Below are 288,358 nucleotides of genomic sequence, written 5' to 3'. Positions count from 1 at the left end.
TTCTAATGGATTCAAAGGCATTTAAATTTTTACACAAATGATTTTAATATTGTTTTCTTCCTGTGATAATTCAGAATATTGTTAGATGCTCTTAGTCATAAATAATACAAAACTCAAAATGATTAAACACTAAGAAGATCATTGGCTTATAGCTGAGAATATGAGAAGAAGGGAGCTTCAGAAGAAGTGTCACCAGCTCATCCTGGCCCTGTTCCTTCTCAGCTCTCTCCATTTCCAACCCTCAGAATGGAATAAGATGGCATCAAAAGATATCATTCCCACAGTCTCAAATGGTCTCATCCAGGAGAAAAGGTAGGTTTTAGGACTCTCTCAGAAAAGACTGCACACATTTACAAACCCACCTACACCCACCATCCAAATGCTTTTGTTAAAATGACGCTGCCGGAGCAATGTGTGCTTGAGGTAGTGGGATGCTGGAAGAAGAGACCTCCGAAGGTCAGTTTTTCTAAATCATTTTCAACAGGAAAATAGCTTAAGGAGAGAAATAAAATTGGGATTCCTTAAGAAAGAAAAAGTGGAAACTACTTCAGTCAAGCATCAATATCCTTTCTTTATTTCCATATATACAAAATCACTTTTAAGGTAAGATCCTGGAAAATCAAATGGGCCTTCGGCTAAGCCTTTGGGAGAAAAGTAAAATTGTTTTAAGTAGCAAATAAACTGGCTTGAGATATGAAATTCTGTACTAAAGGCAAGAGAGCAAATCACAGGACATGAATGAGATTAGAACTTCAACTGAATGGCTAGGTTAAATGCAAGTATAAGAACACATTCCTCTATGAGTATGTTCCTGAACATGTAATGGTGCATATTACAAGATGTAGAGCAGACTGTATCATACAAACTAGAACTGAAAATGAAAAATTTAGGTTGCTTATGATCAGCAGTTCTCAATGCCATAAGGCTTGCAGGAGTCTGCAACATTAAGGGTCACTTAAAATCAGAATCTAATATAATCCACTTAGAGTTTTCAGCCAGTGACCTACCCAGAACGTAAAGACAAACAGAACTTTCTTGAAAATGATATTTTACTTCCAAAAAGATTTCAGTTCTATTGTTAATGCTTACTGTATTTTTATAAATAGTGAAAAGGGTAAGATTTCAGAGCTCTAGTAAAGGGAAAAGAAACATGGGCTTTTTAGAAATATTAAGAATTCATAAAAATAATAAACTTTTTTTTTTTTAGGTTGTTCTGTTTTGCTTTGTTTTGATTCACTGTCCTTTTCTAAGAGTGCTTCCAATTATCTGGCCCAAAGAAGTATTTTCCTGAAACCAATTTAAGGTTGAAAATTGTTTAAGTGTTTATATTAATTTGTTATTTATTACTTACACAGCAGGTATTGTGGCTCAGAAAACACTATAATGACTGAACTTTTCATATGTTTCTAAGGCTATGTACAAAAAATAAGAAATAGTAAATAATAAAATCATTGAACAAACTACTGTTCTATGGATCACAACATATTAATATACAAAAGTCCAAATGAGGAAATTATGATTTGGTGGGAAATTACAGAATGCTGTATAGCATAGTAAGATGTATTAGACACTTACTTGTAATGGGTATTTTTTAACAGACCATTCAATATCATCATTACCTAAAATTCAAATAGTTTATAGACAAGGAATTACTCTATCTGGAGATTAACTTGCCCAACTCAGAAATGGAGTGAATTGTAAGTATAGGAATTGAGCACATGCAGTCAAATATTGGAGTTGCTCAGATATTAAGGTGTTTTGTCCTCACAGAGTAAGAAGTTATTGGATTGAAGGGTCCTCCTTAATCAGGGATGATGAAGATAGTCTTAGCAAGGAGATCCAATATGAGTAAAGGCACAGTGACCAATGTGCATAACACATTGTAACTCTTATGCCAACTGTTCAGACCTCGTCTCTGAGAGGACATATCCAGCAGGGAAAGACTGCAAAGGCTAGTAAACACATCGATGAGATCTATTTAAAAATACTTAATATAAAATAATCAACTCAAGCTCTCTGGTCACTTTCTCTTCCTTAGTACATTTTTGAACACAAAAGCACTTGGAATAAACCACCAAAGACCATCCAAAATCTTTCAGACATTTAGATTAAGCTAAAAAGTATATTAAGTGTTCTTAATAGCTGAAAGATTAATGTGTTTCAAATCGTGGGTCTGATTACCGCAGAAGAAAACTAAGAGACTTTCTGGAAACCCACAGACCCAAGGCCTTTCAAAGTTGCACCCCCATATTCCAGAGCTTTGTAGTCTGGCGTTACGAAGCCAGCTTGAAACATGGTACAGGCTCACATCCTATGAGAATCAAAGTCGCCCTCCCAAATTGAAATGAAAAGGGTATCAAAGATGAAGCAACTTGATAAACGAAATTATAAATATGTGGCAAATCTCTGTAAGAAAGCATGAAGTGGGGTCATTGTGGTCATCCCATGGAAGGTAGCTGGAAACCTGAAGAACCGAGGAAAATGAAAGAATGACGTTTACCCATCAATAATGTTTGAAAAGCTACATGTGTGTCATTGTGTATTCAATAATATCTATGGGAAGAAAATTATCTTCCCTTTGATATCTGTTATCATGTTATCTGAGCCTTGATATATATATATATATATATATATATATAATTTTTCCACATTTTACATCTATATATATATATAATTTTCCATATTTTACATATTGATCCCAGTTCCCTCTCCCTCCCTTCCATGCCAACAAACCCCCTTTCCATCCCATTACCCCCCAACTCCACAGGGAGGGTGATGCCTTCCAGGAGGGATCATCAAAATCTGTTAAGTCATTTGGAGGAGGGTCTAGGCCTTCTCTCCTGCCTCTAGGCTAAGAGACTATCCCTCCATGGGCAATGTGCTCCCAAAGTCCTTTCCTGCACCAGGGGTACATCCTGTTTCCACTATCAGAGTTCCCTTAGACTGCACAGGCCTTCTAACTGAGATCCATGTTCAGAGGGTCTGAGACAGTCCAATGCTGGTTTCCCAGCTATCAGTCTGGGGATCCATGAGCTCCCTCTTGTTCAGGTCACCTGTCTCTGTGGGTTTCTGAAGCCTGGTCTTGACCCCTTCTCTTATCACTCCTCCATCTCTGCAACTAGATTTTAGGAATTAGGCTCAGTGTTTAGCTGTAGGTGTCTGCTTCTGTTTCCATCTGCTACCAGCTGAGGGATCTATGATGGCATATAAGTTAGTTATCAATCTCATTATCAGGAAAGGGCATTTAAGGTAGCCTCTCCAGTGTTGCTCAGATTGTTAGTTGCGGTCATCCTTGTAGGTCTCTGGACATTTCTCTAGAGTCAGTTTTCTCTTCAAACCTATAATGGCTCTTTCTATTATGATATCCCTGTTTTTACTCTCATCTACTTGTCCCCCGATTCAATCTTCTTGGTCCCGCATGTTCTCTTCCCCTCTCCTCCTCTTTCTCCTAATTCCCTCTCTGCTCACTGCCCTCCCCCACTGTCAATAGGCTCAGGAGATCTTGTTCCTTTCCCCTTCTGTGAGGGATCTTGTATGAATCTCATAGAATCATCCCTGTATCCTATTTTTCTCTGGCAATGTGAATTATAGGCTGGTGATCCTTTGTTCTATGTCTAAAATCCATATGAGTGAGTACATACTATGTTCCTCTTTTTGTTACTGGGTTACCTCACTCAGGGTGGTTTTTACTAGTTCCATCCATTTGCTTGCAAATTTCAAGATTCCATATTTTTTTTCTTTCTGCTGAGTAGTACTCCATTGTGTAAATGTACCACATATTCTGTATCCATTCTTCAGTTGAGGGGCATTTAGGTTGCTTCCAGGTTCTTTCTATTACAAATAATGCTGCTATGAACATATTTGAACAGATGTCTTTATTGCATGACTGTGGATCATTTGGGTATATGCCTAAGATTGGAATTGCTGGGTCCTGTGGTAGACTGATTCCCATTTTCCTGAGGAACTGCCATACTGATCTCCAAAATGGCTGTACAAGTTTGCACTCCTACAAGCAATGAAGGAGTGTTCCCTTTTCTCCACATCCTCTCCAGCATAAGCTGTCATTGGTGTTTCTAATTTTAGACATTCTGACAGGAGTAAGATGGTATCTCAGAGTTGTTTTGATTTGCATTTCCCTGATGGCTAAGAATGTTGAGGACTTTCTTAAGTGTCTTTCAGCCATTTTAGATTCCTCTATTGAGAATTCTCTCTTTAGTTCTGTACCCCACATTTTAATAAGGTTATTTCGTGTTTTGGTGACTAGTTGAGTTCTATGTATATTTTGGAGATCAGCCCTTTGTCAGATGTGGGGTTGGTGGAGATCTTTTCTCAGTCTGTGGGCTGTCATTTGGCCCTGGGTCTTGTAATCTTTAAGGAAGATAGGTCTGGTTTCTGGTTTGTAATAACCCCATTTTTTTCTGGTTAAGTTTTCTCTGTTTTGTTAGACTACATAAAAATATTGGCACCCCAAACTGGATATAAGTATAGGCACTGTGATCCAGACAAAACTAGACTGCATCTCAGTTAACACAATGTTATGTATGCAGCTTCAAAGCTTAATTGGTCATTCAAGTAACTATAAATTCTTGTCGACTCATAGTGATTGTACCCCATATAGCCCAAGTTTATTATTTTCTTTTTAAAATGTATCTCTTTTTACTTTATATGCATTGGAGTTTTGCCTTCCTGCATGTCTGGGTGAGGATGTCAGATGTTTCAGACAGTTGTGAGCTGCCATGTGAGTACAGGGAATTGAACCAAGGTCTTCTGGAAGAGCAGTCAGCATTCTTAACCTTTGAGCCATTTCTCCAGCTTCCCAAGTTCATATTTTCTAACACTACTTCTATGGCTGATCATTTCAACTTTGTACTTATAGTAGTTAAATTTCATTGTTTATGGTAGCCCAGTATTTCACCTACAGAAGTTGTTACTTGGATTTGATTCTAGTTCTTTTTCTCCTGATCTCTGTTTAGATAAATTTGACATATAGTCTGTTAACTGGTCCTCCCAAGCCACTACTAAGAGACTAGCAAACAGTTAAAGCTTGTTCTTCTGTGCTACTTTGTGAATGGTTATTTGCTTGCCACTGATCAACCCAACTCTACTGTCAGTTTTCTTATGCTTACTTTGAGAATACTGTTTAAAAAAATAAAACTTGAAAAATAAATAAATAAAACTTGAATTTATTATCAAAACCCAAAGTAAAATAATAGGTACACGAGTAAGATTCACAAGATATGACTGACATTATATATATATATATATATATATATATATATCACTGTATATGCTTGCATATGCTCAGTAAATACACATTTACACAGATATATGCTTCACTTGAGAAAGTATACATAACTTTACCAGGGTTTTAGAAATTTTCTGGCAAAAAGATTAATAACCTTGAACTGTAAATTCTGCTGACCTATAATCTGTGAGGCATTTTATTCTGAAACGTCTTATGATTTTTGCTTACTTAGCACCTACTGAGTGCAAGATTGAAATCAATATTGGATACAGTTGCAATGATAAAGAACCTCACGATCAAAAATTTTAGACTACCCAATAAGCAGCATGATTATTGAGGTTATAAAGCAGAGATCAGTGAAGAGGAAAGTGTGGCTAGAAGTCAAAAGTAGCTTTTATCAGGTGTTGTGCAGTCCTCTGTAAGTGCACATGGAGATATGTGAAGGTACATTTTAGATGCCCAATGATTATAGAGGCCTGATAGTCTCATAAGGAATGGTGCTATTAGGAAGTGTGGCTTTGTTGCAGGAGGTGTGTCACTTTGGGATCAGGCTTTGAGGCCTTTTTTAAAAGCTTTGCTAAGTGTCACAATCAGACAACTTCCTGTTGCCTGGAAGATATAGACTCCCAGGTATTCCTTCAGCACAATGTCTGCCTGCAAGCTGCCATGCTCCCCGCCATGATGATAATGGATTGAACTCTGAAACGATCAGTGAGCCAGCCTCCTCAGGTAAATGTTTTCCTTATAAGAGTTGCTGTGGTCCTGGTTTCTTTTCACAACAATAGAAAACCCAACTGAACCTAAAGAAAGGTCTAGAGACCTACAAGACTGACGCCAACTAACAATTTGAGCAACCATGGAAAGGCTACCATAAATGCCCTTCTCGGATAGTGAGATCAACAACTAACTTATCCACCATAATGGAGCCCTCATCTAGTACCTGTTGGAAACAGAAGCAAACACCCATAACTAAACACTGAGTCAAACTAGAATCCAGATGCAGAGAGAGAGGATAAGACCAGGTTACAGAAACACATAGAGACAGCTGATCTGAACAAGGAGGAATTGGGGTGGGATGATGGGAGGGGATGGTGGTTAGGGTGCAAGTGAGGGGGGAGGGAGGGAGAGGGAACTGGGATCAACATGTAAAATTTAAAAAAATAAAAGAAAAGAAAAAGAAAACCCTTACAAAGACATTGATGCATTAGTAATAGAACATGAGATAGGGAAGTAAAGAATGAATCCAGGTGTGTGTGTGTGTGTGTGTGTGTGTGTGTGTGTGTGTGTGTGTGTGTGTGTGTGTGTGTACACATTATTGCATAGTAATCCTCATGGGTGACCCTGTCTCCATGTAAGTGTAAGGGTGCAGAAAGCCACCAACAAGCCCAGCTTCTCCTAACTCAGGCATTTATGCTTTATTGGCAGGGACTCTACCAACTGAGCCAACACTGCAGTCCACATCCAGATGTAAGATTTTGACCTGAACCATTGGAAACACAGAATTTCCATCCCTTGTGATGGAAAACTGGTAAAGAAAAGCTGTGTTCAGAGATGAAGAAATTAGGAGGAAAAGAGCGCACACAGCACCACTTAGATTGATGAACGGGCATAAAAGTATGAGGATGTGCATTGCATGTACATATAGTCCCTGAGATAGGGCAATGGCTTTTGACTGAGATAAATCAAGACCAAAGATGTTAACATGAACTATCTCGAGATTTTGAGGTTATTGGTTTTTATTTTCTCACATGTATGATAAACTAAATTACTTACTTTTATGAAATGTAAATATTTTTAACACATACTGAACAGCACAACTTTAGAAACTTCGTTTGGGACAGAGCTCAAATTTAATCTTGTCTGTCAGTCTTTTTACTCCTCGTACGCAAACTGCTTGTGCATCCGCCACCAGCTGAGCCCGCGGTTACACATTGCCATCTTCAGAAGTCCTAGATCTCAGTCTTACTCCAGTGTGCTTTTTATAACTACGTAATATATTTCCAGGACCCCCATCCCCACCGCTGTTTGTCATTCTAAGAAGAAATGCTGGATTGTTTGCAGCTGGATGCTATCTGAAAAAGCAAGGCACGTGCATTTATTAGAGCTTTGGGGAGGAGAGAAACAATTGTCACTCTGGTCCCTTTTCCTGGCAGCACCTCAAAGGTTGCCAAATGAGAACAGCAGCACCCAGCTGCCCTGAAGGGGGGGGGGAGAGGGAGGGAGGGAGGGAGAGAGAGAGGTTTAAACCTTGAATTGCCTCTCTCTCTCTCTCCTTGTTATGTATCATTTGTCAATCAGGGATAAAAGGTGTTTTTTTTTTTTTTTTTTTTTTGCCCTCCAGCTGCTAGCCCTGGGGTGCTAATATCACTGGATCTTGCCACATTATTATGGAACACTTCAAGAAAAATCAATGATTTCACCGTTCTTTGGAAGGTGGCCTTTCTCTACTCCCCCCTTCACTTTTATTTAATTTTCATGGCTGACCAAACAGTTCAAACAAAGCAAATTATTTGGGAAATAATTTTTAAATGTTTTGTTCCCTGATTCTCTGAGAATAACAGCTTAGATTTTGAACACATAGAGGGAATATTGTTCCTCTCCTTACGGAGACAAAATATCTGCAGTTTCTAGCATTACTGCAGCTTGTTGGGGCAGGGGATTCTATTCCTTTGTGCTGGGCCTTGAAAATGAGTAGGAAGATGGATGTCATCACTCAGTGTGAAATTCACTTTTAATAGCACATTTATTTGGATGCTCATTTTTCAAATTTATTTTATAACATCCAAACACATTTCTCCCATTTGTATGTTTAATTTTTTTGTGTTAAAAGAAGTGCTTTTAAAAAATTAGCACCATTTTTGGGCTTAAGAAACTTTTTTTAGAAGTATAAAAGGATGTGAAGACACGGAATTCAGACATGCTTTAAGTTCATATGCTGAATACTCACTGAGTCAAGTTGCAGATGACTCTCTAGCTAATGTTTGTAAACTATGTACTAACTAATACACCACACAAATTTTCCAAGTCTATTCACAGAGGAAGCCTGTTAGCATTGGTCTTTTCTACACAGTTTATATCTTTTATTTTGATAGAAGAGAAAAATTTCAGTGGAAGAAATGTTCAACTTTTCTTAAGATCTATTTGAGTAGAAAAGCACAGTAAAAGTATATACACAGTCATAGTATTTTATCTATTACAGTCTAAAGACCACTCAGAACAATAAGCTATAGTAAAAGTATGCACTTTGCAATGAACCAAGGTATCAGAATCTGCAAGAGAGAGAGAGAGAGAGAGAGAGAGAGAGAGAGAGAGAAAGAGAGAGAGAGAGAATTTATTTTTTTTTATCCATTTTGTCTTCTTTGTTTTATAATTCCATGCCCAGAATTTAATGTCATCAGGAAAACTTCAATAGCAGGAGGCTAGCAATTCCCTTACATACATAGAAACTTAGGGTTACTGCATCTGTTGTCAATTTGGGAAGCAGTAGGAATAAGTCAATAGCTTTGGCCTACCTATTTCTTTAAGCTCCTTATTTTTGTATAGATAGGTGGGGTACCCTACAATAAACTCACTATCAAATATAATAAACCTAGTGGGAGACAAGCTGGAAGGCACTGAGGTGCCTAGGTTTCTAGCTGAGGCTGTATACTGCTTCATCACTTTTCATATGGTTTCCATCTTAATCTCTGAAGGGCTGAGCATGTTTGCCTATACCCATAAATGCGTGTTTTCATGTCTTCACCTGAATTGGTTCCATAGAAGAGAATCTTGCTAAGTTGGGTAAAAGTTCAACATTCATGATCAGACATGAAAATTTAAAAATTTGTCCTGAGATTCCATTTCAAGCTAAGGACACATCTTACCAAAGGGCAAGCTTGTAACTACTTTGACCACAGGGCCCTAACATCGATCATGTCTAATGAACATTTTTTGAATGCCTGGAATTCATAAAAGGACTTGAACTTGGACTTAGAGGACACACAATGTGAAGTTTCACAAGGAAATCCATTAAATGGCCATAAAGAAGCTTCCAATAGATGAGGATTCTGTGGTCATCATTGGCAACAAGCATCTGTTAGTGGCTTTGATGCTTCCTCTTTTAGTTTTCCTTCCTCCACTCCCTCCTTAGCATCCCCTGACAATAGATAAATCCAACATAAATCAGGTTGGTTGGTTGCTCTCCCTTTGTTGCTTTGTCATTCTGTCCTCTGCCAAGATAGCTTTCTCCTTCTGCTGTATTCTTCCATCCAAAATATGAGCCAGTTTTATAGCATCTTTATGAGTAGGACCTTCCTGTCAAATGATTTCTCTTATATGTGAGTTTCTAGAATCATATGCTGTATTCTACTCATCATAATATGTTTTTCAGTTGCTTTTCTCTCTTTTGACAAAATAATTGACAAGAAACAACTCAAGGAAGAAAGGTATTTTTATTTTAGATTAGAGATCAAGGGGTAGAATTCATCATGGCTAGTGGGGACATGATGGCAGGAGCAGAAGCCATCTGGTCATATTGCATCCACAGTTAGGAAACAGAGAGTGAACAGTCAGGCTGGCTGTAAAACCACAAGGCCTGCCCTCATGACACATTTCCTTTAGTGAGTTTCTACTTCCAAAAGATTCCATGACCTTATTAAACAGTTCCATCAGATAAGGACCAAGTGTTAAAACACATGAGACTAATGAGGGAGTTCATATTTAAGTCACAATAGTGCATATATGTACATTGTCTTTTTTACTAGATCATTCTATGCTTAAGGACAGAAATAACACTTCCTTTGTCACTCTGTTGTTTGAAAGTGATACACCCACTGAACTGGTATTTGTTGAAGAAAACAAAACATATTAATGCTGTGTAACAATCCTCCTGTACAGTATGCAAATGTGTTGCTTTTGTTGTTAAGTAAAAGCTGTTATGAGTAGTTGATAGGTAGGTTGGAATTAGGAGGAAGAGAAGAGAGGAATCTCAGGACTCATGAGGACGTTCAGAGAGAAGCAAGTAGGACATGCCATACTAAAAGAAGGTACAGCGATGTTATAGAGCATAGATAAGAAATATGGGTTAACTTAAAATGTAAGAGTTAGGTGGTAAGAAGTCTGAGCTCTCAGTCGAGCATTTATAATTAATAATAAGTCCCTGGATGGTTATTTGGGAACTGGTGGGTGGTACAAAAATGTCCACCTACATATTAGGGGATATTCATTATATTGTGACATTAAGTGACAGAAGGACTTAAGCACAGCCTGTGTGTCTCACAGAAGAGGACAGCAGAAAAAGAGGAAATATTTGAGAAGCCTACATTGTTCCTTCTTAGTATCTAATTAATGCTAGAATTGCTATCCCCAGAAGAGCAAGTGTTTCATTCGGCCATTCCATAGCACAGGAACCAGCAACGGGTAACAATGTTTGCTGAACACACAAATTTCAAAAGCTATTTCTACAAACCATTGAGACTTAAAGGAAAATGGTTATGCTCTCAGAAGGGGAAGATAGGACATATAAGGAAGGCCAGACTCTAAGCATTTCAAAGTAAACCACTCTGAAGCATTTTTTCAGTTACTCCCTCTCCTTGCCTTAGCCTCTGAGATTCCAGCTGTCCTTTTAAATATCAAGCCACCGAGGCAGCCACAAGAAATAATCTATGTAAACTCATACAGTCTCTCATTAGCTCTGAGGAGATTGTGAAACTGATATTGGCTCATGAGAGTTCTTCTCTGGAGCATGCTCTCATTTCCAAAGTAGTTCACAACCTTGATAGGATCCAAATATTTAGAGAGGAAGTCAACATCAGACACAAAGTTGAATTGTAATCACATTAAAACAAGATAACAAGCAACGTGAGAGAAAACTTATCCCCACTTCTAAGCTGTGTTTACTTGTGCAATTTGACCCATGGGGATTCTTTAAACTAGTTATCTGCTCCTCTTCATTCCTTGGGCTTTATTATCTTGACATCTGAATGTCTTTTATTTATGATAATTCAAATGGTTGTTGATGAAGAGACCTAAAAGGTTTATTATTATTTCCTGTTTTCCTTTAGGCATAAAAGAAGTAATTCAACAACACTCCAAAAGGGATCATGTTAGTGTCACATTTCCAATTAGAATTTAAGGTTTATAACATTAAGTACTCAAAACTGACGACAAAATTAATTTAGCTCTGAACTCACAGCCTAATGTTCACCAGATGAAATATACAGAAAATTGCACAATGACCTGCCATTCAAAAGGGATGGAGAAAGACTGGTGTGCATTTTAATTAACTTAATAAAACAAGTAATGTCTTGTTTAAAACTTCTCACATTTCCAGACAGCTCTTATGACTTTTATGACATCATATCTTATTTTAAAATACACAGAAACTTCACTTATAAAAGCATCTATTCATACCAATTCATACAAAGAATTTTAAATGTAGGATTTATTAATGTGATTTCATTAGAAGAGAAATACAAAGTTTATCTTCAACTAAGATACTTATTTAGCTGTTTAGTGAATATTAAGACAAAATTATAGAGAAAGAAATGTAAACAATTTTTATATTTCAAGTGCCTTTAATATTTTAATGAGCATTATTCATATACTGACTACATGGCCAAGAAATATTTCTCAATCAGTCAAATGAAATTAGGTGAACCCAGCCATAATATCTTATGTTGGTTATATTCAAATTGCTATTATTAAATTAATGGTGATTTTTATTGACCTCATATAGAAAGCATTTGTTTTTTTTTTTTTTTTGAAATTCAAATGTAATTATATCATTTCCCCATGTCCTTTGCCCCTTTAGAAACCCTCCCATGTATATTCGTATATTCACTTCTTCTCTCTTAAATTCATGGCCTCTTTTGCTGTAATTATTATAGTTTCCCTCCCTCATTTTTTCCTTCCTTCCTTCCTTCCTTCCTTCCTTCCTTCCTTCCTTCCTTCCTTTCTTTGTTATAGGGGCCAAGTGAAAATCCCTTCCTCTTACATGTTAGCATGTCTATTGGTATGACACTTATTCAGGTCTTGTTTAGAGAATCATACTGTTGAGGTATCATGATTGAAGATTACTAGGAAGACAATTGCACAGTTGATTTCCCAGCCTTCTGACGTATGTGCAGGCTTTATTCTTCCTTTCCATGAAGTTCCATGAGCCGTAGGTGTAGGGGTTGTAATAGATGGACTAGCTAAGCTGCACAATCAGTTGTTCTCTGCATTGTGACCAAGTGTGGTTTTCTGTAATTGCCTCTCTCTGTTGCAAAGAGAAGTTTCTGTGATGAGACATGAGAACCACTCGTGTGAGTACGCGAAAACGTAATGAGGAATTATGATGGTTTAGTAAAATGACAGTAGCACGTTTTCCTCTAAGATCCATGGCTTCACTAGCCCTGGGTAGTGGGCTACATTTAAAGTTCATGATTTCTCTCCTGTTGAGAGGCCTTAAACCAAACTAGAAAATTGTTGGTTACTATCAAGATATGAGTGCTGCTAATACACCCTTAGAAATATCTTGCCTTGCTGGTCATAGCTGTGTTCATAAACATCACTGCTTGGTAAGATTCGTGTTTGTTTCCCTCCCTTGGAAGCTTGCATAGTAACTGGTTTTCAATGAGGAGGCTAAAGAAAGCATTTCTAAAATACCTCTTTGTTTATCTAACTTGTTGCAGTTAACAATAGAAATTATGATAGCAGCCAGTTTTCTATAAATTGTTTAACAGTATAATAATATCGCATTTTCCTTATATGCCAGTATTATAACATCAAAGACCAAGTGATCAGGCTGCTTATTTTACTGAAAAAATGTTAGGTAATATATTATTTTATCTGTGATGTGAATTTTGGCAAATGACTTGTGGTGAAATTTTTTATTGTTTAAAACTATCTTTATTTTACATAACAATCCCAGTCTCCTCTCACTCCCCTCCTCCACATACTTCCACCTTTTCCCCAACCCCATCGCCCACCCACTCCTCAGAGTGGGTGAGGTCTTCCATGGGGAGTCAACAAAGTCTCACATTTGTAATGAATTTTAATCTTCAAATACAAGCTAAAAATGAGAGGCATAGATGCATTTTTGAGTTAGACTAAAACAGTAAAACCAGTTCAGACTTGGGTGGGGGAGGAGCGTGCTCTGCTTCCAGTTCCAAATTTTTTCACTTGAACATTAAAACATTAAAATAGGAAAGTTATCCTGATTCTACACACCAAAAAAAGCGTCAAAGAAAGAAAATTATAGATCAACCTCCTCTCTGATGAACACAGATGGAACTCTTCTAAATAGGATACTTGCAAATTGAATTCAAGAATATATCAGAAGATAATTCACCATAATGCAGTTGGCTTCATTGCAGACATCTAATGATTTACATACACAAATCAATAGATACAATTCCTGATATAAATGGCTTCAAGGGCAGAAATCACATATCCATCTCAGGAGTTACAGAAAAGGCCTCTGACAATGTCCAATATTCCTCAAGATAAAATCCCTGGAAAGACTAGGGATAAAATGAACATATTTTAACTTAATGAAGGCTGTATGTGTCAAACTTAGAACCAACATAATGATAAATAGAGAAAAGCTCAAAATATTACCATTAAGAAGGGAAACATGCCTTCCCCACCCAGTGGCCCATCAACACTTGAGGCAGATGGGAGAGCTGGTCCTGTGATCATAAGAATGGGAAAGCTGTCACTGAACCCCACCAGCTACAACTCTCAAGACAACAAGCCATGCACCTTACCTGGGTAAACACAATGGAGCCAACCCTGCTGGGGCAGGTTTGGGTGAGCCAGGTCTGAAGCTGTGAGCATGGAAGACCTGTCTCCATTAATCATTTGTCCTGTGGCAGCATGGGAGGGTGAGGGATGCCCTCTCACCCCTTACTGCCTGCAACAGGATGAGAGAGCTGACCCTTACCAGATGCAGCACTCAGGAAACAGGCCCTGTCCATCACCTAGGCAGCATAGAAAAGCTGTCTGGTGGAAGGGTGGGTGACCCACACCTGACATATGAGCAAAGGAGAGCTGTCCCCATTGCTCATCAGACATGTCGTAGCAGGGGTGGAGTACAGGTGCTTTTGCCCCCCACCCGCACCTCCCACATATTAACACTTGACATAGGTAGAGAAGTTGGCTCTGGGGTCTTAAGATCAGGAGGGCTGTCCATACCACTTCCCAGCAGCAGCACTTGGGAGAGTGGCCCTTGTACCTGCCTCGGTAACAGGTAGAACTAACCCTGATGGTGTAGGTGTGGAAGAGCTGCCCCCCCCCCCCCCGAGAGTGTGAAAGCAGTAGAACTGGCCACACCCCTTGCTCATTGCTGCCAGAGGTGAATCAGCTGGGGCAGTGCTAGAGAGCTCATCCTGGTGGTGAGAATAGTGGAGAACTGGCTGGCAAACCTGCAACAGCCCAGGCCCAGAACCGGGGTTATTATTTGGCCCACCCCAACATCTACCCCATCTATGGTCTGCTGGAGAATGAGAAGGAACCTGACCCACAGGTCCAAGGCTGCAGGATCTCCACAACAGGATATCCAAGAAGAGTCCGAGTGAGAGCTGAGAATCTATTGATAGAGTAGAAACCAAAGGCCTGGAACCAGACCGATGACTCTGCAATGAACACTTACAATTGAAGATATATAGGCAGAGGGATTTATTGTGTGACTTACTGTGTCACACTGCAGCTTCCATGACAAAATTTTTAATTTTTTTCAATCCCCCCCCTTTTTCTCTTAAATTTTGTCTTATTTGGGGTGTGGGAATCAGGGCAGAGGGTGGATGCAAAGGGATGGGGAAATGAATGGGATCAAGATGCAGGATGTAAAAGATGCATGGAATAAATAAAAGGACAGTGAAATGGAGATAAGAAATAAAATGAGTGGAGTGAGTCCCAATTCCCATACAATATACTACTGGAAGCCCTAGCTAGAGCAATATAGAAATGATCACATTCACAATAGTCTCAAAATTGTGGTGGAATAGATTTAACCAAGGAAATAAAAGACCTCTACAACAAAACCTTGAAGGAAAAAAAAAAAGCCTCCTAATTTTATCAATTGATAAAACTAATTAAAAAAAATGCCATTCTCCAAAAATAAATCTCTAACTTCAATGCAATTCCAGTAAAAATGCCAAATCAATTCATCACAGTAATAGTAAAAGAAATCTTAAAAATCAAAGTGGGTACTGACTGGATGCTTCATCTTTGCTGGATAGTTTCCATGGTATTAGAATGTATTATTTATGGCATTAAAGAAGAGAAGAATCATAAATCCTCTGATGATGGGGACAATGGAAGTAACATGGTTGGGGTGGCTGGTTAGTAGGGAGGGTTTCTAGTGAAAGGAATGATTCTGCACCATCAAATGATGAAAGGGAATTGCAGATACAGGCAAAGAAGAGCATTCCAGGTAAAGACAGTTTCTTACCGGCTGTGTTCTTTTCTGGTTCTGCTTATATGAGGTGGTGGTAAATCCCAATTAATTGCCACAATAAAGACCTGAACTTGACCCTGAGGTAATAAAGAGCCACTGAAGGATCTTAGGCAGAGATAGACTTAGGTTTGCACTTTCGAAAGAGTTTTCTGTGGGCAGAAAAGAGCGGGTCAAAGAGGACTATAGAGAGTATGAAGACCATTACACACCCATGGTGAAAACTGGTGCCCTCTACTTGTGTGGTAAGAATGGCAAGGAAGATGAGTCAGAGACAAAACATATTTGATCATTGGCCTGGCTGGTAGTGGATCCTACATTATTAGCAGATGGCTAGAGGGACCAGGAGAGAGAGAGGAAGGGGGCAGGGAATCAAGCACAGGGAAGCTGACTTAAGAGACTAGATGTTGAGTTGTATTACAACCCCATATCTCCCACAATTTCTACACTATGATCAAGTTTGCTTATCTAAGGTTGTTTTTCCCAATCAATTTTATATCTGAATACTGTTGGAGCTATTGCTGTTTATGAAACTCCAGATGGAATCCCAAGCCTCATTCATGGTAAGCAAATGCTAACCACTGAGTTGTTCCCTTAGCCTGTATAGCTGAACTTTTCTCAAAGGAAAAGATAACAGTGTTCAGAAGCTTCAAAGACTAGGAAACGCTTAACACTTGAGAACACATGGGATGTCCTGTGTCTATTTTGCCATTCTCTGTACACTCATTCTACAACACTAGTAGGCACCACAGAAAGAACCCAGTGTTCTGCCAGATCAACCTCCCAGCCATATAGGCAAAGGGCCCACCCACCAGGCTTTTAATTGTCTGTATATCTAAGCTTCCAAGTCTCTTTGCTATCTTCTCTTATTATAAATGAAATGAGTCATCAGACCACCAAGGAAAGAGCCCCAGGTCAGTAATTCTGCAGCCAAGGAGAAGAGAAAAGGATGAAGAAGGACTCCTAGGTTCTCATATTTCAAATTTTTTTATTTATTCTTGCTAAACGAATAGCAACTTTTGAATGTTTTGGATTGAGATGTCACAAGGTTCACACACTTGAGATTCAATTAAGTATGAAAATAAAATTTTGTTTAAGAAAACAAGACAAGCAACATTCCATAGAAATCAATATTCCATTACATTACCATAAACCCTTCTCTATTAGTTGTAAGCCATGTGTCAACCAGAGGGTTGTTTATTTATTTATTTTTACAATGTGCCACATGACTCAACCGCATCATTTATAACAGTTTTCTGGAGTGAACAGGGCACTGAGAACCCTCTCTCAAACACAGATTTTGAGAAGAGGTCAAATGGCAGCTGCTGTGTTGCGATTTAAATGTCTCATTCCATGGGGAGCAAAGGGAGGTGACATAACCCAGAAGAGGCTGAGAAGTGAGAGTGTTTGTGGGGGGTGGCTGAACTGCGTGACCTGCCAGGGGCTGCCCTTCACGCAGAGGCCCTGGGGACAATGGTTGTGCTTCTGACACATCAGGGGCTCAGGACAAGCTTCTTGGGAGGTTTCTTTGAAATGAGAAAAAAAAATGTTCTGCAAGTAGGTGGGTATGATGAAAGGGTTTTCTTTTTATCATCTTTACCAGAAAAGTATTTTTGATAGTTAAATTGTGGCTAACCATTATGATTTCTCACAGGATAAAATAATGTATGTCTTTTATGAATGCCTGAGCAGCAGCAGCTATAGACAGGAATCAAGCTGACCCTAGTATTTGGCTTGAAATCAAGTTGTCTTAGTATACAGCTGGAAGTTAGCACTTTGTACTTCCTTGTCACTGTTGCTGAAAGAAGAATGGTGGGGAGAAAACAACAAAGAGTAGGAAGGGAAGAGACGTGGAGTTCATTATAAGAGTTCTAAAACACTACTTATGAAGAATAGGCTTTACTTTCATCCTAAAATGTCAACCATCAAATTTTACCTTGAGTCATTTTTTTAATACAGAGAATTCACATCAGAATGCCTACTATATTTCAGTTCTGTGTTGTTTTCATAATACTTTAAGAAGGAAAGTGTTGTATAAAATTCCCAACTTAACATTAGCTAAATATACAAGGTAGGGTTTTACTGTTTCTTATTAATATTCTTCAAGAAAACTTATATACATAATCATTTGTTTGGGCCAAGATTATTTTATAGATTTGCGCTTTAATAATTACATTGAACAGTAGTAAATAATTTGTAAATAATCTAGATAGTAAATGTTTTAATAAATAAGGTTAAGGTTGTTCTTAAAGCTATATTATGAAAGGATCATGACAGGATTAAGAAAGTATTTCCATTTTATCTCTATCAAAGCACTTAAGATCATTGGATATCAAGGCTTAAATATTATAATGTAAGGTCTTGTTCTATAGCTTAGACCTTAGTATAAACTCTGAATTTATGTTCCAAATGAAAAATATATTCAATTTCAACTCTAAAAGGAAATAGAACTCACTTGTTTTTATCTATTTGTTATATATTAGACCAATTTCTCATCCTCTGTGAGAACTGCCTTGAAGTTTAAAGAACCTGAGATTTCCCTGTGGGACATCTCCATATTTATGTGAATATTGTAATCCACTCAGGTCAAGACACTCTATTCACAGTCTGTATTATGCCACACAGCTTCTAGTGTCTTCAAACCACAGGTGGGCAATGGATGTAGAAGAGCTAGTCACTTTGCTAGTCCAACCCAAAATCCTGGAATCTGGTCATTGTCTAGTCTTGCCTACTTCGATTACTGCCTTCAAAACTTCTCCTAGAGCACAAGGTAGATGCTAAGAACATCCACTCTGGCTAAAAGGACAACCCAAAATCATGTTTTGAGCCTAAGTGTGAAACTCTACTCAGGTCTTCGTCTGGGTCTCATATCCTAACTAGTATTGAACTCAGAATTGGAACCCTTTCCTGGAGTTCTTTCTGATGGTCTCATGGTATGTCTTTCCATAAGAAAAGGGGCATTAACCAAAACCACTGCCTTAATAAATTTAATCTTGAAGAAATGGTGTGTATTAATAGCAGAGATGATTCAGCCATATCAACCTCTTTTTTGCCTTTTCTGGTTCCTTTTTGGCCTTTATTGTTGGGTCCTGGCTCCAGACATACATACATACATACATACATACATACATACATACATACATATATATATTCATTCTGTTATACCCACATATCAGTGTCACACTCGGCCTTCATGAGAAAAAGGCCCCCCTCCAGAATATGAAAGCTAATACAGCAACCCACAACTGGTTAATAAACTAAGATTGAAAGACCTTGGATCACTCAGTCCTAAATGGGTTTTCTTCATCAAACTCTTCCTCTCAGGGCTTGGGGAGATATACAGAAGATGAAGCAGAAAGATTATAAGAGCCAGAGGGGATAGAGAGAGACAGGAAAACTGTCTTCCAGACACAGTAGGAAAGATGAACATATGAACTCACAGAGACTGGCAACATGCACAGGACCTGTACAGATCCAAGGCAGATGGGTTCCAACACTTAGAGGGAATGTAGACATGAGCCCTCATCTCTAACTCAGAAGCTGTCTCCAAGTGTCAACAACTCACAAAAGAAAAACTAGTTTTCTCCAATGGAATCTCACTTGTACACAAATCACACTGAAGGCAGAGCCATGCCCAGCCGTAGATGTCCAACACAAAACAAAGTCAATAAACATGTTGGGCAATTTTTTTTGTCTTGCCATGCTTTGTTTGCCTGATTTTTTTTAAGCCTTTCTGGATTTTGTTTGTATATTATGATTTCTGATTTTGTGTTTTTATGTGCATGTATTGGTTCCTTGTGGCTTTTTCTTTGTTTACTTTTCTTTTGCTTTGGTTTGTGTTTTTCTTTTGCCCATTTGTTTCCAAACGAGAGAGGAAAAGTATGGAGTTGGAAATGCAGAAAAGTGGATAGGACAGGGTTAGATAGGGAGGGGGCAATGTGATCAGAATATATTTTATGAAAAGTTATTTTTTTCTATATAAAAATAAATATAGACTAAAATCTAAACAGTAAACTTCTTTTACATAAGGAAATCATTTGCGTAGGTTCTCTGCCCCAATGAGTTTATTCTGTTTATGGATAGAAACATTTTTCCAAAGAGGAAAGCAAAGAAAGGAGTGGTTTCAGAATTTAAAAACCTAACAAATGTTAGTACAACTCTGCTGGATGTGTAAACTCATAGAGTACCTACTATTTATATGATGTGACACAGCTGTGAGAACACTTCTATGGTCTTCCTCTTAAAACCCAAGCCCCTGTGGATACCCATGAAAACATAATAAACAAACTGTAATTGAGAATGCTACCAACTCTTCACACTGCTGAGATTATTAGAAGCAGAAAAATCCTAGAAACTGCAATAGTCAACAGGAAAGTAATGGCCCATTATGACTAGATGTGATGTGGTCTCAGATGAGATCCTGAGACAAAAAAAAAAAAAAAAAAAACATAAATGGACATTAGGAAAAACATAGGCTAATGTAAATAAAGCATATAGGTTACTTAAAAATAATGTATCAATAATGCTTCATTAATTGTAACTAATAAGTCATATTAATATATTAACCAGGAACAAAATGTATGGTATTCTATACAGTCAGGATTTTTCTATGAATGTGCTCTGTTATAAAATAAAATTTATTAGAATAAACCAAATATAAAGGAATGAATCATTTTTATATGCTGTAGGGCATCTAAAAATACATTGCTAATAATGTCTTTTAAGAAAGATGGGGTGGAAATAAAAAGTACATGCTACTCCTAGTTTGAGAACATATCAGCTCCTTCTGATACTTCAAGCTGCATTGAATGCTCTGGTTCAAAGCAATAGATAAAGCCTACCCTTGTCAATATTATAGCTATTAGTCATATGTGACTACTGAACTTTAATATCACTGAATTAAAGGTGTGCTGTAATAAAAAATATGAACTGAATTTGAAGACAAAAATACACATATTTCATTAATGCATTGCTCATATGTTGACATGTTTTGGATGTCATGTTTTAAACTTAATATACAAGTTTTTTCATTTAAGTTTCTTTTTTAATTTAGTGTGTGGCTAATGACAACCATGTACCAAGTAAATTACATATGCAGCTCTCATTACTTTATTTTTTTGTCTAGTCGGTGCTGAATTAAATGTATCTCAAGGGCTTGAAAGGGTTGATGGGTCTCCCAAACCATGCAGATTATTTTCCAGAAACTGTAGGCCTTATTACATGATGGTAGAGTTGTGTTTCATTAAGGTGATTTCTCTGAAATAACGTTTATCTAAGGAAAGTTTACTTGTATAGACAACAGACATTCTTGATTTTCCCCTTATTTCTTTACAAGTCACAACTAAAAAATTAATGTTGACAAGTTCCTTTTAAAGCATATGTGAGAAAGAAAATTAAAACACACAGTGCAATATGTGTCATCATTATAGAGCCCCTCAACCTGTGCATGTATGGTGGGGGAAATGCATTTTCCTTGAAGGTGTTTCTTCAAATTCCATCTAGATCCATTCTTCCCTCTCTTCCCTACCCTCCCCTTCTTCCCTTCCTCTCCTTCCTCCCTCTATACCTCCTCCCATTCTCCTCCTCATCTTTTTCTCCTTTCTAATTAAAGTATCTCTATACATCTCCAACTGCATTGGAACTTGATATTCAGACAAGATTGTCTTCAAACTTTTGACTATAATCCTGCCTCTGTCACTCATATTCTATTACCATGTATATACCATGTGTATACTATACCAATGTATATGGCTATGGAACCATACTTTTTAGAATGAAAATAAAGAAAATTAGTATTCATATTACAACAGAGCAACTGGTAGGAAAAACTGAACCATTAATGGATTAGATGTTTGAACTGCAAAGGTTTTCATCAGATAGTACACAAGAACACTGGATAACATGATCAGTAAACTTCTTGTTGGAAAAGGAGCACAGAGGAGTGGGTTCCAGGTGGTTGCTGAGGAAAATGGGAGGGCACTTTTGTTTTCAAAAAAGATTTGTTTTTTAAGCTGTGCTTACTTAGGAAGGAAAAGAGGAAAGCATGTAGTACACTTTAGGTTTACATAGCAACATACATTGACCTAAATCCTTATGTTTAAAAGCTTATCAGGAGGAACAAAACCCATCAATTGCCATCACTTTTTGTCAATAGCTACTCAAATGTCTTTCAGAAGAAACCATCCTGAGTGAGGTGACCCGGTCACAGAAAGACAAACACGGCATATACTCACTCATATATGGATATTAGACATAGAGCAAAGGATTACCAACCTACCAGCCTACAATCTACTCCTCCAGATAATCTAGGAAACAAGGAGGACCCTAAGAGAGACATACATGGTCCCCTGTAAAAGGGGAAAGAGACAATACTTCCTGAACAAATTTGGAGTATAAGGGGAGGGAGGGAAGAGAAAGAGTAGGGGATAAGGGTGGTGAAGCAGAACACGAGGGACCAGGAAGATTGAGTAGGGGGATAAATAGAAGATAACAAGAAAATAGATACCTTAATAGAGGGAGCCATTATAGATTTAAAAAGAAATCTCACACTAGGGAAATGTCCAGAGATCCACAAGGATGACCCCCAACTAAGAATCAAAGCAGTAGTGGATAGGCTACCTTAAATGCCCCTAAAATGAGAATGATGACTATCTTAAATGCATCCTAGAGCCTTCATCCAGTAGCTGATGGAAGCAGAAACGGAGATCCACAGCTGGGTCAAACTGGAAACCAGTTGTAGAGAGAGAGGAGTGCTGAGCAAAGGGGTCAAGACCATGCTGGAGAAACAGCTGACCTGAGCAATTGGGAGCTCATAGACCCCAGTCTGACAGCTGGGAAACCAGCATAGGACCAGGCACCCTGTACATGGGTGTCAGCTAGGAGGCCTGGGTAGTCTATAGGGCCTCTGGTAATGTATCAGTATTTACCTTTAGTATATGAATGGACTTGGGGAGCACATTCCCTATGGAGGGTTACTCTCTTAGCCTCTCTCTTAGATACAAGGGGGAGGGCCTAGGCCCTGCTCCAAATAACTTAACAGGCTTTGATGATCCCTCATGGAAGGCCTCACCCTCCCTGGGGAGTGAGTGGGGGATGGGATGGGGGTGGTCAGTGGGAGAGATGGGAGGATGGAAGGGAGAGGGAACTGGGATTGATACATAAAAAAAGATTATCTCTAATTTAAATAAAATTTACGTATAAAAAGAAATCCATGAAAACAGAAACAGACATCTAGAAGAAATCAATATATCCCTTTTTAAAGGAGAAATCTCTAAAACAGAAGTAAGTCCCATTTTGTTCAGTATGGAGCTGATTCTCTCTAATGAGTAGACTTGGGAGTGGAATGTGTAAGCATGAGGCTGCATAAATCTATTTGATTATGATTTATATGTTGATTATATGTACAATGATGAAATTGCAGAAGGGTCATTTTAAAATGAATCCAGGGTCAGCAGTCTATTGGAGACCATAAGAGAAATAGAAAGCCCACGTTGCCTGTAGCTGCATAGTCAGTCACTCAGAGGAGAGCATTGATATTTTAGACCTTTTCTGTGAGCCTTCTCTGTCTCTCTGAAATGCTGTTCTTAGCAGACACACCCACCAAGTGTACAGTACTGAATAGACATAGAACATCTAATGCCAGGTTGGAGAATCACAGAAGGAAGACCACTGATTGTTTCTCTTAGCAGAAAGCCTCTGTCCTTTTACTGTACAGTCTTCCACTGAGCCCATCCATTACTGCTCGACCTTCCTTATGGAGGCTCTGCTATGGCTCTGACTGAATGGTGCTACTTTTCCTAGAAGGCTCTATTTGATTAGGTCATTCACCTGAGCAAAAACTCTGAAGCTTCAGAAGATGCCACGTTAGGCTTAAAATGAGGATCTCTACATATGTCTTCATGCACACAAACAGCAAGAAAAATACCAAGTACATTTCAGCATCGCCAAAAGTCAATTCACTTTGTCCCCTTTGTTATAACTCTGACATTCAAGTTCAGTGTTAAGGACTAGAAAGGCTGTTGCTGTGTTAGGCCAACCCTGTCTAGCACAGCTGAAGAAACACATCAGAAATAATTAATTTAGCATTCAACAGCTGCAGGAGAGGTTCCTGCCAAATGCTACTGTTGGATTCTCTGCCTCTAACAGGCAATAGCCCATCAATTCATTCCCTGGGCACCCAGCCACATCACAGAGAAGACAGGACTGGAGATGGCTGGGACAACACAGACACACAACTCTTTTTAGCAAGATACTACTAGGACCTATTCTGCACCATTAATATTGTTTGAGAACTGAGCCACTGGCATCCAAGAGAACACAGGGAATGGTTCCTTTAAATAATTGTACAGCTGCTGGTGGGAGATTTAAAATGAATATATCATGATAAGTAGAATAGGACTGAGAAGACTTGCTTCTAGGTTAGCTTCTAAGTGAAACTCAATTTTCAGTATATAGTTTCTAGAATCCAATGTATTTTCTAATAAAATATAAATAAACAACTCTGGTTAAGGTTGTCCAAAAAACACTCCAAAACATTACAGGCTCCTTCTCTTGCCTTTGATGATACCCCCACATGGAAGGCAATTCCCTATTGCTAATAACAACATGTACTTCATGTACAGGGCCAGAAGCCCCTGACACAGGACTACCCCAACAATTAGTTTTCATGGCACCAGAAAATACCATGCAAGCTTTGAAATGAAGGAAGCCTCCAACAGTCCTACCCAGCTATGATGTCTATGAACCACAACAATGCATGACAATCCTAAGGATGCAGCAATGGCATATATATCTTGGGGGTAACCAATAGTTTTCTAATTGAGCTTATGACATGCTCAACAACTGGAATGCTATCTAACTACACAGGGTTAATGACATCATGGACCTCGGAGAAGAACCTACAAATACCACTTTACTAAACCAGTAATTCCTAACTACATACTAAATATTAGTCATTATTCTCACAGGTAAGTGTAGCCCCCACCCTCTCTTCAAAGAAAATTCTCTTTGCAGCAGATAGAGACCATTATAGAAAACTCAAACCAATCAAACGGCAGAGTTGTGGAGTTCACTACTAATCGGTGCATCACAAAACAAAAACAAACAACCTCATTCACTTAAGACTCAGGGATCATTTTGGGAAAGGGAGAGGAAATATTGGATGAGTCAGAGGAATGGGATCTTTGATTTCAGACTGTATCTTTTAGTAATGCCAACATCTTCACTTATAAAGCCTCATCAACATGAACTGAACAAAAAAAAAAAAAACAAAAAAAAAAACAAAAACAGACATGCTAAAGTGGACAAAGGCAAGCTCATGAGGCTTCGGCCCTACTCCAAAAACTATAAACAACTAAGGAATGCTGAGGGTAGGAGAAATAGTTATTCTTAGAGAAAAACACACCAATTGGTTATCTGGTACCAAATGGTCAGCTCTGAAAACATACCTACAAATAACATTATTTAGACTGAGCAGGTTATACTTATGTATTTAGGAATATATACAGCTATATATGTATATAGTATGTAAGAACAATTAAAAATAGAATTTGAAAGGGAGAAAGAGAGACATATAGGAGGACTTGGAGGGAAGAAAAATGTGAAATTATAATATAAAAAATACAAGAAATAAAAAATAAATAAAAAAGCAAGCACCACTTCCTGTGAGATTTTGGAGTGGTCCCCTGGAGCCAAAAGAACATGGTGATTCGCACACAGAGGAAGCATCAGCTGTTTAAAATGGGTAGATTTATGATATGGCTGCCACACCATTACGGAAAGCAATAAGGTTGCCCTGTTCCATGTGCATCAAGATCTAATGTCACTAGTTATGTTATCATTGTTGTACTTTGCTTTCTATTGGAAATGGGTAGCAGTTCCTTTTCCAACAGCCTTCTTGGCTTCTATTCATGGAAATCTGAGTTTGTGTGTATTGTCAGCCTAAGGGGTTAAAATCCATCTTAAATAACAGCATGATGGGTTCAGTCCTTCCTTTTACAGCCTCAGGAATAAGTAAGACAATTTGCAGTTTAAGTCACAAAATCTATTTTGGTTTAAGAGCAAATTTTCTCATAATTAGATCCTTTTTTAAGACAGGAAAGTCTTAAAAATGTGTGTTTACTTGTAGGCATATTGAATAAAAATGTTTTAGAAATTACTTAGAGGGGGTAATGGAGTGGCTTTGAGCAAAACACATTATAATCATGTATAAAATATTCAACACAAGAAAAATATTTAGATGCTTAAGAAATCCATGTTCATATTGTTTAAAGTAAAATATAAAATCATTCTGTAGTCTTATTGTCTTAGAAGTCCTAAGGAATGCATTAGCCTGTGAGCAAGACCACAACACCTTGAAAGTCTTCACAGTCTGTATCAATGGGGACCAATATTATTCACATTTTAAGAATAATTCCTTTGTCCATTATGTAAAAGTGGTTGCTAGCAGACTTCAATATATCCCCATAGAATTATTTATTCTTTGGAAGCCACACTAATTCAAACAAGGCAATGTGTTCTTTTCTCTATTGTTTTGGAAACAATTTAAAGGATTTTGTTGAGTAAGTGCAATTTTCTTCTCTTCCCACCTATTCTTCAAAAGATTTTCTTTCTCTCCAGTTACAAAACATGCTCATTATGGGCCTATCAGATGCAAAAAGAAGGAAGGATAGTCCTTCTATTTCTGCATGTACAGAACCTGATTGTGGTCTTAATCTCTGCAGAGTTCTACTCAATAAAACCTAATACTTCTGTTATCAGTCATTAGGGTGAAGCAAGACTGGGAAAAGACAAGCCTTGACATCTTTTGGCATCAAATGTAATTATACTATTAATTCTTTGCAAATATTTATAGTTTCCCTTCTATTATTTCTTATCCCCACCCCAGAATGTTTCCAAAGGAACATTATCTGGGAGGGGCATTTAAGGTAGCCTCTCCACTATTACTTAGATTATTAATTGGGGTCATTCTTGTAGATTTCTGGACATTTCCCTAGTGCCAGATTTCTCTCAAAACCAATAATGACTCCGTCTATTATGGTATCACTTTTCTTGCTCTCCTCTATTCTTTCCTTAACTTAATCTTCCTGCTTCTTCATGCCAACCTCTCCCCTCATCTTCCTTCTACCTCCCTCTCCCCTCCCCCACGCTCCCAATTTGCTTGGGAGATCATGTCCCTTTTCCCTTCTCTAGAGGACCATGTATTTCTCTCTTAGGGTTCTCCTTGTTTCCTAGCTTTTCTGGCAGTGTGGATTGTAGGCTGGTAATCCTTTGCTGTATGTCTAAAAACCATATATGAGTGAGTAATACTGTGTCTTTTTGTGAATGGATTACCTCACTCAGGGTGGTTTCTTTTAATTCCATCCATTTGCCTGTGAATTTCAAGCTTCTATTTATTTTGTTTGTTTGTTTTCTGCTGAGTAGTACTCCATTGTGTAAATGTACCACATTTTCCCCATCCAAACTTCAGTTGAGGGGCATTTAGGTTACTTCCAGGATCTGCCTATTGCAAATAATGCTGCTATGAACATAGTTGAACAGATGTCCTTATTGTATGAATGTGCATCTTTTGGGTATGTGCTTAAGAGTGGAATTACTGGATCTTGAGGTAGACTGATCCCCATTTCCTGAGGAACATCCATACTGATTTACAAAATGGCTATACAAGTTTCCACTCCCACCAGCAGTGGAGGAGTGCAGCCATTTCTCCACATGCTCTCCAGCATAAGTTGTCATTGGTGTCTCTAATTTTAGCCACTCTGGCAGGAGTAACATGGTATCTCAGAGTTTTTTTTGATTGCATTTCCCTGATGGCTAAGGATGTTGAGCACTTTCTTAAGTGTCTTTCAAGCTGACACCCACAGCTAAACACTGAGCCAAACTCCTGGAATCCAGTTGCAGAGAGGGAGGAGTCAAGGGGTCAAGACCAGGCTGGAGAAACCCACAGAAACTGCTGACCTGAACAAGGGAGAGCTTATGGACTCCAGTCTGATAGCTGGGAAACCAGTATAGGACCTAACCCAGATTCCCTAAATGTGGGTATTAGTTGGGAGGACTGGGCAGTCTATGGAGCTTCTGGTAGTGGATCAGTATTTATCCCTATTATAAGGATGGACTCTGGGAGCCCATTCCACATAGAGGGATACTCCCTCAGCCTAGACACATGGGAGAGGATCTGCACCATGCTCCAAATGATATGACACTTTGTAGACTCCCCATGGAAGATCTCACCCTTCTTGAGGAGCAGAAAGGGGATAGGATGAGGATGGAAGGGTTTGAGAACTGGGATTGATATGTAAAACAAGCTTGTTTCAAATTTAATTGTTTTAAAAGATTATCAAAAAGAAAGAAAATAACACAATTTTAAAAAGAAAACGAAAAAGCACTCTTTCTGAAGCTAAGAGGACCAGCACTAGGCAATTAGCACAAGAAAGTGCCCTGATGCCATTCTCTATATCCCTGAAACATTAATCCACTTTAGTAATGTTATTTCTCTCTCAAGTAAACTGAAGTATATTTCTTTGCCAAAGTCCACTACCCCCCCACACACAAATAATAAATAAAAACAGTCCTCAAAATAACCAGTGTTGTGGCCTCAAGGTGATGGATTTCAGTGACTCTCCAACAAAGCCACTTAGTTCTTCAGAATTCACTGTCAGATTGTGGAATAGGCTGTCCTTCTGCTACTCACTGATGACCAATTCTCATGATGTAATGACTAGAAAACTGGAATCATATATTAGGGATTTTGAATCAGAAGAAAACCCCCAAATCCACATATTGTCTGAAGGTGTTTTGTTGGAGCTTTTGGCCTGTGAATGTATGCCTGTGTAATCACTTAGCTACATTGTCTGTCTAGGAAGAATATTATGTTCTATAGGATACTATAAGATATTTATGAATCAAGAAAATGTAAAGATCTTAACTGAGTATAGTATACTTCTTTGTAATTTTTTGTTTGCTTGCTTGTTTTTTCAAGACAGGGTTTCTCAGTAGCTATGGGGCCAGGCCTGTAACTCACTTTTAGACCACACTGGCATTGAACTCACAGAGAATTGCCTGCCTCTGCCTCCTGAGTCCTGGGATTAATAGATTGGTTCATCATTGCCTAGCTATTTGTATCTTTTTTTGTTTGTTTGTTGGTTTGTTTGTTTTTTGTTTATTTGACACATGGTTTCTCTGTATTGCTTTGGGGTCTGTCCTGGAATTAGCTCTCTAGACCAGGTTGACCTCTAATTTACAGAGATCTGCCTGCCTCTGCCTCCCATGTACTGGGATTAAAGGTATGTGCCACCAACACCCCGCTTTGTTAAGTATTTTTTAAAATAATGATATGTAATTTATTATCATGCAACAATGTGTTCACTTTTTTCTAAGGGAGCAGGCTAATCTGCCAGTTGATGCTTTTTGTATACAGTAGTGTGTGACAATTTCCATAGTTAGTTAGTTCAGTACATTTAATGAATAGAATTAGAAACTTGCTAACACAGCAGAATTTTGTCTAATTTGGTGCAAGAATAAAGTGAAAATCTTTATTGTTGCTTTCCATTATTATCTTGCCGTTAATTGGAGATAAAAGTTGCATAAAATTCTGTGTTCTAGAAGTACAAGTAGCATTTCCAGTCAACAACATTTCAAATATCAAAGTATACAGTAATCATACAAATAAGACAACACACATCCTATGTATATTTTATTATTTGAAATCATTTAATTGGCTCCATAAAGTACCCCTAGCCAGTGAATCAAGACATACCTGTATGTGACTTACCAACACTCTTCCCAGAACAACCTAATGGTAACATACCAATCAATTAAATAATTTGATCCAAAAAATACCTCTGAAAAACTTTGTTCTTTATAAATCAACATTAATTCTTAATAAATTTCTCTTGTACATGTAAAATATATCAAAGGACATTTATCGCTTTTCAGGCTCCTTCTGATACATCATTAAGGTATGCAGGATAATAATTTCTAATGTTCATGGACTGAAGTTGGAAATGTGTATTTCGTTTGTCATGAGCTGGCAATTTGGAAAGCCTGGGGTGGCATATGCACCATATGGAAAACAATGTTCATGATCCAAATTGTACCTTTCAAATGTCTCACACATCTCAAACTGTTTTTGTTTTCCTAACACAAATAGGTCAGATTACTGGTGTTTGTGGGCTTTTGCTTCAGTTTGACATCCTGCTGGTTTTGTTTTCTTCCATGCTTTTCCCTAAATTAGCTTATTCCTGTCTCCACCACCTCCCAACCCAGTGTTCTTTGTACACATTTTCTGCTCAGCACTCCCAAACAAAAATGAGAAAATGGAAGCCTGCCCTGTTTTGTGGGAAATATAAACTATCCTGGAAATTATGAGGAAAACGACATTCTACTTCTTTTGAAAATAATTACATGTAGCTGCAAGGTGAGCATCCCTATTCCAAAAGTCTGTAATTGGAAATATTTCAGAATTTTGGTATTTCCATTTGGGGATAGTTGCATACACATACTTTTTTAATGTAGAGACTTGAATAGAACATGTAAAGCTTTGACTTTACTGTCCAGGTATTTTGTTCCCATCCTGGAACTAGTATTTACTACTCCCGTGCTTAGCTGTGAATTTATGATGATGTTATCTACTTCACAAATTATTGTTATATTTTAATAGCAACATAAACAAAAAAATGTTTGCAACACTGTGGTGGGGTGTGAATGTAATTATCCCCATAAGATCATAGGAAGTGGCACTATTAGGAGATGAGGCTTTGTTGGAGTGGGCATGGCCTTTGTGGAGGAAATGTGTCACTGTGGTGGTGGGCTATAAGGTCTTATACATACTCCAGCCACATTCAGTGTTCAGACCACTTCCTATAGTCTTTCGGTCAAGAAGCAGGACTCTCAGCTCCTCTACAACACAATGTATGCCTGCACACCACCTGAGGCTAAAATGAAGAGTTTTGGACTAATTCCATTGGCAGAGGAAATCTCAAAACAGGCTAGAATAGACTCTGTCATATGGTTATTAGTGTTAACTCTAATAAAGATCTGTAGTGAGAAGGGGAAAGATGAGAAAGGGAAAATAGAAAATATACAATTTGAGGAGAAAGGAGCATCAGGAATTGGAATGTAGCTAAATTCCATATTTAAGGAGATAAAGAGATTAAGAGCTAGAACAAAGGGAGTGGTAACTTCAGGGTAAGATGTTACCTTGCTAAATTTCCAATTTGTGAAAGGGAATTAAAGAAAATCTTAGAGCATGGTGTGTTGGTGCATATCTTTAATCCCAGCACTGGGAAGGCAGAGGCTAGCAGATCTCTGAGTTTGAAGCCAGCCTGATTGACAGAGGAAGTTTCTGGATAGCCAAGCTTACCCAAGTGAAGGAAACTTTTGAAAACAGAAAGCAGGGGAAGCTGTAGTTGAAGTTGGGTGCCATGTTTCAGCCCCAATAAGCAACAGAACTATGCAACTTTGGCCATATGGTACTGATTTTAGAGTCAAGGATAGAAGAAAGGCATTATGGAAATTTTCTGCAAGATTAGTAACAGCCACTGATGCCAAGAAGGTGTCTCAGGTGTCTCTGAATGGAGGCCTAGAAAGGCCATTGTATAAAGCTATGGAGAAGGTTGCATTGCCTTGGAGACCCCAAAATGTTGGAGAGGATGCCAGAACCATGAGATGCTTGCCAAGGAAAGCTGATAACAGGGAGTAGAATCAGCTCAAGAGAGAGTTGGGCTGCTGTCAGTTGGTCTACAGTTGTGTTGTAGTCAACAAAGCTGAAAGGAGTTGGAGATCTGAACAGCATTTTGACATCAGACATGAAGATGCAGTTGGGGTTTTCCCAGGTGTTTTTTGGTCTTGCTTTAGGTCCAGGATTTCCTTCTCTGTGTTTTAGTACATCCTTCTTTGTATTTTGGAGTGACAATATATATTCTGTGCCATTAATAGTCAGAAGTATGTGATCTGTTTTTGTTTGTTTGTTTGCTTGTTTGTTTTATTTTGATTTTATAGGGGATTAAATTTAAGAGAGACTGTAATAGACTATGGGGACTTTTTCAATTGGACTAACTGCATTTTCCATCATGATATTGTTAAATGTAATTGTCCCCATAAGTTCATTGGGAGTGGCATTATTAGGAGGTGTGGCTTTGTTGGAGTAGGTATGGCCTTGTTGGAGGAAGTGTGTCACAGTGGAGATGAGGTCTCATATGTACTTTAGCAATGCCTAGTGTTCAGACCACTTCCTGTTGCCTGTGGCTCAAGATGTAGGATTCTCAGTTCCTTCTCCATTATCATGTTTACCTGTATGCCACTTTCCATCACGATGATAATGGCTAAACTTCTGAAATATAAGCCACCCTAATTAAATGTTTTTCCTTTTTAAAAGTTGCCATAGTCATGGTGTCTCTTTATATCAATGAAAACCGTAACTAAGACAAAACCTGAGTATACCATAAATATCTAATTATTACTATATTATTGCTAAATGTACTATTGAATAAAAAAATCATAAAATTCCCCTCAAATGCTTTTTTTTGGGGGGGGTGTTTTGAAACAAGATTTCTTTGTGTAGCCCAGGATACCCTCTGAGTGCTAGGATTAAAGGCATGCACCACCACTGCCAGCTGATCTTTTCTTCTTAAGGTTTTTCTATATTATCAGTCCTTAAATTCTAGCCAGAATCATGATGGCATATCATTTCCAAAGTTTTGATTCAAAAGACTTAGCACTTGCAACATATTTCTAGGTTTTAATGATTCTATGAGTTGGGAATGACAATTTGAGCCCTAGTACTCTGATAGTAAATATTTCATACACAGCCACAGACAATATGTTGATGAATGAAAAAAACAAGTATGATTATATTCTCTTTGCCAGATTATTTATGCACACTCAAATTTCCTATTTTCAAGTAATGGCTTTTTTTTTTTTTTTTTTTTTTTTTTTTTGATGTTTTAAGCTTTTAAATATGTGAGAACTGTTCTTGACTCATAGGTCTACAGAAATAATTTCTGAGTTGTATTTGATGGACAGACTCTTCTGTTCTATGCACTTGTCCAGTTGGAGCCATGTACACCTGGCATTCCTCTTTGCCAAACCTGAAGCTGTATTTTGCTTACTGAGGACAGGTTACCTACCAGCAGGTTGGCTGAATCATTGCTGAGCCATCCTGATGAACATAGCTATGCCTAGAATGCACGTCTACGACTTTAGCCTCTTCTAGGATATCGGATTTGCTATTATAGTGCAATAATTTAACTAATTTTTAAAAAAGCATTGATGTGGACTTTATTCAGGCCAAAGTATGCTCGTATTACTCTGGTACCCTCAATTTATTGCATTGGTTTGTAGTAGCCTTGTGACTTGGCAAAGTCAGATAAGCCTGAGTACTAACAATTATTTTTACCAATCAAATAAAACAAAAATTAAGACCAGATGATTTTAGCACAGAATTCTACAAGACTTTCCAAGGAGAGTTAATGAAAATACTCCTCATATTATTCCACAAAATTGAAATAGAAATAACATTGCCCATTTTTATGCTGATACCTAAACCACTTAAGTACTCAATAAAGAATGAGAATTACAGACCAATTTGCCTTGTGAACATCAATGCAAAAATTCTCAATAAAATATATTCAAACTGAATTCAATAATACATCCAAAATATCATCCATTGTGTACTAGTAGGCTTCATCCCAGAGTGCAGGGTTGTTTCAACCTATAAAAAATGATAAATGTAATCTACCATATAAACAAACTGAAAGACAAAAGCCAGATGTTCATCTCATTGGTTGCAGAAAAGATCTTTGACAAAGTCAAATGCCTCATTCATTATTAATGTCCTGGAGTGATTAGGAATACAAGGGACATGCCTCAATATGATAAAAGTAACACCATGATAAGCAAGCCCATAACCACCACCAAGTTAAATGAGAGGAACTCAAAGCAATTCCATTAAAATTAGGAACAAGGCAAGACTACTCACTCTCTCCATACCTATTCAATATAGTAGATGAAGTCTTAGCTAGAACAGCAAGTGGATTGAAAGAGATCAAGGGGGTACAAACTGGAGGGGAAGAAATCAAAGTATCTTTATTTATAGATAATATGACAGTATGTATAAATGACTCTAAATGTTCCCCTTGGAAATTCTAACAGTTGATATACACTTTCAGAAAAGCAGAATAAAAAATTACTTAGAAAAATCAGTAGCCTTCCTATATTCAAAAGACAAATGGACTGAGAAATAAATCAGAGAACAACTCCTTCCATAAGAGCCTCAAAAATTATAAATTATCTTGGGGCAACTCTAACCAAGCAAAGACCTTTATGATAAAAACCTTCAAGTCTTTGAAGGAAGAAACTGACAAAGATATCAGAAGATGGAAAGATATTCCATGCTCCTTGGTAGGATTGGATTGGTAGGGTTAATATACTAAAATTGGCCATTATACCAAAAGCAACATGCAAATTCAATGCAATCCCCATCAAAATTCCAACACAATTCTTCACTTACCTTGAAAGAGCAATTTTCAGCTTCATATAGAAACACATTAATCTCAGGGTATCTAAAACAATCCCAGAAGTGTCCATTGTACTAGCTTTCAAGCTTGTCCTTTAGATGTGTCCCCCCAGATTCAGTTTTCTCTCCCAGTACTATATCCCTCCATCCTCCCTGCCACCTGATCCCTCTTGTTCCCATTTCCCCACTGCACCCATCCACCTGGTATGTCTATTCTGTTCCCCCTTATCCCCTTATTACTTAGCATCTCTGGGTCAATAATCCAATGTAAAAAATGGGGTACAGATCCAAATAGAGAATTTTCAACAGAGGAAACACAAATGACTTAGAAACACATAGAGAAATGTTCAACAAGCTGGGCATTTGTGGTGCACACCTTTAATCCCAGCACTTGGGAAGCAGAGGCAGGTGATCTCTGTGAGTTCAAAGCCAACCTGATCTACAGAGCTAGTTCCAGGACAGGCTCCAAAGCAATACAGACCAACCTGTCTCAAAAAACAATGAACAAGAAAGGAAGAAAGAAAAAGAGAAAGAAAGAACGTAAGACAGACAGACAGAAAGAGAGAAAGAAATAAAGAAAGAGAAAGAAAGAAAGAAAAAGAAATGTTCAACATTCTTAGCCATTAGGAAATGGAAATCACAGTGATTTTGAGATTCCATCTTACAACTGTCAGAATGGCTAAAATTAAAAAAAAAAAAACACAAGGGACAACTCATGCTGGCAAGGATACAGAGCAACAGGAACACTACTCCACTGCTGGAAGGAGTGCAGACTTGTGTAGTCACAATCAATATGATGATTCCTGAGGACATTGGGAATTATCTACCTGAAGATCCAGCTACACCACTCCTGAGCATGTACCTAAAAGAAAATCCATTCTACCACAAGGACACATTTGTAACTAAATTCATATCAGCTTTATATGTAATAGCTGGAAACTGGAAACAACATAGATGTCCCTCAACTAAAGAAAAGATAAAAAAGGAATGTGGTCCACTTACACAATGGAGTATTACTCAGCTGTTAGAAAAAATTAAGAAATTTGCAGGCAAATGGATCAAACTTTAAAAAAAAAAATCACCTTGAGGGAGGTAACCCAGACATAAAAGAAAAATATGGTATGTACTCACTTAAAAGTAGCTATTACCTGTAAAACAAATGATAATTGAATCCTTTTTTTCTAATGAGAGAGAGAGAGACAGAGAGAGACAGACAGAGAGAGAGAGAGAGAGAGAGAGAGAGAGAGAGAGAGAGAGAGAGAGAGAAAGGAGATGGATCTGAATGGGATGGGAGGCAGGGAAGACATTACAATTAGGACATATTATAAGAAAAAAGTCTATTTTCAATAAAACAAAACATGCAGTAAATAAAAAAACATTCAGCCTCAGGCATTCTGTTACAGCAGCACAATGGAATAAGACTGGAGTATTACACAGAATCCAAAGAATTTCTACTCAATGAAGATCACATGACTTCACCATCTTCTCTCTTCTGTGACCTCAAGGTGTTTTGTTTAGCTTTGAAGATAATTATTTGAAAAATAACCATACCTGGCAATCTGGAGACTGGAGTTACAGTCAAGAACACAGGTTAGGACTGAACACACATGGTTTCAGCGTGAACTCTGCTGCACCCAGTTTCTGATAATGGGCAACTCATTCAACTTACTAAGCTTATTTAGTGTCACTTTACTTCCTGTGAATAGAAGAATAACAGCATCAATCTTATTTATTTACTTCTAGGAGTAAGAGATAGCAAATGGGAAATCTCCAGTACAGTTTCCAGCACCATGAACACTTAAACATTAACTGTAATTACATTTCTAAAATTCCTTGTGTTTAGCAACCAACAAAAAAATTACATAACCTCCCCCCCCCCAACTTTTCCCTTGTGAGATCCACTAATCAGGTGATTGGGTGTTACGCCAAGAAATCATGGAAAAAAGGAAGGTATTTCAACCATTTCTGTGCTCTTAATTAAAACTTTAATGACACTTTCGTTGTGGCAGAACAAACTGGTTTCTGCCAGTCCTTTTTTTTTTTTTTTTTTTTTTTTTAAGATTGTTTGGGGAGAAGAGAGAATTCTCAGGGCAAGCTGTCAGGAATTATAAGCACTCTTTGATATTTTTCTTCACATGTTGTTTCTCATTACAGGACGATGACCTCTGGAAACATCTGGATACTTTGAGGGATCTTCTAGTGACAGTCTTCCTAGAAGCCTGAATATATACTAAAGTGTCTGACAAATACAGACATTATTATAACTCTTCAAATAAAGTTAGGTATAACAGTAGACAAATATTGTGGAGTTTTCTAGTATTTAAAAGCCTCACTAATTTGTGGCTTGACTTGAGTTAATTTTCCTGTCCGAGTAAGAAGACAGAAAATTCTCAGCATAAGCTCTTGTTTAGGAGGATGTTAGTAGGGGATGCTTGTGCTCTTTCTTTGATTCTCTAAAAATATAAATGAATTCTGAATAATGTAAATGTTCCTACAAAGGTTAAACATCTTCAACCCATGCTCCCCCCAAAACAGCATGTTTAATATTTACAGTTTCAGGAAACAGGAATAAATTTTAGTTAATTCAAAGAAATAGGATGAGAATTAAAAGAAGGAAATGAGTAAGAAATACGCTGGAAAATGTTTTTGAGGGTTTTCATGATTCTCTTACCAGAGTTCTTTGTGGATGCATCTTAATTCTACTTTTCCCAAATAGGAGTTTAAATACTTGAAAGGGGAAATCGTATCACCTTCGTTGTTCAACAATCATCCATTCTTTTAAACTCAGACCTATGTGAGGTTTATTTTAAAGGAACAAACATGCTAACATAGGTTAGTGCTCTAGAAGAGTCTAATACAGAAAATGTATGCCACTCAAATTGGAGTCACTCAAACACATATGATGTCCATGAAAGTGCCAAAGATGAGTACAGAAGTAGTATTCCATTTCTTTTGTTGTTGAATTTAATTAAACCAAAATGTTCTTATTTGTCAAAGCAGAATTCATTTGCCAAAATGCAGAATTACATCTGCATTTTGACAGTCAGGCCAAACCAGATGTTTCCTTGCCTCTAAGATGGGTGCCTCATGCATGGACATGACAGGAAGGTAGAAACTGTTTAAGACACTCCTTAGGGACTGCATAAAATTAATAATAAAAGCTTTGCATCTTTCAACAGTCATTTTGGAGACTAATATCTTGGGAAATCAGCAGAACATATGGTTGCCAGTAGCAAGAGTAACTGCAACTTATAAAGTTCAGATCTTTGATGAGTCTCCTTAGTAAGCATTTTTCAAAGAATAATACAGAAATTCACTCCTGCAACAAGGCAGGTGAGTCTTACAATGTTGTGACATACTTCTGGGCTTGGGCTCCCATAGGAACTTCAACCCCTCATTTCCCAGTGCTGAAAAGTTAGTATCTCTTGTGACTGCTATAAACTACTAACTCATTTATGTTTGCAACTGAATTTAGTGTATCTATTGCCATTATGAAGGTAGTTTTCATACTTGATCTGTATGAGGAAAAAACAACAGGACAATGCTCCCGCAAGGGAAAGTATTGGCTCAGGAACCCCAAGACCAAGCCTTCAGTACAAAGGAGATTCATTTGCCTTAGAGGGAGAGAGGGCAGAGATTTGGGATACAAAGAAGGAGACAGAAGAAGAGTGAGAAGGGGAAGGGAACCATGGCAAGGGGCAGGGATGTTTGTCATGAAGGGTAAAAGGACTGCCTCTGGGTAGGTGAGTAGACAGAGAGAACACATAGGAAAATGGCAGTTTATAAATGGACATGGAAGCATCTGAAATCTCATTTAAAAGGTTATAGAAGTAAAGAGACTAGCGGTAGAATCAACGAACATATTGTGAACACTTAATTAAGACATGGAGACTTACTATTAATTATGAATGCCTAACCTTAGTTTAGGCTTATCCTGATAGCTCTTTTAATTTAGTTTAATCTGTTTCCATTCATCTATGTTTTGCCTTGGGGCTTTTTACCTTTCTATCATTCTGTATGACCTTCTTTCCTGCTTCTTCTGTGTCTGTCTATCTGAGCCCTGGTGTCTCCCTGGGGTCTCTTTCTTTCTTTTCCAAGCCTAAATTCCTCCTTTACCTTATTCTCCCTGACTAGAACCAATAAGGTACCTTAGTTAGGCAAGGTAAAACAGCAACACACCTTTACATAATTAAATTAAAAACAACACATCTTTACATAGTTAAGCAATTATTCCACACCGTAAACAAATGTAACACATCTTTACATCGTTAAACAAATGGAATGCTACATTGCATAGTTAAAAAAAATATTTTGCAACATTTCCCCATTTTGTTTAAATAAAAAGGAAGGATTTAGTTTTAACATATAAAAGGATGGCATGTAATGTCATGAGGGCTCTGTAACCAAGAAGATTTATCATGTCTCATTCAGTGTCAGGGGTGTTCCCATGTCAAGGGATCAGCATATACATCACCTATCTTAGTGTTTTTCTAGGTTTATTTCTTTATGTCTGTAGACAGTATTTTCAGGGAGTCTCCCCAAATTAAATCTTGCTTTTATTAATTTTGAAGGAATCTACAACCTTTCATTTCCTATGAAAACAAAAGCACAACCTTACCCCAATGCAATGAAATCTCTGAATTCCATTTTAAAGTTAAGACACAGCCAATGTACCTAGACTGGTTTAATTCAATAGTTCCTTTTGCAACCCCATGTCTCTCAGAAGCTGCTGTTTACTGATCAGCATTTAAAAAATTCCAAGTCTACTCTCTGGCCTCAGTTTTCAAATAGCTTTTCTAATTTAATTTACATTTTTAAGTACGTAACTTATTCACTTTCCACCCAAACTCATTAGAGGAAACTAGAAGCATAATGACTAAGCCACTTTGATACAAACTTTCAGATTGCTGTTCAGTAATTAGCTCCTTTTCTTGATAGAAGAAGCTATTTATCTTCTACTTCTGTAGGTGATGAAAGATTACAACCCAATCTGTGTTGAATGCATTTCCAACATCTATAACATCATAGCTTTTAACATTCCATTGCCAAAAAGTCATAGGACAACACAGAATAGTACAGAAAAAGATGTCATTCCTTAAGAATGGAGCTAGAAAACCATATAGCTAAAGTTCTAGACACAGCATGGGGTTAAAATTTAGGACTATTATTTTAATTCATTCTAATGGCAATTATGAAATTCAGATCACCCTGCCTGCCTATCAGAGAGGAGAAAGTTTTATCACCTACAGAAGTAGAAGATAAATAGCTTCAGATAAATAGCAGTTGAGATGAATGTGATTCAAGAATACATTTAAAAATATGTTTATCATAATCTGTGAATGAATGATTTATGACACATTTACATTTTCTGTTCATTTTCTAACCGTAGATACTTAGACATTCCTTTGAAGTGCCAAGAACTCCCAATTAAGAAAAGCTGAATAAATTATAAACGGTAAGAGTACTTCCTCTGATAGGTACATATTCTATATAGCACAATTCTTCAACATGACATCTAGCCACAATTTCAGTAACTAAAATGATTATAGGAAAACTGATGCTTAAAACCAAACTTAATTACTACAAAATCATTTATACAATCTTTCTTTTCCCTTTCTTTCTTATTTTCATTTTTGTACTAGTTCATCTTTTTGTCTGGTTCTTGGAAATGCTCCAGTTTTCTAGAGACTCAGAGTGTATATAATTGAATGGCATAATGAATACCAGATTTGCCAGTATTTTATAAGGTATATAAAAAGCATGGAGACATGTTTGCCATTTTTTGCCATAAACCAAAAAAAAAAAGTAAAATTTATAAATTTGCAAATTTTTTGCCATGTAACCCAAGAATGATGACTTTCATTTCATTCAAGATAAATAGAATTGAACTTCATCATTCAAAAAATAACATAATTTATTTGGCATTAATTTTTGTATTTAGTACAAGGCATTTAGTTCTAGAAACTGGCTCATACTCTGTTATGTGTATAAAGCCTTTCTTGACTAGTATATACATTTTAAGTTTATTATCTTTTGCCTTTATACAAAGTCCTTGGCAGACTATTCTTAACACATATATTTCAGAGTCTGTTTCTTGTCAGTTCTAAATGTAAATTCTTTTCCTAGTGGTTGAAAATGCTTGCAGTTAAGGCATCAAAGGGTAAATTCAGTCCATTTGCATTTCTCCAAAGAATTATGGATTTACATGACAGATAGAAGTTTACTAAATAGTATTCATTCTGTATTTCCAAAATTGGCCACCTTAAAAGACTTTCAATTCAGATGAAGCATTGAGTTGCAGGAGTAAGTGCGGGAAAATGGAGGCCAAAAAGAGGAGACAGGCAAAGATTTAGAGAGAAGATAAGATCTTGCACATCTTCCTGAGGCTAAAACAAAGGAAATGGGCTGGAGATATGCTGAGTGGTTGAGTGCTGGCTGCTCTTGCAAAGATATAGATTAGGCTCCCAGCATCCATGTCTTTAGGCAGCTCACAGCTGCTTGTTACTCCTGCTCCAGGGGATCCAATGCTCCATCCTGTCTTCTGTGGACACACACACACACACACACACACACACACACACACACAACACACACACACAAAATATTCACTCACACTGGCACAGAATCACACAAATCCAAACAAATAGTAAGAATAAAAATCACAAGGAAAGTAAGAATCTGATGGTCAGAAAATAGCAAGTCTATAAAAATTAGAACATGAAAATCCAAAGTATGTACTTGCCATTCATCTTACCCATTTTTTCTGCAAAGACATTTAACAAAAGTTAAAAAGATAAATTCACTGATACTGCCCCATTCCTGGCATACTGACATATATTTTTGCAGTTATTTTGACTGTGTGTGGCAGGCTTATATACACATGATGTTTTACTTTGAGTCTCATATTCCTTATCAATCAATCAATCAATCAATCAACTGATCTTATCAACTAATATTGTTTTATGTCAGAACTTAATTTAATATTTAATTGTTCTATCAATACTGCATCTTATAGATTAAAAAAGTGACTTCAGGCCAGGCATTGGTGGCCCATGCCTTTCATCCCTGTACTGGGGAGGCACAGCCAGGTGGATCACTGTGAGTTCAAGGCCAGCCTGGTTTACAAAGTGAGTCCTAGGATAGGCTCCAAAGCAATACAGAAAAACCCTGTCTCAATAAATAAGTAAATAAATTTAAAAAAGTGACTTCAATCAAAACCTTCAGTAAATAGATCTCTCATTATTATTTAAATGGAGATTCAGCCCCATAGCACCATGAATGCATAAAGGCTGTTAAGACATGAGTGACATTCAGGCCACTGCTCAAACTGAATATTCCATCATAGTCATCCTCTGCTTCCTGCTGAAGCTCTGAGGTCTGTTATTCTATCTCCATCAGCCTCCAAATTTCTAGCATCTTTTGTTCAGACTGAGGCCCGTCCATTTCCTATGAAGGGCTTCATAAGCTGAGTAAACCTTTGCTTTGTCCAGTGTCCTGTAATTATTAGAAGTGGGTTCAGATATGGCACTGTAGCTGTTGAGTCCCTCTCCTGATGCTTGTAGTATATCACAGAGAGACTCATGATGAGGTGAGGGAATTATTTACAATGCACTGTCTCCTATCCTATTAAAAGTTAATTAAATACAATTGTTAAGCATGTTTTTAAAATGTGTGACTACAAGTTACAGGTAGGGTGACATGTAGTTTTCCAACTAACCCTGAGACATAGGCAGAAATCAGACGACATTCTTGATGACACATGCAGCTTATCCTGGATCCTACCCAGAAAGATCTAAGTGGAAACAGGATATCATTTTTTTTTTTCTAAACTTAAGTACATGTATGAAATAAATTAACCTGGAAGACACTGGTTTGATTTGAGCCATGTTATATTTTAGTATGTCGTTTTCAGAGTGGAAAAAATTTGTGTTGCATAAATAAATTGCAACCTATAGGTGAATGCTCTGTAATTGTTTTGCTATGGTATATAACTTAAATGGCAATTTTTAAAATTTGTGTATAAATGTTCATTATACTGTTAAATAGAAGGAGACCAAAGTTAAAGCCTCTATGCTCTGTTTAATTTCATTTGGTTAAAATAACATTTAAAAGTCTGTACAGATGTCTTTGCATAATTATTAGTACATTATACTGTTACTAGAAATCTTTTTCTCTGTGTATATATTTTGTACATTCTCTATAATTCATAGACTTCAATTTTTTAATGAGAAAAAAGGTCATTTCTTGAGCACAGGGTTGGAGACTGAGGAAAACAGGAAGTATCTTTTACTTAGTGATTTCACATTATTCTAGGGCATTCATAGGAGCAGCAACATGAGTGTGAATGTAGCCTTGGATTACAGCAAATAAAAGTACACAGAAGGCAGAGAAAAAAAAATATGGAAACAATTAAACCACTAAAGACCTAATATTCTTTTCTGTTGTCCTTGCTTTTCTTCTTCCAGTTTGTTGTGAATATCCACACTAGTGTAGCCAGCAGGTGTGTTCAGTCTTAGTGATACTCCTCAGTAAGTCTATGCCCATGAATCTTCCCTACTGAAGTAATTGCTGCTGTAATCCCATCTCCGGTGAGTTCTAAAAGATCAAAGTGAGTGAGCCCTCAAGCAAGGTTAGGGAAGATGAAACACTGGGAACGTATTACACGTATAGAAATTCCAGCTACAATGGGATTTCCAAGAATTTATTGTTGAGAAACAAACAAACCAAAACAAAAAACTGTTCTTTCTCCAAGAGCTCTTAGCCCAAAATTAAGAAACTGCTAGGAAACAAAAGTGGAGACCGGTGAAGGGAACACAGGACTCTGAGAGTTCAAGGGCAGGAAGGCTTTTGTACCTTCTCACCCAAACCTGCAATGAGACCTGTGGTGCTCTGCTGCCACTTCTGCCTGCATATACATGGACAAGAGTCACATTTATGTTTTCATGCTGAGCGTCTATTCCTCTCTCATGGCACCTTTTGCACTTGTTGCTAACTGACTGCACGTGCTTTTTATTGAAAGGAGAATATAGTAGAAGGAAATGGGACAACAGCTTAGGCTAGGTTATGTGTGTAAGAATATGAAATAGAATGTATACCTAATACTTGCTTTTTAAAGCTTATACGTGATTAAGCTTGATTTTAAGGGTAACATTTAGTTTTGGAGAGCAACCTTTCTCTAGATTTCCGTGACTAAAAGATGGCAAATCTGGATGGAACAGAAAAGGCCCCTGTGGGGTAGATTAAGAAGTGTTAGTACACTTAGGAAGAAAATTGCTGTAGAACGGGTGACACATGACCCAGGTGACTGAGATGCTGCAGCTGCTGATGGTACATGCTAACACCAGTTCACCAATATCGTCCAGTGACCAGTTACTTCCTTTTAACTCCACTGGGTGTGATGAGCATCATGGCCAAGACCATCTATCACTCTGTAGACTTTTTCATAGCCCCTCTGTTTCCTGGCTGGATTATTTATGTAACATTATTCAGCACGGGAAAGGCCAGCTGTTAAGAGTTTTAAAACCAGGAATAAGAACACATTTTTATTAGCTCTTTCATCTTGTCTACAGTGTTTTTCTTGGTTTAAATAATGATAGCAGTGTACTAGCTCCTCCACTGTAACTCTGTGTGCTTTTGGAGGGCAGAATGTTCTTTTCATAGTTCTGGAGTTCCAGGAGACACATTATCACAATAGAGGTGAATTCAGCTTGTGGGACTGCCTAAGCACGTGTGAGGTTGAATTCACACACCTGTGTGGGAGATGTAGAACTCAAACAACAGATCTAGTTTCAGATTACACAAGGGAGACAAGAATTCAACATTAGAAGATTTGAGATAAAAGTGGTACTATTAGGATTTCACAATATGATAACTTGGTTAAGTAATGTTTCTACAATTGTCTTCCCTACAAAGCTCATGTTAGCATGGAACACAGCAAAGCATGTGAAATGTGGTCAGCTTGATGAAGTAGCATATACATAATATCAGAGATCTGCTAATTGGCTTAATTTGTATAAGGAAACACGTGAGCCTACTATTGGTTCTACCCTGTGTTTGGTCCTCTTTCAGCTTGACTCATGGGTCAGATGGGGTCAGTTCTATGATAAAAGGTGATTTCTTTCCTGACAACGTCCATTGTAAGAAGGCCAGAAAAAGAAGTAAACAGGTTCCAGTTCATCCTTAAATATTATTTATGGCTCCAATATTAGACAGAGACTGTACTATACAAACACCTACAATTATGAAAGGTCATGAGTAAGCCAACCTTTTCTATATCATAGCCCTCTGGTTCAGTCTTTTTTCATTTACTTGTTTTTATCTCTGATACACCATTCTTTGCATCACTCACTGTAATTTTTTTTTTTTTTTTTAACTAGTTTTCTATTTCTCCATTACCTCAAAAGCTAGGTCTTTCCTAGCTTTTGTATATACCATCATCTTTAATTGAGAGAGGTCTTAGCCTACCTATTGAATTCTTGGACTGGACTTCTGTGAATACCGCATGGAAATAATCGTTCAGGTCTTTTAGTTTTCATTAGAGGTTGAATTTGCCCTCTGCCCTATTTTTTGGACTCAACTAAAACCTAGGTTCCTTGAGCAGTATTTTTTTTTTTTCTTCTACATTGACTATTTTTACCTTAGTAGTATCTGGCACATTCAGGTTATCAAACACCAAGAGTACACCTATGCATGTAATAGCAAATAGAGAGGATCCTAGCTTGTGGGTTGGTAACAAGGCATCGGTTTTTACTCTCTGGAGGTGAAGATTATCCTGAGTTATATCTGTTCTCCATGATAGGCCAACAGAACTGCTTAGGGACTGAGGGCTAATGTCAGAAGTATCCTATCATGCTTCCTTCTGTTACCTGTTGACACTAAACTGGACTACTAAAAAGATACCTGTGACTGAAATACCAAAAAGAGAAATAGTTCTCCTACTGTATTTGTTTAGAACCATCACCACATATCAGGTGTTGATTTATGTAGAGGCAAGAGCAACGGCCTCTTAAAAGACCCGGATGTTTCCTCATAAAACCAAATTTTCAGAAAATACACCCAGTTGTATTTTTCTCTATCTGTGTGGTATAAAATTTTCATTTCACATTATAAGCTTAACAACCTATTTTACAAGCCATCATTATTTTATCTTCTAAGACTTATTATAGGTCTAACATGTAGTATTTAATTAAAATTGAAAAAAAAAACCCAATTTCTATCAAGTGATCAGAAGGAGAAAAATACTTTTTGACTATCCTTTAAGAGTGCTGATATGTTTTTCAGAATTTTCCTAACTTTATAATTTCCAACGTTCAATATTTCCATGGCATCACAGGCCTGCAGATCAGTTTCAATATTTGGATACTACACAGAAATCTTTTTATCTTGATTTTCTTATACTTTAAACGTGCATTTATTTTAAACAGCCTAATCTTTGCACACTACTTTCCCGTATTTAGCCTAGGACAAGTAGTTTATCAAGTATGTTGGAAGAGGCTGACAACGTCCAGGTTTGAGCACTTAACAATCTACATTTGTTTTAGGCCATTTCCCTTGTCAAATAAAACCCTAACAGTAGTATCTGGCTCTCACACAGCCCCCAACTGTTCTCATGATCAATAGATAATGTAGTTTGTGTAAATAACTCACCCTAACTTCCAACATTTACGTCTTTACTTTTTCTTATCCTTACCGCCAATTTTGTTTCGGTGAAGGACATCCATATAAACCTCCTGAATAGATTTTCCTTTCCCATATATGTTAGGTTTAATGGTCTATCACAAACCCATTTTGAGTTCTTATGAGAGAAATGACAAATTTATCACTTGGTTTTAATCAATTGGAAGTCAAAATGGCACAGTAAGGGAATTATACAACATACCAAGACACTACAATACTACTATCATGCTCACTGTATATTTTAATTTCAAGCCTAAATAAAGCCAAACTTGCTACTCACTGGTTCGGAAGAACACCTTGCCATGAACAGGCATAAAAAGGCTTGCATGTGTTGATTTCAATGCTGGAAGACTATAGTACAAAGACCATTTAAGCTTATTTTTCAATAACATGGTGTTAAATAGACAAGTTGGGTTTCTAGGTTTTGGACACAAACAGACAGGTACTTGTCTCACTGTGTTATCTGTAGACCCTCAGTTTAGATTACATTTGAAAAAATTATGGACAACTGCTATTTTTAAGAGAACCTGAATTCAACCACCTCTGTGGCAAATTTAAGACCAGTTGCAAAACAAACAGGTCAATTACTGTGTTGGCTTTGGGGGATACTTATCACTTATTTTCCCATTGGTGGGAATACAGAAATTTTCAAGACCTGTTCAGAAGTAGGTCTCTAGAGGAGGGGGCACTGAAAAATACAGCTTGACCTACTCTGTAGCTTCTGACATCACTCAACTCCAAAGTCCACTATGACTTTTTGAGGCCCTACCACACATTCTTTTGGAACTCCACTATGCCTAGAAGGGAAACCAGCACCCCACAAACTTTCCCTTTGTTCCTGTCTGGTATCATGGACACAGTAATGCAGAAGTGATTTTTTTCAGATACGTAGGGTATGTCAAGCAGCAGCAACGATCGTGAGGGTAGTCTCAAGAACCAAATCAGTAAAATATCACCTTCAAAATTATATTGCCAAGTCCACATATAAATGTAGATAAGCTAATCTAGTCATAATGGTCACCCTCTAAGATCTATACACTGCTTTCTTTTAATGTGGTAAGACAGAACTAGAAAGCTTTTGACAATTCATTTTTTATTACATAATGGACATATGAATTAACCAGAGTAGGATGGTCACCTCCACTTTTAAACACAAATATGTTCTCTTTCTCCAAAAGGTACTGGAATGGCATTTCAGATTACTCTGTAATTAGTTCAGGGCAAAGGAGAAACAGTATGAAGTTATTTCTCAGAAGCTAGTTATGACTTCCTTGTGAAGGTCACGAGAGTGATTGCCAGCACTTTGAGAACATTTATTATTAATAGATGATATGAAAATAAGAGAAGAGTATCCCCTAAGAATTTTCAGATTGCAAGAATGAAATAACTTCACAAAGGCTTTTGTGAAGCTTAAGTTCTTGATAACTGGAAATATTTTCTGTGCATCCAGGAAATGTAAATAGTGCACCTTTAATATGTGTTTGCTTTAACAGCAGGGACTGCTTTTAGCAGATGGAATACAAGATTTTACAAGTTTCTGAAAACACTGTCTTGACTGGCTAGTTGCCTCTACAATGTTTAGAGAAATCTCAAGAATCCATTATTGTATTCCATTGTCAACCTTTTTGTTCATAAACCAAAGGAGATTTTATTATCCTTCTGCAGGATTTGTGAGGCAGGAGGAAAAACACTCAACTTCAGTTTCGAGGTAGGTAAAATGCATGACTCTTCAGGATATAACATCTGCTCACCTTTATAGTTAACATCATACTCCATTAGTGCCATAACAATCTAACTGACACATAACCCCTAACATATAACTGTGGTTTTCCAAAACACTGCCAAGTTCAGCTTATTCCATGCTCTTCTGGAAGTTGTACCCTCAGTGAATCATCGATCAATCTTTCTTCTAGAATTTTGGGATTATCTCAATAACAAGCGTTAACACATTATACTCCATATACATTAATCTTACCTTCCATGTACATTAGAAATAAAGAGAAAATACTGATATTTTTATTTTCAATGGTTGCACACCATTTCAATTGTGTAAATGTTTCCTGAAATATATTATTATTTACAAGTGTTATATATTTTTCACAAATGGCAGCAAAGATTTGTTGAACTTCGTAAACTTGGAAAAGTTAATTCATGGAAATAGGTGTCATCCTATAATATGAGACTAATTTTATTATGAAGGTAAAGGACTTTATTATAAATTACACATTCTTACTAACTCCAGCAGGAAACACATTGAATGGAAACATAAAAGGTAATTTCTGACATAGGCAGAAAAGACATTAGCAAGATACTGGGCTGGAGTTTAATCTTTTTAAAAATAAGGTGAATTTGACAATCCTGCAAGACTACTTGGAAACAAGACATGTCTCTGTCCTGTCAATGACAAAGATGAAACTCATCAGAAATCAAATAGCAATACAAAACAAATTTTGAGACATGGACTAAAGACTCTAGAGTCAGGTGGGTAGCTAGTGAGAACATCTGGACCTTGCTAGCCCTGGGTCTCAGTGTCCCTCTTCCAGTAAGCTGTGTATTTACGGTGTCTGTGCAGAGACCAGCTGCCTGGAGAGCTTCATTGCTCCTCCACATGCCATCAAAACACACAGCTGGATATTCTACACCCTTCACACCCCTATACCACCCTGTGGCTTGAAAAACAGCAGTCAATGTTCATGCATCCAAAATGCTAATCGCTCTTCTTTATAAATTCCTGCACCCCTTTGTATCTTCCCTACACTCCCAAGAGCCTGGACTTAAAAAAGAGCAGGATGGCAGGATTAGAAATAAGCTGCGACACACAGTTAACCATTGTACCACATATAGTACAAGTTAACTATGTCTTCCTCTCATTTCTACCTATACTGTCTGAAATGTCAAATTAACTGGAACAACTTATTTTTATTCTCTCCTCTTTATGAAGTGTGTGCTAACTTAGGAAAAAAGTTGATAACACTTCCAGAAAATTCAGTTGGTAGCAGAGATGGACAATAGATGGCCACTCAGCAATCAGATCCTGAAAGGTGACTTACTAGGGAGTCCCACTTTTGGGATGTCCTGAAAATCCTTGACCTAATATAAAGGCCAAGATGCAGTTCAGGGTAGAATAATTACCACAAACTGATTTCCTGTCTAAAATAAAACAGACCAGCTTTAACTAGCTACAGACATCCTAAAGATCTTTTTGAAAACAAATGATCCTAAGAAAACACAGTAAGCTTCTCTTGATGTTCCTTTATACTATAAATCGTACAGTTTCAAGCAGTCTGTAAAAGCTGCTGGTCCACCTAGCTTTGTGCCTGTTTGGGCAACACAGTGATGGATACCATGCTTTAAAAACGCTTCAAGTCCAACACTTTGTTTCTATAGAAAGCTCATTTCTAAGAGAGAAAGTTTCACTTTTACTTATAAAGGAGAAGCCAGAACCAGTATTTAATAAATGGTATGTGTAGTTAAGTATTTTTAGGTAGACTTAATTCCTTTTAGCTTTGAAACGTAATGAATTTCCAGCTGAACCTGCAGAATGTTGAACACAAACTTCTAAATGCCCTTCCATATGGATGCTGCAACCCCGTCCTGTCTTTTCACATTCACATTACAAACTGCTCAAGTTCTTGCTTCAGTGTCAAAGCTGAGAGACACTTAGATATAGTACTCAGACTAAGCAGGTATGAGATGTGTCTATCACCTACAAACTCAGAAAAGAGATTCCAGCTGCCTTTTAGTTCCAGCACTTGGGAGGCAGAGGCAGGAGGAATCTCTGTGAGTTCAAGGTTAGCCTGGTCTGGAAGAGCGAGTTCTAGGACAGGCTCCAAAGTTACAGAGAAACCCTATCTCTAAAAACCAAAAAAAAAAAAAAAAATCCAGTTTAAGCTGACAGATAATAAACCAGATTTAAAGTGATGCATTAAAAACACAACAAAAGTCACATCTGTGATAACTTCAATGAATGTTCTACTTGGAAGACTTGACACTAAAGAGAATGAAAACCTCTTTAAGATTTTTAGTCTATCATTGCTCTATTTGCTTTTTTCATTCTAAGAATGTTCTTTTTCAGAAGACGGAAGCTATATCTTTGACCACAGTTGACCAGAAGCCTTAAACTTAGGTTAAAGAAATGCAGGGTTTTGTTTAAAATATTTTATACCTGTAATAATTTGCCAAGAATAGAGAGGTACTATGGTTAGCAATCAAAATGGTTTAAATATGAATGCAATCCATAAGAACAATAACAACAACAAAAATAGAACAATTTTTTCTCAATAAAAATATGCCAGTCACTAGAATGTCTCATCCTGTGAAGACAATATTTTCAAACTCTAGTGAAAGGAAGCTGTGGATTTTGCCAACTGTGTGTTCTATTTCATGCCCTCAGGAACCTTAGGAAAAGCAGTCCAGACACAACAGAATGACATTTGTATAGTGTAATACTGGAGTGACAGAACAGAATTTAACTGCTACAGTCACATTCCTGTGTATTAAACTGTTACATCTTAATTATTTGTACAGCTCATTGGTCCAATAGCACAAAAATAGAGAACAGCATCTTGAAATTTATCTCATTCCATGTTGAGAGATAAAAGGGTTAACCATTCTTCCCATTATTTTTTGGAGGCATGTCCTTGTTTACAGAGTCTGATGGCAATCACAGCTGGTAGTTTCCATAGCTACTGTATGAAGAGGATGCTGAAGGCCATCACTACACAACATACAGCAACATAAGGACTCTTGCGTTCACCTGTTAAAAAAAGGAAGAATTTTGTCTTCGTTGATTGGATGACAAATATGGATATGATAAGGTTACTACTGCGAGAGGGGAAAACAAAGAGCTAGAGGTAAATAAAACAAGCTCAATAGGAATCGGCTAACAAGGTCTCCTAAAACTACAGCCTAATACAGGGCAATAAACTTAAAGATTCTGCAACAAAGGACAAAAACCATTCTGATCATGTGCTGTGTCCACATAAGTGTGCATGCCACAGTGCACATGTGGAGGTCAGAGGACAACTTCTGAGTGGGCTCTTTCTTTCCAACTTTCTATGAACTCTGGTCATCAGGCAAGTGCTTTTTAATGTTAAGCCATCCTGTTGGCCCATCATGAGATTTGATTTTATTCTGTTATTATTAGTATTTTATATGTTTTGCATATGTGAACTACATAGATAACAATGTTACATCTCAATGCAAAAAGGCTAGACATGATTAGCTGCTAAGTATTTCTGATACTTGTACCTGAAAGTACCCATGCTGTGGCCCTGAAGAACGTAGGTGACAGAGTCAAGAAATGGTCTCCAGCAATTCAGAGCCAAAGGACAGTTAGCTCTCTTCCTCAAGAAAAGGGAATGCCTACCTAAGGATTCTAATGACCAGCATTCAGCAATATCTTTATATCACGGTACCAGTTCATGACACTTGTAGAGTTTAGAAAGCACTCATTAAGTGAAGACCAGCAAGATAGCAAGCATAGCCAACATTATTTCATTTAAAAAAAAAAAAAATAGGCATAAGCTCTCCCATATATGATTCTATTTCTGAGACAGTTATGCTACCGAGTATTTTATGGTAAAACATTCCATATTTTTAGGATGAGAAGTATTTCCCTTTGAGAGATTTTGTAATACTTGACTGGATTTCATTGGTTGAACATCCCTAATAGATTGGAAATTCTCTGTTGGGGTGTCATTTCTACTAACAATGTTTCTGATATCTCAGTATTTCAGTAATTTAAGTTAAAACTAGAAATTGAACACAACAACTTCTCTAATGAGGCAACTCCACATTCATCTAAGAATGTCTCTATTTAGAGACTTTCCTTTGTCTGACTTCGATCTAATGTCAGCTTGTGAAAATGTCTTGCTGGCATATAGATCCTGTAAAAGGAATTCGATTCATTTCAATTGTTGTTGCTTTTTTGTAACTGTAAGCTGTACTAGTTCAGGGGGTACCAGGCAGAAGAAAGAAAGCAGAAGTCATGTGGAAACAGCTGAGGTACATCTAAGTTCATTGCAAACCTAGGAAATGGCTTTGACTAGCCTTCCTTATGTTATTCCATGATGTCTAAATTCCACTTCCCTATAACTAAGCTCCTTATTCATCTTAGAAGCTCATTACCTGACTCTCCTAAGTGTCGACCTTGACATCCTCATTAACTAAAATTTTCAAGGTCACTTTATACTCAGAGCTATTCTGCTGAGCTCATGCATTCCTATTTTTATATATTTGGGTCTACTCAATGCCCTGTCACATATATTAAAAAACAAAACAAAAAAAAAAAAAAAAAAAAAAACAAAAAACAAAAAAAAAGCAGACATTTAGCCAGGGTTTTTGCCTGTAATCTCATCCTCCAGGAAGATCACCCAATCACAAAACACCCAATCACAGATTGGTACTCTCTGTTTTTTTAAAAATTACCTTTGCCCTCCCCCTTCTGCTCTTAACATTTAATAGACTGCCTTCTATTAAAGGAAGATGTATAATGAAAAGGTAGTTTTAGAGTAACATTAATTTAAGAAAAATTTAAAACAGAACATACTAGTTTACAATGCTAATTCATTAGGGCTAAAGTTTAGCACAAAGCACCTCTCTGGTCCATAAACTTTAGGTGGACGCTCTAAAAGCCTGGTATTCTTTTCAGGGCTGGTATGTCCACTGCTTAGCACAGTCACAGACAGTAAACACCCAAAAGGAGCAATTATCCCTGCACTGAATTCTCCATCTGCTCAGTATTAATTCTTGAGGAAGTTCTTTTCTTTCTCATCTTATGACTTACAATGCTATAATTTACAGATGGATTTCATTTTCATGTTTCTCATTTTCTTAAAAGAGAATGCCATGTGGTAGAGCTAACCATCTTAAGTTGAACTTGAGTAAGAATGTTACTTCTTGTCAGGGTGTAGCTCTGTACAAGTGAATGTGAAACAGTTGCTGCTGCAGTGTGGTGTGTAACAAGATAAGATGACCCCACTCTCTCCTGTTAAATTGCAGCCTTTCTGTGTGGATATACTGTGTGTCAAGAATAGAGAGGAGCAGGTGCTTGAAAAAGTGTCTTGGCATCGGAGTTTTCAAAGCTAGCCTGTGCAAATAAAGCAAATGCTTTGATTCTTATAAGAGGGAACACTCCTAAGAGAGCCATTCACAATGGGGAGCGGGCATATAAATAAACAAGCAATCAAAAAGAAAAGGAATTATATAACTAGACAGTAAAACAGACCATATCTGAGGATATCATTAAGACAGATATATACTACAAATCTAAAGCTAAGCTATACCCCCTTCTAGCCATAATTATGAACAAACAGGACACTTGGGTTGGCTACTAAACAGAACTATCCGCACATCTAATTCCTACGTAAAACAGACCTAAAACACCTTTATGTTTTCTTTGGGAGTTAGCAACTTTATATGATGGAGATGGAAACTTAGCTCTTCAGCACCAACTCTCTGCTGTCTCTCCATGCAGTTTACTCAAGTTCTTAACTACCTTACTCTTGGCAATACTCTTGATTATTTATGTTTTCTTTTTCGGGGTGACTTGACTCCTAGGTAGTTTGGTTTACACTTATCCTTAGCCATGAGCATTAGGTACTGAGGGTGGTAATCGGTTTCTCTTCCTGGTTCCTTTTAAAATGTACAAGATTTCTTGTGTTAATTTAGGCTTTGTAGCTGTTATTCATGACTACACAAATCTAAATAATCTCTGTAAATCTAAGCCAGGCCTTTCCAATGCTAGCATCTCTGGTATCTTAGACTGGATAATTTTATTGGGAATGGCCATCTATGCATTGTATGATGTTTAGGGAGATCAGCAACCTATACTCACTGTATTTTTGACAATAAAAAATTTGTTCAAGGTATGTCTAAATTTATGACATTGAAACACATCACTATTACCTACAAAATTCATGCCTAAAGAACATAATAAGGAAACAAAAAGCTCAAAAAGTTTTAAGTGATAGGATTGTGCTCTAGGTTAAACACATATGCTAGAGTCCTAAGTATCCCTGGAACAATACACACTTATCTAGTGTACACATATTCTTTTGCTAATTTAAAGCCAATTTTATTTCCACTAAAACATCATGAAGAATACAGAGGAAAGCATACATAAAAAATATCACTACATCACAATGATGGTTTTCAATAAGACATTTTTTTCTGTGAAATCCTTTGAATGGATATTGGACACTTACCAATACGGGCACACTTCCAAAATATTCCCAATAATCTACACAGGATAAAAGAGAACAAAAACAATTCCTGATTACTGAGAAAACCAGTTCATTCCTGTCAACATCACAGAGAACATTAATTCTACATACTAGACTTTAACATGTACTTGTTGGACATGAAGCCACCACTTACATACGAAAACAGGACAGGGATACCATGAACCACCACTGGACACACTATAGGTGTCACAGGTCAGAGTTACGGTAAGTTATTGTGAGAGTAGCTAAAATGTATACAAGGACTCAGTGAATAATTCATTTAACTTCAAGTTCCTTATCACTTTCAAAAGGAGAAAAATTACATGTTAATTTAAGTAGTAATTCAGAAAACGATACATGAAGATAGTTTTTAGAAGGTTTTTTTTTTTTAACATAATAGAAGATTTATTTCTTACAGGATATAACTCTCTGTCTCATTAAGCTATAATTGTGTATGTTTTCTAGGGGCAGCCCTCACCTGTGCTAGTCAACAAGAAAATACGCATAACTGTGAGCTTACATTTTTAAATGAGAACTATTAGTTAAGGTAGAAGTAAGCATAAGTTTATTAAATGTGACATTTAAAACATATATCCCAGGAATAAAAATTAAAATGAGGATGTTCTTTTTAATTCCATGAATAAAACAATTATGAATTAAAAATACACACATAAATGCACATACCACCTATTTGCAACACATAAAAAGTAACAGCTTTGATAAAAGCAAATAAGCCATCAACAGAAAAATTAAAAAAAATAAAAACAGTACAGATACTATTTTGATGGTCTGAGATAATATTATATATACGTATAACTATGTTTATCTATTTAAAATTATGCTTATAAATAAGAGTACTAATTAAGACAAACCAAACTTACTTATTCCTTATATGAAGACTGGCTCAATAAAATTACAGAACTTAAATTTCAGGGGTATTTATATACATTTTTCTTCAAAGAGAGATGTAAATGAGTCCTCACAGGTGAAGAGCAAGCTAACAGGCAATTCTGAAAATAATCTAAGCTACTGACAAGACCAGACTGTGCTTTAACTCAGCCTACTTATTGTTGTGGGACTGTGAAGATGCTCTTCATCTCTTTAAGAACAGTATCCATGCTTGGCGGACTTTATGAGGAGTAAATGATTACACAGTCTATAGAACAGTGACATGTGCTGTGGTCAGTAATGCTAGGACTAAAGGAACTTGTGAAGGTAACTCTAGGTATCACTCAGAATTGGCTCATTCTTCACTGAAGAGTAGAAAACTGAGGTCACCCATGCAAAGCCATGTGTGTTCGATTCTAGGCACCTATGGGACACATTAAACACTAATGATTTAAACTACTCTGATTGAGTTAGGTAAATGACACAGAGTAAGGTATCTGAAGTACCTTTATGGGAAACTCAGGACCCTGAACAGTTAGACCACAAAAGGCAGGTCTTTCCAGGGCCAATATACCTGAAGTTAGTTCAGACCTATCAAGCAGCAATGAGTTGTTCCCATGAATTTCGTAAGATGTCTGTTAACATCTAGCACACTGTTTATTTTGTTTTATTTTTTTTTAGGAACTTTGTTAGTTGCTAAAAACCACTACAACTTGTTGCTTAATTTCTACAGCTTGAATGTCTAATCATCTGCTGATAGTGCTATTAGGCCTTGGAAAGTAGGAAGAAGCAATCTTAGCAAACTAGCTAAGAAGGAATCTTTCAGTGCAGTCCTGTTCAAGATCATCTGAATCAGCTTTTAGAAAATGGAGTTAAATTTAAATAGTGAAGTCTTCAAAAATGCATTGTATCAGGTATCTGGGTAACTCCAGGTAAGCAAGGTAAATACAATGACAAATGTACTGTCAGTCTCAAAGAAAACACGTAAAGGAAAGAGAATCTAATAATTACTTTTACAGAAAAATAGTTCTTCTTTATAATCAAGTAAAATAATTTCTACTCACACACACACACAACTGACTATATTAATTTATATTCTGAAATGTAAAAACAGGAAATCCTTTTGGGGGCCTTGAATGTAGGAGAAATATACTACTACTCAACCTCTACTGTAAGGTTGGTAGCCCTGAGAACTCCTTGATCAATGTAGCATGTTATGGATACATTCCTACTCCCAAGAAAAGAGGGGTGGACATGTCCACATGCAAATTCCCTTTGAATGAAAAATTTCATGGCAGCACTAAAAAAGTAGACATACCCTATTCTAATAGTGACTACTTTTTAAGAACATACTCCTATTTTACTTTTACTTATATTACAATTCCAAATAACTGATTAATGAAAATCATGTATTACAGGAGCTCAGAGAAGAAGGTGGGATGGGAAAACCATGTCTACAAAGTTAATGAGGCACTGTCATAATAATTGATGGCTATTTAACATGTATAATGCTCTGCTTTTATTCAATAGGTGAAATTTCCAGTCACACTAGGTCATTTTTGAAATTTATTTATTAGTTTAATAAGATAAGACAAATATACTTTAGCGCTTTAAAACAAGAAGAAAATGTAAGAAGTTACTCAAAAACTAAGTTATAAATAGAATTAACTGTCTACTGACTTTCATGGTAATTTGCATTCAATGTTGGTGAGAACTGACTTGACTGATATCATTAGTAACATACCCAGTTTTATTTCTGTCCAGGAGGCTGGGAGCCAAGGATCGGATATAAGCACACGTACATATAAGCAGCAAGATTACAGTCAACAGACTCTGAAAATTGAAAATGGCAGACTATAAAGAAAGAGAGAGAAAAAAATAAAAACAAATTAATATCACAAGAGAAACTTCCTATGCAAAAATGCCAGACAAATCCACATTACAGGCAAACACAATGGTGTACAACATATAAACCAGCATCATGAAGTCTTTAGAGGCAAAGAATTCAGAAGCTGAGGTAGAAAATACAATTCACGAATGTGAATGCCATGGATTCTAAACATCTCAGCAAAGTGGACTAAGTACACAACTCACATGGACGCTCAAGGCATACAGAGTTCTACACAGGAAGGTATGGTCCTCACACACTGCCAGTGGCTGGCTCTGTGACCCTAATGCATCACTGGGCTCTTGGCCTTCATTTGGTATTTATAAACCTGGGCAGAGACTGGGAGAAAGAGTAAATACTGACTAAAGCTTCTCTCAACTTCTTATCTGGGTCAAGAATGTTTTAAAATTATGAAACTTTGTTCCAAGCCTTGACAAATATTAAGATTATTAGACATCGGTGAAAGAAAAGCACCCATCTTTCCTTTTCAGTTATTTTTTATGTAGTAGTTCCTTCTATCGTAAAGTCAAAATAGGAATCCTAAGAATTAGTCTTTAGATAGGCAAACAGGAAGTCATAGGTTTCAAGTGTAAATAAAGTTAAGTGGAGTTTTGGCCTCATTCTATTCAGCATTCAGGTCCTCTCCAAGAGCAACAAGTGCCCTTAACTGCTGTGTCCTCTCTAGGTTCTCAGCTCAGCTTGCCAGGAAGTCTCCAAGCATCCACCTGTCCTCTCCTGGGGTATTTCACACACAGTTCTTTTCAGAGTCTAGGCCACTCTTCAACTAGAGATCCTTCTGCCTTCAACTCTCCAGTGCTGGCATTACAGGTGTACAGCCATGCTTTCCCCTAGGAATTGTCTCTATGCCTCACCTAGCAAATTGCATTCCATTATAAATGTTACTCCCAAAGCTGGACACTGCACTATCAGACAGTCAATCTCTAACACCTGGCCACAGTACAGGGCATACCCAAAGTAGAGATGTTTCACTCAAAACACTTGGAAGAAGTTGCAAGACTACCACAGTATGATTAAAAAACTCTTCCATTACTGGGCATTTCCATTAGTAGGCACGTAAAATACATTAATTCCACTTAGCAGTCAACAGTATGCCCATTAGTAAGTTTGGAAGGAAAATTAGACGATTTTCTTCTTTTCTTTCTTTTTTTGCATTTTCAAGACAGGGTTTCTCTGTATAATAGCTCTGGCTATACTGGAACTCACTTTGTAGACAAGGCTAGCCTCAAACTCAGAGATCTGCCTGCTTCTGCCTCCCAAGTACTGGGATTAAAGGCTCGCACCATCACCCTACTAAATTTCTTAAAAATGTCATAAATATTTTTCAAAAGTAAAACTGCTACTTGTAAATAAGGATTACTTGAAAATCTCAGAAGCTAGTGAAAAATGCTGTAAACTTCAAGGGAATTAAGCGAGGTAAGAGGAGTCCATGATCCAAACACCCACATCAATAACCTTTAGAATTATATTAATAAAATGAAAGATGAAACAGGAAAAGACTACATAGATAGGAACTAGAACAAAACCTTCAGATTTCTATGCTTAAAAAGAAATGTCCTACATTAGGAACAAAGGAAAAATTCTAGGAGGAGGTGGCAGGAAAAAAAAAAAAGACCCAAACCCAAACAATTACCTCAACACACATAGCAGGCCACTTGGTAGAATTAGGATAGACTAAACTCTCAGTTCTGAAGGTAACCCATAAAATGTCTTAATACCATCACATTACTTATGAAACAGACAGGATAATTTCAAGAAAAGAAGCCCTGCCAGACATTATTAAAATTATTTTTACATATTTTTATAAATAAAGCATTACTGAAAAAAATGTAAGGGTTACACATCACGTACCAATTGTGTTTTATGTGTGCAAACTTATGGGTTTGTACTTGCATGTATGTGTGAAGATGAGAGGTTGAAGTCTAGCATCTTCCTGCCACTCTCCACCTTTGTCTTGAAACTTGGACATGGCTAATTCAGCTAAACTGGCTGAAGAGCAAGTTTCTGAGACTCTGCTGTCTGCCTTCCCAGCCATGGGATTACCTCTTTATGTTATAGATGATACATAGAATTATCCACTTAGAAAAAGATGGGTACTTTAAAAGCTTTAGTAAGAAAGCAAAAGCATGTCAATCTACAAATGACTTCATTTAGAAGGACCAATCATTTAGAAGGACCAAGAATATGGTAGGCTCCAAAAGAGACCACATGACAGCGTTGTGTGTGTGTGTGTGAGAGAGAGAGAACTAAGAAATTTTAGAAACAGACTTATATTAAACAAAAGATTCCAGTGGTAAAATGGTTAGCTTTACAAAGTAGCTTTATTATCTTCTTAACAGGGCATCTAAATTAAGGATTTTATTATGAATTCCCTTCTCCCCAACCCCTTCCTGAATGCCTTTGCTTAATGCCAAGATACCCAAGCTGGCCTCTCACTGTGTGTATGTGTACGAAGGGGTTAAGTGGGGTTGTTCATGAAATACCGAGTATACAAAAGCTCATCTTACCCTTCTTGCTACCTTCCTGTGTTTTAAGTTTTTCATAATAAAAGATAAAACAACACTCACCATCATGCCTATTATTAAGTGGAATGTGTATAGTTACATCTGTGTGTGTACAATCATTTATAAATGAAAGTTGTTTACATGCACAAAATATAGGCCACATACAACTTTGTTCTGGGGTTTAAGAACGCTATACTTTAAATAAATAATTTTAAATGGTAAAGTCTTTCAGATGTACTTAAGACTCTGGTCAAAGAGTGTTTTCTAAGTTATGGCCATCAGTCTGTCATCTGTAACATTTCTCCCAATGCTTACAGGATTAGGACGCTTATAGGATGCTATCCACTGATACAAACTCAGTCTCTCTGGGTTAAGAGAAACAGATGTCCTTATTTAGTAGAAAAATAAAGACTTTCCATTGAAAACGTTAATGAGGGAAGAAAGGAAGCTAAATAAAGAAAGCACATGATAACAAAATAGAAAGATGTAAATTTCATTAATAATACTGAGAAAAACTAATATAGAATAGACCATGACGTACACTATTTTGTTAATTATCCTACAGAAGTCTACAAACTGTTGTGAATTTATATTTACTTGTCAAAGACATTTTGGAAAAATAAGCAAAGACAAAATATCCTGATTATGTGAAAGGCCTAGGCTGTGAAGGCCCAAGGTAATTTCTGCCTAGGACTCACACCTATAACTTCCTACACCTGTAGTGTCTTATCAAGAGTACAACTTTGAAGGTGCAAACACCTTGAACACAGTGTATTGTTCTAATTCATTCTAAGACAAACAGTATATACATTTTCAAGAGGTCTGTATAGCTGAGTGGGTGAACTTGCTACATGTAAACTCCAGATACTCAACTACTCTACAATTTAAAATAGTAATTATAAACATGCTACATATCAAGAAGTCACAGATATAAACTCTTGTGTTCTAATTTGCTAATTATTAACTTTTTTTTGGTCTTTTAATTTTTTAATTTTTTTTCCAAACCAGGGTTTCTCTGTAGCTTTGGAAGCTGTCCTGGAACTAGCTCTTTCTAAAATCCATGGGTAATATATAAGTAATTTTAGATAGCTGCAGGTATCAACATAAAATACAAAACCCTTTACTGTGTTCTGATCTCTATTCATTCCTAAAGGAGTGGTTCTCAACCTTTCTAATGCTGCGATACTTTAATACAGTTCCTCATGCTGTGGTCACAACCCAAACATAAAATTATTTCACAGCTACTATTACTGATCATAATGGGCATATCTGACATGATCTCAAAGGGGTCGAGACCCACAGGTTGAGAACCACTGCTCTAGAGTAACTAGACGATGACCATGTCATCTTTTCATGTAAAGAGGCTCTGGCTCCTTTTCCACACATAAACTGTTTGCTCAGATTTTGTTTTGAATGGGATGCTGCCACAAAGAACAACTTGGAACCAACATTTCCCATGTAGGCTCTCCATTCTTTTTAGCAGTTTAGGGTAGTGCCACATTTACTATCTATAATTTTTTTACCTGTGAAAAAAGAGTATTTTGTTAACCCTCTGATAGGCACACTTGCCTCCAAAATGTCACTCTTCTAAGTGATGTGCAATGACTATACTAAACTATCTCTTCTAAGTGATGCACAATGACTACATTAAACTATTCTTTCATAGATGCAGATATTCTTTAATGGCTTGGTGGTGAGTATCAGAAATGCTGGGTCAAAAGCAACTTATGCATCATATTCTTGTAAGTTCTACTCATCTGTATTCTATAAAGGTTGAACAAATTTATATTTTCTCAAACTTCCATGACAAGATGTAGACAACTCACAACTTTTAGATAACTTGTAGAAGATGATCCCCCACTAAACTACTGGGCTTCTACTTTGTAAAACTACTACAAATTTAGGGGCTTAAATCAATAAAAATTTATTACTACCTTGTATTTCTAAATACCTTGTATTTTCACACCTAAGTCACTATTTCTGTGGCTGTGACCTGACTCATCTTGGCTGTTAAATATCCTTGCAATTATATTGCCCTCTCTCCCTCTGGGATAATCTTCCAAATGAAAATTTGGATGCAAAGTCTCGTCACATATGATTAGAAACATGTTCGTGTGTATGTGTGCATGTTTTTTCCCCTAAGGATGCATCCTGTCTACCATATGTATACATGTTTCCTATTCATAAGGAAGCATCAAATAACATTCTCTTGAATCACAGCTGCCTATTATGTTCACTGGAACATAATAACCAAGTACAACTAACAGAAACCCTTAGGCTTGTGGGACAAAGGAACCTTTCCTTGACTGTAGATCACTCAAAATTGTGCTCTACATTTAAAACTACTGTATTATCGGCTCCCAAATGATCTTCCTTTTAAGCTCTTCAATTATAACTCTCGAGTGCAAACTTATCACCAACCATAACTAACTGGAGCTTCCACTAGTTTGGAGCAAGCATGTTGGTGCCGAGTTCATGTAGCCAGATGAGAAGCTCCTTCATAATCTATCTGAAGAAAAAGCACAATTACTTAAGTGGTGAAATAATGAAAGGGTCTACAGGCATTATTATTTTGAGTCATTCCTGAATGCTAAAGCTATATCCACAAACTCTGGATATGAGAGCCTGCTCTAGAATTATAAATAAAAGCAGTATGGACATTTATTAATAGAACTTTTAAATTAGAAATCTTAAGAAATCAACCCTAAACCTTAGGAATATGGAAGGGGGGGTTAGGTCCAAACAATAAATTACTATAAAAGTTTTCAGAAAAAACAAACAAACAAAAACAAAAAAACAAAACACAGGGAAATACATACACTGTATAGTAGACACTCTTTATCTATAATGATTGGTTACTGACAAGACTTAACTTACAGAAAGAATGCTGTTTTAACTTACAGTATTTTCATAAGTATTGGATCATTTAGACTTTGTGCAGATTTCTTTTCAGCAACAGCAGAATAAAATGTTCACCTTATTGGCCGAGTAAGAGGCTTCTTTGTATTTACACTACCTTAGAGTTTCAAATGTTTATTGCTCATGTTTAAAATAATTTTTTATTAACATTAATTTCTCCATCTTAATTTAAGTACACTTTAAAGTTAAGAGTTGATCTACAAGGATGATCCCATCCAAGACTCCAAGCAACAGCTGAGATAAATAGCTTGAATTGGCCATCTCTTGTAACCAGGCAAGACTGCCAGTGGAGAGATTGGGGCACTAACTTAGCCACGTAACCTTTGACCTACAGTCTGTCCTGACTATGGGATGCTCTAGGGTAAGGGTGGAACAGAAATTGTAGACTGTTCCAGCTTCAGACCCATGTTTTGAGAGTTAGTACACCATTGACTCTGCCTGGTGTGCCAGGTCCCATTGGCTAGTGGCCCAGAGACCTAGGATAGAATAAAACAAGAACGGAGCAAAACAAACAAACAAACAAAAAACAAAAAGTCAACATAATGATGTCTAACTACATTCTGATCTACTCATAGATTGGTGCCTAGTTCACTGTCATCAGAGAGCCCTCATCTATCAACTGATGGAAATAGATGCAAAGCATAGCCTCACATTAGGCTGGTGAAGTGAGAGAAAGGACTGTAGGAGCCAGAGGGGCCAAGGACATTCTAAGAAAATCCACAGAATCAACTAATCTGGGCTCATGGGACCTTACTGAGTCTAAACTGACAATCAGGTATCCCACATGGAACTGACCTAGGCATTCTGCATGTAAAAGTTGTAAACAGTTGAATAGCTTGGTCTTCTTGTGGGACTACTAACAGTAGGAGCAGGAGCTGCTTTGACGCTTTTGGGACCCTATCTTTCAAATCGGGTTGCCTTGCCTACCCAGCCTTAAAACAAGGGAAGGTGCTTAGTCTTGATGTGCTATGTTATGTCGATATGCATGGGAGGCCTGCTGTACGGGGGGAGGTGGGCACGGGGGTGGAGGGGAGGTATGTGGAGAGGACTGGAAGGAAAGGACAGAGGGGAAACTTCTGTCGGGATGTAAAATAAATGAATAAACTAAAAAAAAAAAAAAAATTTAAGAGTTAAGCACCAAAGACAAAAATTTGAAACACTAGCCAGACTTATTTGTTTCACATAAAATTAGTTTACTCTTTTCTCAAGGCAGAGAAGAACACAGAATCAACACCCCTAATCCAATTATGATAGAATTTATACCACACTGGGAAAATGGGTCAGCATTTTATAATTTGCAAATCTAGGTCAGGTCAGCAGTTTACAACTAGATTTTACTTAGCAATCCATGTATTAGCTTGCAAATACAAACACTATCTATACAAGAGACCCAAACTGATTGAACACATAACCTGCCCTTCAGAACCAGAGGCTATTACACATTTGAATTACTTAACACATAAATTTAACATTGAATAAATCAACATTTTTTTCCAGTTGCATTTGATTTAACTGGCCCTGTTTCAGAACTACATAAAGACCTTCCTTACTCACTTTCCACTACAGGACTTCGGTTATGAGTCAAACTACAGTTCAGAGTTCATACCTCTCTGACAGTGTCAGTAGCTCTCTAGTCCAAAGGTAGAACTAACACTAGATTAGTAGATTAAAACACTAGATTAGTAGGTTAAAAAACTGGAGTAGGATACCTCGATACAATGATTGAAAAGATATTCTAAATGGCAAAAGCAAATCCTACTATGAAAAAATTTTATTTTGTAATCAAGAAAAGACACATCAAGTAGATGCTGTTTGATAAAACAGGGAGGCTGAATACTGGGTGCCGGCCTTGGATCCCTGGCTGCTTACTAGAATCATTCAAATTCTTAAATCTTAAAGTCACAACAACCCTCCAAATTTAGATTTAAACTATACAAAAACTACAATCTCTGGAAACTCCAAAGTATTTATACACAGTTAAGCACTGAGAGAAGATCACTGAATCTACACATCATTCTTATTAGAGCAAAGTTCATGGAACATTTTCATAGGCCACATTCATTTTTATAATACTAAAGATATGCATTTTTCTACTGTCATTTTTATTGCTAATACAAGAATTATCACCCAAACTTTCCCTCACGAACCTCTTTACGTCTTTGGATTTCCTGTGTGATTAATGGCACCTTTGACCAGTAGAAAGGACCAGGATATAAAGTGACAAAAAGGAGCTGCTAAGTTTAAGCCTTACTTCTATGTCATTTAAAATCAATGATTTTGGGAAATATACTTAATAGTTTTTATGTGTTAAAATACTTATGGACAGTAGCATCTCTAATAAAACACTGAATACAATTATATTTTCTTACAACACTTAAAAAGTAAAACTTATAGATTAACAAAAGTCCTATAGTTTAATTATACCATTACACAGCCTTCCACAGCCATTCTATATGTACAAATAAGTATACAATTCACCCACCAATCAGGTGATGTATCCATGGTTTCAACAAATCAAAGATTGAGAAAAAACTGGAAAAGTTGTAGATCTGCACTCAACACACCAAACATTTTTTCTTGCTACCATTCTGTAGGAGGCATTAAATTAAATTTTATGCCTAGCTTTACTTACTAGATATGTATGCCTAGACAACTCAAACACACCACTTTTCAGTTCCTTTACCTGTAAATATCTCAGAAGTCAGGAGTTTAAAGCATGACAACTTAGGAAATCCTTTAAAATAGATCTTGATACACATCAGGTACTAACAAATAAAAGCGTTTTGAAAAAGTTAAAATACCATCAATCTTAAACTACCTTGATTTTGCCTAGTATGAAGGACAGGATGAAGAATGCACCTTTGACTTTTTCTATGGACAAAGTAATTCTACTTCAGTTTCTTGGTAAACAGACAGGAAAGCATTCCTCTAAGTTTAGTAAACAGCTTATTAACAACATCCTTATGGCCAAGTGTATACTATTGTGCTGCAATGGACAATAAAATATTAACCCACAGAACAAAAATATGCCAATAAATATGATCTCCTTTACCAGTTGCTAATTTTGTTCAGGAAAGAAACTCCAAGTTATACATAAACATAAAAAGTTGTGAAGAAAGCAGGAAGGGCTAATTTAACTTTTGACCACGGTTCTAAAGGCTGTATATTGTAGATGATGCTGGCACAACTTCTGGGAGCTCACTCAGTACTTTTTCATGGCTCCTTTTGAGATAGCACAAACATGCTTTCCCTAGGAATATGCTCATAAACGGCTTCTAAATTCACCTAAGTGGTAGTGCAGGGGGATTTGTCATTTACCATACCAATAATAATATGCCTTCATACATAGTTTTCAAGATCTACCAGTAAGTTCTACTTTATCTATGTCTTGTGCACATGGGGCTTCTGGCTCTTGTTTTTGCTTTTTTTGTGATGTGCAGTGCAAACTTTTATAAGATCTAAACTATCAAACACTCCACAACACAAACATGAAATCTCTGTGAGGGTGGTGGTGTGAAAGCAAGGCCCAGGCTAGACATTACTGAGGAAGCACACTAAGCTCCTACAAGGCAGACACACCTTTGCAGGGAACTCAAGTCATTAAAAGCATCCATTTGCAAAGGAGCATCATTAGAATTCAAATATGGTGTGGGAGGGGCCCTATCTCGCCTTAGTTTCAACAGGTAAAAGGGAAGGTGTAGCACCTAGAGTTAAGGAAAACGAGCAATCCATTAATTACTGAAAAATGAGGGTTGGGTGATAGACGGTACACATCAAAAAAAGGGGGAAAGGTGACGGAAACCCTGGCGTTTCGGAGTAATGTCCACAGACACACACAGCCAATCGGTTGAACATGCCATCGCAATTGTTCTAAGCAAGGCAGCCTCTTCGCCAGGGGCCGAGTCCACCACCAGGCTCTTCCTAGGGCTGTGGGCCTGATGCTCCAGCATGAGCGTCAGCGGCCGCACGACTCCTCGGCCTGTGCACCCTCGGGGCCCCGAGAATCGGGCTAGCGCCCGGGCTCCCGCGCCCCACAGCGCCCGCATCATCCCCGCCGACCCGCGCCCCTCCACCAAGCTCAACCGCGGCCCCGCAGCCCAGGCAGGTTCTTACCATAGTGAGGCCGGTGCTGGTCCAGCCACATCACCCTTCCGGGCCGGGGCGGAAGAGGATGCACGCCCGCCGCGCTTCCCGCTCCCTCCAGCCGCCCGGTTGGGCCCATCGCGGCGTCTCCGCCCAGGCTGAGCCATTCGGACTCCGTGATAGGCTTCCGTTGCCGGAAGAGGCGGGGCTTGGGCGACGGCTCGCCAACCACGGAATTAGCGGACTCTCTCATTGGCCGCACCGGGTTATCCCTGGGTGCCCACATCTGTGTTTGAGGAGAGCGGAAGTGGAGTCACTTGGAGGTAGGACCCGGAAGTGGCTGCGGCCTTTTTCCATAAGCGATGCTATTTACTTGCGCTTTCCTTTCGTTTCTTCCCATTGCAACCTCCATTATTTCCCTTTTATTTACCTCTAAAGCTGCTCAGTGCGCGGCTTTCACCCTTTTTGTGACCTCTGAGCCTTTTGTTTGTGGACCCTAGGGGACATCAGGGTTTCCTAAGGTGTGCACCTGTTCGGATCCCTGCTAAGTTTCTCTTTTTTTGTGTGTGTGTCACATGAATTTCCAAGAGAGGCTTGTTGGAAATATGTTGTATTACTGTATGATGGACACTTGTATTGAGAAGGCTGTGATCAGTAGGTGGATCCTATCCCACCCTTCCTCATAGTCTCCTTGCCAGGCCCCCTCCTTTTTGCACACTTTGCATCCGGGACTCAGACATTCTAGGCCCTGAAGAGAGGGAAAGAATTCTGTGGTAGCTACTGGAAAGGAACGGCCCAATTATGAGGAGAGTAATTGTCTAGTATAAAGCCATCAGTGAGACACTGCCTTACGTCTGGCTTTCCTTATGAGTTTTGAAGATATGGGTAAGGTGTGATTTGTTGTGTACAATTATATATGGTTTTTGGAACGGTTCTGAAGTCGAGCATTTTTTTCACTTTTACCAGTTATCAAAATTATGGAAACCCTGTGTATCTAAATAGTGGCCTTTTCCCCCCTTAGGCAGTGTGGTTTTCTTTTTTATTCAGAATGTTACCCATTCTTTAATGTATTACCTTAGAAAATGTATAGAAAGCATGAGTAAAGGGAACGGATGTAATACATTGGTTTATGAGCCCTATTCAGCTGGATCATGAGAATCCAATACTTAGAACAACACAATATTTTTACTTAGTCCTATATGTGTTTGTATTTGTTACTGTATGGCATCTAAGATTTTGTTTGAAATTAGAATTTTAAAATCAATTATACACAGTTGCTAAAAGTTCGTCAAACATTCAAATTAAGCATTTTCATTATCGGCGGCATCAAGACTGCAGCAGAGGAAGGGATGTTTCCTTGAGTATTTTAATAGGGGAACAGGGAAGATGGTAATAGGAAATAATTTCAAATTGCTTTTATGTTATACCTTGGTATTCAACTTGAATAAAAATGAATCCTTGAAATGTAGAAAATGCGTTCTGCAGCTCAACAAGTTTAGCTTCTATAGTGGTGAAAAATGTTGGTAGATGTGGATGACTTTATTCATGTAAAGATTGTGAAGTGCTACCTTTTGATGCTCCAGATTGATATTTCTGTATGAGGCTATTCTTCGGGCTCTAATAAAGAGCACAGGAAACTAAAGTTGTTAATAATAGTAATTGGTTTGTTATATGTGTGGACAATTTAGGCCATAGTTTCTTACAGACTTTAACTTCAGAGTAGTAACAAATAGAATTTGTCAATTGTTAAGTTATCCATATAGAAGATATTGTCAGGCTATAAAGCTGAACATGTATGTATGTTATTTATGGTATTCATGTAAAATAGCAATATTAATCCAATATGATGAAGTTGCAAGGTAATTAGGCACACAGAGACCCTGAATTTGATTTTCATCGAAAATTGGGTAATTTTCCTCTTAATAGTAAAACTTGACTGTGTCATTCCATTATACAGACATAATTGTCTTCTTCTGGAATACTTCTGGAAGGGTATTTTTAGTTTTCATGTCTAAATATCCACAAAGTGATATATTTATAGTTTTCTGGAGGACTGCATTTAGCTTTCCTCACTGTCAAGAGGATTAAATGAATAAATACAAGTAAGTAATTTACCTGAGTGTTTGGTACACAGAAAGTGTTATATTGTATATTACATTCTCCTTCTTTGTTGGAGGGCCAATAATGGAAAAAAAATGGTTCATTTTCAAATATTATTCACACAATAAATGGTTTAAAATTAATGTGTTTCTTATACTGCCATACCCAATTCTTTCCATTTTTCTTTTTCCTTGATTTCTGATATTGATATTGTTTGTGGTTTCTTTTTACTTTATTTATTAATTACTACTCAAAATATGTTACTGGATTTTATTTTTTATCTATCTACCATTCATCCATCTGTGTATCCATTTATTTTTGTGCTTTTTCTGGTTCTCAACCAAATAAATAAACTCAGTTTCTTCTGATGTCTTCCTGGTCTCTATGTGTTTCATTCTCTTTCTCCATGACGCCTAGATTATGTGTGCAAATTTTGATTAAATGAAGTGTTGTGTTAGTTCTTTCATGTTAAGAAATGATTCTAGCTGTCTTTTCTCCCTTGGGAGCAGCTCTCCTGCCTTGCCCCTCACCCTGCTTCAAGTTCTTCTATACCTGCTCCTGAGATCACCTCTCAGCTGCTGAATCATCCGCTGTCTGAAGTGGAATTGAACCCACCACAGGCATTGACAATGGGGGCCTTACGTGCTTGTCAGTCCATATCCTCTGACCCCACTATCCCTGTCTGAAGCTTTCAAACCTGCATCATTTCAAGGGATGTCAACACAGCCACTAAAATGATTGAGTCTGGGGTTGTTACAAGTTGAGAAGACAGGTTCTGGGACTGGGAGTGGGACTGTTTTTGGATACTTCATCATTGGTTATTCTAGGAACCCTTCTCTGAAGCAACACACCTATGAGATCCTGGGCTTTGCCCTCTCAGATGCCATGGGGCTCTTTTGCCTTTCTCATCCTCTTTGCCATGTGAAGCAGCTGCCTGCACTTTTCCCTCCCATAGTTCTTTCATGGCTAGTCTGCCTTTTCCTGTACCCCCACCCCCAGGAAGTCTGGGCAATGGGCTTGGCTCAGGGTTTGTATTAATAAGAAGAAAATGATTCTGTTAATCTTTTTTTTACATTTCAATAACATTTATTTACTTTCCCCCAGCAACAGAAATGCTGTGTAGTTTTCTCTTTATGCCAATTTCTAATGTGTGATGGTTTTATGTGTTTTTTTTTTCCCGAAACAATTTATGCTTCCATATGGCACCAAAATTCTCTTCTTAATGTCACGAGTGATCTCCAGGTGTTGATCATCCCCAGCATGGTCATTTTTGGCCTATCAGTTTACCACTCCCTCCCCCTTGATGGCTTTTCTTTTTGTTTTAACTTGGTCTCCTGGCTGTACTCACATACTTTTCTTCCTATCTCCTTGGTTTCTCCTTTTAGATTTGCTTTCCTGGATCTGTCTGTTCTTCCCAAACATTTGTTGTTGAAGTGTTCTATTACTCATTATTTTTATGCCCTTTCCTGTTTTTCTCTCTTTTATATGGTATCAAGACTTTTAACTTAAAGTAGTCAAATATTAATAATTTACATATTCATATTTCTCATTCCTTCTCTATAATGCTGTTTACCCTTCTAGTTATCTACCTGAGGATTGACATTTGTAATTTTAAAAAATTATTCAAAGAATACTGTGTGTGTGTGTGTGTGTGTGTGTGTGTGTGTGTGTGTGTGTGTGTGTGAGCGCACATGCCTTCTCCTCTGTTTGTGCATCATATGCATGCAGGATCCCATGGTAACCAGAAGAGGTTGTTAGCTCCCCTGGATCTGGAGTTAGGCAGTTGTGAACTGCCTTATGTGAGTGCTGGGAAGCAAACCTAGGTCCCCTGCAATAGTAGCAAGTGCTCTCAACCACTAGCCTTCTTTGCAGCCCCTCCTTTTGTACTTAAAAAGGACAGTACAAACATTTCCTGTCATAGTTTCTATTGTTGTGAGGTGATGCCATGATGGTGGCAACTGTTATAAAGGAAAACATTCAACTGGGGCTGGCTTACAGGTTATTGGTGTGATAGGAAACATAGCTGGAGAACGAGCAGAGAGTTCTATACCTGGATTGGTAGGCTTCAGGAATTGAGACACTGGGCCTGGCTTGAGTATTTGAAACCTCAAAACCCAACCCAGTGATGTACTTCCTCCAGCAAGGCCACACCTTTTAACCTTGCCACTTTCCAGTAACAGGATATTTAAATCTATGAGCCTATGGTGGCCATTCCTATTCAAACCACCAATCTCAAAGTGAACACCTTTTCTCCAAAACCCATTTTATATATTTTCAATTTGCTTAGTGGCAACAATATGCAGCTAATTTCTGTATATTATATCTTTGAAATTGAGCTGGGTGGTGGTGGCGCACACCTTTAATCCCAGTACTCAGGTGGCAGAGTCAGATGACTCTCTGTGAGTTCCAGCCCAGCCTGGTCTTTAAAGGACTTTTACACAGAGAAACACTGACTCTTGCCTTTGTTTTATATTCTACTCTGTCTCAGTCCATCACCATATCTTCTTTACTTTGTCTGTAAAACATATCTGAAATCTCCAAGTCTGTTGCCTTTCCTGTTAGTGCATTGATTGTGTCTTGCTTGGATTTCTCTTTTATTAGCCACTATAGTTTTCATTGCATCATTGCATGGTTAGTGTTTTTACTGGTTCCTTTTTTTTTTTTTTTTTTTTTTTTTTTTTTTTTGTCTTTGCCTCCCTATAATTGGTCAGACAATTGCTTTTTAAAATATATTTCAGAATTTATTAGGTTGTAGAATTCTAAATGTATCATCTTATCCTGAAGATTACATATTAAGAGAGAATAAGAACATTGATGGGAAAAGTGTGAATTTCAAGTAGAATTTATTAAGTTCAAACTGTTCATTCTTCTCTTTTAATTTCAGCAGAGTCAGGGTCTTCTCCCATAAGACACCACCAGTTCAACTCATGTACTGTCTTTCCTATATTAAAAATGTGATGTTCAGAACTGAAATCCACTTAGAAGCACTTTTGTTGAAAAGGAGTAAGACCTGCATTGCCTCCCCCAAACCTACCACTCATACTGTACCTATTTATTTGCCTGTTTTTAATGGGAAGTAAAATGAATAACATTGGTGTATCACAGGAATGAAAATGAAACTTGAAGAGAAAAGTCTATATAGTATTCTAAGTTGTTACTACTACAATTGAACCACAATACAAAAAATTTAAGAATCATAGGAAACTACCAATATTTAACATTTTTAGTCAACCAACAGCAACTTTATGGGGTTTAATAGTCATAAACTCTCCTAACAGAACTTGAGTACTTACATTCCTAATTAGATGTGTAATTATATACTTCCCTTCCACACAGCAGTTTCAACCATATCCACGAATACATTTTAGATAACTCTAGGGAGAAGAAGTCCTAAACCTAAGTAAAATATTAATTTTGTGTTCTGTCCTTTGCAAAAGTATAAGTTCTAAGATCTTCTGAGCTATGCATATCACAAGCCAACCAATGAACCAAACAAACAAGCAAAAAGACCCCCTCATTGCAAAAGTAAATAGAGTGTTTGAGAAGATGGCTCAGTTAATATGACACTTGGCATGCAAGCATGAGGACCTGTGTTCAAAACCAGCACCCACATTAATAGCAGGGCATAGCTGAGTGTCTCCATAACCCAAGCATTGTTGAGTAGAGACTAGAAGACCCTAAATATTTTTTGGCATAAAGACCAGCATACAGCATCAGCTTCTGCTTTAGTGAGAGGCTTCAATAAAGCTGAGAGAAATAGAGAAAGACACCTTAAGGCCTGCTCTGGCCTCTGATTCTGTGCACGTGGACACAAAGGTAAATGCAGTGTAGTGGTTGTGGTATGTCTGCCTTTTTGTCTAAAAATTCTATGTCCTTGTTTTGAAATTTTAAAATGTGATAGGCCTTTAAAATAAATTAGTCATAATACTTTTGGTTTGCAATTTTCTTTTCCCTTTTAAAAAAGTGAAGTCTAACAAAATAATAACAAAAGTACAATTATAGACTACCAACAACTGGCTCTATATATTTTATTCTGAATTTTCTTTAGAAATCAGCCTACTTTTTTTTGACAAGTGTCCACGTAAATAATTGCATCATTAAAAACATGCATTTATCTCCTCCCAGTCTGTAAGTACAACTGCTTGGCTGAGCTTCGGAATTTGAACACCTGCAGGCCAAGCAGCTTGAAGAGGAGCCATAACTGACTATTAAGAGCAAGAAATGAAGCCCAAGTTCAAAATGGTGTTCTCAATGATCGTGTTGTAACTAACTTGAGCTGACCTAAGCGCTGGCTTCTGCACTGTTCCTTATCAGCATCCAAAAGAGCATACAAAATGCTTTGTAAACTAATTTAAAAAGTGTCTTGTTTATTCAGAGGCAACTGTGAATGGTATTTGTTCAGACTGAGATCACATCAATTGCACACCAGCCAACAGCGTATTCGTCTTCTAAGAGAGAGGGGCATGTATCAAAGGCACAAAGTACTAAAGATAAGCTTCTCAATTCTCAACTGTTCTGAACTCTCAATAAAGCTACTGATGGACAAATTGGGGTGGGACCCAAGTGGATCCACCTGCAGCCTCCTCTTAGATCCCTGGCTTTGGCTAAGAGAGGTGCTGGTACTAATGTGTCCTTTAGTGCTCTTAGGAAACAAAACGTGGGCTCTTTTACAGCCCTAGTCAATCAGACGCTCTGAAGAGGATTCCACCCATTTTCTCCATGTAGCCCTGGGACAAAACACTGGCTATTTCTATGTACATGGTGGGTAGGAGCAAAAATATGGTTGATTTGCTGTAGTTGAATCTTAAAAGAATTTTGGACTCTCATCTGTTGCTGTGGTAGATTCTTGGATATTTTGTATGTGATAGTTAATGAGAGGGCAGTCTCAGTAAAAGAATGAAGTATTTAGGAAACTAGTTCAATTGTATGTTATCAAGACTCTAAAATTTGAGCAATATATTCCAGAGACTCCTAAGGCACAGCTTACTTACAGGATACAGTGTTGTCACAAGTGAGTGAGTGGGCTTATTAATATCGTGCATCTTAAATATGGTTCTCATAGCCTTGCTTCACCAGCTGGTGCACCAAAGGGAATGGAATCTTTTATCTCGGTAAATAAGGATCAGGATAAACAAATAGGCCGAATAGATGTTTATTCAGGGAGAAATAACTTACAACCTAGACAGATGAACACCAGGAAATTCAACCCGATCCTCTCCTGTCCGAGTCATGCCACAAAGAGAGCTCCTTTCCTGGCCCTCTCCGACCTCCTTCCACAGGTCACTTCCGCCCATGGCTCCACCCCCCAATGGGTGTGGTCAGTGCCACAGAAGGACTATCTCACTACAATCTTTCACAGATTCCATCTCAATTTCAAACCTGTACCCCCAAACAGTATTTCTTTAACATAAAATTAACATAATTTTATCAAGTATTGAACTAATGAGAAAATTGGAAAATCATTAAAATGTTAACAATTTAAATATTATATTTAGAATGGATCTCATTCTTAGCTGTCTTTTTAGTTATTGAGCTTAAAACCCTATATTTTACTATGAATAATGAGTGACTGACAGGCACCTGGAATGTTGAGTTTTTAAATGAATTTGTCTCTATATTTGGAAGTTTGTTAACAATTCTAAATATAGCATTAAAAAGTGATGAAACAGTCTGTTTTATAGTGATGTAAAGTGCTGGAATTTGCGTTCACACACTTAATGCTAGCAGTAGTCATGATTCTGCAGGCATCTGTGAGATGAAATAACTCTGTGTGTGTGTGTGTGTGTGTGTGTGCGTGCATGTGCGTGCGCACTCGAGCACATATCTCCATTTCTCCCTGTGTTGATATACATATATAGAAGAAAAATATGGCATTTAAAAGTTGTTTTTGTACCTTACCTCATATCTCAAAGTGTTTTTCTTTTTGTTTGTGTAAGTGTGTGTTCATGTGTGTGCATATGCACACATGTGTGGAAATATTTGAAGGCATTAGGCAAACCTTGGTTGTTATTCCTCTATAGCTCTGAACATCTTTGTTTTTGAGTGAAGATCTCTTATTGGAAACAGAGACTTTCCCATTAGACAAGGTTGGCTACTCAGTGAGCCCCTGGAATCTTCCAGTTTCTGTCATATTTGTGTGATAAACACTTTATCAACTAAACTTTTCCCAATTCCAAAAATTCTAGTTTGAATTCATATGAATTATGTGTTCCTGAGTTAGAGATGTAGCTGAATGTTTGCTAAGTACCCAACTAGCATTGGCTTCCTTTCCCCCCAACACAAAATACTGGGTGTAGTGTCATATGCTTGTGATCTCAGCACTTGGGAGACAGAGGCAGGGAAATCTGATCACTTCAAGGTCATCCTCAGGCACACACAAAATTTTTTTGAGGACAGTTGAACTTCATGACACTCAGCTCACCCCCTCCCTCCAGAAAAGCATTCTTAGAAAAACCAAAAACCTAAGAAAGAAACAAATCAAAGGGGGCTCTACAAGATGGAAAGATTTTCATAAAGAAACAGAAAAGTTACCCACAGATTAAATTCATTCCCCAGAAAAATTACAATGACATTTTTTTTCACAGAAACAGAAACAACAGTAAATTCATATGAAAGTTTAATTGCATAAAATAAAGGATTCAGAAAATGTCCCACAAAGCGACAGTCACCTGGCAACCCAGATGCAAGAAACACCCACTTATAGGAAAAAAACAAAACAAAAGAAACAAACAAACAAAAAAACCCTCAAAAACAGTATTTTTAACAAATCGTAATGGAAAACCAAACTTCACTTCTTCCTTCCTTTGATGGGAGATGTCATTCTGTCAATATGTTTCTGTAAATACTGGTTAATGAATAGAGCACTGTTGGCCAATAGCAAAGCAAGATAGGCGGGACTAGGAGACAAGGAGGAAAGAGGAAGTAGTAAGGAGAAGTCAGGATGGAGAGAAGGGAGAGAACAGAACTGCCAGTTCCCGCTCTCCAGTAAGACCACGTGGAAATACATAGAAATGGGTTAATAATTAAGACAGAGCTAACCGATAAGAAACAAGTAACTGGCCAACAGCATTATATCTAATACAGAGTCTCAGTGTGTTAATTGGGACTGGCCTGGCTGCAGGACATGACCAGCAGGGGGCAGAAAAACCTTACTTCTTACCTTCTTCCCTTCCTTCCTTCCTTCCTTCCTTCCTTCCTTTTTTTCCTTTTTAAAGACAGGATTGCTATGTAACTGCCCTGGTTGTCCTGGAACTTGCTTTGTACATCAGGCTGGCCTCAAACTCACAGAGATCCCCCTGCCTCTGCCTTCCTAGTGCTGGGATTAAAGGCATTCACTACCATGCCAGCAGACAGCTGGACTTCTAAATATAGAAGAGTGAAACTAGATCCGTGTTTGCCAGCTTCCTCCAAACTCAATTAAAAAAGAATAAAAGATTTTAGTGTAAAGCCTAAAACCCTGAAAGTGTTAGGGAAAATAACTAGAAAAACACTTCAAGATGTAGCTATAGGTAAGGACTTTTGAAAATGACTCCAGCACACAGGAAATAATCCCAAGAATTGACAAGTGAGATTGCAATGAATACAATTGTGCTTCTATAGAGCAAAGAAGAATTTAGAGCCCTGGTTCTAACAATGTGACCCTTTAATACAGTTTCTCATGTTGTGATTTTCAACCAGAAACTTATTTTCACTGATTACTTCATAACTGTACTTCTGCAACTGTTATGAATCATAATATAAATATCTGATATGTGACTCTCATGAAAGGGCCAGTTGACATCCAAAGGCGTCACAATCTACAGGTTTAGAAACACTGATAGAGGTGAGAGGACAGCCCCAGATTATGGGAAAATCTTTGTGAACTTTATATTTGATAGAGGATTAGTAGATAGACTATATAAAGAACCTAACTAAACACTCCCAAGCAAAGCAACCCAAGCAGTGAGTGGGTTAATAATGAGATGATGAGGTCTCAGAAGAAGTTGGTTGGCTAGTTGATGCAAAGGTAAATATTCTGAAATCATTAAGGTATTTTGGAATTGATTATATCTGTGTAAAAAGCACTGAACTATAGGAAATAGTTCAAACAACTAAAATGTGCTTTATACTTAGTGATTATAATGTCTGGGATTCAAGATTATATGTTTTAATTTTTTATGTTTGAAGTGGGTACAATTATTATTTCATTGTATACCTTTAGGAAGAATATTACTTTTTCTATTAAACTTCAGAGAAATTACTTTGGTAATTTATCATTCTGGAGGTGTTGTACACTTAACTTTAGAAATTTTTCTATTAATTTTGGATATTCTCTGGGCTCTTTGCACTCTTTCCTGTAGGAGGGTTAAGCCATGACCCTATAATTACACATCCTCCTGAACACAGAAGATAGAGGCTTATAATAATTTAGTCTTGTTTGTGAAAGGGAAGCAACATAGGTTCTTTCTATTTTCAAATTAACTTGAAAATTTATTATAAAATTATGAGACTTATTTAAGACAGTATACTAGTATTAACTTGGAGCTCATGATTTTATAAATTTGCTATTGGAAAAAAATTACTTAATATCAGATTACCTTAATATCAATTTATTTTTGAATTTTATAATCTTTGCCTTTTTGAATTATATATTGTAATTTTATATATTTTGTTATATTTTATATCCCCCTTTCTTAAACAAGAGAAATGAAAATATTCTTTTAGACTTTAAAAAAATTTGAGGGAGTTTTCTTTCTTTCTTTTTTTTTTTTTTGTTTTACAAATGTGGGTATTTATTCTGTGTCTATGAAGGTACACCATGGCCCTTTAGCACAGAAGAGGCCAGAGGAGGGTGTGGGTTCCCCCTAGGATTAGTGTTACACACAGTTGTTAGCTGCCTTGAAGGTGCTGAGAATCAGAACTGGCTCACCTGCAAAAACAGCCAGTGCTGTTAACTATTGAGCCATCTTTTAAACCCCTTCTTTTAGATTTTAAAGGATTAGTTGGAACAGAATTCAAGTTATGTGCTTATAGAAGAATTCTGTGTAATAGTTTTTTATTGTTGAGTGTTTTACTTTTTATGATATTTTTCCTTGCATATTTTAAATTTCAATTTGATTTTTTTGTTATCATCTTTTAAAATTAAATATATATTTTCTTTTCTTAGTCCATGTGTGGGTAATGTGTATGTGGTGGTATGTGTGAAAGTCCAAGGACAATTTGTAGGAGTCCTTTCTTGCTTTTCCCCTTTTGTCACTGGATTCCCAGGATCTCCCACATCATTAGCATTGGGGACAGGCATTCTTATCTGCTGCTGGCTTATTAAGCATATTTTAATGAAACACATACAAGGGATAAGTGGGTTGTAGATAAACATTATTGCTTTTTTTCTTTTATTTAATTTTATATAACATAGTCCAATTAAATGAAAACAAACATTTATACACAATATTTGGGAATTTGGGCGTCGTTCTTTCCAAACTACTTCCTGCTGGTAAGGGGCACTGTCTTGGGGGATTCGAAGAAGATTCAGATATCCTGGCTGTAGTCTGTAGGGCTGTTTTGTCCACCTGTTTTGAATGTAGGATCAGCTTGTACTCTGTTTCAGGCGGTCTGGCGTGATCAAACCACATTAGTCTGGAAGGAATCCACATCTTTTCATTTTCTGTGGAAACAAAAATAGAAATCCTTTTTCCCAGTAACTTGTTCTTGAACTTAAATTTTGGAGTCAAAGCATTTTTTTAGTTTAATATATTATTTTACATGTCGATCCCAGTTCCCTCTCCCTCCCTCCCTCCCTCCCTCCCTTTCTCCCTCCCTCCCTCCCTCCCTCCCTCCCTTTCTCCCTCCCTCCCTGGAGCCCTCCCTCCCTCCTTCCCTCCCTTTTATCCTCTCTGCCCTCTCACATGCACTCTAAAGGCCTCCCCTCCCATCCCCCCCACCCCAGAAGCACATAGAGACAGCTTACCTGAACAAGGAGGAGCTAATGGCCACTAGACTGATAGCTGGGAAGCCAGCATGGGACTGATTCAGGCCCCCCCCCCCCGATTATGGGTCTCAGCCAGAAGGACTGAGCAGTCTAAGAGACCTCAGACAGTGGAGCCAGGATGTATCCCTGGTGCACAAAAGGACTTTGCGAACATATCCCCCATGGAGGGATAACTGCCTTAATCTAGAGACAGGAGAGAAGCCCTAGTCCCTACTTCACAGGACCTGTCAGATCTACATTATTGCTTTATTTAAACTAAATAATTTATATTTTTCCTATCCAGTATGACTCAATAAAATCAAGTCCCAGAGTAATTTACTAGAACTACCACTATGAATTCACAGCAAAAGAACATCTAAGCCAATAAAATGGAGAATAAGATCACTAGTCTCAGTTTAACTTTTAATCACCTCTGCACACACATATTGTTAGATGGAGAGTTAAGTGGGCATAGCCAAGGCACTCGTGGTTGATCCTTGTGACTCCTAGATGGAGTTGGGAATGGGATAGTGGAGTAATACTGATGCTTGATGTTTTATTGGGCCTTTTCCCAACTGGTAGCCTTTTAGTTGAATCAGAGAATATAAATTTATTAGATTAAGAGAACAAACCACATAATATAATTTTAACAACTGAAATATAAAGTATGAAATTTCACTCCTGCAAAACACCAATAACCAATATCAAACATGTATATGTTTGTATATATGTATATGTGTGTATGTATACATAAATATGTATGTATGTATAGGCTGTAGTAAGGTGTTACTCAGTAAATAAAATTTGTTGAAAATTTAGGCCAATAACACATTCAAATAGGAGACAGATGGATTAGAGATTTAGATGCAAGAGATAGAGCTTTGTCATAACTCAGGGGAACATCTATTGACCCACACACTCAATAAGGCAAGACTCACAATACTGACCAAAATATACACATTTTGGTGAATTATTTTGATGAATTACTAAAATTACTGTCTTTTCATCATTATGAGAAAAAGAAACTGACAGTGTAGGAAAATACATGCACACATATGCATACATATACACACATACAACACTTATACATATACATATATACATACATAGACAACAAACCATGAAGAGATGAAAACAGATTAATATGAACACCAGTAATGAAAACATTGCCAAGGTTGAAGATAATAGTATATTCACATCTAGTAAGTATATGTAAAGAATGCAACACCCATTATTCATCACAGGATGTGAATTAAAATCACAGTGTGATGCTAGATTTTATCCACCAAGGGGGCCAAAATGAACCAAATGGGAAATAATTGCTTAGGACTTTTATTCAATAATTACAATTTGTTACAATTTTAAAGGAACTTGTCTATCTAGTACCCAAACTGAACACTTGGTATCTGCTGTTCCAGTAGCTCCATTTGTAGGAATAGGGCCCCCAACCCCAGATGCAATGCTATTTCTAGAATGTTCATGACAGAAGTATTTGTAGTAGTCAAGATATATAAAGTTCCAAATTTCTATCACATGGAAAATAGAAGAACTAATTAAATCAATATGATTAATTAATATTCTGAATGACCTATAAGTAGAAAATAGTATGGATAAATCTCTCAAATATGTTTATTCAAAAACCGTTCTTTTGTTGGGCGGTGCTATTTGCTCTTATAGGAAGGGAAATATAAAATAGAAAGTTTATATAGAAATATAAAATAGAAATGTTGCTATAGTAATTTTATTTAGCTCATCAATTCAGCAGATTACTTGTCCTCATGTTAGGGGCTTCTGTTTTTCTCATCTGTAAAATCTGCAAATCATTATTGAACAAAACTATGACTGACTGAGTTCAGCAGTTGGATTTCTTATACAGCATTTTATTTTTATTTCTTTGGAGTTTGTATAGCCAAAAGAGAAGTATAAAAGTTATCATCATTTGATAATTGTAGTCTTTCTAAATATTGATTTTGTTCTTTGATTACAGGTAGCCAGGATGGAAAGGAAAGTGAGAAGAATCTGTCTCGCTTCTGAACCCAACATAAGTTACTTTCTGCAAGTATCTTGGGAGGGAACAGTGGGATCTGGTTTTGTTATTACATTGACTGATGGCCATTCAGCCTGGACTGCGACAGGTAATCTTGACAGCAAACATGTTTCATAAATGTTAATTATGTCCTACTCTTTAGTCCTCAGGAACTTCAAGTTAGCATGTTTCTTCATGGACACTGATAACATCAATGCTCCATTTTCCATCTTATCCATTTCTAATATGTGTATAGGTCTGTAATACCTGATGCTACTTTTTGGAGTTGTCATTATGTACAGTAGCTGATTCTCTTTGCTATGACAGTCTCAACTGTTTGGACTTTGTCATAGTTTCATAACAGCCTCTTTAGAACAAACCTCAGCAGCACTTTCAAAGAGTTGCCTCTTCCAGGGCCTGAGGAAAGACTTGGGGGACAGAGGAAGTAGATTGTGGGGCCAAGAGCTGCTGGATCACAGGTGTAGAGTCCTTAAGCTTCGCTCTGACCTCATCCAGCTAATAGCATGAATTACTTCTTGAATGGATATGTACTACACTTTTAAGAAAACAAAACCAGACTGCAGCCTAACACTGTGATACATTTACGTTTTTATGGGAAATTGGAAGTTTTATCATATAGACTTTCTCTTGTGCTTTTACTGACCTTTTAAACTGTGAGTGCCTCCCAAGTCATATGTAGCATATGGCAGGGGTCCATTGTTGGTACAGTGGGCAGAATGTCAGTTTTAGATTATGGCAGGTATAAAATTAAAAAAATTAGAATTATGTTGTTTTCAAATAACAAGATTTTAATGTTTGTCTTAAGTATTAAAAAAAACAAACAACAGTCTCTAGCTACAGAACACAATTATTTCTGGAGTTATGAATGATATATTGGGTGGAAATTTATTTAAGAGTTCATTTTTGTGCTATTTAAATATGCTAACAAAATTCCCCTAAGATTTGTCACCATAATTATTATTTCTAAAATTAAAATCCATCATGAAATTCTGTTTCATTCTTTAATGGTGCAAATCCATCATAGTTTAAAGAAATTCAAAATTACAGTTTTTTTTTTCATTTGTCTTTCACACAGCAAGTGAGAAATATTTACTTTTCTTCTAGAGGAAAACAAAGGCAATTCAAGGATTAGTATGTGCAGCACTCCTTATATTAACTATCTGAGATGTAAATTTCCCTGTGGGAAATACAGATGCTGACTCCTTCTGGTAGGAAAGCAATGAAGGACATAGAGTTCTTATGCTAGCCCTATGGAGTGAGTATACCCATATGGCAGCTCTTGTTTGAAAGAGTAAAGAATATATGACTAAAATTGTGGTAGTGGCTCAGTGTGGACTTTGGTTGACTGAGTGGAGTCAGAAGACTGTATTTCTATATACATGGATACAGATACATACAGGCACACATACCTGCATATATAATAAATATGTAAGTGATAATTAGGGAAGAGAATTTTAAGTATATGAAACTAGTTAGAAAAAGAAAACAAATTGATACTTCACAGTTAGCATGTTTATAAATGAGAACTCCAGTTTTCTAATTTCTTATATTACACATTTATTGCAAATTCAGTACAGTCATCATTTTGGTATGTAATGTAATTTAGTATGATATGATTTAAATGTGATGTGAGACATCTTTCTGTATTCCCTGGTGGCATGTTAACATTTTGGCTTCCCGTCTTGACCATATTTCAAGCATGGAATTTTATAGTGAAGTCTGTAATGATTTTATTTTCAGAACTATCCATTGAAGTTTTAGATTTTATACATATTTTATGCTTTTGCTTTATCCATTTATATTTTCTTGTTTATATATTAGGGCAAATGTGTAAGCAAATAATGAAATGTATCCTTTTATTTAAAACTTCTTACATGCACATCATATGGTACCTTACAGACATTATACAATTAGAAATATTGAAACAATTACTAAATGAAACACAAAAATAGGTTCCCTTCCTATACCTCTTCCTGTGTTTTAGTTGTTCAACTTTTTGATTGATACAACCATCAATTATGGATAATTTTTCTCTTTTCATTTAAATGGAAAGGATGTGAGGTTTGTTTTAATCTCCCACACATCAAGCTTGCTGATTTCTTTCCCATTAGCAATGCTCTATCTAATGAATGTTTGGGGACCTAATTATCATGTGGCCTGTCATCAATCACTTCTGTATTACAGAGTTTTGTGTCTCAGGGTTATTTTATAAAGTGGGTTAATGATTGATGATCACTATGTGCTTTGTAAAATAATTGCTTTGACAGCAAGAAACTTCTATCACCTATTTGTGGGGTGTGTCTTTAAGTTTATTGGATATTGATTCAAGCCTTATTAATGGTTTACTATTGAATATTTAGATTTCTGTATAAGTTTTCTAAACACGTATTTTGTGAACTATGTGGAAATAACATTACAGAATTCATAGGAAAGGCTTTGTGTAAGTAGGTCTCCGATATGAGGCCACCCATATTCCTAATTGCATCATGTTGGTGTCTTCAGCTCTCCAACATGGATTAGGATGAGTCTGTGCATTCTTCACTTACACTCAGGAACATTCTTTCAGTCTTTACCTATGTACAAATATTATAAAAATAATGTTTTTAGAGTTTCTGTTAGTCTGAGATTAGTCCCTCATTTTTATGGTCTTGTTTGTTTTCTCACCTTTTAAAGAAGTCACTAAGCTTAATTTTTATTGTTACCATGTTTTCATGTAAGCCATTCAAGTTTAGAGCTATGAATGCATATAACTGTGCTATCGATCTTAGCAAAAAACAAAACAAACAAACAAACAAAAAAAAAAAAAACAAAAAAAAGCTGGCAAATAGTTATTTTTCTAAGCTTGATAATAGACAATGCAAACTTCATGTTCTCTTTAAATAGGAAATATTTGGTCAAGCATTGAAAAAAACATTTCCTTTTTGCATATTTTTTTAAATGAAAAGCTGTCTTTTAATGACCAGAAAAAGCAACTGAAAGAAAAAGTAAAAATGAATGTTCAAGAAGAAAGCTTTGAATGGAGATATTAGAATATAAAGCTTACAAGAAGTAATATTGACACCCCTCAAATTTACAAAATCAATGAAAATCAGAAGTATTTGAATACTAATGCATTTCCTCAAAAGCCTGGACCAAAGTGTATGTCCTAGACTTTTTTTTTTTTTATTTTACATATCGACCCCTCCCTCCCATACCCCTGAATCCCCTCCCTCCCATACCCCTGGACCACCTCCCATCCCATTCCTGCCCCTCCCCCCACTCCACAGGGAGGGTGATGCCTTCCAGGAGGGATCAACAAAATCTGTCAAGTCATTTGGAGTAGGGTCTAGGCCCCCCCTCCTGCTGCTAGGTTAAGGGAATATCCCTCCATGGGGAATGAATGGGTTTCCAAAGTCCTTTCATGCATCAGGGATACATCCTGGTTCCACTGTCAGAGTCCTGTAGACTGCCCAGGCCTTCTAACTGAGACCCATGTTCAGGGAGTCTGAGTCAGTCCATTGCTGGTTTTCCAGCTATCAGTCTGGGGACCCATTAGCTCCCCCTGGTTCAGGTCAGCTGTCTCTGTGGGTTTCCGTAGCCTGGTCTTGTCCCCATTTTCTTATCACTCTTCCCTCTCTGCATCTGGTTAATATTGGCCAACTGCTCTTGGGAATGATGCCTATTTTTATCATCTATTTATTTGCCTGTTTATTTATTCTTTTGAACACATTCCAACCATAGTTTCCCCTCGCTCCATTCTTCCTCCCACCCATCCCCAAATCTACTCCTCCTCCATTTCCCTTTAGAAAAGAGGAGGCCTCCCAGGTATATCCATCCAACAACACATAAAAAGATGCAATGCAACTAGACACAAGCCCTCATAGCAAGGCTGGGAGAGACAACACTAGTAAGAAGAAGGTCCCAAGAGTCAGAGATAATCCCTACATCCACTGTTAGGAGTCCCACAAAAACACAAAGCTAACACCCATAACTTGTATGCAGAGGATGTGCTACAGACCCATCCAGTCTATGTCATTGCTTCGTCAGTCTCTGAATTCCTATGAGCCCTACTCAGTTAAGGTTCATGGGCTGTGTTGTGTTACCATGGTGTCTTCAACCTTTCTACAAAATTCCCTAAGCTACAAGGACAGGGACAAAATGGAGAGTTTAAATTTTGGCTTTTTTTTCCATCCAGTATTTGATTATGGGTCTCTGCATCGCTTCCCATCAGCTGTTGGCTGGAGCCTCTCTGATGATTATTGGGCTAGGTATCATCTGTGAGCACAGCAGAATATCATTAGGAATCATTTCATTGGCTTTTGGCTAGATGAAACTCCTATGGTCACATTAGTAAAGAAAACTGACTTCCAGAAGCTATCATAAGCAATTAATCTTCAACAACGGGTGGGATTATATACTCATCTCTCCCCACCCCAGTGTTTACATAAATTTGAAAGAAGTGTAAAGAGAAGAATGATGTCCTGCCTTTCTTTTTTCTCTTAAGAGTTGTTTTTCCTGTTATGTATAGAATTCCCAGGAGGTGAAACAGGAAATTATTAGATGAGATTGGAAGGCAATTTCATGCTCCACACAGCATTTTTTGCATATTTAATATTTGTGTTCATTTATAGAATAATCTTTTACATGGTATTTGTTCCTTAAGTAATTTTAATATATGAGTTGAATTAATAAAATATATATTTGAATACAGATATACTTTCTTTTTAATGAAATTTAGCATACTTTTATGTTTTCTAATTTTTTATTGGCACATTTGACTTGTACCAAAATCTTTATCATGACATTTCCATAAACATGAAATATATGATCCTATGTACCTTCATTTTATTATTTTTTCCCCTAGCTGATGTTTCTGTTCTCCCTTTTCAAACATTTTTTTTTAATCTAGAGAGAAAATATGCAGTTTTCCTTGTTTTTTGGAGTTTGGCTTATTTATCGCAATTGTTTGCTTTCTTTTATTCATGTACTCTATTGTTTATATTTACCATATTCCATTTATCTACTCATTCATTGATAGGCAGTCTGACCAAGCTGTTTCTTTTGGCTATTATGAATTATAACTACTGGATATGAAGATATCCCATCCCTATTTTATACTGACTGCATTTAGGTATTTGCCTAAGAGTGCTTTTGGACAATCTATTCTCTTTGGCATTTTTGGGTACCTTTCTTACTGAATTCCAGAAGGGACTCACTAATTTACATTTCTTTCAACAATGTGTAAAAGTTCCTTTTAAGTATTTTAATCAATGTTTTTGAAAACGTCATACTTTTAAAATGCATTTTGAGTTTACGTTTCTCCAACTATCTCTGTTCAAATTTGCATGATGACCTGCAGCCCAGCACCCTCTCGTTTTACTATTATTATTATTATTATTATTATTATTATTAGTAGTAGTAGTAGTAGTAGTAGTAGTAGTAATTTCCTAAGTTCAGTTATTGCTCAGCATATGCATACTAGGCCCTGGGCAGATTACCATGGTCACCTTCTGTTTGCTGCATCCTCACCAACTTTTGTTGTGTCTTGTTTTGTTAATGATAGTCATTCTGACTATGGGTAGAAATTAAATGCTAGTTTTGATTTTAATTATCTAATGAATAATGATAATGAGTATTTTATTTCATTTGTTTACATGAGTACTGTCCAGTTCATTTGCACATTGATTAGGTTATTATTTCAGTGTTGGTTTTTCTTAGTTCACTATATTTTCTGGATATTAACTCTCCGTGAGACGAATTGCTCACAAAGCTTTGTCACATTCTCCCAATTTTCTGAACCTTTCTTTTCTGTGTAGATCTAATCTTGTGTACCCACTCCCCACAATTGCAGTTGTGTCTTGAACTGTTGGAGCCCTATGTTGAAGCCTGTATTTGAAGTGTTTTCTCTATGCATTCCTCCAGCAGTTTCATGTGTGTTCCATTTGGAATATATTTTTGTTGTTGGGGGTGAGAGGGAGGATCTAGTTTCATATTTCTACCTATGAATGCCTGGTTTCTTGAGCACCACTTGTTGAGGAGACCATCCTTAAAATATTCTTAACTCAGTATGTTTTTTCTTCATGGTTTTAATTTTTCTAAGTTTTCATATAATTATATTAAACATAACAAGGTTCACTAGCTCCTAATTGTAGACAAAGAACTATAGGCAACTCAGGAATACTGAGAATAAGAGAAATCAGCTCCACCAGGAAGATATAAAGCCAACTAGCCAGCCCTAAAGTCATTTACATGCAAATAACATTATGCAGACTGAGGAAGTTGGATGAATATATTTAGGAGTGTGTATGTGTGAGTGTGTGTATGTGTGTGCACGCACGCGCGCACACACACACACACACATATCACAGCAATTAAAGAAAATGAGGCTATGAATTTGAGTGAGAGAAAGGGGGTGTATGGGAGGTGTTAGAGGGAGGAAAGGAAAGAGAGTACGTGTTGTATTTTATCTTCAAAAATACATTAATTAAAATAAGAACAACACATTGAAGGCTGGGTATATTGGCAAACATGTATTTCTTGCACTCATAAGACTGAGGCAGATGTCAAATGGATACCTGCAAAATGTATCTTATACACACACACACACACACACACACACACACACACACAAATAAAAATAAATCTCAAAGAAAAGAATATCAGAACTAAACATATATGTGACTGTAATTATGATGCCTGACTGAGCAAAAGTTGAATTCCCAGGCTTCTTAAGTCAACAGAACTGTACTTGACATTATGAGAAGTAACTGGAAGTATTTTTCTGTTAATGAAACCATATTAAAAACACTTCCCTCTTCCTTGGGAGCTTTCTCAATAGGTGATGTGCCTGCCTAATGAGGATTTGAGACCTGGGCCTTAGCAGCCATGTGGAAAAGCCATGTGTAGCCTCACTCAACTGTATCTCCAATTCTTGGGGATAGAAGGAGGACTTTCTCTGAGGCATGTGTAAATAGTGAGCTGCAGGTTCAGTGACAGAGCTTGTCTCAGAGAACAGCTGGAGAATGACAAAGAAGACAGCTTCTGTGCCCATTGTGGTGGCCTCCACTTATACACAGGGGCACCAGCACCTGCAGAATGAATGAATGAGTTGCCCAAGTTACAACTCTAATCTTGTTTGACTTATAGATGATGGTTGAAAATTTAGCTCTTAATTTAAAAGTAACTCCAGGACTCCAAGAAGGGTATGCATCAGTCTTTACATAAGACTGCTTCTGCCCAGAAAACTCCTGGTGTTCTCCTTATTCAGATTTCACTGAGACTGACCTATTATTGAGATCTCATGAGGGCATAGAGGTGTCCTAGTACCCTTCTATCTCAGTCTTTCCTGATCCTGGGAGGTGGGGGTAATATTGTAGATGTACCAGGGTCCTTGTAGTAGCCTCTGTCTACTGCAAACCAAGCTGTTTTGATGGGGGCTGAGAACTAAACCTCTATTTGAGAATAAGGAAATTAACATACAGTTAGATTATATATTGATTTAGGGAAACAGCAGTAGTTGGTCCTACTGGAGGGTGTGTGTCTTCTCCACCCTGTAATGAGTAGGTTTTTCCTCCCGCTGCTGGTCTTGTCCTGCCTCTGCGCCAGCCCCAATTAACACACTGAGACTCTGTATTTGATATAATGCTGTAAGCCAGGTACTAGTTTCTTATTGGCTATCTCTGTCTTAAGTATTAACCCATTTCTGTTAATCTAAGTATTTACACGTGGTTTCACCTTACCGGGAAGTGGGGCAGGCATCTGGTCTGCCCCAGTCTCTCCATCATGACACCTCCTTACTCCTTCCTCTTTCCTCCTTGTCTCCTAGTCCCTCCTATCTTCCTTTCCTATTGGCCAACAGTGCTTTATTCATTAACTAGTATGAGAAACATATATACAGAATGACATCTCCCATCATCTCCTCTTTTTTGTCTGAATAAAAAGAAGGGTTTTAACCTTAACATAGCAAAATATATAACACAACAGTTATCAAGTAAGAATCACAGTTAACAATATTTAGTCCATAACACTTAGTAAGATTTAAGAAAATATTCCATCATCTATCCTATCTTTGTGTGTCTAAAGTCTAAGTAACTTATTTTTAATCCTAACTAAGGAAAACTATAACCATAACTATTTGTCTTCAACTCCTTCAAAGACCACAGAAGGAAACAAAGTGAATATCCCACTACAATTCCCCTTTTAGTCTAAAGAAAAGATTTAGGCTTAATACAAAACTATATACAAAACAGTGAATAACAAGTGTGCTCTAAGAAAAGGAAAACCGAGAACAAAATTACCTACATATCTCGTCCTAGGGTGAAGGCATAATGGAGTTTACAATAGAGTTGTCCTAAACTGGAAAACTTAAGTCTAGTACCTAATATATCTAACTAGAAAGAGAGAATAATAGTTGTGATAGTTTAATCTCCAAACTCATCAAGACCTGAGAAGGAACATAACGATACGAGGGTAGACAGGAAGTGTGAATGGTCAACTTCCAAAAGGTGCAGCGAGGACAGAAACAGCAGGCTGCCTGGACCCAAGGTCTCACAGCAACATTGGTATACCCAGTTTTGGGTAAGGCCAAGAGAACTTGACAGACCACAACAACAGCAGGGAAGTAGAAAGGCTGTCTTACCCTGACTTGGCAAGGTTCAGCAGTCTTCTATATTTGTCTCCTGCAAGCACATAGGACCGCATGTCCAAAACAGTTGTCAAGGTGGGGGCAGTTCTTTGCCCAAGAGGCCATTAGCTGAAGTGAGAATGAACTCCAGAAGGAGCAACAACAGTGTCCAACATATTTTTGTGAAAGTACACGGTGCTGTCAGGAGCAATAGTGTCTCATGTCAACGGAGTACTAATATTAAAACATTTAAATGCCATGTTCTGCATGTCTATGAAGTGATTGAAGATTAAGCATCTATGTCTGACTAATCTCATAGGTAAAGGAAACATGAGTGAAGATAATCTGTCCTATTCATGAACTTAGCTAAAAAACTGAATGAAACTTCCCTGAATAATGCAGGGACAAATACCTAAACAATATAACTATGTACATATACATACATATAAATACCTAAAATAGAGGTAGAGTAGAAATGTCTAGACAAGAGGTAGAACTATAAAGGGCAGCATGATAAATATCCCAAATTGTATCAATATGCAAAATGTCTTGAATACAAGAAAAGTATACATACATAGAATATGGCAAGAATAAATGTGCATAAATTGTATCAATATACGAAATGTCTTGAACATAAGTAAAAGTATACATACATAGAATATTGTAAGAATAATGTGCATAAAACCTCATAAGTAGAAAGATTTCACACAATATAACCCAATATAATATACAATTCTTCTGGAAAGGGAATATAAACTTAATTTTACATAGCTTACCACAAATAAGAATATATAACAATGTAAACTTTACAATACTATTATCTCACTCTTACTCAATAATTCACAAGAAGACGGGCTTATCTACCTATAGCCCATCTAAATCTTATCTTTCCCAACCATACCCTATTCCTGTCTAAAAGATAAACCAGAGTCTAAGCATCACCTTCCATACCCAACTCTAAGTAACTAAAACCAACCCAAAGAAGATGAATATTATCCCCAAATTCCAAGAGTAGGGGAAGGGGGAATTATTATCTTAAGGTTACTTCCTGCTGAAATGGGACGATGATTGCTCCATGGGATCCTGTGGGAAGAAAAATTTTAGCAACCAAATTTCTCAACAGAACTGGCTGTGACATATGTAGTTAGTCACTGTGTGGCAGAAAATGCTTGACTGCAGTTCAATTTGAAACTCTGGCCAGGGTGTAATAAGAAGGTGCACCATTACACTAGCTAGTCATAAGTTGTCTCAAGCAAAACAGTCTTAAACCAGTTTTAGGGTGATGTTTGTAGTCCAGATGTATCAGGTTGAGTCAAGTGGAAATGACGACACGGGGCCCCATCTTTCTGGAGAGTTCAAAGATTGCTGTTAGGAATTGTTATTATTCTGTGTGGAAAACTTAAACATCAATATTACAGTAAAAAATTTTAAGTTTTTAAGGTATGCATTAGGGAAAGGCAACAGTAAGCTTTAAAATGTATATGAGAAAATTAGGATTTCAGAGAGAAAATTGCATATAAGCGAACAAGTCCCCAGATTTTGGCTTCTTGATTTAAGGCAGAAACCGTGAATTTAATCTTAACAACATGCCTGAATTTAGAGAAGGAAAGCCAAATCCAACTCCAAACCAGGGGGCTGGCGCAGTGGCAGGACAAGACCAGGAGCGGGAGGAAAAACCTTATTCCTTACACCACCCTCTGATAGTTGACTAGGTTCACAGTATCAGACATCAGTTCCTTCGTATTGAATATGACATAGATGGCTGATGGCTATTCCCAAGATAAAATTTGCACCTTTGGGGATATCTTGGCTGGCCAATTATTGTTTTGCTTTGTAGGTTTTTTAGTTGTATAGAACTGTTGGTTACATTTGTCTGTTGTCAGATTGCACAGCATTTTCTGATACTATGAGTGCTAATCCCCAAAGGGAAAGCTTTCTGGACCAGTCCTGGTTCAGTTCTTCCAGGTCTGTATGGGAAGTGTATGCTATCTTTAGAAATAGAATCTTCTTCTAAAGTTGTAGGTATGTAGCTAAGGACAGTAGGGGTATCTCATATGGTTTGGTGGTTCTCTAAGTCCCTTGACCAACTGTTTGAAAGTTTCTCTTGCCTGGCTCTGGAGCCATTGTTAAGTAATCTGTGGTTCTTGCATGGAGCATTATTAGCCATGTGGCATAAATCCATTAAACACACATACACAACACACACACACACACACACACACACACACACACACACACACACACACAGAGAGAGAGAGAGAGAGAGAGAGAGAGAGAGAGAGAGAGAGAGAGAGAGAGACTGACATACCTCAGAAGTTGGGAAAATATAGGGGTACAATGGTTGGAGAGGAAGAGAAAGAGCTTGTTGAAGGACACAAGTGCTTTGAAAGGGCAAAGGTGCCTAACTAAGGAAGGGAAGAAATGGAGTACATATAGGGGAGGAGGAAAAAGGGACAAATAGCACTAAAGGTATTTTAGAAAGCTACAGGGAAACATTTTGATTTTATTATTTTTCAAAAGTCTGCTATCTTTGATTAGTAGTAACAGCTGAATACTTATTTTCTAATAGAAACTTTTTATTTCAGCACTTTTATTAATCTCTCCCATAGTTTCTGAATCAGAGATTTCCCAAGAAGCTGATGACATGGCTATGGAGAAAGAAAAATATGTGGATGAACTGAAAAAAGCATTGGTTTCTGGATCAGGAGCAGGGGACACATACAGATTCATCTTTTCTAGAGAGTCGTGCCATTTCTGTCTTGAGAAAGAACTGAAAGATGTCTCAGTAAGTAAAGCTTCCCACAAATTTGATTTTATTGATGGAGTTTGTTTCACACTTAAGTAGCAGGTCTATTATTCTTAGAGCACTTCTGAAATAAATACCAAGACATTAGTTGGTACCCTCATTAATATGCCTCAAGTTTTAAAAGAAAGAAATCATATATAAAAAATGTGATTCTGTGTGTATTTTCTGTTATGTGTGGATATGTCTGTGCATGAGTGTGTGTGTGTATGTGCTGAATCACACATGTGATGGTCAGAGGATAACTTTTGGGAATCAGTTCTCTCCTTCCTCCAGGCCTCCGGGGATGAAATTGAGTCCATCAGCCTTGTTAACAAGCAGTTTTCCACTCCAAGCCATCTTAGCAGCTCATTATGGGTCAGATTTAAAGTCCATGACATATTTCTTTTAATACATTGTGAAAAGTACTCTACAATATTTAAAATATTTTAAATATTATAGTTAATGACATGAATAAACAATTTTGAAAAAGTGAAATAAAGAGTTTTAGATTATTGCATCCTGATTTGCTCAAAAGTAAACATGGGAAAATACAGAATTTTAGAAAGAAAGCAATACTTTTACTTTTGGCTCTTTAGTAACTTATTTGTTTTCTTTCTTAGAGTATATTTGAAATTTTGTTTTATTACATTATTGTTGTTTAATGATTCTTAATTTATTGTTTTATGTGTCTTGGTATTTTGCCTGCATATGTGTCTGTGAGGGTTTTGTATCCTTTGGAATTGGAGTTACAGAAAGTTCTGAGCTGCCATGTGTGCTGGCAATTGAACCTGGGTCCTCTGGAAGAGCAGCCAGTGCTCTTAATCATAAGTCATCTCTCTAGCCCCCAATATTTGAAATTTAAAAACAATATAGTCCTTTGTAGTAGTACATGTAATTAATGACTAAGGAAACATTATTTATATTGTCATACTTAGAAATAATAAAGTAGGGATAACATTGTGTCCAAGCTTTCCAAAGATTTCATGCTTTTTAGATGAGCATATCTGCTACTTTGCTTAGTTTCTGCGCCAATTCTGACTAAGGTTCTGGCTACTTCATTAAGGTCTGTGCTTACTATCTTTACATATTGCCCAAATTAATTAGACATTAAATATGCCTTTGGTTTATTAATTGTATGAGTTCTACAGCTTAAGACAAGGGAAACTTACTTCTTTATGTTCATTGATAGTAATGAAGAATTTGCTTTTTTAGCTACATCCGATTTTTAAATGCTTTTAAAGCAACCTTTTAAACTCAGAATAGTAAAGGAGAATTATCAATCAGAAATATTTGAAGATATAAATTAAATTATTTTTAAATATGTGTTATTGTGGGAAATATTATAGAATGACTGGTTTTGTAATTTCAGTTTAAAAGATACATACTCACTTTAGCTGCAATGCATACTTTTCATTATGTTGTAGTAATTAAAATAATAATTTAAAAATAGGTGAAGGAGATCTGAATTGATTTTTCTGTGGCTCTTGCTCAATCAGATGATATTAAACACATTACAACTGCTGCCTGTTTCTTCTATTATGAAGTGGAAAAGGGCAAGTTAAGAGTAATACCATTTCCTATTCAGCAGGCATTGGTTTTAAATAAGCAGTGTTATTTTGTGATGACATGTGTCATGTTAGTGAGTACCTGTGACGTGGTGAAAGGCTGGGGCTCAGCAGGTGGACTGCTGGAGAACTTGCCCGACTGCAGGGTATTGTATGGGGTTTTGCTGATTCTCTGAAGAAAAACCTCTAATTCTTCATGACTTCTGTCATTACAATTTATAAGAATTGAAGAGTAGCAATAATCCTGAAGAAGTTCTTGCTTTCCATCCTGAAATTAATCACTATCTTTTCAATTGAGTTGTTTTTTGGTTTTTTTTTTTTTTTTTTTTTTTTTTTGGTTGTGAGCCCAACCTTTAACAACTGAGCCATCTCTCCAGCCCTTGTTTGCTTTTTTGTTTTGTTTCTTTGCTTGTTTTGAGATAGGGTTTCTCTGTGTAGTATTCCTGGCTGTCCTGGAACTCTCTATGTAGAGCAGGCCTCTTCTTCCTGAGTGTTGGGATTAAAGGCATAGATCACCATGCCTGGCTTCAACTGATTTTTACTAGTGATTAAACAGCATAAAAATACCAAGGAATTCAGAGGAGTCCCTAGACAAATGGCTTTCAACCACCACATTGCTGTTTAAATGGCTGTCCCATTATTTACTCATTGTTTATTTATTGATAAGATCATTTATGCCTGGCTTATTGAGAGAGAATTGTGGACATTTAAATGAGGCAAACTTTCCATGCAAAGGTCAGCTGAGGATGCAGCTGAAACATTGACAAGCATATTCAGTCAAACTTTGGGAACCTTCTAGTATGCCATGTGTTTCTGCAAACTGATTTCAGAGTGATACCATCTTATAAATTCATCTGCTGGCAAAAACGTGCTGACAGTTGCACACATGGTTCATTGCACTTGAATGACCCATGCATTGTAAAGGAGTTTGTAATGGTTTCTTTAATGACACAGATACCTGACAATTGCCAAAACAATGACCTCCTACTCTTGGAAGAATGGGGAAGAGTGTACAGATTCAGTTCAGAAAGCTATACTAAATTCTGCTGTGTTTCCACATAAGACTGTTCCCATGGCAAAGAGACCTTCATGAGTCCCAAGTGCACTTGCTTCCAGACTGCCCCTCTGGCAGGCACAGTTTGAGACTTTTCTTGCCATCATTCAAAAGTTTCACATGCCAAATGGTGTTTTCAGGATCATTGTACAACTTGAATATTTGTATTATACATGTATGAAAGTTGTATGAAATCTACATTTTTTTACTTCCCTCTTTTAAAGAAGAAAAATTCTATTAATATTTTCATTTAAAAGGACCTTTTTAAAGAAAAATTTAAGCATACTTTCCCTAAGTAATGTCATTTTCTATTTCCAGTGTAATAAGGACTTATTAGGTACATAATTTGTTTGGTGATGTTCAGGTTTTAGGAAAGAATGTGTTCACAGTTTTTATGAGATTAGCTTTGAATTTATAACTAATTCCCTACATGTATGTATGTTTAGATTATTTTTTTAGTTTATATTTTCATTTAATCTTAATACTAGTATAAATATTATATAATCAGCTAGACACTAATACCATTTCTCTTTAGTGTAACCCTCACCACTAAGAACCCTGTAGGTGTCAGTGAGCTGATATACTCTGGTGTCAGCACTGAGAGTTGATCATGCTGTTAGCTTTACAAAACTTGCCTCTGCCACACTATTCCTCAATTTTCTGATTTCTTGGTAGAACTTGGTCTTTTTTACATTGTGTCTTCATAATATAATTTTCTTCTAACTTTGCGTTGAGAATGTTTTTTTTCATAATAAGTTACAACTAAATGTACTTTGAAAAATTCTTCTCTCATACCTTGCATCCTGATAGCCATTTCCCTCCCTTCAATCCTCAGCCCCCTCCCCTCAACCTCCTCTCTCTCCCAGATCCACTCTGTCTCTGTTCCCCTTCAGAAAAGAGTAGGACTCCCAGGATATAGCATAACAAGTTACAATAAGACTAGGCACAAACCTTCATATCAAGGTTGGACAAGGCAACCTTTTAGGAGGTCAGTGGTCCCAAGAGCAGGAAAAAGAATGGTGATATACTATTTATTATTTATGACTTATTAAAGCTTGCCTGAGGATTCAGAAAGCAAACCTAACCTCAAGCTATAGAGAGCAAGCACTGGTGATACATGGCATTAATCCCAGGACTCAGGATTAAGAGGTAGACAGATCAAGGCCAAACTAACTATAGGAAATTGATCCGGTCCTAAAAGAAAGAGTTCACACAAAGGTAATCTCAGCACTTTTAATCCTAGCAACTAGGGAGGGAGACACAGGAGGATATGGTTGGGTGGAGAAAGTAATATAATAAGGAGGAGACAGGAATTCTCAGTCTTTTGCCTCTATTTGTCGAGAGAGGATTGCCATTTCAGCTTGGTAGAGGTAAATTCTACTGGCTTGCCTACTTTGCTTCTCTGTTCTTCAACTTGAAGCTTGAACCCCAATATCTATCTCTGGGTCTTTTATTTATCATGATACACCCATTCCCATTGTTAGGAAGCCCATAAAAACACTAAGCTATACAACCATAACATATATTCAGAGGATCTTGCACAGACCCATGCAGGCTTTGTGACTGGTGCTTCAGTCTCTCTGAGCCCCTATGAGCCCTGCTTAGTTGATATTGTGGGCTGTGTTCTCAACCCCTCTTGTTTCTGTATTCCTTTCCTCCACTCTTCTATGGGGTTCCCTATGCTTCACCTAATACTTGACTATGTGCCTCTGCATCTGCCGTCATCAGTTCCTGGATGACGTTTCTCTGATGACAATTGGGCTAGGCGTCCATCTATGAATACAGCTGAATATTGTTAGGAACCATTTCATTGACTTTGGGCGGCAGGCTTATTTGGTTTTATTCCCTCCAATTCCAGTCATTTCTCTCCTTACTTTTTATCTTCACCCCACTCCTTACCCCTGCCTGATCCCATTCCCACCTGTCCCCAAGTCCATCAGGAAAATCTATTCTACGGCCCTTTCCTAGGGAGATCTATGTGTTGAGTTTGGATTGTTCCCTAACCCCTCTGGTTCTTGGCTTGTAGATGAATTATCCTTTATTTAACAGCTAATATCTATTTTTAAGTTAGTACATACCGTGTTTGTCTTCCTGTGTCTGGGACAACTCACTCAGGATTTTTTCTATTCATTTGCCTGCAAATTTTATGATGTCATTTTTTTTAAAGAGCTGAGTAATACTCCATTGTGCAAATATACCACATTTTTTAAAAAATCCACTTTTCAGTTGAAGGACATCTAGGTTGTTTCTGATTTCTGACTATTATTAATAAAGCCTCTATGAACATAGTTGGGCAAGTGTCCTTGTGGTAGGAAAATCCTACAGACATATGCCTACGAATGGTAGAGCTGAGGTAGATCATTTTCTAATTTTCTGATGACCAGCCATAATGATTTCTGTAGTAACTGTACGAGTATGCACTCCCATGAGCAATGGAGGGGTGTTCCTCTTGCTCCACATTCTTGCAAACATGTGCTGTCACTTTGATTTCTTACTTTAGCCATTCTGACAGTTGTAAGATGGGATCTAAAATGGTTTTGATTTGCACTTCCCTGATGGCTGAGGATGTTGAACATTTCTTCAAGTGTTTTTTGGTCATTTGAGATTTCTCTATTTAGATCTGTACTTCATATTTTTTAAATTGGATTATTTGGTTTGTTGAGATCTAGTTTCCTGTGTGTGAATTTATATCTGGGTCTTTAATTAGATTCCATTGATCACCATGTCTGTTTTTATGCCAATTGTATGTTGTTTTTATTTCTATAGCTCTGTAGTACAGCTTGAAATAGGGATGGTGATACCCCCGACAGTTCTTTTATTGTACAGGATGTTTTAGTTATCACAGTTTTTTTTTTTCCTTTCTTTTTTCACAAGAAGTTGAATATTGTAAGGAACTATATTGGAATTTTGATGGATATTGCATTGAATGTGTAGGTTGCTTTTAGTAAGGCTGCTATTTTTTAAGCTATGTCAATCCTAAGAATCCATGAACATGGGAGATCTTTTCATCTTCTCACATCTTTTTTAATTTCTTTCTTCAAAGACTTGACGTTTTGTCATACACGCCTTTAACTTGCTTGGTTAGAGTTACCCCAAGATTTTTTTATGTCGTTTGTGTCTATGTGAAGGGTATTATCTCTCTTTTTCAGTATGTTTGCCATTTGTATATAGGAGAGCTACTGGTTTTGTATTTGTATTTTTGTTTTTGTTTTTCAGTTTTGTTTTCATATCCATTCTGTTAGTCTGTGTTTTTTAATGGGGAAATTGAATTCCATTGACATTGAAAAATATCAATGACCAGTGATGGTTAATTCCTGTTATTTTGTTGTTGTGTTGTTGTTGTTGTTGTTGGTGGTGGTGGTGGTAGTGGTGGTGTGTGTGTGTGTGTGTGTGTGTGCCTGTTCTCCTTTTATTTTGGTTTTTGTTTTGCTGGTGTGGTATTATTTATTTTCTGTTTTTGCATGGATGTATTTAATCTCCTTGAGCTGGAGTTTTTCTTCTAATATCTTGTGTAGGGATGAATTTGTAAGTAAATATTGTTTAAATTTAATTGTCTCATGGAATAGCTTATTTTCTTCATGTATGGTGATTGGAAGTTTTGCTAGGTTTAGTGGTCTGGGTTGGCATCTGTGGTCTCTTAGTATCTGCATGATATATATATCTAGGCCCTTCTGGCTTTTAGAGTCTCCATTGAGAATTCTGGTGTCATTCTAATAGATCTGCCTTTCGATGTAACTTGGTCTTTTCTCACGCAGCTTTACTATTCTTTCTTTATAGTCGTTTGATTATTATGTGGCAGGGGAACTTTCTTTTCTGGTCCAATCTATTTTGTGTTCTGTATGCTTCTTGCACTTTATAGGCGTCTACTTCTTTAGGTTAGAAAATTTTTCTTGAATGATTTTGTTGAAAATATATTCTGGGCCTTTGAGCTGAGTTTCTTTTCCTTCTTGTACTCCTTTTATTCTTAGGGTTGGTTTATCTCATAGTTTGTAGAATTTCCTAGATGTTTTGTGTCAGGTATTTTTTAACATCATGATTTACTAAGTTTCAAACACTGATGTGTCAGGAGACAATGGAATGCAATAATCAGTCTTGGCCACTACCCCAATAATTGAAAAGTATGATAACACTTAAAATATTCAGCAGAGATTCACAGCGAAGCCCTGAGTTGAACTCCTGGAATCCAGTTGTAGAAAGGGAGGAGTAATGAGCAAAGACTGGAAAAATCCATAGAAACACCTGACCTGTGTAAGTGGGAGCTCACTGAACTCAGTCTGACAGCTGGGGGACCAGCATAGGACCCAACCAGGGCCCCTGAATGTGGGTGTTGGTCAGGAGGCCTGGGGAGTCTTTGGAGCCTCTGGCAGTGGAACCTGTATTTATCTCTAGTGGATGAATGGACTTTGGGAGCCCGTTCCCTATGGAGGGATATTTCCTCAGCCTAATACAGGAGGAAGGGCCTCTTTTCTGCCACAAAGTGACAGAGTTTGAAGATACCCCATGGGAGCCCTCTTTCTCTCTGAGGAGTGGATGGGGGGTGGGATGAGTAAAATAGTGGGGGGAATTGGAGTGTATAGGGAGAGGGAACTGGAATTGGCATGTAAAATAGGATTGTTTTTAATTTAAATAAAAAAATTAAAAATAAAAAAGCATTCTCTTTTGCTGATGTATCAATTTTTTTTTATCATGTGTTTCATCTCTTATATTCTGTTGATGAATCTTGCCTCTATCCTTCCTGTTCTCTTAACTAGGTTTATCATTTGCTTCTATTTCCATTTTCAGTCTTAAACAGTTTTCTACATTTCCTTCAAGTGTTTGTTTTTCTTATCTTTTTTGGCTTTCTTTGAGGGATTTATTTACTTCCTTTTTAAGGAGCTCTATTTTCTTCAAACTTTGGTTTTAAGGATTCTTTCTTGTGCTTCAGCTGTATTGGAGTATTCATGACTATTTATAGTAGGATAGTTGAGCCCTGGCTATTGTTGATTTTAATCTTATGCTGGCATTTAGGCATCAGGGTTTGGGTGAGTATTGGTCTAGGTGCTGATTTCTGAGTTTGTCTTTGTGGCATGGGTGTTTGTTCCTTGATTTCTCATCTCTGGTGTGTGTGGCCTTTGGTTGAGTTGGGGTTCTTTGCCTGAATTGGGAGTTGGACTTCTGGCAATCAGTATGGCCTCTTTTGGAGCAGGGCAGCAGTGGATCTTCATCACGTTGGGAGCTGGGACACAACAGTAAGGTTGGGGGCACTGGGGTTGGGGACATGGAGGCACCAAGTTAGTCAAGGAAGTCCTTGTGTGTATAGCCTATCCTGAGTTCTGGTGACCAGCGTAGTTCTGCTCTAGTGTCTCTCCACTTGAGTTAGTCTGCCTATTCTTCTGGCTGTTGAGGCTTGCACTTTAGCAGGGGATGTCCTACCTAGTTGGAGGCTGGGAAGAGAGTTAGTGTGGGTAGGGGAAGAGGGATGGCAGAGGATTGGGTCCCTGGGAATCCAGGGAGTGGGGAAGTTCCATGGGCAGGTGACCTTCTATCCTTTTGGCTGGCTTGACCTGCACTTGTGCAAGGGATCACCACTGGAGTTGGGGGCTTGGACACAGCAATGGAGGTGGGGAGGTGGAGGAGGGTAGGATGGGATGGTGGTAGATTGGGTCTGTTGGGACAGAACCAAGTGAATGAGATAGGTCTGAGGGTAGACAGCCTACCTGTTCTTCTGGCTAGCTTGGCCTACCTTCAGTTGAGTTTTTTTTTTTTTTTTTTTTAAGTTTTATTGCATTCATGGTATTCTCCTCATAAAATGAGAAGGGCCTTAAGTACATGAGTGGCAGTAACTGGAAAACCATAGTGGAAAAAGAATTAGAGCATAAATATGTACTCAGTATACCAATGTGAACAAATTTCTGTGTTTGAAACATTGCTAAGGTGAGCCTCCTTTTTGTTTTGTTAAATAATTATTGTTTTATGTTATCAATAAAGGAATTTATTTTGTAGATTGAAAACATATGGATGACGCCTTAATTCCCTTTGTAAATTGTTTGAAAACACTTATTTTTAAATTGCTGTTCCAAGATGTCATGTGTGATCTTATTTTTATTTTCTAAGTTTCAGCATTCTATGCAAACTTCACAGGTAGTAGTGAGATAAACCATAAGAAACATGAAGGGAGTTTGGTGTAACATGGCCCAATAGTCAATGCTGGTTCAAACTTTGGGAGTCTGACTTGAGTTGTTTATTTTAGGTATATTTCAACATAGAACAACAAAGTATATCTAAATCTTTTTTAGGAAGAAAGTAAATTACAATTCATGTATGACTATATGGTAGTCTTTGTAAAGTATGTATGAGACCTTCCAATAATATAGGTTTTATAGATTGTTTGAGCAAAACAATTTTCTCAGAAGGATCTGGAAGAGGGTCAGATACTGGAAAGTTCCAGCCACACAGATTGCACAAAGGTCACCAGACTAGAAAGTACATCTGTTCTAGTCTTCTGGGAGGATAACTGGTTTTGCACTCCTTCCTTTGAAGGAACAACCCTGTGTGCTTAAAATTCCGTGTTTCCTAGTGATGTCTTTGAGCACAAAGATCTCCATGCCCCCATTCCCCTACATCTCTCCCCTTATTTTTTTGAAGAGAAAATTGTACCTGTACAATTGGTGCATCACCTTTAGTATAAGTAGTATTTTTGAAAAAAAAAAAACAAACAAAAACAAAACAAAAATAAAACCAAAAAAGAGTCCATCCCCAAAGCAGTTACATACCAGACATAAGTATATGATTAGAGTTGTAATTACAATAAGGAGGATACCAGGGCATTTAAATTATAAACTGTATAAAATAAATTATAAACTGTATAAAAAAGTAAGAAACAAAAGTAACCACTGACAGGAATGTTAGAAAAAGCCCTATGAATATGTGTGTGATGTACTCTACTTCATCCTGTTAGTTTTGTATAATGTATATGATTAATTCCTATGCTATGTAAGTTTTTTGAAGAGTCTAGAAAAAGATGTGTTTGCTCTGTTGCAAAAAGGTTGTTGTTGTTGACTGCCATGTGCCAAATAAAGACAGAAGTTATTTTCTACACCATTGCCAAAGACAGTGCTATTATAGGTACAATGAGATCAAGTTAGTAAGCAATACATCAGATATTCCTTTTTTCTTCTTCATACAATAATAATTTCTGCTATTGGAACTTTTGTCTAAAGAGTACTTACTTGTGCTAAAATATGTAGTATAGTATTTGGATTGATCACTTAGATTAGTCCAACCAAAGTATCTTCTATTCATGTAAGTAAATATTTGTTTAGTGTCTTCTGTCCAGACAACGGGTCTCACAGGATGAGTTATCTTGACATGGCAAAACAGTATCATACTATTTCATGTTACAGCTGTGGATTTTATCCCTCCTGACAGAAAACATTTGGGTTCTGTATTGACAGTCTGAGAATCTGTTTGTGATAAAGTCAGTAAACATAACAGTAGCATTTTTTTGGTTTAGTAATATTGTGTTCTTGTTTTCTCCCCAAGATCCTGGCTTGCAAAGTTAGTCTTGATAACTTCCTAAGCCATCAGCTTATTATTCTTGGGACTTTCCTTGATGAGTTTGTTATCTATTCTCAGATACTTCATTTTAATTAGTTCTCCAGGATGCTGTCCTGTTCTTGTATATCACAGCAGGAGCCACCTGGGACTTCTTTCATTTTCTGGAAGGACACAAGCATACCCTTGTCTTAATGTTAGATGAACATGTGGCCCAATTCATTGATACATTTCTAGGTCTTTTCATTTAACATGTATTTTAGGTCATGTCTCCAAAATGTTTTTGTGCAACAGAAGAAGCATTATCCTTTAAGGTGAAAAAAAAAATTAAGCATTGATGGGAGATGTCATTGTGTAAATATGTTTCTCTTATTGGTTAATGAATACAGCACTGTTGGCCAATGGGAAAGCAAGATAGGCGGGACTAGGAGACTAGGAGGAGGGAGGAAGTTGTAGGGATGGGTTCCAAGATGGAAGACAGAGGGAGCCAGCCTCTCTCCAGTAAGATGAGATCACATGGAAATACTTAGATTAATACAAATGGGTTAATAATTAAGACTAAGCTAGCCAATAAGAAACTAATAACAGGCCAATAGAATTATATCTAATACAGAGTCTCTGTGTGTTATTTGGGGCTGGCATGGCAGTGTGACCAGGCCGGTAGGAAAAACCCTTACTCCTTACAAAGCATGGCTGAAAGCGGCATAGTATCAGGAATGTTGATTGTTGTATACACCCCCTTTTTATGTCTAAAATTCAGTTTAAGTTTTTGATGGTGTCATTTCATAATATATTGATCTTTAGCTGGTTTAACCCTTATGAGCAGAAACATCAATCATGATAGAAAAAGTATCAACCAGTATATGAACAAATTTGGACTACCCAATTTCTGAAAGACAAGTAATATCTGTTTACCAAATGGCATTAAATTTTCACTTTTGAGGAATGATTCTACCAGCAGAGGGCAGTGGACTGAAAAAAAAAAAAAAAAAAAAAAAAAAAAAAAACAACTCTAGGTCATATGATTTGTCATGAGGTCAAGAGAATTGTAACTATGTTTCCTTTTGATGAAGAAGTGCATGAGATTTTTGAGTATAGGGGTGAGGAGGATGCTAGTGTGTTGGGTTGGGCATTAGCGACTTGGGCATTACTGACTTGGCCAGTAAGAATGACTATGATATGAGTAATAAAAAAAGGTTGAGTTTGTTGTTTAGAAGTCTGAAGAGAGAGAGATGTTGTGAAGTAACATTAATAGTGGGGTTTGGTTTAAGTCTCATAGGTTTTGAACACAGTAGTAGAGTCAGTTAAAATACTCAGTGCTGAAAGCATCTAATAAATTGATTTATTATGGCAAGTTCAGACTGTTGAGCTGGACAGTCTTTGTCATGGAGGATTCGAACTTTATGTATTAGACTTAAGCCCTTACCCACTTGAAGAGCCATCTGTGAGAGCATTAAAATCAATCTGTATAGGATTTTCAGATGTGATTTTATGTAATACCCATGGGTTATCCTCAAAAAAAATCTAAAAAGAAGATAATGATTATCTATTGCTCCCAAGTAACATGTTATTTTTACCTGCCAATTATTATCAGTGTGGAAGAAATGATAAACCTGTATTTTTAATGGCACAGTGATTTCTGTAAGCCCTGTGTTAGTAAGTTATTTAAGATGTGTCTTTATCAGGTCTATAATTTACTTTAGATAAGGAGTTACAGATCTTTGCAGAGAATTGTGACATACATAAATTTCTATATGTAATTCCAACAGATGATGAAGGGGAAGGAAGAACAATTAATTGATAAGGAAGGATGGGATTAACTTTAAGGAGCTACCACTTTAGCAGCAATATTATTTAATAAACTAATAACTTGCTCTTCTTTGTCTGTTATGTTTCTTACAGAGTTTCAGTGAGAGTCTCCAGAAAGTAAATTAAAGAGCAGAGCTAAATCTTTAGTAGTAACAGATACATAGGACATACCTAATTGCATGGCCCCCGACTTTTTTCTTTCTTTTTTTCTTTTCTTTACTTTTTCTTTCTTTTTTTTTTTTTTTTAAGTAAAATACATTGCTTGGGACGTTCTTAGCATAGTGGATAATGGTGAATTTGTTGTTGAGTAGTAATATATCCTAATTATAAAATCTTGCTCCTTTTGTTAAGTATTTAGTTAAGTATTCATTTGGTATTGATTAGACAGGTAGGGAAATATCTACATAATGGATTAAGTGCTTTGTATACATATTGACATTTGATGGTGATATTTTTTATACCTTGTTATAGAACTTTCCATTGATATTGGTCATTTGCTGTTGATAGTTTAAAGTCGGAACAGAGAATGTAAAATATTCCTTTTCATTAGGATGTAAAGGGATACAGAAAAAGCCATCCTTTAAGTCAAGTATAAGAATGAAATGTCTTTGAGGAATTATATTAGGAGCAGGGAGCCCTGTCCGGAGGGCTTGTTTTCACTATAGCATTTATGACCCTGAAATCATGCAACAGTTAAAATTTATTGTTTGCCTTCTGTCAATCACAAAAAATATGGGAATCCCAAGGTCTGACTTTGATTGAGACTTGCAAGTGGGATTTCTAGGTCCTAGTTGCAATTGTTCCTGTATTAGGAGTTTGGCCTCTTAAGTTTTCCCCTATGAGGGGCCACTGTTCTATCCATGCAGGGTTGTCAGATTCCCTTCTGTAGATTGAGAGGCTGTTTGGATGGCCCTCAATCAATGACCCAAACTAAGTTATGCTTTCTTGTATTATAATCATAGGTGATTCAGGATGCTAAAAGGGCTCCTATAGACATTGACCAGTGTGGGTGTCATTGTTCTTGACTAATAACTGACTGATCTGTCTCAGCTTCTAGACTGCCTCTACAGGAATAGTTTTCAGTGTATAAGGTCACATTGGTAGAAAACAGTTTTTGTATTCCTTCCCTTGAAAGAATAATCCTGTGTGTTTAACATTCCAGGTTCCTCTCTAGTACACATCAGTGAGCACAAAACTTCTATGCCCCCACATTAAGTACTACATGAAATGGTTGATATCATGAAATTTCCCTCAGACAAATTTTGGCTTAAATATTTTAACATGTCCCTGGTTAGTATAAATATTTGACCATGAGTTTGCTTGACAAGTTGGAACTTTTATACGTAACTTCACTTAAATACATAGATTCAGATAGTTTCCAATGGTAGAATACCTTTTCTTCACTTTGTTCTAGTGCATTCCTGAGTGTTGTTAATAATATGAGCTCTCTCTCTCTCTCCCTCTCTCTCTCTCTCTATTTATTTATTAAATGTAGACTCTTAGTGCTATGAACTTACCCCTTAGAATGGCCTCCATTGCACCCATAAACTTGGATGTGTTATGTATGCATTTTCTTTTGATTCTAGAAAAGTCTTTAATTTCTTTGTTTCTATCCTGATCCATATCTTATTTAGTAGAGTTGTGTTAAGTTTCCTTGATTTGTAAGCTTTATGTCATTTCTGTTGTTTCTGATATCTAGCTCGAATCCATGATGGTCAGATAGGATGCAGGGTATTATTTCAATTTTCTTGTATTTGTTGAGGCTTGTTTTGTGTCTGAACATGTGATCAGTTTTGGGAAATAGTCGATGAACTGCTGAGAAGAAGGTATATTCTTTTGTCTTTGGGTGAAATGTTCTGTAAATATGTTATGAGAATTTTTTTATTTGATGTAAGTATGTAGTGATCTTTATGTCTTCTGATTATTTTTAGTTTGAAGTCTATTTTGTCAGACATTAAAATAGCTGTACCACCTTGCTTCTTGGGCCCATTTGCTTGAAATATTTTTCCATCATATTACACAGAGGTAATTTTTTTCCTAAGTGTTAAGTGTTTTTCTTGGATGCAGCAAAAGAATGGATCCTGTTTACAAATGCAGTCTGTTTGTCTATGTATTTTATTGGGGATTTGAGACCATTGACTTCAAAGTTATCAGTGAACAGTATTTGTTGGGTTTCATTGTTTTCTTTCTGCAAACTAAGTGTTTTTCCTTCCTGCTTTGATTTGCTGACCAGGCATTATTTATTTCTTTTTGTGTGTGTATGTGTGTGGTGTGTGTGTGTGTGGGGGGGTGGATAACCTCTTCATGTTGAAGCTTTTCTTCTAGAGCCTTCTATAGTACCAGATTTGTAGATAGATAGTGCTTAAATTTCTTTTTAATGTGGAATTTCTATATTGCCCCATCTATTGTAATTGAAATTTTTGTTGGGTGTGGAAGTCTGTGATGGCATCTGTGGTCTCTTAACAGTTTGTAGAACATATGCCCAGGCCCTTCTGGCTTTTACAGTTTCCATTGAAAATTCTATTTTATTCTAGTAGGTCTGTCTATATAAGGTATTTGGTCTTTTTACCTTATTGCTGTTATTATTCTTGCCTTGATCTGTGCCTTTGCTTTTGGTTAATTTTTTTTTTTTTTTCTGGTCCCATCTCTGTGTTTCTTGTGCCTTCAGAAGCATCTCCTTTCTGTTTGAAACTTTTTAAAATTTAACATTTTTTTTTTTACTAAGTTATCCAGTTTTTGTTTGTTTAAATTGTTTCTTTAGTGCCTAAGAATATCTCTTCCATTCTTTTGATGAGGCTTGCCTCTGAGGTTCCCACTTGGGTTCCATAGTGTTTTTGTTTTGTTTTGTTTTTTTTTTTTTTTTCCAGGTTTCCTTCGGTTTTATTTTTGTGATCCCATTTATACTTTCATATCTTGAATACTTATTTTATTCCCACTGTTCATGTTTTCAGATTTTAAGATTTTATCCATATTCCCTTTAAGGTCCTTGATCATATTCATACTAGCTGTTTTGATGTCCTTGTGCTTCAGTTCGTTTGCATTTCTTAGGGACTATTATAATAGAGTTGTTGGGCTCTAGTGACGACATAATTGTCTTGGTTGATTTTTTAGTTTAGTTTTGTTTTTGTTTTTATGCATATGTCTAGGTATCTGGGTTTGAGATGTTTGTACTTCTAGGGGTTGTTGTCTGGTCTCCTTGGTTTCTGCCCTCTTGGTATCTTAGAAGAGTTGGTGATTGTGTATTTCCTGGTAGGGAATGGTTCTAAGATCCTGCCAGTATGCTTACTGGGGACCTAGGTATAATAAAGTGTTTTTAGGTATTGGAAGCTAATGCTAAGAAATGCAGACTGGTTTGGGGAGTGCTGTGGGTGGTGGTGTCTCTGCAGTAGGTTGGAATGCTGGGTCTCCCACCATGATCTGCATAGACCTTGGGAATGGGGGCAGAAAGAAAGGAGAGGCCTTAGCAAGATGACCCTTACTGCTTTTATTAGCTTGCTTGGTGGGCTGGTTCCCTGAGAGTTCCTGTGGGAGTTCACAGCTAAGCCAAAGGGTGGGATAGTTCAGGAAGGCTGATTGTCTAGCTAGAATGGTAGTAGGCTTCCTGAATGTGCCTGATTACCTGGATGGCTTGAGGAATGGGTTCCCAGGGAGTGCCATATTATCAGTTCGTACAGCTTTGGGTATGTTTGGATAAATCCATTGATAGGTATTTGTGATAGATCTTGAAATAAGGGTAGTTTCCTCTTTATGTGGTATTTTACTCATAGATAGCCAAGTTTAGAACATTTTTTTTTCAAATGACTAAAGTATAATGAAGTATGCCATTTCAATTTCTGGTAAATAATAGTTTGAGTTTTTTCTAGAAATTTAGGAAAATGTGTAAAAGCAGATCACTGCATGCTATATTTTTTATTCTGTTATAATTTAATATTACCATAATAATTATAACTGAATAAAGATCCAAATAATACTAACATTTCAAATTATAGTTACTGCTTTCCTTTCCATGTTTCGAAGCAGTGATTAAAGAAGATTCTATGTTTTGAAACATATATTTCCAATTCAAAATAATATTTGATGCAAAGGGATGGTGTTGTTAGAACTGCTTCTTTTAAAGTACTGTTTCACTGACTCTCCAGGCTGCTCTCCATTTCTACCTTGTAGGGAATTCTACATGAGGGCACTTTCTTTTGGGATGTGGGATACTGAGAAGGGGCACATTGTTTCTCCTTACTATTTCAGTAACAATTTGTTTGCTATAGTGTGCTTTAAGCCAGCTGTGACATCAGAATGGACCACCCACAGAGAGGGGTGAGGGATTAGTGAACTCTGGCTAAATGACTGCCACCTAAGCAAATATTGCCCATTCTGTGATTTAGTGCCTGACCTAAGTGGCTACTTAGGAGTGAGTCTTTTTTAAGTGCTTGAGCTCCTGAGATAGAACAAGTAATAAACACTGAAACTAACTAATGCAAATTTGAAGTCTGATAATTAAATTTTTGAATGGTGAGCACATTTTAGTTTTTAATTTTTATATTGTATGTCTTGTAATTAATTTGTACAGCATTTAAATATATTTTTATACAATTTCCTCATTCATAAGACATTTCATTTTCATTATTTATCTCTTTAGTTTAGGGTTACTAGAATTTGACAATATAAAAAGAGAAGTTACAGTTTTCTTGGATAACCATAAATTGTAAATTTTAATACCACCCAAAATAAAGCAAATGCTTAGTTTCTTGGTAGTTAAAGTTTCCTAAACATGATTGAGTGTGGTGATAAACTGTTATAATGGCAGAGGTTACTTATAGTGCTGTTTCTCAGGTAATATAATAAAATGTTCAATTAAGGAAAAATGCCTGCTCACACATGAAATAATGATTCAGTTGTTACAGGTGCCATGAGACCGTGTTGCATGGATATTAACTTTCTATGGCATTGACTGCTTGCTCACATCATCTCATGTGAACACACAAAAAGTGACATACACATACACACATATAAACACGGACACATTCATATATATAGGCATATATAATAGCACATTGTTATACATACAGAAACACATGCACACACATATACACACACACATATGCACATACACACACATATAGAAACACAAGCCACACATGCATACATATAAAAACATACACACATACACAATGCATGTACATATACATATATACACATGTACACACACATATATATGCATGTACACATAAAAATATACATATATGCATATTCACAAATATAAATTCATGTATATGTATTTGAATAAAAGATACACACCAGTATCTGTCTATACATGTACATACATGCAAATATATGTATAGATACATATGCACATACATAAACATTCACATATGTATCAATTTTCACATAAATATGTACATACATACACACATATGATTACATGCATTCTTACCCACTCTAAGATATGTTTTAACAAAAAATACATCCTAAAGTTTGGGGAATTTGTCTTTTCATTTTTATAGTGTGAGTGCAAAGGACTTCTTTAGTTTACTAAGTCTGGAATTGTTGCCTCCAAAATAAAGATTATTAACTATTTAGAAGAGTCCATGTGTGTATAATTTATAGTCTCCTGGCCAAGAAGAATTTGTAGTGTTGTCGTATTTGTTAAATATAGGTCTTTAAGATAACAAATTTCAGCACAGACTTTAATTTAAAATGTAAGTTTTAATTGGCATTCATATAGATATATAAGCACACTATATGTTTCAAATGGTTTCCATGTCAATGGCCCTCAAATTGGTGAGTTCAGTCCTGTGTTACAGTTTTATTAAACTTACTATCAGAAATAGTCTCCCAATGTTTTGTTTCTTTATATTTAATTACAGAATGAAGATTTGTTGTTGACTATACCAGAGTGATTTGAAATCTAAACCAGGGAGCAATACCCCAAATGATTTTAGTTATTTTTTTCTTTTAAACATCAAAACATGCACATACAACACTATAAAACTATAAGAATAAACATGATTGCAATGTAATTGCCAGTAATTTCAACATGTAGACTATTTAAAAATATTTATACAGTTTTCATCTGCTATTGGTTTCAGTAATGGAAACTATGTTATTTATTAAAAAAATCAATTAAAAATCACTTCAACAAGCTATTTTCTTGGATACTTTATTTTTTTGGATACTTTATTTAAACTCATTTTTTGTTTATATTCTGTTGCTTTATACCTATAATAAAAACCAAATCTTAGTGAATTATAAATAACATGTAAAATATAATAAATCATAAGGTAGTTGTGAAATGAGTACATATATATGTGTGTGTGTGCATGCACATATATATTCACCGACACATAGACACACACACACAACACAGTTTTTCCATGATGATGTTTATAGAGGGTCACTCACTACAAAAGAAAATACGAGATTTTGCTTGAAGTGAGGTCTTGATGAAACATCCATTTGAAGATTTTAAAGAGAGTGTACCATACATTTTTTTGCCTTTTGAATAACAAGCTTCCTTGAAAATATCTGACATTAATCAAAGCAATTTTCCTGCCAACACAAGTCTGATCCCTCTGGGATTTCCCTCAGTGCTTTGTCTGGACCAGTTTTCAAATTAAGTGATGAGGCTTTATTTGCATTCCTAGGGTCACTGCTTCATCCCTTCATAGGCTTCACTTTAAGAAAGTGTTTCTTTTTGTTCAGACTTATGTCAATTGTGGCTGTGCACTTTTATTTCATATTTCTGTTAGTCATCCTCATGTCTGCTTCTATAGTTATACCCACCTTAATGTAAAACTGATCATTTGATTGAATATGAAGAAAATATTCTCATAACAATGGTTTACATAGTGTTTGTCCATCTGAAGAGGTGTTTTATTTATGCTTTCAGAAGAGCTGTAGCTAAAAACAGCAAATTCAACTTCATGTTATTTTTAAGTTTTTGATCTTTTCTGATCATAAAATAAGTTATTTTTTAATTATTAGAAAAGATAATTTGGAAGCCTGGAGTATAAATATGCAGGAGAAAGTGATTACAGAAAAATAAGTTTGCTGGTGAAAGTGATGTGTAATGCTACTTAATTTTATATGTAATGTTCAATAATATTATTACAATATTATGTATAATTTTGCAGTTAAGTTATATATTTGTGAAGTTGCCATCTAAAATAAGGAATATACTTTTTGTGAATAAGAAATTAGAACAACTTATATAATTGAATGGATAATTATGTAAAAAATATCTCAGCCTAGTTGCTACATATTTTGGATAGAACTATGTTAATTTCTTTCTTATAGCATTAAATTACAGTTTATAATATGAATTAATAAATATAAATTTGTGTCATATATTAAGTCACTTCTCTCAAGACACACATTGAAATTCCATATTCCACAATTCTATATTCCAAAATTCTATATTCCAAAATTCTATATTCCAAAATTCTATATTCCATGTTCTGAACAGTTGTCATTTACCAAGTGAAAGATCATTTTCTCTTGTGTGTAGAGGGAAATTTGTGGGGGAGGGAGAGAGAATGAGAACTTATACAAAGAACATTTGTGTGACACATGCTTGTATAGATGATACAAATTGAAAAGTCTGCAATTAAAAGGGGAGAATATTATTTTTCAATTTCACAGAATTAATGTCAGTTCTTCATTTTTTTCCCCATGTAATTCTCCTTTTAGCAGAAATCCTTACAAACTGGGTATATGGAATATGAGCCATCACCAATGTCTGGTTTTTAAAGATGGCTTCTGGCACGTTAATAGTTTTTGTGGAGCTTTCTGTTAATGTGACACAAAGTCAACTATAAATTCAGAAAGCTAAGAATAGTGGAGGGTGTTTATAACTCAGTTAAGTCCTATGGAAAACTGGTCCAAGAACTCTTAGGGAAAGTCTCTACAGGTGCAGACTAATCCCCTAGCAGGAAGCCTCCAAAAGCTACAAACCAGAGCCAAGACAATAAAGGATTGTTAACACCTCATGAGGACCTCTTAGATCAACCAGGCATCATAATTCTATTTTCCTCTACACATCTCAAAATTCTAAGATGTCAGTACCCAACACTAAACAAAACATTTGAAGTAAGATTGACGCACTATCTAGGAATCATGAGGATCAAATGATAGTCCTCCTAAGTAGCAATGGAAACCAATCCCTTACTTTGTTCAGTTATAATGAATTCCTTGTTCAGTTGTAATGATAGTAGTGGTAGTTTTTGTAAATGTCAATTACAACAAGAAAGCCTTTCAAAAAAACAAATCAAAACAAAACAAAAACAACTCTAAGGTATTGGTACATAATGGAGTATTTCCGTGAATACAGAGATTCTGAATAATCATAGTATAATGAACCTGCTGTATACAGTGGACATTCAGATTTATTCTTCATTATAAGTAGATAACCATATATTGCCAGACTTCATGGAAGTCCTGTCATATTAATACAGAGACTGGATTTTGCAAAAGTGTATAATGGGTTTGTGTAACTAGAAATCCCAAGAGACATAATACCTTTTTGATAACCTCTAATTAACACTTACAGATAAGTTAGATAAATTTTCACCAGTGAAACTAACAATTAAGATACACAGTACTTAAAAAAAAAGCTATCAAAGAAAGAAAATTTCTCACAAATGCAGTAAGTTAAACATATTAGAATGGTAATAGATTAGTGGAGGAATTAAGAGGAAATAAGAGATGAAGAGCATGGATATAAATAAAAGAAAATCCGACCAGTTCAGGAAGCTCAGTATTCAGTAAGTATTTAAGAGAAAATAAAAGGAAATGATAGAGATTTTAATTACACACACACACACACACACACACACACACACACACACACACACACACCCAAGAAAACAAAACATTAGCAATAAAGACTGTTGTATGAGAAAATAAACTTTTAAAAAGTATGGGTTACTCTATTATTTAAAATATTTACCTCTGCAGTCAAATACCTATCCTCGCTCACACACACACACAGAAATAAGTGGGAGCTCATGGACCACAGCCAGACAGCTGGGGAACCAGCAAAGGGCTCAACCAGGCCCTCTGAACATGGGTGACAGTTAGGATACACAACAGGGGGTGGGGTAGGGGGGGTGGGGTGGGAGGGGCTAGGTCCTGCCACAAATGATGTGACAGACTTTGATGATCCCCCATGGAAAGCCTTACCCTCTGATTTGAAATGTGTTGTATATTCTACTAGTTATTTACCAGAATCTACCTACAGATAGATGGTACATTATCCAGTTATTGTTTGTGCAAATGTGGTGTGGAAGTTATTATGTACACAGATATGCCTGTTCTTTGATGGGTTCATTTTCATACCTCAACTTCCTAACTCTAAAGTGTTCTTTGAGGTTTTGTTTCTTCAATTTCAGTTCATCATTTTTAAAATTATGTCTTATATTTTGAGGTTATAGTAGAATTACATGATTTCTCCCTTCCCTCTGTCCCCTCCAATATTAACTATTGCTGATGCAGACTTTGGGAATTAGCAAACAGAGGGCTTCTAGGAAAGTACAAAAGTGATGAATGTGTAGTAAAGTAAGAAAACATTCTATAACTAAAAAAGTACTGAAACTCTGCCATAATTTTGTAATTCAAACAATGAATTGCTGTTATATTTTCAAAGTTATTTGTGAGATATAATTTTCTTTTTATATTTGATTGTAGTGGGACTGTTAGACTGGTTTGTTGGGGATTATGAATGAAGCTTCAGTTGGAATGATTGATAGAAACCTTCCAAAGAACTTAAAAAACACTGTTTAGTCATACTGTCTCCAGTGAAACATTATACATAATGAAAATCAAATCAAAGATTTGGACTTAGGAGATTTGCTGTAATAATAATTGTATAGTTATGTGTTGCCCATATGAGTGTAAATTTAGAGTAGATATTCTGTTCTGGTGGGGAATGAAGCAACATTCTTACTTGCATAGATTGAATGCCTTCTTTTATGTACTAATGTCTTCCTCCAAGGAAAATATGGAAGTTATTTTTAGTCATGAAAAAAGGGAGTGGGGTATGATTTGTATAGAGTAGAAACTCATTAAAATTGATAAATGAGCCTGTTGGCACAGGGCTGTGATCCCAGGTCCTCAGGAGGCTGAGGTAGAAGGAGTGCAAGGTCAAGGCCCACGTGGACTACACAGTGCCATTAAGACGGCCTGTGAGCATCTCTGTGAGAGGCGTTCATTCAATAATAAAGACTTCTATACCTTCGAGAAGGTTCTATATTCAAGTAAGCACGTATGACTAATGTATAGGTTGGCAACCCAAAATCTTATTGCACTGAAACTGCCATGATAGCAGATATCATTTGTAAAACATCTAAGACACTGTGATATCAGCTCTTGTAAGATTCGGCTTACATTTCTCAGATGACTTCTGACAGGCTGAAAGGATGTATTTTCATCCTACTACTTACAAACTTTGAGTCTTATTATTAAATTAGATCTCTTATATAACTTCTGAATATTTTCATATCTTCTATAATTGTACTATGAAAGTTCATAGAATCTTATAAGTTAAAATACATAGAATTTTTATAATAAAGTTAAAATTAATAATTATTAATGTAAATTTATAGAGTTTTATAATAAAGTTAAACATTTATATTAATATTTTGTTAAATATAAAGAAATAGTAAATATCCTAAATATCATTAAACATTTCATTTTAAAATATGTCACATGCTAAAAATTGAAAATATAAAGATGATTGTTTAAAACTTATAAAATTGAAAATTGAATTTATCAAACTGCTTTTCTGAGATACTACAGATTGATAACATTCAATGATAAGCTATATCATTAACATGTGTTAAGTGTGGAACAGTAATTATTTGATGGCACACATACAGAAAAAAAATCTTGAGAAGCCCATGCACCACTCTACAATGATTAGTTTTCAAATTCACAATCACCATTGATCCTACTGGATAATGCTTTATGTATCCAGAATTAAGTACAATTGAGTATGTATGTGTAGTTCAATTGATAGTTTCTCTTTGTGTATGCCATTGATGCATTTGTACAATGTAATAAGACTCAAAGTTTGTAAGTAGTAGGATGAAAATTCATCCTTCCAGTCTGTGAATGAGCACTGCAGTGCCATAGGAAGTATCTTTAAGGAGGGCATTGTGGGTGATTCTGTAGGGATGGGAAGAGCATGGCTGGGATGGGGTGATCCTGCAGGGATTCTTGCTTACTTCTCATATGGAAGAGAAAGGCTGAAGTAAAATTTGGTTACTTGAAAACCATCATTTTTAGGCACATTAAAGTCCAGTTCTGTCTGTTTTGTGAATAAACACTTATTTAGTGTGTCAATCATGTGAAGAATATCCATGTTTCATCCCCACCTTATAGACAGGGAGTGAATGCAGAAGACAGTATAGAGCTAGTCATGACCACTGTGTATTTAGCTTTGCTTTATTAATTCTGATAGGGTAGATATCTGTATGTGCTTTTACTTTAAAGAGAAATTTTGTGATTACAAATGTTACATTGAAATTGAGAAGGGAATAAAATCATGCCCGAGTGATAAATTCTAGAGGTCTGGTGATTTCTAACTCAGAAAATATCTACTTTTTAAAGTTCAGATCAGTTGTATATAGCTGTTCTAAAGCCACAGTAGACTTAATGCAAACAGATTTTGGCTTGGTTGCTGCAGTTTCCTCGTGAATATTATTTTTGTTCATATGTCTTGTTTTTTAGAAGTATAATTATTGCCAATAAATAAACCACATTTCATACCTTGTCCTTGAATCTGTATACATTTGGTGCAGTGAACTGTTGGTTTGCTGATTGCAGCAATTTGAATGCACTATTATCTTAAATTGTGGTTTGGCATATACTTTTAAAATATTCATTTTGTATAGCTATTGAATTCAAGTGGTTATGTAAAATCTAAGTTCACTGATTTTTTTTCATAACAGGGTCTTTTGTCATTTTTTACTAAACTGCTATGATTTCCTTGAGTGCCGCTGAACCATTCATTAGTGAGTCATGGTGGGGAAATAAAGTAATTGTATTTTATTATTTCATTCTTAGATCCCTGTTTTAATTATCAAAATGTTAATAGTAACCTGTGAAATTTAAGTTAAGCCTCACTTAACTCCTGACCATTTTTTTGTTGAATAATAAATTATTTAGAAGACATTTTATTAATGCTTATTGTGTTTTTCCTAAACGTGTTACAGCAATGAGTCAGTTCATCACTTTCTCCACTGTGCTTTGGATAGTTTTCTCTATACATTTTGAAGTTATTTTTTTCTAGAAACATAAATAAAGAACAGATGGCTGTTCACACCTCAGTAGGAATACCAGGGGACAGAGGACTTTCATCATGTCCCTGTGGTCCTGTGCTGGCTCTCATGTGGTGGACATCTGTGTCTGTTTGGAATAGTTCCTGCTGCTGTTTGGAGCCTCCTGGAGCTGTTGTCAGTCCTCATTCCCTACTTGAAGGAAATTAGTTTTTTTTCCCCAGTCATTTATTACTTGGAAGACAAGACCAAATGTATCACAACAAGAGTTTTAAACATACTGAGTATGCTACTCTTGTTCTAAAATGCCCTGTGTATCTATATAAACCTTCCATAATTAATATGTTTTATTAGTCATCTTTCCTATGTTTCTAAGCCTCCTGACAGAGCATATAAAACAATATTAAAACAAAGATGATTTGGGTAATTTCAGGGAAATGACCAAATGTAATAATTGGAATCATGGGATATATGAGCACATTTCTAGTACTAATGGCTTTACTATTCAAATAATGTGCAAACACATAAGAGTTTATACTATGGAATGGTCTCAATTTTATATAGCAGTACATTTTAATTTCACAACACAGATTCTTAGGTGGGAGAGTTGCCCATGTTTTGTCACATATGAGACTTGGTTCTATTCTTTTTCATTGCATTAATATTTCAAATGTTGAAATCACGTGTCCTTTTGGAGAAATGATCAAGTAAGAAAGGACATTTTAGGGAGTATTAAACAGTCCTGTTATATTGTGATATAACAGATATATATCACAAAAAGATTATAAGAGAGCATTGTAGCTGTGAAAAATGCTATGAGTTAGTAAAATGTTTAATTTTTAAAAATTTCAAGAATTGCTAAGATCTTTGAAGACCCAACTAGTATATCAAAGCTTATCAAATGGGATGTTAAGTGAAATGTTGCAGTAGAAGACACTATTATTCTTATGTAAAACAACTAAAATTGTTACTTAATAATAATTCTTGAGAATTACGAAGAACTGGAGTTAAATCCTTAGAAACAAATTTGGTTCATCCTGAATGGTCCCTGATATCCAGCTAAGAAAGTATTAAGTAAGGAACTAGAAGAGGACAGTAGTTAAGAACACTCACTGCTCTAGCAAAGGCCCCAGGATCAGTTCTCAAATCACATAGTAGCTACCATCTTCTGTACTAGGGGATTCCAGGGAGTCTGATGTCTCTATCTCTGGGCTCCTATATGTATGCTGTATACTTGTTGACACTCAGATACATATACAAACAAATATTGAATAAATATTTTAAAAGGAAATGATTAAGCAGAAGGTATCTTCAGTCTGTCCCTATCTAATTTATCAAGAAATACAGAATTCTAGAGCACAGTGAAATTCAATTAGTCATAAGAGACCATTATTTTCAGAGGAGTTTTTGTTGGATTTGTAATAAGGATATTTTCTTTTTTTTAAATTTTATTTAATTTTATATAAAAGTCCAATTAAATGAAAACAAATATTTATACACAATATTTGGGAATTTGGGCGTCGTTCTTTCCAAACTACTTCCTGCTGGTAAGGGGCGCTGTCTTGGGGGATTCAAAGAAGATTCAGATATCCTGGCTGTAGTCTGTAGGGCTGTTTTGTCCAGCTGTTTTGAATGTAGGCTCAGCTTGTACTCTGTTTCAGGCGGTGTGGCGTGATCAAACCACATTAGTCTGGAAGGAATCCACATCTTTTCATTTTCTGTGGAAACAAAAATAGAAATCCTTTTCCCCAGTAACTTGTCCTTCAACTTAAATTTTGGAGTCAAAGCATTTTTTTTTTTTTAGTTTTAAAAGAATGTAAATATTGGGGCTAGATAGATGGACTCATTGTTAAAAAAAAATACTGCATTTACAGAGGCCCAGAGTTGCATTCCTGTGACCCATGGGAATGGCTCACATTTGCATGGAACTCCAGCAGGAAGTTTCACACATTCTTCCAGCTGCCCTAGGCACTTAGTATTCATTGGATACTTCTTATATCCAGAGTAAGATACTTTTTGAAGTTTTATAGTTTGGGTTATGTTATATGTTATATATAGCATGAAACATTATATTACAATTTTTCTGCTGTAGGGACTAACAAGGGAGCTCAGCAGGTAAAAGTTCCAAGACTGAGATGTGAGTTTGATTTTTGAATCCCACATGAAGGAAGGAGGGAGCCAATTCACATAGGTTGTTCTCTGACCTCCGCATACATGGAAAACATACAAGTGCCCCATCCTACCAAAATACATAGGTAAAACCTAATAAAAAGTGATTTAAAGCATATGATATAATATTCATATAAGGAAATAGTTAAAATTTAACTATTCTGTAAAATAGTTTGTTCCTAGTACTCTGGAAGTAAAGAGGTAGATTTCCAGTTCAGACTGGGACAGATCAAGACACCATGTCTTAAGAATAAGAACAACACCAACAACAGCAAAATGAACAGCAATAGAACTCCTTTTCATTTAGACTTCTCATAACCTTGTAACTCTTATTAGTAATTTCATGTTATATACTTAAAATCTACCATCAATGAGCTTTAAATACCCCACCCCTCAAAATATGGTAGCTATGTGTGATGAAAAATATACTAATAGTGTCATTGTAGGAGTCATTTCACAGTGAGTATGTGTATCAAAAACATGTGTTTGTAAATGGAGGTTTCTGTTCAGCACAGTCTCACTGCCTTTCAATCCCAAATAAATATAAGGAGGATTATACTAATTATAAACTGTTTGGCCAAATAACTCTGGTTTCTTATTGGCTATCTCTCTCACTTAATTATTAATCCATTTCTATTAATCTGTGTGTCTCCATGCTGTCTTAGCTTACCAGAGAATGCCTAGACTTCTTTCTTCCTTGGCAGCTACATGGCATCTCCCTCTGAATTCACTCTCCGCCTTCCTCTGCCTATACTTCCTGCCTGGCTATAACCTGTCTGTCCATTGGCTGAAACAGCTTTATTCATCAATCAATAAGAGAAACATATATTCACAGAATGCAGAAGGACAACCCTCATCATCTCTTTTCTGTCTAAATAAAAAAGGAAGATTTTTACTTTATCATAGTTAACTTTATCATAGTTATACATGTCAAAAGAGTTATGAAGCAAAAACTATAGTTAACAATGTTTAGTCTGTTATCATTTTACAAAATTGAAAGAAAATATTCTACCTTATCTTTGTAAGTCTAAAGTTTTATATGTAACTTACCTTTTATCATAGCTAAGGAAAGCCATAACCATCTGTCTTCATCTCCATCAAAGACCCCAGAAGGATAGTATATTAAATTCTGGAATTGACAGAGATATTGAACTGCCTAGACAGTTACACAAGGTTCCTCTACAGCACTGGGGCATCTATATTTAACCTATATATAGGCCCAGACTTTTCTGTGAAGCAGGATTTTCTAAAGGTCTGTCCCTCCTTTTTTGGCAAGGTTTTACAGTCACTCTCTTTGGTGTCCTCTGTCCAATTTGAACAGCATACTGTGCGCAGTAGCTTCCTTTACCACAAAGAAAGTAAACTCTATGTGAGTTTCTTTGATGCCCATTATCTTCTCTGAAGCAGATGGTATTGCCAGGAGCAGACATGTCTCATTGTTTTGGAAAATGCTAATAAACCAGTTTAAAAGCCATATTCTTAAGGTCTTTGAAAGATTTTGATGAACACCTATCCAATTGAAATACATCTTTGAAACCCCAGAATGACAGGTTATTACAGATTGGCTCCCTAAAGTGGGGCTAGTATAGATGTGTTATACTTGAAATGGTTAAAATGTTGGTTGACAACTATAATTCAATAAAATGGGAAAAAAGGAAAGTAATTAAATTTCTTTGGATTAAATTCTCAGACAGTTGATAGATTTAATTTAGTCTTATAATTAACAGATTAACATAAAATATTCTTAGTAAATCACATTTGATTTCATTCTGCAACAGACCTAAGAAATTAAGTGTAAGTTATAATTAATAATTATAACTGAGAGCATATAAAATACTCGGAAATATTCATTTACTATATGAGTGCCACAATAATTCTGAAAGGTTTTTGATTTCTATGCTTATTTTCCTTAATGTTAAATTAAAATTTGTCCTTATGCTCTCGAAGAAATGATCATTGGATTAGGTAAGTGATTAAGTTAATTTCATTATGAAACAGCATACAATGAACTGGAGTTATGACTTAGTGGTTGAATGCTATTCTATGTTCTTCCAGAGGACTTGGGTTCATTTCCTAGCACTAACAAGACTGCTTTACAATGGCCTGTAACTGCAGCTCCCAAGGAACTTAGGCCCTCTTTTGGCTTCCATGAGCAATGTATGGTCATGGTACACAGATACACATGCAGATGAAACACCCATACACATAAAAGAAAACTCAATAAATCTTAAAAATCTTAAAATTAGTAACTGGGACTGACATCAATCTGATCAAACGAGTTGGCTTAATAATTATTTTTAATTGAAAGCAAAATAAGTATAAATTTCCTGGTTCAAGGCATTCAGAAATACCTTTATTTAGAACGACTTTATATCTCTTAATAAAAATTATGTAGTTTCTGTGTATGATATTTTTTATGAAAAAACCTTAGCATTCTTTAGGTGACTTCATGTCTATGATTAATAATAGATATGAGTTTTTTCTATTATATTAAATTCCAAATATTATGAGCTAGCCTTATGAAATTAGAGAGTATTACATCTTGAAAGGGAACCTGGGACACACGGAGATTGCTTAGGAAAGGGGAAATGTTCTCTTGCCTTCTTTGTCTCCAAATTAGTGTCTAGTGATTAACAATTGATGTTACTGATTAACAAATGATGTTCATTTATGTTGTTTGAGTGTTCAAAGAAATGTGTATAAATTTCTGGCCAATGGGAACTCACATTACAACAGGCTCATGGCCAGGTTAATGCAATATGGTGATCAGAATGTGGGTGTTGCCACTTTGGCCACAGTGCTCATTTGGCCTCTGTATAAAATCTGTATAGGGGATGAAGAACTTATGTAGAAAGAGCCTCCTATGTGCTTGTTGACATGAAATCAGAGTTCATAGCATCCATGTAGCACAGGGATCTCAAGCTAAGGACTGTTTGAACTCAGTAATTTGAAAAAGCAAATGCAAAGCTATTTAGAAGGCAAATAAAAGCCCATTCATTTGCAGCTCTTATGAAAGTATATGCTTTCTGAAGGCATTCCTAATACAGTTATATATATATGTACTTTACCTAATAGAATATCATATATTATGCCCAATAATGTAGAATGATTGCCAGCTGCCATAGCAAGAATATTACCTAAAAGCATGAAATACATAACAAATTTAAAGAGATATAAAATAATAAACATGTTTTAAGAAATCATACAAGCTTTAAAATAACATTAGCTATAAATAAAAATTGCAGCAAATGAGTCATAGAAAATACAAATGCAAATTAATAAGGCAGAAATAAATTACTCAGATATAGAAACGTAATTTCCCCATTGAAAAAAATAGGTTAGAGGTTACATAAAATACTAATTCTGGGGTATAGAGATGGCTCACTGGATAAGAGTATTGTCTGTTTCCCCAGAGAACCCAGGTTTAGTTCTCAATAACCACAGGTGGCTCATAACTATCTGTTCCTCCAGTTTTAGAGGACCTGATGTCCTCTTCTGGCATCTGTAGGCACCAGGCATGTATGCAAAACCATATATATATGCAGGCAAGATATTCATGTACATAAATGAATGTCTAAAAATGCTAATTATAATTTATGCTATTCACAACAATTATATAAAAATATAGGAATCCTGAATGTCGGAAATAGATACAAATAATATAGCAAAAACATTAATTTAAATATAACTTATGAGGCATCATACCACCATCAAAGTATGTAGTTGAATGCAATAAATATTGGCAATAACAGGAAAGATCAAATAGCTATAAAAATGAAAATAATGTAGAGAGTCTGTATTCACCTTACATACAACCTCTCTCTCCTGTTCTCTCTTTATATATATCAATAGAATTGATTACAAGCTCAAATTTGAAATTCCTAAATCATCTTCAAATATCTTTAAGCACTTCATTAAATTTAGCGAGGTTATTTTGATAGAATAGCAGATCTCTTTAGCTTAAGATTAGAGAGTTCCTTTTAGGCATAATAAAACAAAAAATTTTACCATGTACTAAGTCACAGAGCAATTCTCAAAGAACAGTAGAGTACAATTTCCTATATTAACTTAATTTGAAAAGAACAGATTTCTCCACTAATTGTAATACATACACAGAAATTTTATGACAGAAATAAATTAAGGAAGGATTATGAAATTTTAGAGTTAGAGAGCTGCCAATATTCTGCATCCTAGAACTTTCATCTAAGGAATTGGTGGGACTGTTGATGCACACTTTTGCAAAAGCTGATGCTCTACAAAAGTGCATAACAGACAGAAGGGCTGTCTAGCCCTGGTAAATGCATTTGCCTTAGAGAATTCCAGTTCATCCTGGAGTAGGCACTGAGGGCCTGCAGAAAGGACTGAGTGGTCTGTGCAAGGAGGCTGTGGCAGGGCCTGAATATGGTCACTCAGTGTTTTGAGTTAGAGTTTAACTGTTTGAGGCATTTTCTCCAGTCTTGTTTATTTTTTGCTTAATTTTTTAAAGGAATATATTTTCGATTTATTTTCTCACACTTTATTTATGTGCCAAAAGGCAACTCAGTTTTCTCATTTCATATTGAGTAATTATTCTCCCAATTTACCTATTCCTTTTGAAAGTATGGCACACCTCACTTCTCACCATACATTTAATTTTGTTCTATAAAAATGTGTGCAGATTATAAAAGTCTGAACTATACACTCTATTATTGATTTTTCTGTTCAACTTTAGGATAGGCTCCCACATTTAATCAGGAGAGAGGATTTTCGTTTTGTTTTTTTCTAGACAGGGTTTCTCTGTGTAGCCCTGGTTGTCCTGAAACTCATTCTCTTAACCAGGCTGGCTTCAAACTCACAGATATCTGCCTGCCTCTGCCTTCCAAGTGCTGGAGTTGAAGGCCTGCGCCACCACTGCCTGGGAGGAGAGAGGGTTTTTACTTGCCTTATTTTTAACATTTTCTTTGGGGGAAGTGTGTTGGAGTTGACAAGAGGACTGAAGCACAAAGCCCATATTGTGCTGCTAACAGAAAATACAAAATGCGTGTTAGGATCCTGGCCACTGTACTCAAGAAAAAGGGGCTCTGGTAATCACAGGCTCCATCTTTGAAGCTGGAGCAGCTGTGCTTTGACAATTTTCCTTTCTCAAATCTAAATACTGGATAATGTTCATGTTGGATTTTGCTTGTCTTAAACATTTGGTCCCCTGGGTTCTTTTTGGCTTAGAAATTTGGTTATAGTACAGTATGAGCTTTAGGAAGAAAAAAAAATCATGTCATTTCAGAGAGCAATATTTAAAATACATAAGCTGTGTATTTATTACTGTGGATACCAGACAGTAATCATATCTTAAGCAGAAAGATTTCAATAGGTAGAATGATAAAATACCTTCGGGACTGCTATGCTCATAAATTTAATTCTTCTGTAATTATCGCAGTGCATTATGAAGCAATTCTGTGATTGGTGTGATCGTCTTTTGCCATGCACCTATCATTTTCATTTCAGATTTTTAGTAGAAATGTAGTCATTTTTAATCTACTGGGAAAGCAGAAGATACATTTCATTATAGCAGTTTGTTGCTACAACTTTGTAAGGCTGTGAAATCTGCAGTGTTACTCTTCAATGCTGTCTGTGTAGGTCCTAGGTTGTGCTGAAATTCTTAATGACCTGTCCGGGAGGCTGAATCATTTTTTCTTCAGGCATAGCCTTTGAACACCTATTTATTGGTAACCCTCAAACCTAGGGTTCTCAACCATGGGTCATTTACAGCTTGAACTAATTGCAGATTGAGTATGTTTTTTAAAAGTAGTATCTGTCCTGAATACATGTAGATATGTTTTCCTTATTATTCCTTAAATATACAGTACTGCATACAATAAAGCAAATAACACCCTCATTAAATCTAAGTACTATTAGTAAATGAAAGGTTGTTTAAACTATATAGTAAGATGTGCCTATGCTAGTTTACATAGTCTATACCACTTCATCCAAGAAATTGAGCTGCTCACTTTTGGGTATCTTATATGGGGTGCAGGATCAATTTCTTGTTGATACTAAGAGTTTGTTGTGACATAAAAATCCAACATTGAATCATGTAGATGAGTTTCTGTCCCACCCACTCACACAGCCATTTAGTCCCAAATAAAAACACATATATTAATTATGAACTGTTGAGGTAATGGCTCTGACTTCTTATTGCCTAGCTCTCTCTTAATTATTAACCCATTTCTATTTCTATTAATCTGTTACCATTGATGGCCTGGTCTCATGCTTCCTCCGCAGCTACATAGCATCTCCTCAACTCTGCGTACTATGTTTCTCTATCACTGTTTGGATTTCTTACCTGGCTAAATCCTGTCTGTTCATTGACAGCTTTATTCATCAACCAATAAGAGAAACATATATTTACAGCATACAGAAGGAAAACCCCCTTCAAATGAGTGTACATTAATTCTCTAGAACTATTAAAAATATTGAAATAAAATTTTACTTTCTATCAAAAATGTTATAGCAAAGTCAATTTTCATTTGTAAAGAATTGTCATTATAAGTATTATGCTGAATGGTGGAAAACACTCTAATGTTATAGTTATGAGTGTCTCAATCCTTTCATGGAAGTATAGGAATTGTGACTTTCTTAGACTATTACATTTTTTTCTTTTTGAGTACACTGAGATAAAATAAAACTTACATTGCTGGTAGAGCCTCTCAAAAATACTGACAGGAATTTTATTTGTTCTTGTGTATTAATCAATAGACATTAATTTCTTTGCTGAATAGGCCTTCTGGAAATTGCGAGTGAATATAAAACATTCTAAACTATTTGAGAAGTATGGGTTTAGTTATTGGTGAATTAAATGTACATGATTTATAGAATTTCTCCTTTGTCTTTCATTCTTGTGGCTTAATTAACAGAAGATGTAAATGCAGTTATTAAACTATAAATATATAAGGAAACCTACATTGCACTTCACTTAAAATTTCCTATTAGAGCTTGAGTGAGACATTTTTTTTTCCTGTAGACCTTAGCTTTGTTTTTTAGAAATGTCATGTTGAATTACTAATAATATACATTTTTAGAGCATTATCATAGGAAAGCAGAGTAGCTACTAATGCTAAAAAGTGACATAGAATGCTTTTGGAAATGAGAAGGGGATATTTAATCCAAAGCTGGGTGGTTCCACTGGTTACTAACTGATGAAATAACAATGGAAAAAAGTACATCACCACTTTTTTTGTCTCTATTAAGTTATGAGCAATTTCATTTAGTGGTCAGATGTTTCTGGATGGTTTCTGTGTCAGTAGTGGTCATTGCTGTGACACAGGTGTCTAAAAGAACATGCTTTCTGTTTCTTGTCCTTAGTTTACCTGTTTTGATACTCTCCGATTTCATTGTTAGATATTGTTAGCATTCATGCATTTTGCTACTATGAATGTACCATTCATCTTCATAAAATAAAACATGCATAGAAGGCGTTTGACTTATTTTTGTTAAAAATGACTGGGATATGAAGTATCTATAAACTCTATAAGGCTGAAATACCATCTTGAACTGAAAATATTCTAACTATTGGTTATATCTGGATAACTCTACTATCAAAAAATGTATGTATCTCTTTTGAGATTGCTTTACTAAGAGGATGGGAAGGGGGATGAGAAGGGGATGGAAGGGAGACAGGGGAGGAAGGGAGTGTGAGAGAACTGGGATTCACATGTAAAACAAGCTTGTTTCAAATTTAAATAAAAATTATTACCATAAAAAAGAATAATTGATACTGCATTTGTTAACACTTCCTTATTTGATTCTTATAAAATGTTACTTCTTCATATATCATTTTGCATGTTGAAATGAATATTAACACATAAGAGTAGGGACATTGTTTTTGGTATTGTTTTTGACGTAGCTATTACAGGTATTCAATCTCAAAGTATTTTTCATTTTTTAGATTTTTTTTTTTTTTTTGAGACAGGGTTTCATGTAGCTAACACGGGCTTCACCTAGCTATGGAGCGTAAATTGCCTTTGAACTACTATTCTTCCTATGTTCTCCTCTAGATATTAGGTCATAGGAGTGCATGACTGTACTTGATTACAATGTTCTCCTAGAGTGTAGTGTCATGTTAATCAATTTCATTTACATAATTAAAAAGATATATACAGAATGACCTTGAAATATGAAGGTATGTCAGAAGTATCTACAAGTTTGAGTATGTCGTTCCAGGGAAAATTGGAAGTAGAAAAGTATAGAGTATATGGGCCTGGTCATACCTGTCCTATGGCTCCTATTAGAATAATATATGATGAACTATAATCTTTGCAGTGGAAGATGACAGCCTATTCTCATAAGAACTGCCTTATGTTTTCTGATGTCACTACTTCCTTGGTAATTCAAGGTCATGCTATATGAACAACATTTACTTAGTTTATAGAATTGATTTGAAAGGATTGTATCAAGTCACCTCAGATACAGTCAGCCATTCCTGCACTCAATCCTTTTTATGATTTCCTTTGGCTTATGCTTTGATCCAGTTATCAGTACCAGGGTATCCAGTATGAATTTATTCAAAGCATGATTTTGTGAGAATCTGCTTCAAACTTGTAGATGTTTAAAATGAGTCAATTGTGCAAGCTATGTTTTTTGTTTTTTGTTTTTTTTTTTTTAATTGGAACATACAAGTAGCAGGCAGACCATGTCCTATGAAGGTTGTTTGAATTCCTATAGAGGGTGAGCTTTTCTTCCTGACCATATTATACATGTGACTCAGTTCCCAAAGAATGTCTTGGTGTTATTCTAAACCTTTGACCCTGTCTTTGAGTGACTCAAACAGTAAAATTTACCAGATATTCATGTTACATAAAACATTGTTTGTTTTCCTGTTGATACAACTTTACTGGTAACATGAATAGTCTTATTGAAATTGTGGTTTCAAATGCCATCCTCCTTTACTTTGCCATCCTTCCTTCAGTTAAGTTTGGAATCTATCTCTAATGGGAGATGTCATTATGTATATATGTTTCTCATACTGGTTAATGAATAAAGCACTGTTGGCCAATAGGAAAGCAAGATAGGAGGGACTAGGAGACAAGGAGGAAAGAGGAAGTAGTAAGGAGGGTCAAGATGGAGAGTCTGGAGAAAACAGAACCGCCAGCCGCCTCTCCCTGGTAAGACCATGTGGAAATACACAGAAATGGGTTAATAATTAAGACAGAGCTAGCCGATAAAAAACTAGTACCTGGCCAACAAAATTATATCTAATACAGAGTCTCTGTGTGTTAATTGGGGCTGGTGCAGCAACAGGACAAGACTGGTGGTGGGAGGAAAAACCATACTCTTTACATATCTCTAGCAACTCATTGGATGAATTTTGACCAGTAAATTGCCAAAATACAATGGCTGCTATACTATTTGAACAGTATTTTGGCAGTGAGTGAGTGTTCTCATTTGACATTGCTTCATAAAAACACAGTCCGCAGAAGTGGAATGATAGTATGCCAAAACAGTTGATTTCTTTTGGATGTCACAGAAACTGAGTTTCTGGTTTTAAAATTTGCCAACAGTGAGAAGCTGTTCTATGTAATATGACTTATTTACATAGTTACCACACAACACTTAGTATTTCATACAGTAGGGACATTATTTCACTGAAAACACTGATTTTAGTGTTGCAATATTTTAATATTTTCTCTGGCTACATTTATACTTGAGCTTTTGAAATATGAAAATTCACGGTAGATGTATTATAGTCATGGTTTGTAATAGTTTTATGAAATGAATTTAATAATATTGTGGGATGCTGATCTTTGTCCACTTATATGAAGCAGATATTCTGTCTGATACATCTTTCTATACTGTTGGTTGCCATGTCATATATGCAGTATTAAGTAAAGAAATTATGTGTAATTCAATTTCACGTTTCCATGCAGGATTCTACAGAAACTTACTGAGCACATAACATTTGTTTTCTGTTAGAAATTTGCTTTAGTGTTAGAATGAGAACTCCAAAATTGAATTAATTACTGTATCCCCTGGAAGGTTTTCTCTGTACAGACACTTCTTAGTAAATATGTCATGAATAGTGATAGTAGTACAAACATTTTATAGATTTCTTTTCCCCATTTCTTTCTTCTGCTTCTTAGATTCATACTTAATGAAATTGGAATATGAGATTTTACACTCCTCCCATAGGAAAAATATTTGAACAAGTATATATGCATGTATCTTTGCATGTTTTATGAATGAATTATTAATGAATTTCATAAGTATAAATGTTATTAATTAATAAATTTTCTAATTAAAATTGAACTAATGGTATCACCATAGCTTCTTGTTAGTTTTTTAGTCTAAATCATTTCAAATGATATGTTAATCATTTTAAATGCATGACCAACAACTAAGTATGACTCATTAACTTTTATCTGACCAATAAATACATTCAGGTGTTAAAAGTACATTGATATAAAACTTAGCATCTTTCATTTGGTTAACTATAACAAAACTATAACTAAAACAAAAGAAAAGCAAAGAAACCCAAGAGCGTTTTCCTGTAATGGGTTCTGGCACCTGGCAAAAGGAAGGAGAGAGGGAAGAATAAGTCATCAGCTTTGGATATCAAGTGGCTGAAGGAAAGAACATATCTTTGCATCCTTCAGTGGTACATTTGTCCGTGTCATTGATCTTTCTGACAATGAGTAATTGGTGGAAAGAAGGTAAAGGCTGGTCAAGATGAGTCCTCACCATACACAGCAATGCTAGCTGCTCAAGTTGTGGCCTATGTGTGTAAGATGCTAGGTGATTAGTATGCTGCATGTCAAACTCTAGAACACAGGAGCAAACAGGACCAAAGCCCCTGGACCTGGAATAGTTGGCCATCAGATCTCTTGCTGGATCAGGAATAAAGATCGGGTTACTGAGCATGTTATCCCCATCTTTTCTGACAGCACATGCAAAAAAGAGGGTTGTCATGGTTGCTGTCTTGAAGAGGATTATGATTATAATGTCAGATTGCTTTCTGCTAAGAAATTACTTCATGAAGAAGAGGAAAAAGAAAGCAAGATGATGGATGCAGTGTGCAGCCGGGAGGCTATCTGTGGAATGTTTCTATGAAGTTTCCCCACACAGGAGACTGAGTTGCGTGGAACCCACTGTTAATGAATGTTTCAGCTTTATATGGTGCCCTCCTTACCTGGTCTAATCTGTAAAGATACATACCTTTATAAGTGATTTTTCAAGAGACAATAGACTCACATATTGATGTGACCCTTGATATTAAGATTAATAAAATGGCAATGTAATCTATGTTTAGGCAACTCTCATTCAGACTCTGATTTGTTTAATAATATTAATTTTAATATAGCATAGCAGATATGATAAATTTATAAGAATAACAGTTTTACTCCAGCAAACTATGCCAGCCTTGTTTCTAATGCTGTTTCTAAAATAACGAGTTGGGATTATATGCTAAATCTGCAAGTATTTCTGCTTTAATGTGAGTTGATTTCTGTTCTCTTACTCTGGCAGAATCTTTTAAGAAGATTTTAGCAAATGCACACAGAGCATGGAAAAACACAGTGATACATAAAAGCCATGCCTGCAAAACAAGTAGGGTACAGACATAAAAATGAGAAGCATTTCTGCCCGAGAAATGCTTTGTTGAAGAAAGCATAAACCTTAATTTTTATATATTTACTATTCTGAGGAAAGATAATTTATTACATTGCTCTCAAGTCTGTTAAACAGTAAAGCAGTAAATTATCAGTATTTTTGTTAAGAACCTTATTCATTATTTTTGATTCATAAAAGATACTGATCATGTCTCACTGTATGAAGGGCATTGGACAATATAATGAACAATGTTTTACACCGCTCTAGTGGAGCTGTCCCTACAGATAGATTTTCTTTGTATTGAATGTCATCAAAATCAAGAATAAAAATAATTGTAGAAGGGTCAGATAGCAATCGTATGATTAAATGTACAATAGGCAGATCAATCCTATACAGACAAGTGAGAAAAATTACACATACATGGTGGTGATGTGGACTACAGATACTTTAGAAATATGGATTGCAGGCTTTGGGAGGTAGAGTGCTGTGAGACGAGCAAGCATGAAAGGCAAACAAGCAATAGTCATGAAAGCTGCAACTCTTATTCAGGAAAGGGGCATTAGACTCTTCAGCTAGGATTACCAATCAGATTAAAAGTTTTAGAGGCCACCTGGTAAAAGTGGAGATGGAAACACAGGACTGACAGTGTAGTTAGAAGGCTGTCACAGTCATCCAAATGGCACGCAATAAAACTAGAGCTAAGAGAGGCCACTGAGATAGAGGGAAACAGACAGATTTGAAGTACTTAGGATGTAGAATTGACAAAACTTTGGAATTGAAATTAAGGGGGAAGGGAACAGAAGCAGGGATTAGGCTGTAAGCTAATTTGGGTTCCTAGTTAGGAGGAGATTCTGTTACTAGGTTGAAGCAGGTTTGCAAGGTAACGGGCAATTTAGTTTTAGATATCAGTTTGTGTATGTTTGAATCATAAATGAGGACCCTTAGTTGAAAGCTTAGTATGCAGGTCTAAAGCTAAGGATTCTAACTTAATGAAACAGACTTGGCAGTTCTCAGCATGTTGCCAGTAGGAAAAACCTTGAGCGTGCTTAAGATCTCTCAGAGAGAGAAGAGGGGGAAAGAAGAGGAGTTGAAAGCAAGAATACAAGCAGCCATTGATGAACTGGTCCAAACATAGGAGTCTGCAAAGGACACTGATAAGAAGCAGTAGAGGATAAAAAGCAGGCCAGTGAGGTGTCACTGAAACAAGGCAAAGCTCGGGAAATGAAAACTGTGGCATGCCTTCTGGCTCTAAACAGTAAGGGTTCTTGATGTACTCTGCTGAGAGTATTTTTAGTGGAGACTGTAGAGATGGGAAAAGAAAGGAGTTGTCAGAGTAGTCATAGAGTTTAAGGGATTTTTGAAAAGTGAAAACATTTACACAAATGTAAATGCTGACAAGGAAATCAAAACAAAAATGAAGTAAAGTTCTAAGAGTTTGCTAATGCTCGAGGAAGATGGTTGGCTTTCAAGCTTTGGTCTGGGCTTTCGTGTCCTGGTCGTCATTTACTTCTTCAGATGGATCACTTTCATCTTACCCTGTCAGCCTTTTTCTGTTTTTTTCCACACCCACATTGTGTTAAGAGGTTCATATGTGCCCTGGTTTGGTCACCCTGGGTCTTTGTATCTGCTCTTTCTGCAAAAGGTATTCCTGTGCTCTGTACTCCCTTCTGTATCTAGAGTTTACATAGACTTCAGTGTCTTCTTGATGCCAGTTTCTTCCAAAAGGGTAAGCCCACCCCCTGAGAACTATTCAGTATTTACTCTATCTCCCATCCCATGGCAGTCATCAGACTTCTTTCTGTTTAATTGCTGATTTCGTTACTTACCATTCTTCTACACGATGATTTATGAGCATGGAAACTACATTTACCTTTTACAAATTGCCCAAAATTCCTATTTTAAGTGTCTAGCATGCACCATATTCTCAGAGTGGGTATTGAATGAGCATGTGAGAGACGCTCTGTGGAATAACAGAGTCATTGAAGAGCTAGAACTCAGTTGGAAGGGTTATCCTTCTAATGCAGTAAGAACACCTCTCTTCTGAAATATGCATCAGGGATGTGAAAGCAGTAGAAACTTTATTATGAAAGTATTAGGGGTGGGGTATGCTGGGATAAAATATTTTGGAGGCAGAGGTTAGCTGAAAACCCTGTGAGGTTAAGGAGGGATTAAATTTACATTGGTTACATGTTTACTCTATTGCTTTTCTTTAAAGCATAAATTTAACTTATTGCCTGCTTATAATCAGACTTTGTCTGTTTCATGTTCTCACGTTAAAAGAAAAAATGAATAGGGGAGAAAGGCCAACCTCCAACCCTATAGCAATCACCACAACCCTTGATCAACTGCCTTCCAGTTAACTTATTCATAGAGAACGTGAGAGAGTCATGCCATTATTAATTGGCCCTGTAAGAATCAGGCTGGTCTAACAGGATCCACTGAGCTCTGATAAGGGGGATTTATGAGATGTAAAATAGAGAACTTGGACTGCTGTGGTGGATTATCTAAAAAGAGAAAGAAAACATGCCATTGGGAAGGGAAAACATAATGACAGTCTTTAATTAATAGAATGCAGAGAGGAGTATGGGTGAGGGAAATTTGAGGGGATTATAGCATGCTCTGGAAATTAGGAGGCAAGGTCTTTTTGCTAAAGTAGAAAATGGATGAGGAGAGTGGAGAAGACTTTGGATTTCTGAAGCAAAACAGGCTGTTCAGCACCACACCATTTGTCCCCTGAGAAGCTGGTGATCGATAGTAACAGCACAGTTTCCCATTTCCCCAGCAGCTCATTTACTCATTTTGAGAACTCTGATGTTTGCCATTTAAAATGATTAAAATTGGGAAGAACTGTTGAAAAGAGTATGGGTAGAATGTGTCTATTTCCAGAACTAAAGCCAAGTGACACTGAAAATATGGATTGTACCATCCACTTTCACACTAGTGAAGTGAATGCGGAGGATTGATAATGAACTAAGCAATAACCCACACAACCCTCAGTGATTCAATACACAACATCCTCCTGTGTGCACAAGATCTCATTGGAAATGGCAGATACAACTTCATTCTCCTAACTAACATGGAACAAGAGCCGACTGTCTTTTTCTTACTCCCCCTCAGTGAAAATGATCTCATGTTCACTTCTACAAGAAACAGCATAGTATTCAACTCTTCATTCATTTTCCTTTCTTGTTTTTAAAGGAATATGCAAAAAAAAATCAAACAGTCTTACACCCACATATCATAGAGACATAGTCCTGAAGTGTTACACTGCCACTAAAAGCTATTATCATAAAAAAGTACATGGGTCTGAAAGTGATGGATAAAGAAGTCAGTTGATACATACAAACTAACCATTATTTTGAAGATTTGTTTCATATTTTTCTTTTGTACTGGATTCCATGTTGTTTGATTTGTATTGCTGGGGTGTAAATGGATTTCTTTTGTCAAAATTTTCATGTTAATTTTTAATCACTAATATGGTAGTACTAAACCAGGCCTAAATTATTATGTCTTCATGAATGGGATTAATGCTCTTAACAAAGGAGCATGAGGAATCTTAGTAGGTAACTACCTTGGCACCATTTGAGAATACAGCTCAAAGGTATCTTCTGGGAGAAAAAGGCCTTGACTAAATACTGAATGTCTGCTTCTTCTTAGACTTCTTAGAATCATGAGCAGCACAGTTCTGTTGCTTATAAATTAGCTAGTTTGAAGCATCTTGTTACCGTAGCCTGAATAGACTAAGACAAGTGTCTTGCCTTGTCAGATTCTGAGATAGCTTCTTGTCAGAATACTTGTCAGAATGTCTTGTTCATTTTGTCAAAATTAATTCACTGCTTTCTGTTTTCCATCCTTACAGCAGAAATGAGATGTTATTATAATCCTGATCCTTTAGGTATAACCTATTTCATTTCTTTGTAAGGTTTTAGAGTCCTCCTTTTGTTCCAAGTGTTCTGAAATTTAGTGATTATACTTATATGAATAGCCTTGTAATTCATTCACTTTGTCTCTAGAGTACTCTTTTAAAATTAAAATTTGAAATAATCAGCTCATTCATATTTTTTGACTACTTTTAAAATTGCATGTCCTCTGTTTTGTTTCTCTTTGGCTGCCTGCATTATGTGAATTTAAAACCCTCTGTAAGAACTCTCAATTTACATTGAGGTCCCTGAAGTTTCCTTTATGATGTTCCATGAAGGCATAGAGATTTAAGCCTTATCACCTCCTCATAGCCCTGCCAGTCAATAAACTTGTCCCTCGCATTTGTCTCTCTCTATTATTTGTATACTTGTGTGTATCTCTCTGTTTCTGTGGCAATGGCTGTTTTGTGTGTGTGTGTGTACACTCCATTCTTTGGCTCTTGCGGTCAGGAAGTGATATTTCAACTTGAAGTCTAGCATTCTCTTTTTGGACTCCTCTGGGCCATGTGGTGAAAAGCCGCATAAACATGGATGTCACCCTGTTTGAATGACTTTCAGTTTTCTGTTTTTATTCCTTTGCCCAGCACTGGAAACGGGTTTGGCTGTTGGGTTTTTTTAAGTTTTATTTTGTTTTTTCTTAGTCCTGAATTTTCTAATTATCACAGGAGAGCCAATTAAGTGCAGTTTATCATTGCCTGAACTGGAGCACCTAAGTGCTAACTTTTAATGAGATAATTTTGGCAAGAAATTTCAGTTAAATACATGGTCACTCTTGGCTATTCTCCCCACATTTTTCACTCTTGTCAAAAGGAAGGTGTTTGTTAAAATGTCTGTGTCTTCCAGGCTGGTCATTTGTTTGTTAGATGAAGTAGGATGTCAGAGTAAACCATACTAGTTCTTAGACTGCCCTGAGAATCTGGTCTAATCAGTGATTAATGACTTCTTATGTTTATGATATAGAGGTACCACTGGTCAGTGATGCCTGGAATAATTCCAAATGGCAGGAAGTAGGAGAATTTTATTTCCTGGAGGCCTTAGATGAAGTGTGATAAACAAAGCTCTTCCTTAGTATTGTTGTATGTATTTGAATGCAAAGCATGCATAGCTTTTATAATCAGTAGTTTGGGAATTGTTAATCTTTGTTCTTTCTCAGCAATACCTTTAAAAATTTAGCATACAAATAGCTTTATAAAATTAGTCCTATTAGAGACCTAGGGATACTTAGCATTTTTATAATTTTTTTAAAGATCTCACTGTTGAGTTTTGTATTTTATGATAACATAATGGGTTTGTAGTAATTATAATGTAAATATTTTGTCTCTAAAATTTTTGCAATATCTGTGCATAGCTTCTAGTAATGATGTGCTTTCATCAAGTTAAAATAGTTAAATCATCTTTTGAGGGTGTCAGGATCAGTAGAAGAATGCCATAATTTCAAATAGGGAGAATCCAAATTTTTATTCTCAAGGTGTGTGTGTGTGTGTGTGTGTGTGTGTGTGTGTGTGTGTGTGTGTGTGTAGGTGTGTGTATGTGTGTGTTTTACTATTTAAATTTGTTTAGAGAATGATATGAATAGCCTGATAAATTGTTCTTTAACAGAGTAAACCAGTTAACTTTAGAGAAAAATGGTCATTACATTTTACGCTGTGCACTGTCCAGTTAGTCTTGAGGTAACTGCTAGTTTGGTATTTAAACAATTATGCAACTTTTGCCCAATGTTTGCTGTCTCAGCTTTTCTATGAGCCACACAAGATAAACACCAGAAGTGGTGATTCTATCCCCTTTGATTCCTTGGATATTTTTCTCTGGTATTGTCATTCTGAAATGCTACTATGTAAATTAATCAACCATATTCAAAAGGCATATCAAATACTGACTAAAGAGGGTGAGTACAGATTGTGTGTGTGTGTGTGTTATTAGGTTGTTGTTCCTTTGTAGCCTATATACAAAACAATGAACAATCCTTTGACAGTGTTCATGAATCTGCAGGGTTATACACCTCTACCATATAGAACATATAGACTGCCATGAATATTACTCAGGACCCCACCAAAAATAGTTGTCAACTTTGGCTTCCTAAAGTTGAGAATTTTATACTTGCCATATATTTTGTTATGTATTCTAAAAATGGAGGGATTTTAAGTATGCAGAAGGACACATATATGCAAAAATACCCTTTATAGTAGTAATCTGAGTATATGATGCTTGGTATCTCACAGTAGTCCTGGAACCATGGACACTGAGTGTGTGACTTTAGTTTGTAATTCACACTGCTAATTACTCTTCATTATAGAATGATTTCAAAATTAATGAGTCCCATAGTAAGCACCTTATCCTTAGCACTTTAACCTAGCCACTTTATTAACCATGATGGCATGAGGAAGATGTACATGTTTCATTCATGGAACCTAGTGGGTAGGGAGATCAGCAGATCCATATGTCACCAGCTTGGTTAATTTATTTTATTCATATCATTGATATTCTTATAACACACAGATTCTTTAAGTCATTGCTATCCTGTGGTATCATATTCCTTTAAGATGTGATGAAAACATGGCCCCAAGGAAGATGAACACAAGTTCAAGGCCACCTTGGTGTGTACCAGCTAAAGATTTTTAAATTAGTTAAACACTGCATAGGCTTTGTGTAGACTTCCTCTTTTTAAATGATATTAAGTCCCACGGTTTTCCTGTGCTGGGGTGCACTGTGAGGATGAGTTTCATGAGAGCTAGACCCTGGGAATGTTTTCCTCTTAGGCTGCAGAGGAAGAAGCTCTTATGAAATCTTGTCCCTGTAGTTTTAGCTGCAGAAGAGCTCCTCTTGCCTTGGCTCTGAGCACTGTATACAGGGAGAACAGACCTTCCCACTGAGAAGTCAAACAATGATAAAATGGATACTCCAAAGAAATTCTGGCTTTGGATTTCTTGCCCAGATTCTTGGCTTTTATTGCATTTTATTGTTGGGACTAACTGATGTTCATTCCTTTCAAAGCACTAGAAACTGGTAAAGGCAGCCCGTAACCAGAAATTGCTTACTCTGAAGGAAAAATGATGCCTTCAGTTTTGTTTCAGCATTATAATTAATGAAAGACAAAGTTAAGGTTTTTTTTTTTTATTATTTGAAAAAGAGGACATGAAATTGAGATGGGTGTTAGGTGTAGATGTTGGAGAATTTACGACTGAGGGATGAATAGAAAAAGGTATATTCATGTATCATATCATTTAAAATATGTCTTAATATTTGAGTGATATTTTGACAAACAATGATTTAGAACTAGCTTTTTTTTTTCTTTTTCTCTTACATAATGTATAACACTGGACGTTTTTAATTCAAGTCAAAGAGTGGGCACATTCTCTACACACTTGACATTTTGAAAATCCCATATGATGAAAACCTTTCTTCTCTAAAAACGTCTGCCTTTCTCAACACACTGACAGCAGTAGTACAAAGAGGATGCCAGCCACCTTTGTGGATGTGTTCTGTTGACAATGCCATCTGCTGTTTACAACCGAAGTAAACTTAGTTTTCCTCTTGATTTATATAATCTCACAAGGTAATATTGTACAGATGACCTTTACCCTTCAGTGTGTTTACACTCAAAGAAGCTTCAAAAGGTGTATGTTCCAATTTCCTTCCAGTGTATATACTTTTCATGTCATTAACATTTTCTCGTTTAAACGTTTATCCCTATTACATGGACTCCCCTTTCTTTACATGACAATCTCAAATGCTTTTGACTATTTGATGAGAAGTTTAAGATAAATAATTAAATCAGATACAGCAGTCTCAAAGAAGTTATACCACCTGATTTCTGCTCTTTCCAATAGTGTTTTTGCTAAATGTTTCTTATATTGTTCAATTTAACCCAAGCAAATGAGTTCCTTTCAAAGGGGTATACTTATTGAAATAAAGGTAATTCTTTTATTTATCTGATATTTTGTTAGTTTTTTAAAGAGCCACTGAAAGATGGGATAAAACAATGGATTATGTGAATATTATGAGCAGGTTAGACTTAGAAATAGTATTGTACATATCCATATTTTGTGATTAGTAATATAATAAATACTTCACTTCTAAAATGTATTTATAATCCCAGAGTCTCTAAACACTTCTTTTAGTTTCATTTTCTGTTGCTGTGACAAAATGCCCTGCCGAAGTGACTACAGGAAAGAGGGTTCATTTTGGTTCCCAGTTGTAGGTTAAAGTCTATGTAGCGGAAACCACAGCAGTGAGAGTCATGAGAGCTGGCTGAATCCTATCCAGGTGCTAGCAGGAAGCAGACTACACACATGCTGTGATGTGCTCTTTTCCAATCCGAGGTTCCCTGCTCAGGTGCCACTACAGTAGTGACCTCTCTCACCTCAGTTAACTTACTCATGATTATCCCTGTAGACATCTTCAGGCCATCCTGACCTAGATAGTCATCGAGACAACTCCACACATTCTCCTGATTGAGTCAACTTGACAGTTAAAAGCAACCATCACAATTCTGATGTCTATTTACTAAACGGTTGTGTTTCTTGACATCTAAGATTCATATTTTAAAGTTTTTCTTATAGTTACCATGATGTGAAACTGTCTTCTAACCATATGTTCTATGTGAACACTTGAATTAGGAACCATCTATTTAGAAGAGTTCCCATTTCGTTGTTCTATATCCAAGTGATACCACATTAAAGGAAGTTAGTGAAGTTATTGGTCATAGGCTTTAGAGTTCTGTATTAATGACTTCTATTGGGTTATTTTTGTTTGTTTTATAAATTGTATGATACATTTTTGTCTCAACCTGAGAAATGATACATTTTGGAATATTTTTATTAAATACATAAAAATGCTAGAAAGTAGATATCTAGAAGCAAAAACAATAATTGAAAATAAACCTCAAAGAAGTGGCTTTTTGATGGATGGAGATTATATGAAATTATGTTTATATAAATATATAGACAACTAACATGTGTTAATTTGAGTTTCATAACTAACACAAGCATTGTAATATTTTATTCTGACATTACCTCCTTACATTATTTTTAAAAATCTCACCTTTTACAAAAGTATTCAAATTGTCCTTTATTAGATTGTTAACAAATAATAATCTTTACATAAAAAGTAATTCCTTTGTAGTTTTCTGAGGTTATTAGTTTTTCAAACCTCTAGTTTGCTTTTTACAATCACCAATTGGGTATTTAACTATTTCACTTTTAACTATTACCAATACTAGATAATTCTTCAGTAGTACCTATGTATGAATTGTTTCAATAGTTATGTTACAAATATATACATTTATTTTGGTAGTACATGAGCTAAAAATCCTAATATGTAACATGTCCCCTTACTCTGAGCAGAGTAACATAAACTTAGGCTTTTGTGAGAGGGTGGGGTGTCATCCCGAAGAGCAGGTAATTACTTTCTTTTTCTGATAGGAAATGAGAGTTATTGTTTATCGGCCATTTGTTGATTCATATGATAAGGTCAATAGGAAACTAGGGGGTGACCCAGTTTTAAATTCACAGTATTGTATGTGGTAAGTACAGTTTCAATCTCATATATTCCCCCTGACCCAGAAGAAATTATGTTGAAAACTAGACTCTTAATTGTTCCATCTCAACACTTTTCTGAAACTGAACATGTTTTCCTTCCTTCCTTCCTTCCTTCCTTCCTTCCTTCCTTCCTTCCTTCCTTCTTTCTTCCTGCCTGTTTTTCTAGTTTAGGCTTGGTTCCTTCAACCTAGACAAAGTTCCAAACTCAGCTGAAATCATTAGAGAACTCATATGTTACTGCCTGGACACCATTGCAGAAAAACAAGCCAAAAACGAGCACCTGCAGAAAGAAAACGAGAGGCTCCTGAGAGATTGGAACGATGTTCAAGGCCGGTATGTACACAGTGTGCTTGCATCAGGCAAACACTGAGCCCTTTCATTCCTGTAGAAGTAAGCTAATGATATATAAATTTACAACATGTGTAGAGCAGGCATTTTATAAAGACCTTTCCTAATTATTCCTTTACTCAATTTTATTCAACCACGTTATTAGTGGCTGTTTTGTAAAGCAGCAGAGTATTAACCATTTCAACTCTCTAGAGTCAACAAACAGGAAAATAAGAAGTGACTGTGAATTGAGTATCACAGCCCATTATTCTACTATTAATATAAAATTAGTCTGTGTATGCTGCCTGCTGAGAGAATGTGTGCTGAGCATGCACATGGCCTGACTTAGACCCAGCATTTGGGAAGACTAGGGATAATTACAAGGAAAGGATTACTGTAGCTTAACTTCTAGGGTTAATAATTAACAAAAGGAGATGGGAAGAATAAATAATTACAGTTGACCTTTTGTTGTAGTTAGTGGATAATTACTATTTCACATGCTGTCTGTTTTGTCTCCAGTGGAGATATTTCCCCTAACTGAAAATCCATGCTAAAATAATTTTTTAAAGATGAAGTAATTATGGCTACTGAATAAATAAGATATTGAAAAGTCTTTCATTTTCCCAGATTTGCCTCTTGGGTTTTTTTGTTTGTTTGTTTGTTTGTTTTTTGTTTTTTAGGAATAAAACTGATATATTTCTTTTCAAGTATTACTTTTTTCATGTAAATCATAATGTATTCTCACCTAATATGTAATTTACATAATTCTCTTACATAAAAGGTGTTTGAACTGAGTCATGAACACTTACGTGTTCACAGAGACAAAAGTGGTATTTCTGTGTTTGTGTGTAAACAGTGCTTGGAGTTATTGTTATATATATATATATATATATATATATATGTTAGAAATTGTGCTATTTGGTAATTTGTTTTTGAAAATCTCTCAATCAAGGTATCCCATTTATTTAAAGTTATTTGTACTTTTAGGGCAACTATTGTGATGGCTCTATATGGCTATTAATAAGTCCTTGGGGGAAGTATATATTAAAGAATTGGATGGTTATCCACAAATGTATATGAGGATGAGAGTAGCTAAGAGAAGTTCTTAGCAATTAAATTAAATAAAATTAATTATGATAGCCTATGTAAACTTAAATGTCTAATACCTAGTTATCTTTGACTTTCTTGCTTTGTATTAAGGGAATACTTGTTCTCTTTTAGCTCAAAATTATTTTTATATTCAGATATATAAACTAAATATTTAAATTAGGAAACTATATAGAAGATCAGTTAATTCTTCTCTTAAACTTTTATTTTCTTCATTTAATATGAATCTATATCAAATCTATATACAAACATTATTTGGAATGATATCTCCATAGTCTGATTGTATTTTTCTATTTTCTATATGAAATAAATCAAATTAAGGAGATGAACTGTGATTGTGATAAGCCACTGTATTTTTATATTAAAACTCAAAATATCCTCAGTATGACAGGAAATTGGATCCATAAATTGCCCACAAAAATACAGACTGGGTACTCTGTCCTTGAGCAAATTGCTTTAAAAGGTCTACAGTAACTGGGGAAGTCCTGTCTCATTGGCATTCAGCGCACCTGCTTCAGAGGCAAGCAGCAGGGCATGAGGATGGGCCTGGATACAGCACCCTGTGCAGTGAAAGCAGGTGTGAGCATCTCTTTCTTCTGTGGAGCTCAGATGTTTGACTTGCTTTCTGGGCTTTTGCCTACCAGCAACAAGGCATTTCCTGTCACTTGTCTTTTATGATTGCCCCAGCTATCTTTCTGCTGTCATTGCTAGCTCAGATGACATTGAAGTGGTCTAACAATGTGTTGCCATAAAGGAATTCTCTTCAGAGAATTCTAGGCTTTTGTTTGTATACCTGAGATTAGTGAATTTACATATTTCCCAAATTTGCTTTACTTTCTTTTGAGGAGGAAGTGTGGTGACTCTGAGGCTCTCTCAATACACTATGGTCTTTTCATAGTGCTCAGCAAGCTGGCTTCTCTGTGGCAGGAGTATTGATGAAGAAGTGGCTTTCAAGGGATTAGAAGTAGAGCATAAATGCACTGTGTTCAGAAGCTGGAGACAGAGAAAGTAGGCACGTATCAGAAATTGGGCCCTGTTATTCTCACCACAGTTCAGTTGTCAACATTACCTCTGATGGTGATGGTATCCTTTTATGATCCTAACATTTCTTCCCACACCACTGTGCCTGGACTACAGATAAAAGAAAGAAGGGCATAAGCAGGCACTAGAAATTCCTTCAGAAACTATGGTGGAAGGGTCTAAAATGGCATGGAATGGAATAGGAAATAGTATGACCAAACCCAGTAATGTTATTGTATACTTATTAATCCCTACACTCTTCAGGGTTCTATTTCAGGAGATTTGTATACTGCCAAATATATTTACATTTTAAAGAGAAGTTAAATGGTAATAGAATATATCTTCAATTGTGAATTTATTTTTTAATTGAAATAATAATCAAAAGCATATATGGATTTCTTTTGCTTTAGTATAACAGGAATAAACAAGGCTCAGAAGAGGAGTAAGAAATTATAGAATAGATAGAAAGTATGAACTTTAATGCACAGGCCTTACCATGTTCTTGTTTTTACTGTTTAATTACCATCCAGTAATTGTGCTCTTTGCTCCCCTTTGAGCAAGCTTTGTTACAGAGTTAGTTTTGTATATTTTAAATAAAAGGAAAATATTAGAAATTTGTATGTGAATCCTGATGTTATTAGCTGTATTTATTTACTGGATTTCTTACTTAATTTCAAACAATAAGTCTCAAGTTCCCTATTACTGAGTAAGCTTTTGTTTGCAGTCAGACCTCAGTTTAGAAATTCTCTGACTTTATTGTGAGCTACAGTTATTAAACCCATAATAGGAGGCAGTCTTCAGTGAACTGAGATGACTGAATTAGCAAGCCTTGCAAGCTCTTTGCCTTTGTCTCTGTGCCTTCAAGGTAGAATCGCATTATCTACAGATGAATTCAGTCTGATTTTTAAAGACCTCGGGGGATATCTTTATGTCTCCATGGCAGCCCATTAGATTGTTTAAGAACAGTTACAGAAAACCTTTTCTTTAGAGAGCAGGGAGACAGCTGTGGCCATCATCTTCCTGGCCTGGGGCCTCATTCAGTCTCTGCTGTCACTCTCTTCTCCAGTTCTCAGCCTTCTTCAGCCACTCTGTGTTGCTCAGATTCTCTTTTGTTACAGCCTCAAGCTGCTATCATTTGGGCTGGAGCTCACTGATAATAGAAGGGTCCTTCTACTCTTTCTGTATCACATGCTCACATGCATGTACCTCTTTCTTATTTTATTTGGGCTACTTTTTGCGTGAAATTTTAGTTTTTTTCTTGCGATTTTTTGGTGCCATGCTGTTTTTTGATTGTTTTGCCACTCAGCAATATTTTATTTTGATGCATTAGTATTTTTTGTGTTTAGTATTTATTTATTTGTCACTTTTCAAAAGTACTGTATTCTGGTCTAACTTCCCAAGGCCCTAATTACTGAGATTAATGATTAATCATAGCATTATTGTTCTATGTCATGATCAGTTTTGAAAGGGTAAAGGTCATTAAGGCTTTTCTCCTTGATGCTACAAATGGTGTCATCCCATTTGAGTCTGGCCTCAGAAAAGATCCTTGGACTTTAGTTGTGCTCTGCTTCAGTGGTCTGTGGGTTTGTTTTATTGTCCTCAACTTAAAACAAGTCCCATGTTACTCTTTAATTGATGGCCTCACCTAATAATTTTTTTGTTCGATTTTTCAGATAGAAGTTTGGCACGAAGCAAGTAATATGTAAGGAACAACAAATGTAGAAGATGGGTTTTAAAGATAACATAGGCCACAAGCTATGCACATCTTAATTCCTAAATTCTGAATAAAAGGGTAATATTCTCCTAGTCAGTTGAGAAAGTAATAATTGAGAGTACATTTGTGTTCTTTGGCTGTTTATAACAATACATTATGCAACTCAACAATTTCTGGGAGGCAATGTCCTGTTTGATGACCAGTTTATTGCAATAAAGGCATAAAAGCAGGGAAGGCTAACTTGTGTAATGCACAGCTTTTTCCTTGTAACAGAAGTGATGTGACCTTTCATGATATACTTGAGGTATTGTTATGCAGGTTAATAATACTTTTTATGAAAAATATATCAATTTCATCTTGATACCTTTTCAAAACTTATTATACAAGGTATAGTTTTCATGAAGGTTCATCAAGCTAGATAGTTTTGATAGTTAATATATGTTCATAATCTTTTAGTCAGGAACTTCAGGAAGGTTTATATGAAAATTCAATGTGTAATTAAATCCAATAGATTCTGAATTTGTTGCTATTTCTAAATTTTTTATAAACAGTGTGATATGTATTAAGTTTTGCTTTCTACATATTTGTATGTGTCTAAATTCTTTATTGTTATGAGATAGTTTAGGTGTGTGTGTATGTATATATATATATGTGTGTGTGTGTATGTGTGTTTATATATATGTGTGTTTTTATATATATTTTCATATCTCCTATTCATATTTAAATTTCTTATGACATTACATTAGAAGATACATGAAAATAAGAGAATGTTCACATAACAGTTTGCATCTGAAATTAGCCATAGACCATTACTGCCTCTTGTATCCAATGAGACAACACAAGTTTTCCAAGCTCTCTTTTTCCAGTGTGGAGTGCCTGAAAGGATACATACCCTATCTAATGCTCTTTATTAAAAGTCCTCAGCCCTTAGCAGGGACACAGTGCTGCTGAAGAATTCAGACTAAGTTCCTGGTTGCTTGCCCATTAGTATATAAATGGAAGGAAGGACTACCAGCAGAAAGGCACATCTCCAAGAAAGAGAACTTCAAAGAGTTTGTTACATTTCTCTCAAACCAATCCAATGCCTACCTGCTGCCTGGCTTGCATCTTCGAAGACAGACTCAGAGCATCTATGCAAGGGTGTGTTGAAAAGAATAGGCACTCTTACAGACATATAATAAATCAGCAAGTGTGCCAGAAACAAAAAAAAAAAAAAGAAACAAAGAAACAAAACAAAAACCTGTTCCTATGAACTCACTGTATTTGTTTAACACATCAGTGTGTACTGAACATCTCTGCTAGGCACTGGGATTGAAGCAATTGGTAGAACACACATGGAATCACAGCCTTAGTAAAATCCATGCTAAAAGAATTTGCACTAATTAGCTCCAGAATAGCATTGTTAGATGATCATTTTCATCTTAGAATACATTCTCTGTATTTTTAAATAAATGGGCTGAGGGACATATTAAGATCTGAAGAGTATCACATTTTGGCAATTTCATTTCTATGCATGTGTACATATTTGTGCACATTTAATTACTAGGATACCCATGGAACACTTATAAAATACTACTAGGAACCTATAGAACATGCAGAGTCATAAAAATAAAAACAGGCAGACCACAACTATATTTAAAAGAATGCTTTCAATGAAATAATTTCTGTTTAACTTTGTAAAATAGCCATTTATTAATGGAATGTTTATGTATACACCAGGTATATACGACTTCTCCCTATCTTTGGGGTATTAAAATAAATGAAATACCTTGAGTTTTAGAGCATTCTACCATCATTTCTTTGTACTCTTCTTGGAAATATCAAGTGGTATAATTCAGTTTGTCACATATATGTTTCTATTTAGTTTTGTGTGTGTGCATGCATGTGTGGTGGATTTTAAAGACACAAATTGATACATTTTGTTCTTATGGAACAAGTCATAGTCTGAAGACTGACAACAAATTAGGTATATTGCTTTAATATAAAATATGCTAGTAGCTGCTTTTACAATAAAATTAATGTACTAAAGAAACCATGTATTTGGTTATTTGAAATTTTCATGATATATCCTTTTGTAAAATATGTATGAATAAATTATTATGGTGGAGTACTCAGTTTGAAAAGCATTATTTCTACCCATTTATGTTTTGTTCAATTCTCTCCTTAGAACATTTATGATTTTGAAAGCATGTGTAAAAATGACCTTAGTTATTTTCACTTTCAAGTTTCCTTGAAATTAGGAAGATGAGACTGAATACTTTTATTGATATAAAGCCTATGAATTACAATTTGTTCACTTGTTAGATTTTTTTTCCTTTTTTTAGATTTGAGAAATGTGTGACTGCCAAAGAAGCCTTGGAGGCTGATCTGTATCAAAGATTTATCTTGGTGCTGAATGAGAAGAAAACTAAGATCCGTAGCTTGCATAAGTTGTTAGATGAAATCCAGCAGCTGGAAAAGAACTTGGAACCTGACAGGTACATCCTCTATGCTTTAGCTACCAGCTTTAAATCTAAGTAGAATGTCCTTACAAATTGATGGAAAGGTAAATGCCACTTTTATTTATAATTATATATGTATGGGTTTAGGCATTCTAGCATGGGAAAGCATGTACTCTATATATCCATGGTCTCATTTAAAGTACAACATACAGTCATAACCTGTAAAAATGGCATGGAATTTATGGTGGTTTGAAAGATAATGGTCCCCAAAGGGAGTAGCTTTATTAGGAGGTGTGGCCTTGTTGGAGTAAGTGTGGTCTTCTTGGAGGAAGTGTATTACTGTGGAGGCGGACTTTGAGGGTTCCTATATGTTCAAGCCATTCCTAGTGAGATAGTCCACTTCCTGTTGCTTTTTGATCAAGATACAGCCAGCACTATGTCTGCCTTCATGCCCCACATTGCCCACCATGATGATAATGAACTGAACCTGTGAACCTGTAATAAAGCAACCTCAATTAAATGTCTTCCTTTATAAAAGTTGGCATGGTCATAGTGCCTCTTCAAAGCAATAAAAACCCTAAGAAAATCAGGGTTTAATTTATTTGTTTAATTCCTAGACATTTTGAACTGAGAAATATATCAGTTAACAAAACCTTTCACCTACTCCAAGGCTGAACGTAGGTTGCACATCTATAATTTTTAAATCTAAGAAATGATAACTTTAGGTCCAGCTAATGAATGCTAAGTTCAATGGGGCGATGAACATGTGTTATTTATTTTCCATCATTATCTTGTTTTTTTTCTTTCTTTCTGAAACAATTTGTATACATGATTAATGAGGGAAAAATTCATAGATTATAACTGGCAAGTATAGATTTTGATAATTTTAAGTGTTTTTAGTCATTACCTCATATTGATAAGATTGGGTCTCCCCTGAATCTGAAAAGAAGCAAAGGTTTTTGAATAACATAGTATAAAGAAGATAACATTTGATTTTAACCTTTCCTCTGTCAGGTGCTGGTCTGGCACTAAGGGGTACTTGCTTATGATACTGAACAATCATATCAGCTCTCTGTTCTTCAGTTTGGGGGCAATTTAATGAAATAAGGAACTGCTTTTAGATTTTTACAATGCTAAGCACTGCCGTACAGAGATGAGTTGGTGGAATAACATTTTGATAGAAGAATAAAATGTGATAAAATAATTAAGTAATTAATAATAATGAACATTAAAAACAAAAGTTTACTAAACAAAATAAAACCTATTTCTTTTTATGGACTTGTTCTTTAAGTGATTTCGTCTAAATCACATAATTCTCTCTATTTCTGTCTGATCAGAACCTATTTCCCAAGAATATTTTCTATATTTGCCTACTGGTAAATAAGATAGATACCCAGGCATGAACTGATGATTTCTGGTTCTGCCTCTCTGTTCCCAGGGAAACTAAAAGTTCTGAAAAAACAACTGACCAAGATGCAATCTATGATGGAAGTACTGATGAGGAAGATGGAGGTTCTGTGCAGGTCGCAGGTGAGAGGGGCCCTTGCTTCATATGTCACTTGGGCTTACTACTATAATTAGAAGCCAAAGTAAATTATCTTATGAGAACAAGTTTGTCTGTAGAATTCATCAAATATGTTTAGCCTAAAATTTTTAAGAATATAACGTTAAAACTAATATCATAGAATGTAGCATACATACTTACACTGGAGCTCCTTTTTCACTGTTAAACGAAGGCGCATGAATGAGAAGGCAAGACATCCACATGCTAAGTATCACCATCTCTGAACTAGTGCTTGCTTTTCATCTCTGAGATCTTACGAAGCTGGCCTCTGGAGAGTTTGGTCAAGTTGAAGCCATCTCTTCCTCCTCACATTCTATTTCGTAGAAAGGGTAAAAGGGACAGATAAAATATGACATCTACTTGGCATTGTTTTGAAGCATATTTTTATCTTCCTGGTCTTTTGCTTGTATATTATGGTTTTAGATTTTGTGAGTTTTTCTGGGTTTCATTTCTGTTTGTTTGTGTGTCTCTGTTCATATTTTTCTTTTTTGTTTTCATTTTGTTGTTGTTCTAGTTTGTTTATTTGCCTGTTTGTTTACTAAGAGAAAATAAAGGTTGCAGTTGAATGTGTGGATACTTAGTAGGAATCTGAGAGAAGACAGGGAAGGGAAAACCTGATCAGAATATATTACATAAAAATTATTTACAATTAGTTTTGTATCTCTATCCATTATATATATTTATATATGTACAAATATATGAATGCCACCTTATGTTTCTTTTTGTTATGTTCATATGGCTTCAAAACTATTTCTGTAGTAATTAAAATGCAAAAAAAGAGAATATGTTTTTTCCATTTTAAACTTTTCAGAATTTGCAATGGACTTTGATTTTGCCTTTAAGTCTAAATAGCATATCTCTCCAGCACATATAGAGAATGAAAATTAATTGATGGGAAATACATCATTAAGTTTATATACAAGAGATTAGGGCCTTTGATGTGTTATGCCTATTCTTAGCAAAGCTTGTATATAATTGTAGTATTTTAAATTTGGCAACATTTCCCTCTTAGTTTATTTCTTATTTTTCCTTCGTTTTATGTGACATTTATATAACTCCTACTTAACTATATATTTAACATGTATGCCTCTGGTTCTTTTTTAATTTAATTATTTGGTCTTAATAAAAATGAATCCCAGATCTGAAACTGTTGATGTTGAACCCCAAAGTTGATTCCACAGATCTGAGATAAAGCACTGTATATTAGATAACAGAATGAGCCTCTCGAGATTACTGGGTTCTACAGTGAGGCGCTTTGCATCCTGGAATATAGCTTATCCTATGCTGCATGCCACAGTCATTTCAGGGTAGGTTACTGACTCCTGTTCTCCCTCTGGTAAAACAAGTATGAGAAGAGTCAGTGTGGATTACTAGATTTGCTGTGTCCTTCAGAAAGCCATTTCTGAAAGTGTTTGAAGGTATAATTTGGTAGTAATTTTATTATGTGACTTTTTTTGAGAAAGAGTATCTCTGAATATTCTTGACTGTCCTGGAACTCACTCTGTAAACCAGGATGATCTCAAACTCACAGAACTCCTCTGCCTCCTTATTGCTGGGATTAAAAGTGTATGCCAACATACCTTGCAAGTCCTCTTTACTTTTATGCATTTATCCAGAAGTAGGATCTAGATATTGTAGTTTGAGAGAATAAATACATTTTTATGAATAGAAAAAGTAATTTTATTGATTTGATTACCCAAAGTTTAAAAAATTCTTTGTCATTAGGGCCATTAAAGACTGACCCTGGAAAGCAGTCCAGTCTCATAAACTGTATCATGCTCATATAGAATAAAATCTTCTTGTAAAGCTGGGAATAGAACTCAGTGGTATAGTGCATCCCAGCATATATAAGGCCTGAAGTTCAATTCCCAGCATTACATAAAATAAACAGATCCTAATGCTCTTCCAAACTGCTTATTTGCTAAAGAGATTTCCAAGTGTCTTTACTTGGGGTTCCTGTTGCTGCGAACAGACACCATGATCTTAGCAGCTCTTATAAAGGAAAAGACTTTCATTATCAAAGGTTTCATCCGTTATCATCACGGCAGGGCATGGTTGCATGTAAGTAGAGGTGGTACTGGCTGCACCTTGATCAAAAGGGTATGGCTTGGGCACATATGAGACCTCAAAGCCCTCCACTACCATGGCATACTTCTGCCAAAAAGGCCACATCTATTCCAACAAAACCACATATCCTAATAGTGCCTGCCCCTATGAATTTAAGGGGGCCCGTTACATTCAAATTACCACATCATGTATCCCCAAATGCACAGGCAATACATATTTTTCCATAATAAGGCTTACTTCCTGACTATCATAATGTCCAGTATTTTGAGATAATTTAAAGTATCATTAATTACTTCATTTTTAAAATTGGGACTGTGTGCTAAGGTACTCTAAGCTTGTTAGAATTTTGTTTCAGATTAAGATTATAACAGCTAAAATCTCTGAAGTCACTATAGTGAAACCTTGGATTACAGAGAGAACTGGGCCACCTTCATTCCCATCAAGCTGACTTTAATATCTGTGATAATTTTAATGTCATTAAGAATTTCCTAGGTGTTCTTCATTCCCCTCCCTCAAAATATTTTTCTGTTTATTTTTCAGTTAGAACCTGAATGAATATATAAATACTGTGAACCACCCTTCTCTACAGGAAACTGTGTTTTTGTGTCCAAATTGAGAAAACTTCTTACTTTAGTTTGATGAATAATAGCGCCTCACAAAGCAATAGTAACTAGTAAGTGTGCAAGTATCTGATATAATGTAATAAATAACTTTTTCATTCTGAGCTTTTTTAATATTATTTTACAACTGTGTTGACATTGTAAGAGTAGAGCTGTACATGAAAATAAATTTAATCACATATGACCACTCTACGAATTTTAACCAGTTCAAAGCATTTCAGGTCTTAGTATGGTTTAAAAAGCAAACAAATTTTTGCTAAAAAGCCACATTTATTTAATAGAGATTGACTTTTCTTTTGAAACATTTTTATCACATATTTAATCACTCCTAATTAGCCATGATGTAAAGAATTGTATGTAAGATTATTTAGCTTTAATAAACATTGTATTTGAATAATTGTTAGTTTACTCATGAAAATTGGCATTGTTAATTGGCATTGTTTCTTACCATTGCAGAATATTTGAATTAGCCTTACTCAAATCTCAAATGCAAAAATACTTTTCTACTATGTTTTGCCTTTCTTTCAGTGAAAATTAAAGCAGCACAGATATCAAAAACAAATAAAGCTTTCTGTCCATTTCTCTGCATAATTATTTGCCCAAGATTTTGCACATTAGTTTAATTAGTCCTGCTTCTTAACCAACAGGAAGGTCCCTGTGTAATTTCTGTCAGTCATTTGGGTTTCTACTTAGTTGCTAGGCTTCCTGGAAGGAAGTGTGATTATAAAATAGCCTTTTTGAAAATAAATGAATGGCCATGCCAAACAGTGGATGAATACTGATACAGTTGCTTTTAAAAATAGAACAGAATCTAAAATTTCTAAGTATCAAAGGGCTTGTTGCTTTGAAAAGTGAATCTCCACTCAAACAGGGGAGAGCAAAATGTACTGCCAAAGAGATTCCTCAGAGCCCCAACCTTGGAACCATAAATATGCTCTTAATCTTATCCAGCATCCTTATCGTAGATGCATTTATTTAAGAATTCTAAATTGGAAGCATGATTTATCAAAACCTATCTCTGTGCTGAAATACAATTTGCGTTGTTTCATAGCAATAGTGGGGTTTCGCATGTATGCATCATTGCCAGAAACAATATTATATACATTTTTCTAGAGAGAATGAAGTCCTTGGAAGGTCAGTACATTACCCTTGCCCACAAAGAAGAATTTTTTAATTGCCTTCTAAAACAATAATTTAGCTACATTTGTAACATATGGTTGAAATATAAAACACTTGGAATTCCCTAACAATGAAAATAGAGCCATTGAAAAAGGTAATATTAAGGACACTTAGTTCCTAGAGAGATATTTGTTCTGGAGACTGTCATTACCATAAGTTGAGCAAGTCAGACTTTATGTAGTTTGCAGAGAAAATTTCTAATGAACTCCTTGTTCTGCTTGATATTTCTTTGAAATATTTTAAAATTATCTTTTAATATAATATCTTTACACTGTATTTTCATCATTCCTGCATTTTCTCCAACCAAATCCATAACTTTTTCTTAAAATTACTGTTGTTATACATATAGGTATATTGGTTCATATTATTATAGATAAAATATATATTTTTGTGACTACATATATATGCATATATACACACACACATATATATAATCTAGTGAGCCTATTTATTGTTGATTAATTTTGTTTTTTAGAGATGAACAGGTGATATTGTAAATTAATGGTTTACCTCCCTTTAGGGGAAGAGGCTGACTGTCTTCTCTTAGGATTCATTAATTGTCTGTATCTTTTCATCTAGAAGCTAAGAGAGAGACAAGCATGACATCTCACCCCCCTGTGACATATCCCTAATAACATTAGCTTGGCAACCAGTGTTATCATTCATATATTGTTAAGCAGACATACTGTTTTGGCACCATGGATGCAGCTTTCCTGTCTTATAGTCAACACAATATCCTAACAAATGTACTTGGCCCTTGGCACTCAGAGTTTCCATCCATTTTTCCATGGTGTTCCCTGAGCCTTAGATATATTATTGTGTTATAGGTGTTTGACTTCAAGACAACTATTTTTACTTTTTTGTGTGTTCTTGAAGAAACAAGAAATTGTGTTTTAAATGTTCCTTTGTATAGATAGTAAAAAATACTAGCATCTCCTTTCTTTTCAAAGTAAGTGTGAATATAAAATTGAAGAAACAAACAAGTAAACAAACAAAAATACTTCAGAATATCGAGGAAGGGCAGGCAGAAACACAAGAACTGCTTATACTTAAAAAGCTAATATAGTGTGGTTAGTAACTGGCCATCTGTTGCATTTTTATACAGGACTGCCATCCTATGCTCTGTGCCCCTTTTGTGAACTTAGTGTGGGGATTCTCATGGGACCTGGCAGACCAGAAGGATTGGCAACTAATTTGCATGGGACCAAAAAGGCTCAATTGATCTTCCCAGAGGTTGAGATCCACATCTGGTGGCATTTCTTGCTGGAAGTAATGATCTTGGCAGTGGTGAATAAATGAGTTTTCAACAAAACCAGACATGCAAAGAGACAGGAAACCATGATCCATACCCAGTCGGGGAGAGTGAGCAAAGAGTCAATAGAAGCTTTCAGATTTTCCCCAGATGTTGACTATAGTACAAAAAGACTTCAAAGCACAATTAAAATATTTTAAGAAAACATGCTTAAAGAATTAAAAACGAGCATGATAATACGTTAACATGAAAAGATTCTTAACAAGGATAGAAGTCATTGTTTTCCACAAGTACAGAATGGGAATTCTGGAGTTGCAGAATACAATAGCTTAAATGACAAGTCCATGGAAAAGTCCATATAAATCTATGACGAGAAAAACATGTAAGCTAGGAAAATGCCTGAAGAAATAATAGCCAAGATGTTTAAAGTCTTATCAAAACTAGTAAGTATTCAAAATACCTAAACCCAAGTAGAATAAGTCCTGAGATGCATACTGAGACATGTAATTATAGCCTGAAAGCTGGGGCAGAGAGGAGGAGATTATCCTGACAGCCACTACCCACATCAACGCCTGCTACTGCACAGGGCCTGTAGGGTCCTTAGCACTAAGAGGCCAGAAGAAAAAGGAATGGCATTGAAAGAATTCAGAAATTAAAGAGAAAATGTGAATTTGTAATTTTATATCCATTACAGTTTCTCTCTAAATGAAGAAAGAGTAAAACCATACTTATTTCGGTTTCTTAGATTTACATTTACACCCACTTTACATGCATGCATATGCCCAGAACACACTAGGATCCACATGAGAGGAAACACATGATTCTTATCATTCTGAGTCATGCTTATTGTAACATTTTCCAGCTCCTCCCATTTTTGTGTACATTACAAAATTTCATTTTTATAGTTGAGTAAAATCCAGTGAGTATATCTAACATTATACAGAAGAGAAAAATAGGGAGAAGTAGGGTTGTTGTGGAGGAGTACAAACAAAATGAGATGGGAAAGCAGAAAAGAGACCAAGGAACGTGCATGGGGGAGAAGAGTGAGGGAAGAAACGCCAAGGAGGAGGATGATCCACTAGAAAATGTTATTTGAAAATGCTGTCACTATCCCTAAAATGGTGTGTGCCAATTTTAAAATGAAATAATATTTATAGAATAAGACTGTCATTGGCAACCTACCTTATCAGTAATACTTAAGAGAACTCCTTCAGGCTGAGATGCAATAATCACAAATTGTACTAGGAATTACGGGAAGAAATTAAATCAACAAAGCATGAAATATATGGAACAATATAAATACTACATAAAGGGAATATAATACTTCATGCCTGATGTCCTTGCCTAAAGATTGTACAAAAAAGTAAAGTAACACTATGAGTGGTGTTAAAACAGAGCTACAACAAATAGCAATAACAGGGAAAGATTGCCATAGAACAAAGATTCCATATGTTACCAGCTGTCTAGTGTACATCAAGAGGTAAAAGTATGCAATTAGTAATTGAAGATATTTCCACAAAGATATCTCTGGATTCTGATGGCATTCTAGCAGTTTTAAAAGATAGCTATTTAAAGAAATTATAACAGTCTCTGAAAATTTATTTCAGAAAATAGAGGTCAATACTTCCAAATCATTCTGTGAGACTGATAATAGCAGTATGTCAAAGTCACAAATCATAGAAGCTAATCAAAATGTTAGCAAAGTGAAAACAGAGACAGGAAATATACATTATGCACACCTGACTTTTACCTATCTGGCGACAATAGTTCGCATCTTAAAATTCATCAATTTACTTACATTGATAATACACTAAAGCATACACAAAAATGAAATTTCATTATGCAACACCCCCTCCAAGAAATAAGCACCTAGACATTCCCACACACATTACTGGAACACTCAACAGAAGGAGTGTATAAAGGGGCTTCCTTAGCCTGATGACAGCATGTGTGAGAAGCTCACAACTTTATCTTAGTTGATGGTGAGCTACTGAATAGCACTGCCTCCCCCAGTATCTGGAAAAGGAGGATACCTTCTTTCATCATGTGATCACTTCAGTCAGCTTTGTATTGCAAGTCTCAGTCAGAATAATGACTTCAGAGATTAATAAAAGACACCCAGATCGGCATAATGAAAACAACCACTTTCTTCATATGATATTATCTGCCAAGAAATGGAATTAAAAATGAGCCAGTCAATGAGTAAAACTGGTGTCAATGTGTGATAAAAATGCATAAACTCCATCCTATTTCCATATGTTTGCAACAAAAAACCAAAAGAAATCAAGAAAATGAAGATTGGGGTTGGGAATACATCCCTACCGATAAGGATTTTCTTAGCATGTATGAGATCCCAGATCCAATCCCAGATCTGCGAAAATAGTGATGGTAATAAATTCTGACTGCTAAGGTGAATAACAAACAAACAAAATCTATAATGTGTATATTAAAAACAATAAAACATGAAAAAATAAAACTTGAATAGATTGGAAAGCATATGAATTTATTGATTAGAAATTTTTATTTTGTTTAGTCAGCCAGTTATATCAGATTTCAGTTTCCACACATCCATAACAAAATCACAGTTGATATTTTGGCAGACACTGACATGCCCATCTTAAAATTCAAACTGAAATGGAATAGTCAGAATATTCCTCAAAACAAAAATCAGAACTTTAAGAACTACCAAGATGAATAAATTAAGACAGTATGCTATTGACAAAGGATGGCCATTACATTTTTCCTTCTCGTCAGCAATGTGTAATAGGTCAGTTTCCTCTACATCTCTCCCAGTACTTGATTTATGTTCCTTTTTTGTTTCTGATTTTGTTAAATTGCATGTTCTCTCTCTGCTCTTTTGTTAATTTGGATAAAGGTTTGTCTATCTTGTTGATTTTCTCAAAAAACCAACTCTTCATTGCATTGAATTTTTGTAGTTTTCCTAGTTTCTATTTTGTTGATTTCAGCCCGCAAGTTGATTATTTCCTGGCATCTACTCCTACAGGGTGAGTTCGCTTCTCTCTGTTCTAAGGCATTCAGTTACACTGTTAATTCTCTTATGTGACTATCCTCTGTTTACTTCATATGGGCACTTAGTGCAATGAACTTCCCTCGTGGCACTGCTTTCAAGGTGTCCCATAAGTTCGGGTATGTGTCCTCATTCTCGTTGAATATTAGAAAGTCCTTAATTTCTTTCTTTATTACTTCTTTGACCCAGGTGTGGTGCAATTGCACATTGTTCAGTTTCCATGAGTTTGCAGGTTTTCTGCTATTTGTGTTGTTGCTGAATTCCAATTTTAAAGCATGGTGGTCTGATAAGATACAGGGGACTAGTCCTATTCTCTTGTATCTGTTGAGGTTTGTTATGCCACCTAGTATGTGGTCAATTTTAGAGAAGTTGGTACTTCCATACTTTGTATTAGCCAAATTTTTTTAACTCAAAGATTCATATTATATGTCTTTTCAACATATTTATCATGGTGTCTGTGCAAAAATATTATAGAATAGATTTGTACTTTTGCTAAAAAAAAAATCAAATTGCCAAGCCTTTGTGAAGGTTTTATTAAGTTATTATTTAGACTTTTAAATGTAAAGACTCATGTTTAAGCCGAGTGTAGACATCACTGCATATGCTTACATATGTAACACAATTAATTGTAGTAAAAACAACTTAAGGATGCTCATAGCCAGAGGTGCGGTTCAGTGGAAGTCTGATACCTCCCATGGATGAGGCTTGGGCTCAGGCCCCAACACTAAGGGAAGAAAACAAAGTCTGCATCATTTATGAATTTTCCCTAGGAAAGAGAAGCTTCATATCTGCATTGATCCTCTAAATCAGACCACAACTGAGTTGAAACAAGCCTGGTGTGAATATAGTGGTCTCAGAATCAGCTGAAGTACAATAATGCCTAATATAGAATTCCCACCTTCTGGTTCTGTGACAAGGATCCCTACCACAAGCAGCACATCTGGTCTCCTAAGCCAATTCATCATTGTCACTTATAAGGCATATTTAAGATCAAAAGGATAGAGAAGGTTACCCATGATGAGGTTCTGGAGTGCTGCCAGCCCACCAGCATCGATGTAGTGTTAACTGCAGTTTAACTCTGAGAGCCTGGGATGTGTGAAGGATTGATATCAGCAGGCTCTCCAGACAGAGCTGAATGTGTGTTGTGTAGACAAGAAGGGTCACAAGTAGGGTGGCCAGATGAAAGATACAATGTGAACCCAAAGTGCCAAATTTAAGCCTGTGGGAAAACTGGGGAATGGTAGAAGAGAGTGAAGCTAGTTAGAGTTGGGATTTTAGAAGGAGACAGATATAGGGTATTTTGTAGGGTGTCAAAATAGAAAAGAAAGTAGGGTTATGTCTGTCACATCACTGTTCAAGATATGGTAACACCATGCTATCTTTAATTTAAATGCATGAACTAGATGAAGTTAAATAATAAATGCATGATTTCTTTTATAAAGTAAGCTGTATATTCTGGTTTTCCTTTGGCATTATGTTTTTCATGTAATGTTGTATGAAAATGCATTGAAAGAAGTCATTGACTCTGTAGTAGACTTCCAACAATTCCTTATATCTTACATATGACTCACATGCTCTTCTTCTGTTGCTTCGTCTGGAGCTAAGGACCAAACCCAGGGCCTTGTGCTTACTAGGGAAGCACTCTACCACTGATCTAAATTCCCAACCCCTTTGTTGCTTCTTTTTTTTTTTAAATATCATTTTATATTTCAACCAAAGTGTTCTCTCCCACCACCCCATCGGCTCCCTCCCCTCCCCCCACCTGTCCAAAGCCCCTCCATCCACTACTCTCTTTCAACAGGCAAGGACTTCCATGGGGAGTCCACAAATTCTGGCATATTAAGCTGGGGTAGAACGAAGTCCCTCCTCTCTGCTCTAAGGCCTCATAAGGAATTGACTCCAACAAGCTAGCTCATGTAGCAAGGATATATCCTGGTCCTACTTCAAGGGGTCCCTCAGATAGATCAAGGTACATAACATACAACTCTCGTCCATATATGGAGGGCCTAATTCAGTCCCATAGAGGCTCCACCGCTGTCAGTTCAGGGTTCATGAGTTTCCACAAGCTTGGGTCAGCTGTCTCTGTGTATTTCTCCATCATGTAATTGACTTGATGTCCTTTGCTCATGTGCTCCCTCCTCTCTCTTCAACTGGATTCCCAGAATTGGCCAGATGCTTGGTTGTGGATCTCTGGATCTGATTCCATCAACTCTAATCAGATTGTTGAGTACCCCAACTCTCATCATACAGCTGGTGTTGCTTCTTAAAGTGCATGTTTGTGTCCATTGGAAGAAGATGATGAGTGAAGGTGTATCTCCACCCCTTTGTATCTACAAGGGATTCTGTTCAGTGTTCCTCGCAGAGGTGAAAATCTGTGATGTTCAGGTTCCTTATATAGCATGTGTTATATCCATAGCCTCCTGTTTTTGTTGTGTTTGCTGGCCAGTTTTCCTCACCTATGCACTCAACCAACTTCAGGTCAAAGGTATTGTTTTTAAATTGTCTAGCAAAAACAAAGTAGTGTTTGGGCAAGATTTATATTGCCTTAGGTATTTTACGTAATCCAGAGGTGATTTATATTATAAAGCAGAATGTATTAGATTATATTAAAACATTACACTATCTTGTACAAAGGAATTGAGCACTAGAGGATTACCTTTTGTGAGGCAGGGTTTCTCTGTGTAGCTTTGGCTATCCTGGAACTTGCTCTGTAGACCAGGATGGCCTTGAACTCTCTGAGATCCTCCTTCCTCTGCCTCCCAATATCATGAACATGCACTCATATAATTAGAATATAATCATAAATAAGGTGTTACTAGTGGTCATTCCATTCACATCCTCAAAATGTTTTATACTTAGAATCTGTGTGTCAGTAGTGATCAAACATTACCAAGATCATGTCTGCCAATGTAATCTTTGTAGTCCCTATGGTACACAGAAACAGAGACCAGCTCATTTGGACATTTAAATGACATATAATACCATTAAGTGGAATTAAGTACCACTTAAGTGCACAAAGCAGCAATTAGCGGAAACAGAAAGATCCTCTGGAACACAGAAACTGTATGTAGTGTGCTCTTTTTTGTCACTTATAATAAAAATTCTATTACCTATCACTGGAGGTTTTTAAAGATTTAGAAGGGAAATGGAAATTTGGTCCCAGCATGACTGGAGACATAGCTTCCTTGTATGAGCCAGACTTGCATTAGGAGGCATTAGGAGACGATGTTTTGGTTGATAATGTGATGACTACACGATGCATTAAGAAAGATTATTAAGTCAGCCAGACATTTTCTTCAGTATGTCATCTTGGTGACCTCAGTATTGCTGGGCCCAGTGGCCATGACAGTGATAACAAAACATCAAGTGTGGTTCCAGGGTCATTTACTATAAAGACCACCAATGGTTTGTGAAGAAAGAGCTACTTGCCTTCTTTTGAATGTTTTTCAGGGTTTTTTGTTTTTGTTTTTGTTTTTGAATGGGAAAAGTTATAATTAAGTAGAAGCAGGAAGATAAATTTGGGTGAGAGCAATATAACAGTTATCGTAGTTCTACCATAAGACTTAGTATTTTTTTTTTTGTTAAAAAATGGGTTTTAGAACCAAAGAAATTTCAAAAGCCACGAGTTAATAAAAATTAAAGTTTTCTTTACTTATAAATTGTTGACTTTAATGTAGTTATTAAAAGCAGTTTCATTAAATCAGAAATACAGGTAGCATGCATAATTTTCATTTCAATATTTCCATTGTCAAAAAGTTAATTTCCAACTGATTGTAAGAGTGAAAATTTAAAGACAAGTGTAACTATTTATTCTATACTTTTAAATTCATCCTTTTATAAAAGAATTGCTTTTTATTGATATTATATCTAATATAGCTTAAACAAAGGTTACCTTACTTTTAGCTGTTCCTTTGTCTTTTTATGAGTTTTCATATCAAAAACTAGTTTCATTGTGATACTTCTAGCATTTATAATTGAGAGTTATGAAATTGGGAAAACTCTCATACTTTTTGTGATACTTCTATCATAGTTTGGATGATATCAAAATTTTATTTTTAAAAACAAAAGTGTAATACTATTAAATTTGGAGAGTTTACAAACATTAGTTTTAATTTTTCCTGTGAAGCTGTTGTCACTCGTTTAGAAAAGATATTATCATATAAGTTTTTGTAATATGACTTTGCTTTGTAAATTTTTTCACAATTTTTAAAATTGTATTTTGTTACTTTGTTGTTTTTAATACATCCCAAACTTTTCCCCCTCCCTCCACTCCTTCTGGTCTGCCCCTCCCTCCTGTCCCTTCTCCCTCAGATTTTCTGTACTTCTTCCCCTCACAAAATAGTAGGCCTCCAGGAATAACAGCCAAACAATCGTAACAATATACACTAAGACTAGACACAAACCCTCAAGGCTGAATGAGACAACCTAGTAGGAAGAAAGGAGTCCCAAGAGCAGGCTAAATAGTCCAGAGACACCCCCTCTCCTCCAGTTAAGAGTCCCACAAAAAATCTCACTAACAACCGTAACATATTTGCAGAAGACCTAGCACAGACCCATACGGACTCAGTAATTGCCTCTTCATTTTTTGTTAGCCCCGGTGGGCCCTGTTTAGTTGATTCTTATGGATTCTTCTTGTGATTTTTTTCAAGGAATAGCAAGCCTACACTTGAACTCTTTCTGTGTAATAGTATTATATAGCTTTCCAACATGAAATAAAATTGTATTTTTTTTTTTATCATTGGAGAAAGCATTCATAAGGACACTTGTTTTGACAATTTTACACACACACACACACACACACACACACACACACACACACACCAAATTACCCCTGAGCATCTCCCTTCCTTTCCCTCTTAACCCTTCTTCATATAGTGTTGCTATACCATTGAAGAAAAAGAGAAAAATGATTCTCACTTCCTCTGCTATACATGCTCCAGGAAGGGATGCAGCCTTGTGGGAACTTCCCATATTTATGAAGGCAAGTCAGTCTTGGTCAAGTATCCATTATTGATTGCTAGGTGTTCACAGTTGAAATGACAGTACAATCTAGACAGGCTCTTACCAGCCCCACAGAGATACACACACACACACACACACACACACACACACACACACACACACACACACACTTCATTAAGGATACTACAGGGGAAACAGACTCACAGATGCAGGACAAGTTGCAAACCTTCCATTTGCCTCAAGGGAGCTAGAAACTGACCACACACTGCTTCATATGACCTGGCTCAGACTTCACAACCCAATCTGTCTCCTTATTTTGAAGACATCAAGTCCACAGATAAGAAGCCACACCCTAAAGCCAGTACCTCAAAGCTATTGGTAGTACAAATTCCCACAACAGTCTTTCATGATGCTTCAGCTCCAGCTCTTTAGTTCTTTCAACTACCTCTTCTGTAATGGTAACTATAGGAAGACAGTGATGGAGATGTCCTTCAATTTAATGGCGAGCACTCGTGAGTATGTAATGAATAAGTATTTTATCATGATGTGTATATCACCATGTCTTTATTTAATATCTATTAAATTTGAATTTGAGAGATTATTTTGCTTTATTTGTATGTGTGCATATGTGTGCAAATATCTGTATTTGTACAGGTGCCCACTCAACCCAGATAAGAGTATCTAGTGCTTTGGACCAGTGGTAAATGCATTTATGAGCCAACTGATGTGGAAACTAGGATTTGAATTCTAGTCCCCATGATTAATCAGCACACATTCTTAACCATGAAGGCATCATTTAAACACCCTAATTCTTTTCCGTTATTGCACTATCACTTTGATGAAAATAAAAAATGCATATCTATAACAAGATGTACTATAGCTCATTTTGATTGGAAATCAAACTATGAGCCGAGATCTCATATATATTCTTTTCTTTATAATTGTCAGTAATAAAGAAGCCATCTTTTATTTACATATATCAGGTAGGGATTCTGGAAGTCACACATGTACAAGTATTTGCATTTTATAAAACATAGATTACTGTTCTTCTTAGGAATTTTATTCTTGTGAGTAAAAGTACACACACACACACACACACACACACACACACACACACACACAAAACCTTTCAACACACTTCCTTTGTTTTTCTACTGTTTTTTTACTATTCCCAACTGTTTTCCCCACCACCCATTCTTTATCTTACCACCAGTAAATTTTATAAATTGTGACCACGTTCCTTGCAGTATAATTAAATATATTTTAGGCAAACACAATAAATGAAGTTTAATCGGATTATTTTTTCAAATAGCCTACCTGCTGAGTTGTTTTAATGTCATTTGTAAATTGTTGACAGATTTGGACTCCTATTGTAATCTAGCATACCATGAAGACAGACTAATGCTTTATTTGAACACAATTGCATAACTAAACAAAGCCCAGCAGTCAGTATTTTAATTTGGCACAATTAAATCTTACTGAACATTTCAGGAGTACAAAGTATGGTTTTTTACCAGTTGTTTTTCTCCAGGCCTTAGGACATTTACTTAACATTTTGTTATAGCCAACTTAGCCTAAAAGACTCCATTCTTCCTCTGTTGTTTGGCTAGTTTGCCACTTACTCACAGATGCACTAGGATGGATTCTAAACTGCCTGGGAGAACCACTTCCCTGGATTTCTCATTTCTTACAGCTGACATGAGTCACAATTCCTTTGGCTTTGTAACATTCAGCGAGATGTTTTTCTAACTTACCACACAGTGTGCCTCTTTTAATAGCAGTTCATCCAGGTTTAATCTTGCTGTTGGATACCACCCCAAATAAAAGTTTCATCCCTTATTATGCTTTTCTTTCCATGAGACTATCCTAGGATATTTTTAAAGGCCTATGTGCAGGCTGTGCCTCCATAAAATATTTCCATAATAATAAATAGCTACAATGTCCTGCCAGCCTCTATCAGTCACCTTTTACAAATGTCTTTCTGCAGTCATGATGTGCAGCATTGCAGTTTTAGTTAATTGTATGCTTGTCTGATTTTGAACTCTAAGAAAATAGTGAACCATGGTTTACAATCCCAGCCTTGCCATAGTAGTTTACATTTACCAAGGGCTTTGCATGTTATATCAAATTGAAGCATCCAAATATTTCCATAGGATGTCTGTGAGAAAATATTTTTAAGAATGTTTCATAAACATTTACACAGTACTGTTGCCTAAAGCTAAAATATCTAGGCAGGAACTGAACTCTCACACCATTCCCAGGCATGTGTGAGTTTACTCTTCAGATTACAGGTACTTCTCTTTAAAGATGCTTATTAATTTTAATATAAAATTTGAATGTTATATATTTTGTCCAAAACTCTCTATGTAATTCTTATCTCTCTTTCCAAACAGAAGATCAATTAGGCTGACTGGGATTACTTAAGTTGTTTCTTGTTCAAAAGCAAGGTCATTTAATCTTGAAAGTTGTTGGTCAGAGAGAATGATGGGCAATTGAGTTAGTATTGATTCTGTGTGTTCTTTGTAGATGATTGTACAGCTAGTTGCTTTCTGTAATTTATCAGTTTTCACCCTGACCACAATCAATATCAGGCCTTATAACTGTCTCTTATTTAAGGAAGGTTACATAATCTATCCAAGGACATACAGTGATTAAGTGGAAGACAGATTCTTAACACATAGATAGATGTCTGTATGCCACTGTGTGCTGGAATAGAGGAACACACCAGCATGTCTAGCTGAACTCATATTTAAGTAATATGAAAACCCAGGTTATTTTACATGGCTCACTGTTTGAGGGCCTTTCCTTATACTTAATAACTATGTTTTATTGTTAATTAAATGTTGACTATTTTACATGAATTTATAATATATAAAGTGAACTGAAATCTCAGAGCCAAGTTTTTTTTTTTTGTGTGTGTGTTTGTTTCATTTTTTGTTTGTTTGTTTGTTTTAATCAGGATAGCCTGACACATGACATAAATGTCAGTTAAATAAAAAGACATAATCATCTATGAATAACTTTTTAAACTTTCAATAAATTTGATGTCAATATAAATCCTGCTATTTCCCTAGCCTTGAATTAGATCACTTCCTATATCTTCTGGATTCAGAGGTTGGTGCATTTTAGATAAAAATAGTAAACATATACCTCCCAGGACATTTTAAAAATGTAGATAAAGGTGATATCCTGTAATAACTCTCTGAGAGATTACAACAATCAGTCCATGTTATTAAGTTTTCAGGGTGCTCTAAGTAAAGACTCTAACCTGTAACCAAATCTGAGACATAAATAGAGAAAAAATGAGATAGAAAATATACAATATACACTAATAAATACTTATATGTACAAACTGTTTACCATTGTGTGCATATGAGTGGGGGATGCAATTGTTTTTACACAGGGGTGAATGCTGCTGATATCAAAGAACGTTTGATCACTGTCTTAATTAGGGTTTCTCTTGATATGAAGAGACCCCATGATCATAGCAACACTTGTAAAGGAAAACATTTAACTGGGACTGGCTAACAGGTTCAGTGGTTTAGTCCATTGTCATCATGGCAGGAAGCAAGGCAGCATGCAGACAAACATGCTGCTGGAGATGTAGCTGAGAGTTTTACATCTTGACCCTCAGGGAACAGGAAGTGAACTAGATCCTACATTGGATATAGCTTGAGCATATGAGACTTCAAACCCCACCCCATAGGAACAGACTCCCTTCAACAAAGCCATACCTACTCCAACAAGGCCACACTTCCTAATAGAGCCACTCCTTATGAGTCAAGCATACAAACACATGAGCCTATCCAGGGGCCATAGCTTTTCAAACCACCACAATCACCAAAATCACTGTTCATGAGGGAGGCCTATTGTTTTTCACAGCAAACAAAAATCAAGCTTGTGTTCTAATGCAATTAGCTACAGAGACCTTTGGTTCATGAGGAAGAAATCAAGAAAAGAACAAACAGTATCAGAAAGTATAAAGAAAACTGAGATACAGAAGTTTTGGAGTATAAAGAAATCAGCAACATATTTCTTTTATTACAATATTAAAATTAAAATTAAATATTTTGATGGTAGCTAGGAAATTATATTCCAATGCTAATGGCTTCAAGTTTTAGGCAATTCTAATTGATTTCTTTTATTCTCTCTCTCTCTCTCTCTCTCTCTCTCTATATATATATATATATATATATATATGTGTGTGTGTGTGTGTGTGTGTGTGTGTGTGTGAGACTGTGTGTGTACATATTTCTTCCTTTCCCTCGGCCTGCCTTTTAAAATAAAATCTCATCATTTTCCCATGGTATGCTCTTTATATTCATGATTTACACACACACACACACACACACACACACACACACACACACACACACACCTATCCATACATATGTGCATAGTTTTTGTATACATAAGAAAACATTTGTTTTTTCTGACTGGGGATTATTTCTCTTAATATGATGATTATAGCTGCATCACATTCAACAAGTATCAAGATTGCATTCTCTTAAAGGCTAAATAAAATTTCATCATGTATATGTATCAAATTTGTTTACTTCATCATTTTCTGATGGACATTTAAGTTGATTTGTTTTCTTGGCTGTTATAAATGCTTATCAATGAATTATATGTATAAATATATTGATGGCATACTGTCTAATAATCCTTTGGATATATATTCACAAATGGTACAGTTGGGTCATACGATTCTTCTGTTTTTATGAGCTGTTTGCAGTCTGATTTGCATAGTGCCTATATCTGTTTATATCCCAGGGGGTGGATAGTAATGATATTTATTCTTATTCACATTAGACTATGCCATTAACAATTAATGCCCATTGATTCTGTACTCATAGAATTTTAATTTTTCATTAGAGAAGGTAGAAATAATTGGAAGATAGATGGAAAGTGTGTTAGCATTAACCTAATTCATTTGCTCTAATATTTGTTAAGTGAGTATTAGATATTGGACTTGAAGTTGGGTTCATGGATGCCATGTTAAATAAAACATTGCCTCTTTTCAGCATCACCTTCTGGGGGGGGAAGAGTAAAACAGATAAACAATTCCAATATAAAATAGCAAGTACACGCAGAATGTTTTGACAATGGACTGTGTTCTGTATATATTAAATAAACCAATGATATCTTAGGCAAACTTGCTTGAAATGTTATACATCAGATTCTAGAAAGACAAAAGAAATTGTCCTTAACCTGTGGTTTACAAAGAACAAAGCCTTAGAACTGTGTATATCTATATCTAAGTAGATATAGATATATAAATAGATATAGTTATAGATAGATATATACACATAAAAGTAAGAGAACTGAAGAAGCATGAGCAGACTGAGAATGAAGCACTGAAAATAACTTAAAAATAACTTCATACATAAAGCCATGAACGTCTTGAATGAGCCAATAGGAGATAGTCAAGGAAGGGTAAGAAGATGTGGGTTGCAGGTGTAGGTTGGGTCTGGCATAGTATTGAGAAAAAGGCTGGGTAGAGTGTGTGAAAGTAATGTGCTGTGACTTTTAGGAGAGAGCTGATTAGAATGTCTATAATGGACTGCAGGAGTAGGGGTGGTCTTGAACCAAAATGCATAGAATTGGGCATAGAATTGACAGGAGAGAAATAATGACTCTAACAAAAGCACTGTTTCCATCATTAGGGCAAAGACACACTTAGAGCTAGTATGAAGCCCACTGGAAACATTTAATGATTTATAGAACAATCTAGATTTTTAGATGTTGAGTTTTGGTTTGAGAACCTCAAATTTTATTTGAAGTAAATTTTCAAGAAACAGAGAGAACTCTGTATGCAGAGCCATGCAAACACATATTCTGCCTTTGTGACAGCTGAAGGAAGAAGGAGCTAATGTGGATAAGCTCCCCAGTGGCAAAGAGCCAGTATGATACATATTTGATTCCTGAGACTTATACTGCAAGAGTGCTGTCAGAAAAAAATAGATTATTTGTGGTAGTTTTAAAGTAATTCAGGTCAGGTAATACCAGCGTAGGAAAGTCAATGGTTATATTTAATTAACCTACTGAGTGACCCAACAGTGATTTTTTTTCCAACATTGATTCACATGTAAAACAGCTCAAAATAGCAACTAAATAAAATAAGAAAGTCAAACAATTGTCTTGTAAGATTTTATGTTAAAGTATTCATTTAGTAATTGAAATCTCATATTGATTTTTTTTTATTTACTTGTTATAGTAAAAATATATCACATTTTTGTAAGCAGAAGCTTTTTTGTCTCACCCGATCACACAGCCATTTCTAAATAACCACTCAGAGACTTAATATTAATTACAAATGTTTTTTTTTTTGGGTGGAAAGGGATTTTTATTATTTTAAAATATTGTATTTTTTCCTTCCTTTTTTATTTTATTATTTTATTTTATATAACAAATTCCAATTAAATGAAAACAAACGTTTATACACAATATTTGGGAATTTGGGCGCTGTTCTTTCCAAACTACTTCCTGCTGGTAAGGGGCGCTGTTATGGGGAATTCCAAGAAGATTCAGATATCCTGGCTGTAGTCTGTAGGGCTGTTTTGTCCAGCTGTTTTGAATGTAGGATCACCTTGTACTCTGTTTCAGGCTGTCTGGCATGATCAAACCACATTAGTCTGGAAGGAATCCACATCTTTTCATTTTCTGTGGAAACAAAAATAGAAATCCTTTTCCCAGTAACTTGTCCTTCAACTTAAATTTTGGAGTCAAAGCATTTTTTTTAATTTAATTTATTATTTTACATGTCGATCCCAGTTCCCTCTCTCTCCCTCTCTCCCTCCCTTCCTCCATCCCTCCCTCCCTCCTTCTCTCCCTTTTACCCTCTCTGCCCTCTCACATGCACTCTAACCACCCTCCCCTCCCATCCCCCCACCCCAATTCCATATGTAGGGGAATGCCATCCAATTGGGGTCATGTAGATCTGACAGGTCATTACAGTTAGTTCTTACATATAAATTAACTCATTTCTACTAATCTGTGTATATGGCCCATGGCTTTCTGGCAGGGCTCTTGTGTGTTGCTTCTTAGGCAGCTGCTGGCATCTCTCAAACTCTGCCCTTCTTCTCCTGTATCTTTACTACTGGGTTAGGTCCCACACTATGACCTCACTTAAGTCTAATGAACACTTCAAATATCTGTTTACAAATATTGTGATATCTTGAGTGTCTTAGTTACTTTTGTTGTCATGCTGACAATAAAAACAAGGCAAATTTTGGAAGAAAGGGTTTATTTGGGGCTTACAGTTTCAGAGGGTTCAAGTCCCCTTTACCATCATGGCAAGGAGCAGGACAGCAAGGCAGTCAGCCACACTGGAGCAGTACGTCAGAGTTTACATGTTGAAACAATAACCAAGAGACTGAGAGAAAGACTCGGAATGGCAAGGAATTTTCAAAACTCGAAGGCTATTTCCAGTGGCATTACTTCTCCTAATCTTTCCCATATAGTTCTGCCAAATACATAAGCCTATGGGAGCCATTCTCATTTAACCCACCACACTGAGGTAACAGGGATTCAAAAATTTGGAGAAATCACATTCAGTTTCTAGTAAGGAATTTCTTTTTCACCAAACAGCAATCCAGTAGACAGTTTCCAAAAGAAGCATTATGAATTGATTTAGTAAGAACTAAGAAAGGCATGCCAGAAGGAAAGTCTTAAACCTAAATGCTGATTTCAGCAGAATAAAGATGGTAAGAAATGGAAATCAAAATCCATTTTAGTGAGGTAAAGGGAAGGACAAGATAGAAACATGTGCTAAGGATTTGATGTAAGTAACCACCAAGATTGCAAGCAGAAATTGGATGTTCGGGGTCTGCAGTGCTTACCTCCCTGCTGAGTTCCTGTGAGCAAGAAAATCTATGAGAAGGAAGAGGCAATAGTGGAGCACAGCTGATCAAGCAGATCTTAGACTTTATCCTATTTTAAATACTGCATAAATTCAAGTTGGCTTTAGAATTGAGACGTAACTAACTGAAAAATACAATTTTCTAAGGAGTGTAAAATCGAGTATGTAATACAAAAATACCAATCTTTCACTTGATGTAATAATAATGAATCCTGCTTGTGAGTTGGTTTTTTTTTTTTTTTTCTTATTGTTCATAGCAACTTTTGATTTCTGCTAGACCACTATACTTCAGAGTCAGGAATTTGTTGTTTTACTTTAAGGAGGTTTGATTTGTTTTCACAGGCAGTCACTACTGACAAGTCATCTTGCTTCCTTTTCTACTAGTTTTTGAGAAGAGCATGGTGGGTCTAGACCATGGTGGGTGTCTCAGAGAGCACAACCCTTTCACTTGTTTATTCCCTAGTGCATAGTTGGCATCTGGGCTTCTACACAGGTCACCAGGCCCTAACAGAGTCCTGACTGTCCATGTGCAGCTTCACCCTAACCCAGCAACTTATGATGGCTGTGTTGTGGCCCGTTTATTCTGCAGTCTTCTCTCCATTGCTACGGCCTCGTAAAGCCAAGCTGTGGCATGGAAATTGGTTTACACCTCTCTGTGTCAGTGACGTCATCATATTCTGAATGGGCCCCGGCTTTCTCTGCATTTAAGTCCAGAAAGAACCTCATCATATGTCCTATGGCTCTGCTATTTCCTCCTTTTAGGAAGCAGAGTCATAGGTTTATTGAGAAACCAGAAATATCTTCTCTTTATGTTAGTTCTATATAAATGTAAATATACAACCCTTGTCTCTTGTAATGCTAAATTTATTTTATTATCTGATAGTACTATTAGCAGTTTGTCAAAGACAAATCACAGCAGCTTGCTACCTTAATGCAATCTCCTGTCCTAAGGAAGAACTGTCCTAAGAAAGAACAGCTGATGAAAATGACTTGGGTTGAAAACTCTGAGAGTGGCCATCACCAAAGCTTGTTTTCTTCCTCTTTATGTCCTTGACTAAGAAAGTCAGCATTCTTTAATGAAAACTTGTTTCAAAACAACAACAGGTGCTTTGCTAATTTAAAAAAAAAAATTGATGTAGGCCTTGAATCATTAGGCCTCCATGTCTTCTTTATTAAAATTCCTGAAACAAACCAATGTGAAAGTTATATGATTCTCTATAAACTAGGAAAAGGTAGTCCAAGAAGTGGGTTATATAATCTGCTTACTCTTTGGACCTGCTGTGTTTAGTACTATTATGTAGAGTTAGTAGATTTTTAACATTTTATTACCACCTGGTCTGTATGCTGTGAATATGTGTTTCTCTTACTGATTGATGAATAAAGCCGTTTTGGCCAATTGACAGGCAGGATGTAGCCACGCAGGAAGTATAGGAGAAGCTACGGGACTAGGAGAATGCTGGGAAAAGGAGTGTAGGGAGTGAACCTCAAGAGAGATTCATGTAGCTGCTGAGAAGAAAGTTGCTCAGGCATCACTGGTAAGCCATCACCAGGTGGAAATACATAGATTAATAGAAACGGGTTAATAATTAAGAGGGAGCTAGCCAATAGGAAGCCTGAGCAATAGGCTAAACAGTTTGTAATTCATATTAGCCTCTATGTGTTTATTTCGGATTAAATGGCTGCGAGACCAGGCAGGACAGAAACTTCCATCTACAACCAAGTATAAATCAGAAGGATAAATCTTCTAGAAACAAGAAATTTCAATTTCACTGTAACTAAAGGAATGACATAACTATGAAAGAATGTATAAGTATAGAAAAATTATATATATATACATATAATATATATGTATTTATATATATATATATATATATATATATATATATATATATATATATATGTAAGGAGTAGGGTTTTTCTGCCCGCCGCCTGGTCTGGTCCCGCCGCCACGCCAGCCCCAATTAACACACTGAGACTCTGTATTTGATATAATTCTATTGGCCAGTTACTTGTTTCTTATTGGCTAGCTCTGTCTTAAGTATTAACCCATTTCTATTAATCTCTACGTGGTCTTATCTTACCGGAGAGCGGGGGCCAATGGTTCTTTTCTCTCCATTCTCTCCATCTTGACTCCTCCTTACTACTTCCTCTTTCCTCCTTGTTTCCTAGTCCCTCCTATTTTCCTTTCCTATTGGCCAGCAGTGCTTTATTCATTAACCAGTATGAGAAACATATACAGAATGACATCTCCCATCATATATATATATATATATATATATATATATATATATATGTATATATATACACACACACACACACACATACACACACACACACACACATACACACACACACACACACATACACACACACACACACACACACACACACACACACACAGCTTTAAATAATTACCTGAGGTTTTGCTGAAAATTCAGATGTTAAAATTTCCCAGTTTCTTCAGAGTTTAACAAAAATGTCCACTTGATTTTTATATTTAAATCACACATTGGTGGCACTCACCTTTAATTCCAGCACTCAGGAGGCAGAGTTCCAGGCCAGAGTGAGTTCCCTGACAGTCTCCAAAGCAACACAGAGAACCCCCCTACCAAGAAAGAAAAGTAAAGGAGTGATTATTCACCAACTGCCCTCTACGCTTTTTATGGTAAATATTTGTACGAAATTAATACAGAGTATCTCATTGGATAAAACATAAAGCAAAGCAGACATATGTTTCTGAAAGCTTCTGGAGACACATGACATTCAATCTCATGCCTTCCTGCACTCCATTCCCTTTTAGTGTCCTCTGTCCTTTCTTTTCAAAAATCATGGCCTCTAAGAAAAGATTAGTGACTGGAGAAGATTCATTCTTGAAGGCCGTGATTTCTTTCATGCTTCTTTTCCCAGAGCTCGAGTCTTTGTCTAGCTCCCTACCTTATCAGTAAAGAGAGCTGACTTTCTTTTATTTCTGCTTTCCCAGCTGTGCTATGCTAACCTTCCCTGTGTGACTATGTTCCTCAGCTATGTTGTCAGGCAGCGACTGAACACAAATGATGTACTTATTTTTCATTTCACTGAAATACTCAAGCTTTATAAAGAGTTACATTTCATTAAAAGTGCATCAGGAGAAAAAAAAAATCCCCAAAATCACACAAGTCTGTATGAACAAACACTTGCTAGTGTTTGCTATTGATGGCAGGCCACACCTCACATAGGAACAATGAACTCTGTGTTGGCTCAAGTGTTGCAGACATGGGTAACTTATTGAAGCTGAGGAATTATAGTTTTGTTTTGTGGAAACTTATTAACCATTAAATGTACTTTCCAAGGTTTGTTATTTTAACAGTAAAATTATATAAACTGAATACTTAATGGGGTTCTTTCATAAACTGCTTTTCCTAGATAGAACTATGTTTTTAATGCTAACTAAATCGATGGTAGCAGACATAATCAACAGTGTTATATTTTATATAAACACAAACTAATTTGAGGAATTACTTATTTTAAACCAATTAGTATTTAAATTTTATGACAATTAATCACTGATTGTATTGAGTAATGATTCTGTTTTATACATTGTGCTAATATAGTAGCACATAAGACAATTCCAGCCCAACTTTGTGCTTCTTATACGTATCAAATTAATTATTTTAAGAGTGATGCAATTGATTAAAGATGTTGGGAAGCTATCTAAAGATGCTAAAACATGACTAGGCAATTTCCATTAATGTTTGTTATTTGAGTTCCTCTAGAATATTCTCTAGACTTTGGGATGTAGCTGAGTTGTGGGATGTTTACTCACCATGCAACTAGTCCTGGGACTGATGCTCAGCATAGCACCATACAGAAATAATTTCACTGAAGTAAAACCCTAATCCCCAGCTTTTTGTACATCAACATGCTCAGAAGTAAGATAGACTTTTAGCTTCCTCTTGGGAAATATATTTCAATTCCATCTGACAACAAGTACATTTTCAAAAGAAGTTTCTGTAAATAAGGAAAGCAGTATAAGAAATCAAATTGTAATTGATCTTTGGCAAAAGAACAGAAAATGTGAAGCTCTACAGATTAATTACAAAAATATAACACTGGTACAGGTTTAAAAGCTGTGAGATCTTTTTTAAACATTATGTTATAATTTCCTCCATATGGCTTCTTGGAAATAGTTGCATTCTCTTGTGCTACTTGGCTATAAGCCTTGCGAATGTCTTCTGTAGAGTACCTGATATAGAAAAACTTCAGTAGTTATTAGATATTGGAATAATGTACCCTGTTGTATGAAGAAAAGCTTCATTACAAGCCATACAATTAAAAAAAATTGAAAAGTTATCACCAAGTTCTGTTGTTGATGAAGAATGCTACTTCATGTACTCAACCCACATTATTTTCAATAGTTTCAGTACTTCTGAAGTGTGCAGTTCATGGTTAGTATCCTGCTGTGTCTCTTATTTTTAGAATACTAGATTTCTAAAAAATGACTTCTTATGTTACCACAATTTAGTAAATGTTTGTTGTGAGGTTTGTATTCCAGGTGTGCTAGCCAGAGAGAAGTCTGACTTTTTCCATTGTGTATGATGAACCTGGAGATGTGTCCACATGCACACAGATGCTTTCGTGTTTGATGCTGTATTATCATTTTATCTAGTGATTGCTGATGAACAGGTTAATCTGTTGACTTTTGTGTGAGATGGTCATCAGTTATTTAGTAGATCATAAAAACAGGATGACAAGAGGTTAGAGCTTGAAAGGGGGCTATTTAGTGAATGATGAGGAATAATGATGTTCACTTGTTTCATCAGATTACAAATTTACTGCCTCCGATAGATTACTTAAGATAATGCTGTTTGAAGTGTGGTTATACCCACCTTATCTTAGCTTCTTGTCCTGATTATCTGGGTTCTTGTCAGTAAGACATACCACAGAAGTAAAAAGTAGCCTCAGGCCTTAGAGGCTTTACTCTCTCTGTGGAAAAAAGAAGATGTTTTTTGAGGTTTCGCGTTATAGGTTGATTTTTTTCCCCCTTAATGTTTATATCTTTGGAAATAAAAGACTATGCCATATGTATTGCAAATGCTTAATCAATTCCTGAAAATGTAAATTAATTAAATAATTGAATTAAAGTAGCCCAACAGTCTGAGCATTTTCATAGCTGCCTTCTTAATAGATGGAGATTTTTCTGACAGTTGGGTTATTTTCTTTATTGGAAATAACCCAGTCCCATTTGCCTTTTTATTTTATGAAAAGATCTAGAAGTTGTCCTAAAATTTCATTTTTAAATTCATTCCATAGGAATCTCAATATTTTCCTATAAGATCACAAGTATTCTTAATGCTGCAATTGTGTCATGTATATCTGATATGTTTTGACTTAAAAAATAATTTGTACATGTATCTAATTATGTTTGATTGGTTTTTATTATCTCAGAATTCAGAGTGAGTATACATCTTCTAACTGAGGAATTCAGAGATTCCAAGATTTGCCCACAATAAAGGGCAGAATAGAAGCTGTACACTCATGTGTTCCTACTGCATTTTCTCTTACTCTATCTTGGTTCCCGAATAAGTCCGACTGTGAAAATAAGAGCTTGCATGTTCTAATTTTTCGTACATAAAACTACTAAGTAGCAAGATAGCAATGTTTCCATGTGTAAAATGTAAATTATCACTAACATTCATACTGTAATTGGAGAGAGAAGACGGTATGGAAGGAAAATAGCAGCAATACAAGATAGTGTCTGTAAAACGAGTGGCTGGGATTATTAACCCCAAGTTTTATAGGTAGGAACTGCTAGGGGTGATAAGTAAAAGTCGGTGCTAAAGGGGAATATAAGTGGGCATCCAAAACAAAGCAAGGAGCAGATGTGAATATTAGTAACACTGTAGACCTTGACATATGTGAAAGGCATTTTCTTGAGAATATAGTCAACAAAGCAAATCAGGATTATGTTTCAATGCTAGGATCTTAATACTTTGTCATGAGTCTGGGAAGCAAGTGGTAGCTTTATGTTTGTTCTTGACCTCCTTCGTTCTACAGTTTAATGCAAGAGCTACATTTAAAATACAATGAATAGTAAATAATATCCCTCAGGATACTTGGGTTAGAGAAAGCATGTGAGCAGACAGCGATAAATGTGTGTGGCCTGGAAAAAAGAAATGTGGCTCTCTGCATTAGAATATAACAAGCTGTACATCATATGAATAGAAAATCTCTACAAAGTGATTAGAATGAGAACCTAATAAATTATAACCCTGAAAATAAATTCCTGTTTTCGGTTTTACTTTATTTATTGAAATTAGATGTTTAATAAGCACTTGAATTCCTCCTCAGAAAAAAAAGCAGCTTCCAAGAGACAACAGCCAAATAGGTCAAAACAATATACCATGTGGCAATGAGGAAGCCCTCACATCAAGACTGTGCAGGCAAACAATATGAGGGGAAGAGTCCCAAGAGCAGACAAAAGAATTGGTTCCCAGTCCTGTAAAAACACCAAGCTAGCAACCACAACATATACACTGAGGACCTGGGGCAGACCCATGCAGGCTCTGTGACTGACGCTGCTCTGTGAGCCCTGCTTAGTTGATTCTGTGCTATGTTTTCATGTAGGGTTCCCAGATTTTCTACGGGGTTCCCAGATCTCCAAGGGGAGGGACCTGATGGAGACCTTCAGTTCTCTCTCTCTCTCTCTCTGTGTGTCTCTCTCTCTGCATATTGTTTGGCTGTGGGTCTCTGCACTGGCTCCCATTAGATGCAGAAGGAAGCCTCTGATGACAACTAGATAGGAGAGATTTATGAGTATAGAAGAATATCATTAGGAATCAATTCATTGGTGTGTGTGTTTGAAAAAAAAATCTAAAAATATTAAGACTTAAGAGTTTATTGGTCAGAAACGGAAATGTACCAGGTATTTTTTTTTTCCCCCTCATGGGACTTATCCAAATTCCCGGCAGTTTAGCCAAGGGTCATTTAATTTGACATTGAGATTACCCAGGGAAGCCAACACTCTCCTCATGTCTTCTCTGTGCTGCCAAGATCCTGCAGTTCTGCTGTCAGATGAGAAGTGTGGTTTTGTGTGAGCCACCGTTTATAATAGCAGGGATTGTGTAAAGATCCCTCTTCCCAGCTCAGCGAACCTGGTGAGACCTTGAGATTCATCCCACAGCCTCTGCCAGGCAGTGCTTCAGCTGGCTAGCTGATTGACAATGGCCTTTTTCTTTTGTTTATTGCTTAGAAATTACTGGGAATACCGAAAGATACACTGTGGTGACAGAGAGCTGATGGTAGTGTTAAAACTGGGGATTCTGGAAGTACAGCTATAGGATATTCAGTTTGCAATCACTTGAAATTCTTACTGTTTCATCTTCGTTTGTAAGATGGGGAATTTATTGCCTTTACCCTCCCTCCTTTTTTTCCTTTGAGGTCCACGGTTACCTATTTTGTTTGTTTTCTTTATTTTTCCTGTATTGTTAATGGATGTTTTTCATATAATACATTCTGATTAAAGTTTTTATCTCCCCAACCGCCTCCCAGAGCCTTCCCAACTTCCCTCCCATCTGAATCTACACCCTATCTGACTCTCCTTAGAAAACAAATACACATCTAAAGAAAAATAAACAAGAAACAAACAAACAAAACAAAACAAAACAAACTGGAATGGGACAAAACCAAAAACTTAGGAAGACTAAGATAAAAAGAAGGCAGAGGCAGACAGATTTGTGTGAATTTGAGGCCAGCCTGGTTCTACATAGTAAGTTCAAGGTTAGCCATGGCTACATAGTGAGACCCTGTCTTAAAAAACAAATAGATATTTAAAAATCCAACCGAGGATTCAGGTGAGATTTGTCACAACTTCCTCAGTGAAGTGTTAGCTTTTGAAAACTATAGTTCTTGACTTGTTTTCACCGAATCAGCTGCTGTTTATGGCATAATACTAGTAGGACCTGCACAGTACTTTGAATTTTCTACATCCTCACATTGAAGCTTTTATATAGTGTTCAAGCTTCCTCTTTGATTGTGCCACAGAACTTTTTTTTTTCCTGATACACCTAAATGAGACATGAGGGCATGTATATATACCAAGAGGACACTAGGACACATTAAAAACTCTGTTATAAGCCCCCAAACACTCCTTTTTTTCTTTTTAATAGAAACATGGATTTTGGTAGAACAGTTTGTGTACCGGTTAACAAGCAGGTGTTGTTAGTGCCCTTAAACCTTTTGGAGCAAGAGTAATAGTAAACATAGAAACATAAAACAAATGTGTTTCCATTGTTGCCTCTGCCTCACAAGTACAGGTCACCCTGAGGCTTCCAGACTTCAGCCACTTTAAATTTCTCTTTAAGCCTGTAATTTTCTGTAACTAACAAATTGCCACACTCCCATTATCACTGTTCTAGGTTAAGTTGCTTCACGGTGTCCCTTTAGTACATTACTTATCCACTGTTGAGACTGTGTTTGCCTCAAATAGGCAGAGATTATTTGAACCAGGTTATTCAAGTAGACACTGTTCATAATTCTCACATTGGCGTTAAACTATTGCACACCAACTATGGGATTCATATCAGCAAGTGTGCATAAGGGTTTGAGAGAGTAGTTTTGCTATATTTTCATTGTGACACTTATGCTATTACTGAGGAAGAAATGTATTATTTAATATAAATTACGTGTATGATCTTATTGCATTGCATTTCATTTTATTTTAGCCACTCTTTGTAAAGAGGATTCCTTATTTTCAAGTCCTGATGTCACTGACATTGCACCGAGTAGGAAGAGAAGACATCACATGCACAAGAATCTTGGGACAGAACCCAAGATGGCTCCACAGGAGCAGCAGCTTCTTGAGAAAGAAAGGTGAGTGCTGTGTCTGATGCGGGACTGAATCCTCATATGAGACAATTAAAATGTTAGAGCTTAAAGCTATGATGTGGGATATTAGAAAGTGACCCAGAAAATATATTTTTCTGCTCTGTGGTTAGTTCTTATTAATATTTCAGGAAGAAATACCAAGAATATAAGCAGTTTTCTTTGTGTTTTTCCACAGTTTAATTAGAAATGGCATATGGGATACTGCAAGTATTAGAATGCATATTGTGTTCAGTAAATCATTTCAATCTAATTTATTGCTTAAATGACACTCAGATTCACATTCAAATTAGCCACTCTATCCAGTTTTCTTTCTTTCTTTTTCTTCTTTTCTCCCTCTGGTAAAATTCTTCTTTCTAATCATCTGTTTACTTTATATCAAATATTGAACTTATATGCTTTATTTTACTCTTGGTTTAAAATTTGAATTTATATTCTAATTTAATTGTAATGAATTTAAAGTAAAAATGTTTTATTATAACAAAACCATGGATATTTGTATAGTATTATCAGTTCAATTCTGAATGAATGATGAGTGTGTGAATTGTTTGTGCGCACGCACACACACACACCCACACACACACTTGGGGGGGGATTTGTTTTCTTTTCTTGTAGGTTGTAGTTGTCTTAGCAGATAGCATTGTTAGATCTCTGCAAAATGTGGGACGAGAACACCTGGAGCTCACAGGGCACTTTCTTGGGTCTCCTGTTTAAAGCTGGGTTTTCTTCACACCCTCATTATAATGTGTCATAGTTGTTAAAATGCAGAAGCAAAGAAAAGGTGAACTGTTTTCAATCAATCCAGGCACCAAACATTTATAAATGCACAAAACTATGTTGTCACAAACTTTTTGTTTGTTCAGAAAATATGTTAATGTTTCATAAAGAGTATGTTATTCCAATTAATGATAAAATAGTCCATGAATTTGAAGGAGAGTGAGGAGGGGTCCATGGATAAGTTTGGAGAAATGAGAAGGAAGGAAGAAATGTTATAATTATATTAATCCCAAATATGAAAAAACTTCACAAGTGTATGTTATTCATGTTGTCAGCATGATTTGTGTAATCTTGATGAAATAATTAATGAATAAATTAGTGTTAAATTTCAAGATGTGGTCTGTAGTGCACATTAACAAGAATGTGGATCTAGAAATCTTGAGATGTTCAGAAAGTTTGAAGTTGTAAGTGATCCTGATACAAAAACATTTTAGTTCTATAAACAATGAGACTATGAAGGGAGACATAAGCTGTGTCTCAGGGGTCTGGCAAGATTACATCAGGATCATTTGAAGTTTCTAGCATGAGTAAGTATTACATATGAACATAACAACTCTCCTAGTCCATAATCCTGGGATTCTAATGGCTGGAGATGGTGGTTTATGCAAGTTCAAGGCCAGCCTTGTTATATAATTAGTTCAAGGCCAACTAGGTATAGAGTGAGACCCTGTCCCCCAAACAAAACAAAACACATACATGGGATTAATTCAAATTTTTATTTTATTTCTGCAATTGGCTGGATCTGTTTGTCCATTGCACAGGATCCATTGTGTATACTATATATGTACAGATAACATACCTAAAATCCAGTCTGCACTCAACTCCTGCTGCTTTCTATGTATACTTGTCATCTTCACCTCTTAACCATTTGAAAGAGGGTGTATAATTCAAGGCATATTTCAAGAGTGAAAAAGACTTATTCCTAAAATATTTTAGGATTACATACTATTTATACAGAAAGTTATTGCCAAGAATAAATTACCGACAATCCAAAATACTCAAGAGAATTCACCCCTTCATTGAGCTAGTCAGTAAGATGTAACTCATGGGTATCAGTTGTGAGTTAGGCATGATGGGAAATTTTAAGGATCCAGAAAGGTCAAAAAAAGGAAATAATTAACCAATATCTCTTACTATCTTTGGTCTGATTGTTTTGTTTGATGAAAATTTTAGGCTATAAGAAAGAAAATGTATTGGATTATGTGGTAAAATAGCATTTTAGATCTTTCCAGTGCATTTGTTAACTAAGTATAAAGTTTTAAGATTGCCAATATTCCCTGTGTACATATTGTTGCTAAAACAAGCTTTTAATATATGTATGGCAGACAGGTGAAAAAAATTTTGCTCTGAATAATGACTATTTTTATAAAGCTTTTAAATAAAAGTAATTTGCTTTTGTTTCTAAAAAAAAATCCACATTATGATTTCAAATGATTGTGTCAGTTTTCCCATATATTTTCAGCATTTTAAAAGTTGTCATAAACCATGTCTTTTTTTAGTTGTATGCCAATCCTTGTAGGACCATCTGTCAAGGCTATCAGTTTGTAGAACTGAAAAGCATATATAAGAATTCTGAGGATTAAAGGCAGTTTACTTTAGCACATGTCAATCAGAACTTGAGTCTCTCACACCCTCTTTATAATTTCTCTTCCATCATCCAAATGAAGTAAGATATTAATGTATAAATGTGGGGGATTTTTCATACTTTAGAATGTCCTTTTTCACTTTGAATATACTACACTAAAATTTTAGAATGCATACAAAATTTAAATACTTGTTCTGCATTTCCAATTAATTGAGGAAAAAAAAAAAAGCTCCTGCAAAAAAAAATAGCTACATTCTTAGCAGGAAATGAAACAAAAAGTCCCAATAACAATACAGAAAAAATGGAATAAGATGGTACTAAGGGGGGTAAGGGTGACATGGCTAAATATTGATGATTACCCTATGTTTTTAAAGCCAAAACTTCTGTGTCTTATACTGCTTCTGAAACATTTTTTTTCTAACAAATTCTCATTAACAATATAACATTATTTGCTCAATAGCATCATAGCCTACCAAGCAAATGAACTGTTAGTACAGCATTAATGGGTAACTATATTTTATATACTTGTTTATATGATGTTTGCTAATTTTATTTGACTGAAGGAGATATATTTTTGTAAAGTTTACTAAAATATATAAAATGTTTCCTTTGGTTGCTTTATAAGGGTATTCAGTAGAAATATCTCTTCCAGTGGAACATGGTTCTGTTTTTGTTGAGGGCTAATGTAGCATGCCCAAAGTTCAGGGTCCAATCCTCTCTGCACTTTGGTGTGGTGATATACCTGTGTAATTGCAACTCTCAGGGAGACTGAAGCAAGAGAATCATAAGTTCAAGGTTAACTTCTTTGCTGACTCCATAGTGAGTTCAATGCCTGTCTGGCCTAAATGACATTGTCTCAAAGACAGGGGGAACAAGAGAATGAGAACATTAGTTGTAACCCATTCAGAATTTAAATATTAGGTCAATCCCTTGCAAGATTATTTCCTCTGTGTCTCCAAAGATGACCCCATATCCTCAGTGGCTGGCATTCATTATATGGTGGCCACCTAACTATACACTGACTAAGGAAATGCACAGTGGTCATTCTTGTTCTTTTCTATGACTTCCCATACATTGCTGTGCAAAGTATTTGCCTTCCTTTATTTCATATAACTTAGTCTTTATAACAGATGCAAATGGATAATTATCCTTGATTTGAAGGTCTTCAGGGTATGTTAGAAACATCACAGAGGATTCAGCTTGAACTATCATCATTTTCTCAATAACCTTAAGGGAAATATGGAGTAAAAACAGTGAAGTGGGGTGAGAATAACAGTGTTCAATCTCAGCATAGGCGGGTAGAATGTGCTCAGAAGTGTGAAGTGTGTTTGTGTTAGGAGAGAGCAAGGCAGATGGTATAGGATGCTGCTGGCTACTGCTCTGAGGAAGACCTTGGTGGACATGTAACCCTGTTAGGAACTCTGCCTTTTTCTCTCATTGACGAGCATCCCATATCAAATCATTCCTCCCATCCCAGCCCATACCCTTATGACCTCCTAGTTCTTACCTGTTGTCCCTGTCAGGCCTCTCTTGTATCCCATCGTCATTACTTTGTGACTGGGGGGAACCTGCTACCAAGGATTTAAAGCTGCCACAGTGCTGAGTTTCTGGTAGGGATCTTTATCTTCCTTTCTGTCCTGGATTCCAGTCTCTCCCTACTTAATGCGTAATCCTGCTGCGGTGTTCCTGAAGGAGCCTCTCCTCCCACACCAACTCCATTTCCTAAGAACTTGGGTCTCTTGGTACAGACCCTGTGACCCTTAGTTTTTCTATGTATTCCCTTTCTGCATTTTCTTCTAGTCCAGCTCCATTCCTTTACTACTCTTTCTTCACAATTTAATGATAAATCCATATCTCTGCATATCTCTGAAGACATAACTTACTTATGACAGACAACATGGAGGAATGAAGCTGTTGACAAACTAAAAGCTTCTCCTTTACTTACCCTGCATGGTTTTAGAAGGTACTTTGCATTCCTATCAGAGGAGAAAATTAATCATCAATATCTCCAACTGTAATCCCAGTGATAAACAACAGTGACTTACTTGTATGTCATATACATTATTGCAGGAGGGACACAAATGTCATGGTACACAACTATTTTAAAATATTGGGTGTAAGGTCCACTCCATGAAATCAAACTCATACCTGACACTGCTAAAATGGCCAAAAATCTGAGACTAGATAAGTCATGGACCCTCAAGGAAAAAAAAAAAAAAAAAAAAAAAAAAAAACCCTACTGCTATTATTCCACTCATAAACTTAGCAACAAAATTACTCCTAATAACACACTGCTATACCACTACATCAGAGCACCACTCAACTGTAACCAGGGAAGCTTCTTCTTGCAGCAGATGGTAATTGGCACAGAGACTCAAACCTGAAAAAACGCAGAGAATGGGAGACTCTAGAGCATTGAGCTATATATGGAATGTCTTTGTCCAGCCCTTCCCCCTCAAGGCTTATGGATCTATACAGAAGAGGAGGCTTTTGGGAAGACTGTGATATCCAGATGTGATAGATGCTGTAAGATCCAAATGTGGTAGATGACTCCAAGGAAACAGTGTCTTGCAGACACAACCAGAATGACACACATATGAACTCAGAGAAACCGTGACGGCATGCACAAGACTTGCACATGTTAAAACCAGACAAAATCTAGTTACTGAGGTGGGAAAATTGACACAATGCCACACCTCTAAGAAGCTCTTTGCAGTTGGTACCTTCTGGGAAAGAGAAAAAGCAGGGCAGGCTCCATGCCCAGGAGAACTTGTACAACACGAAACAGACTCCTTTTTCATTTTTGTGCTCTTTGTCTTGTTTTCATCATTTCTGTCTCATTAGGGTTTATTTTAGCTGGTTTGTTTTGATTTTCATTTTCCATTTCTTAGGATTTTGTTGTTTGAAAGAGAGGGCATGAAGTTTGATGAGTAAGGAAGTTGAGAGGATCTTTAGAGTTGAGGGAGGGGAAAGGATGGGATCAAACTGTGTGAAAAAAATTTAATGGAGACATCTTTAAAAAGCATGTCAAACTATCAGGCTGGGGGAAAAACTCTCATGTGTGGGACACTATTGCAGCTTTGACATCTTATGACTTAAATATATCTCAAGTTACTGTACTTTTTTCTGTTTTGTTTTAAATTTCCTACATTGTCTCATCTTGAATTCACAATGATGCAGTTTTCATTTTTGGAAACACAGGAAAGTAAAAAATCGAAAACATACTGAAGATTGCTGGGAACTTACAAGAACAAGGGCTTAATTTAACATGAATTAGCTGTCCAGAGGCGCAGATTTTTATTGACATTTTGCTTCTTTCTAGTGAATATGAATGTTTTTTTGTCAGGGATATTTATATTTTTAGATTGGCAATGATTTACTACTTCTAGTATTATTCTTAAATCAGCTATGTACTGATAAATATTTATTCAAAAATTGGTGTGACTAATGCAGACAGTATGGTTGTGCTTCAGGAGCATCACCATTCTCTGTCAGCCTCAGCACTCAGTTACTGTTCAAAGTAACCATATGTTGTACATCCCTTGCTGTCTCCTAAGTAGCATCATGTAAGCTGTGATTGTAGACTGTTAGCTTTCTTACTCCCGTGTTATCATCATAATGAGCCACCAGCAAAGTCTACAGAAGTTGTGAAAATACTGACAAATTTAAATTATTCAATAATGCCTGCAGGTACAATACTGAGAACATGCAAGAGGATTATAAAATGACTTTCTATGAAATTTCAATGTCAAAATAAGTAAACAAATACCATTGTATTCAAGCTTTATTTGACATCTATCTTTCAAGTTTTTTTTTCAATTTTTAAAAATTCACTTATTTTATGAGTGTCTTGCTTACATTAATGAATTCATACCTACACGTGTTTGCCTGGTGTCCAGGAAATTCAAAAGGAGGCATCAGATCCCCTGGACTGGAGGGTCAGGTGGTTGTGAGTCACCATGGAATCTGGGAACTGAAGCCAAGTCCTCTGTGAGTACGACAGGCACTCTTTACCGCTGAACCATCACTCCAGCTGCTCATCTTAAATCTTAATGAAGCCTTACTCTATTACAGCAGAATGTCTAAGAAAGAACCTTTACACACAATTCATTTTTAAATAAAGAACTCTTTTATTTCTTCTAAAGCTCTATAAAAGTTAATGGAAATATATACAACCCTGTTCATAGAACTAAGTAGAAATCTATTCATACCAATTTGTTGGCAAGTCCTGAAGTCAATTCTGGCTATTCTTACCTAGACTTTGAGAAACTGATGAATATGTTCATTATTTAGCTAAACTGAGGTGATTTCCCTGTCTTATGAGGATTCTCAGACAAATTTAAAACCATTGTATGTGGTATGATTAATGCCTTTTCAGGTGTTTCTCTCCTTATACCATGTGGAAATTCTGCTTTTCCTCCTTTAATTGATCTGTTTCTCACCCCCTCACAAAGCTGTTTTATCTGAACAGATTAGGTTTACATATTAACAAAGTCTGGGTTACTTACTCCTAAAGTCTTAAAGATGCAACTTTTTTTCTCTCAAAATAGTTTTTCTGAGAGAAATGGCAAGGACTTGTAGAGTAGAACCACCTCAAGTTGTTACCAAAGTACTATTACTGGCAACCATGATAAATCAAATGTGGAAATATGTAAATTCTTTAAGTACTTATCAAAAATGTAATTAGGAGCCTCCTCTGGCCAAGTATGAACCAAATGCTTCTATGTGAGAGATATAGGAAAAGGTGCAAGAATTTAATAGAATTTGATGATAATGAATTCAGCATATACTCCTATGATACCATTCATTTTAGAGACGTGAGTAAAAGGTTGTACTCCAGCTAAGGTTCTGCCTCCAGGTTAGGTTGGAAAATGATGTGAGTCATGTCATCGCAGTTAGCCCTTTGTACTCCTATCTTCATAACTTAGACACTTAGACATGAACTTTTCTGAGAAACTCCACAGTTAATAATTTATTTGCCTGTGAGTTTCCAAATGTTCCTAAGCACAACACTAACAAACATTTCATCTCCATTACACTCTCCAAAATGGAGACACATAGATTATAGTACCATCCAAGGGATAGAATTCTCACTAGTACTGATTTGTGATATAGATCTAGTGTTTATAAACATCAGTGATTTTATAAGGTGAAGAAATTTGAAACATAATAATATACATTAAAAATGAAGTATAAGAGAACACTCTAGTGTGTCTGTGGGATCTTCTTACATTCTCTGTACAATGCTGCTTAGGAAGTTGTTTGCTTACCACATTGATGGCCTTTGCTGGGAGTAACAAGATCATTTTCTGAATGATAGGACACATGTGAAAACATTCAGCACCACCTCATTTGCCTTTGCAGGACAAATCCATTAAAGCACAAAGCCAAAGTATAAACAAATTCTTCCTTAACCTTTAGAAACTTCAAGAGACAGTCTTTGTTTCTACAGACTACAAATAAATATGTGTAGGTTGCTGTATTTCAAGCAGAATTTTATGGGAATGTTCTAGTTTACTGTGTGGTAGATGTCTTCTTTAAAACAAACAAACAAACAAACAAAAAAAAAGCTCAAACATATTTTCCCAAATAATAAAAAAATACTATTAAACTTGGCAGATGTTGCTCATCAAACTGTCCCAAAGGAGTTTGAGTTCTGTGTTCTGAGTTATCCTTATTTAAGTATTCCATTAAAAATGTATATTAAAATTGTATATAAGCTGTTGTATTTCAGGTACGTAGTGAATGACAAAAGGCTACACTCTGAAGTAAGGCAGTGATTGGGTCTCACCACAGATGTTACTATAGTCACAGGGCCTCTTCTTCCCTTCTGTATGCCAGACTAACTGGTCTACAAGTTTCTGGGCATACGTCTGTGTCTGTCTCCCATACCTCTGCAAGAGCCCATGCTTTACAGACACATGCTTCCACATGTGTCTCAACTCAGGGCAGCATGCTTGTGTAGCAAGCTTTTCACCCACTGGTCCATCAGTGTTAAACATATCCTTTTTAAAAAAAAAAAAATTATGGGCCAGGTTGCTAAAAACATACCTTTAGTGAAATGAACCTCATTTTATTTATTTTCTAACTATAGAAGTGGTAAAAAGTCAATTCCAAAATAATCAGAAAATACAGATAACAGCCAAGTAGATCACAATCTCTTCCAGTGGAAATGAGAGGCACAAACCCTGTCAGCTGTGTATCTTCCCTGATTTCCCTTGTCTGTATGTGCTTTATAAAAACTAGGCTCACAGCATGTATGATATAACCTATTCTTAAATACAAATACATGTAAAGTTTTCACTTTAATAAATTATTTCAACATAATTTACATTCTACTGTGTAATTTTTAAAATTTTCTTTAACCAGTCTTCCATTGGAATGCATGTATTTTTTAACTTTAGGAAAATTATTATATTTATGTTAATATAATATATAGTGGAAGTTTTATAAATTGGTCATTTTCTTAGGTAGACTCCCAAAATTAGAATTATTAAAACTTCAGGGAAACAAACCTATTAACCTTGTGACCTATTTGTCAGAATTCCTTCAAAGGTTCTTAACTATTTTGACTTCATGGGTAGTCATTGCTTGGTGCCTTTCATAATATGCTCATTTTGGTTAAAGCCAAATCATATTAGTAGATATTATCAGATTTCTTAAGCCTTTTGTGTTTATCCATTAAAGAGCTCATTTGTTTGTATTCATATTTGTGTATGTGTGTGTGCGTGTGCATGCATGTGTGTATATATGTGTGTATGTGCATGCATGACTTTGTGTGTTTGTGCATTGTGCATATGTGCATTGTGTGTGTGTGTGTGTATGTAGGTGCGTGTTTGTGTGTGTGTGTCTGTGTCTTCTGTGTGTCTGTGTGTGTGCTGTGAAAGTGTCTCCATGTGCTAACCAGGCTGACTTTGATCTTCATGAGTAATTTTTTCCCATATTTCAGGTGTGTTACTCTATTTTGATTTCTCAAATACTTAATGGAATGTTATCATTTTCATTACCTATACCTTTAGCTCTTTTCAGTAAGCAGTATTTGTTTCCTATTGCTTTAGTGCTCCTCATATCATAAATACCAATCTTGTTTTTCCATCTTACCACCTAAATTTTCCTTTTGGTAAATGATATTGAAGTTATTAAATTTATTGTTATACTGTTTTCATTTCTTCTTTTTTAAATATTTTTATTTAATTTTATATAACAAAGTCCAATTAAATGAAAACAAACATTTATACACAATATTTTGGAATTTGGGCGTCATTCTTTCCAAACTACTTCCTGCTGGTAAGGGGCGCTGTCTTGGGGGATTCGAAGAAGATTCAGTTATCCTGGCTGTAGTCTGTAGGGCTGTTTTGTCCAGCTGTTTTGAATGTAGGATCAGCTTGTTCTCTGTTTCAGGCGGTCTGGCGTGATCAAACCACATTAGTCTGGAAGGAATCCACATCTTTTCATTTTCTGTGGAAACAAAAATAGAAATCCTTTTCCCCAGTAACTTGTTCTTCAAGTTAATTTTTGGAGTCAAAGCATTTTTTTTTTAAATTTATTATTTTACATGTCGATCCCAGTTCCCTCTCCCTCCCTCCCTCCCTCCCTCCCCTCCAGCCCTCCCTTTTCATTTCTTAAGCATAGTAATAAACCTTATATACAGATATAGATAAATGATTCATATATGTGTTAAATTATTTACCTCTACACATTCATAAATCAGAAAGCTCAGATCTAGATAAGTCAGATTATTTCCTCTTAAACCAAGTAATTTTCTGGTTCTATGTTTTAGGATAGATTTATCTTATTTCAAGGACCATATTGGTAGCTACTGTTATATGAGATGAATTTGGGAGGATGCCAGCATACAAAAAAATTACATGGAGAGTTACTAATTATGAAAACTTGGCCATTACTTAGACTTGTTCCTAACTAGTGCCTATAACTGAAATATACTTTCTAAACTGCCGTTCTCTGTCACCTTACTCTGTACTGCCCTTCCTGCACCTGGCTGGCAACACCCCTTTTCTTCCTCAGCTCTGTCAGTCCCACCTAGGCCTCCTGCCTAGCTAGTGACTGCTTAGCTTTTTATTAAACCAGTCACAATGACACATCCCCACGCAGTGTGAAGGAATACTCCACAACAGTTATGTTGCTGTATTAATTTTGGGTTCATTCCTATATGCCAGGTACTATTTTTAAACATTTTAATTGAACATTTTTAATGTATTTAATTTTCATTGCAACTTTGTTAAATGAGGCTACATTTTCATGAATATTTGTAAAATAACTGATTAAAGTTAAACTTCAATGAGGCTCAATGGCTTGCTTCAAACTACTGTATTAACAGGATAGAGACATAACTGCAAGTCCTGTGTGTTCAGATTGCGTTAATTGAACAGCTGTGTGTCTTTAGGACTGATGGCAATAGAAATATTAGCATAACTAAGTTTATGATGCATTTCATTTTTTTAAAAACACTATCTTCCAAGCTCTGTTGGCTAAATTATGTGCCTCTTTTCCAGGAAAAGCAAGGGTAATTATGAAATGTTTAGACCTAGAATAATTCCCTTTCTTTTATTTCCTGTGGAAATTAGAATTGTCTATACCTCTTTTCTGTTAACTCAGCAAATATTTTCCTCTCTTTACTAATGAATGAAGTATAATATTAGATGAAAGCAACATGTTTTGAAGGCTTTATTAAAAATTTTGATAAAATTTGCTCTATATATGTACACTTATACATTATACATGAACAAAGACAGAGGAAATTCTATATGACAATTCCAAATGTTCTGCCTACCTCTGTGTTAGTATTGGTTACTAAAGATTTTAATAATATATGGCTTTTTGAATTTGAAACTCAATCTCTTTAATATATTTGCATTATCTTTATCTATCTGGAGAATGTCATACAGAAATATCTAATTCATGAAAGTCAGCATATCTGAATTTGAAACTTGGGAACATACAATTGAATTGCTGTGTATTTTCTTAGGTCATCAAAACAAACTTCCATTATTACACAACTTTAATTTTATCATAATGTTTATGTTACTTGCAAAAGTAAACACTGTGGTAGTTTTCAAACAAGGTAGTTTTTATTAGCTTCCCCAAGTGTTTACCTAGCTGTTGAGGCTTTCCCTGTTTCATGCTTTGATTAATGGCCCACTGGACTTGTTCCAGAGCATACTGATGATGGTCAAGTCACTTTCAGTGATGATTTATTCATTGTGCTTGAGACTCCAAAGTAAGATTGTTCATATGCACTGTTACGCATTTGCAAATAACATCAGGATTATAATTTTAAATAGTTTTCCTAGGGAATTCTTTTTTAATCTTAAGTGTTTGAGAAAGACAAAATATTGGTTTATTTTAAATTGTATGTAGTATTAACCACAGTCTTGTAGTATTTGAAAGCATGCCTAGGAAATTACTTTTATAAGTAAATGTGTTTAATTTTGATTTTTAATGAAACCTGAAGGTAATATACTTTAATAGAGCTTCAAGGGTATTTTAAAATATATTTTAATGTTTATAATTCCCTCTGGGAATAACCCCTACTTACATACCCCCCATTGTAATGCATGAGTTCAAAATGGAAAGCACTGACATATTTGGTTATATTTTAAAATAAAGAAAATAGGGATATGGCTAATCTTTGTGGCTTTTAAGGAAAAGATCTTACTTTGTATGATAGGTCTGTATCATTTACCTGTATCTCTAAACCATACCTTATCTGGAGAAAAACTACTGATTGTCAATGATGAAAAGAAGATACAGTAGTATGATTCCAGGAAGAATTTAAATAGAATGAATGTAAGTGTGATTATGAATGAACACAATGGAGAGGTTCATAACATTGTTGTCTCCTTACAACCTAAGACAGATGAAGCATCGCCTACTTTTAAGAGTAATTTGGTAGACATGAACTTTCCCAAAGCAAAGAAATCCACCTTAAAGTACTCATTTTTTTTAGCACATGTACTAAAATTGAGATGATAAAAAGGAATATTATCATGGTCCCTTTATAAATATGATGCACAAATTCATGAAGCAGGCTATGTTTTTACACAAGGAATAAATGATCACAGAAGAACTAACCAAAGGAGGGAGACCACAACAAGAAAGAAACAGGAATGAATAAACCCTATTTAAGAATAACTTTCATCAAGGCTACTTTAAATGTCATTCCCTTATAATGAGATTGATAACTAACTTATCTGCCATCATAGAGCCCTCATCTAGTAGCTGATGGAAACAGAAGCAGACACCACTGCTAAACACTGAGACAAACTCCTGGAATCAAGTTTCAGAGAGGGAGGAGTGATATGAAGCTACAGAAACCCACAGAGACAGCTGACCTGAACAAGGGAAACTAATGGACCCCCAGACTGATAGATGAGAAACCAGCATTGGACTGACTCAGACTGCCTGACGTGGGTCTCAGTTAGAAGGCCTGGGTAGTCTAACAGACCTCTGACAGTGAAACCAGGATGTATCCCTGGTGCACGAACAGATTTTAGGAACACATTCCCCATGGAGGGATATTCCTTTAGCGTAGAGGCCCAGACCCTACTCCAAATGACTTGCCAGATTTTGATGACCTCTCCTGTGGAAAGGGGAGGGGGGGATGAGATGGGAGGAGGTATCAGGAGGCATGGGAGGGAGAGGGACTTGGGATAGATATGTAAAATAAGAAATATATATATATATATATATATATATGTATATATATATATATATATATATTATAGTTAAACTTAGTGAATTGGTGAAATATCTTTTTAACATAGTACTCAAAGTTATAGCTATAGCAACAAGATAACATAAGGAGATCAAGGGGATACATATTGGAAAGGAAGAAGTCAAACTTTCATTATTTGCATATGATATGGTAGTTTGCATAAATGACCTGAAAAGTCCTACCAGGGAAATCCTTCAGCTGATAACACACCCAGTAATGTGGCAGGTTACAAGATTAACTTTTTAACAATTCTATTGCCCTCCTATATTTAGATGACAAACAGGCTGAGAAAGAAATCAGATAAATATCACCCCTTATAATAGCCACAAACAACATAAAATATTTTGAGGTAATTATAAGCAAACAAGTGAAAGACCTGTATGACAAAAACTTTAAATTTTTAAAGGAAGATATTAAAGAGAATATGAAAAAATGGAAAGATCTCCCATGCTCTTTCATAGGTAGAATCAGCATAATAAAAAGGGCAATCTTACCAAAAGCAATCTACTGATTCAATGCAATTTTCATCAAAAATCTTCACAGACCTTGAAAGAACAATACTCACCTTTATATGGAAACAGAAATATCCCAGGATAGCCAAAACAATCCTGTACAATAAAAGAACTTCTGCAGGCATCATTGATGGCTATCATCGACCATTTCAGAATGAAATGAGAATTAGAATACATTGAATGTTATGAATATTTCAATAAATCTTACTCTAAAAGTTATCAGGCAAGTGGGAAGGCTTTTAGGCATATGGGAGGGTCCTGCCTACATGTCAGCTTACCTGTAAGAAAATATCATCATGTTCTTGGTAATAATCAAGTCAATTAAAATGTATGTGTTTGACCAGGTGCCTTTGATTTTCTTACCTTTTATTTTAAAACCTTTCTGTAATATGAGGGCCTTACCCAGTTAAACTTATCTGGTTAACTTTATAAGTAAAAACAAATCCAACTAAGTATAGGGACTTAGAGTATAGATTTCAAAACTCAGTTTCCTAGATCTGTTTGTTAGCTTATCTCTATATACAAGTAAGATTTGAGTATCACACATGATTTTTTTTTCATATGTAGTGGAAAGTGTTCATGTGCAGGGGTGCTATATACACAGGGGAGGCCATGAAGAAGACATTGGATGTCCTGTTCTGTGTCTTTGCCTTAGTCTCCATTCCCTTGAGACAGGATCTCTCACTGAACCTGAACATAGTCTAGCTGCTAGCAAGACCCAGTTATCTCAGCCCCACAACTTTGGGATTACAAGTGCATGTGACCACATAGTTTTTCAAAGTGTCTTAGGGATTAAAACTCAGGTCCTTATGCATTAACAGCATGTTCTCTTGCCAAATGACTCATCCCTTTGGCCCCCACTTGATGTTTTTAAAATCAGTGACCATAAATAAGAAAGGAACTCCTGACTTGATTTGTAGGAATTATGAAGTAATGCAGGCAGTTCCTTAACACACTTCCTGAAACATGATTGGCGCTGAGTATCATTATTTTTCATCATTTATTGTGTTTTTATTTTAGAGACTATTCTAATTACAAGCTTTCTTCCTTCCCTTTCTTCCCTCCCATATACCCCATTCCTCCTCTCCTTCACATATATATCCTCCATCTGCCTTCCTTCCTTCCTTTCTTTCTTTTTGTCTTAGCTTCCTGAGACAGGGTTTCTCTGTGTAGCTTTGGATCCTATCCTAGCACTCGCGCTGTAGACCAAGCTGGTCTGGAACTCGCAGAGATCTGTGTGCCCTGCCTCCTGAGTGCTAGGATTAAAGGCATGTACCATTGATTGGATTTAGCCTCTATTTTCCATAAGTTGTTACTGCATGCATAAATATATACATATATGTGCCTAAATATAACCAATTGAGTCCATACATTTGTATGCATATTTTCAGAGCTGACTATCACTGAACAATCAATTGATGTCCATTGCCCTGGGGAAGCCCACCTCTCCTGCTCCCAGCTTTATGTATTTGCCTGTAGGTTTTCGTGTAATATTGAGTCTTACTGGGTATTTCCCACACCCGGTTTGGCATATCCATTGTTATCATCCTTGTTCAGCTCACATTTGGCCAATCATGTTGTTGAGGCCTTACTGATGTAGCTTCTGGTTGTTATTAGGAGACATCATGTCACAGAAAAATCCCTAGTCCTCTGGCTGTTGCAATTTTTCCACCCCTTCTTCCTCAATGTTTCCTGAGCTCGGATATGGGAATGTTTTGCAGATGTATCCATTTGGCCCCAGTTCCACAATTCGCATATTGATTGTTTTTGGTTTTCTGTAGTGGTCTCTATCAGTTTCAAAGGGAAGATTCATTGATGAGCAGTAAATGTTACACTTATCTCTGGGTTTAAGGACAAATGTTTATACATTATTGTTAGGGCTTGTGTTTGTTTAATAAATTAGTGATTGATGATTCTCCTCCAATAACCATGATATCTCTAACACTGAGTAGTTAGCTAGGTTTCCAGTTCCAAGCATGGTTCCCCTTCACTGAATAGACCTTAAGTTCAAGTAGAGAACACTTGGTTACTTCCAAGGTATATGTGCCATTACCGTGCCTGAAAATTTATCTTGCCATGCTGGTCAGTGATGTGGTTCAAAGGCGTGACATATAGGAAGTGCTGTTGGTTTCCCCCTTCTTTGAAATATTGCAGCATGGTGCCTTCAAAGATAGTTAACAGGGTGATGACTTTCAGGTCACATCCAGCTCAGAGAACTCTGTGCCGTGTTTCTAAAGTTCATGGTGCCTTTAGCAAGATGAGCTTATCTTCTATCTCTAGTTGGTAACTAAGAATAATAGCAATGGCCTGGGTGTTTTGGGAGACTTTTAGACAGCCATGATTAACAGCCTAAAAGACAGTGCCTCTTGACTGCTATTGGGACTTTTGTTGTGTAGTCATTGGCTCTTGGATTAAGTACAGTTAACCCTGATGAGAAAAGTTCATTGAAACTATTATGCATATGTATATACTAAATTATAGACTTAATGAGTTTGGGGAGGTAAATATTTAATCATATTATTATTATTTTAGACTAAGATGCTTTCTTCAGATGTTTGTTCTTAATTATGCTACATATTCTCTCAGCTCGTTCTATACCCTATTATATATATGTCAGTAATATTTAATGCCTTTTGCTATTTTATATCATTATATTAAAAATAGTGATGTTTTTATTAATAAAACACTAGGAAGTCCCATATTTAAAATGATTCTTTCGAGAAGATTATTTTGCTAATACACAATTTATTTAGCAGATATTTGAAAACCTAGTACTCATGGATAGAAGAGTGAATTAGCTACTTTTCTTGTTGCTGTCACAAAATAGAAGGAAATACACAAGGAAACAGTTTTATTTACAGTCACAGTTTGAGAGATGCAGTCTTTCACAGGGAAGGTATGGTAGGTGCTGTAAACATCAGATAGCTGCTCACGTTGCTTCTTCAGACAAACAGCAAAGGAGAAATGAAGGCTAGTGCTCAGCCGCCTTTCTCCATTCTCTTTCTGTTTATTTGCCCCACACTACAGCAAAATGGGTTAATGGCATTCACCTTTAGGGTGTGTCTTATCTCCTCACTTGTGTATCTCTGGAAACAACCTCAACTGATGTTTAAGATTACCCTTCATAAGCTCAACCCTTATCAAACACATCACTTTAAAATAGCACATTTTACTCCTGTCCTCTGAAGTCCTGTGTATTCAAAATACATTTAGTGCAACTTCAAAAGTCTATGTAGTCTAAATAATCTTAATATTGTTCGAAACCCATAGGTTTCTAAGACTTGAGGCAATCTTTTAACCAGGAGGCCCCTAGAAAGCCAAGAATTAAGTTCTACCATTCAAGGGAACAGATTGGGCATCCTTAATCCTAATGGAAAGGATAAGAATGTAGCAAGGGAAATTATAACCACAGCAAGAGCTGCAGCATAGCAAACACCAAATGTTGAAGATCTATATCCAACGCCTAGGCTTATGATTGACGTTGTGTGTCTTATTGAGCTTTAGTTGACCCATCTCTCTAGCTCTAGTGTCTGTATCTTCTCTTGGACCAGATCTACTCCATGTCTGCAGCTTTCCTAGGTAGCTGTATCATATCTAATTGTCCTAGTAACTCCAAAATCTTGGGTTCTCTATCAGAACTTATATTGATGCTTCAAGGATTCACACCACATTGTCTCAGTGCCTATGTAAAGGAAATCTGAAACAGCAAAGTGCTACCTGTCCTCAGCAGCTTTGGGCCACTGTGGTGCAGGCCTTTATTACTTTGACTTTCATTTTCAATGCCTGCAAAATGGGCACCATCCTGACAACATAGCCAAGTTATATATCCAATTTAAGATGTCTGGCCTCCTGTACCACAACTGTTGTGGTAGTTGATCCTTGCAAACAAAACAAAATATTTCACCTAGGTGTTTATTTTCAAACAGGGACCCTCTAGGTGAGTCACTCTTCTTTTAGGTGAATTTTTATTTTTAAAAGATGATGCCTTTTTTGTTGTGTGGGATCTTACCTGTGAGGTACCTTTCTTATTGTCTCAGTACGCATCAGGTTTCTCTTTAATAACACTAATCTCTGACAATTACATCTGCTTTTTCTATGTTCAACCTGTCTACAACTCTAAATTCACACTTCTTTCTTCACCAAACCACACATTTGACTTTTCTCATGTAATGGAGTTCTTCATTATCAAGTGGTTTCACTGTCACCATGGAAACATACTCCTGATTGTACATGTCAGTATGTTTCCTGAAAGGTTTAAGTGAAGTGAGAACACCGCCCCCCCCCCCAGAGTTTAATGATAGCATTTCTTGGGTAGGGTTGCTGAGCTGGATACAAAAAGGAGAACACTCATCTGTCCCTGTCTCCCGATTACAGACATGATTTGACTAGCCACCTGAAGTCTCTCTTGCCACACCTTCCACACTACAACTATTCCCTCAACCTGTAAGCTGAAGTTAAACTCCCCCTCCTTAAGTTGTCTGTATCATGTGTTGTCTTGTAGCAACAAGTGAGTAAAAGTAATTAACACTCTGTCAATCTCACTAAGAGGTGTACAGTAACCATGCCACAACCTGAATGTTATGATTTCTTGAAACTTGTTCTGGCGAACACTTACTCTATTTCTTTTAAATTCAACTTTACTCAAATTATCAAGACACTGGCGTGTGTGTGTGTGTGTGTGTGTGTGTGTGTGTGTGTGTGTATTCTTAGAAATTTGGGAGTAAAGATAACAATAGTCTATCCAGAGGTGTAGTAAAAGTCATTAGAAACCTCTGTTGAGGAGGTCCTAGATCCTGGACTGTCTCAAAAGTGAGTTGTCAAGTCTTGCTTGTTCCCAAGGGTCACAATGGGGAAGAAGGGAAATCAATGGTATTCCTATCTGGGTGAATAATATGCTTAAACACATAGAAATACTGACCTGTTATGTGCATAAAGGAACAGAACTAATAGAATGCATATCTATATATTAAAGGGGAAGCTATTAAAGTGGCTTATAGGTGGTGGTCCAGCTAGCCCAACAGTAGCTCTTATCCCATGGAAATTCAAGAATCCAGTATTTGTTCAGAGTGCAGTGCTGGGTATCTCAGCAGACCCTGTCTGGAGCTGGAATCATTTAGAATGAGAGAGTCTTCACTTTACATTGGAATCCCAAAGAAGCAGGGTATAATACCAAAAAGGAATGGCTTGGCAATTGGTTGTATGAGCTTGCTGGTGATAGTAAGGGCACACAGTCAAAAAGTAAAAGACTCCTCCTTCCATTTCTTGGGCTACCAACAAGTATGGGGCTCAAACTTAAGGTGGGTCTTCCCACATCAAATGATCCTCTCAAAAAATTCCTCCTAATATGTCCAGCTGCTTGGGTTTTAGTTATTTCCAGATGCAGTTAAGTGAACAACCAAGATTGCCCATCAACTGTCAAAAAAACAAAAATTGATGTTTTAATTAGGTTAATTTTTTAAAAAATCAATTATGAAGACAGAGATGATAGTGTATATGAGCCTGGATTCTCTGGGAGAAAGGAGAGCTAAAACAAAAGGTTTGGTAGCCCTGGGCATTCAAGGTTCGTAACAAAAAATCCTAAAGTGGGTGAAAACAGACAGCAGGGCTGAGTCTTCTTTCCAACCACACACGAGTGATTCCAAAGCTGAACTTTGAACAGCCATTCCAAGAAAAGCAGAGAGAATAACGGGTGCCAAAGCTCCATGCTTCGTCCTATAATGGGAAATAACATCTGTGGACTAGTCAAAGCAGCCAGAGCTTGGATGCCTATTGTGTCATATTCTGGGGTTAACACCCGTGTGGTTCTTTTCTGATTCCTCAGTGTCTTTGAACCACTTTATTTTCTCAGAACTAGTTGGAAATGTATAGTAACAGATAGTTTAATGAAGTTTGGAGAGAAAGGGCCTAAGTAGGTTTTATTTGTTTGATTGTTGGTTTGTTTATGTTGAGTTTGGACCTCACTCTATAGCCTAGGCTGGCCTCAAACTTCCAGTAGTCCTCTTTCTTCAAGCTCCTAAGTAAAGGTGGTAGAGGACAGACACGACACCTAGCTGGCTTTACTAAAATCAGACTTTAAACTAAGCTCATCATCACAAGAAAAAAAAAATTCAGGGAGAAACTATAGCTATGGATTCTGACTACAGGAGTCTAGTCAAATAGAGAAAACAAAGGTATGTGAAATAAAATAGGGCAATTATATAGGCAATTGTGGTAGTCATTAGTTCTTGTCACCAAAAATAAACAGATCTCTTTATCTCTGCTTTCTGTGCTTGTGGTTGAATTGCATTTCATAGCTTCAGTTGAATGTGTTTACTAGACCCATTGTTGACAGGAAGTTTTGATTAAAGGTAGTACCTGTAAAATAAAGGCCAGAAAACTTTCCTTTCTTCTGCCTTACTGACTGGCAGTGTTGGTATTTGCCCGTTCAATTTAAGAAGTAATAACAACAGAGTTTAGTCTCCCTAACCCCGTATCTGATGAGTGTGGCATAATTGAGAAGTTATATCTCTGTTATTTCAAGACACTTTGGTGTCAGATGTTATCTCATTTGGTAGGGTACAGGCCTTATCTAATTGTAGTATATTTTTACCACCTTCATGTTCCTATGTTCTTTTAAAAAACAAAGAGCATTAGAAAGCACTGACTAAAGTTTGTTACCATTGTCCTTGAATGAGTATTGGCTTAAGTAGAGAGTTGGAATAAAGTATTGCTTAGCTGTGCGATTATAAATATACAGTGATGAAATTTATTTCCATATGTGAAAATTAACAATTGTCTTTGCTCTTATATAATATAATTATATGGTGTAGAAACTTTACAACAAATAAAATATTTTCAGTGATATTATGATAAAACTAGCATTTTACTTTAAAAAAAAAGTAGAGCATTATTAGCTTTTTTAAAAAGCAAGCAGTAGGAATTGATTTTATTATCCACAGAGTTGTTTAAGAAATGCTCTTTTATAAACTTGTCTTGTGCCAGTTGGGCAAATAGAATCAAGCTCCAAACTGAAAGGTTAAGAGAAAAAACACTCAGAGGTTTGACATCACCTCGCCCCACCTAATGACTTCACTTTCCATTTGATTTACTGTTGTCTGGCCATTACTCATTGAACTAAAAGAAAATGTAGTTATCCAAGGGAAAGCTGCTGTCTTTGCTTCCTCTAAATATGCCATTTAACCACAGTGCAGATCATCCAGAAAACTTGTAAAGCGACTGATTTTTAGTCATAGCATTTGCAAGGTGTGACCAGAGTGAGGTAGTACTTTCTGTTCCCTTACTACATATGATATGCTATCCATCTTAGTACATTCATGGGTTACACCAAAATGCAACATAGTGGGTCATTTATATGTTATAGATATTGATTTATCACAGTTTTCTGTTTACGAAGTCCATGATCAAGGTGTAATCCAAGATTCAGTGTCCAGTGAGGGCTTTCTTGCTACATTGTCACTTGGTATGCTGGCTAGTTTTGTGTCAATTTAACACAGTCCAGAGTCATCAGGAAGGAGAGATTCTAATTGAGAAAATGCCTCCATATAATTGTGCTTCACGTAAGCCTTTGGGGCATTTTCTTAATTGCTGATGTGGGAGGGCTCAGCCCATTGTGATTGCTTTTGTCCCTGTGATGGTCCTTGGTTCTATGAGAAAATAGGCCAAGCAAGCCATGAAGAGTAAGCCAATAACCAGCTTCATGGCCTCTGCCTCAGCTCTTGCCTTCGGGTTCCTTCCCTGACTTCCTTTGATCATGAACAGTAATATGCACACATGACCCTCTTTCCTTCCCAAGGTGCTGTGGTCATGCTGTTTCATCACAGCAACAGTAATGCTGAGACACCTGGAAAAAGAGATCAGAGCTCTACCCTAGCATGGCAAAGACCTAAAAATGAAAAGAGGCCTAGAGGTATTCCTTTCTGATTTTTCATTAGACAACAATCTGTTCATAAAAAGCAGGCCTCTGCTGATCTAATTACTTCCTCACAAGGCTCTACATCTTTCGGCACCCAAATGGAAGTTATCAGCCTGAATTTTGCAGAGCAACATCATTCAAGCTATTGTAATATGTCTATCTTTTTATTAGTTGTAAATTGCACAAAAATTACCATAATGAAACACAGATTGAGGGGCCTTATTCACCATTCCAATGACTGTCATCATGATTTAGACAGTATTTTCATACTTCTAAAATAAGCTTTACTGTGTGAGTTTTTGTGTTTGCAAAAAATCATTCAGGCCCCTTATACATTACACAATGTATCATCTTTTTAAAAAGGCATCTCTGACTTGTACCTCTGAGCCACCCTGGCTCAAAATAAATAAATACATAGGGACATACATAAGCAGAAGACAGAAGCAGTGGGGTAGATAAAAAAGTATCAAGCAGAGGAGAAAACCAGCCTTCAAGTTTACATTGTGTCAAAAACTAAGCTTGTGCCTTGTTTACATTCTTTCAAACTGGTGTCTTCCCATGTCCATCACAGCTTTGTGGAGGTCACTCGTATGGAGCTCCTTTCCATCCTTCCAGCACTGCAGCCAGCACAAGTGGTCTGGGATGTTCCTTCCAGTCTCTTCCTTGGTCCTATGGTTTTCTAGAAAGTTCAAACCCCCTAACCTAACCACAGAGCTTGTGATAAGCTTGGCTTTGCTTGTCTGTAACTCTGAAGTTGCAAATTGGCAGACCATTAGCAGAGCTCTGTGCACATCTGCCATTGGCCTTGTCTCCTTGTGTTTGCTTTAAAAGTTGGCATTAACATTTTAACTTATAAGGGAGAGATTTCTGACTTCTCTTAAAATTAGAAGATTGGCGCCATATACAATGGCAAATAACTATGCCACCTGTTTTCTTTAGAGAGTATATTTACTCTTTAGTTTTTGTTTTTTTGTTTGTTTGTTTTGTTTTAAATCATATTATGTGAGTGTGTATGAATATGGGCAGGCACATGCCACTGTATGCATGTGTGTATCAGAAGCCAACTTGAGAGACCCAGTTTTCCTGGGGATCAAACCCAGACTCTCAGTTCTAAGAACAAACACTTATTCAATAAGCCACATTGCTGCTCCTCATTCTTTAATTTTCTATAACTTTCACTCACAAATTGCATCCGTTCAGGTACTGTGTGCGTTTGAGTTTGCATCTATCTTGAGTCTCTTCACCAACCTCTTTTTAAATGTTCATCATCCATAGCACTGTATTGTGCCAAGTTCCTCCAAAGTTGATGATCATTCCTGTTTGGGACATTGTACTGCGTTTCCAGATCTGTGTCATACTGGCCCATGTACACTCTCAAACTACAGGATAAGCACTCCATTCTCTAGAAAACTCCTCCAACATCTCCTTCTGTCTACTGGCCTCAGAATGACCTAAATCCGTCACAGACGTTCAGTAGCATTTGTGTCTTTCTCTTTTCCTTGCAGCACACACACACACACACACACACACACGCACACACAAACACAAAACACTGTGCATGCAATTGCTCTTTCCATTAGGGAATCTGACTCGTAACAAAACAGAAACTGACTTAATTTTCCAACTTTTCATTTGTCATATCTACATCATAACCTGCTAAAGTTAGGAAATTTTTCCAGCTGAATACTACAAACAATAGAGAACACTGAATAGTCTATTCCCCTCATTTTATGTAAGGGGCTGATAACTGAGTGAGCAGTCTTTTACCATACTGAGGCTAGACCTAGGACCTTGGCTTTTTCTGTGCTTTTTTTTTACCCTGTCAATTGCGTATTGGCTCGTCATAATTCCCACTTCTTCCATTTATGTATCTACCTACTTGGGGCATCCATCATAATTTCTTAATCTTTCCTTTCATTAAAATATTAATGATTTTTGGAGTGGCAATTACCAAAATTTCTCTACTTAAAAAAATCAGCACAAATTAGGGCAAATTAAAATGTGTCTGAAGCCTGCTGTATGACTCAGTTTTCTGATATTGGATTAGTGTTTCCTAATCTATTTTATTTCACTAATTCATTAAAATAAATGTATAAATACATTCAGGTTTGTCCTTTAAATGGGAACTAAATTGACCCAAGCATTCATATTTGCCTACACTTTGTCATCTGAAAGGGAGACATGAGATACATGTTCCGTGGGTCCACCCTCCTTTGCAGACATGAATGAATTTGTGAAGTACTCTGTCCTGTTCTTCGGGACCTTAGCTCATTGCTTCTTCTTTTTCCTAGTGTAACTCAGATCCTTCCTATGCTTTTTATATTTTTATACTGAGATATGAAAACTGATATTCACTTTCATTTGAAAAACAAGAAATAGTGAGGTATTACGTTTCAAATCTAGCAAAATAAGGAAGTTAAGAACCATCGATCATTCCTGTAAGGCCCTCTGCAGAACTCCACTCCCCCTCCAAAGTCCTTATAATCCTTAGTGCAAGGCAGTTTGGACACACACAGAGATGTTTAAGTCAGAAATAATACAGTTATTCATAAAAAGAGAAGCTTTGAAAGGGGGAATTTTGTAGGCCATTTTTATTTTATATTAATTATTATGGTAAAAGGGTAATCAATCAATTAAAATGATATGCAATGAACTTTATCATAATACATCCTAATTCAAAGACTAAAGTATTTTTCCATTCTTCACTGAGCATCTTAATGACATAATGTCCTGAGGTGGAAACCATTCAGTCTTGTATCATAGACAATACAGTACCTGAAAATGCTACAATTTAATTTACCTAACTTGTCCCTCCAGGCATCACATGTAGGAGATTCAAATTTAATTTTTTTTCATGTTACAATATATTAGACTCACACTGTCTTTCCTGATTTTTTAAGTTCTAATTTTAATGGTGTTGTGGCTTAGGATTTTATTTATGCATATGTGTTCTGATCAAATACAGTCCCAGCACCTTTCCCTCCAACTCTTCCCCTATCCCCTCACCTACTTTAACTTCCCAACTGTATGTACTGTTTGCTCTAGATCCACTAATTCTTAGGTACATTGATGTGGGACCATCCACAGTGAATAGGTGGCCTCTCGGAAGCTGCAGCCCAGAACAAACCCGACTTTCCCCTCCCCAGGTAGCCATCAGTGGGCAGGAGCTCCTTAGCTAGGAGTGGCCTTCATGACTCCATGCAGCTGTTTGGGTGGCTTGACCATCTAGTCCGAGCTACTATGAATTCATTTTGCAACAGCCTGCTCATGTCCAGGGCTGTTGCTTGTTAGCCCATGAAATCCAGTGAAGACTCTTTTATATATAAAGATGACCTTAGGTTTTGAAATGGTACATTCAGTATCCTCATCTTAAAAGCAAATATATTTTCTTATGAAGTAAAATTCTTATGAATTAAAATTATAGGTAGACTCTAACATAACAATGCCACTAGGTAGAATAAATGAGGAAGTCATGGTTTTTGCAAAAAATAAACATGGGTCATTGTACTGTTTTTGGAGTCTCTTTATCCTGTTTTTCATGATTTACTGTGCTGGATAAACAGAGGAATCGAAAGTAGGCCTCTTTCCAGAACAATTCTGATTTGGTTGTAATTTTGGAAAATACCCAGCCAAAAAGATAAAATGGCTGTAGTCCAGAGTTATGCAACAAATTAATATCAATCAAAGGGAAAGTTGTTGGTTTCATTACAAACGCTTTGATAAATTAAAAGTAATAAATTTAGTTGCAAACCACGAGTCTGTTCTTACAAATCTGAGTGGCATAATTTTTTTCTGTTCCCATTGGTATTTCCTCTGTGGTTTATTCACGGGGTGGAGACATGGTCTGTAACCCCCTCAGTTGCTACTCCACCCTCCTGCAATGTGGCAATTAACTTTCAAAAGCTAAAAACATGACGTTTCACAGGAGCTTCTTATTCGTTTTCCAAAATTCGTTTGACATTAGTCTAAGATATCCATGTCTCCTGGCATGGGTTCATTTAGGAAAGTTCAACCATCTAGCACCTAATTCCTGGTTAGTAAGATTATATTCATAGCTGGGTGAGGTTTGGGAAATGGAATAATTTGGTGAATCTCTGGCTGAAATCTAAGTGACTCTTTTGGGAACAATAGCCTAGGAATTGGTCCATCTGCATGAATTTCAGTTTCCTTTCTCAACTCATCAACTTTATGTCAGATTATCTCTGAAGAAAGCTCCCTGTCAAGTTCTTGCTGCCTTTTCTGGCTTACAGATTTGAGTATCTGTCTGATTGCTTGTCACCTTCTTTCTATCACCAAAGCAGTGGTCTCTCCTTGCTTAGTAGCTTTCTGATTTGATTGTCCAAGATGTACATTTATTTTTTACTTTTTTTTTTTGATGTTTCAAGACAAGGTTTATCTGTGTACCCTTGTCTGTCCTGGAACTTGTTAAGTAGACCAGAGTGGTCTCAAACTCAGGGATCTGCCTGCCTCTGCCTCCTGAGTGCTGGGATTAAACCTATACATCATAATACCCAGCCAAGATGTACATTTTGTGAAACACCAAAGACTCTATATCTGTCATAACAAATGTAATGATAGCAATAAGTACAGTCACTATTTAGTTAGCACCTCCTGTATTTATATCATGATAACACACAAATTCTTCAGTTCATATAATCTTACAATTTATCTGCACCAAACACAGAGAGAAACCGATACTGAGAAATTAGTTGCTCAAGAATATGAGCTGTGAAAAAAAAAAGCATTCTCCTGAAGGAAAAACTTGGTGATGGTAATCTTAGTCTACAGTGAAAACAAATGAGGAGAACCCAGTTATTAAGTACATATTGATGCTAACAAAATTAGGGCTGCATTGCATCATCTTCTTCTCAGTGGTGTTGTTGCAATAAACCAAGCAAATATTGATTATGGAAAGATAGTTGATAATAGTTTACCTGCTTTAGAAATCTAGATTAAATTTTCAGATATTGACATTAGTAGGATATTTCTTACTCGTCTGTTTTATCCTAGCTGTGGTTCTGAAAAGTTAAGTACTGCTGGCCTCAGTTACCAGTTGTAGGGAGATGTAACCAGAAGTAAAGGACTGCTCCAGTGCCTGCTCTGACACTGGGTCAGAGTGTGACATACCTAGCATCCATCAAGCATACTGCCAAAATGTAATGAAACAATGTTTCATGACACTTTCGCCTTTCCTTGCTAAGTCCATATGTTCACATAGGTATAGTTAATATAGTCTTACATAGATAGGAGACTGGAAGAGAGTGGGTGTTTACTGGAAAGATCTTGGAGTGTGATTATTATTTGGCCCCATTCTTAAGTTTTCAGGGGTAGTATGAAAAAAAAAAAAAAGGAGACATTTTGTTCAATGCAGTATCTTTGGCTTGAGCTTACATATGTACATATACATGTGTATGTAAATAGGTATGTACACACATATAATTTTTTCTGGAGTTAGAATAGCACGTATCCTAGACTAGCCTCAAACTTACTTTGTAGCCAAGGATGAGCTGAACATGCAACCCTCCTGCAAGTGCCTCCTGAATTCTGGGATTGCAAGTGTGTACCTCCACACCCAGTTTGTATTGTAATGGGGATGCAACTCAGGATTTTGTGCACGCTAGGTGTACTCTCCACCACCTCAGCTACATTGGCATCCCACATGCTATCCATAGTGCTTTATAAACAGTGGACAACCCAAGATTCTAAGACACAAAAAAAAGGATAGCACAGCTCTCTGTATAGTATTCCACAAATTCTATTTGAAAGAACAAAAATAAGGACAAGTTAAATTATATTAATGTTAATGTTTGACTCTTTCAACTTGGCAATTTACATAACATTTTATAACTCAAATAGTTTGTTTTATTCCTGTTATAAAATATACAGACAGGAAATTCAGGCAGACATCTAAAACTGTAATCATAAAATCCTCTTGATGTATTCTCTTCCATACAATAGCTCTAGTAGTTAACTCACTTACTTCATTGGTTCAGTAAAAGTTGGCTTTCAATTTATTCAGCGTTTTCTTTTAAGGATAATCTGAAGACTTCTTTACATCTCAAAAGTAAACTGTACTGAACTGTCTGTCTTGTTCATGTATTAAGGGTATAACTTAATATTTTAGTTCCATAGCTAACATTTCAATTATATTTTTATACCGGAAAATATAAAACACTGAGCTTCATGTACATTGTAGAGAATTATATGCAATGGTGTTTTCATTATACTATAGGTATTTTATTAGTACTGCATCGTAAGTACCCTGCGTATATTCTGTATCATGTGTTTTTTTATGAAGGTTATGTGCTAAAAAATATATGTCTATTACTTGGGTGCTTTGTGAAGCATTGTATTAAGACTCTGCCTGGCAGTTTCTTATTTGAAAAAATATCAAAATAGTTGGGTTCACTTTATTACTTAGATTAATGGATATTTTTTTCATTGAGATTTTCTTATAATTTATCAATTTAGAGATCTCAGGGGTTCTCTAAATATAAAATGTCTAAGTTCTCTACAATTTTCTATAAATCTTTATCCTTTTATTAATAATCATACCACAGGAATTAATAAATTGCTACCAAATTACCACTGCTAATAAATATTAGCAGATAAAATACATTCATTCTTGTATTAGGTGTCAACTTTGAAGGGGAAATGTATGTCCATAATAAGTATTGCTTCATTGAGTTTTATATTTTATTCCTTTTAGATACATTGATTCCTAGATGAAATGTAAACAAATTTAGAAAATAAGATGAACTCTGATAAAGTTTAAATTATTTCAACATCTAAGTAAGTAAATGTAGCGCCCATGCTGCAATCTGTTCCATTAATCAATTGAAGCCCTAGAGATTGAAGGTCATTTGTTCCATCAGCAGTGTCAGACAGAATGCAGAATGCCGTTTATTGAGGGGAAGGAGTGGGCTTATATACTGACTCACAGCACAGTGGAAAACAATAGGGTCAAGAGTACAAGTTTTCAGGCTTAGTTCCTCCCCAGCATATGTGTGTTATCAAAACAGTAAGAGTACCAATAACCACTCCAGGGGGCAAGATGTTCCAGCTTCAGGCTTACTCAAAGTGTCTCAGGGGTCCATGCAGGACTGGACAAGTAAACCACAAACCAATATACCAAATTTGTGTATCTTCTTGAGGGAGGTTGATATACTCAAAAGCAAAACAAACATATGTGGACACACTGGTGAGGTCAAGGCTTAAAGACAGAGTTTGAGAACTTCGGTTGTGTGCCTTGGTTATAACACATGTGTATATGATTGTAAATTTGCTTATCATCCATCCCCCATCTGAATTATCATTTGTAAATGAGAATATTAAGGGCCTGTACAGGTAGTTGAGTTGTTAAGAGCACTTAACACTTCCAGAGGACCTGAGCTCAGCCCCTCACCCTTGTCAGATTGCTGACAACCACCAATGGCTCAGCTCCAGGGGATCTTAAGCCTATTCTGGCTTCTCAGGTACACATGTGGTATGCATCCATACAGATATACACACATGCAGTAAGAAATAAGAATGTTGGGTGAAGCAACTATTATAAGGCAGTTATTAATATATTTACGCATAGGCATGTGCCGAGACCAAGATCAGAGGTTAACTTGAAAAACCAATTTTTCCTTCTAGCATGTGGGCTTCGGAGATGGAACTCAGGTTGTCAGGTATGGTGACAAGTACCTTTTCCAACTAAGTCATCTCACCATCCCATTTGTAGACTTTTTAGTGGCTGCTTCACTTATTGATACTTGGCTATTTCTCTTTTATATTTTTTCTTAATTTGGAGTTAGAAAGACTAGAACAATAAAATTCAAAGATGCTTTCCTAGGAGTATTACAGTTTTTTTTTTCCCACATCAAAGTTTATTACGGGAGTAGCACAGCTAAGTGGACTGAAGGTTATATATAAAGTAGTTGTTGGACTGTCAGGGTGGAATGTTGTCTCTTAGACATTCCCTTTCCTTGTATCACAATGAAATATTCATTTTCTAGGCTAAGACAAACAATCCTATTCTTCAAAAACAAATCTCTGAGTACTGGGCAGGTTGCATGTCTCAGGGGGTTAAAGTTCTCATTGCCAAACCTGACACCCCCAGGTCAGTCTTCAGAACCCACACAATGAAAGGAAAGAACAACAAACTCCCTCCTGCAAATGGTCCTCTGACACCCACACATGTGCTATGAAACATGTGCACACAACATACACAAACACACCCTAAATAAATAAATCAGTATATTTTTAACAATCTAAGTATATTTAATTATTTTTCTACTTTCCTACTTACCTACCCAGTCATGATGATTTGTTTTAGGTGCCTTTCTTTGTGACATTTGAACTGTAGACACTGTATGCCTTTCAGGTGGGAACAACTTGGTCTTGAGTCAGTGTCAGGAAGAACATGTGTTGATCTTCAAATATACCTGTATCAAGTAGGTAGGTAGGTAGGTAAGTAAATATAGGTTGCAATTTCTTTCTCTATATTGTAATGTAAAGAAATCATGGTCGTCCTTTGAGTGAGATACAAAAAAAAAAAAAAAAAAAAAAACCAAATTGAGGAAAATACGCATTTTATAAAGAGCAGTGTAGTTTCCAAAGTTCTCATAGAGTAGAATCTCATGTAGTGGTAAAAAAAAAAAAAAAAAAAAAAAAAAAGGATTTGGCAAATACCATGTTCCTTCATCCCATGCTTTTGGGAAACTCTGAAGGGAAGAGAACTGGCCTGGGATTCAGAACACACACTAGCATGTTAACATTATTGAACCAATACTTCCCAAATGTGTTTGAATTTAAAACCTTTTTAAATGGAGTGTTTTGTGGGATTTTATGAAACACTGGCCCCGAGCATTTTCTCATTAAAATTATTACAACTTGTACTAAATGTCCTCAGAAAAATTAGGATTGACTAAATTTCCTCTGCTGAAGAATTCGGAGTGTTTTATGGTATTCCTCACCCACAAACTGAAATACAATTTAAAGGCAAATATTTAAATATACTTTTGACATTCTCATTGTGTGCCTTATGGTAGTGAAATGTGAATATTGTATCTAAATGACATGTTGAATGCTGTTGTATTTTCACAATCAATTCTATGTTGTAATTCCAAGTTCTGCAACTTACCAAGGAGCAGTTGTCTCTCACTCCAGGCTATCTGGCATCCTGAAACACTGCACACGTGGAAGACCCTTCATTCCTCTCTCCCCTTCTCCATCCCTCCTCTCTTCATTCTTTTTTACTTGGTTGTGGTCACCTAGCATAGTAAACATTTTTACAAACCCACAATTAAATCAAATGTGTTCTGGTATTTATTTCCCAAGCTAGATGATAAAAGTGATTTCTATTCACAAGGAAAGGGAGAGAGTTTTCTGTAGCTTACCATAGATATAATGCCAGAAAAAAACATGATCTTTTAAAGTCAATATATGGAAATTGGGCAGGATTAGTCACAATTGTCATAAACAATAAAAATAACAATGGGATTTGTTATAAGCCTGTTTCTTGCCCAATGTAATTTTATTTAATAATTATGAGTTAAAATGTAAATGAGGATTTGGAACTTTGTGTTGGCCTGCTGACTCAGCTCTTCTTTCCAGGGATTCATTCCCATGCTACCACACTGGAGACTCTGTGTCTCTAGTAATTGAACCCCTCTTTCTTATTTCTAACCAGTTGTTTCTTTCCTCTCAAAGGAAATTGCAATCCTTTCTGTCACAAAAATCTCAATGACACTAACTCTTTTAATTGAAGATAGTTTTTGTATAACAGTATATTTTGATTATTGTTTATTTTCCTCCAACTCCTCCAAAATTCTCTTTGCTTCCCCAGGCACATAAACCAGCATCCTTTATTTCTTTCTCTTAATAGGATGTAAACATACAATTCAATTATTAGAACAATTATTATGATAATAATAAAATTAGAAAAAATAAAAACAAAAAAGAATAGTACAAAACAAACAGAAGAAAAGGACCCAAAGTAAAAGCTCAAGAAACACAAATGGACACAGGAAAGCACACAGGCTCCATAAAAACAACAAAACTGGAAGCCATAATGTTAAAAGGGGAAAGCATTATAAAATAAAGAACATCCAGAAATGCCATTGAGTTCATTTTGTGTTGGTGTTGGCCATCTACTAGGTAACTGGAGGACATGTTTCCTATCCTTCAGAGTGGCATTCATACCCATTGTAGAGATAAAAAAAATTGTTTGCCTGAGCCCTGCAGGGATGGTTTTGATGAAGGCATTTCATTTGGGACTAAGTGCTACAATGTATTACTCTCTACACAATGCCCTCCTATGGGTATCCATATTTGTTCCCATCTACTTCAGGAAGAAGCTTCTCAGATGCTGGCTGAGCAAAACACAGACCTGGGAGCATAGATGAATGGCATTAATAGTCATTTTGTTGCTACATTCCTTTAGTAGAAAAGTACAATTTGTTTTCCCCTAGGTCCCTGGCCTGTGTGCTCTCAGGTTCTTGTCCACCTGAGCAGTGTCAGGGATGGGTTCTATTTCATGAGATGGGCCTTAAGTCAAGTCAGATATTTATGGGTTAACCCAACAAGTTGTGCCTCTGTTGCACCAGTTCATATAGCAGGTTTGTCACCATTACAGGTATAAGAGTTTGTAGCTGGGCTGGTGTTTACCCTTCTCCTTTGGTAGCTTGCAGAAAATACCAGTCAGGTGCAGGTGAAAATGCTGGGTAGACACCAGCTTGACTTCTCCATGATCAATGATTTCTGTAGATGCTGTCTTAAGCAACAGGGCCTTCTTATTTGTGGTGAGCAACCAATAATCTTGGCAGTAACCTAAGTTGTTTGGGAGTTCTTATGGGGCTCCTGTGGTCAACACATCTATTAGATGTAAGCCATTCCTAGAATTAGATGCCTTATTTGGTGACTAGAGATGTCCAGCAGGGTCACTGTCTCCCCCATTATTTGGCAATTGTAATTATATCACCTTCATATATGTATATGTTATAGGAAACTTATACTGTATTTTATTTCCATATGACCCCTCATTTGGCCCTTAGTTTTAACTGTCTCTCCCCATATTCCCTCCTTCAATCCCCTGTGTTCTCCCCATTTTAATCCTGCCATCCTAGCCACCGCCATCCATCCATAAACATCTGTTCTATTTCTCCTTTCTAGGGTGATCCAAACCTCCCATCTAGTCCCTCATTCTCTATCTATATTCTATATGTTATAACAGGTTATCTAAGAAAAATATTAGACATCATAAATACATAAGCATTTATGATGTTAAAGAATATTTTTTAAGTGGCCTTATCTTAAATAATTTTTCATAATGTGACAAGACATGATGACCAAGTCAACTTATAAAAGAAAGTATTTAATTACTGGCTTGCTTACAGTTTCAGAGGGTTAGTCCACGGCTATCATTGTGGGAGCATGGAAGTGGGCTGGCAGGCATGTGACTGGAGCACTGGTGTGATCTCACACCTTATCCACAATTAAAGACAGAGAGACAGTGACAGAGACAGAGAGAGCATACCTGGGTCCATGCCTTGGCCTGGGACTGGAAGGGATCTTTTGAAAACTCACATTCTATCCACAGTGGCACACCTTCACCAACAACATCACAACTCCTAATCCTTCCCTAGATTGCCCACCAACTAGGGACCGGGCATTCAACTATGAGCCTTTGTAAATCATCATCCAATCTACCACACTCCTTTAAATTAATACTACAAAAGTAATCAATATATAGATATTGAAGACTGGCTTTAAAAAATATGTGTATATGGCATTGATATCTAATTCTTCTGGATTGTTTGTTAATTTCTTTTGGAACTGTTCAAGAGTACTTTATTTTGATCTTTTTCTTTTAATCATAAATAGGTACATATCAAATTTTGTAGACTAGGAAACAAAAGCAAAATTAAGAGATGAAGAAGGCAACATTACTGACTTTTAATAGCATTTGAAAACAACCACACACTTGAACTCCAGCTGATGCCATGAAGATGCTCAAGCTGCTACATGCATAGGGAGAACATTGGAAAAGTGTTTTGTGCAAAACATGTAATTAAAGGATAGTGAGGTAGAGTAAAAAAAAAAAAAAAGATTTGATATTGTTGCATTTCTACAGATGTAATGTGACAGATTGATGTAGTCTCAATTTAGACGTGTAACAAGAAATTTATCTTCATTTTCCTGTGCTATTAGAAGTCACAGATTTCCAAGTACACTTATTACTCATAGCACAACTGCTCAACAGCAAAAATCTTGTAGGAGCAATAGATATTGAACAGATAATGTGGCTTGTCAAAGACATGAACATGAACACGCCATGGAACCATGCTCTAAGAATAAGATTCCTGGTCATCTTATTAGTTCCCCAAAAGATTAATAAAGAAACTTGTACAGTACTTCATGTGTCTTTGGAGCCTTGGCAAGCTTTTATGTGGTTGATTATGTTATTTGATCTATATTGTTAGAAAAATCAGTTTTTCTTCTATATGTGATTGAAAGTGACAAGAATAGAACTCTGAAAGACGAGTTAGGAGGTTGGTGTGGTCCGAATGAGACAGAAAACGTCATGTGTTGTAAGAATTGAAAGTTTGATACTTTTCAGCAGCAAAGAGGACGGAGAGAGTACAGCCTTGACATCCCAACCAAGCAAAGCTCTGAGAGTTAGCACTGTTTTCTGTGAAAACTGTAAGTTGATAATTTAAAATTTAATGTTTTATAAGCCAAGCAAATCCACATACACTACAGATGCCTATATGTAGACCTAAATTTATGTAAATGATTAATGATTTATTGTAAGTTCAAAGAACGTGTTTCACTTTAGTAATATTTTTCTTCTTACTGCCTATTGTCTCTGTTCATTACTTTATAGAACAAGAAGACTTATGTTTCTATGTCGTGTGTGACAGCATGGCAAAAAAATTTTTTAATAAATTGAATAGACAAATAGAACATCAATAGTCATGTAGTTTTTCCCTGAAGCTGATGGGTATCATTTCTCAAAGTTCTTTTTTTTTTAATGTTGAATCCTAATATGTATGGAGATTAATAAATATGTACCAAAGGGGAAAGGAATGAAAACATATGACTATAGAAGAGAACAGACTAAGTAAAAATAAGTTTCTTCTCAAAACTACTGTGCCCCTTGGCCTCTCAATAGGGACATATGTAGCCCCAAAGAGATTATCTGACTGTGGAATCTTTGTTATTAAATATCATACACCAGCACAGAACATGTTTTCTGATGCTAGCCTACTGTTCTTAACCGGAAAATGGACATGTTCATTGAACTTGAAGTTCTTTCATTAAAATGTACATAAAATGCCATCAGTGGAAAACAGGCACCTAGAAGCCTATGTGATAGAAGGTAAACCTTATGAGTATGTTGACAGGTATTGTGAATTTTTGTGCTATGACAGATGTTTAGGGAAGCAAATGTGTAAACTGAGAAAGAATCATAGAAAGAAACTACTCAGATAGCAACATGACCAGGATAGAGTCTTGGATTATTTAAGCTGAATATAGACAATAAGCAGGAATGATTTACTTAAAACCTATACAAAGACTGTATAGGGACTGGAAGCTGTTGTCATGTTTGCACAGATACATATACTGGATATCTGGTTCTCTCTCCTTCCTTACCTCCTTTTCTCCCTCCCTCCTTCCCTCTCTTCCTCTCTCCATCCTTTCCTCCTACCCTCCATACCTCCCTTCCTCATGCCCTGCCTATGTTAGTAAAGAGAGGTTAAATTATCCAGATCTCACAGGCTCTAAATGCCTGAGATAAGAAGCTTGGATTTTATTCAGTATACCTAAAGGGACTTCAGCCAGGTTTTAACCAGTTATGCTAGTTGATTTATATTGTAAAAATAAGTTTTTCTTCTATATGTGATTGAAAGTGGCAAGAATTGAACTCTCAAGGGCAAATTAGGAGGCTATTGTATTTGGTATTTGCAACTCATGCATTTGCAAACCGTATTTCCTTAAATCTCATTGCTTAAGAAGTTTGTTTTCTTGAATTTTCTAAGGTTATGGAGTGTGTGTGTGTGTGTGTGTGTGTGTGTGTGTGTGTGCTTTCTTATGTAATACTTAGCAAATGTAAATACCTATTTCATTTCACAGAAATATATTTTTGCTTTTAAGAGCTGATTATAAAGAAACATATATTCTATATGTTGACAGTTCTAAAGAGCGAGACTGTAGAATGCTTTCAAATCTGATGTCTCATGGAAGTATGTAAAGCTGTATGTGTAGTCAAATGAAATGACACTAAGATTCAGTTTCTTTTTCTTAAATTATAAAGATCTTTACCTTACTGGCAGTTTCTAAATGTCTGTTTTTAAAGAATTTAAAACTATATCCTACAGTATTCTTGTTTACCCAATGGTTTTACACTAATATCCACATATTTAGTAAGCCTAGCTGTGATTGGTTTTCTTTGAGGCTGAGTTATTACATTTCTTCTGAGCAAGGCTATATCTGTGAAGGTGTCGCCTTTCAATCTGTGCAAGCCTTTTTATTTCCCATCCTGTTTATGATCATTCATTTCTGATACATCTGCCTGCTTTTACTTTTTTATTTTCTATGGTAGTTACTCTTCTACAGCATGCTGTTTCATCTTTGAATTGTTAAGGCTGAATGCAAGCTTCTCCTGTTAGTAGAAGGCACTACCTCTTAGGCTTTGTCCCTTGTCTCCCATAGTGCTAACATTCCCATGCTTCATTGCCCTTTGAAGTTTAGGAGAGTGAACTCAGAAAGGAGAATGATGACTTTAGAGGAACAGAAAGATGTGAATATGATAGAGAGTGTGGTTGACATTGTATGAATTTGAACTTGAAACTTTTCTGAAAACTGTAAGTTGGCACTATAAATGTTCTACAGTGCTGGAGGAAATACATCTACCATGTTTTAGTGGATCAGATTTGTAAATCTTGTTATATATATTCTCCTCGCTAAAGTGCATTTACTTTTATACAGGGAAAAAAATGTATGCTAAAATCCCTGTCAATAAATGTGGCTGGGTCTTCACAGTGCTCAGTCTGAAGCTGCGGTTATATAAAGTGGTTTTCCTGGGGAGCACAAGTGTTGTTTATTATAAAGTAGCTCTGATTATTCCTAACAGCACTGTTTTATGTGGTGTTAATGTAGACACAGACTGACTTTTGTTAGGGTTTATGTGGCATGGGTATATTCCAGTCCTAAGATTTTTTCTTTTAACTTTACATATGCTCACATTTCTGTATCTTTAGATATGCAGCATTTAAATTGTTTTATTTTTCTTAACTCTGATAGATTATATTTTTGGCTGATTTGAAGAGGATGAGCTGCTTCTGTTCTTTTACTGGCTCTAAAATCAAACATGAAGTCTTAACTTTGCATGATATAGAGCTAGTCAAGCACCCTCCACCCCCTCACACAGCACAATATTATTTACTGGAAAGGTTTTCTGGTGTGCATTTAACAATGATGCACTGTTACTTTCAGAAACTCAATAGAAGGTTTTCATTTGAATGTTTTCACCGTCATGATAAATAACCCATACATGTATCCAGACATCACCTGGGAGCCTAGAAATAGGCTTTGATGTACCAAATTATTTATGGGCTATAATAAACAATGGTTATTTTATTAGGGTTAGTTGCCACATTTGAGAAAACACTGTTGTCCTTTCTCCTATTCTCATGCGCATGTGACCTGAGGTTAAAGGAACTGCTATGTACATGATACTCATTTTTCTTAGGAATTCTTGAAATTCTGTTATCAAAGTATTTTCTATACTTTGTCTCTGCTACCTGGGAAAATTATTTATACTGGTATATTTTAAACTACTTATGTCAAGGTTTTATTGTTAAGCACATATGCTATGAATTTTATCTTCAAATATAACCAAGGGCAGGGCCGGTTGGTAGCTACAGTGTAATTACAAAACTGTCCCATCCTTTGGAAGGAAAGCCTATTAGAAACCCCACTTGGTGGAACTTTAAGGTTCATGTTTGCCTATCATGCGTCAAAATTTTGTGAAAATTGAAATGGTACTTCCTTAGTTTTAGTACACATCCTTAGAGACAGAGAGAAGGGGATGGAGAAGAAAGAAGAACCTGGAAAAGGAAGTTTTCTTTCTAGTACACAAACTTGGTGTTGATTTTTGCTGAATAATTTCCTGACTAATTGCAGTTTCTTATATATGTATTATATATACATATATATAAACTTTTTTTAATATACATATAATTTTTTATTTAATTTTATATAACAAAGTCCAATTAAATGAAAACAAACATTTATACACAATATTTGGGAATTTGGGCGTCGTTCTTTCCAAACTACTTCCTGCTGGTAAGGGGCGCTGTCTTGGGGGATTCGAAGAAGATTCAGATATCCTAGCTGTAGTCTGTAGGGCTGTTTTGTCCAGCTGTTTGGAATGTAGGATCAGCTTGTACTCTGTTTCAGGCGGTCTGGTGTGATCAAACCACATTAGTCTGGAAGGAATCCACATCTTTTCATTTTCTGTGGAAACAAAAATAGAAATACTTTTCCCCAGTAACTTGTTCTTCAACTTAAATTTTGGAGTCAAAGCGTTTTTTTTTTTTTTTTTTTTTTTTTTATTATTTTACATGTCGATCCCAGTTCCCTCTCCCTCCCTCCCTCCCTCCCCCCAAGCCCTCCCTCCCTCCTTCCCTCCCTTTTACCCTCTCTACCCTCTCCCATGCACTCTAAACACCCTCCCCTCCCAACCCCCCACCACAATACAATATGTAGGGGAATGCCATCCAGTTGGGGTCATGTAGATCTGACAGGTCCTGTGAAGTAGGGACTAGGGCTTCTCTCCTATCTCTAGAATAAGGCAGTTATCCCTCCATGGGGGATATGTTTGCAAAGTCCTTTTGTGCACCAGTACTCACTCATATATGGATTTTAGACCTAGATCAAATGATCACCAGCCTATAATTCACATCACCAGAGGAACTAGGATACAAGTTGTATTCTAAGAGATTCATATAAAGTCCCTCACAGAACTGGGAAGGGACAAGTCCCCCAGACCTCAGGTATAGTGGGGGAGGACAGCTAATGGAGAGAGAAGTAGGAGAAAATGAGAGGGAGGAGTGGAAGGCATGTGCGACCAGGAGGTAAACTTTTTCTTATTTTACATATCAAACCCAGTTCCCTCTCCCTCCCTCCCTCCCTTGCCCTCTGACCTCCCTCCCATCCCACCCTACCCCCACTCCGCAGGGAGGATGATGCCTTCCAGGAGGGATCATCAAAATCTGTCAAGTCATTTGGAGTAGGGACTAGGCCCTCCCTCCTGCCTCTAGGCTAAGGGAGTATCCTTCCATGGGGAATGTGCTCCCAAAGTCCTTTCGTGCACCAGGGATATATCCTGGTTCCACTATCAGAGGCCCCTTAGACTGCCCAGGCCTTCTGACTGAGACCCAGATTCAGGGTGTCTGAATTGGTACAATACTATTCTTTTTTTAAAAAATAAATTTTATTTAAATTAAAAACAACCTTACTTTATATACCAATCCCAGTTCCGTCTCCCTCCCTTCCTTCCATGCCTCACACTGACCCCAGCACCCCATCCCCCAACCATTCCCCAGGGAGGGTGAGGCCTTCCATGTGGGATCATCAAAGTCTGTCCTAAGCCCTCCCCTGTGTATCTTGACAGAGAGAGTGTCCCTCTATGTGGAATGGGCTCCTGAAATTCATTCATAGACTAGGGGTAGATACTGATCCTCCTAGCTGACACCTACTTTCAGGGGGCCTGGTTCAGTCCTATACTGATTCACCAGCTGTCAGACTGGGGTCCATGAGCTCCCCCTTGTTCAGGTCAGCTATTTCTATGGATTTCCCCAGAATGGTCTTGACCCCTTTATTCATCACTCCTCCCTCTCTACAACTTGATTCTAGGAGTTTGGCTCAGTGTTTAGCTGTGGGTGTCTGCTTGTGCTTCCATCAGCTACTGGATGAAGACTCTAGGATGGCATATAAGGTAGTCGTCAATCTCATTATCAGGGAAGGGCATTTAAGGTAGCCTCTCCTCTATTGCTTAGATTGTTAGTCGGGGTCATCCTTGTGGATCTCTGGACATTTTCCTAGTGCCAGATTTCTCTTTAAACCTATTTGATGATTCCCCATAGAAGGACTCACCCTCTCTGGGGAGCAGAAAGGGAATAGGATAGAGGTTGAGAAGGGCACAGGGGAGGAGGGGAGGGTGAGGGAACTGGGGCTGGCATACAAAAGAAGCTTGTTTCAAATTTAAATAAAGTAATGTTATCATTAAAAACCCATAATAGCTCCTTCTATTATGGTATCTCTTCTTGCTCTCCTCTGTTCATCCCCTGACTCAATCTTTCTGATCCCTCATGTTCTTAAAACCAGTGTTATAGAGGAACATTCCTTGGAACATTCTGCCATATGCCATGTCCTACCTTGTTTACTTAGATTAAGCTAATATAGAAATATGAAATCATTAAATATGTTTCTTGAAAATGTTAAAAGTATGATGATCATTTCTTCCTGTGAATTTCCTATCTAAAATTAACAAAATACTAGATTAGCATGTAAACACAGATTTTGGGTACCAGAATTATTAATGGGATATGTATGTAGTGATAAAAGATTGTTGGTAACTAGTGTCATAGATTGATAATCTGTTCTCAATTAAGAATTGCTAAACTGGGCAAGTGAGATGGCTCAGCAGGTAAAACCCTTGCTATGCAAGTCTGAAGACCTAGGCTTGATCACCAGCACCCATAGTGAAAGGGAAAAGATAACTCTGGAATGCTGTCCTGTGCCATTCATATGCATGTCACAGCATGTTCATGTCTACAGTCACTTACTCATATAGCACAGGTACACAACACACACACACACACACACACACACCAATATTTTTAAGATAGTATTCCCAATTGAACATAGCTCATAATTAAATAAAAATAATTTTGCTTTTCAGGTCAGTTACTCTGGAGAAGTTAGCCTTCTTATGGTATACTGTAGTATTTTTGTTTATAATAAGGAATTTGTTTTCCTAATATTTATATTATTGTTATTGGTTATTTATATTATCTTTGTTATCCTCATTTTACCTTTCTAGTAGCCCCAGGAAGCATGCTGTAATCTTTATCACTCTTACCATTTAGCCAAGTAGAAATGGACACAATAGCACAGGGAGTTTCCTCTAGGTTACCCAGAGATCCCAGAGCATTATTAGCTCCACTTTTCTGGCCCAGCTTTCTGGTACCTCTTTGATATATACTTCCAAATTGTACTTGCAGTTTCAATATTAAAATCTGAATAATAGGACCTTCCATAGCATGAACTAAAGGAAGTTCATGTTAAACATTCCTAAGAATTTCAGAATTGTACATTGTGGGAAAGATCTTGCCAGAAGGAGACTTCTTTGATTGCAGCTACAACTTAGTGTCAGGTAATTATATAGATAACTTTTACAGAAGTTTTCAAGAAATGAGTTTTATTTAATTCATTCATGATTATCCAAAAGAAGGAGAAGAAAAATAAAAGCTATTGATTTTATCCTTGATTTTTACAGCAAATTATCTACTATCCATTTTAAGTTTCCTGTGAGTAGAAATCATAAGACCTGTGTCAAGTACTATTATTATACCTGGCCTCACAGAAAATTAAGCCTCTCTATCTGTAAATATTCATAAGCTTCAAGAAGTAGTAAAATTAGTAGCTATTGACAACTCGAACTTTTCATCATATTAAGTTTTTTCATGATTAAGTATTTGTATGTTCATCTCACTTCAAATGTGGAAAAAAATGACTTCAATTCATGAGATCAAAACCATTATTAATTTCCATGTTAGGCAATCAAGTCACATTTCAACACAGGGCTAAACTTAATAAAAACATCAAGTGATTAATAAATCTGTTACAGTCATGTCCTCTTCTCTTAAGAATGATTTTTAAAATATCAAATTATTACCAGTTTTAGGTAAGTAGGAATAGTTTCTTAATGAAAGGGAACTCTTGGTACTGAAGAAATGGTATAATACAATGTTCACCCCTTGTAGCTTGGTAGTTTGCAGGATTTATGACTTCTCAAATTGAGTCAGCAGTACATGGCACCAATGGAAAGTGGTTGACGTGAGCAAAGCCACAGCCCCCTCCCACCCTGACTCCAGTGAGAGGCTGATTAGGCAACAGGATGCTACTACCCTGGTGAAGGGCTGCAGCTTGGCCAGCATGAGAATTAGAGATACTGGAAATTCTGAGTCATCCTTTTGGGGTTTCTTTTCTTCCATGAAGCCCACAGTAAGCCAGAACATAGAACAGACTGGAAAAGGGAAATGAGGAGACAGAGAAAGGGAAATGTTGTAACTATGAAATTTATCAGCACTCAGTTCTTTGATCACCCTCTTTGTCTGTGGGAGTAAGGATTCGGGGATAATTTGCATTTGACTTTCAGTATCTTTGCTAGAAAAGAAGAGATTTAACTTCTTTTCCTCACTCCTATTACATAGTGCAGGATCATTCTGGCCAAATGATGCAAAGAAATTTAGTTTTTCCTCTAATACTTTAGTCTGAAGTACTTGTTAAAGGAAGAATACTAGAAGGCTCCAAAGATTCTGATTTCAATATTTCAAGCCAGTAATCTTAGTTATTTGTTCTAATGTCCAGACAGTGGCTATATATCATTCCTTCTAATTGCTTAGGTCTTGGGAATATTCCATTTATTACTACCCTGAAAGCAGATTTCCCAGCTTTGACACTGTATTCAACACTCAGGGTCACTTAACTTTCTAACACATCTTTCCATGTAATTTAGCCAAAGGATGAGTAATAATAGAAAACACTTTTAAGACAAAGTAGGACTCATACTTGAAAAAAATTATAAAGATTTTATTGCATTGTTTTAAGAAAGTCATAAGATGCATGCCATACATTGGAGATATGGTACCTACTTAGTCATGACTATCAGGAAGTTTAATCAAATGCTTCATTGCTAGGTTTGGAAATGTTTGAAATGTTATAGGTGAGCCAAAAAGATCTCTTGAAAGATTCAGAACATGGAAATAGAAAAAGAAATATGGGAAAGGAACAAGAGATAGGTGAATTGATAGCTGAAATGTGGGGTAGAGTAGTGAGGGTGAAAGACAACTCTAGAATTACTATGAAACCCAAGAGGCATGTATGTGCATATGTATATACAGCACACATGTTTTTTAGAAGATTGACCTAATAGAGCCCTAAGAGTTCTAGAAAAGTCTATGTATTATAATCAAATAGCTAAGAGTTGACCCCGAATAATAAAATCTGTGCTTCACTTTTATGAAAGAGCCTTTTAAATGTACATGATATATTCTGTCTTACTATGCATATTATACATACTGCTTTCTATGACTGCTTCATGAATCTTTAAATGACCCTCAAATATTCTTGTAGCACAAGGAAAATTGTTGATATATCAAAGGGTCTTAATGGTAACTCCTCTTCTTTGTTCTCAACTCAGTTCAACTTCTCACCACTTTGCTTATAAGAAAACTACCTGCAAAACTTCATTTATAAAACAAAATTCTAAAATTGAAAAATAAAGTTACAATCTAGTGAGACATATTTTGTGTTTTTCGCTAAGAAAATATTCAGTCAGACTGAGCATTCTATTCATTTTAACATATAGCCATAACTTACCTAGATAGAGGGATAGATGGAAACATAAGAACATGAATTATAGAAATAGAAAAACATGGCTGTTTAGATGAAAAGCTACGTGGCTGTTTAGATGAAAAGCTATGTAGATAGGGATAAGGTAATATCTGTTACAAAGTGATCTCATTTTAACCATTTATATTTTAAAGAAAACAGTAATCTTGTTAAAGACATAGATTCATGTGTTTGCAAAAGATAATTTCCTGGTTTGTTGGAAAAAGCAATGCAGAAATTTCTCTATACATTTAAACATTATTTTTACACTTAGCTTAAAAGGTCCTTTAAAATACTGCTCTTTGTGGTCTATGAGTGTATAAGTAATTTTAATATGTCATGGTCTTTATAAGAAAGTACTAATGTTAAATATATTTCAATTGGTCTTCAAGGGCATAAAATGTCATCTTATGGATTTTTAAAATTAAATGATTCAAACTAAAATTTATTCATATACTGTACACACCATTCATTAAAATTTTTAGTGTATAATTATATAATCTTTGTCAGTTTAATCTTAATTCATAATTATTTTTTAACTAATATTGTCAATCTACTCTCAAAATTTTATTTGCTTGTCCATGTTTAGGAAATCATAATACCAAAACCACATTTTCCACTTCTTTGCATGTGGGGCAACCCTTTACAGAATACTACCCTTAGAAATATAATTGCAAAGTTTCAGCAGGCTATTAATGGTACTCCTATAATTTAATAAGCAAAATTATCAAATCTAAAAGTTACCCTGGTCTCCATAAGTTGCTCATTAGTATTTGCACCCTGTCACTTGAGCAATGATTTTGTGCAACAACTACAACAAAAAATTGTGGTCTTCTAGAAAATAGGTTGAGGTTTTAGTTAAAAAAAAATATGAACGTTTCCACAGCACATTCAAAATCATTTCAACCATTAACTGGCCATGTGAGAGACAGCAAATTACTACAAAAATTTAAACCAGTTTTATGCTATAGGTCTCTTAGAGAAAATTAGATATTAGATATTATTTTAAACTCAGTATTATAAATCTTCTTTTCTTATACTCTGAAACATGTAGCCCCTGTGAATGAAAGGGAAAATCGCGCATAAATATTATGGCGATAAAAACAATAGACCACAAGATTCCCTAAATCTTTAAAGCTGAAGTTGTATTGGAGACTTTCAGGAGCAGGAGAGTATTTGTTAGGCTGGCACTGGGAAGAGAGGAGGGGAGACAGTCCCACAGGGCAGGGCTATGGGAGCCAAGTCAGGATTTCCTCTGGGAGTTTTGTAGTTCTCCGGGCCTGAGGTACTAGTACGAGCTGAATAGGATGGATAGGTCTGATTTAGGAAAGCAAAGAAAACTTTCCCTCAGACAATGCTTATGCTTTCACATTTATTCTGTGAACCTTTGTAACTTTCTGCATCGTAAAGTGTCATGCTTCCTACTATCCCTCTAAAAAGAAAAAAGTCAAAATCCAATTGTCTGGAATCTAAAATGTGACTTCCTGTGACAGCATGTCAAAGTGTGGTGACAAGAGCGGTTTGCACAGATCGACATGACAATCCTTGGAGCTTGTGTTTGTTACCTTATTGGACAAACTAGATTTTCAGCAATAAATAACTCAAGGATCCCATGATGAAGGGTATCAGGATGAGCCTAAATGAACTATAAATTTAAGGAAACATATTAGCCCAGAAAATGACTGTTTAAAGTGTAATCTTGGTAGGAAACAGAAGATGCTGAGCTATTGACTGAAAATTTAGGAAGGTGGCTTAAGAAAAGCAATGTAAGAATCGAAACACTACGCCATGGAAAATTTAAGGAAACTGATTAGCCCAGAAAATGACTGGTCAACACCTTGATTTTAACTGTGTGAGAGTCGTATCAGATATAACTTTCAGGACTGTTTGGTAACATTTTCTATTTGTGAATACTCAATTTTGTGGTCATTTACCCTTAGCAGTCTAATAGACATTAGGAATTATGTCATAAGAGCATATAGTCGATCCATCATCTCTCCACAGTTGCTTCTTAACATACAGAACTTATTAACATTGTGGCAAAGACAACATAGTAATACCACAAACACTCATAGCTAACAGGATGGAATGAAAGACCCTGACAACCAACAAAAAGCCTTTTTTAAGTGAACAATATATAAAAGACTACACAAATTTAACACTAGAGAAAGTATCTTCAAATCCTCCATTCAAAAAATCAGCTGTTGAACTGCAGACACAGTATTCAAAACAAGTAACACAAATGGCTTATAACTATTTGAAAAAGCATTCAGTATCTTTAGACATCAGAAAAACGTAAATTAAGTATTCTGGGACTCATTCTCACACCAATCAGAATGGCCAACATCAAGAAGACAACAAACATTATCAAGTATATAGGAAAGAGAACTAGTTATTAACTCATGATGGGAATTAAACTGTGCAGCCACTGTGAAAATCAGTATGAAGACTTCTTTAAAAACTGGAAACAGGGACTGGAGAGATGGCTTAGCAGTTGAGAGCACCAATGGCTCTTTCTGAGACCCTGTATTCCATCTCCAGCACCCAAATGACAGCACAGTACACAGCTGCCTAGAACTCCAATCCAAGGAGATTGGACACCTCTTCTTGTCTCCATGGGCCCTGAGTATATACGATGCACAATCATCGCGTGCATGCAAAATACACGTTCACATGAAATTAAAAAATATTAAGCTTTAAAAATCTAAAAGTAGACTACCTCATGACCCAGATGTAACACTTCCGCAATATACCCAAAGGACTGTAAGTCCATCTGCAAACATCCTTTACACATGTATATTTACTGCTGCTCTAAAACTAAGTGGGACCCACATGATTGCCTGCAAGGAGACCACGCTGATGTCATATACATGGCTCTTCTTCTTGTGTGTTTAACGTGCAGATAATAGAGGTAGTTTTAGTAGAAGCCCACAATACAGGAAGTACTACATGAGAACTAAAAGGTGCTCTTCACTTGCTTCTGTAATCTTTATTAAAGTGTTTTTTTTTTTTTTCAACTGAAGATTAGGTGTTAAAATGCACAAGTGGGTTCAGGGACTACTCAAGGTTCTGATCTTGTTCCCTGAGATATTATAATACATGAAACATTCAAAATTTCATGACAACAAAGTATTTGTGCTTCTTCTTTTTATTCATTTTTCCTAATTGTTCCTGGGTACCCTACATACCACTGAGAATTTACCTCAGCTTCCTCTCCCCCTTGCTTATTCTGCTCACCTACAACCTCTAGCAGCATGTTCTTCAGCCGGATCACCTGTAATCCTGCTTTGCCACAAGCATCCCTTCACCTAGAGTGCTCTTCTGGTAGACATTTATCATCTCCTTTTCATATTTTAGGCCCACTTTAAGCTCTTCATGAAACCACATTGCACCATAGTAATATTGTAACCTGTCCCATCCCAAGGACAAGGTTTCTAACCTTTAATATGTTTCTTCTCTGACATTATCAACTTCTAAAATATTAAGTTCTAATTTATGTGATGTACCTTTTATATAGCATGCATTCCATAAAGACAATAATTCCTATATAAATGGTATGTATGGATGATAAGGGATTTTAATGGGCACTATTTATTAATGGCTGTAGTATACTAATACTAGTTTCACTTCTTTCGCTTCATTTTTCACAATTGCAAAATTTACCACAAGTTTCATCAGATATTTTGTAATGACACAAAAAGTACATCAAAATGTTTATTGCTCAAGCTGCATATATTCTCAGTGGTAGCTGTGAAAGGCCTTGGATTTAATTCCCAGTACTGGAAAAAAAAATAAATGATCTACAAAACTCTGGGGCCAGCAAGATAGCTCAACAGTAAAGGCACTTGCTGCAGAACCCCATCAATTTCATTTTCCTAGATTTCAATCCCTAAAACCCACTTAAAGGCCAAAGGAGAGAATTGACTTAACAGAATTGTCTGATGGTATACATATGCTCAATACATATGCCATACACACATCACTTAAACTACATATCACACATCATTCACACACATGATAAAAGCCGTTTCTCACTTGCTGCTTTCTGCAAAATTTTCTGTGAGTTTGCATCAATAAACCTCGGTTTTACTTTTTAAGCTTCAGGGTACTTTTGAATACATTCATTTGATAATGATATGGCAACTAGCCTGTGCTGGATAATCTAAGGACTAAAGCTCCAGTAGGAAAGGAAACCTCATTCACCTTGAATAGAAGGATTTTGCTATATATGACAGAAACTTTGAAGCTGTGGTGAAATTACGGATGTTGAGATTTTCCTGGAATTATATTGGAATCTCAGTGTGGGGAAAATGCAATGACACATATCCCGATGGTAGGAGCGGTGAGAGATGATACAAAGGCAGGGAAGAAAATAGCAGTGCAATTAGTGCACAGAGTCTGCTGTGGTGAAACTACAAGGAACGACACAGCCTCAGAAGCCCAAAGCTAGAAGGACCAGGTTGTGTCTTTGTAGACATAGAGAGAGCACAGCCTCTTCTTATGACAATTCTATTTTGTTCAAGAATAGGAACTTTAGATTTTTGAAATACAGAACAATGAGAGAGTAAACACCTCTTGTTTCAAACCACTGAATTTGTGCTAGTTTTCTACAATTTTCATAAAATCAAATATAATGACTTTAATGACAGACACAGATACAAATACTAACAATTTTACTGAAATGAGTGTGTGATTGAGGCATGGGAAAGAAAAACAGAGTACAGGAGTATGAACTTAACTCTGGTAGATGGGGCCAACTGATCTCAAAGCAGAAGCGTTTCCTATGCAAGCAAGAGACATTGCAGAATTCAAAATTAGTCTGGTTAGTTTTATACTACAAAGCTACATTGTCCATGTTTATCTTAAGTAAGAAAAAGTTTAAGGCCTAAACAGAATTCATTGATTTTTAAGCATCCATCAATAATATGAGCTGTTTGTTTGAATAATAACATCATATATGGTAAAAAGAACATTCTATTGTTACCACCAAAAGGACCATCATTTCACGTTGTTGACAATTTCCTAGGACATTAGAGAATCTGGTTCACACAATGTCCAGTAAGCATCTTAAAGGTACCATATTTTAATCAGTCGAAGAAATCAAGACATTTCTTTCTGTCTGTGAACATCATCCAACCCTGAAATCCTAATGAATTTTGGCAATGATGCTAATAAAAATATTCCTCATTTCTCCTTTTGTTTACTGAGAATGTTTGCCTGGTAATTTTTCACAAAGTGAAATGTGCGAAGTAGTCACTTCCCTGTGTTCTTTTATCAAAGTAGTAGAAAAGACACCTGGAAGAATCTGGTGCATTGCTGTTTGTCATGTCACCCAGCAGGTGTAGCATATGTGTGCCTTCCATGTGAATATGAGCACATCAGAGCATAGGCGAGAAGATTATAAAGAAAAATGCAGAAGGACTATGAAGTGGAGGCTTTAGTGTTCTGGCTATGAAAGCAACGAGGAACAGACAAGTAAATTCCATAAAGGACAATTAGATTTCATCCAGTGATAACAAAGGAAGGAAAAGGGCATCGGGTAATTTTCTCTCTGTACCAAGAGCCAAGAAACAGAGTTAGGGAATCAATAAATCTGCAAAGCTCATTCCCACATCATAGCACTAGATGTTATCCAACTTTTCAGTTTTGTAGGAAAAGGAGCCAAATACTTCCTAGCATTTCCCAAACTACTAGAAAATAAACATTAAAAGTGATAGTTTATCCACATGTACCAGATGTCTTGTGGAAGCCCAGAACTTAGTCTCTTTCTAAAAATGGCCAGCTCACCTGAGAGCCTTGGAGCACACTATAGTCTATCCCAGGCCTCCCTGGCTAACAGCCCAAACATTTAGTGAATTAAGCTGTGTCTACATCCCAGTTACACACGGGTTTGCAAGCTCAGCCCATCAGGGAGGCCTCCCTTCATGTTTTATTCTGGCAGAGGGCTTTCAGGGATAATTGCTTCCATCACAGGCTAAATAAGTTGGCTATTAATGCAAATGAACACAACTGCAAAGGAGACTATAATTCATGGAGACAGATGGCAATATCCTGTTGGCTTCTTTGTTTGCTTGCTTGCTTTTATGAACTGTCTAAGAGAAATCTCTTAGTGATAAAACTCTTTAAATGTTTTATTTAGATGTACAGCAGTTTTGCTAGTGGAAAGTGAGAAGACCCCCCCCCCATTTCCCTCTGAGCATCCTCCCCTTTTCCTCCTTGGTATATATTTCTTGGGATTTCTTAAAAAGAAAAAAAATGTCTCACATACTCACTCTAGGAAAAACATATATATTAAAATTTGCTTGTAAGAAGATGTAATTTAAATATTTTGCCATCTCTACTACTCATATAAAAATCCCATAAATTCTGAAGTATATTCCTAGTATACTCACCTGTAGGAAGAATACGTATGCTAATATTTACTTATAGAAAAATGTACTTAAATATTTTTTAAATCTTTACTTCTCATTTTATTGTAAAATAAGATCTCTATAACTATCCTAAGATACATTTGAAATTTTAGTTTCAAAGTTATGTGTCCAAGTATTTTTTTTACTTTTTATTTAAATAGATATTTACATTTCTATTAGTTTTCCACGTTTTTTAATAAGATGTACCACAGGCTACTTTTAATGTGTTAACTTGTCTCTCTCTTAATTCACTCCATACTACCCTTAGCCCAGAAACTTCAACTATCTTGAACTATTTACTCTGCAGATGTCTGTAATTTATTCCTGCCTCACCCTCACTCTGGCCCTCCTGCATCAGGCTCTCAAGTGCTAAGATTAAAGGTATGGACCATCATATCCTGGTGATAGTAAAGATTTTGATAGTCGATATATTTGTTGTCCTCATCTAAATTAAAAACAAGTATCTGTTCTATTGAAGCAGCATAAAAATAATTGACAGATAGAATTATTGAAGACTCATAAGGTTGATGGCCATTACAGCTGATCTTGTAGGAGCAGCCCTCCCCTACCATTAGCTGCTTTCACAAGTGAAGTGGGGACCCTACAAGTGACTCTTCTATCAATCGAACAACATAGTTGAGTGTCACCTTCTTTAGCTTGCTGATGTTTCCTAGTCTTTCTGTTGTAACCCACTGTCAGCATGTCCCTCGCGCATTGAATCTGGAACTGGGGTTATAGGAGCTATGGCCTTGCTCACTGTCAGCTTGAGTCTTCTATCCCTATAAGCTGTCCTCCAAAGCCTCTGTTTTGTATATTCTCTGCATTAGAATCTGTCTTCCCTTCTTGGATCTTTCTAACAAGCCTTTGCACATGCAGGGAAGGCCACTCGTGATCTGTACATTGTATTGTCATCACAATTTCCAGTATTTCATTTTGAACTGCAATGTAGTGCTGGTCTTGATGTTTTGCGTGTAATTTTGTGACATGACTTTTTATTCTTTGGAGTTACTTTTTGTTTTTTTGTTTTCTTTTTTTTTCTTTATTTTATATAACCAAGACCATTTAAATGAAAACAAACATTTATAGACAATATTTGGGAATTTGGGCGTTGTTCTTTCCAAACTACTTTCTGCTGGTAAGGGGCGCTGTCATGGGGGATTCGAAGAAGATTCAGAAATCCTGGCTGTAGTCTGTAAGGCTGCTTTGTCCAGCTGTTTTGAATGTAGGATCACCTCGTACTCTGTTTCAGGTGGTCTGGCTTGATCAAACCACATTACTCTGGAAGGAATCCACATCTTTTCATTTTCTGTGGAAACAAAAGTAGAAATCTTTTTCCCCAGTAACTTGTCCTTGAACTTAAATTTTGGAGTCAAAGCATTTTTTTTAATTTAATTTATTGTTTTACATGTCGATCCCAGTTCCCTCTCCCTCCCTCTTCCCTCCCTCCCTCCCTTCCTCTCTCCCTCCTTCCCTCCCTTTTACCCTCTCTGCCCTCTCACATGCACTCTAACCACCCTCCCCTCCCATTCCCCCCACCCCAATTCCATATGTAGGGGAATGCCATCCAGTTGGGTTCATGTAGATATGATAGGTCATGTGAAGTAGGGACTAGGGCTTCTCTCCTGTCTCTAGATGAAGATGTGGCACATCTACACAATGGAATACTACTCTGCAGAAAAAAAATAATGGTATCTTGAAATTCACAGGCAAGTGGATGGCACTTGAAGAAACCATCCTGAATGAGGTAACCCAGTCACAAAAAGAGGAACACAGTATGTACTCACTCATATATGGATTTTAGACCTAGATCAAATGATCACCAGCCTTTAATTCACACCACCAGAGGAACTAGGATACAAGATGTATTCTAAGAGATTCATATAAAGTCCCTCAAAGAACTGGGAAGGGACAAGTCCCCCAGAGCTCAGGGGAAGTGGAGGGGGGAGCAAATGGAGAAATAAGTAGGAGAAAACGAGGGGGAGGAAAGGAAAACATGTGCGAACAGGAAGATTGAGCCTGGTTAGGAATAGAAGACAGGAAAGAGAGAGAGAGAGAGAGAACATAAAAGAGGGAGCCAATATTGGTTTGAAGATAAAATTGAACACAAAGAAAGGTCTAGAGAAATACAAGACTGCTGCCAACTAACAATTTGAGCTTCCGTGGAAAGGCTACCATAAATGCCCTTCCTGGAGAGTGAGATCAACAACTAACTTAACCATGGAGCCCTCAACTAATGCCTGTTGGAAACAGGAGCAAACACCCATACTTTTTGTTTTTTATATGTTCATGCAACTAGTTCTTACGAGTAAGCAGTTTTAATCTGATTCTTAAACAGTGTAAAAAAAATAGTAGAGAACCTAAAGATGCATATTGAGTGTCTCTGTTAATTTGATGGTAATAACAGCCCTTTTAAATTGCTTTTCTCCATTTCCAGACAGTTGTTAAGGAACCCCTACTGCTGCTTCATGGGAATGTACTTCACAATTAACAACATGCTGTTTTTTATGTCAGCAGATTCGTAAATTCATTGGTGGCATAAATCTGCATGTTAATCAGGCTCATTATAGATATCAAATTGCTTGAAAATGCTCTTTGTTTATTTTGTCCATACAAGGTATAATTAATATAAAGGAAAGCCTATGCTTCTGAGGTGTGCAGTTTTGTGGGCTGTGGCACCTTAACAGTCAGACAGGGGCCTTTCCATCTCCACAACCATTTCCCACATGCTCATTTGTAGTCACTCGGTCCTGTCCTGGTCCCCAGCCCTGGCAACCAATGGCCTGATTTCTATAGCTGTGCTTCTTCCTTTTCCAGAATGTTACATAAAATCGTAAATACATATTCCTCCTCAGTGTGACTTTCATCACATGATCAGATTAGTAAGAATTTTCTTATATGCCCCAGAATAAAGCAAACAAAATAGAAACATGTTTATATATAATGACAACCTCAGTTGCTCCTTTGATATTATATTAGAGATACTAGCTAGTACATGTAGAACACAAAGAAATAAACATGTAAGACTGATGAAGAGAAAAATTTTAACATTCATGATTGATATGATGCCTTCATAGGAAATCCGAAAGAATCTGTAGATGATCACATTGAATTAATAAAAACATTTTCACACTATAGCCCTGGACCATGACATAGCAACAACAATAGCGCCACATAATGCTATATGGCCATTTGGGGCACGACTCAATCAGGTACTACCGGGGCCAACACCAAGAAGTCAGACACATTATGGTGAGTGGGTACAGGGTGGGAACAGGAAGATAGATGGAGCTAAGAAGAGAGACAGATCTGAAAAGTGACGGTGGTGAGGAACAGACTAATGTGAATGGCCTGCTTACCATTTGAGTCCAAGGTGATATCTGGGCTTGTGCTATGGCCAAAGGTCAATCTTGATCCAAGACCCTGAAGCAGCTAAGGGAGCATGAGTTGTTACCTTTGGGTCTGGTGGCCATTGAGGGCAATGTAGAGGTCTGTAGTATGGGCTGGTACCTGAGGCCAAGTTGGTATCCAAGGGCCATATTGCCACAGGGGGCATGTCCATCTGAGTGGCTTGAACTGCCACCTGGGGCCATTGTGACATCCGGGCCTCAGCTGCTGCCAAAGACCATGTCTAGGCCCATGTTCCTACCACAGCTGGGGTCTATGTTGATGTCTAGAGGCCTATGATGCCACCATAGGCTATATGGTTGTCCAGAGTCTAGGCCACAACTCATGATCATGGTAGTGACCATTGCTAAGTTGAGTGGCTAGCACTACCACCTGAGGCCATGCTATCATGCAGGTTAGGACCATGTCTGGGGCCATGACAATATAGCAGCCAGGGTCTGAGTTGATCTCCATAGCTTGTGATACCATTGAAGGCCATTCCAATGTGAGGGGTCTGGGCTACCACCTGGAACTATGTTGGTGCATGATGGTCACTCTGCCATGGTATGCCACCAGGTGGCCTGAGCTGCCACCTGGACCATGGTGACATCTGAGTCTGGGCTGTGGCCTAGCAACATGTCTGGGTCTATGGTCCTACCACATCCAGAGTCTGTATTGATATCCATGGCCCTTGTTGCCACCAAAGGCCAAATGGATGCCTGGGGACTAGGCCACAACTTGTGGTCATGTGGGTGTCTGGGGTCTGTGCTGCTGCTAAGGCCATACTGATCTGAGTAGCCTATACAGTCACCTGAGTCACTTGTGTCATCTGGGCCAGGGCTGCTGCCAAGGACCATGTCTAGGTCCATGACACTACAGTGGCCAGAATCTGAGTTGATGTTTGTGGGTCCTGTTACTGCCAAGGGTCTGGTCAGCCACCTGAGGCCATGTTGATGTCCTTGGTCCTTGCTACTGCCAGGGCCATAGTGTTCTGTGCTGCCACTGGGTCCCTGGTGATGTCTGAGCCTAGAGTGCTGCCAAGGGCAATGTCTGGGCATGTGGTCCTGCTGCAGCTGGTGTCTGTTTTGATATCCATGACCAGTGTTGCCATAAGGATCATAGGAACCAAGCCTGCTGAAATCCACGGGCTGTGCTGTACTGGCCCTATGCCTCACCCGCCCTGGGATTGCTGGCCCAGCCCTTAACTGTGTACTGCAGCAGGAGAGCTGTTCCCCTGCACTCAGGAAAGATGGCCACACCCCTCCCAACAGGTGTGTACCTCACCTGGACAGCATACTAGCAATCTAGAAAGAGGATTCTTTCTACACCTATACCTTGCCTGGGCAGTATAGTGGAGCTGGCCCTGGTGGTGTGAGTCTGGGTCAGCTAAACCAGAGGGGCTGGGAGCAGAACTGGCCCCTCTCCCTGCTGCAGGCTGTGTTGGGTGCACTGGCCTAGGAAGTGCTGGAGAGCTCACACAGGTGGTGACAATGCAGTAAAGCTGTTGCGCTTCACAACTCAAGTACAACACAGGCTCAGAATCTGGGCTATGAGTTGGCCCACCCCAACATCCACCTCGTCTATGAACTGTTAGAACATGTGAAGGAGACAAACCCACAGATCCAAAACTCCAGGATCTCCATGACATGGAACAACAACAGGACATACAGGAGGAGCCCCAGTGAGAGCCCATTATCACTAAGGGAAGCTAGAGGCCAGGGACAATGGCAGGGAACACTTGCATGTGAAGATGAAAGGACTAAAGGGTCCACTGTGTGACTCAACAGACCACACCTGCTCTTTTGTTGTTCCTTGTTGTTTTGTTTTTTGGATGTTTGCTTGGGGGGTTTTTTGGTTGGTTGGTTGGTTTTGATTTTTCTTTCAACTTTTGTTTTGTTTTGGGGGAGTTGTAAGGGTGGATGTTGGGGGCACAGAGTGATGTGTGTGATCAGAATGCATGATATGAAATCCACAAAGAATCAATAAAAGTTAAAAAAAAAAAAGCATTTTCACAAGTTTTCTTACTATCAAGTGTTAGTGAAGAACTGACAACTGGAATATTTATGCAGGGTTAACGGGGGTAGAAATTAATTGATTCTAACAATTTGACATAATTTTGTATAAGTAACAAAAATAAACATTAGCATGTACTATGACCCAAAGATGCATACTATGAAAAGAGAGAAATCCTGATATATGTGTTTCAACAAATTTGTATGTAAAATTCTCATAACAGTATTATTATAATAAATGTAATAGAAGTAAAGTATATAAATCCATGCTACAATAATAGGAAACATTGCAGCTAAGAGAGATGAGTCCTTATTATTAACTAATACTGAAAGAAATAAACAAGTCACAGAACATTAGCCATGGCATGATTCTGTTTTTATGAAGGTGAGGAGGAAAGCAGCATTTACACAAGAGATATAGACATCAGAAACTTTTCATTTTAAGGTACAGGAATATTTAACAAAATCCATGAATAGTTTCACACCTCTGTCGGTGTGCAAGAAGACATATGAGATGTAGCTCTGGTGGTAACCTAGATTCTCAATTTAAATGGAAACATTTAAGAGTTTGATTCCATTGCATATTATATATTTCCTGTGTCAAATATTGCATAAAATAATTTTAAATAATAGGAACTATTAAAGAAAGATTAGTGTTTTCTCTATTTAATTAAAACTAATTTAATTTCACTATGTTTGTTTTTAATTTAACCAAATGAATCTTTGATGCTTAAAAGTTTCATGATTATGTCCCTTGTAAATTGTATTGTGTTTCATAAGGATATTTTCATACAGTTATACACTATACATTGAAAGTGTTAAATACCATACCTACTCTGCTTTCTCGTTATTTCTCTCTCTTCCTCTCACTGTCCCTCAACTTGTCGAGAATTTTGTGCAATGTTTTTATTCATATTCTACCTCCAACTCTTCCCATCCCCTTTCCGTATCCAATCATATCCTACCAACTTTGTGGCCTTTCCTTTTAACTCTTCAAAAACAGTCTTTGCTGTACAAAGTGTAGTAGTACTATGTTGTCAGGACAGCCAGCATGCAAATAATGACATGGAGACATTATTAATTATGAAAACTCAGCCTTATCTCAGGCTTGTTCCTAACTAGTTACTAAAACTTAAATTAGCCCATATTTTTTTAGTCTGTATTTTTCCATGCGGCTCATTACTTCATTTCCACAATGCCCATCCTGTGTCTTCCACATTGGCTAGAGACTCCATCTTTCTTTTTTCCAGAATGCTCTCTGCCCAGAAGTGCCACCTATGCTCTTCTGCCTAGCTAGTGGCCATTCAGCTCTTTACTAAACCAGTCACAGTGACACATCTTCATGCAGTGTAAAGAAATATTGTGCAACATTTCTTCCCTTATGTCTAAATGAACAGGAAAGGTTTAAATTCTAACATATTAAAACTGTCTATAATAAGAAGTATGTTCATATTGTCCAGTCCATTTATTTATGTCAAATTTGGAGAAATTACTCTATTATCTATTCTATCTTGGTAAGCACAAAGTTTTATACCTAAACCACTTTTTATCAAACCTAAACATATATTTTTAGACCTTAAAAGTACTTTTTTTAGATAACTTAAGCTCTTATGTTTCTCAGCCTCATAAACTTTACATATCTTATATAAGTTTATTTTCTGAATTTGGTAACAAGGAAAACTATAAAATTATAATTGTTCATCAATCTCTTTTATTATATCAAAGCATCTAACAACTATTAATTGCTCCACAGCTAAGAATGTGATTGCTTATCTGTGGTAGTTTGAAAGAAAATGGCCCCTAAAAGGAGTGGCACTATTAGGAGGTGTGGCTTTGCTGGAGTGGGTATGGCCTTGTTGGGGGAGGGAGTTTCAGGATGGGATCCAAGGCCACAATGAAACCCTGTCTCTAAAATCAAACAAACAAAAACCTATTAAACCTAGCAAGAAAGGGAAGGATAAAATACATATTTTAAACTAGTATCCTCAAATAATTTTTTAAAAGGAAAAAGGCATATGGTCATATACATCTCTAGCCCAGAGAACTGAGGGCAGAAAGAGGAAGCAGGGCTCAAGGGAATTGCTGGCAGGTTGGATTAGCCAAAATGCCTGGGTTTACTGAAAAAACTCTGTCTTAACAGATAAAGTGAAGGCCTGCATGGTGACACATGTCTTTAATTCCAGCACTTGGGAGACAAAGGAAGGCAGAGCTCTGAGTCTGTGGTCTATGAAGTGAGTTCCAGGACAGCCAGGGCTGTTAAACAAAGTTACCTTGTCTCAAAAACCCAAATAAATAAAATATAGATGAGATATTACATATATATATATGTGTGTGTGTGTATATATATGTAAACACTGTGTGTGTGTGTGTTGAGAAGCAATTTTGGAAGGTTCTGGCCTTAGCAAGCATGCACATGTACTCCCACGTGTTCAGATTCATGCTATACATGTATGTACACACACATGGCACAGAAATGAAGTAGTAAATTTTAGTTTAGGACTATCTTCGACATTTTAATGGTTGAGACTTTTAGAACTGTCACTTTCTTCTTAATACCAAAGTATGAAAATTTTTGATACAGTGTAAGTTTCAGGTATATTTTCCAAATGAAATGCTCCATAGAAAGAGATTTGGTTAACATGTTCATTGACATTGCTATTAACACAGTCTTGTGTATGCAGCCACTTCTAGCAGTGACTATCTCACAGCAGATTTTCTACTATTCTGACTCTTTTACTGTTACCAACCTATCTTCTACATCATTCATTTCCTGTGGCATAGACATGGAAGTTGTGATGTAGGTATATCCATTGGTTGGATCCCAACAATCCGTTGATTTCTATGTCCAATAACAAGAAGCCTTGAAACACACACAAATAGCAAAATCAGGCACAACACATCATATTTATAAATATTTGTACACACACATATATCTGCGTGTGTAACAAATATAATTAGAGAAAAAGGAGTTATGAGCTTGAAAGTGGGGCATCATGGGAGGCCTGGAGAGAAGAAGGGGAGTGGGAAGTATTTTGTTGTGTTGCCACAACTTTGTTTTAGTCATTTTAAACAAGAAAATTGAGCTCTTAAAGACTTTTGCATTAAATAAGTTTAGCGGTGGGGGATTTTTGAGACAGAATATCTCTGTATAGCATTGGAACCTCTCCTGGAACTCACTCTGTAGACCAGGCTGGCCTTGAACTAATAGAGATCCTCCTGCCTCTGCCTCCCAAGTGCTGGGATTAAAGACATGCACCACCATACCTGGCTTAAATACTTTTATTTGTCACATGGTACTTTAACACAAAGGAAGCAAACTGCTTATGTAAATAGACAAAGAGATTTATTAAACACAAAGTAGTGGTCCTTAATGTCCAAGGGCTGGTGTTATAAAGTTTACATTTCTTTGTTTATCTTCAGTAAGTCAACATCTGTGTGTGTGTGTGTGTGTGTGTTTATTGCAGATAAATTATATATATTATATATACTCAACATTTAAACTATACACAGAAGTAAAACATCTATAACAGTGGGTACCAAGCTTATATTCTGAGATATTAAAAATGAAATGTTTTGCCTTAGCTTTCATTAATTGCATAGGTGAGAGTTTTGTGGTCACGGACTGTTTTCATTTTGTTCAAAACACAGTAATATAATATAAATTTGTCTGTATAACATTTACTAATGAGACATGGCACACATGCCTACCTCAAAGATATTTTATTGATAACATAATCATCACTTACCTTGTCACGAATATAACAAAGCAAAAGAGCACAAGCGGAGTTCCTGCATGAACATCTATAAGTAACCACTTTTAAATTTTCTGTGACTTCTGGGAGGATTGTACCATATGGCTTTGTCATAAGTAGACCTGTTGCTAATAAAACAGGACTGATGTATAATTACGTTTTCAGTGATTCATCTGTGAAACACGCTGGATTATTTTACATGGACGCATCTGGTACACATGTGTACAGTGGTTGTTCTGTGGCAATTGACAACCATATTCATCCCATAAAGTTCTACATGCACGGATGTGAACTTTCATTTCTTAGAGCAACAAAACTTTGCAATTTATAAAATTTGTACCTTACCAATTTTTGAATGTAAAATTTATTCTTATACATACATTAGCACACAAAATAAAATTGCACTGTTACTGAAATATAATGTAAACATTTCCTTCAATGTTTTCTCTCACTGAGCAGACACAGTGAAAGCACCTTGATCTCTTGGTATTTGTTCACAGCGTGGCATCTGTTTCGGATTGTAAGCTCAAAGAAGGCAGTGAGCACATCAGTTTTATATTACGCAGACAATGTCCAGTAAAGCATAATTGTCCTTTGAATGTTTGTTAAGTATTTGTCAGTCAAGATGGTGATGTTAATGACTTTTAAAAATAGCATTTATAATCTGGCTCTAAGCACCTTTTGTATTAAAAAGAGTATTAGCCATATAAATGGTCTTGGTTTAAATTTCATACATTATAATTAGCAAGATAACTCATAGCCATGTTTTCAGTAAAATGAGTTTGCAATGTGTTAAAATAGTTCTATAGTCTACACTATACATAAAGTACATAACATTTTAAGCTGACATTTCCTAGGTAGAATTTGAACCCATAATACAAGAAAGGAAAGTTGGGAAGCAGGGAAAGAAACAATAGTTAAGATTCATCAGGGGAATGGTGTACTGTGGTGGCACATGCCTTTAATCCCAGCACCCAGGAGGCAGAGGCAGCAGATCTCAATGAACTCAAGGCCAGCCTGATCTACCAAGTGAGTTCTAGAACAGCCAGAGCTGCTACACAGAGAAGCCCTGTCTTGAAAAACCAAGAAAAAAAATCCAGAACATGTAAGGTGAATAGAGAGCCTGGACCAACTACTGCCTTGGCCACTTTTCAAGTTGTGAGGCCTTGGTGAATCACTATTGTGTCTATGGTTTTATTTTCATCTGGAATATAGAGACAGTAAGAATATGAGGCTGGTTATGTAAGGAGCTTGGCATAAAAATTCTAAATACTTTACAATGAGTTTTCATAATATTTTAAGTACTGCATGAAACAAGACAACCAAACCAGCCAACCAAAAGTGACATTGTGGGAGGGAGCTGCGGTCTGTACCTGGGCATCTAAAACGTCCTTTCTTTACACAGTGAAAGGTTGAAAATGACTTTTGTTGTGTGTATTATTTCAGTTATAACTGTTCTTTGAGTGATGACAAACTGTCATCATACATATTTGAATTTAAGTATCACTATGGTAAATACAAAGAATAGGTTACAATTGTTTCTTAGCTTATCCATTCATCTCTCCATTAATCTCTGAAGCCTATAAACACTAAACTATGGAAGAAAACCTATGTGTCTTATTTCAAAATTATAATAACCTATTATTCTGTGTATAAGAAAAAAATTGTCTCCATACAAGTATAAATAGATAAAACAAAAACACCACCTATTATTGGTAAGATGGCCTAATTGATATTTTCCAGGAAAAGATAAGTAAAAGTTACCTGGGGATCCGGATCAGTAGGCCATGTAGGCAAATGCCCAAAGCTCTGGGTTTGCTCCATGGCATCACTACACAAAGTTTGGTGGCCTACACCTGAAAAGAGGTGGAGGTGAGGGGCACACAAGCTCAAAGTCACCCTGCCATACATCGTAGATTCAAGACCAGGATTTTTTTTTTTTTTAATCACAAAATAAGATTTGTAAAAGTGAATAAAGCTTTCAGTCTGGAATGATGTTTATAGGGTCTGAAGAACATTGTTGTGACTATAAATTAAGAGACTCAGTGGGAAAAGGACAGTAGTCTTCAAAGAGTAACTGAAAGATTATTTAATCATCCTTTGTTTTAGTAATATGCAGCATTTGACTAAATACTGTCTCCACTCCCCCGGGATTTATTCCTTCTTTCCAGGTTTATGTGGCATTATTGTAATATTTGTTCCCATCAACTTCATTGCAGCTTTGTGCAACTCATATCATTCTATGGTAATAGTATCAAAATAGGTTCTAAAAAAATTATATATGGTATTTTCAAAAGCTGAACTTATGTAGCATTCTAGGAGTAAGAACTTTTAAAAATAGAGAAGTACATTCGTTCTTTCTAGTTAGAGACTTGACATAGGAACATTACCGAAAAAAAAGTATATTCAGTGTTAGGTGAAATGTTGTTTATATTAGTGTTTAAATTGTTTATATTTTTACTGTTAATTGTGAATTACTTTGGAACCTTAAAGATGGTTCAGTATGTTAAAGAGCTTGTTGCACAAGCCCGATGACCCAAGTTCTGCCCTGGAACTCATGTTGAAAGAAGAGAACAGTCTTGCAAACATGTCCTCTGTCATGAACATATGTGCTGTGGCACACACACCTGCACTAACACACACTAATCCTAATAACAAAAATTAATTTATGAGAAGAATCAATTTTACCATTCAGATACTTCGTGTAGAAGAATAGTGTGAGGTTATTAAAGGTGATCATGCAGAACTGCCAGTTTGAAAGAATAGCCTCCAATAAATTAAGACAAAGTATTTTAAGGATTTTATAGTATAATTCTAAACGACAATGTATAGATATAATTTTAAAGTATAGATACATTAAAATATCAGAAGGTGATGTCATAAAATAAGATCAGTTCCTTCTTTGAATTTTGTGAAGTATTTGTAACTGATGTACCAACCAGAAAAAAAATACATGTGCTTCAGATTGGATCTAGAATTTCTGTGCTTGCAGGCTTCTTAAAATGGTAGGAAATACATTATTTATTCATTTAAAATATTGGATTGCTACTTTATCATAAAATAACGTATAGTATCTATTTGAACACAAAATAAGGGAAGGTGAGACATAACACAGGAAGCTCAGCACTTTGGCTTTAGTTGGAACCCGGGAACCACAGTATTCTCATCCATTCTGAGAATATGATAATAGAATGTTATGGCCGGAAGAGCCATGTAATGTCTTATTAGCCATCACTAAAATTTTGCATATTTGTATTAGTTTGTCTGGAATAGAGGGATCTGTTAGTATGTTAACATAATAAAATGGATTTAGAATACACATCAAAATTCCCCATTAGTACTCAGTGAACTGATATATCAATTAACTCTATTTTGTTTTATTAAAGTGACAAAAATGTTATTGCTGTTAATAACAATTTCTTTGCATCACTAACAGCAAAGTATTTCTTCTGGGGTCATAAATGACTATCTTCTAGATTACTTGCATAGCATTTTGTGTTATATATATGTATGTACATATGATATATCATAAATATATATTATATATGGTATAATGGAAAAAAGTCCTTAACAGAATATTTTAGACTTGCGTGGATTATAAACCCTGTAAATCAATACTTCATTCCTATGTCGTCTTCAGAACTTATTACCTGTTAAAATATATTTTTGCTCAGTGTAGTGGTAAGATTTTCCAAAGGTACAAGATATAACTTTAATCTTTTATGTCAAGGGCTAGCATGATGGCTGAAACATAAAAACACTGAAGTATGGAACGTATGAAAAACACATTCTGATTGGGTTGATTATTAGTTAAGTTCTTGTAATTACTACTTTCTAATAATTTGTCTATATCACAGGCCAAGATGTCTTTGTATATGTTATTTACCTCTTCTTTGAAAAATATATCTTGAGTTGTAAATCATCTAGAGAAAGAGTTTGTGGTTCTGATGTAGAGAAAGTCCACTATTACCATGATTCTTTTGTTTCTTGTAGTTAGTTGCAAATTATCCAGCTGTAGAGAGGTGTTCAGGGATATAATGGGAATTATAAAACATCCTTTTTCTTTTGTAGTGACAAACAAGCCTTCTATTATGCAAGGACAAAAACTGTACTTTAGATGGTCCCTTAAAGGAATTAAGTTTTTTTTTTCTGTCAAATAATCCAAATTATCATTGGGAAAGAATTTGAAGGTGTATGAGTTGGGGGGAGGGGACTATGATGAGACTAGAGAGCCCAGATGAATATTCCCCATGGCTGTTGATAGCCTTTTTATTGTAGTAAATATTCATGTGAATTTCCTAATTTAAAACAAGTGTTATATTTTCTTGCTTTAATATTTTAATTCCTGATGGTGTTTTCTTTTTCTTGATTGATTATTGAGAGCCTGAGCTGGTAAACCCCCCTTGAGAAGAACATGATATATGCAGCAGATTTTACTTCATCCTTGACTTGTTTTTCAGTAGCCAAATAGAAGACATTTATGTTCACTGACACTCCAAAAGGTTTAACAATAATTAAAAACAATAATGTAATGACTCATATAATGAGAAAATTCAGTATTCTAGGGTCTTCAGTTGGTTGGCTTCTGATTATGTGTGTGCCTAGAAATTTTCCAACATTTCCTGTTGAGACCACAGTCACAAAGATTGAAAGAACATTCATTCAATCACAACTTGCCTCTTTCAAACATAAAATTGATTAAAAGTACTAATGTGAACTTTAAGCATACAAATGTATAAACTCCAGAACTACTTAGAAAAATAATTGTGTAAGCTTATAATTTAAAGAAAAAAATTCTGGCAAGCCTGTGTCAATGATTCTGTTTCCATTAATCTATAGAGAAGATCCAACCTGTATTTTTATGATCTTTGGGTCATCTTGCATGAATCTGTCAGTTGCTTTTATCAACCAGTTCAAGGGCTTCTTTAGCGCTAGGCTTTACATAGCTTCTTTCTATGCCTCCTTCTCTAATTGGTTTTCCTGAAATGTATTTAACTTGGTAGGTTAGAGCAACAATTGAGCCCTAACAATATGAATGATGGAATGATGGCAGAATAATACTCTACTCCGAAATGACCACATTCATAATTCATGGACTCTGCTAATGTGTTTGACTACATGGAAGCAAAAATTAAGTTTACAAGTGAATGGGGGTTGCAGACAAGCTGGCTTTATAATAGCACAGATGTACTATTAGATTACCCAGGTTGGTCTAGAGTCATCACCAAGTGGTAGAATGAGGAGGGAAAAGAGAGAGAAAATTGAAAAGTTGGCAGCATGAAAGTGGTGGTGATGTTAGGATATGTAGTACTATTCACATTGAAAGCTGGAGAGTTCAAGAGGCTGAAAATGAAAAGTGTGGGAAACACTTTCTTCTCCACCAGAGACTTCAAAGGAGAAAACTATCCAGCCAACTCCTTGATTTTAACCCAAGCTTCTAAATATAGGATGATAGAGTTTTTCTCAGGTGCTACATTATATGAATTGTAGCATCAGCCACAGGAATTAAAGCAGCCCCTATCATGCCATAGGGAAGCCATCCTTAGTCCTAGGGTCCTGAGAAATCACTGTCCCCTATGTCTCAGAACGTGGTCTGACCATGTGGTTTCCACTGCTCCAACACTAGACTTGATTAGAATTGGAGTTCATTTTCTATTCCTTTCGTTATACTACTAAATTCTGGAGTCCAAGTCAATAGATTGTATCTTCAGGAGGGCAAGTTAATATTGACTATTCAGAGAACACTGGTCTCTTGGAAAGTTAATGGAAGAGATTGTGAGAAAAGAGTATCCAGTGCCAGACTCATTTGGAAACCCTGATAAATAATCTTCCTTTTTTTCTTAAAACATGTTTTAAAATACAAGTTTCAATCCTGCATGCGTGCGTGCATATGTGCGTGCGTGCTTGTGTGTGTGTGTGTGTGTGTGTGTGTGTGTGTGTGTGTGTGTGTGTACATAATTCTGGCAGTTAAGATTTTCTTCCCTGCCGGTCCCACCGCTGCACCAGCCCCAAATAATACACAGAGACCCTGTATTTGATATAATGCTGATGGCCAGGTACTAATCTCCCATTGGCCAGCTCCGTCCCAAACACTAACCCACCTCCATTAATCCTACTGGAGAGAGGGGCTGGCACTCTTCTCTCTCCGTCCTCCATCTTGGAAATCCTCCCTACTACATCCTCTCTCCTCCTTGTCTCCTACCTTGCTTTCCTGTTGGCTTTATTAATTAACCAATAAGAGAAACTTATTTACAGAATGACATCTCCAATCAATCTACTATAAGCTATCCCCATTTCCAAGTCAAACATCTGCCATCTCTGACAACAGAACCTTCCAGACCTGATCTAGACACAGAAGGATATATGCTCATGCACTTATAAACACACATAGTATATATATGTATATATATTCATTCTAGTTTTCTACACACCCTGCTCTGTTCTTTGCTCTCACTTTACTTAAACATGCTGTTACTGGAGGATTTTTATGCCTTCTGTTATGGACTGTTACCAGGAAATAATTAGAAGAGTTAGTGAAGGGAAATGGTCTCCTAATATTCACACCAAATATCTCATTCCTTTTTAGAGAACATCTCACAGTACAACTTTTGAGACATGCCATTTCCACATTCACACTGCCCTCCTGCCCTCCTGAAAACAGGAGCATCCCCTGGAGGAAGCCCACAATTTCATAGGCTCCAATAGCGAGTGCGGCATGGGTACTATTGACTTTGGAGTGAGTAAAGTATAGGCTCACACGCTGGCTTTGCTGCCTGGCTGCTTACTACTACCTTCACTGCTGTGTGCGTGGATTACATGACTTTACTAAGCCTTCTCCTGCATACTGTCTACCTCATTCATCACTGTTAATACACGCAATCACTGGAACGTTTGTGCGCCAAATACAGTGCCAGGTGAAATAAATTAGAGCCCTCCCAAGAAGGTTTCATGTGTAGTCACTGAGCAGCAGTAGCAAACACCACCTGTGCCAATTCAACCCAATGAATACAAAGTGGGGCTGAAGATATTCAAAACTAGTTTTTTAAATTTTTATTTGTTTAAAAGAGTCTTTTTTCATTTTACATACCAAGCACAGTTCCCCCTCCCTCCCCTCCTCTCACCTGCCCCCAACTTTCCCCCACCCAACCCCCACCCATCCACTGCTCAGTAAGGCTAAGGCTTCCCATGGAGCTTCAACTTAACATGTCAAGTTGAGGCAGGACCAAGCCCCACTCCCCTGTATCTAGGTATCCTTCCATTTGGAATGGACTCCAAAAAAGTCAGTTCATGCCCTAGGAATAGATCCTGGTCCCACTACCAGTGGCCTCACAGACTACTCAAGCCACAGAGTGCCTAGCTTTGTCTGGGCAGGTTCCCCAGATATCAGTCTAGAGTCTGTAAGCATGTACTAGCTCTGCTCAGTTGTCTCTGTGGGTTTTCCCATCATGATCTTGTCTGCTTTGCTTGTATAATCCCTCCTTCCTGTTTCGATGGGACTGCAGAGCTAGGCCCAGTGCTTACATAAGGATCTCTGCATCTGCTTCCATCAGCTACTGAATGAAAGTCAGAAGTGATTTTTATAGTTTCTGTACATTAGTCTACTGATTATGTGGTTGGTTGCCACAACAATTAATTTATCCAAATACATTTAGCAAGTGTTAAATTTATTGTTACGAAATTTCTCTATAAGTGCTTCTTTCCTTAGGGACTGTGGATCTATATATCTAATGGTTGGTTTTAAAATTGAATTATATGCAGAGGACAACTTTATGGAGTTGGTTCATTCTATCTACCTTTACAATGGGTTCTAGGGATCAAATCTGGGTCATCATTCTCCTGTGGCAACAAATTTTACATGCTGAGTCATTTCATTAGTCCCCACTAGTCTTATTTTCAAATCTATTCTAGATAATTTCATAGGAAATTTTTAGAATTTTCCTTTTTCAGTGACTAGAAATCATTAGATATATTATAGGGTTAAATATAACTACTTTTTGTTATTCTTCTTTTCATGTTTTATTCAATGTCACACATCCCAAAGGGTATTTCTGAGTTCTTCTTACTCATGTTAGAACAGCAGGGCCATGTGTATTACAAGATATCTATGAATATGAATTTAAGTGAAACTAACAAATAGAGTTTCTCTTGCTTGTCATTTGGGTTGCCAGAAAAGTATGTTTCTTTTCTTTCACATTCTCAGGCCAGTGAAATGACTTCTGAATTCCAGACAGTGTAAGCCTCTGCTTTTACGGGGTCCTCGTGGCTTTGGTCTGGGTCTATTAATTTGTTTAGAAGCCTTGGTTTTTATAAGGTCAGCTAGAAATCAGTGAGTTACTCTTCCCATCCTAACACCCGATATATCTCTAAGTACTAATTTCTAATTTAAAAATAAACTAGTGACATTAGTGATATCAAATCTTTAAGTCCATTATTTAAATATTTTAGTAAATAGTAGTCATATAGTTGAAAGTTCATAAATTTGGAAGTTTATAAATTAAATTTTGTTGTAAAATGCATAATAGGAACTCTGTTGAAACTCAGTGTGATGGTGGTCTGCTTGCTTAATTTCAGTGGAGAACTTATATTTTAATTCAGTCTTGTTATTGTTGTTTTGGGGGAGGGTGTTGTTATTTGTTTTATTTATTTGTTTTTGCTTTGATTTTTGTAGTATTTTCTTAGTCTTTTTCATGAAGACTTGAACTGATGATGCATCCTAAAGATATTTAGCATCTATTTTGTTTTGCTTCTAGAGACAGACATTTGATATATAAGCTACAAGCTAGCCAAAACACCACGAATATACAATCCTACTGCCTCAACTTCTGCCTTTAAACTAGGGTTACTGACATGTCCCAGCAATTCTTGGCAATATTGGCTTCTTAAAGTTGCATTTTGTGTATTTATGTGTGCGCTGTTCATGCACTTGCAGGCTGATACTCATATGCCACCACTCAACCGCAGGGGGAAGAAAGAGTAAAACAAAGTTTAAATACATAGCCCTTTTTTTTTTCTTTCTCTCTCTCTCTCATAAGCAGAGCAGTTGCTTCCAGCTGTCCTGCTGAGTGGCTGGGTGATTGTTCAGCACTTGAATGTGTGAGGGCTTCGATCTGGGAGTTTAATACTTCTTCCTCCTGAGAGAAAACACTGCCTGTCCTACTATGATAAATCATAAGCTTAACAGTGTCCTTCCAGATTATTCTTCTCAGCACCAGATAATTAATAATAAGTGAAATAATTTACCTAAAGTGTAAGCTGCAGCAGTCAACATTACAGTGAGAGCCAGAATCAGTGCAAGTGGCAACAGCTCGAGCTGTTAGTTCTGTATTGAGTCATTCCTCTGGCTCCTTTTCCTCATTTTCCTCTCTGTCTCTACAATTTTAATTTCCGTCATCCATATCAATGCATTTTATCTTTGATAGGCCTGCCTCTGGGTATCTCTTCTCCCTCCCCATTTGCTGTACTGACCAGTGATGAGGCACTGGCAGCCACATCTGCCCTCCTCTGAAGATGCCTTCCCTGAGCTCTCCTCCTATGTAGATGGCCTGCTGGTGCTTCAGATCTGCTCACATCCAAACCAAGCCCTCTAAGCTAGCATGCAATCTCCTGTTCTCTAGGAACATCTCCAATACAGACAAAGCTACACGGTCTCAAAATCTGAGAAGATTGTCACAGAGAAGCTTTAAATATCCAGAAATGACATTTCAAGGGAAAGCAGATATAATAAATACCTTCAGGTACACAGATATATACTATATACACAAGCGTGTGCATACAACACATTCTCACATACACCATTGTTGAAAGATCACTATTGCTTTGTAACTTTGACTTTTAGGTAGAGTGTTACAAGTAGTTTTTCCCCTGCCAATCTAGTCCCACCACCATGCCAGCCCCAAATAACACAGAGACTCTGTATTTGATATAATGCTGTTGGCCAGTTACTAGTTTCTTATTGGCCAGCTCTGTCTTAATTATTAACCTGTTTCTATTAATCTAAGTACTTCCACGTGGTCTCTTCTTACTGGAGAGAGGGGCTGGTGTTCTTCTCTCTCTTGCCTCCATCTTCAATCTCCTCCCTACTTCTTCTGGAATACTCCTTGCCTCCTACTCCTGCCTGTCTTGCTTTCCTATTGGTCAACAGTGCTTTATTCATTAACCAGTATGAGAAACATATTTACAGAATGACTTCTCCTATCAGTGGAGACATGCAGTGGTATATATTCTTTTATGCCTTGACCCATTACTCAGCATTTCTTTAGATTTTGTACATGTGTATAGCTGTCTAGTATTTTATTATGTGAAAATTCAGTGACAGGTATGCCATTTTTCAATTGAGAGAAATTTATTTAGTTTGAAGTTTTTCACTATTAATAAACACCTCTATGATTATATATTACAAGCATATGATCCCAAGTACTAAGATCACCTGTGTGAGCTGTTTATTTTTAAGACTAGATCAATTTTATATAGTCAGTGTACTGTGGCCTTGAACTAACAGAGATCCATCTACCTCTTAATCCTGAGTCCTGTGATTAAAATGTATCACCACTGACTGATCTCTGTAGCTTGTGGCTGACTTTGCTTTCTGAATCCTCATACAAGTTTTAATAAATCAAAAATAATATAGCACTGCATATGCATGCATGTATGTATGTCCTAAATCTGCCTAGTGGTGAATTCCTGAGCCACAGGTGGAAACATTTCCTTATCTTTGGGAGATATTGACAAGTTGTTTTCTATAGTAATTTCTAATATTGGATTTCTTACCAACAATATTTTATCTAGTTATTTGACATCCTCTGGAAGCCTTAATATTATTGTACATTTGTTTTTAACCTACCATTGAAAAAAATTTCACAATGGTTTTAATGTACACATAGAATTTTGTTGATCCCAGGTAAAGATCTCCTGATCCTGGCTTCTGAATTCTCCCTATGGAACCATCATCACACAGTAAACTTTCTGAAATCTACCTGAATTCTAAGCAGTAAAAAAGTAAAACAGAAAAACTTTCACTTTAGTACTTTATGCTTTATGATATTTACAAGACATGTCTGAAATATCCTTGGGAAAGAGACTAACTTTTCTTTGGTGTGGATGTATGAGACCTGAAAATTGGACATTCCTGTCCTGAGCCATCCTCACTGTACCTATCATGGCTCAGGACCCTAACAAGGGTCAAATTAGTTTCTTAAGCATCTGGCTTTAGACAGACAGCAGTTTTAAGTGTATCACCAGGATTTTCTTCCTTTCTGTCTCATCCCTTCAGAGTAATCCTTTTGTTTTCTACTGATATTTTAAAACAGAGTTGATTGACCTCTGTTTTCTACAGAGTGTCTAGACAGTGAACAAAATTGCAGAGGCCTTTCCAAGTCTGACTTCATAATTGACATAACTCAGTCCTCTATTTGCACAAGAGAGCTAAAAGTAACTAAGATATCTCAGACCAGAGGGGGGAAATGTGTATTATGTACATGTGTGTGTGTGTGTGTGTGTATTTTTATGAAAGCATATATACATGTATGTGTTTGTACATGTATGTGAGTGTACATGTATGAAAATGTATGTGTAATGATAAGCTGCTATTTACATAGTATCTTTTTTTCTGTTATGAAGTAGTACATTTTAGATACTTGATTACGTGTTATAATAGTTACATCTGTATTTCCTATAAATTCCCTGGGATTATAATTGTAATCTTGATCCTACATTAACACCTAGCACCTTGGCATAATCAGGTTGTCTGCCCTTGGCTTACTTGGAGTACGCAAGATATATCCTAGATTGGGGGTAACCAGCCAGTCATGGTTAATTGTGCATAATCTAGTGACTAAGGAGGACTGGGCAGTGAGATCAATTTAAATAATCTATTAAAATAAGTGTAAATGCAGGACTTTTTAAATTATCATACATATCTGATATTTCTGGACTTCAGTTGGTTATTCCTTTATTCTATTACCAGATCTTAATAGTTTATTCAATATTTAGCCACTAATAGTAACAGGTTCTGCTTGTCTTATGGGAATTTGCAAGCATTTTCATCTGTATCACTTGGTTTAATCTGCACATTACTATTAAGTTTTCTAGAAAAGAGAACTGAAGTCCCATTGGATGAACTGACTTACCTAAAGCCATACCACTGCTTCTTTAACCTTTAGCTAGAGTAAGCTAACCATGGCTTTGAAGCTGGAAACATGCAGATACCTCTATTAATTGAATGATTTGATCTAATTGCATCTTCCCCTCAAGTTACCTCTAGTTAAAATTGAGTAATGCTTCCTTGGGCTCAGTGGTGAACCATGGGCACTGTTTACTCAAGGACATCAATTCACATTTGACTGAATACTATGATCCTCCAGTCCAGTCTGCTTAGGCACAGTGGTCATGGAGTGAACAAGGCTGTTGTCTTGGTTTCACAAATTGTATTTACATATAGATGTCAAATCCAGTGAAGCAGTAGCTGCACGAACTCATGCATCTAAACAGAATTTGGTTTACTGCGTGATTATGCGTAGACCCAAAAAGTGATGTGGACCAGTACATTTCGTCCCTATCTGCCATGGATATGAAGTAATTATTAATTATAAACAAGTAACCAAGTGATAGGTGACTACTAGAAGAAGCTCGTGTGATCAGAGAGTGCAGTTCCTGAAGGACAACATGGATATTACCAGGTAAAAAAAATCTAGAAACCCACAGCCAATGTGCAAAGAGTAAGAGCCTGTGAATGCTCAACCCTAGAAAGATGTCCCCATCAAATCCCTCCCCTCAGGGCTCAGCCCTGCAGAAGAGGAGATGAAAAGAATGTAAGAGCCAGAGGGGATAGAAGACACCAAGGAGACAAGACCCTCTAAATGAATATAATGGATATGATATGAACTCACAGAGACTGAGGCAGCGTAGGGCCTGCATGGGTCTGTACCATATGGAGTTTTATTGCATTTTATTATTACCTCTCAAAAGCCTGATAAAAGACAGAAAGACAGAGGATCTGGATGGTAGGGTAGGCAGGAAGGAACTAGGAAGAGTAGAGGGGTATATTATGTAAGATAAAATATCTGTTTTCAATAAAAGGAAAAAATAAAAATTAGAAATTAGAAAGAAACTAAAAGATAACTAGCATGGTTTCCTTTTTTTCCCCTAGGCTTGCCTCTTCACTGCCTCACACGTTGAAAGAAGAGCACACTTCTGCTGAAAACATGTCTTTAGAAACCCTGAGAAACAGCAGCCCGGAAGATATCACTGATTAGATACAAATCCTAGAACACAACATTGGTGTTCATTAAACTACATTCTTTCTCCAGTTCTTTCAAATGAAAAGACAGGCTTTCAGCTGGGCAGCAATGGTTTCTATGTACACACAAAGTGAATTACGGAAATATATGGTGATCTGATTGGATGACAAAGGGACACTTTGCTCAACCATTCTTGTTGCCTACTAAATCTGAGTTTTGTTCCAAAGGGTACATTTATCATATTCCTTTACATATTATTGTAACTTTCTAATGACTCCTGGAAGATTTTTGGTGTAGGGAAAAAAATAAAGATCTTTTTTAAAATGTTCCTAATTCTTTTTGAATTGCACTTTAAACAACATGTTTGAAAAGTTAATTTATGAAGTGACCCATATAAAATATACCTTTATGTTGTATGTAAACAAACTGAAATTCTGATAGTTAATAAAAGTTTGTGTTCTTAAAGAAACTTTAACATAACTTTTTTTCTTTATTGTAGTAACTTGTCTTTCTAAAGTTCCCACTGGTGGGCATCCCATGTTCCAGAGATGGGCCCCAGCCATGCACACACGGGCAGCACTGATTAGCCATAGTGGGTTATTTAAAAAAGTTACAAAGTTAGGAAGGGAACATATTGAAGAATATGTGGAAGGATTTGGAGGTGAGAAATGATGAACAAAATAATCACATTTCATTGCACATATGTATGAAATTCACGAATAAAGAAAAAATATGAGTGCTTATGTATATAAATGTAACCATTTTGGGACCAAAAAACAAAACAAAATAGAAAACAAAATCATAACCTTTTCAGGCCTTTCTTGAAAGCAAAGACCATGTCATATCTATCACCAGTAAAACATGTTACATTTCTTACTGTTCACTTTCTAGCCATTAGTTCTGTCATCATTTTTTTTCCAATTGAGCATCCATTCCCTCCTATCAAAATTATAATGCACAGCATGTTGTCAAATGCAGTACTTAGTCCACTATGACTCATCTGAATTTATGATAAAGCCTATTACCTCTGTTTTCTACTTTTGCAACTGCATATGTTTTGTGTGGTCCTCCTTTATTCTACTAGTTAGACTTCTTGGTTGATACTTGATTGCTCTAGGGTTACTCTTCAATAATCAGGTCTTCATTATCCATATCACCACTTTAGGTTTCATATGATTTTAAATGTTACCTGTATATTTTTATCTCCAAAGTTAATAGGCAAAGTTATAAAGAGACTATATATATATATATGTATATATATATACATATATATATAAAACACACACATATATATATGTAAATACATATATTTTGTTTGTTTTGTTTTGGTCGCTAAAGTGCTTACATTTATGTATGTAACATTTACATATCTAATGAAATATGTATGTATGTATGTATATAATATATACATATAAATATACATATATATACATTTGGCTTATGCCTAAAATCCCATGACTCAGAAAGCAAAAGCAGGAGGATTTGCCATGGATTTAAGGCTAGCCTGGATTGCCTAGTGAGTTCCAAGCCAGCGTGGGCTACAGAAAAATATATTTTGAAAAAAAAAATTCTTACCACATTTTAATTTTTTGATGGCTTACATAAGAAAAAAAATCTAGTTGTATATATAAATTATCAATTATAAATATAATTCTAAAACACAAACGTACTTTTTCACCCAGGAATGTTACTATACTGTTGAGTCTTCAATAATCTAAGATGTATGTACTTTAGATCTTTACAAGGAGGTTTTAAATATGAGAAGGTGTGCAACTAATTAAAAGTATACAACCAGTATGTATAGAGTAAAATAGAGGAATCATACTCATGAGATTATTTCCAATGGAATACTAACAGTAACATCCATAAAGTTCATCAGATTTTGAAAGTTTTGAATTTTTATTTTATCTTTGTAGGACAATGGATATTTTTACCCATTGCTGTGCCACACTGATACAGCTGGTTACAAAAGGGCACATACATCCTATAACCATAGGTTGTTCCTATCTTGTGGAGACAAGAACGGCATGCAATTGTTTCGCTTACCATATAGACAGAGCTCTACAATCGGTCAGATCCTGCCAGGCCAAGCCATATTTATGCCCACCGTTTCCACTGTCTGTGCTCTGAAATAAAGTGTTCTCAAGACCACTGACTGACTTGTAAGACACAGAACTGGAGTAGACATTGTGACTCATTGAATGTTAGTATCCTTATTCTAAGACAAATGGATCATTTCCGGGGCACGGGTCAACTTAAAATTTATAAGTTGGAGGCTGACATCAGATGTGTTCCAGGAATCATTAGGGAAGGAAGAAAATAAAATCCCTGCACAAGGAAAGGTATCTTTTCAGACTTTGAAGACTCCCCATGGAAGTTTGCTCCCTGGGGAGCAGAAAAGGAGATGGGATGGTGGTTGGTAGGGGGAACAGGGGAGGACGGGAGGGTTCGAGAAGTGAGATTGACATATATAATACGCTTATTTCAAATTTAAATAAAAAATTATCAAAAGAAAAAGGAAAAGTGTCTTTATTATATAGTTTCAAAGGTCGGAGCTCTTTGTCAAAAAGGTTTGCTCCATGTTCTATAACTCCAATTTATAAAATACAGGACTCTGTGTCTTTGAGGCAAGCAATTCTTTATTGGGTGTTCAGTTCAACAAATGTTTACCAAGGAAGGGTTATACACAAAGTACAGAGTGGGCCATCTGGAGAATTAAAGGATAGATCTATTCATTTTACAAACAGTTGCTGAACATTTGTGCTAGTTTTTGTTCCTGGCCTGAGATGTGATAGTGAGCAAAACAGGTAAGTGCCCTGTTGCCATAGAGTTCATGCTGCAGTAAATGAAACCTAGAGCCCTCAAAACAGGCCCACGTATTGAGAAGCTGAAACTACCCTATAATTAATTGAGTTCCTGGGGCTCTTTTAGAATATCTGAGAATAAGAAAAGAAAAGAAACTGCTGCTCAGTGAGACTTTTGCTAGACATTTTGGCCCAGAAAAAAACTCAACCTTCATCTTTTCACATCTCTCTCTTCCCTATATTCGGTGTCATGTACAGGATCAACCACAAATATCTGACTTCTACATTCGAATTAAGCCAACTCAATGTACCTGTGAGTTAACAATCCCAGAAAACACCTAGTTACATTTCTACCTGGTGTTAATGATAAGGGAAAATGGTTAATGTAAGAGGAAATGGTGACACCCAAGAGACCTCTTGTCTGGACTGAAGTTTTCCATCAGGGTTCTGACAGTTTCTTGCAAATGCTTTTCAGATGAGATGTCACTATAGATGTTCCCTGAGTTAAAACCTAGAATGATTTTCTCTGTATACTAATTGTAAAAAGTGCTTTGAAACAATCATCCACTTTCTTTCTGACCAGTAACTCTCCTATCTCCTCAGTATCAAGTACCCTCCAGGCTACACTTGGCTCATGTTTACCCTGTCCTATGAGCCTTTCATTTACCTATGATTTCTGATTTTTCTCTTGCATATTTGAATAAAATCCAAAATGAATTTTACTAATGGTCTGTTGATTTTTTTTCTTTCTGACCTTTAAGGATTTGTCTGATATTCTCATCCCACAATCTCCCAGAGAATAGACTTTCACACAAGGTCTCATTGTCCCTAAAGACTCATGATTCTGCAGGAAAGAATCACTCCTATTTTTTTTTTTTTTTCATGAAAAGCAGGAGAGATTCTTCTTGTGGCCAAAGTTCCAGTTGAAGGAATATGGATGAGTCCTGAACCATTTGATTTGTTTATAGATTATAGAGTTTGCAATGTAATAGTGCTCTTGGATATACTAACCAGTCAAGGACAGGTAGATTAAACAGTGTTTATGGAACCTGCTTATTCAAAACCCTATTCTAAACTCTTTAGCTCTGAGCTGTGCTCTTGGCGAAAAGCTGTGATTGAGATAGAGCTTTTATGAAGGTAGTATCCTTAGGGATATAATCCAGGCATCAAGAAAGTGTGAGCCAGCTTAAAGTAGGAAAGCAAGAGGCAATGCAGAGATGCCCTATCAAAGATGGCCACTGTGTAGGCTTTATGGATTCCCACCAGGATCTTGGAAGAAACTCTTTAAATGCTTTTGCATGGGGGAGTGCAAAAGAAGATATATTTATTTGTTAGTTGATGTTTTCTGTTAGTTGGTGGTGGCCTGGATGCCTTGCCCCCCCCCATTTCAATTCCTGCTGTTACCCATATGGAAGTGACAGAGAAGTCACACGGTCAAAGCAGAAGTCCAGGGACAATTGCAGCTACTGAAAGAGGTCTGATCTTACTACTATTGATTGATGGTGATTTTGAAGATTGTGAGCCACGGCTCAATGGCTAACCAATGTGGTACATATTGTTTTATGCAATCTCACGCTGCCTATTTCACAATCTTAGTCAAGCTGATAAGACTGAAAAGCCAGGGAATAGATGACCTGGCTAAGTTGGGTTCATGACTTGTCTGAAAATGGAGAAGTCACCCTGTAAGTTATAGGGAAACTAAAAGGAGAAAACACCTGTGCAAGCTGGCAGAGAGAATCAAAGGACTCTAAGGGCTAGTGACAAGGGAAAACAATGCCTGTTGTGGCCCTGTCACCTGAACTTTTCAGAGCAAATTCTAAGGTAAGTATACTGTTAAACACATGCTTCCTTTTCTGTACTTTAAAAGGATGAATGGCTCCTTCAAGGGAAGGGCAATTAAACTAGTACAGAAATGCAATATATTTTCTAAAGATTCCAAGTAATGATTTCCCAGGAAGTTGCTGTCCCCCAAGCCTGCCTTCTGCTGACTTTCATATCACAACTGAGTGTGATCTGCAAGGTAGAGACTAGGCCACTTCACTGAGACTTTCAGGAAAGCTGTGTAGCTAAGCCACTGCACATAGACAGGCTACAGAACTATAGACAGATATTCTTACTGTCAAACCACTGAAGTTCATTTCTCCATTATAATCCTACAATATCATTATGCTCTCATTTCTTTGAGAAACTTTATGGGAAAGAGATTGGGGACCAAGGAAATGCAAGAAGGAGATAGCTGAAGTTTTTGAACTTCCCTTCAAGAATCCTGCACGTTTTTCTGAGGCAACCTGCCATTTAAGGCACACAGGAATGAATGTATCAGGATCAGTACATTGTAGTAGGAAGAAATTATAGTTTGAGAAGTTAGGATAGTAAGAGTGAGGATATTAATGTGAATGGAAGGCTCTAGAAGATTCTTAAGGGAAGTAAGGAGATGACTTGACTGGATCTGTTCTCTGAAATTTTTAAAGGTAATCTGAGGGCAGGCATAACCATATGTATTCAGAGAGTTCAGATTTGTCTGTAGGCTGTGCAACTCCTTTGAGCTATTTCTAACTTGTGTGGGACATCATCAAACTGTGCTTCATATCCAGGAACATTCACAGATTAAACAATCTGGAATTTGAAAAACCAGCTGACAGAAAAACTCTTGACCCATCCCTATTGAGAGGCCGTATCTTCAGGAATGATTTTAGGAGTGTTGTTAGGCTCTGATAGAATTACCTTCCATTGTTGACCATTCCCATTCTGGCACTGACCCTTCACATCCTACAAAATGCTACTTGAGTACACCTTTGAAATGATTCTGGCTGTTGTTATTGTTAATTCACTTTGCTATGAACCTCCTTCCAGAGGCTATAGGTGATGCTGGGATATTGGAAGCAATAATCTTTTGCTTCCAAATGTGGTTAGGGCAAAGTCTTGGACAATGGAAGGAGTCAGCTCCACACACAGGTGCTATTCAAGGGATGTTAAGTTATATAAAGGAGGGCCTTAAAGCCTGAAAGAAAACATTATGAGCTAACACTTTTGTTCCCTGGAATTGCAATTCCACGTCAGTAACAAGGTACAGATTATCGTTCCCCAAGCCAATAGTGGCATAAATAGTACTCTTTTAAATTGTTTCCAATTTAAGCAGAGAGCTTGAGACAATTTTTGTCATCATTTCTGAGCAAGTGCCAAAAGCCTGCCCCTACTGCCACAGACTTTAGTGGCCAAGAGACACTTTTTATACTTCTCGAATGATTTTTGCGGTAACAGATTTTTTTCTTTCTTTTATTTCTGAGACTATAATTTAATTATACCATTTCTCCCCTACCTGTCTTCCCTTTAAACCTTCCTATATCCACTTCCTTGTTCTCTTACAAACTCCTGTGCCGTCTTTTAATTAATCTTGCATGCAAATAACCAGCTCATTCTATATCATGCTACATGCATGTACATTTTCAGAGCTGACTAGTTTGTATTGTATAGTCAATTGATATGCTCTTCCCTGGGGAAGGCTATTTCACTCACTTTCCACACTCCTTAATTGCTTGTAGGTTTTGGTGTAGATTGAGGCCTTGCTGTCTTTCCCTGTATACTTAGGCATGTCTATTGTTATTGTCTTTTTCTGGGTCCCATTTAGGCACACTTTATGGATATAGCATCTGATACAATGTTATTTACAAACATTTCATGAAGCATCCAGTGTTTTGAAATCAATTGTGTTTCCTATCACTATCGTTAAAGTAATTAACAGAGAAGCATTTGTAAGCAAGCCCTCTATAATATTGCTTAAGAATATAATAGAACCATTTATAATATCTTAAATAAAATAAGTACCAGCATCCCTGCAGCCTAGATGCAGGTGCCAGCTTCACCCCTCAAAATCATCCATCAGTTCTGTTAATAGAACAACTCTAACAGACGGCCTCCTAAAGAAATGTGAGTTTAGTTCTTATTTTATTCTATTCAATTAATGAATCACTGAAAACACTGTCCTGCATTTCGACACATGTTTCCAATTAGTGCTGCAGTACAGGCCCCTGACTTGATAAAAACATTGACGTGTACCTTCAGTGCCTGCACAATGTACTCTTTCATTTTACAAGGTGGCCAAAGTGCAGTCTTAAATAGCTTTTTTAAAATGTTAACAAAAACCCAGAGGTATAAGCTTAGAGAAAGGTGAAGAAAGGGGAACGCAATGCTGTTTGAATTGCCTGTGATACATTTCTAGAACTGTGTGTGCAGAGGGGGACTTATTTGCCAAAGTCTGTGCTGAGCATTTGCAAGCTTGTATGCAAAATGCATTACAGCTCCTGGGAATTGTACTCCAAGACCATTAGCTGGGAACTTGGTTACCTCAGGAAATACAGCTTACTGTACAGTAAATTTGTTTCATAGGACCAGTCTGCTCAAAAGGCTATAGAACTCCCCATTTAAGTAAATTGTTTCAGAGCCTGGTGCAAACTGGCGGGGTACTTGCTTGTAGTAGGGCCCCTTTCTGAGAAACTGCTGGAAGCTTGGTGTGGTTTTAAGAGAAAAAAAGAAAAAAAAAAAGAGGTGAGTGTCCAGGAATCTGGAAATTCAGTGTAGTCATGCTTAATGTAGGCCATCAGACCATACTTTCTGTGAAAATAAAGGAAACTTGCAGGAGGAAAAATTAAGAAAAATAGAATGTTTTATGACTCTATTGTATCTTGTGTACCCTCCATGGGTCCAGGAACACTGAGATGGTTTTCCACTCTGGGTCTTGGGAAATCATGATGTCTTCTGTCTCAAAAGGGTGATGACCGAACCCTTTATGTGATAAGTTCCTGAATAAAGCAATGAACACAGTTCTCAGTGTCTGGCTTTTATGTTTCCAGATACACTCAACTTTGTTCCATAATACGCAAACTAGAGTGTCCATAAAGAGGGGGGAAAAACCTGTGTTCTCTGGACACACTTCACAATTCTGAAATGCACTTACTAGTGCAACCAAAATTCTGGACAGGTAAAACTGAGTACGTAGAAATTTTTTTTCCTGATTTTTAACTAGAGAAAAGGTAATTGAGATTGACTTTCTGGGAAACTCGGTATTGGGCTCTGTGACAATAGCTGTTATCCTGTTTAGGTCTCATAACTATACAATAGGTCTCCATTTTTATTCTGAGGACATCACAAAGTAATGAACAGAAAGTCAGCAGATCTATCTACCTTCCATCACTTTTCCTCTCCCTCCAGTTAATTATCTCTCTATTGACCACCTGAAATGTATCCTGAAAAATACCTTAGTACACATCTTCACTGGCTCTCTTTACCTCTTCACTGACTCTTACTGGGTTGACGTAATTACAGAAAGGGGGTTTCTCCATCTTTAATGAATAATTCAGGATTTAGAATATTGCTCAATCTCCAGACCACCGTCGCAAACAACCGATGCAGGATTCTTACATACCATCAGCTGTTGAAATCCACTGTAATGGGGCTGTGGGGACATCAGGCCTGGAGATGGTCCCCAGGCTGGGCCTATAGGCACGACCCAAGCCGACTGCCTCCAGTTTGGAGACCTGCTTCCGGTTGCACTTCCAAACATCGATAAGGTAGCCAAAGAAAGTAACCTCTGCCTGGTAACAGGTGTTTAAAAACGCTATTGGCCCTCACAAATCTCTCCACCCACTATCACCAAACTTCTCCCCCTGAAACCCTGCCCCTACCCTGAAGCCTACTTAAACATGTGCTGGGATCAATAAAGCAAGTTCCTGCCCCTGACCAGTCTCCTGTCGTGTCTGATTGTTCTTGTGGTGGGCAAGGGCTAGGGAACCGGTGCTCACCTTTCCTTGGTCCTCTCCTCTGAGGGAAGAATTTCAGAGGGACAATCCCGCAACTGGCTGCCCAGCGTGGGGCGATCACAACAGAGGCCAAGCAGTCTTTCAAGGTTAGACCCTTAGTATGGGTAAAGAAAATTCAACCAAGCATGACCCAACCCTTAAGGCTCTCCGCCTCATGCTTCAATCTAGAGGGCTGGAGCTCACAGAAGCCAACGCAACAAAAACCTGGGACACCATCATAGTTTTACATCCATGGGTCCCAGCTGCTATCTTCTTCTCTTGGGAAAGCTAGGAGAGAGTTGGAAGGTTGCCCATAGAAAGAGAAAAGCACTTGGCTGAATCCACCCTCTCGGGTTCCACCGTACTATCATCACAGCCCTTAAGGCCTGTGTGTACCATGATCTGTTGAAATCCATTGCAATGGGGACATCCTTTCTACCATAGCGCCAAAGAGTTCTTCATGTCACCACCGCATTCACATTGCTAAATTCAGTGGCCATTGCTGAGTCTCATCTGAATCATACTATAAGACTGAAAATCCAAATGCCCCACATTTACTAACTGCTTAGTTCTCTCATCACTACCGTCCTAATCCCCACGGGCTCTTTTTACTCCCTTCTAAGTCTCCTAATACTTGTGGAAGCCTCTTTAGGTGGACACAGTCTGTTCTTTTGTGTATGAGCCCTTCCGATGAAAATGTATGTGTTGAAGCCTCTACCCACCCCTGTGACGGGACTTCTGAGGAATAATTGGTGCAGGGACCTATAGTCATGAGACTAGAGTTCGTGTAATGAACTTCACACCCTCATAAGAAGAAACTGAAATACGGATGTGATGGGGTAGCCCTGAATTCTCAGCATTTGAAAGGCGAAGTCAGGATCACTGCAAGCTGGAGGTTAGTCTGAGCTATTCAGCAACAACCAGTCTCAAACACTGCTCTGTACCAGTCTTTCCCATCTTATAAACAGTTCCATTTCTCCTGTCCTCTTTGATTCATCTTTTTTTCCTACAATCTACACCTAATTTACAGCATAATGCATCCAGCATCTTTAATTTTTTACTATGCAAAATCAGCATCCCATTCTCTCAAATGATGACAGGAACCTCCCAGTCAATGTCCTGGACCTCAGCACATAGTAACAAGTAACTGAGATGTGCTACCATACCCTTTCTATGTCCAAGACTGCATTTGACTTCTCTAGCATCCAAATTCAAGTAACAGTCCCTGCCATCACTTACAATGACCTGGGAATAATAGCCTGTACCACCTCACTGACTTCATCTCCATCTCCATGTCCTTTATTTGCCTAGTCCTCTGTGCCCACTTTCTGCTCCAAGGGCACTCAAGCAATCACTGTACCTGCTGTCTTTGTGTGTACTGTACCTTCTAGTAGGAATGCAGAAAACTACCTAGTTTTCGTATTTTGTTTTTATGTTACTGTTCAATTGCAAAGTCCATGTCATCTGAGATACTCCCTATGTAGAATGCCCTTATCTCTGCATATCACAGTACTATGCTCATTGCCTTGATTAGTTTTTTTCCATGCCATATACCAGAACTTGGCATTCCAAATGGTGTGTTTGTTTTCAACTATCTTTTCCCACCACACTATAAACATAGCTGGAACAGGGTTTTAGTCTGATCCTTTCTTCCCTACAGGCTCTATAGGCTCTGTCTATATATAAAAGAAACCACTACATACCCTTGTCCTTGTCTCATTCTGGAATATACCTGAATAACAAAGAAAATGATAAGTTGGCTTTTTAAGATGTCTTTGAGGTCATTGATATTAAGCTACACTGTCATTCTCTTCAAACACTTTGGCAGGTCTGAGTTGATCTAACCCAAGTTACTGACATAATAGTCCAGCCAGAACATTATTTGAGTTGACCATTTGGAAGTTCTAACATGAACAGCACGGATGTTTCTATGTTTGTGTTCACATGCTGTAAGGGGGCACAGACAACTTTCATGATGCAGAGTTTTAAGACATGTCTGTTGGCCCCTGATAGTAAGCTCCTGGTGGAACTTCAGTATTCTAAGCAGGGCAGAGGAGGTGCTATGGCTCTGGTAGGAGGCTCCAATTCTCCTTACTGTGGAAACAAAATTTGGAAGGCATTGGTGTGATAATCATGGGAGCAGATTCAGGAGCCAAACTCAGTACAAACCACAACTCTGGTTGACCCCGAAAATGCCTTTTACTTCCACACTCCAGCTTTGTGAGCTCTAAAATGTAGCCAATAATAATTCCAGGTGGTCAGAGAACTGAGTAAGATAACATGAACAGTGATTTTCCTTGTGCCTGTGCTCAAGGATCCCTGGGACAAATGAGGGGGTGTAGTTTGATGTTCTGGCTGGCACTTTCATCTGAGTATAAACTGTCCTGGGGGAAGAACGGGTACAATGTTATGCCCCAGGCAGCAAAGCCTGGTGCTAGTGACTAACCACATCCCTGAGGGAAGTACAACAATCCCTTTTTTGTAAGCAGAGTTTAGTCCCTCCCTACTGTGACTAACCATGACTAACAGAGAAAGGGAGTTGGCCACCCTCCTATAAGACACTGTTGGGAAGTTGAGCATGCTGTGCTTACAGAAATTTCGCCATAGATAACTTTTGATCCTTGTAGCTGGTATAGTATTTCATAAGCTGGAAGATATTTGCTCATTTTCAGGAAACGAAGGACAAGCCATAAGATGCACTAAATGCATAATTTCTAGAAATTAGTTTTGAACCCCTAAAGTAGAATTCATTTCTTAATGGTGCAGTATCAGTCTTTGGATAACGCAGGTTGTATTCCTGAATATGTTGGCATGGGCAGAGATGGAGAACTTGATAAATGATAGTGAGTAGGTAGGGAAACTGAAAGCTCATATTAATAATAGAAAAAAATAACTCACATTGGCCTGGTATTGGGATTATTTTTAATTTATCTCTTTAAAAGCACTGTGAAGTTTGTCCTTGAGCAATGTCACTGATAGTGGCCAAGTATGTAGCAATGTATAGGATTTCTTGAAAGTGGCTTCATTCCAGTTCCTTCTTTATGAGAAAACCCCCACCTTTTGTAATCTATTGCTCCATATATTCTCCCAAACAACGTTCTTGCAAACACGTGACTTGTGCTGCAAATGGTGTATGGCAAAAACCACAAAAGGAGGAACAAAGCAACCAAGATTGTGAAGCTATTGGATTTCTTCCCTTATCTTTTATATGTCTGTACACTCTTTATAACTTTGTGTGGCATGCAGACCCCAAACCTGGTCATGTTGCACAGCCCTTGGCAGGACCCTGAGCAAGTAAAGCCCCTGTGGTTTATATGAAACTATTCTAAAGCTTCTTTTACTTTGCCAAACTTTCCTTGGCCTCTCTAATGACCAGTGACACTCTAAGCATGGAGATGAAAACACAACAATGTCAAGTAGCTTCAGGTACTATATGTGTAATTCTTTTTTTTTAAAATTTACTTATTTAATGCACTTGTGGTTTACATTTGTTTATTCCTTTGACAATGCCAAGGTTCAAATCTAGGGCCATATGCATATTGGAAAGTTCTCTGCCACTGGAAAAAAATATACCTCTAGCCCTAGAGATGTGATTCTTGTCACATAATCTTTGATATATCAATATAAAGAGCCTTGAATCCAGAGCTGAAGTTTCTACCTATTCTTGGAAGCATCTTCCTGACCAGAGAAACAAGAGGTTTCCCCAGAACCACAGAATCACCCATCTTCCTCGTATCTTGTACTGGGTATCACTCAGACACACTCTCTGATAAAGCTTCTGGAAGCACACAAATCCTTCTAATTTCTTTATCCTGCCACCTGTCTCTAGAGAGCCGTCTCTCTGAATGGGTTTACTATTGTAAAGTACCAACAATCTAAGATTGAATCCACAACCTCCTTTACATTGTTAGCTGCAACACATTCCTACTTGAGTACCTTCCAATGAGCTAAATGGCATCACCATACTGATGGTTGCCCTAGTTACAAACTGCTGTAACCAGGAATTATACCTACTCTTGTTTCCAATCAGTCTGAAAAGCTTTCATTCCTTACCATGTAACGCTTAATTTCTTACCTCATTTCACTGTTCCTCTCCTCCCCCATGCTTTCTCCTTCTCCCTCCCTCCTTCCTCTACCACTGCTGCGCTGATTTCCACATCACCACCATCAATAGCACTAATGACCCACAAGAGAGAGAGAGAGAGAATTGACAGTTGCACAGGGGGAAACACATTACCTACCACATAAGTGCTGTGTAACAATTACACTATATATGATTGATAGATTGATGCAATGACCTCCAGCAACTCTTCCTCTACCTTTTGCACCTTTCCAACCCTGTTTCCTATCTCAGAAATTTCAAAATCTCTCTTTAGACACACTCCTCCCCAAATCCCCAACTTTGAACTTCATATATGTGACTAGTATATCCTCTCTCTCTCTCTCTCTCTCTCTCTCTCTCTCTCTCTCTCTCTCTCTCTCTGTGTGTGTGTGTGTGTGTGTGTGTGTGTGTCCCTCATACTTCTCTGACACAAGCTCTTCTGTCTTCCATCCCCTTGTTCACAGCATTGCCCCACTCCCTGGCTGAGTCTCATTAATGTGATCAGTATCTCTGATGAAGTGTCACTGTTCCCAAGAAGTCTACTGTCACTTTTCCAATCTTAAGTAGGTATTTCTCTAAAGTGAACTCTTAAAACTGTATTTTGTCAACCATCCACTTCTCTAATTATCTCAGGCTTATAGCTCATGAATTCAAACAGCCTCAGCCTTTCTTTCTCTATGTTCCATCCTGCGCATGAGCACATCTTCCTAAAATAAATGAATTAGCACCTCATGTAAGTGAAACTAATAGAGCAATCAAAGAAAGGCAGATCAATACATACACTACTGTAAGAGTCATTTCAGAAGAAGCAACAGGGTCACTTCAGAGCCAGATACTATATGGCTCAGGTTTATGACAAGCATATTCTCAGTGGCATCCTTGGGCTGGAAACCCAAGTGAAGTTCATTGAAACTGGTTGTGACATAAGTGAGTATAAGAATTCAAGTGAGCAAACTCACTGGAAAGTTATTCCATGATTGTTTTTAAAGGAGGGTATTGTTAGTTAAAAAAAAGTTGAGAGACATATGAGACATATATACAGATTCATACATGAAAGATTTTTAAAAAGTCACTTTGAGGGAAAAAAATCAAAACTCTCCCTAGGATGAAGCAAATGAGGCAATAAAAATGAGTAAGGGAGGAGACACAGTTGGATAAATGTATACACTCACATTTTGAATCACAAGATTTGACAAGAATCACTGAGAGAAATATGAAATTCCAGAAGGTACTAGAAAGGGAGTTTGTGGTGCTTCTTGGCTGTGCATTGTGTGGTGTTAGTGTCTAAGTTGGTAGGTAGTATTGCTGTATTGAAACCTAAACATAAAGGAGAGCAGAACAGGGATGTGAGAAATCCCATGCCTTAATGTATTAATAATTTATTTTCAGAAAAGAATAGTAAATCATGTAATAACCAATCATATATTCACCTCCCACTTAAAGTACTGTAATGCACATTTGAAGACCTAGTGAGTCCTGAACCGAAATCATTTTTCTCTTGAGAAATAAATCTCTGTCAAAGGTGTACTTTATTTTTTATATGAAGAAAATGTTTCTGAATGTTTGTTCTGTAGAAAGTCATAACTAACTTGTTGAAGTTTACACAGTAACATTTCCAGTAAACACAGCAGAGTGCAGTGTTTCAAGGAGGCTGTGTGAGGGCTGAGGGGGGGGATGAAAGCCACGGAAGACTAGCAGATGTGCCCCAGGCCCTCCTCATTGTCATCAATCATAAGCCTGTCCTATTCTGTGGATCTCAAGCAGTAGGTTTTGGACCCCTGGGGGTAGCAGAATTTATTGTGAGGGGTCTGTAAATCCACATGCCCGTTCAGTCTAGGGAGACTAAATAAATAATATGTCATGAGCACACATTACTATTTTTAACATGTCTATAGATGAGGTGATGGGAAATCACAGTTTTGTTCACTTGGCTGAAGTAATAGCAGCACTTGGCCCATAGGTCTCCTTCATCTACAAATACTGAAAGTCCCACTTCAAGCGTGATGCATTTTTATAGTCAAAAACAGTTGAGTGAGTATTGCCACTTGCAAAACGCTCTTATGAAGCTACCGGTAGGGCATGTGTGAATGTGTGTGTGTGTGTGTGTGTGTGTGTGTGTGTGTGTGCGTGCGTGCGTGTGCGCGCGCGTGTGCACGCATGTGCGTGCATGCCATAACACACATATAGAAGTCAGCAAACAACTTGTAGGGGGCAGTTCTTGCACTTAAGTTCTGGGGACATTATTCAGATTGCCCAGCTTCAACAAAGAGCTTTTGCCAGTGGGTCATCCCAGCAGCCTTTGGTGTGTGTGTGGGGGGGGGGAGCAGTTCTTATATTGCCAAGGCTAGCCTGGAATTCATTTGTACCTGAAGATTATGTTGTACTTCTGACCCTCCTGGATCCACCTTCCTAGTGCTAGAATTACACCTGTGCATTGCCATGCCTGGTTTCTTTGGTACTGGTGGCTGCAGGGAGGGCTGCATGCATACTAGGCAAGCAACTTAAAGACATCCTGAACCCATTCCATTGAGCTTTTAAAGCTTTTCATGCATTAGTAAAATTTTGTAAAACAGTAGAATATGCTCAAGGACAAACTTGTTTTATTCAGTGGTCATTCCTGTAGACTGCTTTTATGCTAAAGCCAGTTTTAGCCCACACTGAAAGCATCAGCATGACTTGAAAATGAAACCTAGAATCCAAGACAAGCACAGCAGTCTGTCAGGAACGGGTTCTCTTTTGAATACTGGTAGTACTCACCAAGGCAGAAAAGAAAAAAAAAGGGGGGGAGGGGGGAAATCCTGCCTTCCTTCTACTTGCTTTCTTCCCGGAAGGAGCATTCTTTGTGTTTTGTTCATTTTTTCCTCTGTCATGATGTCCCAGGAGCTACTCATGTAAGAGGGTAAAGATTACTTTTGGGACTCAGACAGAGTCATCTCAAGTGCCTTACTCAATTCAGGTCAGACGTCACTGCTATCCTTTTAAAAGCCAGTGGGTGTAAAACTCACTGTTCCTTTCTAACTGAGATAATCCTGGCTCTCCCTTTCTCTCCATGGTTGTCTTGCCAGAAAGAATGAATCCCACACCTACCTCATTCATAATGACCTCTAAAACAAGAGGAGCAAATGTTTCTTACAGCTAACTGAAAACATTTCTCTCCAAAGACTGCAAATAACACAGATGCCTACTCCAATTGATAGCTAATCCTCACAAGACGTTTTACTTCCAATACGGCATATTTGAGACAGCATCAGAGTAGGATGAAGTGGGCTAGAGTCACTAACTGAGGTTCCAAACCTAGATCTCCTTGCCTCTTGACCTGTTTTTCGAAGCCAGCTTCCTTGAAAACAAATCTTGATTGTCCAAATGTCCCATCTAAGTAACAGACAGAGGCTGGTGTTGCACAGAGGCAGTGGCCATGGTGTAGCGCACAAAAATAAGCTCCTCCCACAAAAACATTCCCTAAGGCTTCTTAAATCAACCATGTCCATATACTGCTACTGTCAAGGGCCTGCCAAACAGGATGCCCCTGCCGTATTCAAGACCACCCAGTTTCCTTACTCGTAATCACTTATAGTATACCTCAGTGTGTTTATAAAAAATAGTACCGCCATTTTCATTGTAGTTGTACTTTACTAATCACCATCTAAATTATTAATCTTTTATGTATTTATTTGAGACTGAATACAAACACACATATACACACACACACATAAAATTAAAAACTGGAAAAATACCTTTATGTCCAAGATACATGGTTTTTAATGAACTAGGGGTGCTACTTGTTACACACCAAAATATACTTTGCTTTTTTAACATTTCTTAGATTGTAGAGACAACACTCTTGTATCTACATGGTCTGAGACTACATAATTAAACTTGAGCCTGTAAAAAGATAAAAAAAAAATGGCATTGCTGTCTAGTCACTCTGACACTGTGGGGGGGGGGACCGAATTGAGTTAAAACAGGGGATTTAAGAGTCAGAAAGAACAGTGATAAAAAACAGACTCTATTAAGTGCATGACAGAGATTTTCATGCCACATTCAAAATCTGAAATAAACACTTGCCATAGAAAAGTACTCTACTATGATGATACTTATGAAAAAAATATGATTAAAACATATATGCTTGTAGCTGTGTTCAGTTTAGTGTTTGAGACATTATTAATGCTTCACCTTTCATCTTCCTAACTGCTGTCCCAAAATTATACAAAGGGAATATAAGAAGAGGTATGGTAGCTCTGTCCAGTTTATGAGCATCTCAGGGTATCTTCTGTTGTAGCTGAAAAAAAACTAATAGACAAATGTCAAAATTTGCTTAAAATATTAAAAAATACTTTAAAATTAGTGGCAAGACAGAAATGGTACCTGGTATAAGGGGTTGGAGTGAAGACTCATTAGTTAAGAGTAATGACTGCTCTTCCATAGGATCTGGGTTCAATTCAAACACCGTAATGGTAGCTAACAACCATTCTGTTTTCAAGAAATCCAATGACCTCTTTGGGCCTCTACAGGCACAGTATGTGTACATACACATACTTCAGGGCAAAGCGTGTATGTAAGTAAAATGAAACTAACCTTTAGAAGTGGTCTGTTTATGGATTCATTTGGTTTTGTGCTTAAATCAAATTGAATAGACGTAGTACTACCTTGCTTTGTGCCTATGAAACATTTCATACATGATACTCGAAGGCACTGTAAAGTTAACTGGCCTACCACAATTAAAAGCACAGCATGTGGGGAAGTTTTAGTCATACTAAATGATTCCAAGTCTCATCTTTACTAACGTATCAAGAAGATTCAATTTAAATTCCTTCATATATAAATTAAAGCATGTAGTTATATGATTTTTATAGTTCTTGTGACTATATAAATGTTATTTTCCAAAATAATTTGGGAATTCTAATTTTTGAGGATTTAAGAGAACTAGTAATAACTAGTAAGATCAAAAATTATGCATGTGGAAATATGGAAATAAAGTAATGTAAACTCCATGGACATTTAACCTTTTCATCATTTTTGGCTTTTAATTACACATTATAAATAGTCTTTAATATAAATTGCAAAAGTGTCAATAACTTGTTCATATTTCTTTTCTTGAAGCTATAGAAACCAGCATCAAATAATCACTTCTAGTGATTACTCTACTTGGAATTGTCTGTACACTAAACTGTCTTTGTTTCCCTTGACCATGATTTGGGGCTGAATATCCACCAACAGGAAGTATCACTGGTGTTGATTCCAATTTGTAGAAATTATTGGGCTCCACCCCAAGAAGTCATCAAAACATTTGTGTTTAGTCAGAACGCTAATTCATCACCCCATAAAACTAAAAGTACCTCTTCATTCCACAGTAACCTGTTCATAGGCCATAGGGAATGTGACATCTGTGAATAAATTCATTGATGATAAAGCCAAACTGTCTCAGATGTTGAAAGAGATCTGAGGTTCTTCTATTTTTTTTTTCGGTCTCCTTGACTAATGGAGGAAGGTGAGGAAAGAAAGGTTAGAACAAAAAGAGAGAAGGGGGCATTTTAACTCTTAAAAATCATGCTGTGAATACATAAAATAAAATAACATTGTTGAAAGGATCATGTAGTCGAATCTGTGACTTTTTGAATATAAGGCCTAGCTCTATTGATTTCCTAAAGATACTGACTCTCCCAGTCCTAGGCTCTACTCAGCAGTGGGTGTATACTTCTGGTGCCATTCAGCTTCATTTTAGAAGTAGGAAAGATGACGCCAAGTAACATAAGCAATGCACATTAGGGAAAAGCAAAATAGTGAAGAAAAAGTACACCATCTCTTCAGGTGGAAGAAGCTCGGTGTCCTAGAGCACATCTCATGTGTGAGGATGACCATTGTTCATGAATGAAGTGATGGAGATAGAGCATAATTGCAAAGCTGCCATAATAGACAATGAAACACAACCAATCAAGACTTCAGATTAATAAACTGTGATTTCCTTAAGGGATACATTTAGGAGTTTGTTCCATATGGTGAAGAGAAGATAACATGTCGCTCTTAAAAAATCCCTTATATACTGCCCTTTTGCTGTGTTTTCGGTTCTGAATAAGAACATCTATGAAGAGACAGCTTTTTATGATTTGGTATTAGTTTTGAGAGCAGAGGTAGTTAATTGTGACTCAGTCTTTTGTGAAACATACTCTTTTCTGAGTAATGATTCAAAAATTTGGATCTCAGTAAGGGCTTTCTTTTCTGGGAAGAACTTCATTTTTCTAGAGAGCCAGGAAAATTCCTCTTCATTAAACATCAGATCAGCCTCCCAGAAAGCTGCTTTTTGTAACTCTTAGGGTGTTGAGAATCTGAACTCCTGAGTAACTTATTATCAGCCATTTTGAACCCAAACTTAGGAAAGTGCTATTGGTTTTCTGTCCTCATAGATCATTTCCAGCTGTTGAAAACAAAAATATGAGATGTTCTGAGCCAAGAGAATGTGTATTTTAAAAAAATCAGATTCCCATGTAAAGATAGATGCACTGATAACAGCAGCATCAAACCCTGTGTTGTGCAGATGTCAGGGAATGGACACCATCTCCTATTAGTGCAAATTAAATAAGACACAAAGGTTCTGGCAACATATACCAAATTTTCAAAACATACACATTTTTCAATTTGCAATGACAGGCTGGCCATACACATTGACCTCTCATTTCTTGCAAGAACCCATTAAACTAAAAGTATAGATATATAGAATTCCCCTTATATCTATAGATACATAGAATGCCTCTTACTTCTATAGATACATAGCATGCATCTTATGTCTATGTCTTTCAGAATTCAGTAAGAAAAATCAATTCAAATTGTTTTATAGAAACAATCAATATAGACCATCACTTATCAAAGTATGGGGTGATGCAAAAAGTCATAAAAGTATACAACATTGAATGCTATTAACACTGTTGCTGGTCATCGAAAGCCTTCCAACGAAAAAAAGTCCAGGGCCAGATGGATTCAGTGCAGAATTCTACCAGACATTCAAGGAAGAACTAATACCACTACTCCTCAAACTGTTCCACAAGATAGAAACAGAAGGTTTATTGCCAATCTCTTTTTATGAGGCCACAATAACTTTGGTACCCAAACCTCACAAAGACACAACTAAGAAAGAAAACTACAGACCAATATCCCTGATGAACATCGATGCAAAAATACTCAATAAAATAATGGCAAACCGAATTCAAAAATACATCAGAGAAATCATCCACCATGATCAAGTAGGCTTCATACCTGGATTGCAGGGATGGTTTAACATACGAAAATCTATCAACGTGATCCACCATATAAACAAACTGAAAAAGAAAAACCATATGATTATCTCCCTAGATGCAGAAAAAGCCTTCGATAAAATTCAACACCCTTTCATGATAAAGGTATTAGAGAGGTCAGGGATAACAGGAACATACCTAAACATAATAAGAGCAATATACAGCAAACCAACTGCCAACATCAAACTGAATGGAGAGAAACTTAAGCCAATTCCTCTAAAATCAGGAACAAGACAAGGCTGTCCTCTCTCTCCATATCTCTTCAATATCGTACTAGAAGTTCTAGCTAATGCTATAAGACAACAAAAGGAGATCAAGGGCATCCAAATTGGAAAGGAAGAAGTCAAACTGTCTCTATTTGCAGATGATATGATAGTTTACATAAGCGACCCAATAAACTCTACCAGGGAACTCCTACAGCTGATAAACACCTTCAGCAAACTAGCAGGATACAAGATAAACTCAAAAAAATCAGTAGCCCTATTTTTTTCAGACGACAAAGAGGCAGAGAAAGAAATCAGAGAAACATCACCCTTTACAATAGCCACAAGCAACATAAAGTATCTTGGTGTAACGCTTACCAAACAAGTAAAAGATCTATATAATAAGAACTTTGTGACTCTAAAGAAAGAAATTAAAGAAGATACCAGAAAATGGAAAGACCTCCCATGCTCTTGGATAGGTAGGATAAACATAGTAAAAATGGCAATCTTACCAAAAGCAATCTACAGATTCAATGCAATCCCCATTAAAATCCCACCACAATTCTTCACCGACCTTGAAAGGATAATAATTAACTTTATATGGAAAAACAAAAGACCCAGGATAGCCAAAACAACCCTATACAATAAAAGAACATCAGGAGGCATCACCATTCCTGACTTTAAGCTCTACTACAGAGCTATAGTTCTGAAAACAGCCTGGTATTGGCATAAAAATAGACAGGTAGACCAATGGAATCGAATTGAAAATCCTGATATTAATCCATGCACCTATGAACACCTGATTTTCGACAAAACAGCTAAAATGATACAATGGGGCAAAGACAGCATCTTCAACAAATGGTGCTGGCACAATTGGATGAGGGTGTGTAGAAGACTGCAGATAGACCCATGTCTGTCGCCATGCACAAAACTCAAGTCCAAATGGATCAAAGACCTCAACATCAATCCAGCCACATTGAACCTCTTAGAAGAGAAAGTAGGAGGTACCCTTGAACAAATTGGTATAGGAGACCGCTTCTTGAACATAACTCCAGGGGCACAGACACTGAAAGAAACAATTAATAAATGGGACCTCTTCAAACTTAGAAGCTTCTGTAAGGCAAAGGACACAGTTGACAAGACCAAACGGCAGCCCACTGACTGGGAAAAGATTTTCACTAATCCTATATCCGACAAAGGGCTGATCTCCAAAATATACAAAGAACTCAAGAAACTAGTCAACAAAACACCAAATAACCCTATTAAAAAATGGGGTACAGAACTGAAGAAAGAATTCTCAATGGAGGAAATCAAAAAGGCTGAAAGACACTTAAGAAAATGCTCCACATCCTTAGCTATCAGGGAAATGCAAATCAAAACAACTTTGAGATACCATCTTACCCCTGCCAGAATGGCTAAAATTAGAAACACCAGTGATGACTTATGTTGGAGAGGATGTGGAGAAAGTGGAACACTCCTCCACTGCTGGTGGGAGTGCAAACTCATACAGCCATTTTGGAGATCAGTATGGCGGTTCCTCAGGAAAATGGGAATTAGTTTACCACAGGACCCGGCAATCCCCCTCTTAGGCATATACCCAAAGGATTCACATCAATGCAACAAAGACATCTGTTCAACTATGTTCATAGCAGCACTATTTGTAATAGCAAGAACCTGGAAGCAACCTAGATGCCCTTCAATTGAAGAATGGTTAATGAAGATGTGGCACATCTACACAATGGAATACTACTCTGCAGAAAAAAATAATGGTATCTTGAAATTCGCAGGCAAGTGGATGGCACTTGAAGAAACCATCCTGAATGAGGTAACCCAGTCACAAAAAGAGGAACACAGTATGTACTCACTCATATATGGATTTTAGACCTAGATCAAATGATCACCAGCCTATAATTCACATCACCAGAGGAACTAGGATACAAGTTGTATTCTAAGAGATTCATATAAAGTCCCTCACAGAACTGGGAAGGGACAAGTCCACCAGACCTCAGGTATAGTGGGGGAGGACAGCTAATGGAGAGAGAAGTAGGAGAAAATGAGAGGGAGGAGAGGAAGGCATGTGCGACTAGGAGGATTGAGCCTGGTTAGGAATGGAAAATAGGAAAGAGAGAGAGAGACAGAGACAGAGAGAGAGAACATAAAAGAGGGAGCCAATATTGGTTTGACAATAAAATTGAACACAAAGAAAGGTCGAAGGAACTACAAGACTGCTCCCAACTAACAATCTCAGCTTCCGTGGAAAGGCTATCATAAATGCCCTTCCCGGAGAGTGAGATCAACAACTAACTTCTCCATGGAGTCCTCAACTAATGCCTGTTGAAAACAGGAGCAAACACCCATACATAAATACTGAGTCAAACTAGAACCCAGAAGCAGATGGAGAGGACAAGACCATGCGGTAGAAGTACATAGAGACAGCTTACCTGAACAAGGAGGAGCTAAGGGCCACTAGACTGATAGCTGGGAAGCCAACAGGGGTCTGACTCGGACTCCCCTGAATATGGGTCTCAGCCAGAAGGACTGAGCAGTCTAAGAGACCTCAGACAGTGGAGCCAGGATGTATCCCTGGTGCACAAAAGGACTTTGCAAACATATCCCCCATGGAGGGATAACTGCCTTATTCTAGAGATAGGAGAGAAGCCCTAGTCCCTACTTCACAGGACCTGTCAGATCTACATGACCCCAACTGGATGGCATTCCCCTACATATTGTATTGTGGTGGGGGGTTGGGAGGGGAGGGTGTTTAGAGTGCATGGGAGAGGGTAGAGAGGGTAAAAGGGAGGGAAGGAGGGAGGGAGGGCTTGGGGGGAGGGAGGGAGGGAGGGAGAGGGAACTGGGATCGACATGTAAAATAATAATAATAATAATAATAAAAAAAAAAAAAAAAAAAAAAAAACGCTTTGACTCCAAAATTTAAGTTGAAGAACAAGTTACTGGGGAAAAGTATTTCTATTTTTGTTTCCACAGAAAATGAAAAGATGTGGATTCCTTCCAGACTAATGTGGTTTGATCACACCAGACCGCCTGAAACAGAGTACAAGCTGATCCTACATTCCAAACAGCTGGACAAAACAGCCCTACAGACTACAGCTAGGATATCTGAATCTTCTTCGAATCCCCCAAGACAGCGCCCCTTACCAGCAGGAAGTAGTTTGGAAAGAACGACGCCCAAATTCCCAAATATTGTGTATAAATGTTTGTTTTCATTTAATTGGACTTTGTTATATAAAATTAAATAAAAAATACTCTATAAAAAAAAAAAAAACACTGTTGCTGAAAAGGTTCAGGGACAACATATAATTAGCAGACCCCAGAATCAAGAACTACTAGGCAGGAATTGGCATCACAAGTTAAGGGCTTTGTAGGTTCCAAGGGTGTTGAGGTAGCTGAAATAAAAGAGGGCTAGTAATTTGTAGAGAGGCTGGCCAAGGCAACTTCAGGTGGAGACACGCACACTCTTTCTATTGCACACCTCACTCCTCCCAGTATCTCTCTGGTGCTTCTTAATGGTTGAACCCAGATGAAGGCTGGCTGGAAGTTGATAGCAAAATATCACTGACTGGGGCCAGTTCCTTGCAACTGAAAGCAAGGGGATAAGACCACAAAGGAAAATTCCCAGCATAAAAAACAAGACAAGCCCTGTGAGTTCCTGAAGGTGTAATGTCTGATTAATTCCTGGAATACAAGTGTAGAAAGAGAATATAACATGAAAAGAATGAGGATTCAACAGCTGGCAATAGAGATCTGTGTAGACAGAAGGCAGTGGGCCTGCTTTTGGAATTCTAGAGAACTTGAGTACAAAACCGGTTGGAAACAGTTAAGGTGAAGGTAAAATTTGAAACTAAAACCAGATTTCTTGAAGCTAAATATGACGAGGTTTGAGCCAGTACCTCTTTTCCAGTATGTACATTAGACACAGAAAGACAGCATTTTGTTCCAGGGAAGACATCTGATAAATACTTTCTAAAGAAACCAAACAAATCCAGAAATTAAAACTTCCAAATGGCACATAAAAGGAAATCCATCATCTCTGGGTTGTTTGAGAACCATTTAACAAGCAGCTCCCATCATCCACCCTAAAGAACTTACTAGTCAACACTGTCTGGCCCATCCTGGAAAGACATTCCAATAGATATAGGAGAAGCACTATAGGAAAACTGCCCTACTAACACAACAAAGCAGTGTTCATTCATCTCTTCAAGTCCTCTTTCTTAATAAGAGACAGAAATCATTAACACAGGAGGAAAACAGATGATATTAAAAGGGAAGTGCCAAAACTTTGAAAACAGAAAAGTCACCTTAGAGGAAGCGAACTAATTGAGGAAATAAAAACAAACATTTAAAACGTTCTTAAAAGCATCCTGAAAATAAGATCTAAGGAAAATCACATCTAACCAAAGCAACAAAGCAATAGATTTAATTATGAATACCAAAACACAGTACTGAGGCCAGAACATTAATATAAATCCACCAAAAGATAAAACTACAAATGAAAAAAGATGATAAGATAAGGAGCAAGCTGAGAAGGCCAACATCCAACGAATAAAAACCTTAAAAAGAAGTAAAGAGAGAAAACCATGCTACAGTTTTGCAAACAAATCAGAAAAGGATATGTAGATGTGTAGTATAGCTAGGAAAGATGAGAAGCTTCAGCTCAAATCATTCTACTCAAAGCTAAATCTAGTGATCAAACAAAATTCCCATCTAACCACTGTGTGACAACATTTCCAAACAGACTAAGCAGGTTGCTCTTGTACATTTTGGGATAAATACATATATTTTGTTACAATTATTAATGAAAAAGAGGCCCTCTATTTGAAAGACAGTAAGGATTTATATAGGTACGTGTTCAGAGGCAGGAAAGGGAAGGGTGAAGTGATGTAATTATAATATCAAAAACTAAACACTCCAAAATTTTAACAGGCAGATACCAAGTTACTTCAGGCTAATATAGCTAGTGTTCCAATTAGTTTCTCTGTCGAGAAAGCTAACAATATAGTGTCAAGGATATGAACTCTGAATACTAGATTTACCTAGTGTGTAGCCACTTCAGCATACTTAAGTTGAGAGCTGTGTAAACTAGTGGATACATGAAAGACCCAATTCTAGAATGGTTTGAACAATCAGACCCAAGATTCAGGCTTCAGGGATATGTCTGAGTTCCTCAGCACCCAGGAAATGTTGGTTATGATGGCATGTGCTTGTAATCCTATTGCTTGGAGATAGAAAGGTAGATCCCTGGAACTCACTGAACAACCAGTTGAAGCAAATAAATGAGTTCCAGGTTCATAGAAATTCCCTTTCTTGAACAAAATAAGGTTAAGGACAACTGAAGAAGACACTCAGCATAATCCTCTGGTCTCCATATGCACCTGCTTTCACAAACTGTACATTAAGTAATTTGACTTTAGATATCTTTGATGGACTCAATAATTATTTTGTTGTGTTTAATGGTGCTCACAGAAAAAGAAAATAATAACTAGAGCAAAGATTATGAAAATAGAATTTTTTGCAAAGAAAATATTAATGAGGACAGTATGTTTTCAAAAATAGCAAAATGAGATAAAGCTACCACAATAGAAATTTTAAAGGAACACTAATACAGAAAACAGAGAAGTTTATGAGTATTATACATAGTTGCTAGAAAACTGTACCTAAATGACACAGATACACACAATCTACAAAGAATGAATTGTGGGAAGCTGAAAATCTCAACAGGTAATAGGTAACCACACTAGAAATTCTGCCAACATTTAGAGAATAATACCAACCTTCTGTAAACTTTTCCAAAATCTTCAGGTGGAATTTACATATCACATAAAACTCCATGTGAGTGATTGTGTGTGTGTGTGTGCATGCGTGTGTGCATGTGTGCATGTATGTGTGTGTGTCTGTGTAAAATAAAAGTAGATGTGAAATTATCTAGGTGACCCAACACCACAAAACATAGGCAGATAAGAAAACGTCAGAGGGTTGGAATAGGCTCAATGTGTAGCACACTTAGGTGAAACTTTCAACAAATTACACATCAAAAAAGAAAAATTTTATTCTTCAAAGTACCCAATCAACAGAGTGAGAAGGTGACTGAGAGACTGCAAAATGTTATCAAATGACTTAATTTAAACAAGTGCGAAGGATTGGAATAGACATTTCTCACAAGAAGATACACAAATGGACAACAAGCATATGAAAAGATTTTCAACACTGCCAATCATCAGAGGAAGGCAAATCAAGCCCACAGTACATAACCGATATCCATTTAGTATGGCTGTTATTTAAACGACTGGGGAAGGTACACACACATGTCTGTGTTGGAGTGCATATACGCATGTGGGTGTTTGCAGATACATGTGTGAAGATTAGATATTCACAATAAGTGTCTTCCTTATTGCTCTCCTCTATGTATTTTTGCTCTCACTGAACCTGGACCTCATAGATGCAACTAGGCAGTTTGGACAATGAGGTTCTAATACACACCTATCTTCCCCTCTCCTCTGATGTGGTGGATACAGATGCTATGTGGGCTTTATGTGGATACTGGGGCTAAGAACTCAGGTCCTCACACAGTTTTCTGACACATAGTCATCTTTCAATCTTGCTTTCTATTTGTATTTTAAAAGCAGGAAACAAATGAGTGTTTGTTGAAGCCCAGTGAAACTGGAATATTTTTACACATCTGGCGAAGCTGTACAATGAATGGTGTGACCATTATGGGAAATGGCATTGTGGGTTTTTTTTTTCAAGTGAAAGATAACATTATTATATAATCCAGCATTTTAGTTGGAATTTCTATTGCTGTAATAAAGCACTATGACCAAAAGCACTTGGGGGGCGTATTTCATCTTATAGCTTATAGTTGTTTATCTGGGAAAGTGAGGATAGGAACTCGAGGCAGGACCTGCAGCAGAAACCATGGAGGAGTGCTGCTTATTGCTTGTTTGTTGTGGCTTACGTGGCGCACTTTATTATACCAGCCAGGACCATGTGACCAGTGAATGGAACCCTTTGAAATTACACATGAAAACACTACCATTGGCACATTACTAACTTTTGCAAGCTATACACATGAACTTAAAATGTTTAAGATCACTACATATCCAGTAAATGCTATTCCTCATATTACATATATGTGTGTATGCACTTATATGTATATACTTTTTATTCACATATGCATTTAGCAGAGTGACATAAGAACCTCAGTTAGCAGTACACTTAATGTCTATGCTAGTTGCTTCCATATTATCAAACTTTCACACATTTTGTATATCTCTTGTAAAACTCATATAGCACAACCTCTCCTTTGTGTAATGCACAACTGGTATTTTTAATTTGTTATTTTTAAGTAGTTAAATTGAAACAGGATTTAGAGATGCTGTTACATATTTTTCCACATGGATGAAAATAAAATAGAGCTCTATTTTTTTCAAAGTCGAGGGGCCAGAATAGAAAAGCCACAGTGATCTTAATATTCTACAGAACTAGAGGCTTGTTTAGTGCCTGATCAAGACAAATGGCACAGGCAGCTGTAAAAAGAATTCCTACCAGCTACCCACCTACAAATGATGGTGTCATTTTTCATTTTTAGAAAAGTATCAAAATAAACTTAAAATAACACCAATTATTTAGAGTTATAATGAAATATCCTAACTTCAACTTCAGAGAGTATAATTCTTAACTGTTCTTTGTTTGCAGCTAAAAAAAAATTCAAGTTTCTACAGACTTCAATGATTGCTAAGCATAAATCATTTATTCTACAGACTTGCTGTTTTCCAAATGCTGAGAACAGTATATGACACATAGTCTGTAAATATTGTTAAATAAAATGTTCGTAATATGTAACTCATGTGAACATATAAGTGCTAAGTGGAATCCCATGTGCAAAAATTACACAAAACAAATAGATACATAGCAGTAAATGGTCTTTATTCACTAGTTTTGTGTGTGTGTGTGTGTGTGTGTGTGTGTGTGTGTGCATTTCTTTGTCTATGTGTATGCATGCATAAGGATCTCTGTGCATTTATGTGTGTATACCTGCATGGTTGTTTATGTGTGTATTTATGCATGTGTATGTGGATGAGTGTTTATAAGCCTGAGTGTGCATGTGTTTAGTTAGGACAGGGTCAGAGATCAATCTTGGGTGTCATCCTTCAGGAGCTATCCATGCTCCACCCCTGTCATCTTGTTTTTTAAGACAATCTCTCATTGAGAAATGAGGCTGATTAGACTCGGCTGACTGGCCAGCAAGCCCCAGGATGTGCTTGTCTCTGTTTTTCCAATGCTACAAATGGAATTAAAACTATGTGCCATCATGTTTCTATCAGGGAAAAGAACAGAGTTCCATCATCATGCTTGTGGTTGTACAAGTGGTAGTTATACCATATTAAGTATAATTATGATCTGGTTATTGTTTTCATTTGGAAATTAAGCATGGCATGAAGATATATGATTGTGTGTCAAGTTGACAAGGGCCGAACTTGTGATTTTTGGTAATCAATTTGCATACCCCTGGAATTAACTAACACCCAAATGGTTGTGTACAACTGTGAGGGACATTACTTAAAGTGGCAAGACCCACTTCTAATTCAGATCTTTCTGGTGGAAAGACACATCTGTAATCCATATCTTTTGAGGTAGGAAGAGTCATCTTTAATTTTGGCCACACCTTCTGCTGGCAGCCTATGTTCTCTTTGCCTGTTAGCCAACAATCTTGAAGTCAAGTCTATTCCTTCACTGGCATTAGAACCTACTTCTTCAGTATTGGTATGTACTGAAGACCAGCTGAGACATCTAGCCTCATGGACTGAGCAACAACTGGATTCTTAGAACTTCCATTGACTGACACCCAATGTTGGACCATTCCTTACAAGCCATTCTAAAAAATTTTATATATTGCCTTGGGAGACATATTTTGACATAAAACTTCATTTAATATCTAAATATCTGATACTCATCAATTGGTAATTAAATACATCAATAATTTAGCTTATAAATGATAACAAACAGCTATTGAATTATGCTCAAGCTTGCCCAAAGCAGGCACACGTGATTCCCTTCTCTTCTGTGAGCAGTGAGGGCAACACAGACAGAGTGGGCAAGTCAGGTTTATGGACAGCAGGACTGGCACCTTCTTTGTGATTAACATGCTACCTTTGGGCTCCTGCTTGATGTCTGGTCATACCTCATTTGTTCCTTTTAAGAACACGTTAACTGTTAAATGGGCTTTGAGATGGATAGCAATAGAGCTGATAAATTCTGGCTAATAATTACATTCCTACCTTCATGAGAGAGGCTGGCTGACACCATGATGGAGTGTCCAATGAAAAAGAAAGATCCAGAATAGCCTGTCATCAATTGTCAAGAAACTTGAAAAGGAAAACATCAAGAATGCGTTTGTGTAGACAGACATTGCAAGTGTTCCACTCTATATTTTAAGTCATTCAGTCCTTAGAACCATGCTGAAACATTTGCTCTTGACTTTATTGTTATAATCCAACGTCATCTGAAAGATGTGCTAATCTGGGTAGCCTTGAACACTAGGAAAGTGAACCCCAGACTTGAGTTTTGTAAAATGCCATTCAGCTGCAGAGAAACACAGTGTATCCATGCTTTTTAGTACTGGCTTACGAAGAGTTAGGGCCCTTTGTCTTTGTAAGTCTGAAATATTATCAAAAGATGGTTCTTTTGGAAACAAAAAGAATACCACCTTGACAGTTTAAATTGTCAGAGAATAGAGCTTTGTTATTGACTTCAGCATCCCTAGATGATAAAGAAAAAGCATATGAGGTCTCAAGCTAAAAAAGAGGGAAGAGTTTGAAGTCACAGTTCGGGTTACTTGAAGGAGAATCACACATGTAATAGAGTAACCATGCTAATGGCTGACACTGATTGATTATGTGCCAGATGCCAGACATTGTTCTAAATTACTAAAAACAAGTCTATTTTACATTTTATTTCCTGATATAAGTGATTCCAGTAATATGTACAGCTACTTTCAGTAGTAGGTAATATTTGAGCTCAAGTAGTATGCCCCCAGACCCTGCCGCCTGACAGGGGTAGGGGTAGGAGAGGACATACGTTTGACCAGGTCCCAGTGCAGTTAATTGTGAGTACTAGCCTGGCCTTGCCTTCTGCTCCACAGAGTCCTTGCTGGGAGCAGTCACTGTTTTAAACAACATTAGCCAGGCTTTTACAGCCAACATTGTGTATGCAAATAATGCACTATTTGATCAGTGTTTAGTGTATAGCTGCTCTGTGCTGGTATTCTGACTATGTCACAGACTTTCTGTGTCTGGAGCAACTTTCATCACCTCTCTGCACTTCATGTTCTTACATTAACAATGGAAATTGAAGTGTGTTCTTCCATCACAGGCTTGAAGACTACATTGACACATTTCTGCAGAGCTCTGGTATTGTGCCGGCTGTATTGTAAGCCCACAATATTTTTTCTTACAAAATGTAATATCCAAAGACTTTTTTTCCTGATATAGTTATTCTGTAGGCTTTTTCAATGTATGTATCCTGTATTGTTTCTATGTGGTAAAGTGAAACTTAAATTTAAAATAGAATCAACAGTTTGAAAAAGTTCATTAAAAAAGAAATACAATATAATACGGTGTTATGAAGAAAGAGATTAGAATAGAAAAAAAAAAACGAAACACAACACTACCTCACAGGAACTGTAATAACTGGTTTCAGCTATAAAAACATATATGTTTATGGGTATTGCTTGGGGATAAGATTTATTTCTTACTGAAGGCTGGAGTCAAAGTGGCAAAGATTTTTAATTGTCTCTGAACAGTGCTTTGTAGACAGTGCTAGTTCAGATCAGAATATTATCTGTGCTTGTCATAAGCTTTTCCAGAGAAGTAGTTCGCCTATGTGTGGCCCGAATAGCACAGAGGATTTTAAAATAAGTCAATACAAAGCTTTGGTGAAGAGGGCAAACCTATTGTATAAAAGTCAAATGCTGCAGGTTCTGACAAATTCCACTTTGTATGCTACTTCTGTTTGCTGTTGTCCTTCTGTAGAATAAGTTATTGGTAGTGGAGCTCTGCCATATAGCTACCTTTGAAATAGCCTGCATTAAAGCTGTTTCCTCCAAGGTAAGGCAAACATCCAGTCCTCTGTAGTTTTTATTGTATATAGTGAAACGAAATAAAGGGAAGAGAACTATCACTATTGGCCTGAAAACCACATGAATAATTGCCGTCTTCTCAGGAGAGTCCTTTGCCCTAAAAGCCTTCAACTCCAGATCATCAGTCTTTGGAGTTGCACAGGCTCACCGGCCTCCTGTCTCTTTCTTCAAATTAAGGGCACTTGGCAGAGCTGCCACACTGGGCACTAATGAATTCTCTAAGACTAATCTACACAGAAATGAGAGCAGGAATCTGTCACTCACTCTCTCAGGAGGTAACAGTTCACACACGGTTACATCACCCTATTAAAATAACTTATTAGCTGCCTTGCTTGTCTGCTTCTGTTCATTAAGGAGGTGTGACCACAGAGACATGCATTTGAACAAATTATGCAACTTGATTTGCATTGTTCTCCATTTTACTTTTATGGCTGAATGCACACACCTTTCAAACAAATTCCAGTATTTTATAGAGGCTATAATTACCTTTGAGAAATCTCAATAAGATTATAATTTTACTGACTACTGAAAAAATGTTTGTGATGATCCACAGTGGATTCCGTTTCTGAAGAAGCCTTGAAGCGGTGTGTTGCAAGCTCTGCATTTCTGGCTATCTGAAATATTTGTTTCCATACAAGACTTTTAGCACATGTGCAGTATATCTGCTCCATGATGTTGTTGTATTATTTTGAGAATTAAATTGGAGAAGGAATTTAGGCGGGGTACCCAGGAACTGGGGATATGTTTTTCAAATCCAATGAAATCTGTAAGCATTATTCTGTTTATTTTGGTCGGTATAGTACTACCTTGCAGCCTTGAGTATTACCCTATGGAGATTTGGTTACTGTTGACTTTTCTTTTCTCATAGCTGTTCAATTTGGGGGGGGGGGCTATCTACTACTTTTATACTTCTTTACTTTGTTTGCAGAATGAATGTTTAAAAAATGCATTCACACACTGAGGTTATTAGAAGAGCAAAAGGTGTTTGAGGAGTGTTATTGTGGGTAAATTCTGAGACATTGTCTATTGTTATCATCATAATCCCATTATCATTTAGTTTTTCTCAAAGAAAATGTAAGGACAAAGTTACATGTATTTATAACCTTTTCCTGTTTGCTTTTCATGGAACTGTTTGAAAACTGATAGCATATAGCCTAGTTTTTAAAATATTGAAAATCAATTAGGGTACTTTATTAAGCTTAGTTAGTGAGCTTGTGTGTAGTTCAGGCTCCATCAATCTTCACTGAAGTAGAGCATTGCCTTCATGGTGCTACTAGGTATAAATGTGGTGATGCTGAACAAGTTTCTTTAGCCCTAAGGCTTTACTTTCTTCATCTTGGGGAAAGGATGCAATTCGGGTGTAGTGTAAATTGTTGCATGAAAGAGACTGTAAGATTTTTAACATGTGTGAGCACTCATCAAGTCGCCATGATTATTATTGCTCATGATGGCTACTGGTCCACCAACTGAAGAAATGCTCTGGATCATCTTCCCATAGTTGCTTGTAGGCTTCCCTGTTCCAGCTCTATCCATTTCTAATCTATGTCCTCAAAAGCCCACATTACCCCCAGGAGCTGCTGGGACAAGACTTGTTCCAGAACCCGGCTTTTCAAACTAGACCATATCACATTTCAATATAATTTATAATGTTGGCATTAGCTCATATTTTTAGCAAGCTAGGTAAAGTAGCCTAATATCCTATTTATTTTATTCTTAGACCATTAATGATTAAGTAGTATTAAACATTTTAATAAGAATTGTATTCATTTTATTAGTGAATAGCAAAATGACTCCTACCCTTTCAAAGCGATTGAAATTATAATATTCCAAAAATAACAGCTGCATAGGCATATTGTTCCCTAGTAGGTTGGAGAGCAAATTCCAAATCAATTTGTATTTTTCACAGTCAATAAATTCATGAATAACTGATAGTATGTGCATGCAATAACAATTAATTTAAAAGAGGCATGAATTTGAAAGAAAACAAAGGAGAAAAAGGTATATTGGAAGGTTGGGTGGAGTAAATGTTGTGATTATACTGTAACCTCAAAAATTAAAAAAAAAAATCCCACTTGGGAGTGGTACTGTAGTTCAGTCAGTAGAGTCTTTGTCTCACATGCAGGAGGTGCTGAGTTCAGTCCTGAGCACCATTTAAACTGAGTGTGGTGACACATGCTTGTGACAGCATCCCTCAGGAAATAGAAGCAGGAGGATCTGTAATTCAAGGGTTATCCTTAGCTACACAGCGAGTTGGCAGTAGGCTCGGCCTGCATGCAGTCCTATCTACCAAACAACAATAGCATACCCACATGCTCTTTCAATAAGGGAGTGTTTACTTGCATCTGGGACTTGTTGTGACTATAATGCCAGGTTTTATAACTATAGGAGGCACACCAAATTAAATGATTGATTTCCAGCAGTTTTGTGAAATATGTCTCTCCAGGTAATATTCAGCAACAGTCTTACTTTTCTGACAGGTGGTTGTTTGTTTAAAATCCTTAAAATACACACATATGAAGTGAAGAGGAATCTCTACTAGTATTTTCTTGCCAAAATATCCCCAGCAAGTAGTTCACTACTCCAAAGTTGGGAATAAAACAGTTACTGTGATGGAGATATGCAGATATGCTCCACTTTTTCTGATTTACATGGCATGTGTGATCATCAGTCTTGCTGGTTCACTTGACAGGATGAAAATCATCAAGGGAACTCACCTCTGAGTGTCTATAAAGATGTTTTCAGAAGGGTTAGGTTGAGGACAGAAGGCCGCCGAGTATGGGAGTCAGCATCCCATGGGCTGGGGTAGTGGATTGTACAAAAAGAGACAAGTGTCTTGAACAGAAAAGCACTTTCCAGCCTCCTGCAGTCTACTGTTTATCACCTTAAATGCTGTATTTTATCATTTAGTTCCTTGTATCTGTTGGAAATCATCATGTGTGAAATACAAGTTATGTGTTCCTATTGTGTATGTGAGTGTGTTTATTTCTGTAGCATATGTGAAAGATATTTAACTTATCCTATGTGTTCATATTGTATATATGGGTGTATTTATTTCTGTCATATATATGAAAGATATTTAGCTTAATATCTTATGTGTTCCCATTATATATGTGGATGTGTTTTCATAGTATATATGTGAAAGATTTTTAACAGCATATTGTATTATTAATATTTTATATGTGGGTGTATTTCTATAATATATGTGAAAGTTATTTAACTTAACATCTTATATGTGTCCACATTGTATAGATGGGTGTCTCTCTGTGTATGTATGTCTCTGTGTGTAAGAGTGTTTCTCTTTGTGTGTGTGTGTGTGTGTGTGTGTGTGTGTGTGTGTACCTGTATGTGAGTGATTCTGTGTGTCTCTATGTGTATCTGTGTCTGTGTGTGTGTGTGTGTGTGTGTATGTGTGTGAATGTGTCTGTATCTGTACATGTGTTTCTGTGCATGTGTGTGTCTATGTGTGTCTGTGTGTGGGAGTGTCTGTGTGTGTCTCAGTGTGTATCTGTGTGTCCCTGTGTATGAGAGTGTTTCTGTGTGTGTCTCTATGTGTCTGTGTGTATGTCTGAGTGTGTGAGTTTCTGTGTGTCCGTGTGTATGTTGAATATTAACATATCCATGTCTATGCAGGTGCTTGTGGCATTTAGAAGAGGGTGTAGGATACCTTGGAGGTTGGGTTACAGCTGCTTGTGAGTTGCACATGTGGATGCTGGGAACTAAACTAGGATCTGCAAGGGAAGCAAGTGCTCTTAACCACTGGGCCATCTCCCAGCCCCTCATTCTGGCCTTTTGTCCCAGGAAGCCTTGAAGTGACAATTAGAAAGCCATAGCCCACCAGGCAAGCCTGTATTGTAGCCCACTTTTGTATGGCCTGTACCCTAAGAATATATTTTAAATGTTATTTGTTATGTGAAGGAAAAAGACAGAGAAAGTATATTACAAAGACCATATGGAGGCCATAAAAGCCAAAGTGCCCACTCTCTGGCTTCTGACAGGAAAAGTTTGCCAACACTCAAGCTAGATTGTGTTTTTTTTGTGCTGAGATCACAACCATCTCTCACACACACACATATTGCAGCAATTTTGTACAGTAAAAGTTTATTTCTTTCTAACCATACCCATCATAGGCAATGAGGGTTCCCTGATTATCAGAACCCATCAGAAACCCAGCCTGACAAAATTTCAGGTCAATATGTGTTCGGCAGTCACCACAGTAATGAGACTGATTTGAACTGAACAGTGACTCTTGAAATTTCCACCTGCGTGTGAAATGCACCATGTCTGCTCACATTCCACTGACCGAGTAAGTCACATTTCTTCATCTTACTTCAAAGGAGATGCAATTCTACTTCATGCCTGAAAGAAACAACGAAATGTATTAGGTGAATAACAGCATTAATGATGTAGGCTGCATATATCTGAGGGTACATACTTGTTTGTACATATGAAACTTGTTCAAGAAGAAAAGAGTAAGAATCCATATCCTGTGATACCTCATTGGTTGACTATTCTATTTTTATGCTTGCAAATATAGATATACAGCTATTACTATGACTTAAATATATATGTTTCTGATTTACATATTAAATTCCAAACTCATAGATAAACCTGTGAATATTACATACAGAATTCATACAGAAAAGCACAAGAGTGGAAATATCCCTATAGCTTTATAATTACTATTATATGTAATTAATACTATATAATAGAGATCTCACTACATCTATTTATATGTAGAGATATTTTTCATATATATACTAACATATGGGCTTCAATATTGAGTGTATAATAAATATGTTTGAAAGATAAAAATTCAAAATATGTAATAGAAAATAAGATTTTATAGGATATATATTTTATATTTAATGTGTATATATTTGCATGTGTGTATATTCCATATTAGTGGTTTTGTTCAAGAAAAATTTCAATGTTTCTTTGACATATAAATGTATAAAGAGTATGTATTATATACATAGAACTTTGTCATCTATAAATTACAAGAAGAGTTGGAAATTAAAATTAGTTTAAATTTGATTTTAAATGCATTCTAGTCTCAAGATATACAACTGTATAATCATACATCAATATAAATTCTTCAAAGTTGTCTGGAATTATATATATATATATATTGCTTCCAAGCTTTAATTTTAAGAAAGAAGGGAGTAAAGAAGTGAGGGAAAGGAGAGATTGTTCCTTCTTGTTTTGTGAATGATTGAGTCTTAGTCAAATCTGGAAATCGGGTGTAGTGAAATTTTTTTTTAATTAGAGGTTTTTCAAACAAGTAACAGTGTTCCAAGAATCACGAGAGGATGAAATTGGCCTTAGCAGACACACACAGTTGACTCTGGTTTAGCTTCCATGGGATTAAGATGAGGATATGAGGGCAGATCCAAGGACAGAGTTCTCAGGAGTTTCTATTCTATATTTATGTTGATTAATTAATTAAAGGAATACATGCTAACTTGAATCCCAGATTACTGTTTTGTTTTGTTTTGTTTTGTTTTGTTTTGTTTTTAACCCCGTTATCACTAAAGGCTAAGACTAACCAAATGGTAAGATTCACAAGTAACCAATTCTTGGTGGTGGTGGATAAGTGGAGAGGAAGGACAGGGATCCCTGAAAGGGAGAATTTCCTTCCAGAAGAACAAGTTAGAATATTTAAAGGGCAGAGATCTTGTGAAATAGCCAACGGTGGAAGAGTCCAAGCCTGTCTTCCATCTGTGTTTGGGGAATCATTAACAGCAATGTGTGGGAAGTCAAACAAAAATGGAGAGCAGAGATTTCTTTGCTTTTTAAAACAAGGATGTTTGTTTTAAGGGAAGTATGTGTGGGGCCTGGAAGGGAGAAAGCAAGGCTCCTCTGAGAGAAAAGGGACACGGAGAGAAACACACCAGCCGTTCAAAGGACTTCTGTGTGCTCCTGATAGCAAGTAATAATCCAGAGTCAATTTTCATTAAGAAGAATGAAAGAAAGGAAGAAAGGGAAGAAGAAAGGAAGGCAGAAGGAAGGAAGAAAGGAAAATGTTGACTCATTATACAGGAAACATGCAACTTTAATGTTGTTTCTGGGTTATTAAACCCACCAGTTAGGGCTTGACCCTTAAGTATTACTGAGCTCTGGCTCAATTGGTTTTCCTGGATCTTTCCATCTTTTCTCTGAAAGTCTTTCTATTTCCATTGAATTTCTTCTTGATTTAATTTCTCATTGAAAAAATGATTAAATGTTTTAATAGGGCAAGGGGACACAAAAGGGAAGGACTAAGGAGGAGAGTAAGGATACACAAAGAAACTCTGAAAACATAGTATTTTGTTAGTTCATTAAAAATAAAAGTTTGACAGAGATACCCTTCAAAGATACTCAAAGGTGCTCCCCCAAATGCATGGATTATTAAATGAAAGTCTTAGTTACCTCCTTATATGTTATTGATCAGAAAAGCCCCAGAAGTATCCAAAATAACACAGACTATTGTGATTGTTCATGGTGGTCCACTATAGCTAAATTGTCAAACCCTTTTGCTCAAGTCACCAAACACTTTGGCTATAGGAGATAGAGAAATCAGTATCAAATTGTCAGGCAACTTCATCCCTGCTGGCTAGATGGAACATACCATGAATCTGTGGTAATCCCCAGCAATACCAATATTCCAGGCACAATGACTCTACTGCAATGACTGCTAGTAGATTTGAGACCTGCTCCACAGAAAGGATTTCATGTCTAGTATTGTACTAGACTATTGTACTGGTCAAAATTCCATAACTGAAAATGTCATAAGGGAGGCCTATTGTTGTTTTGCTAAATGGTCATGTTGTCACACAATCTTCTATATGTTTATGTTCATATCTAGATTCGTATTGCTCTTTGCCTTGTCAGATAAACTTCTTTTCACGCTGGGGAGTATTCAACACATAGACCTATAACTGGTAAAAGTCTGGAGAAAAAGTGACAGTGGTTGAATACTCAACCATGGATTCGACATCTACATCAACTTTTCTCATACAGGGTTCCAGAAACGTCATGGGAAAGGAGACAGAAAGAAGATTAGAGCATGGCAATGGTGAGGAGTGTTATGAAATGCCATCTTTGGGGCATGGCATGCTGTCACACTCATGAATCTACAGCAGCAGTGGTCACCTGCACAAGATCAATTCCCTCATGGATGAGAGAGGGTCTCACAAAGCCCATTTCTAGCTAAAGAGAGAGAGTTGACTTTGTTGATTCATAGATAGAAATTTCTTAGGAAAAGCCAGCAATGTTTTAGTATCTTATTGTTATTTCCAAAGATAACAAAATTTAATAATAACAGCTTTTCATCAATTAAAGGATAGGTTGTGTCCTTTCCAGTGAAGTTATGAAAATGATACTGTTTGTTTAAAAATATTAGCATCACATAATTAAGTGTTTCTCATTTGTATGAATGCAAGTAGATAAAGGAATGTTAAAAGAGGAGTTTATATTTCAAGGATATTATCCTGCCTGTAATGTGCATCATTCCATTTCAGAAAACAAAAATCTTGAAGATTCATACCTTATAAGCTAAAATATTGAGGGATCATATTCAACCATCAAAATTTGTTAACATTGCATACACACTAAAATTTAAACTACATCTAGTAAAAAAAAATTGCCAAGAGAAACAAATAAGTCACTTCTCTAAATAACGAATTTCTAATTCTGAAACATTCGTGGAACTACCAGCAGGGAATCTTGTGATGTTTGTTCATTTATCTAAGATGTTCTTCTGGGAC

General features: G+C 36.7%; 1 protein-coding gene and 2 non-coding genes across 3 annotated transcripts; 2 read left to right on the top strand and 1 right to left on the bottom strand.

The window, feature by feature from the left end:
• Nucleotides 1-56,096: 56,096 nt before the first annotated feature.
• LOC127221125 (small nucleolar RNA U109) lies at nt 56,097-56,230 on the bottom strand. The gene has a single exon (XR_007834429.1). It is a non-coding gene; the product is annotated as a small nucleolar RNA U109 (small nucleolar RNA).
• Nucleotides 56,231-80,411: 24,181 nt separating this feature from the next.
• Nucleotides 80,412-249,703, top strand: Xrcc4 (X-ray repair cross complementing 4). The gene is made up of 7 exons (XM_051182945.1): nt 80,412-80,555; nt 91,679-91,854; nt 139,454-139,620; nt 145,780-145,932; nt 147,335-147,426; nt 177,129-177,276; nt 249,181-249,703. Exons 1-7 carry the CDS (start codon nt 80,417-80,419, stop codon nt 249,284-249,286), a joined length of 981 nt encoding a protein of 326 aa, XP_051038902.1. The 5' UTR covers nt 80,412-80,416; the 3' UTR covers nt 249,287-249,703.
• Nucleotides 189,601-189,709, top strand: LOC127221120 (U6 spliceosomal RNA). Its single transcript, XR_007834426.1, has one exon. It is a non-coding gene; the product is annotated as a U6 spliceosomal RNA (small nuclear RNA).
• Nucleotides 249,704-288,358: the final 38,655 nt, after the last annotated feature.

The sequence above is a fragment of the Phodopus roborovskii genome, unplaced genomic scaffold (assembly GCF_943737965.1).
Source record: "Phodopus roborovskii unplaced genomic scaffold, PHOROB, whole genome shotgun sequence".
Taxonomy (NCBI): domain Eukaryota; kingdom Metazoa; phylum Chordata; class Mammalia; order Rodentia; family Cricetidae; genus Phodopus; species Phodopus roborovskii.
Note: the sequence above shows the minus strand (reverse complement) of the source record. Positions and strands in the feature narration are given on the sequence as shown.

Coding starts and splice junctions, on each gene's coding strand:
- Xrcc4 (XM_051182945.1), top strand. CDS start 80,417: ATGGAAAGGAAAGTGAGAAGAATCTGTCTCGCTTCTGAACCCAACATA. Junction 139,621..145,779: donor TGGAACGATGTTCAAGGCCG/GTATGTACACAG, acceptor TCCTTTTTTTAG/ATTTGAGAAATGTGTGACTG. Junction 147,427..177,128: donor AGGTTCTGTGCAGGTCGCAG/GTGAGAGGGGCC, acceptor ATTTTATTTTAG/CCACTCTTTGTAAAGAGGAT.